General features: G+C 39.0%; 2 protein-coding genes across 4 annotated transcripts; both read left to right on the forward strand.

Moving 5' to 3' along the window:
- Positions 1-16,437: 16,437 nt before the first annotated feature.
- On the forward strand, positions 16,438-233,299 carry DOCK10 (dedicator of cytokinesis 10). Of its 3 annotated transcripts, none has more exons than XM_054723258.1 (56): positions 16,438-16,560; positions 111,152-111,271; positions 122,801-122,890; positions 136,274-136,356; positions 144,040-144,112; positions 144,389-144,511; positions 144,769-144,903; positions 150,015-150,198; positions 151,478-151,563; positions 151,826-151,909; positions 152,026-152,181; positions 156,729-156,950; positions 157,153-157,275; positions 158,467-158,549; positions 163,886-164,008; positions 166,789-166,868; positions 168,918-169,105; positions 169,582-169,647; positions 171,323-171,415; positions 173,452-173,575; positions 173,771-173,892; positions 174,262-174,348; positions 176,182-176,274; positions 176,668-176,786; positions 179,413-179,482; positions 182,774-182,887; positions 186,072-186,143; positions 189,043-189,189; positions 189,981-190,064; positions 192,530-192,626; positions 194,494-194,538; positions 196,077-196,252; positions 196,380-196,496; positions 197,600-197,711; positions 198,402-198,523; positions 198,613-198,727; positions 198,816-198,882; positions 199,474-199,521; positions 200,010-200,111; positions 200,786-200,910; positions 202,173-202,285; positions 204,093-204,230; positions 204,885-205,067; positions 205,604-205,714; positions 206,730-206,945; positions 208,438-208,495; positions 208,807-208,905; positions 212,056-212,162; positions 214,137-214,259; positions 214,396-214,509; positions 223,558-223,704; positions 224,765-224,975; positions 226,175-226,365; positions 228,455-228,555; positions 228,731-228,869; positions 232,611-233,299. In XM_054723258.1, exons 1-56 carry the CDS (start codon positions 16,438-16,440, stop codon positions 232,725-232,727), a joined length of 6,561 nt encoding a protein of 2,186 aa, XP_054579233.1. In that variant the 3' UTR covers positions 232,728-233,299. The 3 variants fall into 3 exon arrangements, with proteins under 3 accessions (XP_054579233.1, XP_054579232.1, XP_054579234.1); XM_054723257.1 differs by lacking the exon at positions 16,438-16,560 and adding an exon at positions 64,003-64,164; XM_054723259.1 differs by lacking the exon at positions 16,438-16,560 and adding an exon at positions 94,261-94,365.
- A 20,942-nt stretch (positions 233,300-254,241) lies between these two features.
- On the forward strand, positions 254,242-264,763 carry CCDC195 (coiled-coil domain containing 195). The gene is made up of 3 exons (XM_028151177.2): positions 254,242-254,500; positions 260,392-260,638; positions 264,640-264,763. Exons 1-3 carry the CDS (start codon positions 254,242-254,244, stop codon positions 264,761-264,763), a joined length of 630 nt encoding a protein of 209 aa, XP_028006978.2.
- Positions 264,764-288,358: the final 23,595 nt, after the last annotated feature.

The following is a 288,358-nucleotide window of genomic DNA, read 5'->3' on the forward strand; positions in this document are numbered from 1 at the left end:
AGGATGTTATAAAGAGAAATGACATCATTCCTGTCACAAAAATGAAAATTATTCAAGGTGGGAGTGGTTAAGAAAAACACCCCAAAGGGTACTATCCATTTCTCTCACACCCCGCTTCATCTCCCCACATGTCCCACCAACCTCCTCCTACTGCTAAATAAGCAGGATCTGTTGGTCTGGTCCTGGAAGCATCAAAGAAAAAGATGACTTGAGCTGCAATTTGAATAATGGTTGGAAGTGAGATAAGCAGAGAGGAAATTCCAAGCCAAGGAAATGACTTTGAAAGAAGCTGCAGAAGTAAGAAAAAAATATATGTAACACATATTGAAGATAAGAAATAGGACTATCAGATCATCTATCTTAGTAAGAATGTGCAGCATCAGCTATTGAGACAAAAACTATCCTGTTCTAGTTGCTGAAAGACCTTTTTCCTCTTGCTGCCCCAAGGAGTCTATAGATTCTTTTAACATTTCAATAGGACTCAAAGAACAATACTACTCATGCTGTTGAGGGATTAGGCTAAAATTGCTCCACATTGAAAAGATGGTACCTGGACTAGAAAGATTTGACCCAGAAAGGGAGATATCACTCCGAGATTGCAAAAATGACTTGAACGTTTTGGAGTTCTGTGTAAGGAGCTCAATAGCCTACTCCCATGCCTCAGCTGCAGCCTGGCCTCTCTCACCTCTTCTCAACCCTGCAAAGTACATACCTCATTGCTATCATTGTTGCCCTCTTCCCCTTCTTCCATTCTTGCACTGGTTAAACTATCTTTGGAAGATCTTGTATAATTTTGTGATTATCTATTCTTTGAATGTTAGAGTTCCCCAGTAAAGTCAATCAGCCCTGAATATTCTTTCAATAATTAACTCAATTAATTTACCTTAATGACCCTTACCTTATTGTGATTTTCTATTACTTATTAAATTTAATAAGCTATATTTTTTCCAGAAGATTTTTTCACTTTATCTAAATTTTCCAGCTTTGCCACCAGTTTGCTTATTAACTTTTTAACTTATGATAGGCCATTAATGATTTTCTGTTTATTATATCTTCTAATAATCTACATGCTTTTATTTTAACCTTAATGTTGTGCTTTCTATTCTATTTACTTCATCAGTCTTGCCAGAGGATAATCAATTTTATTTCTTTCTCTTTAAAGAACTGTTTTTGGCTTTTTTTGAACCACTCCATTGTATGTTTGTATTCTATCTTATTAATTTGTGCTGTCATTTTTATTATTCCTTACCTTCTATTTTTCTTAGTTTTATTTTGCTATTATTTTTCTCATTTCTGTAAAGGGTATTAAGCTTGTTAATTTGTAGATTTTATAAACTAATGTAAGTATCTAAGAATATAAATTTTCCTTAAAGTGCTGAGCTAACCACATCTCACAGATTTTATACATATACTAGAAGCCCGTTGCACAAAGTTTCGTGCAATAGACTTTTCCTTCACCTGGCTGCCGGCACCAGTTTTCCGCCAGCAGCAGTTTTCCTCTGGCCACCCGCCGATCAGAGCGCCTCCAGCCAGCACGATCGGCCCCCACCCCCCGAGAGGAACTCCGATCAGGAGGCGCTCCGATCCGCTGGTGGCCAGAGGAAAACTGCTGCTGGCGGAAAACTGGTGCTGGCAGCCACGCAATCGGCTACCCCGAGTTCCGCCACCAGCCTCTTCTGCCGGCCCCATGAGTCCTTCCGCACGAGTCCCTCATGAGTCCCCGCCCCCCACTCCTACCGCCAGCCAATCGGCCACCCTGAGTCCCACCCCCCGCACCTCCAGCCGGGCCAATCGTGAGCATAGCAGACTGATACAATTTGCATATTACCTTTTTATTATGTAGGAGGATGTATATAGGTCAGTTCAACTGATTTTCTAATTTCCATTATGGTTTTTTAAAAAACATTTAGACTATTTAGAAGTATGTTTCCTAATTCTAAGACATACGTGAACTTTAAAATTATACCTTTGCTATTGATTTGTTTCATTTTTATATTGTGAATGGTAATAAATATTGTAAAATTCAAATCCTTTGATATAGTTGGTTTATTCCCTTTTGTTCAATTATCTGTTAATTTTTTACATGTGTTCTATGGGTATTTTTTTAAATTTATAAGATGAAAATATAATTTATCAAAATTCATAGAATGCAGCAAAAGCAGTGCTTAGAAGGAAATTCATAGCATTGGATGCACATTTAAGAATAGAAGAAAGACCTAAAGTCAATAATCTAAGTTTTCAACTTAGAAAACTAGAAAAAGAAGAGAAAATTACATCCAAAGTAAGAAGAATAAGAGAAATAATAAGAATTAGAAGAGCAGATATCATGGAATTAAAAACAGGAAATCACTAGAGAAAATCAATGCAACACAAGACACTTCTTCAAATGATCAATAAAATTAATAAGCCTCTAATCAAGGTGACCAAGAAAAAAGAGGAGGCACAAATTACTAATAGCAGAAAAGGAAAAAGAGACATTATTACAGATCACAACTCTATGCCCACAAATTTGATAACTTAGATGAAACAGACAGATTTCTTGAAAGACACAATATGCCAAAATTCACAGAAGAAATAGACAACCTGAACAGTCCTAGTCTGTATGATGTTATAATGTGAATATGTGTCATTAGACACTTGTCATAAACAACACGACACCAAAAGTGAATGCTAATGTAAACTACATTACATTCTTTGGGTGAAATGATGTGCTAATATAGGCTCATCCACTGTAATAAAGGTTGCATTGTGGTGCAGGTTTTTATAGTTGGGGAGGCTGTAAGTTTGTGGGCATGAGGCATATGGTATTCTCTGTCAATTTTCTCACTCAATTTTGTGGTGAACCTAAAACTGCTCTAAAAAAATAAATTCTATTTTAAAAAATAATACATATTTTGAAGTTGGGTACAATTATCTCAACATGTGTGTAGGTCTTTATTAATTACTAGAGGCACAGTGCACAAAATTCATGCATGGGTGGAGTCCATAGGACTCGCCGGTGATCAGGGCCTATTGGGCCATCTCATCCAGTCCCGACTGGGGCTGGGCTAGCTGGGGGCTGGCAGCTGCCAGCCGAGGCCTGAGGACCTGCCGAATGGGGCTTGCCGGATGGGGGGTGGGACAGGGGGATGTTGGCTGGCTGTGGGAGTTTGGCTGTGGGAATCCACTGACCACCAGGGGGCAGCTCCTGTGTTGAGTGCCTGGCCCCTGATGGTCAGTGCATGTCATAGCGACTGGTCAACTGGTTGTTCCAGTCATTTGGTCGTAACGGTTGCTTAGGCTTTTATATATATAGATGCTGTTCAAATCTATAGCCCTACTAAATTTTTGTCTGTATATTATAAAATAATCCACACACAGAGTCACACAAACATATATTTTATTTCAATTTTTCAGTTATCCTTACTCTCAATTACATATCCCATCATTATTTCAACCAGAATTCTGTGCCACAAAACTCTTTTCATAACTTTAGTTATTCCCCCTTTTCTTCAAACAAATTTACTCATTCTGTCAAACTCCTACTCAGCCTTCAAGACCTTCTTTTAGAATGACCTTTCCTTAGTTGGTTTTTTGAATGCCTAGCAAAGCTAGTGATTCCCTTCATGTCACTCTGTGTGGATTATTATCATACCTTTGTAACCTATTATTTATTTCCTCAAGGGCAGACATTTTCTTATACTTAGCACTCAGCATGATTACTTCAAATATTATATAACAAATAAATGTTTGCAGCATAAATAGATGATAAAATTTTTGCAGAATTAGAATGGGAAAATGAAAGATTTGGTCAGACTACCTCATACCTGAATCTTTTCTCCTGTTTATGTTGGTCTTATTTTTTTCTGTGGTTTCTGTCAGTTGTATTTCTCCTGCTTAGATACAGAATTATACATCATTTCTAACTTGGCTAATGAATCCCAGGTCCTGCTTCCTGCTCAGACCAGTGATAAAAGACTACAGGCAGAGAGGAGGAAAAGTACTGAGGCATCTCAGCAGACATGTGAAGCTGACTTAGATATTCCAGCCTCATCAGAGCTCCTTTGCTGATCCCAGCCAACCACTCGAGGCAGAAGAATAACCGCTGATTTCAACTAACCCCAGAATCATGATAAATAATAAATCATTGTTGTTTTAGTCCATAAAATTTTGAAGCAGTGTGTAATATAGCAACAGATTTGAGAAATAACTACTATATCACTCTGGGCATAAGAAGGAATTTAGTTTTACAGAATAATTGGGTATAGAAGGGTAAATTTAGCCCCAATTCAGGAATCCTCTTGAACTTTTGTTTAAGAATACAGATCCACCTCATCACTGTGACCCAGATATCAGGAAGCTTTTGTGGCTACTATCACAGTCACTGTCACAGATGCCTCTTCAACCACAAGGCTGGGCACCAACACTGGATCCTTAAGTCTGGCCTCCACAATTGCCTCTATGCACTCACATCCCTGCTACCTTGCTTCCCAGCTGCGACACCATCTGGGATATAGCTTGCACCTCACTACTGTCTTCCAGATTTCACTGGCACTTTGTGTCATACCCAGAATCCCAGACTCAAGGGAGTATGAAAAATGTAGGTTGAACTTTCCAATCTCCGATGCTAGAAGGGGAGTGGAATGAATGATGAGAGAAGTTCAGTATCCATGACCACAGTCTTCTGACTCTGAATTTAGTCAGTATGACACATTGAAAGGACGTAAGATGGGGAGTGTGACAAATATGATTTTCCATCTTGGCTCTGTTGCTCATTAGGTACATGAGCTTGGTCATACTATCTAACCTGCCTGAATCTCAGCTTCCCTATTCCTAAAAATGGGAATACTCATACCTATTATGGAGGGTTTTTCCAAGAGCTCAGTACAGTTTTCATAAAGTTCCTGGTCAAATGTCTGGCACATGGTAGGTACTGAATTTTTGATGATAGTTATTATTAATGGAAGAGAGAACAAGTGAAAAAACACACTACCTGGTATAACATAGAGACAATATTATTCAATCAGGTGGAAGGACATCTAACAGATTGGGAGGGAGAAAAACATCCTAAGAAAAGGGGATTTCTGGTCTAAATCTTGAAATAGGAGAAAATCCAGACAAAAAAAATGGTGGGAACAGGAATTATGGATATCGATGGCCCCACCCATGACCCTATAGATAGGACCATGATGTCAGTGGTTCTGTGCTATATTTTTGAACAGTTCTTAAGAATGGTATTTAATTTAATGTCATTAGCCTGTGATTTTTTCCTTTCATGTTTCTGGCTGCAGGGCATATTGGAATAAACACTGGACTAGGAGTATATCTGAATAGTACTCTTACTCTTGCACAAAATAGTTTTGTCACTAACCAGCTGATCTGATACACAACACTGAGCTTCTGGGTTTTCATTTCGCCTCCTATAAACAGCAATGCCAACAATATAAAGAAAAGATAAACAAACAAACCTGATTTAGATCATTTCCATGACCACTTCCAGCTTTGAATATCTGAAATTCCTTAATCCACTTATACCCAGTAATTTTTAACAACTCACTAAGCATCCATATATCAGCCACTCTATCCCTGCCTATAATGTGAATCTAACCAGAAAATACATATCCAACAATTGAATTAAAGCCTATTAAGTAGATTTATAGACTAACCAACAACTGTGGCCTTTATGGGTAAACTTCATCAAATTGATCAATGTTGGTTGGATACATTTTATAGTCAATGACAGCTGAAAAGGGTAGTAGAAGCCTTGTTTGTGTCTTTATGGGATATTTTTGTTGAGCTTCAAGAGTCATGCTCATATGTTGTCAAGTAGCTCCATCCAAGCATTTCTTCAACAGAAGACAGACTAAAAAGGCCTCTTGTTAATGTGAGCTTAGAGCTTTGTGCATGTGATGATGCCAATGGTACCTTTTAAAAATATACAAAAAGTACTTTGACTTTATTAAGATTTTTTAGAATAGTTGCATAATAATCTTTGCTTGCTTTTAATATTTCTACAAAATAGCTATTTTACACCTTTTTTGTCCCTTTAGCAAATAAACAAGGAGAAAGGGGACAATATTCATGATTAGCACAGAACGGAAACATTTTAAAGCCTACGCATGAGAAATTGCTAAAACATATAGCTATGAAAAACCCAAATCTAGTTGTGTTAATAAATTATAATGATCATGTGGGGAAGAACAAAAGCCCACTGGCTTTCATTTGAATGAAGACATCCTCAAGACTTGTAAATCTGCCATTTTTGTTGTGGGCTTAGGGAAAGCGCACACGGTTTGCATTTCTTTCCTCCCTCTCTCTATCTTATCCCTTTTCAAAAACTGAGCTCTGGGCAATGCAGTTATATTTCTATTTCACTTCCTTTTACTGCAGCAAGAGCAGAGACAAGCAGAGCATAGGCACAGGAAGTGGGTTAGGGCAAATTCAAGTGTACACCAAAACCACATGCCTGAGAAAGCACTCTGAAAATGTAAATGAAGTTGCTAAAAGAAAAATTTCCTGGAAATAAAATAGTGTCTTTACATCATTAGATCCACCCAAAACATGTTTTCTGCCTACCTAATCAGGGTATGGAATTAAGGCTTTGAAAAATTCTACAAGCCTAGACTAAGTATTGATATGTTCCTTTTTTTCCCCTTAATAGGGTGGCCTATTAAGGGGAAAAAAACACATCCTCTATCTTTTATGGAAAATAGTCACTTGATATTTGTTAAATAGATACTTGATGAAACGTTCTTAGAACTAGATGAAGAAAGTGACAGTTGTGCCATCACTTCTGGTCACTATTAGCAATGTGCAATAGTAAAACAAATCATATAGACACAATATTGACAAAAGACTCATATGCAGAATATATAAATGAGATTTTAAAATCAGTAAGGGAAAGACTGAGAACCCAATTTAAAATAGACAAAAAATATGAGTAGATATTTTTCCCTTTTTTTTTCCATTCAGAGTTTCTCTTTTAGGAATTTGCCTATTTGTGATATTTTTCTTGTCAGTCGAAACCTTTATATATTACAGATATTTACCTTTATGGTTCATTTCTATTATAAATATTTACCCAATTATATAACTTGTCCATTGACTTTTTTACTAATTTTTTGCCATAATGAAGATTTAAGTTGTTATATATTTAAATATTATTATTTTTATTACATAATATATGAGATTCTTATCTTGATCAAGAGAGTATCAAACCCTATTGATTAAAAAAATGAACAATAAGATATAGCCAAACTAATTCAACTCAACACCAGTTCTTTGAAGAGACCAATATACTAAATAATCCTCTATTGAGGACCCAATTAAAGAAAAAAAGAGGAAGCAAAAAATTCAAGATTAAAAATAAGAAAACGCTTTAGATAAAAAGGAACAAATTAAATGTCAGTAAGAAGAAACAAGACGTGTGGGACTACTGACTTGCTCTCCTCAATAAGTCAATGTCATCAAAAATTGGAAAGGGAAATGGTTTTAGAATAAAGACTAAGGAGACATGAAAAGCAAATCAATGTGTCTTTTGTGGTTAAATTCTGGATTTATCAAGTCAGTTATAAAAGAAAAGGCATTTTGGAGACAATTGGTGAAATTTGAATATGAACTGGGTAGTAAAAGTTGTTAGAGAATTTTGTTAATTGAGTTCAGGGTGTTAAAAAAATATTGCAATTATGTAAGAGAATGTTCTTACACTTTGGAAATAAATGCTGAATTATTTAGAGATAAAAAGTCATGATTTCTGTAATTTAAAATTATTAAATACTAGAGGCCCAGTGCATGAATTTGTGCACCAGTGGGGTCCCTTGGCCTGGCCTGTGGGATGGGGCTGAAACCACTCTCCAACATCCCTAGATTGCAAGAGGGCACAGGCCAGGCAGATGGACCCCACCAGTGCACGATTGGGGCCCAGGAGGGACTCAGGAGGTTGGCCAGTCAGGGTGGGACCGCACACAGGAGGGCTCCAGGGCATGGCTGGTCCATCTCACACAGTCCCAATCGGCCTGGGCTCCAGCAGCAAGCTAACCTACCAGTCGGAATGTCTGCCCCCTGGTGGTCAGTGCATGTCATAGCTAGTGATTGAATGGCCTTAGCATATAATTAGCATATTACGCTTTGATTGGTTGAAAGGATGACCAGACACTTAGCATATTAGGCTTTTATTATATAGGATAGCAGGAGGTTATATGGGTATTTTTGGATACTTTAAAGGCAAGTTAAAATCTTTATGATAAAATTAAAAAGAATATATGATAATGAGATAAATATGTAAGGCATTGCTGTGTGCAATTCTAAGACAAATATTTCTGAACTCTGAAAAAGATTGATATACTCAGCAAAATATAAGTTACTAAGAATTAAAAGGAGACATATACATCTTGAATAGTCCAATTTCTTCAGCAGAGATGGGAAAGTGATTATAGATCTTTCATTAAAAAGTGCACCAGGACCAGATGGCTCCACAGCTGGATTCTATTCAATCTTTGGGGAACAAATGATCTCAATGTTATTTAAATGACTGTAGGCCATGGGAAGGGACAGAAATATCTCCAGTCCATTTAGGAAGCAAGAAAAAATTCTTGGCAAGATGTAATAAAGTCAGTTCCAAAAAGAAAAATTAACCTATCACACTTATGCATATAGATGCAAAAATGCTCAAGAAAATATTAGAAAATTGGCTTTATTTTTATGTTGCTGTTTTTTAAAAGTAAAAGAAATAATCTTATATAATAAAAGGCTAGCAAATTGTCCCCTCAGGAGTTCAACCGACTGGGAGTTCAACTGTTCACTATGACGTGTGCTGACCACCATGGGGCAGAGCGGAACAAAGGAAGGCCCTGGCTGTCAGCTGGCAGCTAGGGGAAGGAAGGCCCCCGATTGGCCCTGATCACCAACCAGGCCTTTGGACTCTGCCCATGCACACATTTTGTGCACTCCTCCTCTAGTGATCTTATAATTTGTTATATGTCAAGGTGGATTTCTGCGAGAACAGTGGATGTCTAGAGTCATCAACACAATGAAGAGGAGGAGATAATGGAAATGCCTAGAAGAGCAAAGTACAAGAGTTTAATTATGCATGTAAGAAATTGAAAAGTTCTCATCCTATATTTACTAATCATTTTCTCTTCATATCAACCCAAAATCTGCCTCTGAGTCATTTTTTCAGATGGAGAAATAAAGGTCCCAGGACATTAATTCCCTAAGGCCAGATTCCAAATTAAATTCATAGCAGAATAGAGAACCCAGAGACTGGTTTCCAGTGGGAACTGTTCTTATCATCCAACCATGTGCCCCTCTTTGAGATATGCCCCCTGCCCCACTTACGGGGGGGACTCCTGTGGACTAACAGTGATAGATCCACTTTATGTGGACTGGGGACAAAATATACAGCCTAGCAGAGTTATCCATTCAAATAATATTACCTTAAGTGTAATTTTATCCCACGGAGTAATCTGTCTTCTAAACAGAAGAACAAATTCATATCAAATGTTAATACCTTTGCCAATAAACAACTGGAAGAGCTCAGTGCTGTCAAATGGCTCTGGTGCTGGCAAGGACTAATAAATCCCCATAAATATCACTGCTTCCAAACCATGTTTTTCTTGTTGCTTTTTAATATTCCCTTGGCGAGGTGAAGAAAAATCTATCTTATGAAATAGTATCCAGCCAAAAATGCTACTAGATATAAATTCAGTTTAATTTTTTCTTCTTAATACTAGGGAACAAAGAAATGCTTATAGTGGAGTATTTTCCTTGTATTTTATTTTATAATTCTGACTAGAGGTCTAGTGCACAAAATTCATACACTGGTAGGGTCCCTAGTGGCTGCTGCCAGCCAGCCGGGGCCTCCCTCCCTTCCCCCAGCTGGCTCCGCCCCCTGGTTGGACTCCTGGACAACTCCCAGTCGAGGGGACAATTTGCATACTACGCTTTTATTATATAGAATATTTTCTTTTCTTTTTGATGAATAAGATGTTATATATTTTCAATTTCCAAATAAAACTATTTTAACTTACCCACCCCAATTATAGTCACTAAAGTGTCAAAGCAAGACACCTACTTCTGTGGATCACTTTTCCCATGCCTTACTTTATTTATTTATTTATTTTTAATTTTATTTTATTGTTTAAAGTATTACAAATAGTAGTACATATATCTCCTTTTTCCCCCCATTGACCTTCCTCCAGCCTCCCCTATCCCCTGTCGCATGCCCTCATCCCCCCCACCCCACCCCAGTGTCTTGTGTCCATTGGTTGTGCTTATATGCATGCATACAAGTCCTTCTGTTGATCTCTTCCCCCACCTCCCCAATACTCCCCAGTCTTCCCACTATAATTTGACAGTCTGTTCGATGCTTTACTGCCTCTGTATCTATCTTTTTGTTCATCAGGTTATAATGTTCTTTATTTTCCATAAATGAGTGAGATCATGTGGTATTTTTCTTTCATTGCCTGGCTTATTTCACTTAGCATAATGCTCTCCAGTTCCATCCATGCTGCTGCAAATGGTAAGAATTCCTTCCTTTTTATAGCAGTGTAGTATTCCATTATGTAGATGTACCATAGTTTTCTAATCCACTCATCTGCTGATGGGCATTTAGGCTGTTTCTAAATCTTAGCTATGGTGAATTGTGCTGCTATGAACATAGGGGTGCATATATCCTTTCTGATTGCCCATACCTTACTTTATTAATAAAAAAATAGACTTCTTCTAATTTCCATGTTATTAAATTCTCAGCTTTCTCATATGTAAAGTGAGGGAAATGTTACATTCCCATCTGCCTTTTTGTCAGGAGCCAAGAGTTGGTCAAAGGATTAACTCTGACCTTCAGTAAGTTACTGAAACTAGGCCCACTTCCTCTTGCCTGAGGACAAAGCATTTCTTCTGTAGCCGCCCTTCAACTGCCACACCCTTTATCTATAGTTACGACTTTAGCCGATTATCTAGGTCAGCCCCCACCCCTCCTAGGCATCCACACTTCTAGAAATCACATATAAAGAACGCTGTAAAAAATAAAATTTTGAGGCTTGATCAGAAACCCCTTTGTCTTGCTTCCATTCTTTGTGTCCCTTGTCTGTCTCTCATTCTCTTAGGTGCGCCGCCTCGGTACCCCCGTTAGAAGACCCCGCTGGCCGGGGCACCTTTTAAGATGAACAATTTGAGAATCAGATGCTATCGTGAGTGTACTTTGTAAATTGTGAAACTCAAGTCAAAACTTGAGACATGCTCATGCCCAGGTTGAAACTCAGAGTGCATTGGACTCAGAAAAGGTGGTTCAATGCCATGGAATTAGTGCAAGGAGTATCTGTTCTAGTCTCTATGATCTCTGAGTATCAAGACCTGAATTCACACCCTGGTCTTCAGACTCCTGGGTTAATAACTAAATTTTCACACCATTACACCTTTAGGTGTTTTAGAGAAGATATTATAGTCTTCACTTTTGTACTTATTATTGTTATGAAAAATTTCCTGAAGCCTTTTCTACTCAAAATACCAGTATAATCATCCGTGGGCAAAGTCATAGAGAAAGATGACAGGAGAGAGCTGCTGACAATTTCATATTTCTAGTTATAGAGAGCTTTGAACTGTACCAGGGCAGGTAATCATTGGTTACCGCATCTTAAGAAAACCACTGATGCTTTTCAATAAGGAGAATGTGGGCTTGAGCTTTAAAGAAGGCAAGGAAGGCCCTAGCCAGTTTGGCTCAGTGGATAGAGCACCTGCAGACTGAAGGGTCCAGGTTCAATTTCAGTCAAGGGCAAGTACCTTGGTTGCAGGCTCCTCCCCGGCCCAGGCCTTGATTGGGGTGCATGCAGGAAGCAACCAATTGATGTGTCTCTCTCACATTGATATTTCTCTCCGTCTTTCTCTTCCACTCTCTCTAAAAATCAATGGGAAAATATCCTTGGATGAGCATTTAAAAATAAAAAAAGAAGAAGGGAAGGAAGGAAGGAAAGGAGGGAGGGAGGGAGGGAGGAAGGAAGGAAGGAAAGAAGGAAGGAAGGAAGGAAGGAAGGAAGGAAGGAAGGAAGGAAGGAAGGAAGGAAGGAAGGAAGGAAGGAAAGGGTGTGGGAGGGCTACAAAATTTCATGTTGCGATCAGTTGTTTTTTTACCTTAAAGATGAAAAAAAATTTATCTATAAGAATAACCCTACACCCACTGATGTTTATTAGTCAGTTTCTCTATTTGAAAGTAAGCTACCCAGAGGCAGAAGCCATTTGCTTAGCTCTATGCCTCCATGGCATAGGGTGAGATCCTGTCCACAGTTGGTATTCCATGAATATCTGTTGAGTAGTCTTACTTCTTTTTGATTGAATGACTTTGTCCATGCCACCTCAACTAAAGAAGAGATTTAGAATTTGGTAAAACTTGTTTGCAGGCTATGCACTCTAAATAATAGAAAATACTGAACAGTAAAAGATTGACTTTGAGGTTACGGCAAAAAATTAATATCACTGATTGATTCTAAAATACCTGTTCTGTGGATTTAGGGAGCTTGCTTAATGAGCCATCTAGAATAAGTGGGCTGAACAACCATGACCCTCTCAGAAGCAGTCTCACAGCTACCTATTATTATCCCAATTTTTGGATAAGAAAACTGAGGCTTGGAGATCTTAAATAACTTGAAGGAAAAAGTAAACCTAAAATTTAAACCCAGGCAATTGAAGTCCATAGCATGTGCTTTCAACCACTATTCTACAATATTAGAGATCGCAGAAGATTCAACTCATTTCATTAATTGTTCCCTGAGAAATGGGAACCAGGATGGACATGTTTCTATAATGGTATCTCTTAAAATGAAAAAGGTACATTTTTATTTGTTTGTGAATAGGTTATTATAATACATGTGATACAAAATTCAATAAGTACACAATGTATAGTAAAATAGGTATATATTATATATATAATATATAGACACTCTTGTCCCTCAACTGCCAAGTTCTCCCTACCAAAAGCAACAACTATCATATGTTTCTTGTGCAACCTCCACCACAATTAATTTTAGAAAACTTTCATCATTCAAGAAAGAATCCTTGTACCCATTAGCTGTTACTCCTCATTTTCTGCAACCCCTCAATCCTTAGGCAACCGCTAGTCTACTTTCTGTTTCAATATTTGCCTATTCTGGACATTTCATAGAAAAGGTATCATAAATGTGTCATCTTTTGGGACTAGCTCCTTTCACTTAGCAAAATGATTTCAAGGTTCATTCATGTTGTAACACATATCAATACTTCATTTTTTATTTCCAAAAAATATTTCTTTGTATGGATATATCAAATTTTGTGTAACCATTTATCAAGTGATGGATATTTGGGTTGTTTCTACTTTTTAGGTATTATGAATGATGTTGCTGTTCATATTTTTCTACAACTTTTTTCTTATACAACTTTTGGTGTGAACATATGTTTTGTGAGAATATATGTTTGTGTGAATATCATTTCTGTAGTAGTGGAATTGCTGGGTCACGTGGTAACTTGTTTAACATTTTTAGGAATGGCCTAATCTTTTTCCAAAAGGCTGTGCTGTTTTACATTCTTACCACTAATGTAACAGTCTTCCAATTTCTTCACATCTCCTTATTAATTTCCCTGTTTTTATTAATGTCCCTGTTTTCCATTATGGCCATCCTAGTGGATGTGGTATCTCATTGTAGTATCTCTCAGTGATTTTGATTTCATGTTGAGCGTTGGCTCAACTAATGACTAATGATGTCGAACATTGGAGAAATGTTATGATCACATGCTTTTCCCTTTGTTCCATTGGGAAATTAGTCTTCTCATTGTTGTGTTACATTGCTTTCTTTTTAAAAAAATAAAACTTTATTTACAGTGCAGTTTAAATTCAGAACAAATTAAAGAGGAAAATAGAGCTATTTCCCCTACCTCCAGACATATATACCCAGGTCCCCATTATCAACATCCCCAACCAGAGTGGTACATTTGTTACAATAGAAGAACCTACATTGACACACCTTAGTCACGCAAAGTCCATAGTTCATATTAGGGTCTTCATGATATATTCATAGATTTACCTTTACAAAGTACATCAGCCAAGTCTCTCCAGGGAACTGAGAGATGTGATCAGCAGAGAGTCAGAGTGCCAGACCTAAAGCCATATTTCTGAAGCTAAGAATGTCTGTCTATGCTGCGGGGGGAGGAGGGTTGTGTGTGATGGAACCGTTCTTGACACCCAGAAGGGGCCTTTACTGAAACCCACATGACTGTCAAGGGCTGACGAGAGTCCCAGTGGGTGTCCTCATTGAAATGCTCAGGGTGTAAAGGTCACATACATACACCCTCCTTCTCAGTGTGACCCATGGGATGATCATCCGTACAGGGTTTGGCAAATAGGCATTTGTTCATCAAATATTCTCATGCCAGTGCTCTGGCGACCCCCTGAAGCTGGCAGCAGTTAAATGAAGTACAGGTGATTTCCTGTGTCTTGATACAGTTAAAAACTGGGTTGTGTGGATTACTCATTAATTTGGGTTAGCTCGGTGAGTTACCATACCTAGAATACATTACGAAGTATTTTCAATTACTATAGACCTCCCTCCCAGCACACCTTTCTCTTCTACTTTCTGTCTGTCCCTGCCTCAGGCACTCTGAGCCCTCTGGCTGCACCAATCCATCTAAGCCCTCAGAAAAGTCATCCACAAACCAATATTTATAAAGTGCCTGCTGAGTGCCAGGCGCCGCTCTTCAGGGACAAGGACTAAGACACCTCCTTTTGGGAAGCTCATGTTCATTCACCACGGTTAGAGGAGAGAGTGGTTGGAAGGAGTACTTCCACAGAGATTTTCAAAAGCCACCACAGAGGCAGCCACCTACCTTGCTCACCCTGAAGGTGATGTTCCCATATTGTGCAGCAATGCGAAGGCAAGACACGGTTCTTTCCTGTGAAGGATATCGTAGAACCAACTGATCTTTCAATGGCACCTCCCAAATCTTTCAGAGCCTCTGCCCAACGTGATTCCTAGAATGTGCTCAAATAATGTCCAAGCATACAGTATCTCTGGCTAACTGAATCCCAGATAACAGAGAGCTGATGCAATTGTATCTATCGGCCATTTAAGAATTCTTTATACCCAAGTGTGGCCTTGTGTTAAAAATATATACTGTTTTGGAAAAACGTCGGGGTCTACAAAAAGCTGTCGAGAAAAACCTGGAATACTTGCAGTAGCTGGCAGATGTCTCCAGACCGGTATCCTGGGGCCAGGACAATTCTGCTCTTCCTCCTACTCAGCCCCCCAGGGAGTCGGAGAACCACCCTGGGTGTGACTCAGGAAGATAAATCCTAGAGGGCTTTAATCAGATAGCTGCAACTGCAGGGCAGACGGGTGTGTGGCAAAAGTGGGAGCAGAAGAGCAGCAACACAAATGTAAGTCCACCCTCATCCCCCTATCCCTGACCCACAGGACCTACTAACCCCACAGGCTGGTTCTAGCCTCCTCCTCCCTCTAATACCTCCTCCCTCCACCCCCCCACCACAGACCCCTCGCCCCACAGCCTCTTCTATCACTTTACCCTGATGTGTTGATTTTAGCTGCTATTATCTAATCTCCCTTGTCCCCGCACTTATATTCTTTTATTTATTGACTTGGTTATTTGCTGCCTCCCACCCCCAAACCAAAAAAGTTATCAACCCCACACAGCCTGAAGGAAGCGAACTGGCAAGACCCCCTTCTTCTCCCCAGTTTTCAGAACAATGGGAACAGACACGTAGTAGGCGCTTAATGAATACTGGTTGAAGGCGTGCATGAATTTGGAACCTTGTTCCAAAGCCCTGAGTCAGGACTGTGGGCAAAGGTGCCTCTGAAGGCTGGGTTGGGCGATGCGGCGCAGATACCAGCCACCAGACCCTGAAAGCGCCTCTCCCCGCTTCCTAAGGGTGGAAGGGTTGAGTTGAGCTCCGCACGTGCCCATTCGCCAGCGCCAGAAAGCAGGGGTCAAATCAATAAAAGTGTCCAGAGCCCCACTGTGAGAAGCTTCCAAATGGGGACCAGGGCCCTGGGCAGGCCCCGCCCGGAGCCCCGCGGCGGCCGCTCCAGGCCCTCCCCGTCGTCCGTCGTCCCTGCGGTGGCGGGGACAGCCCCGGCCGGCCAGCTGAGTCTGCGGGGAGCGTGGGCTGCAGCCGCCCCACGCGCGCCCCGCGCCTCTCGCGGCAGAGGCGCCGCCGCCAGGCCGGGGCCGCTAGCCCAGTTGGCCGTGCGCGCCCGGGAGGAGCGCAGAGTTTGGAAAGTCGTCGAGAAGCTTCTGCGGAGAGAAGGGGGTGGGGAGTGGGGTTGCAGGAGAGAAAAACCCGCCTCTAGCGAGTTCAGCGAGGAAGAGGGGGGGAAAGGCGCCGAGTTCCGCTTCCTGAACGGCTGTGGGGAGAGGAGGTTGGCGCTGGGAAGGCCGGCGGGACGCGCGCTCCGGCCGCAGCGGATCGGCGCGTCGGCGATGGCTGTCGAGCGGACCCGCAGGTTCACGCGGAGCCTGCTGAGACCCGGGCAGGCGGCCGAGCTCAGGCACAGCGCCGCGTCCGCCGCCGCCGTGGCCGTCAGCACTCGGCAGCAGCAGCGGGTGAGTGCGGCGCGTCCTCCGCGCCTCCCCGCGCGCCCCGGGTGGCCGGGGACCCCGGGCCGGGCCTCCGCAGCACCCCGCGCGCCCTGTCTCCGCCGCGCCTCGCTCCCCTCCCCCGCACGCCCTCCCCCGCCGCCTCTGCTCGCTCTCGTCCCCGGCGCCACCTCTGCGAGGCAGTGCCACCGACGCGTGAGAACAGGGCGCGTTTGGGGACCTGGGACCTTCGGAGGAGCAGCGGCGCAGGCAGCAGAAGCGCAGCGTGGGAGAGGATGTGTCTGGGTGCGAGGCGGTGGGGAGGTGGCGGGACTGCATCGCGGGGGCGATAGGTTGTGGGTGCCGGGGACCCAAGGAGTGGGGGAATCTACTGGACCGAACCTCTCGGTCCACAGCTCTGCGCATCCCCCCTCAGCCCAGTGACTGGTGCGCAGGGAAGGAAGGTGGGAGTCCGAGGTCCTCACTGGGGCCAAAGCTGGGAGCCCCCTGTCAATGCAATCGGGGACATCAATGTATTTCGCATTGCCCACCCTCTATGGCGGGGGGAGGAGGAGGGAGACACACAGACCACTTTTTCTGACTCCAGAAAGGACAGGGCGAACAGGCTGGGGGAGACGGGGGTTAAATATCCAATGGTTTCTGGTATTTTTCTAAAATGTTCGCGGGGCTCTCCCGCCAAGATCGCTTTACTGGTTACTTCCTCATTTGAAAAGCCTTCTAAATGCTGGGTGATTTCCGCGGGAAATCCTGGGGCAGAAGCCAGCCGTTCTCTCCTGATGCGGAAATCATATCCGTCCCTCTTCAGACGTTCATAAATTCCAGTAGGTGTCACACTCTGGGCTGGAAGTGTCAGGAGAAAATAAATAAATAAATAAATAAATAAATAAATAAATAAATAAATAAATAAATAAATCAACCCCGGTGGGAAAGGGAAGCCAGAGGCAACAGCCTTACAGCAAGACCTGGGCTCAACAGCCGCACCGCCCTCTTGGCTGGCCTTTGCTGGACCGGAATCCCATGTGGTGGGTTGCATTTTCCTTTTTGCCAGGAAATATCATTAGGAATTAAACGGCTTCTTTTAAGAGTGTCAAAGAAAGTGTTACTCTTGCCAGTCACCCATCAGGAGGGAGCCAAGAGCTGCCCAGAGCCAGTTCCCACAGCCAGGACTTTTCTCTAAAAGCCAGAGTTCAGAAAGTTGAACAGAACGGAAGCTAATTGCCTGGCAGAGGGAGGAGGCATCGGATGCCCATGCGAGCGGGGGTGGTTGTACTGTGAACCCACGCGGTGCCCAGGGTGCCTTCTCTTTCATTAACCATGGGTCGCAGCCTGCAGTTACTCAGAGGTGATTCAACTGTTAGCCTACCCTGTGGTTCTGATATCAGCGTGCACACTTTCAGGGCAGGAAGGATAAACTGGCTAAAAGAGCATTTGAAAGAAAAGGTTCAATTCCAGTAAACGTAGAGATAATAGGAAAACCTCTAGGCATGCATGGAAAATAAACTTTAATTTTGAGTGATTATTCAGGAGTGTGGCTTTGTCATCCTCTACCATTTGCTTTACAATAAATAGCTTTATTTTGCAAATGATTCATTTTGATAGAGAAGTGCAGAGGAATAAGGAGCATTCAATTAGAATAAACAGCTCTAAACGTTTTGTTTTTAAGTGGGTTTTTCATGCTGGAATTTCTATAAAGAATATGTATCTTGCATACCTTTCTACACACACACACACACACACACACATACACACACACACATTACTTTCTCCAAATTCATGTCACCTTTGAAATCCTAGGGTATCTTGTCAAAATGAATAAGCTCAAGGTCTTAAAATGAGTAGTGGGGGGTGATTCACCAGCACAGGTGTCCCTGCCTCCCTCCCCTCACTTCAGCACCTTGGCCAACACTCCTGAACTAGTTTTTGCCAAGACATGTCATGGGATCTTACACATCTAGTCCGGCACTATTGGCAGTGATTTTGGCCACAAGAAAACATGTCTTTGCTTTCCATGCTTTCCAGTGATGAGTTTTCAGTGGGATTCTGTATGGCAGCGCATCCCTTATGAATCTAAAACCTTGTAATTGAACTGCACAGTGGAGGCTGATCTTGGCTTAAGTTGAGCCAGTCCCTTAAGACTATGTTTGTTACTTCAAATCCTCAAATCCTGGTTATCAAGGGAGGAAATTAATAGGAGGGGGAAGAAGATTATGGGTAGCCCACTTCTGTACAGGCAAGAACTGCTTGATTGGACCAAGCTGTCATCTATTGAAAACTATTTGAGAGATGCTAGAAAGTTCTGCTGAGAAAAACTGTGTCACTGCTAGATTCATAGTGTCCTTTCTGAAATCTCTGTTTAGGGACTGAAATGCTCCAAAGGTTACAGAGATTTTGTTGTAGGGTTAGAACTTTGCTTTATCCAGTAAGAATGGTTGAGAATGGTATACATCCCTATGTCTATACTATGTCTCTATATATCTATAACACAGTCCTGCACATATACATATAGGACAGGAAAGCTTCAAAATGTGTATGGGTTATGGAGAGCAGCGGGCAAAGGATACTAAGTGAGGTCACTGACTAGGGAGCCAACTTAGGGCAGTTGCTGAGGAAAGCTGAGAGAGATACCAAAGCAAATTTGATTTCAGTTTTAACCCAAGACACTGCATGAGGTGAGGCTTCTATGCAGGAGACTCACCTTATTTTGCTTCCCTCTTCAGTAACAATTACAAAGAGATATCTGTACGGCCACGTTCAATGCAGCATTTTTATAATAGTCAAGATATGGAAACAACCTAAATGTGTGTTGAGGGATGAATGGATAAAGAAAAAGAGAGAGAGAGAGAGAGAGAGAGAGAGAGAGAGAGAGAGAGAGAGAGAGAGAGAATATTCTTCAACTTTTAAAAAGAAGGAAATACTGCCAATTACAACAATGTGGATGAGCTTGGAGGACATGGTAAGTGTAGTAAGTCAGACAAATACTGCATGAACCCACTTATATGTGGAATATACAATGTTAAAACTCAGGGAAGCAAAGAGTGAATGCTGGGATGGGATGGGGGGCGCGGTGAGAGTAAGGAGAAATGAAGAGATGTTGGCTAAAGCATACAAACTTCCAGTTATGCAAGACAGATGACTTCTGGAGATCCAGCGTATGGCATGGTGACAATAGTCGACGATACTGCTTTGTATATTTGAAGTTTCTAAGAGGATCTATCTTTTATAAAATATATTTTTTATTGATTTCAGAGAGGAAGGGAGAGAGAGAAAGAAACATCAATGATGAAAGGGAATCATCTGCATGACCCCTACTGGGGATCGAGCCTGCTATCCAGGCATATACTCTTGACTAGGAATCAAACCAGTGACCTCTTGGTTCCTGGGTCAACACTCAACCTCTGAGCCACACCCGGCTGGGCTGAAATTTCTAAGAGAATCTATTTTTGATTAAATCGTCTCAACACACAGTGGTAACTATGTACAAGTCATGGATAAGCTCTTTTACTTGACTATGATGTTTTTTTCACAATGTAACATATATCAAACCATCACATTGTATACTTAAATATATATAATTCTTATATGTCAAAAATATCTTAATGAAGTTAAGAAGATAAAAGAAGCAATAATAATAACAAAGAACAATTATGGGAAAAGCCATACCTTTTGAAAATAAAAGTTTTCTCTATAGTTATTCAAAAGTTTTTTATAGAAAATAAGTGAATCATAATTCATGCAAAGTCAGTCTCAGGATCAAGTGAAGTTTAATTTGCTGACACTGGTTCATAGTAGTTCCACAAAGTAAGCTTCTCTGGAGCAGAATTTCAATTAGAAAATAATTAGAAACATTTCTCTCATGTTGGGACTTGAGTGTTTTATTACTTTGGGTGAATGTACATACCATGTTGGCCTCAAATTGTAATGCCATTAATTAGAGATTTATTATTATTTTTGTTGGTAAGAAGCCCTTTTAAAATGTATGAAGTATATTTGTACTTTTGCACTAATTAGTTCATTTAGAGGCTTTCTACTAAATTTTATTAAGCTGTAAGCCTAGGATTTGTACACTTGTGTATATATGTATTATATTTATAGAATTTTAAAAGAAAAATACTTTAAAATATAGATTAGTCTTTGCTAACAAATTAGATTTGTCTCTTTGAAAGAACTGGAGATTTTTAAAAAATATATGTTTATTGATTTTTAGAAAGAGAGCAAGGGACAGATATAGAGAAATAGAAACATTGATGAGAAAGAAATATCACCGATGCCTGCCTCCTGCACACCCCCTACTGGGGATTGAGCCTGCAACCCTGGCATGTACCCTGACCGGGAATGGAACAGGTGACTCCTTGGTTCACGGATCAATGCTCAATCACTTAACCATACCAGCTGGATTAGAGTTTTATTTATAGAATGTGATTGGATGAGGCAGAGTAATGGGAAATTTGGAGTAACAGAGAGGGTGAGAACTAAGAAGGAGGAGGGTCAGATGAAGTGAAGGATGGCTAAGAAACAGTGAAGGTTCACCAAAGATTTGGCCAGCTTTTGCCCAAAGCCTCTTGTGTGTTTCCTAAATCAGAACATACCACTTTATTTTCATTCATTCTTTAACACATGTAAGACATTTACTTTGTTATGACACAAAAATCCCTCTGCAACTCAATTGTGAGTTCTATCTAACTTTATTAACTTTTAAGAAACACCCTGCCAGAAATGACTGTACTTAACCAGCGTGTTCTGTCCCTCCATACCCACCCAGAGAGGGTTATGGTAAAGAGGGGATAGTATTGACTTTAGTGTAAGCACAAAAATCCATACCTTCGCTTTGATTTGATGTTTCGTCACTTCCTCTGTTCCCCAATGATACAAAATTTGTTTGATATTTTAGGGAGCTTTGAATAAAAAACAGAACCTTCAACAGACCAAAGATCTTTGGTAAAGACGAAATGACATATAAGCATGTTTATAGGACCAGGAGGAATTCCTAGAAGGAAGAACTTCCTCTCCTCTTAACTTTGTGATATTTGAATAGTTGAGAGTAGGAGGTTTTGTTTTTTTTAAGTGAGTGGGAAATTCTAGATGTTAACAAAAAGTCATGCTGGAGGTAAGAGCTAGTGAAAAGATGCAAAAAGTGAATTGAATAAAAATGAAACACTTGTTTTACTGTCCATGTCTAGAGTTAAAAGCCCTGTGCAAAGAAAAGGCCTGCTTGTTTGGCATTCACAGCAGTCTTTTGTTGTTTTGTTTTGGACAGGGCTTTTCATAACAGGAGTATTTACACTTTGGCAGAAATCACACTTTTATGTTTTGACATGAGGAAAGTCCCTTGCCTGGTGAAGAAGTCAACATGGACTTAGTAGACAAGATCAAAGTTGAATATTATTGATTGTACCAACTAATGTTTTTGAGTTCTCAAAGGCATTGCAAAAACAACTGTAAAAAGAAAATTTCTAGATGGGTCCAAAAACTGAAAGAATGAGTACACATGTATGGTTTGGCTGTCTTTTTCTTCACCATTTTCTTTAAGGCCTAGCATAAGAAAAGAGTAGTAATCAATGTATTATGATAAACTATTTCTTGAGAACCTACAGAGTGCCCAACATAGTGGTATTTTACTTAAGATTCAGAGCAATCTTATGAGGAATAATGTTGCAAATTACAGAGGAGATCATTGAGAGTCATAGGGTTAAATACCTTGCTCTAAGACAGTGGTCGGCAAACTCATTAGTCAACAGAGCCAAATATCAACAGTACAACGATTGAAATTTCTTTTGAGAGCCAACTTTTTTAAAGTTAAACTTCTTCTAACACCACTTCTTCAAAATAGACTCGCCCAGGCTGTGGTATTTTGTGGAAGAGCCATACTCAAGGGGCCAAAGTGCCGCATGTGGCTCGCGAGCCGCAGTTTGCCGACCACGGCTCTAAGAGAAGTGACTGATGTGTAACCTGAAGAGTAACTAGCAGAGGGTTACCTTCAGTTTTTGTAGTGGTTTCCAACAGCATCTCTAAATTGGAAGAAATGAGGAGTTGATTTTGGTTGATGTGGCCTTCTGACCGATAGTTCTACCTAAGGAACAATAACTGTTGCCCCATTGGTATTTTGGAGTACCTGTTAGCATTCACTTCAATGTTCTTCTGAGATTAGAAGCCACAGCATAGTCTATTCCAGTTACCAGTAATAATAACAAATGTTCCCAAGGCAACTGGGAGCTCAGTTGTCAAGCCCTTAAAGTATAAGCTTACTCAGCCATCTATCTGGCAAAACCATAAGCAAACTCTGAAAGAGGGTGGAGTTAACTCCTCTTCTGTTCTAGGACTAGCTCCTTCTTCATGCTCAGTCACTTCACCCCACTCCCACAAGCGCCTGAAAATTGTCCATGCATTGTGTGTCCTTGGGCACATATTTCCATTGAACTGGGTTGTGTTGGAATCCTTTACTCACATGCTATCATATTCAAAGGAGTGATTCTAAGTGTTTTACCAAGATAGATGTAAGACAGCAACAACAAAAATGTAGTAAGTAAGGAGGTAAAAAGCAATATTATGAACAACAAAAATCAATATTAGGAAAGTTAGATGTAGTCAGGAGGAGTTAAATGGAGAAGGATCAGTAAATAAAATGCATAAGTGTTAAGTCCTATAGTCTTGCTAAAGGTGCTTCCTAGTGGACAAGTCAAACAGGAAAACATGATCATCCATGAGACTGAGAGGTTCATGAGGTAAAAGAAAATAATTCGCTGTAGACATGGTTAGTTTTAACTTGTACTGAGACTCAAGAGACAAGAGAAAATTTTCTGTGATTTTTCATAAAGGGCAGCATGATGCAGTGATACACCCTACCACTCAGAGTGTTCTGTGGGCTGGCAGCATTGGCATCACATGGAAGTTTGTTAGAAATGCAGAATCCAAGCTCCCCTGTGGACCTACTAGACCAGAATGTGCATTTTAACAAGATCCTCTAGTGATTCCTAAGCACAGTAAAATTTGAGAAACACAAAAATAAGCTACATCAGCCATTTTTGGCAGTGTATTGTAAGGAAAGACTATTTATTGTATGAGGATCCAATACAATATGGTTTATTCTGCAATTCTTTGAAAGAGTCCCTTGAGGCAAAGATAACATTCAGACCAACTAAGAATGAAAATGGGATTGATTCATTGAGAAGTAACTTTAGGGAAGTCCCTTTTATTTTGCATTATATTTTCTGCTTCATTTAGCACCTTAAAGGTAGTGTGAACTTACGTTTAGCTTCTAGTTTAAGAAATTCCATAACATACAGGAAATTGTTGCAATCTAAATATGCAGAAGGTCTCACCCTGGGTTACGGCCCTAAAGATGTGTTGCAGTGTGTGGTAGGTGTTACCCCTCTTACCAACGAATTTTAAAGCAAAATCTTGCTAACTCATGAAGGACATGCAATGATGACTCATTGCTTTATAAGACTTACGTTGCTAACGTAATGAAAACAATTGGTTATATCAGAAAATCTGATTGCTAGAATCAGAAAGTCATGAAAATGTTTCTTTTCTCTTATACTCACTGAGTCTTAGAGAATAAATGATTTCTCTTGTTCACATTTGAATATCCCAAGGATGGGATTCCATGGAGTTAAAGACAGTTTGCCCGTAGGCTGTAATGTGGTCCACGGTCCTTTGACTGACTGTCCTACACCCCTATATTGGGATGCTCTTTGCTCTTCTTGACTATCCGAGATCTCAAGTGTTCTCCTGTACTTTGAACAATTTGGCCATTTGGGAGTTTAATGAATGGGAGCTGGTGCGGGAAGTGTCCAAGCCTGTGAGTCTGGAGAATAGAATTCCAACCATGGCCTGTGATGCTTTTCTAAGTCAATTCTCTTTTTGGAGTCTCAGATTCCAGATCTGTAAAATTAGGGGATTCGATGATTGTGCTCTTGCATTGACCATTTCTCTGCCCGAGTTCTCATGGCCTCTTCCTCTGATCCTTCAAGTTCTCCAATGTTACCTTATCAGGAAAGTCATCCTGAATCACTGTATTAAAGTATTTTCCTCAGCCTCTCTCTGCTGCTGCCTTCTCTTTCCCATTCTCCTGCTTCATTTTCCTTAGACTTCTGATCACTACCTCAGTTGATATTTTTATTTAATTAACTTCTTGTTTTTCTTTTTCAACCTTCTTGCCTTCAATGTAAGTGCCATTGAGAGCATGGAACTTGTGTCTGTCACTGCTTTTGTACTGTATTTACTACATGGAAATGAGGTGGAGACGTCTTCCTTCTCACTGAGATGAGGTGCTTAAGGCAAGTCAGGGAGTGGGCTGGATGCATAGGCATCAGTGAGACATCACAGAGGAATTATGACTTAAAAATTTCCAGGCTGTCAGTATCTGCTAATGCTGCTCCTTGAGTCATCTTCACCATCCACTTGGCACATGGTAGAAATGCAATTCTACAGAAAGACATTGAGCACGTCCTCTGTGCCAGGTGTTTTACTTGTACAATCTCCTTTGATCCTCATGACAACCCTATGGCAAAGGAGTTTTATTTATATTTTGTAGATGAGGAAAGAGATACTTGGAAATCAGGAAGTTGCCCCAGATCAAATGATGAGTGAGTGAGGCATCTAGGAGTCACATGCAGGCAGTCTGTGTTCTTCAGGACCACCCAGTGCTGCTGGCCAGTTCCACCAGGCAGGCAGGTCTCATTAAACATGCAGTTAGCATCCATGTGAGAGAGCAAGGAGGAAAAAGGAACCTTGGAGTGCTAGCTATGGGAAGAGGTTTCTAAAAGGAGTTTCTTAATGAGAGAATAACTGTGACTACTACTTTTGCTCTGCTTACCAATTTTTCATTTATGACATCTCAGCAACACGTGATTATCGAGAGAGGCACCGACTTTGGAATCGATGTCAGTGCTCAGTCACTTCCCAAGGACGGGACTGGCACAGAGAAGGTTAGGCTTCACAAACAAAGCCTTCTTTAACTCTGAAAAGGCAGCCTTTGATTCTTCTCTTTCTATAGAAATGCATTTCTGGCACTATGAGCATGGAGTAGTTGGGTTGCAGCATTATATCTGCTGCATTGTCTTTTGTAGTCTTGATTTTAGTGTTCATGTTTACAAATGAGAGGGTATTTTCCCCCCCCATGAAGTGAGATTTGTGTGCCTCTTATCTTTCACAGAAGTGTCAGTGGGCTGGAAAGAAATGCTTGTGGTTGCTGGACTTGATGTGGTGACCTACATTAAATGATGTAGAAATAACAAAGTGTGATGAATGTGACTTAGTTAGTAGCAATGGAGAAAAACATTTGCTCTTAAAAACATTAATATTTGTCAATTGGATTGAAGCGGAAATGTCTGCCTCTGAGAATAGAAGAATTAATGGGTCCAAATCATCAAAAGTTCCTTTTAATTGTGCTGCTAAATGTGAAAATAGTCAGTTTCTATAATTCATTTTCAGCACACCTCCTCTCCTGACATGTAGAATTTGGGATGCTTGGCAGCTTTTTAATTTTAGTTAAACGCCAAAATGGCAGAGTTTAAGACTAGATCTGGTGGGGGTGTGAGGGTGTCTGTTTAACAAGAAGACACCATTTATGATCAGTACAATGAGCTTTTCTTCATATCATTATTTTAGTAATTACCAATTTAAGTGACTAATTATGGCTGTCAAAATGACCAATGACTTTTGGCCTTTCAAATCACACATTCCAAAAGAGAAGATGGGCATGAACATTCGACTTGGCAAACAAGAAAACAAAAAACTTAACAAAATTCAACATTCAATGAAATACGGCACTGTTTTTTTGGACGCTCACTGTTTATTTGCTTAGCTCTTAAAAGTCCCTTTGTCATAGCTCTTTAGAATGAGAAAATGGAAATTACTATAGCTGAATAATCTTCACAAAAATGAAAGTGATGTTGGAACTCAGTAATGTTTTTGAGAAGAATATTCAAATATGGAGAACTAACATTGAAAGTAATTTACTTTTCATATTTTTACACTTATTTAAAAATCAGAAATTTATTCAAAAATGGGTTTTATTGTAAAAGGGAAAGTATTCCAAGTTACTTTCAAGTATATCTATATACAAAGCTATATATTTTTTTCTGTATGTGTCACTAATACTAATAAAATTTATCGTCATACCAAAATGCACACATAAGGTTCTTTCAGGACCTTTCTGAATGCTAACAGTCAAGGTTCATTCATTATCTTCAGTTTTTTGATGCCAAAGTCCTTATGTGGCAGCTAGCCAATCAATTAAGAAAAATGTATCTTTTTGTCATTAGGAAGCAGTGTTTTCCAGGCTGTGTAACCTTGGCCAAGTCTTTTTTGGGCTTTACTTCCTCATCTTTCAAACAAGACGGTTGGACAATAAGATATTTAAAGATGCTTTAGTCCTAAAAAATCTAGTCAATTCTTATTCTTTTTAAGAGGTTTTCATAGAAGATTAATTATTTTAAAAAAATTAATAACACCATTGTTGGTTAAGATATCCGATTTTAGCAACTGGAAGAATTAGTCCAAATGATCTACAACCATATTTGTATTTCAGTGATGAAAATGGTTGCATAAAGTGGTTATTTGAGGATGTAATCAGGGGAACGACTGTTTATACCTGAGGAAGGGGCTAGTTGCATGAGAACTGGCCATAGGGCAGCCATCAGGGACAGGGATGAAGGTGGGCAAGGCAGGTTCTTCAGACCTGGTGCAGGCTTGCAGGCAAGCATGCCATCTCACTTCCTTCTTTCTGTTCCTGGAGAGAACAGTAAGGCCCATCTGTTTTAGAGAGTGAGCTGTCCAGTTCCCATGCCCACCCTTTGTCATTGCAGCTCTCTGGCGTAATGTCTGTGCCAAGGGCCTCTCAGCAGCCACGTGACTGGAACACAGGCCAGTGCAGGGAGAGGTTGAACTGTCCTCCAAGCTTCAGGCCTCCTCCCTGCCATGAAAAAGCAGCAAGAACTGCTCTTTTTTCTAGTTCTTTGTCTCTGTTTTTGGTGGTTACCTCTATCACCTCCTTCTCACACCTGCGAAAGGTCCCCGACAGTGTGATTTCAGAGGTGTTGGAGAGACAGCAGAGTCTTCCTTCCCAGATTGGTCTCCTAGAAAGCTGACCACTAAGGAGGTCTGGGGCATTTCATTCAGTAGTTAGAAATTAACCTTAGTCCTCGCTGGTTTGGCTCAGAGCATTGGCCTGTGGACTGAAGGCTCCCGGGTTCAATTTCTGCGGGTGTGTGAGGGAGGCAACCAATCAATGTGTCTCTCTCACATTGATGTTTCTCTCTCTGTGTCTCTCCCACTTCCTACCACAATCTCTGAAAATCAATGAAAAAATGTCCTCAGTGAGGATTAACAAAAATGGAAAGAAAAGAAGAGGAAAGGAAAGGAAAAAAAAAAGAAAAAAGAAAAGAATAGAAGAGAAATTAACCTTAAATTTACAAAGTGGCTGTTGACTTAAGTTCACCACAAAATGTAAATCCATTCCCCAGCAGGTGTACCTTGGAAAGATCCCTGACCCAGTAGGATAAAAGGAAATAGAAATGGGAGACTAGAGTCACCAGAGATAACTTTTCATGATTTTGCTGATTTCTGTAGCTCGTCTGATCTCTGGCATACCTAACCATGGTTTTCATGACACTTGTCCCTGATGCCTGCGGGACCAGGAGGATGAAGTATGGTTTTTGTCCTCACATATCCAATACCCTGACGGTAGTCAAGGATAGTCACTGTGGTTATTGTTTCCATACTCCCAAGGCATAAAAATATCTGGCACATAGTAGGTGTTTAGTAAATGCAAGAAAGAAAGTCACCCTTGGAGATGACAAAAGTACAGGTTAGGTAAAAGGAAATCTAAGTGCCTGATTTGAGGTAAACAAATTCTTAAGTATGTTTGAGAAGAATTACTTTGATGATGAAGTACCAGCATGTAGTATCTGCTAAGTAGTCACAAATTGAATTGAAGTAAAATGAATGGAATTGAGTTCAGAAGGCTACTCGAGGACTAAAAAAATTAAATGTTGATTGGCATGAATGCCTACTTTTGAATAAATAAGATTCGGCCAAAGAGGCGTTATCATTATTCCAACACCAGCTCCTTACCTTGGGGGCTCCTTGGTGGCACACACAGGCCTCACTGCCTGGCCAGGGATGTCTTTGTCATTCCTACTGATGTTGTTCGAAGTCATGAGGCTGCAGCAGAATAAAACTCTGAGCGGGGTGCAGAAAATGATTGCTTAAAATTCAGGAAATGTGGGTGACAGTGTTTTGACAGCAACAGTCCGTTCCTAGTCCCATGATGGAGAGTGGTTTATATTTTTAAGGAAACTCTTAACAAATCACCAGAACTATATGATTTTATCAGTGAATGTGAGGGCTATTTTAGTTGTTAAAACCTCAGCTTCTTTTTCTTAAGTCAGGGAGTTTTCCTGACACTGTTTTAGAGTATTGTAATAACTATGTCCTGTGTTGTTGTTTTTAAATTTTGATTTCCATTGAATGGTTTCTCTTTACATTTGTACTTTTTAAACTTCTGTTGCTTTTTATTAAATTAATTACTCAAAATATAGAAAATAATGAAGAAAAACACTAATGATCACCCATAACCTACCACCCACTGGTAACAACTTTTGGTATGTTTATTTGCAACATTTGTCTGTTCATAAAAATATTCTTTGAGACACACTTAAGCTAATATTAAAATTATATTTAATTTTAATGTGTGTTAAGTGACTCAAGCTAAATTTTGGCCAGGAATTCTTTCTTCTGGATCTTATGTATACCAACTCCACTTGAAATGTATGTGGGGAATAAGAAAAAATAAGCTGTGTTACATTTCTTGGCATCCTATAATGATAAACATTTAGACATGAAGGAAAATTTAGTCTAAAGTAGATAAGGAAAGAGTCACAGAGAGGTTTAAGTGGATATGGTCAAGGTCACAGAGCAAGGCCATGGGTCATCTTGAACCCAATACCTTTTTTCCTTCAGCCCAGCTTACCGTTGCCGTCATAAGTATAATTTATTATCAGAAAATAAAAGTCTAGAATTTACATTTCTATGAGGCTCTCCCATAAAAGTGAATAAACCTTATTAAAATCAACAGATATACATACATTTATAAACCTGAATGTACACGCAAGGTTTAATTCTTGAGCATGTGAGGTTAGTATCAGCTGTTGTTTGCTGCCCCTGTGACCTGTGTGTGTCTCTGGGTCTGTGAGTGCAGGGGAGGGGGCGGCTGTGCCCTTGGACTTGGGTCAGTCTTGTAAACTGACATGATACCTTTTGTCACCACCTCTAGTGATCTGAATGATGGCATGTGATCTATTAGTGCCCTAAAAAGTGATCACAATTGTCTAAGTCTGGGCCTCTGTGACTTTGTAGAGATACAAACCCAGTCACTAGATTTCTATTGCTGCCATGAAAAATAAAAGTATTACAACTTTAGTGGATTAAGCAGCACAGCTCTGTTATCCCTCCTTAGTGTAGGTGAGGAGTTCCCGAGGGGTCTTGCCAGACTAAAATCGAGGTGTTGCACGGCCGCATCTCTATTTGCAAGCTTGAGGGGAAAACCTGTTTTCTGCTCATCTGGGTTGTTGGCCAGAATATGTTTCCCATGACTGGGGCCAAGTTTCCTGTTTCCTTGCTGGATGTAAACTGAAAGCCATTCCAGCTTCTAGAGGGCACCTCATTCCTCAGCATGGCCCACTTCCTCCACCCTCATAGCCAGCAATGGTGAGTCAAGTCTTTCAGAGGTTGCATCTCTCTGATTCATTCTTCTGACTTCCTCTTTCACTGTTCCTCAAGTGATGACATTAAGCCAACTGGATAATCCTGGATAATCTCTCCATCTCAGGTTCTTAACCTTAGTCACATTTGCAAAGTCCCCTTTTCCATGAAAGTTAGCATATCCCTAGCTCCTGGGGATTGGGATCTGGACAACTTGGGTGAACCTACCAAAAACACAGTTGGATGGACTATTAAAAGGGACAAACTCTTCCTAAGTACTGTTTTCTTATCCTGATATCAAGCGGAGGAAACAGTCTTTTATTGAAGACCACAGAGTTCAGTTCCCAACCCTGACCCTTTCTGTGTAGCTTTGATCCAAATTAACAAACCTTAGCTTTTCTTTTGGTGAAATAAGGATGCCCAAAATTCTCATGAGGATCAAATGATAACATTCCTAAGAGTGTTTTAAGCTACATTCATGTTCATTGTCGACATCCAGCCAAGGAGAAAGTCACCTTTTGTTTCTGTGTCCCTGTGGAATGAACACCACTGTGACTCAGGAGAACATAGACTATCACCAAAGGGGACGGTTGTTGAACCTGCTCTGAGCATTCAAGGGAATCTGTCTGACATCTGTTTAGGGCCTCATCTCTGACCAGGTCTCATCATTTTGTTAATATGAGGATAGCTTAGATCCATGGTAGGTAGATCTCACTCCTTCCACTCTGAATATTTTTTCCATATTTTCTCTAGTATCCAGTGAGTCTGGTGGGCGGGACCACATACTCAGAGTCAGAGTCAGACAAGTCTACAATTTATGCAATGCAATGACCATTACTCAGAAAGACAGGTTGAAACTTTTATCTTTCATCATGTAACCTAATAGTTAAATGAATTATTTAACATGGGCAATTTTATTCAAAATGGCATATAGATTCATCAGTAGGCAGCGACTCGGTGCATTTTGGTCCTAGAAGAATGGATCAAGTATTCCTCAATATATTTTCAGTACATGGCACACCTTGAGGGAAAATGAACCACTCCATGTTGGGGTTCACCAGAGATCAAGACTTACACTTTCTTCTCTCTGCCTTCCCTGAACCCCCCTCCCCACCTGATCCATCCTCTCCCACAGGTTTAGCTCTCCCTGTGCACTGATGCTTCCATTGCTGCCTGGACTTTGCACTCTGATTCAGAGCTCTGGCCATGGGTGTCTCCATCCTAGAGTCCCTCCATTACTTCAAACTCAACAGAATCCATATCTAACACAGATTCCTGTCTCATAAAATCTCATTTTCTTTTTTCCTGAGTTTTATATTTGAGTTGGTCCAGTTAATCTCAAACTGAAACCATGTTTAATTTTTTCCACTTCCTGCCAGCCCACATCATATCATGTGCCAAGTGCTGGCAATCCTAACCCCTAAATATTTTAAACATCTCCCTGAACTTAATGATCTAGTTAAATATTTAGCTCATGATTTCTTCTTGATTGTCTTTTGCAATGTCTTTGAGGTTCTTTTCCAGCCTTCTAACTAGTCACCTTTCTGTCTTGGGTATCCACACACTTTCCACACTTAGCCTCCATTATCTTATGAGCAAAGTTTGGATCAAGGTGCATCTCTTACTGAGTGTTGCTGATGCCCTTATTACTGCCCCATGACATGAAATCTCATCTGGATCTAGTCTACCTTTCCAACCTCCCTTTCTAATAAGTTCTTCTTCAACTTTCTCTACTCAACTACAGCCACTCAAGGTCCTGGGCATTTCCTAAGTGTGCCATGCACTCTGATGTCACCAGCTGCTCAGACTACTCTTTCTTGCTCTTCTTGATCATTTCCTACTTGCCTTTCCAGACCTAACTCACTTTTTCCTTCACCTATCACCCTCCCAGAGTCCATAGGCAGACTGTTGCTTTCTCTCCTGCATTTCTGTAGCACATCTTAAATATGTCAATTACTTTTGGTGGTAGTTATTTAGTTAGTATCTCACCCCACCAGACAGTCAGAGAGTTTTAATATAATAAGTGATTCTTGGTTAGATGGATGGAGAAATGTGTGTACATATTTAAAGTTGTTTTAAATGTTCTAACCCTTCCGTGTCATTTTGAAAGGGAAATACATTGCAAACATAATACTTCAAGAGGAACATTATGACATTATCTTTCTCTTCCTCACTTAGATGCTTTAAGTATTAGCTAGCCTTGGAAAAAATAGCCCAGCATTCAGGTTCAATACTTTAAAAAAATAAAATAGTTTCTGGTTTTAAAAGACCCATTTTAATTATTACCTTTCAATGAGATGATGTGACTATGAGGAAAAATTGCATTTTAGGTCTGTTATTTCTTTTTTTTTACTAAGTGCACACTCTATCATTGTTCGGTGGAATTTTTAGCTCCTGAACATTTCTACCATTTCTAATTTTTTTGTAGTTGTAGTGAATTATAATTTGTGCATTAAATTTTCTATGAATTATCAGTTTACTGGGAGAAATATGAAGACATCAAATACCCCATTGCTCACATTAAAGATATTTTATGTAATGGTTTCTAACCCCAACCTCGCCCTGCTTCCCTGACTCAAATGCCCTGTGGCCACCTTTAAGCACCTGGCATGCAACATGCTCTTGTGAGCCAATGGCTTTTACTTATGTTAGGTCTTCTCCAGTCCAGAAAGCTCCTTTCACCTTCCTTCCTCAGCTATTTCTCACTCATCATTTCCTCAAGGCATCCTTCCCTAATCTCTTAGTCCAAAGCCTAGTAAACTTGAATTACACTGGGTACCCATAGCTTGTGGCAAATATTGGTTTTCTGTTCTTGAATTATGATATATTTCATGGATGGAAAGAATATCTAGAATATATTCAATCTTTAAAGAGTAAAAATGAAACTATTGTTTATGAAATGTCCATGAGCAATACTTTTGCAGACCTCAGTCTGCCTCTCCTCATCACAAGCTCCTCCCTTCCCTACAGAGAAACATAAACAAAAAATGTGTCATCAGTCCGCTGCTTTGCTGTTTTCTTTTACTGTTTTTATTTTGAACAACATTCAGATTTACAAAAAGTTGTAAAAATGGTCTAAAGAAGTTTATATACTCTTCCTTCAGATTTCCCAGTATGAACATTTTATCTCATGTGAAATTAAGTATTCTCTCTCCCCCAGGTCTCTTTCTGTTTCTCTAACACATGCATATACACAATATTGTTTCTCTGAAACATTTGAAAATAAATTCTATGATGCCCTTTTACTCCTTTTTAAATAAATCTTTATTGTTCAAACTATTACAATTGTTCCTCTTTTTTTCCCCTATAGCTCCCCTCCACCCAGTTCCCACCCCACCCTCTGCCCTTACCCCCCCACTGTCCTCATCCATAGATGTACGATTTTTGTCCAGTCTCTTCCCGCACCCCCCACACCCCTTTGCCCCCGAGAATTGTCAGTTCACTCCTTTTCTATGCCCCTGATTCTATTATATTCACCAGTTTATTCTATTATCCGATTTTTATTCACTTGATTTTTAGATTCACTTGTTGATAGATATGTATTTGTTGTTCATAATTTTTATCTTTACCTTTTTCTTCTTCTTCCTCTTCTTAAAGAATACATTTCAGCATTTCATATAATACTGGTTTGTTGGTGATGAACTCCTTTAGCTTTTTCTTATCTGTGAAGCTCTTTATCTGCCCTTCAATTCTGAATGATAGCTTTGCTGGGTAGAGTAATCTTGGTTGTAGGTTCTTGCTATTCATCACTTTGAATATTTCTTGCCATTCCCATCAGGCCTGCATAGTTTCTGTTGAGAAATCAACTGACAATCGTATGGGTGCTCCCTTGTAGGTAACTAACTGTTTTTCTCTTGCTGCTTTTAATATTCTCTCTTTGTCTTTTGCTCTTGGCATTTTAATTATGATGTGTCTTGGTGTGGTCCTCTTTGGATTCCCTTTGTTTGGGGTTCTGTGCTCTTCCTGGACTTGTAAGTCTATTTCTTTAGATGGGGGACCAGATGGGAGACCAGATGGGGGAAGTTTTCAGTCATTATTTCTTCAAATAGGTTTTCAGTATCCTGCTCTCTCTCTTCTTCTGGCACCCCCATAATTCGGATGTTGGTACGCTTGAAGTTGTCCCAGAGGCTCCTTACACTATCTTCATATTTTTGGATTCTTTTTTTTATTTTTTTATTTTCTGGTTGGGTGTTTTTTACTTCTTTGTATTTCAAATCTTTGACTTGATTCTTGTGATCCTCTAGTCTGCTGTTGGATCTCTGTATATTATTTTTTATTTCAGTCAGTGTATGCTTAATTTCTAGTTGGTCCTTTTTCATATCCTCGAAGGTGTCACTAAATTTATCAGCCTTTTCTAGAAAATTCTTGAAAAACCTTATAACCGTGGTTTTGAACTCTATATCCAGTTGTTTGCTTTCCTCCATTTTTTTCATTTGTGACCTGTTTCTTTGTCTCCGCATTTTGGCTGCTTCCCTGAGTTGATAGAGTGGCTTTGTGTGCTAGTCGTCCTATAGGGCCCAGTGGCTCAGCCTTCCCAGTTACCTGAGGTGGACACTCTTGGTGTACCCCTTTGTGGGCTGTGTGCACAGTCTTGTTGTAGTTAAGCCTTGATTGTTGTTGGTATCACTGGGAGGAATTGACCTTCAGGCCAATTGGCTGTGAGGATCAGCTTTGCCTATGCTGGGAGAACTTCTGTGCTGGAGACACCCTTATGAGACAAGACTTGCAAAAGCCTCTGTGCTCAGCTTGGATGGGGTGGAGTCTCAGGACGGAGCAGACAGCAATGGATTCCCATGAGCCCTTCCCTAAGAGGCCCCTGGGTCTCAGTGTCCCACGGTAATTGCTGCAAGCACCTCTGAGAAAAAGCTGCCCTCAAGTTCCGCCTGCTGCCAGACAGTCCAGTTTCTCCCTGAATGAGTCTGGGTCCCCAGAGTCTCACCCGGAACTGGAGTTCAGAGCCGTCAGGAGCTTTTGTCTCCCTACCAGTTGAGAAAGCCAGCTGAGTACTCAGTTGCCAGCCCTCTCTGCGTGTGTGCGCCTCGGTACCTCTGCCTTCCTCAGTTCCTCTGAGTCTCAGTGTGCTTTTCTCTTTCCTGACAGTCCAGTTTCTCCCCGAATGAGTCTGGGTCCCCAGAGTCTCGCCCAGAACTGGAGTTCAGAGCCATCAGGAGCTTTGTCTCCCTACCAGTTGAGAAAGCCAGCTGTGTACTCAGTTGCCAGCCTTCTCTGCATGCGTGCCTTGGTACCTCTGCCTTCTGCAGCTCCTCTGAGTCTCAGTGTGATTTTCTCTTTCCTTCTAGTTGTAGAATTTCCACTCAGCCAGCCTTCCTGTGGTTCTGAATGATGTCCATTTTGTCTTTTAGTTGTAGTTTTGAAATTGTTGTGCGAGGCAGCAGTTTAGGTGTTTACCTATGCCGCCATCTTGGTTTCTCCTCGATGCCCTTTTACTTGAAAATATTTCAGGTATATATTGTTAAAAGCAATTATATTACATTATTTTACATACCTGTAATACAATTATCAAAATCAAGGAATTAACATGGGTAATAATAGTATCTCATCAATCCATAGACCTCAGTAAGATTTTACCAGTTGTCCCATTTTTTTGTGTGTGTGTGAGTGTGTGTTTTTTCTGGTCCCAGGATCCAAGGATTACATTGCATTTAGATGTCACATCTGTTTAGTCTTCTTTTGTTGTTGTTGTTGTTGTTGTTGTTGTTGTTAATTATCACCCAAGAATATTTTTCCATTGATTTTTTTTCTTTTTCTTAGAGACAGTGGAAGGGAGAGGGAAAGACAGAGAGAAACATTGATATCAGAGAGACACATCGACTGCTGCCAGGGTCAGGGATTGAGCCTGCAACCTAGATACATGCCCTTGACTGGATTCAAACTTGGGACCCTTCAGTTCACAGACTGACTCTCCATCCATTAGCCAAATCAGCTAGGGCTATTTGGTGTTCTTTAATATAAAACACTTTCCTTCTTGACCTTTTGAAAAACACAACCATTGATTTGTAGACTGGTACTCAGTCTGGTTTTAGACTGATGCACCCTCATGATTAGATACAAACTATGCTGTTTTGGACAGGCATGTCACAGAAGCCATGCATTATCTTCAATGCAGCCTGTTGGGGGACAGTTTGTACCATTACCAGTCACTTAATTATGATGGTGTCTACCAGGTTTATCTTTTGTAAAGTTACTAGGTACCTGCCTCAACTCAGTCTAATATAACAAAATTCCATAGACCAGGCAGATTAAACAACAAAGAATTATTGCACATAGTTATAGAAGCTGGGGTGTCCAGGATCAAGGCTCAGGCAGACCCAGTATCTGGGGAGAGCCCTTTTTCCTTGTTTGCATCTTCTCATGGTACCGAGTTGAGAGAGAAGCAATCTCTCTGTGGTGTCTCCTATAAGGACATTAATCTCATCACTAGTGCTCCACCTTCATGACCTAATTACCTCCCAAAGGACCCATCTTCAAATGCCATCACATTGGGGAGTTAGGGTTTCAACATATGAAGTTTGGGCAACACAAGCATTTAGTTCTCAGCAGTTCCCTCTATGACTAACAAGTTGAGGTGAGATTATCTGAGACCTCCTTTCTCATACTTTTGCCTCTAAATGTAGCATCTGGAGATGATACTTTGCGAAAACAGTGATTACTATGAATGTACATTTAGGTTGTTTCCATTTTATTTCATTTTGTTTTTGCTACTGTTAATCTCCTGGTGCATAAATGCAGGGACTTATCCAGGGCATGCCTGTCTTCAACCTTAGCAGTACAGTAGTCCCCCTTATCTAAGGTTTTTCCTTCTGTGGTTTCAATTACTCACAGTTAACCTCGATCCAAAAATCTTAAATGGAAAATGCCAGAAATAATCAATTCATAAGTTTTAAATTCTGCACCATTCTGAGTAGCATGATGAAATCTCGCACTGTCCCACCCCTCTCCTGTCTGGAATGTGAATCATCTCTTTGTCCAGAATCTCCACACTGTATAGGCTACCCCCACGCTAGTCACTTAGCAGACATCTCAGTTATCAGAGCGACTGAGGAAACAATCATGGGCATTCTGGGGGTGGGTCGGCCGGGCCATAGGTTGGGTGAGGAGGTATTGGTATCTGCTTAGCTTTTGTAGAATGGAAAATTGATGAAATAATGGTTTACTCACTGTTTAACCAGCTGCCTAGCACTACTGTCAGCTTCTCTGATGGACACAGATGTACTGCTGAACAAGACACTTGTGGTCTCTGCCATATCGTTTGCTCACTGTGTGGCAAAACTCTCCAAATCTCTTCACCTCCAGCAGACTCCCTTAACTTTACCCAACTTCCCCCCAAAGTGTAGTTCTGGAAAAAAAATGCTCATTGTTGTATCTTTGCAGGTGTGCTTTAAAACCAATGAATATAAACAATTTATTTCTCTGTCACATATGCGTTCCATCACATTTGTGGAGCTGTTTTCGTAGACCTGCCAGAGGGATGTGTGCATGTCTGAAACCCAAGATTCTTGGGAATCAATTTCATTTTCTTTACCAGGAGGAAATTCTTTCGTGGATGTCAGAAATTTGATTTCTGAAGGTGGAGGTTATCTTAAATGGTAGTAAGTATTGCTTCATTCATCTCAGGTTGAGATACTTACAACACATTTTTATAAAATCACACCATTTCACAATTGCCATTAACTTGACAAACTCCCTCACAATCTTAGAATAGTTACCTCTACTCAGAGGATAGAAACCCCCCCCCCCCAGAATACATCACAGTCATCATTGTCAATTTTGTTCATCCAAATAACTTAATAAAGTATGATTTGGGTGAACAATCATAATAAATAAAATATAGGGGAAACTTGCTTTTAAAGTATGTGTCGCTGGGTTAAGTTGTTTGGCAGAAAGTACATCCTTTGCTTCATGATTAGCTCATTAGTTCTCTAGAGTTTTGCCAATGTGCTCACCATATTTCTTCTTGGTCTCTGCAATGACTCATCTGTTCTGCTCTGTAGAGTATATTGACAGCAGATGAACATAAATGTGTCTTATTCTCAAGAAAATGCCCGGGACATATAGTCACAATTGTTACAACTGCTCTTTTAAAACTGTTACATGCTCTAATATTGATTTCAAGTCTATTCACTTAGAAATCATTATTAAGGTGAGTGTTCTGGAATAGAAATATAACATTAAATTTTGGCAGTTTCAAATTATGAGAAGCCATGGAGGTAAGTGCTCTGTCTTACCTAGCAGGATAGCTACAGGTCTGCTGAGTCTCTGTGTCTGACTCTGAGCTAGATTCATAAGGAATTAGGGCATAAGAACAACATATGGTCCCCAGATAAGCTTGTAATTGACACCGTGTCTTCAGGGCTCCAGCTTGTGGGTTTAGCTTTGTCAATTGGTCACATAGCTCGACAGAAAGCATGGGAACTCGCCTGACTTATATTCATATTTTGGCTGCTGATCCTGAGCTTAATAATCATGAAATCAGTAGACCATGCTCTGAGAATGAGAACTGAACATTAAAAACTTTTCGTCTTTGTGTTCACCCTGACATTCCAGCCTGATACCTAAGCCAGAGCCAAGGGCTGGGTTTGCCGAAGGAGCTTCCAGCGGTGAGAGAATAAACTGTCTCCTTTGAAATGGAAGATGTGGTGCCAGAGAAATGTGGGCCTGGCCACTGTGCTTGACAGAAAATGGTAGGCATTGAACAGCTGGAACCAAATGGCAGAAGCCAACAGGGAGCAGATGCCAGGAGTATCAAAAATGGCAATAAAGAAGAAAACCAGGCAGGAGCATGGGGCACTGAAGTGGGATTGGCTTGAGGATTTGTATCTTAGCCAGGAAAGAAAAAATGAAACCATGATCTCTTGAGCTTTGAAGTTGCCAACCCCCAAATTCACAGTTGTGTTCTGTTTAGTTAGCCATCAGAGTCTGTTTCAGATCTTGGAAACCCAGAGTCAGTATTAGTCGGGAAGTGTGGTATTTCTCCATATCTGTTCAGGAAGCGATCACATCATGTGGTCAGATTGACAGCCTTTCCTCACTCGAAATCCCACGCGTAATAGCAGGGGTCCCGAGGATGTGGAGGGCTGCCCAGCACAGAACCTGATGAACAAAATGCTAGATGATCGGTCTCCAGTGGAGCCCAAACCAGAAGGTTGTTTTCTCTCTTACATATTCACCAAAGTGTTCTTGAACAATTCAAAAAGAAGGGTTTAGGGAAAGTACAGCCATTCAAAAACAGATTACTGCTAATTCATAACAGCACTTTATATAGATTTACATGACCACTTGGAAAGGCCTAGAACTCCCCCAATTGCTACAGCTTGTAGCCCTTTTGTGAAACCAGCTGAATACTCTAAGGGGAGACTAAGGGTAAAAATGGGGTACACTTTGCTCATTTCATCCAGCCTCCTAATTCAGTCATGTAAGGAATGGCAGCTCATGCCACACCAACCCTTGGGTCATGGTTTTTCTCCTTCCCAGCTGTTCAGAAACAGATGAAAATTTGAGCCCCCATGATTGACAGGATATGCAGAATAGAGAAGGAAACTATATACTTAAAAAATAATACTTATGAAAATTTTTTTCATGCTCTGTCCTTTTTTTTGGAAAGTGTATGAGTACTGTATTTGAAAAACAACTTGTCATGTTGGTATAATATTCCTTGAAGCTCACTTTTTGTTGTAGGAAATCGGTCTATCAGGAATTGTGGGATAGCTCTAACCTTGGGGGCCAGCCCACCAGGACTGTGTGTTCATGTTACTCCAGCTAAGGAACTGACTGAAAGGCAGGGGATGGGGGCTGGCAACCAGAAGTCATCTACTTTCTGTTGTCAGGAATTAGGAAGAACAGATGCAGTTATAAATAGATTATAGCTCAAACCAGAATTAGGTGAATGACTCAGTCAACACAAGGTTTTGCTTGATTCAATTTTCTATGTGATGTCATCAATGATTAACCTAAGTTTGTTAGTGGAGATCTGAAATGAGAGAGCCAGCTTAAACATATTCAGCAAGGCCAGCATTTATATATATATATATATTTAACTAGTTGGCGTATCTCCAGTTATTGGCTTCTTTGGCTAGACAGTGTTATTCACATTTTCTCTTTTTTGACAGAGCAGAAAAAAAAAATCACTAAGTGGTGTTTAGATGTCTAAAAGAAAATGGACAAACTGAAGAAGTCTTCCTGCTGAATAGCTGAATAATTATCTTAGATGTTTTATCTGAATGACATACCAGGTCAAACTGCTCAATCACTCAATCTCTCTCTCTCTCTCTCTCTTTCTCTCTCTCTCTCTCATAATTTTATTTCTATTTCTCTCCATATAACATTTAATTCTTAGCTAAGACTGTGGCTAAGCTATCTTTAAAAAAAAAAAAAAGTTGGATGGGTAATTTTGTCCTAAACTTAAGAAATGCAGAGGAAAGCCCCAAAACTGGGCCGAATCACCCGCTCACTCTTGTCATTTCCTAAAAATGACATTATTGAATAATATATTTGATTAGGAGATCCATTCAAAAGCTTTTCTTGGTTTAATTTTAGTCATTCTAATTTGGGCTTGAGCTTGGAAAGTGAAAAATGTAAATAAGAAGATTTGCTATTTGGGAAAGAATGTACATTTAGATAACCCCACCTACTAGATTTTAAGAAACATATTTGCCTCCTTACTCATATCAAAGCATCATAATTTCTACTTTTTGTTTAAAGGATTTGAAACAAGTACAAATTATAATATACTAGAGACCCAGTGCATGACATTTGTGCACTGTAGGGGGTTGTCGCTCAGCCTGGCCTGCGCCCTCTAGAAGTCCGGGACCCCTCGGGGGATGTCCACCTGCTGGCTTAGGCCCACTCCCACTGCCTTGGAGGCCTGAGAGGCTCCCGCCACCACTGCTGCACTCACCAGCCCTGAGGCCGGCTTCTGGCTGAGTGGCGCTCCGCCTCTGGGAGCACACTGACCACCAGGGGGCAGCTCCTGCATTGAGCATCTGCCCCTTGGTGGTCAGTGCTCATCATAATGACCAGTCATTCTGCCGTTCTGTTGATTTTCATCTTAGGGTTTTATTATATAGGATTATTTAAAATGACTTGTTATTAGCATAAGCTCTAGGAAGTTTTATATGTTGTAAAAGACCAGATGAAAGCAGAAAATCTTGACATGTAGACCAACTATTCCATTTTTAATTTTTACTTGCACACTTTATATAGAAAATGTCATAGTAAGACATTAAGAAAACAAATTATAGAGAAGTGACAAACCTGCTAACCATGTTTAAAGCCCCCTGACTCTAAGTGAAGCAGCCACACTAGACACATTGAGTGGTACCTAATGTTTTATGGCTTTAGAGTTTGAAAATTTAAGAAAATTTTAAATTAAGCCCATCTAATTTAAACCTCACCCAAACTCTATGATGGGGAAACTGGAACTTAAAGAGTCTGACTAAAATTTTTGGCCAAAATTTTCTTATTTTAGCCAATTACTTTTCTTTGTAGTTAGTGACATTTTATTTTATTTAGTTGACTTTTTAAGGTTTCCCCTTCACCTTTCCTATTCTTACCAAGTGTAGAAATAAAAATAATTTTTCAAATGAAAATAGAAATGAAATAGGAACACAACATAGTGAGGGCCGCTGAAAAGAAGAAATCATTACAGGCAGAAGTAGAGGAGAACAGGGGATTGCCTCCAAGTAATGAGTACTGACTGTTCTTCATTGAAGGCAGGCATCTGAAACCAGGCTGAAAACTAGAAACCAGCCATTGGAATGGGCTCCACTGCCCTTGAAAAGCCCTAGAAAAAGCTGCCACTCCAGTCCCATTCCTAGGAGCCACATTCCTAAAACACAGCCTCTCAGCCTTGGCCCAGATACGCACTGGCCTGGATCTTGGGTCTCTCTGGTCACCATGTGATGGAGTCACTAGGTTGGGGTGGAAAGTGTGTTGGCCTCATACTCTGACTCAAGATTAGTCTGCAGATTAGAATTCCAGAACCTATGATGAAGAGAAATGCTAAGAAAAGTGCCCCCTTAAGTCAACAATCAAAGGATGACTTGTCCCTGATTACATGGAAACAATGGTGCCGTCTGGAAAAGACCTCTTTACAAGTATAGTAAAATGCTGCCACTTCTGAAGAGCGGTGACCTCCAGGTCAACCACATACACTGTAGCATTCTCATAGGAAGAGCGAAATACATGTGGCTCTCTCTCTTCTAGCTTCTGTGGAAAAAATAAATTTTTTTTAAATAAGTGTTTTGTTTAATTTTCATATTTTTATTTAGCATAAATATCCAGTAATTTTAATAAAAACAGACCACTGTAATACATTTTGTATCATATTCTAAATTGAGAAAATCCCAAATTATCATAAAGTGGTCACTTTGAAACTACCTCCTACCCCACCCAGACTGCTCTTCCCCATGAATAGATAAAACTTTTATTTAACTTTCAGAGAAAAGGCAAATATTTAGATCAGTTGCCAATTACATAATAGCCACATTAAAGTATTTTTTGTCCCCTTTTATTGGAGGAGTTTATTTTAATTTAGAATCTTCAAGAGGTAAAGGAAGAATTAGTAACTGTATAAAGAATCAAAAAAACAGGAACATATAGTGTTTTTTAATGAACCAATTGGACATCATGGAAATGGAAATTATATCCCTTGAAATTAAGGAATAAACTTTAGACTAGACTCAGTTCAGAGAGAACAAATGTATTAAAAGATAGTACTGAAATATCACAGAACAAAATTCAGAAAAATTAGGAGATTAAAAATAAGAAAGGATAAAAAATGATAAATTTAGCTATAGTTAATTAAGAGGAGAAATAAAAATATTGAGCTTCTGAACCAGCAGAGGAGAAAAAGATTTTAAAACACACCATTCCAGCCAAACACGTAACAGGTGAAAAGAAGACAAACAAAAGCCACGATTGTATATATCTCAAAAATAAGATTTTAGACATTAACTTGAACCCATCAGTAATTAATCACAATAAATGTAAGCTGATTAATTTTACCCCTTACAAAACAGAAAAATGTTCTTAGTAACTACACTACTACTATAATATAGTATGATATTCTATAGTAATAGTATAGCACTTTTTATTATTAAAAAAGATCTCTATTTTTCTATAAGAAAATTTCCCTTAATTAGAAATTTTCAGCAGCTAAGCCTTTTCTCAAAACAGAAACTATCAAAGTATCATTCCAAAAACTTTTCATTGTCTCCAGAAGATATATAAGAGGACCATTTAGGCTATCATGATTTCTAGTTACCCTAGGAAATAGATGATATCATTAAAGAATTCCCAGAGGCTAAATGTCAGTTTAAATTCCACATTTTTATTTGAGAACGTTGATTCTGCATTTTGTTTCCAATGAGTTTATAAGCTGTATTTCTTTTTTAAAAATACCCTTTATATTCTGACTTCTGGGAATTTTTAAATGATATTACCTACTTCTTACAGTTGTGAAATGATTTTGTCATATGTATTTTTGGAGACATAGAGAAATTTTGAAATGATATTTTGGGTGTTCCTATGTTGAGAACAGCTTAGGTGGTTAAAAATTCCAATGAAGTTAAAGGAAATTCTTTTACCAAAAGTAGCAAAGGATTTCAGAAAAAATGCTATAATTTAATAACATGAAAAGATGATAATTTAATACAGTTTAATCCTGAAGTTTAATACAATATAAATTTAAGGAGGAAAGAATCCCAAGTACAACCAACATTTTAAAAGTATTGTTTCCTGGTGGCAGATATCTTTAAAAATCTCATCATTACAACAGAATAACTTCACTAACAGAAATACTTTCTATGCTGGGATGTGTGAGGTCCTGAAATAGAAAGAGGGTATTTGTTTCCATTAAGAAATAAAGATGTTATTTAATTTCTGTGCACTTTGACGAAACTCTGGCATCAGCCCTCTCATGCCAAGTGGTCTCCTACCCTGGCTGAGCTGAGCCAAGCTCCCCTGAAGGGTGGGTGTGGTTCTTTTGTTGGGCTTGCATCCATCTCTCATCCTGGAGAGCGTATCATATGCTGGGCTTGCACAATCCGCAGATGAGCAAGGGAGAAGAATTCCACCAGCAGGAGGGATGAGTCTGATGGAAAGAAAAAAAAAAAAAAGATTTTCACAAAGAGGAGCTGGACAGTGATCTTTCCTAAAGATTTTTGTATTTTGGCTGTTGTCTAAGTGGTAGTTTGCACACAGAAAGGAGAAAAAATAAAAATATGTAAGGCTTTTAAGTGCTTGGAAAGCTCAATATTTCCTGAATTACTAATCTACTTTTTCCTCATTTATCCCCACTTTGTCCACCCCCACCTACCCCACCACACATTCCCTCTGGCTATCACCACATTGTTGTCTGTGTCTATGTATTATATTTTAAAGAGCAAGTACATGTTAACATTTTATCTGTTATACAGTGAATGTTTATAATGGTAACCATTATTATTTTTTATTCTATTTTTTTAATTGTGAGCATCAAATGAGATAAATGCTTTGTAAACTGCAGTGCCTTGTCAACTCTAAAGGAGCCCTATGTACTAGTATTAGTTTTAATATTAATATCTACTAATAGATTTTTAAAATTATATGATAAAAAAAAAACAACTTCTTTTGGCGCTGTAATTTTTGAAAGCTAAGTATGAAACTAAGAAAACATGTTACACAAGCAGATTAAAGGATTGGGGAATTTTCTCCCTCTTTCTTACTTTGAAAATAAAGTGGAAGCAGATGGAATTTAGTATGAAATTACTATTGAAATAAAATGAACTTAGAAGTAGATTTTGGATGACTTAAGTATTCTCCCTGGTTGTTATGCATGCCTCCAAATAATTTCCAAGGCTCCTTATTTAACAAAGAGATCCTTCAGGATACTTTAGCCTTTGTTTTGTGTGAAAGGATCACATCTGATTCCTGTCCGTTACGGTCTGGTCCAGAGCAGGGTCAAGAAACCTGACCAAGAGGCTTCAGACTTGACTCTAACCTGTGGCAAGTCCAGGAAGTGTCTGGGCTTTCAAGCTTGTGTGTGTGTGTAATTAGAGCTGTAGATCCTACTAAGAAGGACTCCTGGTGGCTAACTGGGATCACATTTGAAAATCAGAGCCTAGCAGCCATTCTGTACAGGGGCCTCTCGTGAAAACTGCACCTCAGGGCAAGGCCTGCACTGAACTGCCTGCCTGCACTGTGTTTCTACCGCCTGAGCCAGCCCTTGTAAAGGAGGTCCTGGAATCCCATTTCAACCAATAGGAATGAGGCTTTGTCCTTCCAATTGGAGCCGTGCGGCTATGTCCCATCAGCTTCTTCACTGGCCAACTCCATTCTGACCAGTCAAGACTGTGCCTTTTGGACCAAATTGTAAGAATTTGGAGCCCTCATTTGCATGAGGATGAACCAATCAAGGGCCTAAGGGTGGGGACTTCTGTCTATATAAGTCAGCTCCTCTCAGGCTCTGAGAGCATACTTTCCCTAACGGGAAACTGTATTTCACCGACTGCTTTAGTGGGAGAGGGGCTTGGTCCCAGGAATGCTTCACCTGTCTAACAGTAGTGCTATTTTCCCAGCTGTGCTGTGTCACAATTGACCTATTTGCACTGAATAAAGTTTCCTTCACTGCACCCTAAATTGGGGATTCCTGTTGATGTTGAATTGATGCCAATGACCTTCGGATGACCGAGGGAGCAATTTCACCCTGCCTATTGTGAATTTCAAATTCTGAAGGAATGCCTTCTCATTTTCAGAAATCTGGAAAAATGCCAGATTCGGTCATGCGCTGCTTAATGACCAAGATGCCTTCAGAGAAATGTCATTGATTTCGTCTCTGTGCAGACATCGTAGAGTGCCCTTACACAAACCTAGATGGCATAGCCTGCTGCTGTAATTGTATGTGCTATGCTTTGTAAGCCTGGCTGCGCAGTTAGCTTATTAGCATCAGCTTCATCACAAACACAAAATGGTAGTGTAAGCCCTAACAGTTGGCTTTGTTTTTGAACTCAGGTGGCTGACTTAAACTTCGATTATGTCCACTTCAAAGAGGCCTCCACTTCAGGGCAGGCTGTGTAGAATAAACTCATTGCCAGCCACCCCATTAGATAAGGAGGCAGGCTGCCTCCTCCCTTTGTTTTCGAGATCTTGGTTGATTTAATAAATAAACCATTTGGGTGATTTTCTTCTAGCTTTAAAGTACTGCTTTTCTGTTTTAAATTCATCGATCAAGAGTGAACCTGGAAACCCTAGGCTCCACCCTTGTCTTCAATAAAAGCAGAACCCCAGGCCCATGCCCTCAGTGTTCTTCTACCTAAGACCTTGCTGTGTGCTCCAAGGCCTGTAAATAATAAACCCTTTTTTATTTAAAAGTTTCCTAATGATTATTGTTGGAGGGAGACCTGCAGTCTTATTAAGAACCACAAGGTGGGTGAAATTGTAACATTGGTTTGGAAGAGAGAGATGTCTGTGGGAATCTCAGGGACCTGGGTGAGGGCCCCCAGGCATTTCTAACTAATAGCACCACTATTGAAAGACTGAGACAACGCAAAACAGTAATGCATTGCACTTTGACCTTACCATGGCCACCCATCACAAGATGATAGGAATTTTCAGCTCCATTATAATCTTGTGGGACCACCGTCCTATATGGGGGTCCATCGACGGAAACATTGTTATGTGGCATATGAACATATAATATTGAATTGTTGCTTAAAGGAAAAATACCACGTAAAGCCATTTTCAAGTCCTCTTTCCACCTCAATGAGTTTAGGAGGCAGTTTATTTTCCTCTTTCCAGGTGGTGGACAGGAGTTAGTTTTCATTCAAATGCAGGTCTGCATTGAGCTTGCTCCCCTCACTGTTTTCAGTGGGGTTCGGTTCAAAGAGCAGCTCAGGCCATGTTGACTCTGGGTACGTAAGTGTATGCTGGAGCTGAGAGCACCCAACCTTTCTTTCAGAGCCTAACATTGTGGGTGATTTCTTATAATGCTTATGGAAATTTTCATATTGATGTGGACTCTTCCCCATAGCCAGATGTCCCAGCAAGCCCCAAAGTCTTTCTTTCATTCAACTCCACCCAGCCCTGTACCTGACTTGGCTAAGTTCCTTTGCTAAAGGACAGGGAATCTGCTGTTTTGTTTACTCATTAAAGATCATGACTAAACTGATTCACTTAATTTCAAAAACTATATCATAAAAAGGTTATTAGATAGGAAATGTATGCACATACTGAAGTCATAACTATAGTCCCCTGTTCCTCCTCTCATTGGCTGGTGACATTGATCTCAGTATTTGACTCCCTTTAAGAGCTAAGTTCATTTGATTTTCATTAATTCTCTAAAGTAAGTTGATTTTCCAACTTTTTCCCTCTCTGGCTAATGAAAGAGAATAATTTTAGGAAGCTGGGATTTCTGGTGTGAATACCTCTGGCAGATGTGATGCTTTTACTTAATTTTCTTCCCTGAAACAAGGAAAGAAAATGTTACCCGTGCCTTCTCTACTTTCCATATAAAGCTATAAGTCCTTTTTGGCAACTACTGCCACATCATCTCTTCTTGGTTCTGTAGTAATCCTCATTGACATGAAATCTTTGAACCTGACTATTTGGAAAGACTTCTTTGCTGCATAAGAACCTGGAGTTTACACATATTCTATTATATTCTATTACTACTTAACTTCATCAGAAAAATCATGTTCTATTGTCCAGCAGAATGAGAGTATTTTATTGTTCAGACAGCTTCCCCACCCAGGTTTCACTCTTATTAAGCTTCATAAAAGCTATTTTAAATATTTGGATTTGATGACTAGTATTTTTAATATACATAATATTATATCTTAACTAATAATGTAATACTTGTTTTAGTTGAAAAGTTTCTATGGGGACATGAAATTTTAACAACCAAACTATTTAAACTCAGCCATCTGTGACCCCTTTAGAAGTAGACATGGTTTTTCAAGGAGTTCTCCCTAGAGGGCGCTATATCCTCACTTCAAGACTTGGTCTTTCCAACATTAGCTACTGGCCCCATAATATTATCTGAGGCTGAAGGTCCGTCTGTGAAGCCTTCAGTTTAACATGGTAAATGCATAACTTCCTGAATGTACTTTGTTTAATCATTTTGACAAATGAGATGCAGCTTGAGAAGGGAGGTGATAGTGTTTATTTAGTATGGGAAGCTAGTGGCTTAATGGACATGATACTAAGGACGATTCAGTGGACCTGTGCCCTCAGAAGGGACTTACCTCATTTACACTTTAGTTTCCTCATTTGTAAGATTAGAGAGCTGCTCATTATTTCTTTTTTTCATGATCTACTAGCTCTGTGGTAAGATTTTTGCTACCTAACAATAGTTCTGTACAGTTTGGTAGAGGAAGTGATACTAGTGTTCCTAACTGCTAATTCTAAGGAAATTTAGGTAGTTACCCAGTGGATTTTGGTCAGCCTGTGGAAAATATTTTAAATTTTGAGCAAAAAAAATATGACATTTTGTTACTTAAAATCATAAATGTTAGTAATTGTATTTTTGTGTATCTTCCTAAACCATGAATATTGTCATAAAGTCACCATAAGGTTTTGGTTCAATACTGGCTCAGAAAAAAAAGTGAATCTGCCATGGATAACAGTCTTTACTCAAATTGTGGAATGAGCCCTAGGTGGTTTGGCTCAGCGGACAGAGTGTCGGCCTACAGACTAAAGGGTCCCAGGTTCGATTCCAGTCAAGGTCATATGTTGGGGTTGCAGGCTCGATCCCCAGTAGGGGGCGTGCAGTAGGCAGCCAATCAATGATTCTCTCTCATCATTGATGTTTCTATCTCTCTCTTCCTCTTCCTTCCTCTCTGAAATCAATAAAAATATTTTTTTAAAAAAGAAAGTGTGGAATGAATGGCAAGATGTTAATTCCATTTTGGGTACAGCTTCTATTTCTAGAATATTGTTTATCATATTAAGTCAAAATTGATCTTTATGAACTTCCAGGTTGTTGTTCTTCACCAGTGGGGATGGCGGTGGTGGCCTATTTGCCTTGGAGCATAAAATCACTAGAGACTTGTACTAGTTGTTTGTTTTGTGTGTGTATAGGGGGGGTGTGTGTGTTTGAGTGGGGGGCAGATGGTGATAGCTGAACTCATCTGATATAAGGTAATAAAAATTCTATCTCCTGACACAAGAGATTTTTCTAAAGAGAACATGAGGTTCTGTTTCTCAATTCATTTCTAAATTGACTCCAATATATCTAATGACCTCTTTTCTAAAATTAGTTTCATGAAGGGCTTGATTGATTGCAAGCACTTTATAGATTTAATTTAACATTCACTCCCTATTGTATTATTGCCCAGCAGGAATAAAGGCGATTATACATATGATTAGAGAAATAAAGCTAGGCCAGGACTGCTCCTTTGGGGTCAGGTGTAGAACTACCCCATCCCTGAGTTGGGAAGCTGGGCTACACGTGGACTGAATTGCTGATGGACAGACCCTAAGGGCTCTTCAAATGGAAGCAATTGATTCTGGAGGCAGGAAGCTGCCGGAAGGAAGGGGCTGCTTTGAAACTGCATCAGCACACTCTTGATATTCTTGTTTATTTGTAGGAAGTCAAGGGCTTTCTAAACTGTTAAGCCAGGTCTATGGCTTTATTCATGCTTTGAGCACAGGTTCTTGAGTCTGAAAGATGAGTTCGCAAGGCTCTTACCACATATTAATGCTAGCTCTGCGGCCTTTGGAAGTTATTTAACCTCTCCGAGCTTCAGGTTTTTCAGCTTTATAATAGGGATGTGTTAATTTTCTAGGGCTACTATAACAAATTTCCACAAACTGGGTGGCTTACAGCAACAGAACTGGGTGGCCAGATACCTTAAATCAAGTAGTGAGCAGGTCTGCACTGCCTCTGAGGCGTGTAGGGGTGAATCTTCCTGCCTCTTCCAGTTTTTGGTGGCTCCAGGCATTCCTTGGCTACTGGCTGCCTCGCTCCAATCTCTAATCCAAGCCCTATCCTGTTCTCTGTGTCTTCCCTTCTTCTATCTTTTATAAAAACACTAGTCATTGGATTTAGGGCCCATCCAGACAATCCAAAATTATTTCATCTTAAAATCCTCAGCTTAATTACATATGCAAAAAGCCTTTCACCAAATAAGGCCACAATCACCAGTTCCAGAGATTAGAATGTGGACATAACTTTTTGAGGGCCACCATTCTACCCATACAAGGAATAATCATTCATCTTACATCACAAATTAAATGAGAAAATGCTAAGCACATAGGACATGCTCAAGAAATGTTAGGTATCATCACTTTGATGATTATTAAGTGGCTCTTGGTTTTGTCATTATATTTACTTTTAGTAGATCTAACTGAATTCAATAGTGAATTCTCTTTGGTTAGACCTGAGGAACAGACTTAGGACTCCAGTTACCTTTAAATATTTTATGGAAGAAAACACGGCTTCTCTCCCCCAAGGATGATAATGAAATACCAGCAACTCCATTCCACAAAGTTTGGAACAAGGACTATTATTAGCTAAAACTTTTAATTTTAAAATAAAATAAATGAAAAGTAGTTTCATGCTTTAGATGTGCTTTTTTTAAACAAAAGGTTCATTTGATTAAACATGAACTGAATAAAATCAGTAAAGGATAATTTCAGGATTGTAGGCCTTTTCTCAGATCCTAATTAAGAAAGTTGCTGTGCCAGAGATAATGTTGCTCCTAAGATCCATCTTCTGGTGAAATGGTGGAGCAAACTCTCCATTGGAAGTTGACCCCAAATTCTAATAAAAAACTGTAAGCTTCTGAAATGCTTTCCCATTCCTTTTTTAAAAATATTTTTTAAAATTGATTTTGAGAGAGAGAGAGAGAGAGAGAAGAGAGAGAGAAATATCGATGTGAAAGTGAAACGTGATCAGCTACCTCCTTCATGCCCCCACACCAGGGATGGAGCCCACAACCAAGGCACATGCCCTGACCTGACTGAGAATCAAACCTGCAACCTTTAGGTGCATGGGATGATACCCAATCAACTGAGTCACACAGGCAAGGGCTTCCTTTCAATTCTTAAATAGATATGGCATTTGCCACTTTAAAAAAAATTTCCCTGGTCATTTGGAGGTTCTTACCTGTCCATCCCAGGGCAGGCCAAACTGATATGGTTCATACCAATTCTTCAATGTATACTGAGCACCCACCACCATTCCAGACCTTTCCTGGGACATGTGGGTAATGAGATTCCATCTACTGGTCTCCTTCCTTCTGCACATATGGATGTATTGGTCCGTTTGCCTGAGTACATGACCAATTCCTTAAGGCATGGTCTGGCCATTGTCACACTATGATAAGTAGTCACTAAAATACTTTATGTATCTCATTATACTCATCAGTTAAAAAATGCTGAATAGTAGACCAATCTCAGCCCCTAAGGCCAAACAAATGAATGGAATTCTTTTTCTTGTCTGTCAAAGTGTTTACTTCTATGTAAACTCATTGAGAAAGACTTGTGTTGTTGTTATTACTGTTGTTACAATTATTTGTCTGTGCTTGCTTTTATTCACCCTGCTATTTAGCTACAAAAACCTAGAGAAATGATACTAAGATTAAATAATACTGAGGATGGCAGTTTGGTCATTCATAATTATTTAGGGCAATATGGGGAAAAGGATGAATGTTTGCACTTGAGGCACTTCTCACAATGGACACCAGGGGCAGCACTTGAATGGAGAGATTTCAGCATCCAATAGAGAAATGGCATCTGCCTCCAATAGTAGGATGTCTTTATGAGGAACATACTAGTAGCCTTTCAGGTTTGAAACACTTTCCTCACTTTACTCCCCACGTGTCATTTATTCATCTTTCATGATGCAACTCAACTGTCTTAGACTCTAAGAAACCATATTTAACTACCTGCCAATTAACTGCCCTTCTCTGTCCTTCCACAGTACTTTGAATAAAACTCTATTGTAGATAATTGCCTTTCTGACAAATGTGAGGTGGTATCTCATTGTGGTTTTGATTTGCATTCTCTGATGATTAGTGATGTTGTGCATCTTTTCATATGTCTATTGACTATCTATATGTCTTCTTTGGAGAAGTGTCTGTTCAGGTCTTCTGACCAATTTTTAATTGGGTTGTTTGTTATTCTGGTGTTGAATTGTTGGAGTTCTTTAAAATTTTAGGTATTAACCCATTATTGTATGTATCATTGACAAATATCTTCTACTCGGTAGATTCTTTTTGTTTTGTTGATGGTTTTTCTTGCTGTGCAAAAAGTTTTTAGTTTAATGTACATTATTGACTAATCACTGTTACATCTGAAACTAATGCAGAACAATATTGAATGTAAAATATAATTGAAAAAAAACCCTCTATTGTTAGAAACCCTGTTGTATACTGTCACGTAGCTCTGGTAAGCCTCACTTGGCTTACCGAAGTCCCAGCACCTATTATCGGTTCCTATATACTTGTTGGTAGATACATATACCCTGAAAGATGCCCTAGACTAGTACTATTACTAGAAGAACCAACAACTTCAAAGCTAATAACTTTAAAATACTGATAAGTTATCCCTGCCCATAATAATCCTTGGCTGCCCATGGACACAAAGCTGCACCGAACCATTTTAGCAGATTAACTCCTTCAATGCCAAATTAACACAATTTCTAGCTTTCGAGTAATGGCTAGAACACTGTTTGGGTCAGCCTTTCTCTGAAGAAAGGGAACAGACACCATGGCTCCTCACCATTCTCAATCTCTTCCTTCTGTCCTACTTTTGACAAAGATATTCTCAAGACACTGTGGATGTGTTAAAATTATTATGGGCTTCTAACAAGCTTGGCACCATTACTCTCCATGCGCTCTCCATAGGAAGTGCTCAAAACAAAGCAGTTTAAAAGTGAGCTGGGCCCTTACTGGTTTGGCTCAGTGGATAGAGCGTCGGCCTGAAGACTGAAGGGTCCCAGGTTCGATTCTGGTCAAGGGTATGTACCTTGGTTGCGGGCACATCCCCAGTAGTGGGTATGCAGGAGGCAGCTGATCGATGTTTCTAACTCTATCCCTCTCTCTTCTTCTCTGTAAAAAATCAATAAAATATATATATTTAAAAAAATAAAATAAATAAAAGTGAGCTGGGTTGCTCTAAAAAATAAAATTTATATTTTAAAAAAGTGGGCTGGGGGAGGGGAAATGGGGAGTGACTAGTCAGTGGATATAAAGTTTCAGTGATGCAAAATGAGCAAGTTCTAGAGGCCGCTGCACAACATTGTGCCTATAGATAACAATACTGTGTTGTTCATGTCAATATCTATTAAAAGAGTAGATTTCATGTATGTGCTTTCACCACAAACAAAAAACAAAAAGAAGAGAGGGGGAAGAAGCAATTGTTTCTTCCTCTGTTAAAGCACTCACCTTTGGTCTTCCGCATGGAAAGCACAACTCCATTAATGATTGTAATAACCAGAAGACAGAGGCTCCTCCACTTACAATGGGGTTATGTTCCCATAAGCCCATCATAAGTTGAAAATATTGTGCGTGGAAAATGCATTTAATACACCTGTCCCACTGAACATCATAGCTCAATCTAACCTACCTTAAATTAAACATGCTCAGACACTTTCAGTTGGGCAGAATCGTCAAACACATGAACACACTGCTCACATTGCTAAATTATTGGCACTATTATCCCAGACACCTGGTTAAATAATTTCACATGGATGATCTTGTTTGATTTTTCACAGAAACCAAACCAGTTAGAAATTATTACCAAGGTGAGCATGCAGGGATTTTTCTGTGCAAAGTCCTGATTTATGCCTGTTGTCTTAGCATAATTATTAATAGCAGTGGAGGGTCAGTTATATGGTCATCCTGTTACTACACTTACTTTCTTCAGTTTACAAATGACACTGAGAGAAATCAAGTCCCTCATGCATTGTCACATAGCCATTAATGGCTGAGCCAGGACTTGGACACAGTGAACCACTTTGCCTGAATCCGTTTCCTAGTCCCCGTCATGCCTAGATGGAAGTTAGTATTCAATGCTGCTGATTTAGTTCTGGTATTTTGTGTCACACCAGATAGCTTATCCTCTTTCACCCCCATCCCCACCCCTGGCAGCCACCATACCTACCCCACTGGGCCTGATGGGAAACATCAGATATAGAGTGAGCTCTGACCACACATGGCTGTAATGGAGAGGGGAGAGTTGGGGTGCTCACTTGAGTAGGTAGGACTCTTAAATTTATTTTTAGGGATGGAAGACATGAGCAGTTTGGTACAAAAAAAAAATCTGAGTAAGGATTTTATTGAAGGAGAAATGGTTAGGCAAATTAATGGCCTACCACTTTATTTTGGACAGTTTACCAGTTGATTCAAACTATGTCATCATTGATTCCAGTGAAACAAATGGTATCGATTATATAACTGTCTAACATGCCTGAGAACCACCATGCCAGGTATAAGTTCACCTAATGCAAACAGACTTGGATTTTGTAGAAATTAAATTTTGAAAATCAATAGTGTCTTTTTCATGCTAAGGTAAGTCTGTGGCCAAGAATGTGAGCAATGCACCTTCAAGCTAATACAATACCTTTTTCTCTAAAACAAAACAAAAAACACACAAAATAGTTAAAATGCAACAGTGGTCACTTTCCACATCCTAAAAGCAATGAGTTTACTGAGGTTCACACAGTGGACCATGCTTCCATTACCAAAGCCCTAATATTCACTTCCTGACTACAGTAGCATGCCAACATTGCCCCATAATCTCACACCATCTTGCCAAGAGCTTGTCAGAGGATGTTGGTCAGCCTTTCAATGGAAACAGAAGAAATCTGAAACCATCAATACCAGGTGTGATCTCACCTTGGAGCAGTGCTCCACAATAGTTGTTGGGAATCACATGTGTACTCTTACATATCTTATCTAATCTAATTCTCACAACAGTTCTCTATGGTGGGTGTGAAAGCAGAGAAAAGTTGAGTGACTTGCTGAAGGTTATCAAGCTAGTTAAGAGATATACCTCACTTTCCTAAGGCTGATTTTTGGCAGGGTCTCCCTTAACCAATACATACGCTGCCTTTAGTCAAACTTGGTTCTCAAGCTTATATTAGCATTAGCGCCTACAAAAGTAGTCTAAATACAAATTGATAGGCTATTCTTTTAAAAATAAATGCTCTATAGCAAATGAATTAAAAGTGATCTGAATTGTCAGAATCTTTATTCATGGATGTGTAGTGATTGGCCATGCTTTAAAAACCGAAGTGTGATCATAGGAAATTTCTTCTCTTCATCCTTCTGTTGATTGGGGATTGGGCCTTTATTAAGATTGCATTAGGATAGTTTGCATTCTCTTTGAGGAGTACAATAGAATCATATTATATCGTGATCACACATGTATTTCTAAAGACCTAAAGGTACATACTAGTGCAGTCAAACTGGGAAATTTTGAATACAGCCAAGTTTAAAGGGCTTTCGAAGTAGAAGCAACACCAGCATGGTGGCTAGGATCTATGACCCACATAATCCAGTAGCCCTGGGGACAGTCTTCATTTGACTCAGTTTTGCCATCTGGGAACTGGGCCACTTGAGCTGGGCTGCTTCCTGGTTCCTGCTCCAATAAGAAATATGTAGTCTAGGCTGACCGGTGGGAAGAAGATCTTAGGCTGGGCATTTGTAATCTGTCCCTCGGTGCCAGGCTGAGCTCCTGTGTTCTTGTTGGGTGGGATCAAAACAGATGAAGGGGAGGAAAGGGGCTACTTTCTATAATGAAAATTCAGTTCTTCTCTGTTATGAAATCTGAGTCTTCCTCCTGCTTGTCTTTCTGTTCTTAAATAGAAAACAGCCCCAAACCCTAGCTATTAGCTAAGTCTTGGTGAGCTGGCTTAATGGCTGGGCTCACCACAATCTTTTGAAAAAGTTAGACAACTGCCATTACTCCTATCTTCAGCAGGGACATTATTCTAATCACCTGCTCCTTATGTCAACTGGACCAGAGCAGGTAAGAATATATTTCTTCTGGTCAAAGGCCATTGCAAGGTTAGTTCAGCAAGTTCTTTAGACTCCTGCCTAAGATGGCTGTAAATGCTGAAAGTATGTTTCATAGATTAATGAATCAGGTGCTGTCCCCTTCTGGCTCGGAAGCAATTGTTTCTGTTGCTTCCTAGGACTTGGCTGTCATAAGAATAATTGAGGTTGAAAAATGAGTGATCTCCATGTAAATGAGATATTATTTTGAATTTGTTTACTCATGGAAATGGACTGGGAAGCGGTTATGGACCTTATCTCACATTACCATGGGGGTTGATCTCGAAGCACGGAGGAGGCATGCCCATTCCTCCATCACCCAGGGCACATTGTGTGTTCCTAAACAAAGAGTCAGGGTATAACAAACAAAACAAAACAAACAAAAACACTTGTAGAGGGTGGAAAAAGCAAACAATGTCTGAAAGTCCTGTGATCTACTCTTTTCTGGTAACACTAACAAACATGTATGGATGACCTACCATGTTCTCGTGGTACTGTGCCAAGCACCTACTTGGAAAATAGATCCTCATGAGTACTCATTGACTTAACAGATAAGGAAACTGTGGTTTAAAATTTTGCTTAAAGCCACAAAGGTAGTAAGTGTCTCAACAGGGATTTAATCTTGGCAACTTGCTTCCTGAGGCTTTGCCTAACTGCTGAAATTAAGAATAAGGAAGATTTACTCTGACCTGAGAAGAGTGCAATCAAACATAGAAGGTATGGTATAAATGGAACATTTTAGTTATCTGTGCACTCTGCATGGAGCTGCTGCTGAGGAAGCAGCCTTAGGAGAAACTAAGGAGAATTTTCTGATGTATCTAAATGTACCAACAAAAGGGTGATCTGCTTTGGAATGGCATCAATGCTGAAAGTAGGAAAATGAAGAAAAAGAAGAGCTTGACAACAGTGCCTGGATTTTTTAAATGAAAGAACGGTGTGCTGGTTTCCAAAGTGATTAATTGTACAACTCAATAAATGTCAGTCACTGGGAAGGAAGCCTGTAACCAGGAGGCCACTATAATTAAGTGAAAATGAAGAGAGAGACTAAAAGAAGAGAATTCGACAAATCACAGATGTGGGGAAAAAGAGGCCATTGGTTATGATCAAAATAGACTGAAATCCTAAGTTCTTGACTGGAAGTTGCACCAGGAGAGGCAGAGATGCAAGCTGATGGACAGCTGGGCCTCAGGGAGAATTATTGCACTGGGTTTAGCCAAGAGAGCACTGATTAACTCCCTCCTAGCCATTTAATTGGGTTTATACCTGAGGGGATTTACCCATCTCAAATTAGACAAGAAAAAGATTCTCACTAATCCCTCCCCTGGAAAATGGCCAAATCCATGACCTGGTTTTTACTCAACTCTCTTTCTTTGAGGTCATTTTCACTTGGGAACAATTGCTGGGCCTCTAGAAAATTTACAAAGATCAACAGGATTTAGACCTTGATGATGACAATGATGATGATGATGGGGCTGGGGGTGGGGGAGAAAGTAGAAAAGGAAGAGGAGGAGAATGAGTTGATTTTTATTATCTGTTGATTGAATGTTTTGTCCCACAATCATTGAGGTCCCACATGAAGGTCCTCTAGCTTAAATAACTGGATGGAGGTTTGTACCTTCTGCCTTGGTGTTCAGGCTCTCCCCATCACACGACTATACAGAATATACTGGTGGAGAAGGAAGGTGCAGCAAAGACTGTGGGGCAGTTGTATCCACCATCTTGCTGGTGACCCCCAGGTTCTCACAGTAGCCCAGAGAGGCAGGTGGCTGGTTCCCTGTGCAGCATTCATGCCCAGCTGAAAGCGTGTCCCAAGATGATGGCCTCATTCTTGTTGAACCCAAAGTAGCCTCTTTTCTGGGGACATTTCACTGTTACCCAACATCTCGTGTCATGTATGAACAGATGTTGCATCAGAGTTACAGGGGGAGCCAAATACATTTCTATATTCCAGCTCTATGCTTTACAGCCAATTTGGATAGGTGAACACTTCACACAGTAAACACAAAACATTTTTTTAAAGTTCTCATCATCAAATTCATTACAATTTAAAATATTTGAAATCTCGATCAAAATGCAATTTAAATTATCACCTGAAACAGTCAACTAAGAGTGCTAGCTAACTTCTGAAACTGTCATCCAAGAACACATCACAGATTTTCCTATGAGAGGCATATCAGCTCTCAAAGAGGATTTTCCGGAGTTGCTTCACTACACCCTGCAATGTGCCAAAATTGTCTGGTATAAATCTACTTTGGAATATATAAGGCTTACTTGGCACAGACTTGACATTCAGAATTGGTTATAAGCTCAGACTCTGAAGCCAGACTGGCTAAATTAAAATTCTGGCTCTGCCACTTAGCTGGCTGAGTCTTGGAGCAAGTCACTTAACTTCTCTGTGCCTCAGTTTTCTCAACTGTAAAATGGGGAAGATCAGAGAACTATCTCAAAGAGTGGGGTGAAATGAATCAATACATGTGCATATTAATTAGAACTATGCTTGGCACGTAGTAAGTGCTAGGAAAGAGCTTGCTTTACTAATTGGTGTCATTATCATTATTATTGTTCTTTGAGCACCTACTACATTGTGGGCACTGGACATATAGCGAACCCAGTAAAGATGATCTAAGCTACCTAGAGAGGGGAAGACATCATTTAAAAATGAAATTCATCAGAAGTTAATTTCAGCTTGTGTTTTAGAAAGGAAACCACAAGAAGAAGTGATAAGGACTGAGATTCAGGGCTGTGAGGCAACGCCTCTTAGGGGAGGCTTCCCCTAGGCAGTGTCATGTTGAAACTGAGCCCGGAGGCTGAGAGGGAGGAGACGAATCCTCCATTATTACCATTAGCAGAGGCTGCATCACATTTTCTCTCTTAATGATTATTATGGGCCAGATTCTGTATTTATCTCTTAAGTCATTCTCCTCCTACCAGTATCTTGACAAGAGGATTATCTCCATCTTACAGCAGATACTACCAAGGCTCAGAGAGGTTAAGCAACTTGCTCACAATCACACAGTTTCTAAGTGGCAGAGCTGTGAAAACAGCATGAGTCTGTCTCAGTCCAGAGCTCACTGTGAGCCTTTCTGCTGCCCTCTGCTGCCTGCCTCTTCCTCAGGCTGCCATTGGGGACAAGGATCTACTTAGACTTGAGCCCCTATCCTTTACTCTACCAGACTGACAATTGACAATGATTTAGTAGGTTGACAGGTGCCCCAATGCAATCTTTATTTCAGAGAGGGTGAGCTAGGCAGCCAGGCTAGAGACATACCCTGCCTCCACCTGCCAGTGCGAAACTAATGAGGGTATTTCTCTGAGGTGCCAGCACCTATGCCAGGTAACCTGGAAGCATTTGCCCATCTTTAGAGAGTGGTTGTCAGGTGCTCCAGTGCTGTTTTGTGTGTCCTGGGGATAGTGGGCAGAGCAGATGAATTACTCTCTCACATCCAGTGCCTGCCTTCCTCAAGCTTGGAACCCCTTCAGGTTTCTGTTGAGGACTGCAGCCACTCTTTCTGAGCCATCCTCTGCTGTGTACATTGTTGTTAATCCTTTATTTGGGGTTATGGATCAATGTGATCACATTCACTTTTCGTTTTTCAAAAATACTTTCCAAAAAGTCTCATTGGCTGAAAAACCTCCCCCCACCACTCTTGTAAGCAATATCTTAGCTCTTACACAGCATTGCTGTCATTTTGCTTGGACTTTGGGAAGGAGGGGAGGAAACAAATGAACTCCATCTATTCTCTTGAACTAGAAGTCAGGGCATCTGGACTCCTAGTGTGGTGGGAACCATGCATGTCCTTCTGAGACATGCAGGTGCAGTGAGGAGCCAGTACCCACAGGCTCCTGAAACTTGGTGTTTTGGAAGCAGGGAAAAAGGTGGGGTTCATTTAACCTGGGGGGCGGGGGTTGAGAACCTTTCTCTGGGGAGGTGACAATTTACTTGAGACTTTATTGTTGGGGTATGGTTTTCCCAGGCAAGGTCTTCTACGTTCAATATCTCAACCATACTTTTCTCTTCACAAATAAGTTCTCATCACCATCTTATTAGCCTTGTGTAATAGTAACCAGCAACTCTTGTGTGTTGAATGATGAGATGAAGCTAAACAGTACCAGGGATATGCAAGATGCAGGAAAGGCTGATCATGTTACACTTCATTTCTCAATTAAAATAGTTTCATCTGAGCTCATGTTTAGCTTCCAGTCTACTTGCCATGTGAAGATGGCAGAAGACCTCACTCCCTCCATGTAGGTCTGGCACGATGCTTGAGGAAACGAGGCCTCAGGGCATGTGTACAGGTCTTTTGAGTGAGAGAAAACATGGACTCCACCTCCATCCTGTCCAAACATAGTCCTAATCAACATGGTCTACATCTCAAGATACATTTAGACATATAGCTCTTACATAATTTAACAAAGCTGGGAAAGCCCGATGCTTACAATAGGCATTATTTATTTAAATTAAATATGTATTTCTCTTGCCCATTGTAGAAAGATCTTTGGATGTATTATTCCAATGGCGGAAATAGCAACAACTAGAATCAAAAAATTCTTAGTTCAAAATGTTTTGAAAACGGCTCTAAAAACTAAATTTATTTGCCAGGACTTATTGAAAAGAGATGAGCATTCGGTGAGCAGTCCCTTAAGACTCGAATGAAGGATATTTTTATGATTTTATATCTGTTGTATTTTTCTCCCTCCCCCATTTACTCTTCAAAGGTCTTTACTTTTTCTTCTTATATTTAACTTTCTCCCAGGTATTCCTTATCACTAATATCTCTCTTTACTCTTTCTTCCATTTCTATCTATACTAGGCTACTTCATGTCTACATAACATGGCCATCCATATATGATTTGGAGCAATAAAGGTTTTCACTGTACATAAATTTAAGATTTCATAAGTGATTAGTGGATGAACATATACATGAAATAACATCATATATATGTGTGTGTATATATGTGCATATCACACAAATGTATACAAATATATATATATATTATATGTATACATATATATCATTTAATAACCCAGAATGAACTAGTTCCCACCACTTCCTTGAGAAATTTAGTCTTACAAATGATAGTGACAATATTTCCTCATCTATAACAATAAGTTAAAAATCTTACTTCTAGCATTTTATATTTACTAAATATCTTAGTGAATTATGAAATAAGACCCAGTTATGGGGAGGAGGCCAATGAAGACAAAGGAGAGTCTCCAAAAGTTATTGATTGGTAAGGACATGCACATTTGAAGCTTAAAGGCCAGATCAATGATTCGTTATTAATACTGTAGATGAAAATAACAAGCATCTATAAAGAATTGATTCTTCTTTTTAAAAATAATTTCTGTGTATCTACCTATATGCTAAATATGAGGGGGAAAACGGCCTTGTGTCTGGGTTGATTTCTATTTCCTCCCCCATCATACCCCACCCACCATTGCTTAATTTATTATGGAAAACTGAGAGCTCAGAACCCATTCCCTTTCTTGCAACGTTGCTGGTTTTTATCCTTTTGGTCTCTTGTCCACTGGGCAACTGTGTGTGTATTGAATTCCCAAGAAACTAATTCTTGGAGGTTCCCTTTCCTTGATGATAGAAGTAGAAAGAGAAAGAGAAAGAGAAAGACTATTGAGAGTCCCCCAGCAGTCCGTCAATAACAGGGATGAATTCCTCAGAGGCAAAGAGGGGATCGATGGAAACAGGACTCTAATAGCTAGAAAGCATCTCATTTGTTTCCCCAAAGACTTTGGCATCTGCCAAAACATCTGACTCCAAAAGCCACCCAGAGGTTAGCCAGATTTAGAGAGAGGAGGCTGGAAAGGAGTTTGGGATGTGAAGTGCATCCTCTGTGCCAAGCCATGGTGCACGACTAAGGGATCTGTCTTCCCACTCAGTCCTCTTGCCAACTGGAGCTGTTGGATTGTTTAAGCACCTCCATTCAGTGCCTTGCTGCATTGGAGTTAGCCATGAGCAAAGGACAAGAACCCAAGGGAAGGAATGGAGAGGGCTAAGCTGTCATGGGCAAGGGAGTGAGTAGGTCAGAGTGGGCACTGACATACAGAGAGTCCACAGGAGCAATCATATTTGAAAAGGCACACTTATAATCTGTGCTTTGTCTCTGGTGGACACCATTTATATAGATATTCAATACACACAGGCCAGACAGGCAAAATTGTAACCTCTCTTCAGTAAATGCTCTAGTTGTTCAGAGTGAAAATGGTTTGGATTAGCACCCGGGCACTCTGACAAAGGTCCGTAGGGAGTGAGGGGATGTGCCAGCACCATTAGCATTTTTTTCTTCTTTTTCCAGCAGCACTAAAATATGTTTGCCCAAAACAGAGGGAGATGAGAAACTATTGGCAGCCAGTACTTCTTAAAAGAAAAAGAAAAAATGTTTTACTTCTCTGGCAGACATACTAATTAAAACGGTGTTGTATTGTGACAGATTGCTGAGCAATTAATGCCTAATTGAGGATTATGCTAGATGCTTCTGTGAAACCAAGTTTACTGGGGCCAGAGTGACCGAGACTTAGAGCGAAAGAAACCTCCAAACTTCCTGCAGCACCCTCCCCACTGGGAAGCCACGAAACCAAAGAAAACATTTTTATTTTGGCTCTCAGATTTACCCTGGGAGGATTGGCTTGACAGAAAGATCCTGACTTGAAAATCCTATTGGGGATTTCATACTTTCCTCATTTGCAAGCAGAATCCTTTTTCCGTGAGATATTTTTAGTGCAAGCATCCCCTGCCGCCCTATTCTGTTACAGTAGACCATTAGATCTTGAAGCCAATCCAAGCAGGTCACGTGACTTCTAAGCATCTCTCTGGTTGCTTCCTAAGTGACTAGGTCTCTCAGGAGTCCGGGGAGTACTAGACTCGTAACTACCAAAGTCCTTCCCAAAGACTTGAATTCTTATTGATAGGATGTGAAAATGCTTTACAGCTGCTTTTCTAAGAGGTCAGCTCGAGTGACCTCTGTCAGCTGAGTGACCTCAGTCATAGGCATTTTCAGCCCTGCAAGCCGCCTATGTAAATATAAAAATGTATGAGGCTGCAGAACGGCGTGTGTGGGAACAGAACAACCACACTATTGAAAGGAAGTCGCAGAGGAACAGTGGTGTCACTCACATGGGTTTGGTTAATGCGTGCATACTTTTGATAAATTGTTTTTGATTCAGTGGACTCCACGTTTGGGATAAGCCAGTTTTATTTCTGGAACTTCTGAGCTATGAGAAGTAAAACCTCAATCACTTAGTGATGTGTGTAGCAGAATTTTCCCCTCATGAAGTATTCACATTTAACAAAAATCATTTTCACTCTTTACATGTCACTCATTTGCCTTGGAAAAAATGTCACTGTGAAGTCAGATTTTCAGTTGTTTAGTTTGAAAAAAGTGATTTATTTCATTGTCTCAGTGGGAAAGATATATTTACTCAGATCTCTGAAACTGGAATCAAAGAGAATCATTGTAATGAACAGGAAACATGCTCTCCAAATGAACTGAGACATGCTCTCTGGTCAAAATGCTCTAATATTCCTGAGTGTGTTCACTCTCAGTGAATTCAATCTTTCCCATCTCCGCATCCAAGCTATTTGGCGCTGATCAGATGACCAGAGCTCAAGGAAGTGATTGGAGCCTGCGCTGGCTGCAGCTGCAATGTGGGCTGTTTTCAGGGACAAGGAGCCACTGTTTTGCAAACATAGCATCAACACAGAAGTTATTCCGTAGGCTGCAGGATGCAGCGATGGGCTGCACTGCCAGCATTGTTCTGCTACAAGCTTTTCGTGCTGTGGTCCAGAGGAGCTGTCCACACATTTGTAGCCGACGCCAGGAGGAACCATCCCATGAAATTCTGCCTCTGGAAAGTGACGATGAAATGAGCAGACCCAGAACCCTCATCATAATGGTATGGTATCTGTGGCAAAGCAGCCGCACTTGATTGAACTGTTATTATAGAACAAGGTTGCAATTGAGGGTTTGGGGGTGTTCAGCTTTAGAGAAAGAAATGTGTGACCTAGAGGTTACTAATGCGCTTTAATGTTTGAGGAAAACTGTTCAAAACTGTTTCTATCATTCAGAGAACTGATTTTCTTTCTCTTAGATCTGTTATGAAAATGTGCAGAATTCGATTACAAATTCTTTACAGCCTAACACTTGGTATGCTGTTGTTAACATCTATGCAGGAAAAAAAAAAAAAACAGAGAAAGTTTTGGAGTTGGTTGAAGTGAATTTTATTTTATAATTCTATTTTGAAAGGATAGCCCCAAGCAGATTTTTTATATCACATGTAACCCATCAAGTTGGATAGATGTTGGTAGTTAGCTCTAACTTCAAGGTATTTGGAGGTTCTAGTTCTCTCCAAAATGCTTAACTTAGGCATAAAATCAGGATGAAGTTTTTGAGAATTTTGTGGAATGCATGGTACTTTAATTAGAAAGCTGTTTCTCACCACGTGCCTAATGACATTTTGTCTGTACTTTCATTATAATAGACAGTGTTGCTGCTCCTTTGTATATCTGTTTGATCAGCAAGAATAAAGTGGAGGATAAAGCCTTTCCTCATTTCACGTTCAGGAAGAGATCTGCTTAGTCACTGAAATTCCATTCGAGGTAGAGGTAGTATGCTAAAGTTTCCAAAATTGAGGAGGCATTGAAGTCTGGGTGGTTTCAGTACAATCGACTTTTTTCTCTTAGATTTCTGTGTTCAGATATCAAGTGAATAATGAATGAAAAATACCTGTTACACTAAAAGTTTTTAAATGAAAGTCATTTGGCTTGGCCTGAGCCTCTGAGTGACAGAATGCTAAGCTATAACATTTTATGCTAACTTCTTTAACAAAACAATATTTGATTTTTGAAAAGCGATACTGTTCTTGAACTATTTGGCTATGATTATCTCTAAGAGGAAACACTAATTAGGAATAATTTCTTACTCATTACTCTTATAAGTTTTCACAAATTAAATCTAAGAAGAGTTGAGACCTTTGTTTTTCAGTTGGACTCTTGTCAATAACATTAACATATTCTATATCTATGAGTGTTAATCATGCCATCTCAATCTTTAAAGGCCATTTTTCCCTAATTTTACTAAATAAACCATAAAGTTTTGCAGCTAGAAATTTGAAAAAAAAGTTATATCTCAGAGTAACTGAGAAATAAAAAATAATTAATTCACTTAGTAACAATCCCTTGTTTTCTCAAAGCTTTTTCTATTTTTACCACCTTTATGGACATCAAATGAGGTGATGATGAATTTACTGATGAAGAAAATGGAGGGGGTGGTCAGAAAGTTTTATATCACACAGGGCAAAATGCCAGAGCCTCAAGCCACACTTAAAATCAAGGGTTCCAAGAGCCAGTATAATTTCGACTGTTCACATCTATAAGGAGATAATGATAAAACTATTTTTTTATGAGAAGACTGATGGAAATTTTGGACCACTCAGAGTCATAGGTGCTCAAACAAAGTGAGTGTGCATCTTGAAGGTTTCCTCTGGGCCATTCCAAAATTCACACATTCAACATCTCTGTATTGCCAATTTGCTATGAGCCAATCACTCTTCTAGGTACTTGGAATCCACCATAGAACAAACCCACCAAAGATCACTGCCCTAAGTTGCAAAGTTTTATGAAGATAGTATATTTTGCAAATCTCATTCTTATGGAAATGCTTTGTTAGGGTTGTGATGCTTATTGCATAAACTTAAGTCGGTGAAACATTTCCTAATTTCCAAGTTAGTATTTTGAGAACTTGAATGTGTTTTAAAATCACTTAGAAGTTTTTATTTATACAAATCCTTGAGCACTTGGCCCCCATATTAAAGGTCTGGAGGGGAGCCCAGAAATCTGCACTTTTAGCAGGCACCCCCAGGTGATTCTGATGGAGGGACACCATGGATGACACTCTGAGAAACATGGCTCCGGAAATAGATAATCCAGACTCTCCACCTCTTATCCTCCTTTAACCTAATATGCTTGTTTTCTTCACACTCTGGCTCCAAGCTTCTGAACAAACTGATTTTTTTCTCATCACTCATTAGTCAGCAAAGAGAGAGAGAGAGAGAGAGAGTGTGTGTGTGTGTGTGTGTGTGTGTGTGTGTGTGTAAGATCACAGACCCTAGAGTCACAGACTCGGCTGGAATCCTGAGTTCATCACTTATCAGCTGTGTGGCCTTCTACATGGTATTTAACATAATTAACATCTGTGGCTCTATTTTTCTCATTTGTGAGATGGAGGTAATGGTTCCATCAGCCCACAGCTATCGTGAGGGTTTAATGAAGTAAAATATATGTTAAGTGCTTAGAATAGTATCTAGGTATATTAGTAAGATCTTCAATAAGGGGGATTAGGAACATCCTAACTGAAAAAGTGACATTTGAGGAAAGACCAGAAGGCAGTGAGGGAGTGAGCCATGCCATGCTTGGTGGGGACATGTCTCAGGCGAAGAACCAGCCAAGGTGAAAGTCCCAGTATGGTGAGAAGTCTGGGGTGATGTGGAACAGTGAGGAGGCCACTGTGACTGATAGCCATGGAAAAGGTAGCAGAAGGTGAGGTCATGAGGTCATTGAGGCAATGGGGGAAGATCATGGCAGGCTTGCCAGGCCATCAGGAAGATTTAGTTTTTTTTCCAGAAGCAAGAAGAGAAGCCATTGGAGGGAGTAGGCACAGAAGTTAAGAGCATGGAATGTGGAGCCAGAATGTCAGGGTTTGAGTCCCATCTTTGCCACTTACGAGGTGTGTGATTATGACAAATGACATGACCTCCCTGTTCCTTTGTTTTTCGTTGCTAAAATACAGAGTAATGGTGCCTACTGTGAAAGGTTATTTTGAAAATTCAGTAAGTTCACACTTGCAAAAAGCTTAGACCAGTAACTGGTGGATAGTAAGTACTAGATTAATTATAAGTTCATTAATTTACAGGGCCCTGATCAGGGTAGAAACAGGATATATGGCTGCAGAGGGTCAAGCGTTGAAGCAGGGAGACCATCAACCAGGAAACTGTTTCAGTGATCCCAGCAAAAGACCTGATGATCACCATTGAGGTTGTGGGAAGTGGTGGGATTTGTATATATATTAAGTAGGACCAGTAGGTTTACTTCCAAATTGAACACATGAGTGAAAGAAAGAAAAGACTCAGAGATTAATGTTCAGAGTTTTTTGTTTGTTTTTTGTTTTGTTTGTTCAGTTTTTGACCTGAAGACTGAATTGCCATTCAGATGGGAAAGACTGCAGAAAATGATTTGGCAAGAAAATCTAAGTTAAAATGTTATGTTTGAGATTCTTGTTGAATCTATATATGGAAATGTCAAATAGGAAATTAGATATACCAGTCTAAGTTCTGAGGAACGAGATATAATACCTGACAGAACGTAATATCAATCAAATGATTGATGAATGAATAAATGACTTCACTTTTATAATTTTCTATTATACAGTATATAAATCCATTTGCAGTTAATAATAATTTGAGCTATTTCATATTTTTGGAATATGTATTGTTTACATATGTGTCCTGTGAATAAAATGAAGACCAGAGAGGAATAAACTGTGAGAATTACTTCAAAGGAAATAAAATGATCTCTCTTCTTGCTCTATAATAAATATCCTAATTTAATAAAATTTTTTACCATAGGGATTTTAACATGTTCTGCCCAATTCATCTTTTTGAATAGTTGCATAAGGAAAAAACAACTTCTAAGCATTCTAATTTTGAGTTAATGCTCTTATTTCATTTTACTAGTAGTGAGGTTGAATCTTGAATATACTAATAAGATTCCCCCTGGGAAAGGAAGCTTGTGTAAATGGAGTGTAACTTTAAATGGTTTGCCATAGATGGGTGTGAGGTGGGGCTTAATAGCACAGATAATCTTTGGCAGTCATTTTCCCTCATGAACTAATTTTGAACTGAATCTCAAAGCCACAGAAAATGGGCAAATAAATTGGATCTTCTCCTTGGGTACAAGTATTAATTGGATGTGATTGAAGGCTTAGTAATTAGTATCACAAATCTTTGACACAAATGTTTAGTAAATTCAAATTATATCCAGTATCATCTCATTTATACATAACCTTGCATCTTTCCAGTTCTCCAAATGATACAAATTTAGAAATGATAATGAATAGAGAAAAATATACAAAATCTAAAAAGAAATATTTAAAATTTTAAATCACCACAATGATATAGAAAAAAACAAACAATTGGGTGTGTATGGGGAATATGCAGAAACACTAAAAATGTTGGGCAAATTCAACTATATATAAACATAGATGGATATAAATGTATATGTAAATATAAAACACCATACTCCTAGTAGATATGTTTGAGTATGAAGCCATAGTATGAAGATTAAAAAGATTATATTATCAAGTAATAATATATACTTATATGGCTAGGAAAATAGGCTCAACAAATTGATGGTGGTAACAATAATCCCTTAACTTTCAAAAATAATAAAATACAAAAAACTTGGTTGTGCTTGTTTTGTTTGTTCCTGTGTTTTCTAGAAGAGTAGATTATAAGGCTTCAATCAATATAATGAAATCTTGTGAAAACCGAGTAACACAATTGAGGATAAAATGAATCTTATAGCAAACTAAATATGTACACAGTATTTTCATCGAGCTTCAGCAAATTTCTCTGGATAGTTGTTTTATTCTCTCAGATTTTATTGCCATGGAGCTGATTTATTCAGGGGTAAAGTTTAGGATTTTTGAAATTTATTTCCCATAATCTACTTTATTCTGCTGAAATATATTTTATTTTTAAAGATTACATCCAACAAATTCAATATGCATCAAGTGAGTTTGTCATACTAAGATGGTCTAAACATCAGAAATTCAGTAGACCACGAGGGACAGCTGCACATCGAATTTGATAGGCACTGACAGCAATAGCCAGACAGCCACTTCCCCCTGCTCTCATGGAGCTTACAGTTTGGTGGTAGAGACAGAAAAGGCTCCAACAAATGTAAAATTGTCGTCATAACAAGTGTTTCAAATGAGAGTTTCTTTCTTCCTTAAGACTGTGTCCTTTAAGTACCCAATCTCATCAGTGTAGTCAAGGAAAGTTTCTTCTAAGGAAGTGCCAATGGGACTGAGACCTGGAGAAGGAAAAAGAGAAAACATGCTATGTGCCAACCTATTGGGAATGGTCATCAAGAAGACATGAATGCAAGATTGACCCAAGACCTGGAGCCAGGCAATTGGAGGCTCCCCATTCCTCCCCTGTGTTTGGAATGTTCCCGCTGCTTCCCTTTCTTGTACTAGAAGCTGCCCAAGGACACCTACTGGGGATAGTAATATGGTGATGAGACTATCTGGACTGGAAACTTGACTAAACCCAGTTAAGGGCTCTATATAAACTTTTAACTTTTGGGCACTGGGTGCACAAAATTACTTGTCGCCGCCCAAGACAAGTCTCCTAAGTTCCCTTGCTTATTAAACCTGCCACCAACCACCTGGCCAGTGTTGTTCAGTGGTTGAGCATCAATCTATGAAACAGGAGGTCACGGTTTGATTCCCTGTGTGACCCATGATTCTCTCTCATTATTGATGCTTTGCTTCTATCTCTCTCTCCTTCTTCCTCTCTGAAATATATAAATATATAGATAGATATAGATATATAAAATTAAACCTGCCACCAACCAATCTGGAGTGGTCTGTCTTTTTCTTTGGTGTCTGCCTTCCATGTATGGGGTCAATTTCAAATCACACCCTGGAAGCTCCTGAGGAAGTTGAGACCCAACACAGTCCTAACTTTTATTTTGTTGCCATGAGTGCATGGTTCTGATTCCTATGCAAAAGTGTAGGCATGCTTGCAGTGTGATCACTGGATCAATTATTTAAATTCTCTTGGCTTTCCTGTAGGTAAAATGGGATAATGAGGGTGCCTATCTCTGTTGTTTTTCTATTCCTGCTATAACAAATTATCACATACTTAGTATCTTAAAACAACACATGTTTAATATAGTTCTAGAGGTCAGAAATCTGAAATGAGTCTCATTGAACCAAAATTGTCAAGTTTGTCTATATTCTTTTCTGGAGGCTACATGGGAGAATTTGTTTGGGGATATTTTTATAGTTTTTTGGTTATTTTTGTTTATTTGATTCTTCGAGCTTCTGGAAGCTGTCCACATCCCTTGGTTCTTGGCCCTATTCCCTCTTCAAAGCCAGCCATATAGTATCTTTAAACATGTCTCTGACTCTGACCCCTGACCCTACCTCCTCTTTCACTTACAAAGGACCTTGTGATTACAGGAGACTACCTGGAAAATCCAGAATAGTCTCCCTATCTCAAGGTCAGCTAACTACCAACCTTACTTTTGCAGCCATACCTCCCCCTTGCCTTGTAAATAACATACTCACAGGTTCTGGGGCTTTGAATGTAGCTGCTGTTCTGTTTACCATAGTGTCTCATTGGATTATCATAAGAATTCAATGAGGGGATACAAGTAAAGGACCTAAAATAATTTTTGGAACTTAGTAAGAACTCACTAAATTTTAGCTATTGTGATTTCTTTCATTGTTTTGTTGAAACTAAGAAAAGTTTACAAATATAATATATTTTAAAGAGTTATTTTAGGAAAAATAATTAAACTGCTAAAAGGAAACTTAATTTGTACTTCATAGAATATGAGAAAATGGAAATTCAAGGTTAGTTTATCTATTGGAGCACTGTAATACTTATTGAACAGATTCTTCACACAAATAGATGATTCAAGGTACACTTATGTTTGAGACTCTCTTCTGTGTTATCCACCAATTGCTACTCTTATGAAATTTAACTTTTAAATTTAACTTTTAGTTTCTTCTTTTTTATCATTTATAAATGGATATTGAATCCAGTTCTCCAAATTATGCCAATTTTAGAAATGATAATAAGCAAAAGAAAAAATATACAACATCTTAAAAGAGAGGTTTAGATTTTAAAAACCACAATAATAGCCTGGCTGGTGTTGCTCAGTGGTTGAGCATTGACCTATGAACCAGGAGGTTACAGTTCAATTCCCCATCAGGGCACATGCCAGGGTTACGGGCTTGATCACCAGTGGGCATGCAGGAGGCAGCCAATCGGTGATTGATGTTTCTATCATCATTGATGTTTCTATCTCTCTCTCCCTCTCATTTCTTGTGTGAATTCAATAAAAATATTTTTAAAATAAATAAAAGCCACAATAATAAAGAAAAGTAGAAAATTAAGTGAGAGGGAGAAAAGAGTGAAAGAATACATTTTAAGTCCTGTAGGGACAATTGAAGTTATCACCTTAGAGATAAAAAATAGTCTGCATCTTATTTGTCATTTTAAATTTACTTCAATTTTTTTCTGATGTAAGTATATTTTTACATATTTATAGCGGTTAAGAAATCCATAAATTGTAAATTACAGAATCTAGATTCTTCTTGAATTAGATACTCAGTAAAAGGTTTGATGAATGAATGAATGAAAGCCATAGCTGATGGGTCATAAAGCTTACAAAGTAGGAATCTGTAAGGTAAAACCAATACATGGATTCATTTGGTAAATTTTCAGAATCCCTTCTCTTGGTCCTTCTGTTATCAATTGCCTCCTTTGCTCTCATGCACTTTATGAGAACAGAACGTCTCCAAATTCTGCTTTATATGTCAGAGAAACTATAGATGGAAATTGTGTTCACAAAATAATAGCTATTTAGAGAGCACTTCCAGCTATTTGTCAGGTACTTTGCTAAGAACTTTGCAGTTATCTTTTCTTGTTGCCACAACAACCACTGGAGAAAATTATTTTTATTCCCATGTTATTGAGGAAGATATTAAAGCATATAAAGTAGCTCTTTATATTTGAAATACAATGTGAGTCATATAATTTTTAATTTTCTAGGAGCCACATTTTAAAAAGTAAAAAAAAAAAAAGTGAAATTAATAATACATTTTCTTTAACCCAGTATACTCAAGCTCTTATTATTTTGGTATATAAGCAATATAAAATTATTAATGAGATATTGCACATTGTGTTTTCTTCACACTAACTCACCAAAATCCAGTGTATACTTATAAAACATTTCAATTTGAAAATTAAATATTAATCACAAATACTCTTCAGTATTTAGGTTTCACAAAATTTACAATTGAAAGAGTAAACAAGCTTTGTAACCTTGTGTTGCTTTTAAACATTCAGCCTCATTATATCCATATAACCAGTTAATACTTGCAAGTGTGCATGCCATGTAGCTATGTAGTTGGATGTGGACACTACTATGATATTATATTTATTAGCCTGGTAGCCAGAGTTTTTAAAGGAGCCGTGTGTGGATGGAAATAGCAATCTACTACCTTATTTAGCCATTTAGGACTGAAGCTCTTATTTTGGAACCTTGGGAGAATAAAACCAGTGAGGACAAAAATTTGAGATAGAATTTGTATATCTCAGCAGATGTTATCTCCTTTCATCTCTTACCTTCTAGCCATAATGTCAATTTATCATCATTTTTTTTAAGAATACCAAATACTCAGTACCAACTAGATTAAAAGAAGTGATGTGCTGAAGTTCACACTGGAAGCAGAAAATCGAGAATAGTGGCTGGGTAGGTTGTGAGAGGTAGGGCTTTTGGATGGAGTTGAGACCCAGGCCTCATATTTTCACTTATTTTTATTTGAGAGAGAGAGAGAGAGAGAGAAGAGAGAGAGAGAGAGAAAGATCACTTTGTTGTTCCACTTATTTATGCATTCATTGGTTGAGTTTTTGTCTGTGCCCTGACTGGGGATTGAATCTGAAACCTTGGCATATCAGGATGATGCTCTAACCAATTGAGCTACCTGGCAGGGCCAGGCCCCACACTTTCTATAGCAAATCCATCAGAGAAAGACTTAACTCCAAGACCCGCCCTGCCTTAGATGATTATCTTGGGCTTAGATTCGTATTTCTTGTGGTTTAACAAATCCAAAGCATAAACTATTCTTACTTCCTAAAGGTTATTTTCTGGTCCTCTTCTTTAAATGCTACATGGGAATTATTTCAATCAGTAAAAATTCTTTGAATACTACATGGGAATTATTTCAATCAGTAAAAATGCTTAATTTATCCTTTTCTGTTAGCTCTCTCCTTGCCATTTTTGTTTCATGCATGCTTGAATTTCATGCGTAATCATGGTCATAATTTAACATTGTTTTACTTGCCTGTGGTTATCTGACTCCACCTTCAAAGGTATTAGATGAATCCTTTCAAAATTTAACTAGTGATTTCTATCTAGATGTTTCCTCGAAAATTTAATGAATAGGTTTAGAAAATGTGTTGTAGAAGGGTAAACCCAAGAAAGAATAAAGCTTCTCAGTTTTTTCTTTTTAATATGTTTTAAATTGTAAAGTAAGTGTATGCTGTGAAAGGGTAAATCTTGCATATTGGTATAAGATAAAAAATGAAGACAGTTGAGGAAATTTACTCAGACCTCTTCCACACATTCTCACATTCCTCTCATGCCCCTGCAAATAATTGTTATTTCCACCTACTCATATGTAGTTTTATTTTTTATAAGATGTATTTATATGACTTAGTATTTAGCTCATCAAGAGGAATTGTTTTAATCCTCACCTGAAAATACATTTATTGATTTTAGAGAGAGAGAGAGAGAGAGAGAGAGAGAGAGAGAGAGAGAGAGAGAGAGAGATCTATGTGAGAAGCATTGATTGGTTGCCTCCCATATGCTCCCTGATTGGGGATCAAACCCAAAACCTAGGTATGTGCCCTGCCTAGGAATTGAACCTGCAACTTTTGGTATACAAGATGATGTTCCCCCTAGCCAGGGCTCATCAAGAGATATTTTTAACCACAAAGTTAAACAGTATTATAACCCAAGATAGACGGTGGACACAGAACCAATTTTTGGGTTGGTTTCCTATTGTTATTTCATAAGAAGACCCATTATAGTCACTGGCATAACCTACTTTCTGTCATAGTCACCAAATATAATGGCACATTCAGATACCTGATTAGAAAACAATATTTTGCTTATGTCCAACCCAATGCCAAGCCACTGGGCAAACACTGAAATTTTTACATATTATGTAGATCATCAAGCCATATGAAAGCAAATTTTTAATACTGGACAAGACTAGAAGATAGATGGAACTTTACCTGTTTGATCCTAATGATCTGTGCCTAATGGATAGAGTCATCTCATGAGCTCTTACTTGTTTTAGCACCAACAATATTTTACACCTAAGGGGTTTGCAAAGATATATATAATTTCTGCTTCTTGCATCACAGATATAATTAATGTGAACATCTATTTTTTTACCTGAATACCTGTAATTAGGATGCGATATTTAACTTTATCACCATGAGCTAGCTGGCAGAGCAGCGTTTATTCATGTTTATTCACAGCCTCGGTAAAATATAATTGGCCATAAACCCAGCAAGTGTTAAGGTCTAGTTCCAAGGAAACTTGTTATATAACCCATAGTACGCTTTGTCACACTGCATTTTTCTGCATCTTTAGAAGGAGAGTTAGTCCGCTTTGTCTCAGGAATGCATGTGATAACTGCTCAGATTTAAAGACTGTGTAATTGGTTTTATGATTCACATCTCAGAGGCAGTACCTCATTGACTTCCAGACGGAGGAAATAAACACTTAAGATTTCTAGAAAATAAGAGTAAAGCAAACATTTCCCTTTTGTTGCCCTGGGAATTGCACTCTGGAATTTACAGTTGCAGAAAAGCAGAAATTCAGTCTTACAAAAATTAACAGGCCATGCGACACTTATTTTGTATATTCAAAGCGGCATGTGTCATATCACGCTAATGCAAAGGAGCAGGCTTTTTATCCAATAGTCTTATCTTTCCATGGAGAATGTAAGCAGACAGCCATCACTGGGGAAGCCTCCTTCCACGCTTTCTTAGTGCGCTCATATGTTTTAGGCGTCAGGAATATGCAGGCCCTTCAGAAATGTCTTTCGAAAGAATTTGGAGGGAAAGATCGAGTGGAGAATGGATGATATATGCTGAGCACTTTATGTTAGCCAAATAGCTGAAGGCGTCAGACAGTCTGTTGTCCCCACTTGTGTTTTTACAGGGTAATGCTAATCAATTAGCTGAACTCCACTATAGATAGTAAGTAATTACATTCACTGGAAGCCACAGTAATGTGATTAATAATACATTTCAATTTCCAAGGTAGCATTTCACTCGGTACTTAAACATGGCTCTTTGGAAAAAAACATTTTTATATACAGGAAATATGATAGGATTGAAATTTATTTCTCTGAAAGTAATCCTGTGAGATGGAAAATATTATAAAGTTTTATATGATGCCACTGGCCCCTCCTGCATGCATGAGTAAAATTCAAGTTTCTTCTTTAAGTATTTTCAAACAAATTCTTAAGAAATAGTGCTTTAGACTTCATAGTTGAATACACTGTATGGATGTTTTAGGGGAGGCAGGTAAATCTTAGTAATTATGGAGCACCTGCTGTATTAAAATTCTGAAGCTAAGCTTTCAAAGAGATAGAAAGGTAACTAAGCAACTAATTTTATGTCTAAGAAGATGTCACAGCAATAGAGCAATTGGCCTGTACTAAATGAATACAATCTAAAGAGAAATAAAGTAATTTCCACAAGAGCAGTGTGAAGAAAGTTCCATGAGATTTCAACAGAGGAATACAGGAGACAACAATCTGTCCAAGAAGAGCTGGATTGTGGACTATACATAGAATCACAGTGGGAGACAAGGGCAGACAAGTAAATGGCAGACAGTCTTGTATCTGAATCTTGACCTGGAGAATTTCAGATATTCATTATAACTTTGACTTTGACTTTCCCACTTCTCAACTCCTCATATCATCATTTCTGTTGTTTTTGAAATAAAAATTCCCATTCTATAGTTACACTAAAATAAAATTTTCAGTTACTTGTCTTTCAGTTTAAGAAAAGCTTGGGGCAATGCTCGGTTCCTATTGACCTTCTTCATTTTTTTTATGATTCTCTACATTTTTCCATGCTTTTGTTTTCTTGTAGAGGGCAGAATTTGATGTGCAGTCCACCTGTCTATTGGAACAATGAGGCTAAGCTATAAGCTTTTGTTATTTGCTACAAGAGATGTCAGCAGAGAAAGTCTTGGCATCATATTTGGGTTGTATGGCTAGGACAATTTAAAGTTGTGTGGTTTAGTGTTGAGAACAGAGAGGCCAGAAAAGTACTTGTCTGGAGCCGTGAGGAGTGAGCAACTGCCTGATATCAGCTGTCCAGCAGGAAACCATGGCTGTGGAAATTGTGGATAGCCAATAAATTGGTATGGGTGCTTTGGAAGGAAGATGTCTGCGATAAATCCATTGCTAAGTCATCTCCTTTGACATTAGCAGGAGAAATGTCAATACAAGCGTATAGTGCTAGGGACTGTAAGGTATGGCAGAATCCTCTATTGACCATCTTTCAAAGTGTAAGAAAAAATTGCAACCATAGCACATCTGGAAATAGTACCATGAAACTATTAAATTATTCAAAAGACTCTTGTGATCTTTCATCGTGATGTATGTGATTACCAATACAGGGAATCTATATGAGAAGGAAGAATAGTATTCCCTTAGTTTTCCAAGGATAAATGTAGAGAAGAAATGTAATGTTTGTAACGATTATTCTTTAATCGTTCATAGCTATCCTCTCATAACATGATGGGATTTTAGAAATATCAGGTGTCTTTGAGATTATTTCTAATCTGTCATTCTTATTTTATTGAATGAATAAAATGACCAAGTGCTCAGTTCCTTATCCTCGTATTCTAAAAATATGTGGTAAGAATCATTTTAAATTTATAAACAACTTAGTAACATCATGACCACCTTTCATATTAAAGTTCTTATTTTTTCATTTTTAATATAAAATTACTACTTGACAAAATATTTATTTCCTCTTTAAAACAAATATCACTTCTTAGAAGTTTTGCTTAGCATCAAGTTCCCATCCTTTACATGAAGAGGTGTTGAACCATGCCACTGATTTGCACACTGATTTCTCAAAAGAGCTGACTTGGCATCCAAATAGTTTTTATTTTAACAAATTGAAAAAAAAAATGTAGTGTACTGTGATGCTTTCTATGGCTTTAGAAATGCAAAGAATATTCTCTTGCCCCATGCATTAAAGGAAGGGACATTCTGGTAGAAATGTTAGAAAAGAAGCACAGTTTTATTACTATAGTCAAGACATTGATATATTATCCGCATTTGGGGAATCATCAGGAGTAAATTATTGATCTGATATAGACCTGGATTTACTGCAAATATATGGGCAGTAGATGTTTTTAGGCTTGTTGTCTAATGTAGAAGGAGCAAGTAAGGCTTAGAGCAGATTCCCAGTTATAATTATCTTATTAAAGACATGGTCTTAAATGGGACAGTAAGTCAAAGGTTTCAAATTCAAATGCCTACAGACCAAGAAGGCTAGACATGGAGATGTATGAGAGTGGTGGGGAGCCTAGCAAACAAGAGAAGGCATGGACCACCCAAAGGGTATGGCTACTGCTCTGCTTGGGCAATTGTTTCCATGTCAGAAGGTAGGATCAATGTAGCCAGATCTTGAATTTTCCAAAAGAAACCCGTAAGCAGGGTTTTTATGTGAAATCTTCCCATTTTTAAATGCTAGAAACTAATTCAAATATTTTAAAACACTATTGGCAGAAAAACACAATTGCAGGACCAAGTTGAGTCATAGGCTGCCTGCTTGTCATTCTTACAATTTTTATTAGAGTTTCACTTTAATTCAGCATTCTGACTTCAAGAAGCCAGTGAGAATGCTGCCTAGAATATGTAGGATATGTTTGGCTGATATGAGTAGAAAATGATTTTGATATTAATGTAAATAAGTGTAAGGCTGAAAATGATATGTTGACTTCGAGAAACGTGCACTCCAGATCCTGATTCAGAAAGATTTGCATAGGTATAATTGATTAATAACAAGTCAGACTCATTTCTTGACCTAAAAACAATAAAAGGGGAGTGTGGTTATAAATATCTGACAATTAAATGTCCAGCAACATAATACCAATAGATGTGGATACTAATGCATGAAAAGCAGCAAATCCTTTTAAAAATCTGTTTACAACTCATACCAGAGCTATCACTAGCTATTGAAGGCTAGAGGCGGGGGTTGGGATGGAGGGAGGATTCAGATGTCCCATATTTTTACCTCAACTGGGTGGTGGGTTATTTTCCATGCTGACTTCAGTGCTTACTACACAACCGTGAAAATATGTTCCTGCCTCATTCTCTTAGGCTGGGATTTCACAAAGGCCCCATCAACCCTGAACCATATACTTAAATAGATGTTAAGTTTTGTTCAGTTTAAGGAAATGTTTTAAGTATTTATTTAAGTTATGTATTTGCCTGAGTGAAGTGCACAAGTATTTTAGTAATACTGCTTTGAACAGTCACTCCTGGGGGAGATGACAAGAGCAATGTCATCTAGTGACGTGGCTGAAGAAGAAATGGGCCAAAATTGGGGGAGGGGCAGAGGTTTTACCCTGACGCCACCAGCACCTGTCAGCCAGCCAGCTTTGTTTTAGCACCAAACCTGGCACCTACCCTGATTCAGCCTGTCCTGCCTCCTCACATAAACTCCTGCAATTCCTGTGGACCCCAGAGAAGATGCCACTGTGGTCTTCTTTTTCTAAATTATTTTCAATTCTGTCTCAACACATATGCTGGTTGCAGGTAACCATTTCCCAGCCTGTGTGACACAGAACAATAAGTGCTCTATATGAAAATGCTGCTGTGCAAAAATCGGTTTGGGAAATCCTGCCTAGTACACGCTCCTTGAGGGCCACACGTTGCCTGTTGCCGATGTAAAGCCCTGAGGAGCTCTTCAGTGAGAAGGGAGGCCTTTGTTCAGTCCACTGCTTCTCAAGTTTATTTAGCATGAAATATCTCTGATCTAGAGCACTGGCTCACACGCTGTGAAGCTCTGGAGCACACATCTGGAAACACCAATATAGACAAGGGCAATGCCAATTAAGGCTTCTGAGCTGGGAAATGGCAGTCAAACCTGGCTTTAGACAAGGAAATTAATGCAATGGAAGGAGGATTAAGAGACATTACATAATCATTAGAGTTTAGTGACAAGCTAGGTATGCAGATGAGGGATAAGGGAAGTAAAAAATGAGTACCTGGTCCTTGATTTTATCATCCCTGGTGGATGATGATTTATTAACATGCTGATAAAGTCACGTGGAATTGTGTTGAGCTTTGGTTGATTTGTTTGTTATTTAGGGCTTAGAAAGAAATTTGTGGGTAAATGATATTTTTAATTGTTTGACTTTTAGTGCTTTCTAATGCAAGCCTCCCATGATAGCATTTGCCAAACTACCTCCTCTAAACTGTAAAGGCAAAGAAGTTGTTTTCTTTTTATGACTATCAAATACTTAGTGCAAGATCTGTACCCATTGACAGAACAAATACACAGATGGTTGCAAGTGTTATATGGTTGCAAACAGAAAATGGTCTTAGCTAAATGAAGGGGAATAAAGAGCGAAGGTGGAGGTAGCCCCTGTGACCTAAGGAAGAACTGAATAGCAGGCCCTCAGAAGCACAGGAAGGAGCAGGGCGCTTGAACTACAATTGCAGGGTCCAGGCCAGTCTTTGGTATAAATCCAGGTGTTTTCTTCCCTTATGTCATTCTTCTCAAGGTTTAAGTTCAGCGAAAAGAGTCTTTTTTGTCCAGGTGTGGTCAGGGCACTTATTTTATGTCCTCTAGAAGGTGAAGGGGTACAGGATTCAGTTACAACAATAAGGGAAAAGAGATTAAATACCATGCCCATGTTAACTCAGCTTTTTTCTCCCCATACATCAGAAACTCAGCTCTTGTACAAAGACTCAGCCTTGGCAATGGGCACATGAAACCAGTCCAAAGAGCAGAGGGGGACAAAGCTGAAGATCAGGTATTTTTGAAAGGACTGGTTTTCCAGAGTTGACTTGTGTTTTTGTAGCTACACTCAAGGCAAAAGGAACTATATGTTTAAAAAATCTGAATATTCATAGTAAACCCAGATCATATCAGTTAGATGCAATGTGTGGGTGTGAAACAGTGCTAAATTCTTTCAATGCTCTGTTTACAAACCATGTCAAGGGCAAGGTCATCTAGCAAGAAGGCACAGCTATTTCCTTCTGCAATGAAATCTAGCAGGGAACAGGGAGCGAGAATCAGGGAGCATCTGGAAGAGGTGGAGAAAGAGATGCTCTGATGAAAGATTTTCTTTTCCAGTTGGCACTTGAGGTTTAAAAAGAAAAAGAAAAAGCTTATTTTCTCAGCCAAGTCATTATTAGGTCTGCAGAATGGATGATACAAGTTGTTTTACTTAAAAACATAGAAATTTGGGGATGAAAACGACTTTAGGACACAGCGGGCCAGAGATTACCATTTTGCCCAAGGTTGCTCAGGCATCAGTGAATAGACTGATTTCCTGAATGTAGGCCTCCTGACTGCCAACCAATGCTCTTCTCACCTGAACACAGATGCCCTCTGCTCAGAAGAGGAAGAGGACTTGTCCGTGGCAGTCTCCACTCAGCACTTATGGGAACAGAGAGATAAGAAGTGACCACAAAACTGGTTTCTGAATGCCAACCAAAGCAAGAGGGATGCCAATTTTAAATGCTGCCAAAGACCTTTAATACATCTAGGTAACGGATCTCCTTCCAGATCTACGACACCCTTGCAAAAAGTAACAAAGTCAGAATAAATGTCTCCTTGTCAGTGTACTTCAATACCTTGCAGTGGTCTTGGAAAGTGGTGAGGAGGGAGAAGGATAAGACAGAGCAGAAAGAAGTGCAATGCCCTTTTCTCCTGTTTGCAACATTGAATTGATAATTATAATGTTGGTATTTGCCACATGCCAGTAGGAAATGCAGTGCAGTTCAGACATAAAGACGATACTGTTTATTGCTTGGGGAATTTACAGTCCTGCTTAGGCAGAAAAGTAACCATGAAAAGATAAAAAAGCATATGATATTGGTTAAATCTTGGCTTTCTTTTAACTTCCTTGGCATTTGGGTCTTTTGTGTGGGATGAAGGGAGAGGCCAGAAATAGGGTAATTAGAAGCTTTTGTAGTTGTACACAGTGGGATTGAAAAATGAAATGGCCAGTGTTGCAAGACCCAGTGAGCACAAAGAGGTCACTTGTGGAAGGATGGGGTGTGCATGGGAGGAGGGTTATTTAACCTAATTATCCACATCCAAGCCAAGAGGGTCTTCTGGACACTCCCTTCATTTTTGGAATGTCCTTTCCCTCTCAATGCCACTTGCAAAGCAGCTAGTGCCCTTCTTGTGCTCTCACCTTCTCCCTCTGATGCACAGAGAACAAACACTAGGCCTGTTTGCGACCCTTTCACACACTGTAGCAGCCCCACTTAAGATCACCTCCTGGACACAATTAAACTTAGAGCTGACTTCATTGACATTGTATTATATTTCAGGCAGTGTGCTAAGCATTTATAAATCCACTCTTATTAAGCCTCACAGTGTTCAATGGAGTACCCACTATGGTTATCCTTATTTTGCAGATGAGAAAACTCAAGTTCAGAGAGGTTGGGCAACATGTCCAAAGGTCTCCAGCAAGTAAGTGGGAAGGCCAGGAATCAAAACACAGTGATCGTACCCACAATGGCAAACACCATACTCCTAACTTCATCCTTCACACCATTATAATGCCGTTCCTCCTCTCTAATTCCTTGGGTCTTTGCCTACGTGGCCAGCGTGCCTATTGTGATGTGGCTAAGTTATTGAAGACTGTCATGGCTTTCGTTTTTTCCAGGCAAACAATAGCTGCATTTTAATAGGGATAGCCCAGAATAGGAACAGATTCCCAGACTCACAGACTAATTCTAATAGTGGGATTTTGAGGCATATAGAGAAGTGAGAGAGAGGACAGACTTTAAGGCCAGTAGCCCTGAGGTTCTCGTGAACAAGAGGTTATCAACTTGGCTTTCAAGAAGAGCTAACCCTGGTCTGAAGTGAACTTGCAGCGCCTTTGGGGCCTGAAAGCTGTCATCAAAGAAATATTAAGGGAGAATAATTTGCAGTAAAATTTGGATCTGAGATTTTCAAGCAGGAGTGAATTTTTCCTCCTTGCCCACCCTCCAGAGAATTTTGGCCATTTCTGAAGACTTCGTTGGTTGTCATAGCAGGGTGTGTGGGAAGGGAGGGTTACTGGGAGTCAAGGCCAGGGATGTTGCTAAACATCTGCAATACACAGGACAAACCCCTACATGTCTGATTCAAAATGTCAATAGTGCCAGGTTTGAGAAAACCTGGTTTAGATAATAACTGAGATAAGTATGACCAGGGTTACAAAGTCCAAGTAACAAATGGCCAATGAAGAAGAAATGAAGTGAAATTGAAGGATGGGCGAGATATAACTGAAGCCCAGTTTACTACGGCTGGTTTCACCTCAGGGTTTTCTCCTCGGTCCCCCAAACAGTCAGGGTGATGTGGCTGGTTAGTTCATTTGGCCTGATTGTATATCCATAAGGGAAAAAGAGTATTTGATTTTTTAAATAAGATTTCGTTCTAGTATACAAAACAATTTGCATCGGAAGGTGGTGACCCACAGGAAGCTATTATTATCTGACTCTCTGCCTAAGAAAACTATCAGGTGAACTAGTTTCCAGGTTGTTTTTTAAAGTGTGGTCCATGTCTCATCTTCAGGTAAGTCATGTGGATGTTTGTAACAAAGGGTAGTTGTTAGATATTGGGTGATATTCATATTGACAGATTACCGAACCCCCTATGAGACCTACTGAGGAGTTGGAATGGGCCCAGGAATCAGTCCCTTCAACAGCCTTCCCATGTGATTCTTGAACACATTGGTGAAGATCTGCTTTGGGAGTTCTTACCAAGTCCCACCATGTTCAGGGCCTGACTTAGGTCTCTGTGCCTATATGAACTCCTCCTTGACCTAGACCTCATGTTCTTTACTGGTATTCTCCTCTTCACCCTTAGTCTCTGCCTTCTGGTATTTCTATGGATTGTTTTGTGTGTACCACCATCTCCCACACGGACTCTGGGACTGATCTCGCTGTCACTGATACCTGGCCCTGGCCCAGCACCAAGAAATGTTTGGCAGAGAATCAGAGCCTCTCTGCATTGGCTTCTATTCTAATAAGCCAGATTAAATAGATACTGGTGTCCTTTGCAGAGCTACCCAATTCTCATTTCCTGTTGTTTTAGTCCCTCTGGTCTGCTGGTGAGATGCAGAACAAATAGTGAGAGGTTAATGTGTCCTTTAATTGGGGACTTGGAGCTACCACACATCAAAAGGTCAAGAATTTACTGCAAGTGCTCACAGCTGAACAAAGAAAATCCAACAATTAATTCTCTGCAAAACACAAAAAAAACTTGATTGAAAAGCCAAGTCCCACCCATTATTTTCCAATTTCTACAGTGCAAGTCATTAAACGTTTAAATCAAAGTATATTCACTTGTCTCCTCTGTCACCTCACAAGATCCAAATGCATTATGATGCCATTAAAGAAATGGTTTGGGGGCAGACTGGCTGCACAGATTTCCGCTAGTCTATCAGATCCACTAGCCAACAGATCTTGGTCTGAATAATGTTTGCATCTTGCTCAGGATTTAGTATTTACATGACAATTTGTTCCCTCATTAAAATTGCTTAAGTGAGAACCTTTCATTGCCCTTTCCTGGTAAAGACACATCCTTCTATAGTAAAAAGCCCACAAGACTAAAACCCATGTAATGCCAATGTCATATAAATTACCAACTTTTCTTTTGGAGCTTCACAGATATGAAAGACCTTGGCTTCATCACAACACTTGTGTACAGTGTCATTTTCAGAGTAGACATTTGGTGACCTTTGTATTGACAGCAATAATTAACAACTGGAATGAATACACGAGGGCAATTTGGGGTGCTTAATTTATTTCAAAAGAAGTAACTCTCCTCTGTAGTTAACTTTGCCAGCAGTGAGAAGCTGGTATGGGATCCCAGCCAGCCAGCAGAGAGGATGCATATGTCCCTTGGGGAAAATGATTATGGGCAATTGTCTCTCAATGATCAAAGGTAATACCATTGATTCAAAGTCCCTCAGCTCCCATCTTTTGGGAGGCTATATTTGTGTGCCTTCATCTGGTTATTTGTGAACTTATCTGCCTCAACCCAGAAAGTCTTTTAGTCTTCATTAAAAGATAAAGCAGTGACTTTCAACCTTTTTCATCCTATGGCACACAAAATCTAATTACTAAATTTCTGCGGCACACAAATAACATATTTTTTGGTGTGCCACAGACAAAAAAACTAGGTATAATTTTGACTCATTAACACCAGGCAGCTATTGTTGTGTTGGCGGTTGTCATTGTTTTTTAATTTGACAATCTAAGAGAAAAATAGTCAGTGCCACCGACTAATCAGGTACTGCATGTTTGAAAAATTCTTGTAGCTCGAGAATTATGTTGCTTTGGGTTTGACTATTTTTAATGGGAAAAGAACACTGTATTCTAGGTGAAAAATTAGCTGTGTGACTTTTTTTAAGGGCATTAACAATCCAGGCTGTATTTGTTTGTATGAAACATAAACTTAGAATATCAATAATAGCTGTCTATTTTTGTTGTAATTGCATGTTGTTAGGTCCTGGCTCTGAGCTTGGTAGCAGGGATGGAAGGAAAGGGCGGTCTCTGTTAGAATGAACACTTGCCTCTCCTAGGGATTTCCAGACCAAGGAAATTGGTCCAGACCAAGCACCAGACCAAGCTAAAGCTGACTTCTTGAAGATGGTTGGATGCCTTTGCCATTGGTAGCAAGAATTTTAAATGGGTGATACATTCCTAAATACTCATCAGGAAATTGAGAAAAGGGAAAACACTAAAATCATTGTTCCTCATTTACTAAATATTGCATTAAGATACTTATTGGCAAGATGTATGAGTATCTCCAGGCTACAAAGATTTTCCCAATGGAAGTCTGTGGCCAATGATTAAGTTGAAAAGAAGAAAGTCTGCCCCTTCACAGATGCTAATGATTCTATGAAAGGTTCACTAAATTCTGTAAGAAATTAGTTTTTTAATCTCCCTCCCCCCCACATCAAACCCTGATTAAGTGGAAATTCTTATTCCAGAGACTTATTTATTTCAATAATATAAGCAAATATCATTACACCTTCATACATGTTTGAAGGGCTATGAATGGAATACTATAAATCATTTTAATGCATATAGATCACTTAGGCCTATCACATACACACATACACAACAAGAACACAAACACACACATCACACACAGTACATAACATATACGCATGCACATAACTGAAGTCTGTTTCTATTTTTGGCATTTCTGCATTCGCCCTCAGTGCGATTTAGATTGCATGCCACTTTCTTTTCCATGAAATTTAGAAATATGTTTTACTAAAAGTCATGCTATTTGAATTTACAGTTAGTGAACAGGAAAAACTCCACACTTAGACATAGGAGGTTTTGTGGTATTCATTTAAACACCCCTAGAGAGGTCTGAGGCTCTCGCATCAGCAACACTGAGCTGTTCAGCACTGACTTTTGTAGCAGGAAGTAGTGAGGCTCAGTGCTGCTAACTTGAAGAGCACTTCTGCCTGGGGCCAGGTTTAGGAGAGGCCACAGTGAAGGAGGAAGTAGCCACTGTGCTTTACTTCCCTTAAACAAGGTACAGTGGGAGCTGAACCCGGAGATGCACTGTGGACCAGCCTGGTTTTCCCCAGGAAACAAAGCCTGGGCAGCATGCAAACCCTCTGGCAAAGGGGAATCTATTGGAAATGGAAGAGAAAAAAATAAAATGAGTTACTTAGACATCTTCTATCAATGAAGAAGTAGCCATAGTATATCCTGAAAAGCTGAACTGGTAAAATAAACTGGAATAAGGAGAAGACTGGATGAAGAGGTAGTAAAGAAAGCAGTGGAAATGAACAGGAAGTGCTTTACCAGTTGCTCAAATTAGGTTTTGTGGATTCAATTACGACGTCACGTTAGCTATCTAAGCCTTAACCATCAAGTTTTCAGTTACTCTGCATCTCTAATGGTACTTTTTGGGTAATTTTTATCAATTGTCAACAAAATGCAAGTTTCTATCCTTTGGTTTCTAAGATTCAAGGTGGATGCCATTTGCTGATGTTACAGCCGATTGAATTGTTGTGCAAACATATTTAAACACTTTAGAGATTACCTTCTCATAACTTGTTTGCCTTATTGCTTTGGTCTGTATTTCTATATTTGGTTACGTCTCTACCATTCTTCATCTTCCAGATTTGTCTGTTTGGTTCTGCTGTCCATCTCCACAACTACCATTCTGTTTCTCACCTTTAATTCACTGCTCAGTTTATCCAGGTTGCTGTTTATCAGCCACAATTCTATTTCCTCTTACTCATTTCTTAGCCCTACGGCAAACTGCATCCCACCGCCATGCTCCGTGAAACGACCCTCAAAAGCCAGTTTTGTCTTCACCTACACCCGTGGTCGGCAAACTGTGGCTCGCGAGCCACATGCGGCTCTTTGGCCCCTTGAGTGTGGCTCTTCCACAAAATACCACGGCCTGGGCGAGTCTATTTTGAAGAAGTGGTGTTAGAAGAAGTTTAAGTTTAAAAAATTTGGCTCTCAAAAGAAATTTCAGTTGTTGTACTGTTGATATTTGGCTCTGTTGACTAATGAGTTTGCCAACCACTGACCTACACCATCTTCTCAGTACATTCTTGATGTTAAAATTATTCTTAAGAGATAAGCACCAAAGCCAAACTGTTGTCCAGAATAAGACTGTGTAGGAGACAGTTTTCTAAAGATGCGCCCCCTGCCCCAAACTCTCTGGTTGTTTAATCAAACACTAATCTTAGTACTGCAGTGAAGGGGCTTTGCAGATGTTAATTAAGGTTACTTATCAGCTGGCCTTAAGATATAGAAATTATCCTGTATTATCTGGGTACAACTAATCAAATCACTTGAGGCCTTAACAGCCAAGACTTTTCTCTGGTTATACTAGGTGCAGCATTAAGAGAGGTTTAAGAGAGATGAGGCAGAAAGAAAAGTCAGAGAGATTCCAAGTGTGAGAGGATTCCACCTGTTGCTTCTGGCTTAGCAAGATGAGCACAGAATGCCGTTAGCCTTTGGACACTGACAATGATCCCTGGCTGACAGACAGCCATGAACTGGGACCTCAGTCCAAAAACTGCAAGGAATGAATTCTGTCAACAACACACTTGGATTTCAGCCTCTGAGGCTCCAAGAAGAGACTCGGCTGAAATACATTGTACCTGGATTTCTGACCCATAAAGTCTATGAGAAAATAAATGGGTGTTGATTTTAGCTGCTAAATGTTACAGCAGCAATAGAAAAGTAATGCAGACTAGCAGAACCTTTTCTTAAATTTCTGACGTCTTAGCACTCAGATTCCTATTTCTTCTTACCAACTTCACTAACTTCCAAACAACCAAACTCTCATCTATTGAAAATTGAAAATTGATGACTTACTTTCTCTGTCTGGACACCATGGGACCAAAACTTTGCATATATATATATATGTATATATATCCTATCTAATAATAGAGTAACAGGTAAATTACCATCACTCCGCTACACCCACGATTGGGCGGCAGGAGGCTGGGGGGCGGGACTCGGGGTGGCCTATCGGGCCATTGACTCCCACCCCCTGCGCCTCTCAACAGCAGGGTAGCCCTCCTCAGCGGCCGCGGACCATCAAAAGCGTGGGAGCTGGGTGCCTGTCTGCTCCGGCACCAGGCCTTTCAGAAGCCTCCGCCGAGCCGGAGGCTTCTGAAAGGCCTGGTGCACTAGTGGACAGGCACCCAGCTCCACTGCAAAAAGCGAAAGCATGTAGGGGACCCTACACGTGCATGATTCAATCATGCACTGGGCCTCATACATATATGTATGTATATATACATGTGTATCTATATATACATACATATATATATATGTGTGTGTGTATATGTATATACACACACACATATATATATGTGTGTGTGTGTGTACATATATATATACACACACACACACACACACATATATGTGAATATGTGTGTTTGTGTATTTTGTATGTACATGTATATGCATATGGTATAGGTGTGTCTATACATTGATTATATACCTAGGTAGACCTGGTAGATACCAGTCATATTTAATAAATAAAAGTTTACATTATAGGTACATATAAGAACCTTAGCTATTATATATACATACACACAATATGTATCTTTCCTCAATGCCAGGTACTAACATTATTTCATAACAGCCCCATAAGTTACATACTAATTGCTTCATTGTAGATATAAGAAACAGGCAGACAGAGGTCAAGTAACTTGCTGGAAGTCATTTAATAGATGGCTGAAGAGGATTCCAACATAGATATGTCCGAATCCAAGACTGCAAGGTCCTTAGTTTTCAACTTGCTTATCTCTCACACTGAGTCTTTTTGGACATCATTGGGTCCTACTTGGATCTCAGCCCAGATGCCATGCGCCACCTTCCTTAAATTCCCCTCCCCAGTGCATCTGGATGCTGCACTGCCCTGGTAGATTTCCCCTTTATCTCTAGCCCTCTCAATTTCATAAACTGCCTTCCACCTCTCATATGTAAAAGAACTTCAAGACTGTATTCAAGGAGACTTGACTTGGGGTGATGAATACACAATACAATATCCAGATGATGTATTATAGAATTGTACACCTGAAACTTATATAATGTTAGTAACCAATGTCACTCCAATAAATTCAATAAAAAAGTAAAAGAAAGAAAAATGACTGTATTCTCAATTCCATACTACTCTGTTCTCCATGAGTTCTATTTATTTTTGGACTTTCAATTTTAACTGTTTTGATGGTTTTCAGCTTCACATCTGTAGGCCTGACTCTTTCCTGAGCTCGAGGCACACATATAACAATGGTGCTAGACATGCCCATTTGTCTGTCTTCTTGTCCTGATACTCAGTATGTCTCTAAGTCAGAATTAGTAGGAAAACTAGTCCTTTCTTCTGACTTTCCTGTGTTCCTCAGTCATATTATCCATTTTCTTGATGGCCAAACTCATAAACCTGCTGACATCTGTGAACCTCTCTTCTGGTTAAGGGCATGGGCTGTGAACCTGGACTGCCAGGTTTAGATCCCAGATGTGTTACTTACTTGATTTGGAACTTTGGGCCAGTTGCATCCCTTCTCAGGACCCAAGTAACTTCCTCTGTAAAACTGGGGTGCTGATCACAATAATAATACCTACCTCACAGGGTTGTTGCATGGTTGAAATAAGGTACTGTAAACTTTAGATCAGCACCCATCACCTAGTCTCTGCTCAGTAAATTTCAGCTATCCTTTTCCATTTAGTTGCCAAGTATTTATGTGTAATCTCCCTGAAATCTGTTTTTGTTGCCAAGTTTTCTGCCCTCCACCACTCTATGCTCACACCTGGATTAATGCAAACTGTATATGGATCACATTCTTCCAAATCCAGTCTGCATATAGCTACCAAATGCATCTCCCAAAGGCACTATTATAATTGTAATTTAAAAAACCCTCCAGTGGTCTCCCATGGCTTTCAGGATACAGTGGAAACATTCATTATCTCAGCATTCAAAGTCCTTCATGAACTGGCCCCTGACTTCTCTTTTCTAATAGTTTCTACCTCTTCTCTCTTATTCAACCCATAGCTCTAGACAGGCTGAACTTCCAACTTTTTCTTAAACATCCTGTTTTGGTGTGCCTCTTAGCTTTTGTAACAACTAATAGTTGTGCTTACTATGTACCATGCAATGTGATGAAATTTTTAAAAGAGTCATCTCACTTATTCTCACAACTTTCTGAGGTGGCTACCATGCTATCCCTATTTTACAGAAGAGAGAACTAGATACAGTGAGTGATTGGCTGAAAGATACACCGTCAGGAAGTGGTGGACCTAGGATTTGGTCCAAGATGACTGCAGATCCTATGATTTTAATGTTTCTATCTTATGCCTTTTCTGAACTACATTCCCCTTCCCTAGAGTATCTTTTACCCTTTTCCCATCTACTTCACTCTCATCTAATAGTTAGGTTCTACCATAAAGCTTTCCCAGACTAGTTCAAATTCTAGAACTCCTCTGAGGGTACAAGCTTCTTAAGGCTAGAAAGGATGTTATGTACTTCTTATGAAGACCAGCAATGCCTTGAATATAGTACTTCATAAATTCTGACCATTTATTGGTATCAGATCTCTTTTCTAATGAACTTCCCAGTGATTGCTTGTGGTTGAGCCACAAGGAATTTCTCTTTATTGTCCATTCTTGCCCAATGTCCTAGTTAGGTTTTTTGATTGCCAACATATTTCTGAACTTAAGCAGAAAGGGAATTTGTTGGAATGGTGTGGAGTATAACAGGATGCTGGATAAATAGGCTTGGTCTGAAATCAAGGAAGGCAAAGCTCAGTAGAGTTCTCCAACAGTGCCATCCAGGGAATACCACTTCATGTTGCTGGGTCTTCTTTTCCTTCGCATTTATGGCTATCTGACAACCCCTTATGTTGTCTGACAATGCCTCCCTTTGCCAGTATTTAAGGGGGCTGCAATAAAAGCTAAGCCAGGGGAGAAATGAGTCATTCTGGTATTGCAGAAGTCACAGAGTGGGAGGGGCTGCAGATAAAGAAACGTGGCGCCTAAAGAGGAATAGAAGAGAGACTAGATGCAAATAATAGAAAGAGAGGAAGTCATTTTAAGAGTTGTTCAAGATTTTTAAATTCCTTGTGATAAGATAGTATTCCTTCTAAAACTTCTGAATCTTCTAAAACTCTGAGTTAGGAATTTACAGTACCTTGGGTATGAGGGTCCTCAGATGAACTTTGACATTTGTGATGTACACTTGCATGTACACTTTCTGATATTTATACTTTTCTGGTGAATCCATGGTTTTTATTAGATTCTCAAATGGATCCACAGTCCAGAAGGGATTGTAAAATACTATTTCCAGCTACTGTCTAACACCAGGACATTAGGTGACTCAGAGGCAGACTCTCATAATTCTATATAATAAAAGTCTAATATGCTATCTGTCCAATCAACCAGTTGGCCATTCAACAAATCAAAACATAATATGTTAATGATATGCTAAGACAGCTCAGCCTCTCATGATGTGCACTGACCACCAGGGGGCAGACAGTCTACCGGTTGACCAGTCGCTATGACATGCACTGACCACTAGGGAGCAGACGCTCCAACCAGTAGGTTAGCTTGATGCTGTAGTCCTGCTGATCGACTGAGCAAAATGGACCGGACACACCCTGGGCCCCTCCCACAATCTCTTCCTGGCTGGCCAACCTCCCACATCCCTCCTGCCCTGATTGTGCACCAGTGGCATCCCTCAGCCTGGCCGGCGCCCTCTCGCAAACCAGGACCCCTCGGGGGATGTTGGAGAGCTGGTTTTGACCCAATCCCCCAGGCCAGGCCGAGGGACTCCACTGGTGCACACATTTGTGCATCGGGCCTCTAGTATCATATAATGAAAAAAAAAGTAAATCTGAAAACTTGGTATGTACTATAATATACCTGCTCATGGAACAAATGTGAAAGTTAGAGGGTGAGCTCTATTTAGGGTAAAGACATACAGTGGAATTCCCAAATATTGAATGACCATGGGTCAAAGGGCTTCTGCTCTGTGGAATTCCTGATTGCTTACTTGAGCCAGTTACAGATTAATGACATAGTTTACCCCTCCAGGTGTTGTTTTTATAGCATCTTGCTATTTTTTTTCTCATGGCTTTTGAAAGAGGCTTCCTCAGTCTCCATACTTTGACAAGTAATGATCAGCATCTCTTTTTACTTGCCCCATGATAAGGTAGAGTTGTCTGAGTTGTTCAAGTCTGAGATATATGTATGTGCTTCAGCTAAATCTAGTTATTATTGGGGGGAAAAGGAATTTCCTGCATCAGTAAAAAAGTATTTGAGATAAAGGGAAAGCTTACTAAATAAGCCGATGACATCTATTTAAGGGCATGGTTGTTGGAACTAGCTGGTTAAGTGAGACCTTCCCTGAGGATCACTATCTTCAGTACAGAATCAGAACTGTGCTTGCACACATGGTTTCTAAGGGTGAAATAAGAATCTCTTATTCCATTTTCTCTATGGCAAAAAAAAAAAAAAGGAAGGGAGGATCATCAGAAGTATTTAGGAGAGGGGCTATAGTTTTAAAATGATGGTCACAGGAGGCTTTCTGAGGAAGAAACATCTGAGTAAAGACCCGAAAGAAATTAGCAACAGGCCCAGGATCTCTGGGACAATTCACTTCTGGTTTTCAAGTTGTAATCATGTATGGCAGCCTCCTTGCACCTCCACCATTCAACATGCTGAGCACTAGGAAGAAAAGACAGGCTCTGTAACAAAAGCCTCTGCACCAACCACAACTTGCTTACTCATTGTTCCCTCCTCTTGTTGGTCACCCCTTTCCACCTGTAGCCTGAATCCTCCCTCCAGGCAGGACATGAGCGAAATTTGTGAGCTAGGTAACAGCCTTAAGTTATTTTTCTTTCTTAAAGTTCAAAACTCCCAGAACATTGAGAACCTCTTACACAGAAATTGTTCTCCTGGTTAAGCTTCTTGCTTCTATCCACATTGCACATCACACAGTGCTCTGTACAAAGGTGCCCTCCACTGACCCTCCCTGATTTAAAAGCAAGAACACTTCACAGGATTCTTTCCTCGAGACTCACCTCCTAGGAGAGTTGGTGGGAGTTTCTTCTACCAAGGTAGTCATGGAGATCAGTCCTCAGTGGAAATATTCCTTCAACTATCTTTATAACCCACATTGTGTTTCATGGACAAGGAAAGGTTTCTTTAGCACTTATATCAAGCTTGGTGGGCTCCACTAAACAGAATCTTGAAGAAACTGAATAACTGTCTCATACAACAGTGGATTTTAGAATCAACCTTTTAAAGTTTAGTCAATTATTTCCTAGTCCTGTGGTCTCCAAATATTTATCTCATGCACCTCGTAGGAAAATATTGACTATACTCCCATATTCTATGTTTATTTATAAATTATATAGTTCTTATCATAACTAATATTTCAAAACACAATATGCATATGGGACAAGATTCATTGTTAAGCACAATCAATGTAAGCTCCCCATTTATTTTTTTCATTAAACTTAATTATATACTGTTCTGATCACTGAAGGACACAGTGAATGAGGCAGACACTACTCTCATGGAGCATAGAGTTTAGTTGAAGACAGATCATAATTTGAATAATAAGTAAAATGTACAGCGGTGTGCTATGCTGCTAAGTGCTATGAAGAAAAATAAAACAGGAAGGAACATTCTGATGGGTTTGAGGGAAGAGTTGCACTTTTACACAACCCCAGAGAAAATGAGCAAAACTCTAAATATTAGGGAATTAACTATTTGAACCTTTGTGACCATTTAGCATAGAAAACCAAGGTGTCCAAGTCAATTTTCTTTATTTAGATAAACAATATAAATAGAATTCTAATATTTTCTTCTTGTTCTCTAATTGTCGTGGGCAACCCCCTAGGAAAACCACTAATTTAACTACATTTTCATGAGCAACTGCCTTAAACAGATGTCTCAGAGCTCAGGTGTATTATTATAGTTTACCTTTGGATCTAGCCAGACTGATAAAGTTTGGATGGCCATTTAAGTGGCAGACATAGACCCTTACAGTAAATTAACTCTTTGATTCAATCTTGATTTGGTTCCATGGGTGGACTTACAGCATCTGGTTTATTTCGCTATGAGCGATTCTCTTAGATGTCCAAAGTCCCCTTGTGTTGTTGTCTTGCTCTAAAGCAGGTGACTAAGGAGAATACTTGCACAGAAGCCTATCTGAACAGCTGGTAGTTAGTTACTTACAGGAAGCGGTAACTTGTCGGTTTTCTTTTCCTTTTGGGTGAATTATGGTAATGTAGCATGAGCATTTCCCTTTTTATCAGAGAAGAAAGAATCGTTAGGCCTGGTGAGGCTTCAGAAGGAAGAGGTTTGACAAAATTGACATTTTTAAATATTTTGCGAATCAAATGACAGCAATACAATGAGCTTCCGAGGAAAGGTTTTCAAACGGGAGCCCAGTGAATTTTGGAAGAAGAGACGGACAGTGAGAAGAGTAAATCAAGAAGAAATCCACAGGCTTGGTTCTGTAGGTATCCAAATGTCGCTGTTTGCTTTTCAGCTTTATTTCTATACTTTAAAAAAATTAAGATTAGCTCTGGGGTGGTATTCTAATATAAGCTGTGGGCAAAGTCTTAGACACAATCAAATTTTCAGTTTGGCTCATAAATATCCTCTTATTATCATTATTTTAAAACAGATTGATAGACAATTTAAGTAGCTAAGATATTATTAGACTATTTGGAATATTGGAATTACTCCCATTAATATTTTAAAACATATTGTAGAGGATTTAAATAGTTAAAATATTACTAGAAAATTGTCTCTTTAAAAAGCCTACAAGTGCCTCAATGAAGAACCCAGTTGAACGCTTGTATATAGTGTTTTTAAAAAATACTACTCTGTATTTTATCACATACCACTCATTATTTGTTTTAGAATTCTTAGAACAATGCAAAAGGTGAAAGAAAATGTAAATAAGTATTTGATTACATGAGTCAGGGAAGAGAGTAGAAATTGGTAAGTTTTAAAGGTTAAAAAGATGTGGTTTGCTTTCTGTTAAAATGTTTCTGCCTTTTTATTGTCTGTAAACAAAATGAGGGCTCCGGAAATGTGTATTTATTACAGAATTCAAGATGCCTATCTGTTAGAACAATTGGCAGCTGAGTATTGGAGGCCTGCAGTGAACCACATGTAATGTGAAGGGCTCACTGTATATGATAAATGGCTGCAACAACATGATTGGCAGTTCTTTGTACAGAAATGTTCATTCTACGGGGTGTTCAAATTTTGCTTGCTTTCTTCAGGGTAGGGATTCTTCACCTGAGCACTGCTGTTATTTGGGGTCTAAGATTTCTTTGTTGTGCCAGGCTATCTGCATTGTAGTTATTTAGTAACATCCCTGGCCTCCACTCACTAGATCTAGTGGCAAAATCTCCCCAGTTGTGACAAAAAGGTCTCTAATATTTCCAGATGTCCCCTGCGACAGGGAGAGTGATGTCCCCAGTTGAGGACCACTAGGGGTAAATATACTTTTTGTTCATATAAGCATCTAGAAACAGAGCAGCTTTTAAAAAAAAAAAAAAGTGTAAATGATAATATAATGATGCTTTGTGAATAGTCATTTAATGAATATGAATAATCAAACTAATGAATAGTCATCCCTTGTTGGGCTGAAATCAGGAACCGGAATACTACTTCTTAAGTAACAGTGGTTCTCTGTATACTCACCATCTATATCATGGCAATGTAAGTAGGTAGAATTTACCAGACATGTGGCTCATAGGATTGGTGCTGTGTTGTTGTTTGGTTGGTTCCTCGGTCATTATCTCAGTACTAAATGTCTTCCATTGGGAAACAGGCAAGTGAGCCACTTGACCTTTATCCCATGGGATACACCTGGGTCTTTCCAGGCAGCATTTCACAACTGGAATATTCAGGGTCCTGAACCTAACCTCTTGGTTTCCATTGACCCAAAATGAGTTCCCAGTTGTGTCTTTTCTCCTGGCTCCATAAGAGCTTCATCAGTTGTTTACCACCAGCTTGTTAAAAAGGATAAGTATTTGAAAAACTTACTTGGTTTGAGATCATTTAGCCTTTAGACCAGTCCAGAAAAAAACACCGTCATTTCCTCACTGCCTTTCAGTGGAATTTAGAAGTTCCGTGGGTTATGTCACCATGAGATTTACTTCTTCTTGTGTTCACTGAAGAACAACACACAGGAGAGGAACAGGCCTATCTCACACAGACCATACGTACAGTTTGGCAACAGGACAGTCCCTCGTGTCTCCCCTTATAATGAAGCTAATCACTCTATGAATTATCTTAATTGAATTTGAAGGTATTACTACTAAGCACTATGGGAAATGCAGCCAGTAAGGGCTATGTTTTCACACAGCATTTTCCACAGCATTCAGTAGCAATGCATTCACATTTAATTAAGATCATTCATACAGTGATTAGCTTTCTTCTGTGGAAGGCACTGGGGATTTTCCTACTGCTCTTGCCTGCTTGGAGTCTTCAGAATATAGGCTTATCTCCTTTCACAGGTTGTCTCTTCTGTAGAGTAAGGGATTGCTCAATCCATCTGAAGTATTATCCTGAGATGTGGGTTTCACTTCTGGAAAGAAAAAAAAAAGTTAATCCAAGAAAGTGAAACGTGTAATTGGAGCCCTAGGGCCTAGGGGGTTATTCTATCTCACGTTCTTGCCTACATCTAGATGACCTTGTGCAGATTACTTAATGTCGCTCTGAGCCTCAGTTTCCTCTTCCATAAAGTGTTCATAATAGTACCTGCCCTATTTTAAGATTACTTACTAGAATTCAAGTTGGTCTTGTGTATTCTGAACATGATTTGAACTCTATCAAAGTTATAAGTGTTATGTAGTATTAATAAAGCCAAGTAGAATATTTATGTTTCTAAGACAAGGGAAGCGGGATATAATTACATCGAGATTGCCTTTCCAGAGACTGCCACTGGGAGGTGACACCTTCTCCTGGGAACCTTTTTTCAGTGACAGGGCTACTGAGTAGACACAATTCTGAATTGCATCAAGCTGAGTGCTCAGGGTCCTAGACTGCTCTGTGTTGATGGGATTTGCCTTAGAAAGACATTTTTTTTTTTTCCGCCCCCTCCTAAGCCCAGCTGAGCTAAAACCCACTCAAAGCTCTTTTGGAATTTCTACAACACAACCATCTAAACTTTCTAAAGGTTAAACCAACATCCTTCGACTGGCTTCAGAGACAACTTGATAGGTGATAATGAAAAAGCAATTCATGTGAGCAAATGACCAACAAAAGAAGATGAGGCTTAAAGTTTGTTTAGAGAGTAAAATAATAAATTCTTTTGAATTTTTGGATATACCCCTACATTGTAGTGAAAAAAGAAATAATGATTCTTGGAGATGATTATTATAGATTATCTGTTTTTATAATGATCATGTGAATTTTGAACTCTACAAATGATTCCTTGCAAAAAGGCAAATTTAGAAATGGTTTACTTTCTTAGTAATCTAGAATGTTTAACTAGATGTTTGTGACTTCCTGAAAGGTATACAATTCAAATTTGATACTCTCTTGACCTTGATTGACAATTTTGTCTATTTCGTTTTCTGCAAATGCTTTAGAAGCTGTTTAACTGTATTGTAAATTTTAATTGGTTTGGAAGTTTCCCTTATGAATCCAATTTTCAAGTGTATTGTCTAAGAAATGCCTTTGGTACTTTAATTCACTTATCACAGAGTGCATTTGCATTATAAGAAAAGTTCAAGGAAAAATGAAACATGTTAGATCAAGTAGAACAACTTCTCTTAAATTTTGAAATGTATGTGGTATTCTGTAGTTGGAGGTTTTCTTTTTAACTGTCTTTTTTTTTTTAACCTTTTGCACTCGGATGTCGAGTGTGACTCGACACAGTTAGCATCGGTAGCAGCTCGTATGTATTTGAAATATTAAAAAATCCAAATAAATAACCCTTTGCACTCGCTTGCTTTTTCTCAATTCCTTTATTCTACTCGGGATTTAATTTTTTAAATACCCCAGATTTTACAAAGCGTGGCAGTAGAATAAAAAACTGGAGTTTCTTTTCATACAAACTTATTTATTTGGATTTTTTATATTTCAAATTATTGATACATTCAGAGTATAAAAAGAGCTGCTACCGATGCTAACCGTGTCATCACACTCGACATCCGAGTGCAAAAGGATAAGTTTGCAAAGGGTTAATCCAAATCATTCAGAATGATCTCTAGTACATAGGAAGTCAATAAGAATGATAGTTTCCTTCCTATGTTACAAGTCTTAATTTGGAAAGATTAAGTACACGATTAAGTTGAATTATTTTTATCAATCATCTGTACAATCAGAAAAATAAATGTGTTTGATATTTTTAAGTTTTTTTCTGGCTTGTAGGTCTTAAATCTGCAGGACTTGAAAATTTTGGAATATGCATAAAAATTCTTGCTCCCCTCTTTAGTAATAGCCTATTAGCACATTAATAGAAAATTAAAAACTATAGATAGAGGATCTGATCTGAATGTCTTTACCATACATCTCATATACATCATTTTACAATATGTATCTTTCAAGTCTACTTTTTAAATATATTTTTATTGATTTCAGAGAGGAAGGGAGAGGGAGAGAGAAAAAGAAACATCAATGATAAGAGAGAATTGTTGATTGGCTGCCCCCTGCACGTCCCACACTGGGGATCAAGCCCTCAACCTGGGCATGTGCCCTGACCAGGAATCGAACACATGACCTCCTGGTTCATGGGTGGAACCTCAACCACTGAGCTACGCTGGCCCAGCTCAAGTCTATTTTTTATCCTTTATTCTTCCTTGTTAAGGTGAACGGCCTCCCTTCCTGGTCATCTGTGCTTCCTTACTTTACTGATACTGTTTGTTTTATACAAACATTCTCAATTGCTTATTTAGGCTATTTTATGATGAGCCAGTGAGCTGAAAGAAAGCACAGGATGGGGTCGCAGGATGGCTGCTGCGGGAAACAATGAAATGAGCCTGAATGAGGTTTGAAATGGTGGAAATTAGGGATGAAAGCTACAAATGAACAGGTTGGAAAATACAAAGAAGCTGGAGTAATGGCAGGGATCAAATTCAATCTGAACCATGAAAATGGAGAAGTATAAGCTGAAATTTGATCTGGCCTTAGAGTTGAGGCCCCATCAGAGGGCTCAGGATAAGGCCTGAGCAAGAAGGAGGAGCCAGCTCAGGTGCCAGGTAGCTGCAGAGAAAGGATGCTTTCCAAATGGACTCAGGAGAGGTACCTGCAACTTAACCAAGAATGAATTCACTTTCCTCAAGAGTGACTGCTAAGAGAGGAAGAAGAGATGAGCTAGGAGTGAAGGTGGGGATAATTGTCATACCAAGTAGAATTAACTCCTTGAAGGTGTCCTTTATAACTCTCTGAGCAGGAGGTCAACCATTTATCAGAACAGGGAATGCCACAGTATACAGGAAGTAGTAACATCATGATCCCAACAACTCTTTTTTTTTTTTCCCAGATGGTGGCAGTGGTACAAAACTTTCTGAATTTACAGATTCCCTCAATTAGTGGCAATTTCCATTGTGGTTTTTGCCACAGACATTATCTGACATTTACTATCTGATTCATTTTCTTGGTCCCCCTTACCCTCTTATACATACTTTTTGTTCTCTGTCCTTAGCACTGCCTTCCCTGAAGTGACCAGGGACCTCATGCCAGCCCCTAGATTTTTAATGTCCTTCCCTGCAGAACTCACAAAGGGAACAGGAATAGTCCTCAAAACTACAGCTCTGTTTCAGCATCATCACTCAGGAAAATAAAAAAATAAAAAAAGAAGCTTTGATGTTGTCTATTCCTGAAAGGACATGATCTTTGCTGGTGGAGTGGAGTTGAGGAATGGAGTGGACCACAGGCTTCCTGCTGACTGGGTTGAAATATCAGTTCTCCCATCAACTTGCTCAGCAAGTCCTCAGTTATCCAAGTCTCTTCATCTGTAAAATAAAGCAATGATTATCTTTTCTAGGCTTGATATGATAAGAGAAATTTGATCATGGTAGTAGTTGTAGAAAAATAATAATAATTATTAGCATATATGGGGTAAATCAGAAAAAATGAGTTTTCATTATTAGTATGAAATTATTTTGTGTAATTATGTTACTTCTACAAACAAACATACTTAAAAGATGAGTGTATTTTAATGAAACAAAAATAGCAAATGTGACTCTTACAATGAAAATGGCACAATAAAGGAAAAGGATTTGGGGCCAGTAATGGCTTAGAGATGCCTGGTTGATCATATACTCTAGGGGGCTGCCAGTACTTCCAATACAACCTGGCACCTCCTGGGAGAAAAAATTGTAGTATGTGGAATGTCAGCACTGACAGTAAATATGGAAATAACCTTTTTTTTTTTTTTTTTTGCCCCCGAGTTATTCTGGTATCATAGGAGAAGGATAAGTTAGGCCTAGTGGTACATTAGAGATAAGGCTACACTGAGTTTACCACCTTAGGAAACCAAGCAGGTACTTAAGTAACCTCGTACCCAGGATTTGTGATGCCTGATGTATGTTTCATAGAATGAGATGACATTGGAATTCATTAGCAATAAATGGTTTACTGAACCTAAATTCCTGAACTTGAAGGATTCATTGGCTACAGGAGGTTCTTCTTTAATACCATTCAAATCCAAATGAAGACAAGTTGAGGAGATAATAGTCCCAAATTATAGGTGCTGTTCCTTGTATTTTATTTTCTTAGATTTCTTTAGCTGCAAGCAGAAGAAATCCACTCAGATAAATAAGCACAGTCTAGATAAGAGAACACAGGGAAGGTTGGAGAGATAGGCTGGAAAAGAACAGGGATGGACATAGAACATTTCAGGGCATTGGAAATGGGTACTCTTGGTGTCTGGGACTAATGGGCAATCATGTGGCATTTTGGTATCTCTCCACTCAAGATCCAGAGTTCTGGAGGGAAGTGTTGAATGGGCCTTGCTGGGGTCGCATGCCCTTGACCACAGAAAAGCAGGACCCTTTTCATTGTCAGACATTGCAAAACTGCTCTTATGGGGATAGGGAGAGAATTAAGTCACCAGAAGGAAAGTAAATGTTAATCCTATCTAATAAAAGAGTAATATGCAAATTGACCATACCCCCGCTACACCCACAAGCCACGCCCACTAGTCAGTCAGGAGCGAGTATGCAAATTAACCCAACCAAGATGGCTGTGGCCACAGAGAGAGCAGGAGGCTTGGGTTTCCCCGGCAATGGAGGAAGCCAAGCTTTCCGCCTGCCCAGGCCTGCCTTGGCCTCCGCTTAAGGCTACAAAGTTTCAATTATAGAAGATAAATAAATCCCAACAGAAATGGCTGCCACCACTGAGCAAGCAGGAGGCTTGGCTCTGCTCCAGGCCACAAAGTTTCAATTGTAGAAGATAAAGAAATCCCAGATACCAGGGCCTCCGCTTGGGTCGCCGGGGGGCATGGCTGGCCTGCAAACCACCACAGGCCCTTCACCCAGGCTGCCCCACGCCCCAAGGGAACCCTCACCCTGATCTGGGACACCCTTCAGGGCAAACCATCTGGCCCCCACCCATGCACCAGGCCTCTATCCTATCTAATAAAAGAATAATATGCAAATTGACCATCACTCCAACACACAAGATTGGCTGCCCCCATGTGGTCAAAGATGACTGACCCCATGTGGACACAAGATGGCTGCTACAAGATGGCCAGCAGGGGAGGGCAGTTGGGAGAGGCCAGGTCTGCAAGGGAGGGCAGTTGTGAGCAATCAGGCCAGCAGGAGAGGGCAATTGGGAGGGACCAGGCCTGCAAGGGAGGGCATTTGGGGGCGATCAAACCTGCAGGGGAGGGCAGTTATGGGTGACCAGGCCAAGCAAGGAGGGAAGTTGGGGGCGACAGAGCCTGCAAGAAGGGCATTTGGGGGGGACCCAGGCCTGCAGCGGAGGGCAGTTAAGGGCAAACAGGCTAGCAGGGGAGCAGTTAGGGGGTGATCAGGCTGGCAGGAAGGCAGGCAGGTGAGCAGTTGTGAGCCAGCAGTCCTGGATTGTGAGAGGGGTCCCAGATTGGAGAGGGTGCAGGCTGGGCTGAGGGACACACACCCCCGTGCACAAAATTCGTAAATAAATACATGCATACATGAATACATACATACATATATACAGGATAGATGTTACATAGGCCAAAAGACAATAAAAGTCCACTATATATATTCAATTTCAAGCAACCAAAAATAAGGAAGAAAATAAAAGAATGAGCTGACTCTCGCTAGGGGAAGATTTATTGAAAACATAGGTACATGTTCTTGACATATCTGTTTACATTCATGTATGTGATATGTATGTTTTTGTATATATACACAAACACTCCCCTCACACTTGACCTGTCAGTGAAAGTTTATTTGTGTGACTATTGATACTAAAATAGTATAAGAGTTTGTGCCAGTGACAGCTTTCATCACAATCTTCATACAAATTAATCTAAAATTCCCAGCAGTTTGCTCCAAGGCCTTAATTTCCCTGGTGTCAGGCAGACTTGTAATTGGGTTGTGATGTATTTTTAATGATATCTATGATCTTTCAAGTGTTTCTAGAAAACTAAATGAGACATACAATTTAATTTGATTTGGATATTCTTGGATATTTTCTACTGTATAAGTACTGGTATTAGATGAAAAAGTAGCCATTTTTACTTACTTTTTATTATAATTTGTTATAATGTATCACATGGATATTGATGTGCTCTTAAAAGATATACATGATCAAATTTCCTTAAAAAAAAAAAAAGATTCCAAAGGTCTGAATTCAACTTGGAAGTATATCTTTTATTATAGACTAGAGGCCCGTTGCACGAAGAGATTAATGCAATAGGCCTTCCTTTCCTTGGCTTCCAGCACCAGGTTTCCTCCGGCACATGGGACCCAGGCCTTCGCTCCTGCCGGAGTCTGCTGTGTTTGCTGCAGACTCCGGCCAGAGTCTGCCATCTTCATCTTTGCTGAGGCCGGAGTGCTGCTTCTGTAGATCCCTTCACTCCCTGCCCTCCCTCTCATAGCAGGTGTCCTGCCCTGCTTGGCCACTTCACACCTAGAGCAGCTGGGCAGCTGCCATCTTTGGCCTTGTAATTTGCATATTCCCTCCTGATTGGCTGGTGGGCATAGTGGAGTGATGGTCAATTTGCATGTTTCTCTTTTATTAGTGTAGATACTATAAGCTTGTTGGTCACCTTGATTTTCCTAATGAAATTGAGGGTTAACAAAATAGACTATTCTGATTTTCCTATCTACCATGTTTATGTTGAGTATGATGATTAATCCTTTTTATTTATTTGCAAAGGGCTTTATAATTTACCAAGTTTAACTGGGTTTATTTTACTGAAATGGACTAAGAAATCAACTACTGGTTGATTTCTTCTGAGATCTATGTCCTTTTTTTTTGTTACCAAGGGAACCATTTCCAAATTCGGCTTAATCTGAGCTCTCCCAGCTGTGGAATTCCTAACTTTGATTTAGCTAGTGTTTTTCCATTCTCACGAAACTCAGTTGGTCAAAACAGAGAGAAGGTTACAGGGTCAACATAAGATGGCTTATTCTTTACTTAATCATTTCCTTTTTGGTAAAAAAAGCTAGTCTTGTTTTCTGAAGCGCCAACATTTGAGAAGTTGTCCAGTGGAACTCCCTTTGATGAAAGGTTGAACTGAATCTGTCACATGACCACAAGCTGACAGCTATGCTGTGAATCCAGCTGCATGGTCTCTCTCCAATTTTCTCATTTGTTTTAAGCACAAATAGTGTGGAAGTTGGTTCTGTTTCAACTGCATTAAGGCCAAAGGAGCCTGGATTAAATTAAAGTCTAAAAAATCCATGTGTCATTTAGATCTTTTATTTCCTCTAAGAAAATTAATCAGTTATCTTGATAATGCAGAAATTAGTTACCAGCTGTGTTATTTCAAATATGTTTTGGAGATCTCAAGATTGGAATACTTTTTAGGGTCTCTCTAAAGATCCCCCTGGATCCTTATTCTTAGCTATTTGCTTGTCTGTGTGCCAAGATGTCAAGAGGATATTTAAAGAATTAACATGGTAGAGCCTACTGTATTGGTCCTATGGTGGTTATTTTGATTGGTTTGTTTTTCTGAGTCAGCCAGGATGCAAAGTTTTGTAAGATGAAGAAAGCATTTCAAGATACAGGATTAATTCTGTTATGAATATTCAAATTAGAATAAAATTTCAGATATCCAAAAATGACAAGAGTGATTAAGGAAGTCCAAATTGGCATCACAGGATACATTGCATGTTGCAGAAAAATATACACTTCTCAAAAATAGGAAAAAAATCTCTCTCAAAATATTTCTTGAAAAGATCAGATATCCTGAAAAGGAGAGCAACTAGTTCAGATTAACAAATTAAAATGACCTTAATGATGAGTAACCAAAGCCTTGCTCCCTAATTACACTTAAAATTTATAACACAAACATATGGGCCCCAAACACAAGGGATTTGCTCTAGAGATTATTCTTCATTCCTTATCACATTAAACCATTTCCCTGATGAGTCCTTAGTGATCCTGTTAACTAACCTGTCCTAACAAGCTTGACCTGCATGTGTGTAGGTAATAGCTACAGAAACAAATTCTAAGTATCTAGAACTTGACTGTTATCTAGATACTTATATTTGCACAGCTAATAAATTTAATATTAAACCAATGCTAAATTTAATCTTTTTTTAATCTAGAGGTATAAATACAGAAAAATATTTCCTAGGCTGTTTCTCAAGGAAAAAAAAAAAGAATTTCAAAGTCACTTTCATTCTTCTTTCTACCTGTGGGGGTCAGAGGAGCCCCTACCTGATTCAGGAGATCCATGGAGGAGCCACTGACCTTTAATCTTTTACTAGAGGCCCAGTGCATGGATTTGTGCACATTGAAAGGAAATTAATTAGGAGAAATATTTGGGGAGGGATCATGGGACGGCTCCAGAGCATCTTCGTCCCATCTCACCAGGCCCGTCTCACCCAGTCCCAATCGCTGGAGACCAGTAGCAAGCTAACCTACCGGTTGGAGCATCTGCCCCCTGGTGGCCAGTGCATGTCATAGCAACTGGTCAAACGATCAGACAGCATATTAGGCTTTTATTATATAGGATTTTAAAATTTCAGTGCTTTTCCTTTTGTTATTCTCTTGCCTCCACAGAATCATTAGTTATTAAAATTTGTTTGTTTGTTTCTTTGTTTGTTTAAATGAAATTTAGATGAAAACTATATAGGCATGGAGCATAATTCTTGGTACATGAAGAATTTAGTGTAATTAGTTCAATTGGCTGGTTAATTTGACTTGGTTTTGGTGTATGTTTTGGGGTAAAACTTGTGAGGTGCTTTCAATTATTTTCCAATAAAGGCAAATCTATATTTGTCTGGCATGTATTTGATGGTTCACATACTCCATTTCCTTGATCCTTATAACAGCACTGCCATAAGCAACAAATTGCCCCTTGACTCATTGGACTCAACCTAACTAAGTCCAATTTAAGTGACTTGTCCAAATTATGCAGCTGGTAGGTAAAAAATCCTAACTTCCAAATACAGATTCTGACTTGGAATCCTTTGCAACAGTGACTGGTACACAGAGGTGTTTAAGTGATTTACCAGATTTTTATGGTGCCCTACAGAGCTCAAAATGCTTTAGTAAATACATTGCTAATTGTTCTTCCCTTTTTTGCTGACATTAGTTTCTAGTACACATAATCTATAATTTTTTTCCCCAGTCTCATTCCCCTGGTGTTTATGTATCTTTGTTTTAATTATTTGAAGATATTAATGGTTGAACTTGCATGTGAAGTCCCCACTGGGATTTTCTAGGTTCCCTCTCTGGTGGATTTGCAAAGGGTAAACAATTTTACAATTCAGTGATTCCCCAGTGTTTCCATGGAGGCATGACAGCTTGAAAGACAAAGTTCATTTTTTTACCATGATGAAAGCAATCCATGTTCATTATAGAAAATGTGAAAATTCAAAATAGCAAAATCCGAATGTAATAACTGATAATATTTGGATCTATATCTCTAATCTTTTTTCTTTAAGTTTTTATAATCGTGCACAGTTATTCTGGTGTGCAATATTTAGTCCCACTTTTACTTAATAATACATAAGCAATTTTGCTTGTTCTTACAAACTTCAAAAACTCAGTTTTAATGGTCATGTATTATTTCTTAGAAAGGATGTACCATAATTTCCTAATCATTCCTTATCCTTGATAATTTATTGTTTCCTGTTTTTAGCCGACCATGTCCTTCATTCCTTACTACCCCTGATAGGTCTAGGTATTCTAGATTCAAACTCTAATGTCACAATATGTGTGAATCTAGAAAAACAGTGTCAAGATGAACTTGACCTTCTTTCCTTCTGAGGTAGTGCCCTTTTGTTATCTTTTCTTTTGTAGCAATGCTTGGTATCTTGATCAAGGACCCCAACCTCCTCATGTTTTCCTACAAGAGCCATTCATACAAAATGTTGAGGGTCAATGAACTGTAATGAAGGATGAAGCGTTGCAAGGAGGAACCATTGCATGTACTACACAATTATTTATTGCTTTATTCCAACACCTACCCTATTTTCAATGCCCTTCCTAGAGCCCATTATAACACTAAGTCTCTCTTCATGACACACAATTCTTTGAAAAATATAAACCACACATATTTGAGCAGCAGTTATGGTGTCTTCACTTTTTGGATATAGCGGCTACCAGCCAGCCTGCCTTTCTTATCTAGCTTGGATTAAGGTGAATATATTTCCCCCATCTTGTTACAAAGATAATGTTGCAAAGACAATTTTGTATAAATTTTGGATTATAGATGTGATTGTTTGTTTTTTTTTAAATTGAGCCCCAGGAAAGTAATTCCTGCATGAAATGATATAAACTTATTAACTCAACAAATACTTATTGAGTGCCTACTCTTTGCTCTTTGTACACATTAAATTTACAATAAAAGTGATTTAAGCCCATGGCTAGTGCAAATTTAAAACTTAGCACTTATGTGATGAGCACTGTGGATGTGGTACAGTTCTAAGACATATAAGTATTACCCCATAACATTCATTCCAGAGTGCATGCTACACTCTCAGTTACATCTCAACACAGAAAACCTATAATCACACACTCCCTTTCATTTGGACTTTCCTACAGCAGAGCTCCATAGTCCAACTAATTTTTTAGTTAGATTGTATTTCTATTCTGGAGACAGGTCTAGGTTGATGATTTAGTCATTTAATTGTTCAGTGTTACATACTTCAAATGCTTAGCCTCAGCATCATTTCTTCAACCATTTGATATTTAATTACAATTATGAAAACAATTCAGATCTTTGTAATGGACACTATGTTCTTGCTATTGGAATCTTTAGCTAAGGCATAGACCAGCGACTGCTCCAAACCAATAAAAGGTCTCTTGGCAGTACTGGCTGTTACGAAGATGGCAGGTTGACCAACTTCTAGGACTTAGATGTTATGTTGGTAATCCATGAGAAGTGAGGAATAAGTAGAAAGGAAGGGAGCATTTGTTTTGCTGACAGGATCCCATTCTTCTGGTGTGAAGTTGAATTGGAGGAGAGCTGTGGGTTTGGGGAAGTGGAACAAACAAATCCCTTAATTCTGTGTAGGAAGAATAGTGCCTGTTACCCCTGTGGTGCAACACCAGCCCTGCTGCATAATAACAGGTACTGGTGGGTGCCTTTTCCCAGGCCTGGAGTGGTTTTAGAATACCTAATGAAATTCATTACTGAGGAAAATGTGAGAGTAAAAAGCACTATAAAAATCCAATCCAATTCAGGGCAGTCTTGGCACATGCCTCCTCCCAGTTGGTGCATTTCCAGAAGAAAGAGGCACATTAAATTCTAGAGGGACAAACCCAACCGTTGTAAAGCTATAAATCAATGCTGCTCAGTTCCCAGTTTTACTCAGTGTCTCTGCAAGCAGCTGTAGTGAGAAATTAACTTATCCCACCATCCTTATATACATCTGACTCTTTGACTGAAATATTGAACAAAACAGCTCTCCTGCTTCAGAGAGAACTACGGGATCCATAGCCTGGATTCTCACCATCACAGATCATAACACATTCATGGCAAACACTGCCAGATCCCAGGCTCTAGATGCTATGAAATGTATCATTGTTATTTGCATTTTAAACCGTATGTCCACCCGGCCAGCGTGGCTCAGTGGTTGAGTGTTGACTTATGAACCAGGAGGTCACAGTTCAATTCCCGGTCAGGGTACATGCCCAGGTTGTGGAATTGATCCCCAGTTTGGGGTGTGCAGGAGGCAGCCAATCAGTGATTCTTTCTCATCATTGATGTTTCTATCTCTCCCTCTCCCTTCCTCTCTGAAATCAATAAAAATATATTTAAAAAAACAACACAAAAACCATCATGTCCACAAAAATTATAAAGCATTGAATATCCTGAAAATTACACAAGCATTGAATATCCTGAATTGATTAACAAGTTCTCTGAAAAGATAGTACTCAACTAATATATCTCTGCCCAGAGGTCAAGACTGAATACATTAGATGAAGCAGATGGGCAAGGTTTTGTAACTGTGTGTCAAAATAACCTCCGTGCAGCATTTTAAACAGGAAAGTCTTAGTAAATGTCATTTATTGATTGACTTGTATGTCCTAGCCTGAAATGAAAATCTTCCCTCCAATAGATGCTTATATCTGTTGTAAGCTATGCCTTTTATTGGGCATAACAAGGAAAGTTTAGGACTTAGTTTTTCCATGGTTTTATTGATAACCTGTGACTTGTGAGCTCTAATTTTTCTATTCTCTGAATTTAGGTGGCATTCACTTTAGGTGGAAGAGGTGCCTAGTAAAATGTCTTCTTTGAAGGTCTGCTAGTCTCCAGCTTATTTATTAATGCTGTAGTTTGTAGCTGATGGGAGATGAAATGTAAAAGACAGTGCAAACAAGATTGGAGGAGGCCTCTTAAAACATCTTGATGCCATTTGCCTTTAAATCTATCAACTGCAACACACAAGGAGCCACATTCTCACATGGTGGTGTAAAGAAATGAGAGAAGGAAAGTGCTAGTAGTTATGCCACCAGCTTATGAGACCAAAGGGCTCAAACACTAAAGCTGAAAACACAAGAAAGGAAAGGGACATAACCAACCAAATCTGTGGCTGAGATAAGAACTGTCTGATGCTTTTACAATACATCCTATTTTATTTGCTACGTTTAATATACAAAAACTATATTAGAGTGGGAAAGAGATTTTAGAATAAGCCAGGTGTTTCAGACTTGAAGGCCTTAAGGCCTTGTGGGGCAGTTGGTAAAATCAATGTATGGTTTTGCAGGATAAGAGGTAATAGAAAAGGACTATGGAGATCCAGAGCTGAACTGGAGTGAAATTCCACCCCTGAAAGGCATTCAAAGCCAACTAAAAATAAAGTGAAATAAATCTTTGCACCAAACCAAACATCTGGAATCTGCCTGTCTCTTAAGCTATCATTTTGTGATCCTTAGAATTGACCTTTGCCTGGGAAATAGGGAATTGTAACTTAAAATAAGTCTAAATAAAGTAATTTTTATCAAAAGATACTGATTTTACGAAGATTTTTTTTTTTAAGTACTCGAATTGATACCATAGTGTCTCTACTTCTTCTACTTCAAAATGTTGAAAGTTTTACAGCTCTTTCACTCCGTAGATTATGTTGGGCAATTAAATGTCTTCTTTTCTTCAAATATTGCATGGAGTTCTGAATTTTATTTGCTACGTCTAGCAATCCTGCTGAAAGGGCCCTTTCCAGAGAAAATATTCACTTTACATTTTCCTCAGTTTATTTAAGGATTTATAAAATGGGTTATTTTTCTTTTGTTTTATTTTGATGCAGGAAGTACATGGAAATCTTTATTATTGGCCCATTGTGTTACATTTTGTTTTGTTTCACTTTTTATATTTGGAAAATCATCAAAATAAACATTGACTGCTACTTTGAGGAGTGCATTAGAAATTATTAAAACATCAATAAAGGTTTCTGGGGCTTTAGCAGCAGAGATCTTTCAAAGAAGGCCTTAGAAATGGAAGCTAAATCTGTGTGCCTTGCAGACTGGGGAGGAGCGAAGGTAGTAGGAAACTGTTGATGTCATTGTCGTGAAAAAGAAAACAAATTTTATTTTCATTTACAAGATCACTTTAGCATATACATTTCATGGTGACTACTCCAGCTTCCGAGCCTTAAAATAATCCAAACGACCATTTCTTCTCATTTGGGTTAATATAAATCATCAAAGGGCCAAGGGAACTTAGCTGTGTCCTTGGTTTTATGTTCTGTGATGTGTTATTCTTTCTTTTGGGCTCCATCGTTTAAACACACCAACCCTATAATGAAACAATCACACCGTCTCCCACTAGCATTGTCTTTATCTTTCTGGTACTATGGGCAGCTTATTTGGAGGCAGTGCCATTCTTTTCAGCTTCAGGACTTTTTCATTTTATTTTATTTTTATTAATTTGAGAGAGAGAGAGGGGGGGGGGGGGACAGGGGGTCAGGGGAGAGAGAGAGGGGTATATTTGTTGTTTCATTTATTCATGAATTGGTTGATTCTTGTATGTGCTCTGATCAGGGATCAAACCGGCAACCTTGGCTCATCAGGACATTGCTCTAACCAATGAGCTACACAGCCAGGGCTTCAGCTTCATGTCTTCAATGCAGTGTGATTATAAAGCTATTTTCAGACTCTTCTCCATTTTCACCACACTGTGCCCATAATAGTTATGTTGTTCATTTCTGTCAGAGAATCATCCAGCTTCTCTCTATCAAGGCAAAAAGGCTCAGAGCCAAGCAATTAATTCTGACACAGGATCCATGCTTCAGTGACAACTAAGATAGCCTGTGATACTTTGATTGCTAGCAGGGTGCCAACATTTTGAAATAGACCTCACAAGGAAGTATCTAATTCAGCAAAAGTGATGATGATCATCACAATACTATTGCAAGTAACAGAAGACCTTTCTTCCCATTGACAAAGGTAAAGTTTACATAGAATTATAGTCTATAGGTGTGCTAGGACTTAGTGAACAGCTTGAATTACTGAATGAGATGTCACATATTTCAGGATCTTCTCCTATTATTTGAGATCTGAATATAACAGTTGTGTGGCTTTGCCCTAAATGCCGGTAGTCTCTGTGAAGCTATTGGAAGATTGCACAATGTCAAAGCCTTGGTGATACTAAGACATGAAACCCAACCAGGCATTAAGAAGATTATATGTGTCAGTGGTTAATATTATGTTTTCTTTTTCTACAGCAAGAAAAACCCAGGCTTCCTGAGCCTTTGGATTATGAAACTATCATTGAAGAACTTGAAAAGACGTATCAGAATGATCCCCTTCGAGATCTCCTCTTCTTCCCCAGTGACGACTTCTCGGTAAGTGTGCTCCTTTCAAGCCATCTAAGTTCAGGAGGGCCCACAAGATGATTAGGGGGTTAGGGGAGGCCAGCCCTCCCTGTGGTCACCCTACATTACAGTCACTGCAGTGGTAGTCCACATCCAGCAATTTCCAGTGCCCGAGAACCTCATAAATTTGGAAGATGGGGGCTAAGGGATACAGTGGCCACTTGGAATGGGAGCAGCACAGGGCACTGCCTGGGTCCAGCTAGTCCTGTATCTCTGCCAATGTATGGGTTTCAAACCACTGTCCTACATGGCCTACTTCCGCCTTCAGACCATTTCTAACTAAAAGCTTCCAAGCAACTGTAACCAACTGATGACAAAGGTGGACTCTCTTGGCCCAAAAGAGGCAATTCTTAAAAGTCACTCTTAATCTTGGGCGTCCTTTAATAAGCAAATGATAAGGCCTATGGGCAAAGAAAGATAGGCAGGTGCATCTTCATGGAGGGCTTTGTGATTTTAGATATGCCCTTTTTAGGACAATGTTCACTGGCACAGAGACCACTCTTGGGGTGGTAAACAGAATGAATAAAAATGAAATGTGTGTTGGAAAGGAACACAGTAAAGTTAATGGATGCTGAGCACCCACGTGTCCCAACCATTCCATTTGTGGTTATTTTAAGCATTATAAATTGCTAGTAAATATATAACTATGAAACAGATCTCCATGGGCAGGTGGTAAATTCTCCTGTTTTTTCCTAAAAGAAAGGTACTCTCCAACATCACCAACATGAGCATTTTAAAGCAGATGTAAGACAGCTCTGAGGTCATCCTGTGAAATAACCATTGGGCGTCAGAGCTCACATTTCCTCAAACAGCCTCAGACTTCCCTTCCCTCCCCTACTTTGGGGGCAGATCTGGCTTCTGGCTTCTAAAGGTTCATTGTTTTCACCTTCCTCCATGGCTCAATAAAAAAGAAGTTATTATGGACGTTAACTTTCTGTTCCAAGTACAAAGAAGGATAAAAGAAAGGCGATATATTTGTAGGTAGGAAAAGGAAACTCTCCCAATCTTTTTCAGATTTTTAAATGGCTCCCACTTTTGACACACTTTAAGAGAAGCTTATCTCATGCAGAGGTCTCATTTCCATGGTTGGATCAGGCCACTGGGTCTTGAACTGCAAACACAAAGTTGACCCATGTTTTGTTTTTAATTCTGTATCCTCGTTTTCTTTCAGACTGAAGGCAAGATTAACAGCCTTTTTCTGTCAAACAACAGCATACACACACAAAAAAAACCCTCAAAACTTGGAGAACTTTTTCTTCTAGCTCTGTTGTTCAGAAATATGTCAAAAGCTACACCAATGCCGAACCGGTTTGGCTCAGGGGATAGAGCGTCAGCCTGCGGACTGAAAGGTCCCAGGTTCGATTCCGGTCAAGGGCATGTACCTTGGTTGCGGACACATCCCCAGTAGGGGGTGTGCAAGAGGCAGCTGATCGATGTTTCTCTCTCATCAATGTTTCTAACTCTCTATCCCTCTCTCTTCCTCTCTGTAAAAAATCAATAAAATATATTTAAAAAAAAAAAAAAAAGCTACACCAAGTTCCCCCAACTCAAGAAGAGAATAGATGGCATGAAACATTTTCACTGAATTTGACTTCATTTTTTGGTATCTTTCACACTCACTTAAGAATGATCTGATGATTCTGATGATGGTATGACCTTTGCTGTCCTATTGGTGTAAACAGAGCACATAATACATATTTTTTTTCTTTTCCCAAAGTGAACATTCCAGTAAACACACTGAATTCTTTTATCCTGTGCCGTCAACCCCATAGCCAACAAAATGAAGGGCCAACCCCTGAACATTGCCTAAGGGCTTCTCCAATGTCTGGTCCTTGTCCATTTCTCAAGGCCATATTCTTCCTCCCCTATCCAACCCTCACCCCTATCAAACACAATCACCCTAGTTAACTGGGGTAATATACTAGCACAATTCTGGGTACAACATTCTGTCACCCCTCAGACTATGTCCTTTCTTTATTCATTCAATAAATGTATAATCCTGAGTGTTAGGCAATGATCTCAGAATGGGGAATCAGCATTGATTAGACAGAAATTACCTTGTTTTAATGGAGCTTACCTTTTACTGGGAGGAATAAGGGAAAAAAAAAAGGTAAACAAATTAATTAACAAGATAGTTTGGATAAAGAGCAGTTCCATGAAGAAAATGAGACAGGGCCATGCAATAGAAACTGACTAGAAGAACGAGGTTGGACTGGGTGGTCACAGACAGCACCAATAACAAGATTAAACTGAGGAGGACCAACCATGCTAAAACCTAGGAGGGAAGAAAGGGGTGTTTCAGGCTGAGGAAGCTGCTAGAAAGGCCCCTGGAGAGCTCTGAGATTGAAGAGTGGTGTGGGCGGACAGAGAGGGTGGTCAGAGAGGAAGTCAGGCAAGGACAAGGTAAGCCGTTGCGCCATCTTCAAATGCAAGTGGCAAGTCACTGGAGTGTTTCAAGGAGAACAGGTGACCTGGTGTGTGTTATTAGAGCATATAACAGGGTGAAGAGGAACCTGGGAGAACAGTTGGGAGACTAACTGCCAATTTTCAGGTGTTCAAGAGACACCTGATGCTATGGAGTCCCCCTTATCAGAAAATGTCTTCTCAGACAAACAGCTAAATTTTCATTTACATTAAGCACCTGCCAAATAAAAGGATGGTGTCGAATATTACTGCATGAAGTTGCCAGCTTTTTAACAAAATGCAGATGGATAGTTTTTCCTCCCTCCTGCTCTACAGAGTAAGAGTTGACAAACTGTGGCCCATGGGTGGCTTGCTGTCTATTTTTATAGGTCCTGTGAAGTAAGAATGATTTTTATGTAGTTTTGTTTTTGTTTTAATTCTAGCCTGTTGTATTTCCTTCATAGAATGGTTAAATAGTTGAAGGGGGGAAAAAGAAGCCTATTTTATAACTAATAAAAATTATATAAAATTCTGATTTTTGGTATCCATAAATAAGGTTTTACTTAAATACAATAATTCCCTTTTATTCACCTGTTGCCAATGGCTGCTTTCAGGCTACACCTTCATACTTCAACAGAGGTGAAGTCATTGCAGCAGAGGTAGAGAACCCTAAACAATTTACCTGACCCTTTATAGAATTTTCTATACAGATTCCTGCTAAAATGAATTGTGTTTATGTGTTGGGGTTTTTCCCTCTTTCTCTATGTGGAATAAAGAGCCTTCCTTATAGACTCTCTGCCCCTGTCTGCCCCATCCCCTGCCTATGTCACATGTCAGGGGTGTTGGTTCCTAACAGCAAGCCTCCTGTTCACCAGGCTAGAGGATCATTTCCCAGGCTCATCCTCGAGCAATAGTAAGGATTCTGTGGGATGTGTGTGGACAGTCTCCACCCACCCAGTGGGAGTGGTAGTAGATGACCACTCCAATCCTAACATATCACAGAATAGAAGGAAGGGTAACAGCTCCAGCTCCTTCCAGTGGTCCTTAGCCCAACTGTGTCTCACTGATTGGAGAATTCAGCTCACTTCTGTGTTTCCACATTTCCAAGCACCCACACTGAGAGCAGACATGATTCATTACTTGGTTTGTTTCATCAATATTTATTTAGCACACACAAGGCACTGAATATAGAACAGCACTTCCTAGACGAGTGAGGCTGACAGGAAAAGCAAAAGCCCTGTGGTTAAGATGTGTGTGCCCTTATATGGATGAAACATAAAGTTGATTAAGAATGCTTAGTGTCAAGAATTCCTACATCGTTTCTGTCTGTCCAAGTTCTTGGCCCAAGCCATCATCATCATCATTTTGACCTGGATCCCCAGAAGTGGCCTTTAAAGGGTCTTGCTGCTTCCTCCCTTCCTTCACTTTGATTCACTTAAAGAAAGCTTTTAGAAATGCAAATCAGATAAGCCAGTCCTCTGGGTAAAACTTCCCAGTGGTCTCCCATTGCCTTGAGAGTCCAGTCAAGCTCCTTCTTGTTATTGTCCCAGCCTGCTGGTTCCTGATGATCTCTAAGCCCTTATCTCCTCAACCTGTTTCCCTTGCTCACTACATGGACACCTACCTTCCATTCTTTCTGTTGCCTGAGCTTGCCAAGCTCACAGGGCCTTTACCCCCTTTGCAGGCTGGTTCCTGTTTTTCATTCACAGTTCAGTTCATATGCTCCCTCCCCAAAGACGCATCCCTGACTTCCAGCCTCCATTACCCAACCCCCGCACTACGTCACCTACCCCATCAGCCTTCTTGCTTCTCTTTGTAGAGTGTGTCACTACCTAGAAAGATCTCAGTTTGCTTTGCCATTCCTGGTGTTTCTCGCTGTCAGAGTGTAGCCTGTACTAGGACGGGATGTCTTTTATCTTGGTCATTGCAAGTCCCCCAGAAACAAGAGTGGCACTTGGCACAACACAAGTAGAAAATTGATATTTATTTTAGAAACATGTAGGTTATTATTTTAGAATGTAACTTTATTCCTTTATGAAGCAAACGGCCATTCTGAAAGGAAATTTGAGAATAAAGAGAATGAAGTAATGAGGAATAAAATGATCATTAATATACTTTCCTCCTTGACACGACTCAAAAATCACCTCAGAAAAACAGCACTAAGATCATGACCCCCTTTTGCAGAGACTCATTCCACCTAGGATAATGCCTGGCTCATTTCCTCCCTATAACACCTAATGTACTTATGCACATGCTTTTTGTTACTAGGCAAGGGAGAAATCCATTTATAACTGTATTTCAAGTACTCAACACAATGTCTGACTCATGGGCATTCAATTAAGATTGCTGAACACTGAATTAAAATCATCTTCTTCCAGGTTAAAGGACTGAAGTAGCAGCACCTTCCTTTATCTTGACACTCCAGGTAGAAACGATTTCTCCTGGTGCGTGGGTTCTGGGAGCGGGCATGATGACCTGTATGACTTAGAATGATTCACTAGAAATAAGCAGTTTCGGCGCACTCATTAACAGTACATTCAAAAACATGTACTACTTCAATAATTATATTTGCTATTCTTGTTTTTCTCATCTATCTTTTTGAAGCTGGTAGCAATAGAAACTTAAGACCAAAAAAAAATAAAGAACTTAGTCACCAAATTGCGGCTTAGTGAATTAGGCAAGGAGAGTAAGGAAGGCAAAAACAAAAGCTAAAGGACAGTTTCAAGGACACCCTGAATCATATTGTGAAGCGATTCCGTTTAAGGAGAGGCAGATACAAAATAGCAGAACGCAAAGTGAGAAAGCCAGAAATGAGTCTCTTGCTAAGTGAAGAACACCGAGAGCCTGAGGTGGAATCATTTCTGGGAGTTACAAAGTGTAAATAAATAAGAAAGTTTAGAGTTCTGAAAACTAGCTGCACCTCACACTGTGGGAAAGCATATTTCAATACTGCCCACACCAGTAAAACACCTCTATTTCAGCTCAGCCTTATGGCCCATCTCTGTGAGCTAAGTTGTGACTATCACCAATATAAACAAGGTTATGCTTTTAACCTGGGAAAATGCCATTGTCAAAGTCAAAGGTCTATGCTGCACACCTGAAATAGCCTGTTTAGATAACTACACCATCTTCTCAAAACCCTCCTTCGTATCAAATCCCTAATTCATTACAGAATTAGTCTCTCAGGGCTCTTCAGTACATCCTGCCATTTTCATTGGCTCGCTATTAAGACTGAGTGAATTGTGATTTCTTAGCATACCAATGGCTTGTTCGTTTCACAGTATGTTTTTGGCTATAAAAAGCAACTGGTAATGGGGATTTCCAGACTCAACCACATGGGTCATTTAGTGAGAGGAAGCAGAAAGGTCTTATTTTATTTTACTTTTTGAAAGGCAGAAAGGTCATGAGATTGTTGGGTGTTTTTTTCTTGCTTCTCTTACTGAGACACAACCTAACATGTTATAGGAATCTCAATCTCTTTTTTAAGAAATATTTTGTATTGATTTCAGAGAGGCAGGGAGAGGGAGAGATAGAAACATCAATGAAGAGAGGGAATCATTGATCAGCTGCCCTCTGAATGCCCTACACTGAGGATCAAGCCCACAACCCAGGCATGTACCCTGACCAGGAATGGAACCATGACCTCCTGGTTCATAGGTCAATGCTCAGCCACTAAGCCACACTGGCTGGGCTCAATTTCTTTTTAATCTTTGGCTTCTGAGCCTAAGTGACTCTCAGTGTTCATGCAAGAATGCTATAATTGTGATTTAAAAGCTAAGTAATAGTCTTTGTCAAACTAGGTTATTTCTAAGTTATAATAGCTCTCTCATTTACAAGCTAATGAAGCTGAGATTTGAAAAGCCTCTCATTCAAGGATGGAGAATATCTGTAAAGATGGAGATCGAACATAAGCACCTTGACTTTTATTATTAGAATTTCTGTCCAAATAGTGTGCTGTGGCCAGCTGCTTCTTAGAAAAATAAGGTGCACAACTTGAGGGAAATTAATATTTTAATATCCCCGAATCCCACAGTGAGTGGTGCCATTGGATAATTGGCACTGTAGTAAAACAGTCTAGAGTGTGTATTTCAATTCAGTGAGAACGTGTGGAGACTGCCCTGGGTTCCATCGTACTAGAAATATATGTCCAAATAAAGATTGGACACTTATAGTCATAGCAGCATTATTCAAATAGCCCCAAAGTGGCAACAACCCAAATGTCCATCAAATGCTGAATGGATAAACAGTTCCACCTGAAAGGAAATTAAGCACTGACACATGCTAGAGCATGGATGAAACTTGAAACATTATGTAAATGAAAGAAGCCAGTCACAAAAAGCCACATACTGTATGATTCCATTTGCGTGAAGTGTCCAGAATAGGAAAATTCATGAGACAGAAAGTAGATTAGTAATTGTCAAGGGTTGGGAAGAGGGAAGAATGGGAAGACTGCTAATGGTATGGGTTTTGAGGGGGGAGTGATGAAACTGTTCTAAAATTAAATATTGATGATGGTTCACAGCCTTGTGGATATACTTAAACCAGATATAGAACACTAGACGATCATAAAAATATATGTCTGCACTCAAGTATTTCATTCTTTAACACAATTAAACAAAATATCCCGTAGAACATGGCAAAGCATTTAATTTCTTTTTATAATTTGTCCTCAAAGCAGAGTTAATGTGACTTATACTCAAAACAACACACCTGTACAATGACTGACTTAACTAATCACAAGCAGAGTTTTTGGCCCTAAAGATTCTATAGTTAAGCTGCAGGTGGTAACCATATAGTTCAGAGAAGAGAAAATGTATGTTGCATAAATTAGAGATTTTCAAATGGAGTTGGCACCTATCCTAAGCCTGAGATGAGAAAAGAACAAGGAAAGGAAGGGGTTCTCTGGGAGGCGGAGGAGCATGGGCAAGGATAGTGTAGGACTGAGCCCCGGGTGGAAGAAGGGATGTGAGCAGCCATGAGAGAAGATGCCGTGGCAGGGTGGCTATCTGTGTCAGGGCTGCTTGTGTCTGAGGTGGCTCGTCACAGGGTCACAACAGGGCCATGTCTTCCGGCCTCACAGCCAGCATGTTTCTTCACTGTGCAACTCCGGAGAAAGCTCAGACCACTGCTGGGAGTCCTTGCCAAGGGGAGATCCATTGCATAAGTATCTGTATATTGGAGCACTGGGTTCTATTCATGCTAACATTTTTCCATACGTAGAATATTCTATCCTCACCTCCTTAGAGGAGGTGACACATTTTGAAGACTGGGAAATGAATCGCAAAACAGAAGTGAAATAACTTGCTCAGGGGTTTGCCAGTCTAAGAGTAAAACTTGAATCAGGTCTCCAAACCTCCTTCCTTATACACTTACATCCTGTGACGGAGCTGTCCCCATGCTCACCTTGGCTAGAGGAGGATGACTGTCCAGTGATGGCCAACTGCTCACTATCTGTGCATCCCCCATGCAGTTCACCTTCAGCAAAACAAAGACGCCTTCCCTATAAAGCACAATGAAGGCATTAAAGTGATTTTCTCATGTATTTAAAAATAAAAAAAATGAAATCACAACAATACTCTTCTGAATGTGATTTAAAAAAATGTTTTTCAAGCAAATAATATAATATAAGCTCCTGCTTAAAATTGAGGCACTGTCCGTGTCTCAGTCTGAGAAATTCTGGTGGAGGTCACATTCAGACACGTGCTGGGTTGGGATTGATCGCGACTGTTAGTTAACAGTCCCTGTTGTGAGGCCCATTGACTTCTCAAGCTGGGGCTGATTGATTACTGCTGACACCAGCATCTCTGTCTTCTCTTTTGAACAGCTGGGATCTGCAATGCTGTTACAGGAAGCTGTGCTCAGCCCAGGATAGGATAAGTGGCCTCTTTTTTAGACTTTGACAGTGGCCTTTGGTCAATTGAGAAATGGCCCTGATGTGCTTGGAATGAAGTCTTCTGTGGTCATGTTAGCCAGCAGAATGGTGGCTGTGGCAAAGCCACCAAGACAACCCACTGCAGAGTAGAGGAACCAGAAAGTGACAGGGCGTAGTCTAAGCTATCTGAATAGTATGGGCCTGAAATGACAAACAAGCCTGAATGCATTGTTTCATAAATAAAAATGATAGTTTTTATTTCCAAATGCCTAATCTTTGCACAATAGGCCGCTTGTAAAACTACCTCCAGAAGAGGAGCTCGGCTGAGTTCCAGCCCAGTCTCAGATCCATTTCATGCTATTGAGCTGTACTAATTGTCGACCAGACGGTTTATAAAAGAGAACAGGAAGTCTGCTGTGGCCAAGGCAATTTGTTGTGGTCTGAAAGCATCCAATTCTCAGAAAAGAAATTCTCTGTAACCTTAACAAATATGACTCTGTATACTTTTCTTTTTTTATTTGATCAATTTATTTTTGCTTCGAAGGAGACACATTATAGAAGTCAAATGTAAGCAGAAGTACCACAATTCTTGAAATTGAAACTGGTGGCTTCCTGCTTTTTCAGGCAGGTTCTCCAGTATTACCACAAAATATAACTGACCAATAACCTGTTGTGGGCATTTATTTTAATGTGTATTCCTTTCCTTGTATCTTCTGTATTCTGTGCAAAATATTAGATGTGCTATAATTCCATGCATGTTGTAAAATAATGTTTTAGATTTATCTCTAAATCTAAACTGGGGTGACTCACCCCCAGTTATCATTTCATAACCAGAGGTCATCAGGAATCACTCATAACCATTGTACACATGACTGTACACATGATCTGTTTTTATGACTGTAGCCTGAATGAATTCCCAATCTCATACATTGCATATGAACATTAGCTTAGGTATGGAGGCTCTATCTTTACTACATGACATCATGAATCAAGTAGCCATGTAATTATTATTACTGAAAACCTGAGCTCACATTTCAGAAGCTTACCGTTAAGGAAAAAAAAGCTTCTTAAACTATCTCAGTATTCACTCTATTGTACAAAGCAGTGGTCTTAGTGGGACGGTAGGTTTATAGTATAACTGGACAGGAAGGTTACATTTGGGCCATGTTACTCTACTTTTCACCACACTTAGAGTATTTAGAACAGCTATTATTTTTTTTCAAAATGCACGAAATCAATAGAAGACTATAGTGCATAATGAAAAAGAGGAATCTTTTACTTTTTATATAAAGCTTTTATAATAAAATAGTGGCTGAAATCTAGAAAAAAAATTATTTAGAGAAAAATGTTCCTAATCTTGTCAATGGATTACAATATGTAATGTCCCCTGGAAACCAAACAAGTAACACTGTGTATCTGTGAATTATCTGTCCAAATAGGAAATAAGTTTTCCCCATATAATTGAAATCCAGCAAAGCTCAATTTAAGCATGCATTTAAGTCTTCTACTCCAAACTTTAATAGGGTTTATTTGCTGTTTATCTAACAGAATGAATAACATAAAAGAAACAAGATGAAAGAAGATATTCAAAAGTAATTAAAAATGCAAAATCTAAATAATAATAAATCTTAAGTTGGTCCTATCATACTTCCCATGGGAAGGGATGTCTCCCTGTGTGTGGACCTGCACTTTGCTTGAATTGATGGTTACTTCCTAACTGTTCACATAACTGCAATCAAATCCTAGGGCAAATGCACTGACCAAGGGAGCTCAGTCCATAGCTGTATTTTAGGATGAGCACTGATTTTTTACTATATGATGTATCTTGAACATAGTGTTCTCATTAATTTTTAGTCTGTGATCTTATTAGACTCACATGACATTCTTCCTCTTTCACAGTGTTCAAGCCCATGTTCCCCTTACAGATAAACTCACACACCACATACACTCACCACATGCTCACACAGAACACACATGCATACTCACACATGCTCAATACCTTCAACAAATCAGTAGGTACGCCCCCAACCAAGCACTGAGGTTATAGCAGTAAACTAAACAGACCAAATGTCTTGCCCTCTTGGAGCTCACATCAGGAGTGAAGAAAGAGAGGACTTGAAGAAAATAGGAGTCTAGGATTGGAATAAAAGTAATGATTTTGCCCTTGGTGGCAGAGCTTACAGCAGCTGTGAACCCGGAAGACTGAATTCCCTGGACCCCTCTCTTTCCCATCTTCCCACAAATAGGGAGAGGTTTGAAACTTTCATCTGTTCCAATAATTAGTCTAGACAAAATACCCCTTTTCTAGAACAGTTCAAATGAACTTTATTGTGTCTGATTAATCATTTGTGGGTTGGGAATTTACAAAATAAAAGACCCCAACGGTTGGTACCACGTATGTGAACAGACTCATCATTCCAGCATCCCTGTAATCAAAAGGAGCACAGACTGAAGAGAGCTGGAAGCTGGTGATGGGAAGTAACTGTTTTACGACCTCTCCTACTCCCCAGCTTGATAGAACTGAATATGTATAAAGAGGAAACAAACTGTGAATTCTGTGTTAGATGTTTTGTTTTAAGAGATACTCTATACTTTCAGTTCATGTATATTCATTTAATAGAAGGTTGTTTAGCATTGAAGTTGAAAATACTTTGTTCATTTCAACAACAACAATAACAAAAAAGACACCAGAAACGTGACTTGTTTTCTTCAAGGTACAGATATACTGAACACCCTTTCTTCCCTCCCATCCCTAATTGTAGTTACACATAGACACACACAAACAGCTCTAAAAAGGGCTAAATTTATTCTGTTGATATTCAAGAGATTACTTACAGTAGGATTAAAGTAATGATTTTGTATATTTTCTCTTTTATTTTATATTTGTCTTATCATTAGCAACAACAACAAAAGATACCAATAGAAATGAACCATTCACAATAAACAGATGTCCAAATTTTCATTTTCTGCAGGGAAGGAATGAGCTTAAAATCATGAGCTTCACTGATAAACAGTAACTGTAATAATGCTGGTAAGTGGTAATAAAGGAGAGTTTGAATTTTCTCTCCTAGAGAATAAATTGGCAAGAACCAAGGAAGTGTCTCTGAAATCTCTTGTCCTTAAATGCAAAGATGGAAAAGACCTCCCTGCTGTGTTTTTGATATAGTGGTGTGCACAATGTTTTTAAGTTGGAGGGCTTAATTTCTTTTCATTGTTTCTCTCAGACGGCCACAGTTTCTTGGGATATCCGAACATTGTACTCGACAGTACCTGAAGATGCAGAGCACAAAGCAGAAAGTTTACTGGTGAAAGAGGTAAATGTGATGCTTCCAATTCTTTCTTTTATAAAACTTTCTTTCCCCCAGGTAGTTATTAATTCAACTTTATTATCATTGTCTTCCTCACCTTTTCAATAGAGATTAGTTGATGTCTTTCCATCATCATTACCTGAAGATGTGTTCCATTTTCCTGTTAATCATTTTTCATTATCTGCTGACTATTCAACTTTTGGATTTGTTTTGTTTTGTTTTTACTTAACTTAAAAATCCCACATTAAGAAATGTTTTAGTATTCTTAATTGGCAGATTTAATTTTATTTTACTTATTTGGACTGAGTTATAGGCAAGGCCATACTATGTGAGAATTTTTTTTACAACAGAGTTTCTATTTTAAGAGATATGTTTCTTTCAAGTGCTAACTATGGAAATATTAATGTGAGCAGCTGAAAGGGACTGATAGAAACCTGGTGCTATGTCATCTACTTGCATTTGAAGGATGTAGGGAAGGCCTACAGAACTTCCGCTTCTCCTAACCAGAGAGCAGGTTGCTTTAGGGCAGGGATTGGGCTGGCACATAACAGCTACTAGCAGGTGGTTATTGGATAAATAAATGGAGCCAATCCTTCCTGTACGGAAAAAGCAATGATAAAACTTAGCCGAGCACAGGTCAAAGTAAAAGTATTGAAGTCTAAATGCAGTCTTTAATCTTGAGAAAGTAGTGTATCCCAATTAGGATTTAGTTAAAGCCACACACAACAGCAAAACCCTTTCACAGCTCCTAAACCTATTTGTATGAATATAAGTTAGCCTTATTTTTGTACATATTAATACCAAGCTGAGTAATCGTATTTTATATTATACTATTCTTCTTTACATATACATGTGTGTATATAGGTATGCATATATATTATATATCTTTATATTGTACTATTCAATTCAGGTCACCTTTTGCCATAAATTTACCTGTTTTTTTTTCCCAATTCCATGATTTTATATTTATTTCCTAAAGTTCACATTAAATTACAGAGTCTATCCTAAGGAGGTAGAAAAAAAAGTGCAAAGTTAGATAACATCAGGTAATCTGAGTGTACTATTTTCATATTTACTAATAAAAATAATAAGTGTGATGTCAGTATTATAATATTTTATTTACAGTCTCCTTAGAGGAAGTTTTGATATATACTAGGGCATCACTGTTTAAAAAAAAAGTTGGCAAATTATTTTCTACTCAAGGAAATTAGAATCATTGAGACTAGGTCTACAAAATCATGCAGTACATGTATGTTAACTTAGGTAGGGTTTGAAATGTTTAGGACATTGAATTCCTAACAGGGAATATTTAACCAGGTTTTCTTGCATGGTCTTCACAAAATATTGCACGTTCTTCATAATGATCTGTAACACTGTTGTTAAGTTCACTTTAGTGCATTTTATAGTTTTGCTAAAAATAAGTGGAATGTTAAAAATCCATTTCCTTTTCTTAGTGTTCATTGCTATCTTTTAAAAACTATTAATTTTCAAATATGCATAACTAGCTTACTAATCTCTCCTATCCTAATAGTTATTCAAGTTTTAGATGTGTAGCCATATCATCTGCAAATAATATTTCTTCTTTTCTAATAAGTATATCATTTATTTAATTTTTGTCTTATTTTATTATCTAATGTCTCTGAAATAATGTTGAATAATAATGGTAGTATCAGGCATTCTGTCTTATTGGTATTTTATGACATTTTCTGGCATAAAAGAAATTTCTAAAAAGGGTCTCTCTTTGTCTCTACAGTCCTTTTAAACACTTGCTACTTAGGTTTTGAAATGCATATTCAGTCTATTGATATAACAGCTCTTCTACTTAAATTTATAAAGCATTGTAATAGAATTAGTAGGTTGCTATCCTGTGGTTCCACACTTGCATTTCTGGTATAAACTTTTTATTCCAGTTGCATTATTACTTTCATACTCTACTACATTAGAATTGATAATATTTTATTTTAAATTTTTGCATTAATATTCATGAGTGGAGTCTGGCTGTCATTTTCTTTTTTTTCCCCCTTTGGTATTAGAGAAATGCTAGCTTTAGAAAATAAATTGAGATAGTTTTCAATTTTTTTCATATTCTCGAATAAACAAATATCCAGTGAAATGAAACAGAGTATCTAGAAACATCTAAATGCATATGGTTTCTTAATAAATGGGAAATATGGTACTTGAAATTCTTTAGGGAAGGGTGAGCAATTCAACAAATACAAATTGGCTCACCATTTTGAATGAATATAAAGTTAGGATTCTCTATCTCACATTACACATAAAAAATAACTCCAGATAAATATTAAAAACCTGATTGATTAATTCCAGATATGTATGAAAAAAACAAAAATTGTTAAAATGTAGGATAATATTTTAAGTGGAAACTTATGAAAAATGGACAAATTTATGCAAATAAAAATTTTAATATTTATATAATAAATGGTACCATAAAGCCAGAAGACAATACTTAACTACAGAAATTATTTGCAACTCATTATATCTTTCATTACATACACACAGGCACACATGCTCCTTAATAGACTGACTTGATGAGAATATTTGTACTGTTCACAAGGTAGTATGTCCTTCATTTGACAAACGTGTAAGCTTTCTGCCTTGGTTTCTCCATCTTTAAATAGAGATATTAATAGTCCCAATGCTGTGTTTCTAAAACTAAATATAGCAATAACATGAAAACATTTGGAAAATAACAATTGGGGAGCAGTGTCTTTATCTGATCCTCCTAAGTGACTTAAAATCAACATCTATAACCATAAAAAATATCAGACACTTCCCTGATAAAACAAGCATCACTTCCTGCCACTAGGGCTTGGGGGAGCAATTAAAGGATCTATAAATAGGATGAAGACTTCCTAAACCAAAAACTTCTAGAACAAAGTTTTATTTTGAATATGTACAAAAGGATAATAGAAAGCCAGAAACTCAGAACACTAATTAAAAATAAGCTCTTGGTTTGGACTTTCGAAACAAGGAAGATGAGAGAGCAGAGAATTGGGAATGATACAGTGGCCTAACAGGGAGCAATGGTCTAGGGACCACTTCAGTAAAATGGCTGAGAAAAATACTGACAATCTACTAAGGTAGCAAGTTACTCTGCCAACAAAGCCCTCGGCAGTTTCTGGAAATCAGCCAGCTGCAGGAGTAGAGCAATGATAAAATGAGGACTAAGTCGTGAATCCAAGACTCCAAGTCAAGGCATAAAATATTCCAGGATTTAAGATTTATGAAAACATTAAAGAATAGAAACAAATATCTATCTGTCTATCTACCTATCTATCTATCTATCTATCTATCTATCTATCTATCTACCTATCTGTATGTGCACGCACGCGCGCACAAACACACACACACACACACACACACACACACACAATTACATATTGCCCTCATCCAGATAGTACTAGGTTACTGAGGGAAGAAAATTTTAAGCAGAGATAAACCCACAATTAATATTGGAACTCTTCAGGCATAATATCTTATGCATACCAAAGTTAAAAAATAGTTCAGTAGGCTATTAAGTTATGTATAAAAATATTGCTTAATTTATTAAGAAACAAAATTTTGTGAACATGAAAAACAATATGATCAAATGAGTATAATATTGAAAATGAAATTTCTTCCTCTACTTCCTCTTCCACCATTTGGACCCAGACAAATGGTATACAACCCATTCAAGAGAAAATTATGTATATGCAAGGTAGAATCTGTATTATATTGAGAAGTAAAAGAGATATTAAAAAACTTGAGTCATAGACATAGCAAAGAAAATTAAACAGACAGAGGGACTGGTGATGATATTAAATGTATTTCATGCTGCCCATTTTTCTTGAAAGGAATATATCTAACTACAATGAGATTTATATTGGTTCAAGAAAACACAGGGAATAAAATTCTTACTTTTACAATTAAAATAACTTTATGTCTTTTATGTTTAATTTTGGACAGCATATTATGTACAGTGTTAAAGAAACCATTCTTTTTTACCAAAATGCCTCTGTACTTTATACAAAAATTTTAAATCTAATATGTAAAATTATGTACACTCAAACTTACCCTGAAGTAAGAATAAATCTTTGAATAAGTGATTCTGGGTTTTTTTGCATGTATAAATAAATTAAGTAAAAATGAAGGCTGTTTCCTGATTCTGAACCATTGGATAGCAAATGAATGATTCTAATGTATTCATTAACTTCAGACTAGAGCATGATAAGCATGGTTTTGCTCACTGTAGAACTAATGTTTTTGATATGACACCAGGGCAACATATACAAATTAATTCAGTGGAAGATATAGGGAAAATGCAACTAAAAAAATCTCCCCAAATTAAAAAGTACAGTTTTTTCTTAATAAAATTAATGAAAATAAAATGATTTTGATTTTTTTGTTTTAATTCACTGATGAAGGTTTTACTAGAGGCTAAGGGACTTTTCATTTTGTGTGTATTTTTTAAAAGTAAATTTGTAAGTAAAGCCACTTACATATTGTGACTTCAAGAATTTAATGGAGCCTGGCTGGAGAGGCTTAGTAGTTGAGCACCAGCTATGAACCAGAAGGCCATGGTTCAATTCCTGGATAGGGCACATGCCTGGGTTGCAGGCTTGATCCCCAGTAGAGGCCATGTAGGAGGCAGCAGATCGACAATTCTCATCATTGATGTTTCTCTTTCTCTCCCTCCCTCTCTTCCTCTCTGAAATCAATAAAAAAATTATTGGAAAATATCTTCAAAATCTATTATAATTCTATATTTAACTTAGTCATATCCTAATATATAAAAACCCAGGGTCTGTAATGTCCAAAATGACCGAGGGCTCGAGCAAACACTGGAAATCAGTCCTGCAGTCAGTGCTGGTTGCCATGGCTACCCAGCATTGACTGCCAAGGGGACTGTGAATCAGGCACAGAGAGAGGTGCAGGTTCTGATCCACAGCCTCCTGTGGCAGCTGTTGATCAGCTGTTGCCTCTCTCTCTCCAGGCTTCACCAGCAGCACATCTCTATTTCTCTCTGGGCCTCCGTGGGAGCTGCTGATCAGCCCTGCCTCTCTGATCAGGCCTGCAGATAGGCCAGGAGATACTGACTGGCATAGAAACTAACCAATCAGAACCAAGTCTGGGTTAACTGTGAGGAGCCAATGGTTGCCTAGGAGGTGGAGCTTTTGACACTGACTGGCATAGAAACTGACCAATCAGAACCAAATTGGCTGGCAAGGGAAGGCAGTTGGGGGTGAGATCAGGCCGGCAGGGGAGGGCAGTTAGGGGTGATCAGGCAGGCAGGCAGAGGCAGTGAGGGGCCATCAGGCAGGCAGGCAGAGAGGTTAAGGGCAATCAATCAGGCAAGCAGAGGCAGTTAGGGGTGATTATGCAGGCAGGCAGGTGAGTGGTTAGGAGCCAGCGGTCCCAGATTGTGAGAGGGATGTCCGACTGCCGATCGGGCCTAAACAGGCAGTCGGACATCCCCCAAGGGGTCCCTGATTGGAGAGGGTGCAGGCTGGGCTAAGGGAACCCCCTCCCCTCTATGCACGAATTTTGTGCACCAAGCCACTAGTATATATATACTAGTATACTAGTTTACACATATATATGATTTTATTTTTGTCATGGCCAGAACAAAATGGATCACCAGATTTTCTTTATACTAAATGTATAACATTAAAGATAATAAGCATATGAAAGTTGATTAAGGTAAATTCAAATGCATTATCTTTTTAGTGGCATTAGGATAAAATATATATAAAAAACACTGATGAAAACAAAATGGTTTTGTGGTTCACTTTAACAACTGTGAAGATTTTTTTATTTTCTAGTCACCAAAGCCCCTAGAATAATATAGTCTAGTTTCTAAATATACAAAACTGTTCCAATTATAAATTGGCTTCACCTTCTCCACAATAAAAAGTATCCTATAATGTTTGGTGGTAAATGGATAAAAAGACAGAAGTGCAAGTCGGAGACCCTGGAGTGCTAGAATAATAAAGAAACCACTTTAAGTTTTCACCTAATATTTCAATTATACTGAATTACAACCCAGATTTTATGCCTTTCATGAGAAGAATGATTAGATCATAATATTACCAAGGTTTTTAGTACCATCCATTATTTATATCCTGACAGATTACTTGTGAGATGTAGCTAGGAAATTAGTGCGTCTGGTCCCAGGTCAGGCTCAGGTGTGATTTATAAAAGTCTAATTTCAACCACCTCAATTCAACACATTCTGAAAAAAACAAACCAAATGTTTTTATCCACTATCAATTTAGAATCAAAAACAAAAAACAAAACAAATTAGGCTATTCTATAATTCAAAGTGAGAAATAGTTTAAAAATGATTTTTTCTTATGGTTGTAATTTGATATGACATTCTGTTTTGTGTTCCACATGCATTATTTATATACATGATACCACTACCTAATATAAAATAATATTTTTGACAATCAAACCCAAATCCATTAAAAAAGATTGTACCATGATTTCTGAAACTGAGTCATATCTATATTTACATAATTTATTTTGTCCAAACCCAATATTTTTAATTCTCTCCCAAGAGTATATGTAAGTATTTTTAAAATATTACTAACTTATTTTTATACTGCAGAAATTATTGAATTTTAAAGGGATACATAATATGATCCAATTAAAGAAAAAATATTTTTGGTGCCTTTTTTCCCCTCTAAAATATCAGTGTATTGAGTGCCCACATGACCTGGTTTGCAGGAATAGTTTCATGTTCTACTTGTTGGCTTGGTTAATAGCATCACCTTTGAATTCGAAGTGTTTCAATATGGATAATAAATTATCCAGCAACCCTTTCAATACATAATTTGCCTAAATTCACCCAATTTCATAATGCTACATTTTCAAAATTTATACAATGGCCACATTTGCTCCTAAACTTTACATAAAGAATGGCATGAATTACCACAATCAGTTTACAAATATAGAATTAATCCCAGTGGTGACTAAGGGCCAAAATGAACACCTTTTGTGGTTGCATAAATCTTTTTGGCAAGAAAGTAGCCATGTAATTAAATAAACCTGTATGGCTAGAAAGAAAAACAAGTTTGCATCTAAAAAGCCATTTATTACCTGCTTATTACTCTGTGGCCAGAATCTAATAGCCATTTTCAGAGATGAACAAATTATATTGTCAAACCAAAATTGCTCTTTGGGTTGGTAACATGATTTGAATTGATTCTAATGATTCTCTAAAGAGAAGAGGGAGAAATGAAATATTTTCTTTACGGTAATCTGCTGCTCTTTACAATTGTCCAATCTTTTCTAAAATATTTAGATTTCAAGAACTTTCAAGGTGTCATGTTTAGTAATTTCCAAGGGAAAAAAAGATATACAAGATTCATTCAATCAACAAATATACATTGAATATCCACTATAAATAAAACCCCATACTGGAGTTGATATGTTCCCTGCCTGTTTCAAAGGTTGTGTCCACTTGAGTGAAAGCTGGAGGGTGATCTCTTTTACTCGACTTCACTGTATGAAGCTAGGACCCTAATGCTGTCATCTCAGAGACAAACAGCATGACAAGGCCCGAGCCACACTGTTACTCCGGTGGGATGATGGATTTAGGCTCCCCCTCCCTCCCTTTTACAGATTCCATCCTATTCAGTGGATTCATGTGGGACCCTGGAACCTGCATTTTAATTAGCAACCTCAAAAATTCCAGGAACACAATAGAGTTTAGGAAACACTATCCTATTGGCATAAAAGCCTTTATGTATGTTGACTTGGCTCAGCTTTTTTGTGCCTACATGCCACAGGCAGAGATGCTAATATAAAGGCTAAACAAACAAACATAATTAATGAATAGCCCAGCTGGCATGGCTCAGCGATTGAGCATCAACCCAGGAACCAAGAGGTTGCCAGGTCGATTCCCAATCAAGGCACATGCACAGCTTGCTGGCTATGTTTCTATCTATTCCTCTCCCTTCCCCTCACTCTAAAAATCAATTAAAATATACCGTATTTTCCAGCGTATAAGACGACTGGGCGTACAGAAGATTTTCCTGGGTTAAAAAGTCGTCTTATATGCCGGAAAATACGTTATTTTAAATAAGTAAATAAAAAGTAAATGAGTAAATTACTAAAATGTGAATTGGGTCATTACTGTTTGGAAAAATTAACTAGCTCAGTATACTTCACCTTTGAAGTAGACTGTAGCAGCCTCCATTTTAAAGGGGATAAGGAGTTGATATTTTGAAACTGGTGTTGTGGGATTGGTCGTTAGCAAGGAGAAAATGGAGCTATTGCCTTATGGTAAGAAGCACAGCTGTAGCCTGTGACTTTGAATTTGCAACAGGTCACTTCAGCTTACATTTTGGACAAAGAGGAGTTGTAGTCATAATTATCATAGTTCTTAATGATTTTCTTAGAGTGACTGTGTGGGTTGGAACAAAGAATAGAGAGTGATTTTCCATGCATAACATTTCCAAGATGCCATAGCTATGTATGGGAAACATTTATGTGTTTGTAAAATGCACTGGCTTTCTCAGAATCAGAGAAATCATAGATTTAGAAGGATTCTTAAGGGTTATCTAGTGTAACCTTAATTCTCATCTACCCACCAGATACATTAAATCTGGCCCATAGATTCATAAATGATTTGATTCAAAACAAGATTCTTTGATAATCAGAGCTAATACATCTTCCCAGAACTGTGATTTTATAAATCAGGAAAAACAAGTTGTCATCAACTGTTGTGAATGTGAATTATAGATTAAGTCAAACTCTGAAAAACTGATTTTAAAGCAATTTTTTAAGTATTTACCCTATGCTAAGTGCTTTATAGGAATTGTGTTATTTGATCCTATTAAAGTTGGTATTATTTAGACAGATAAAGAAATTTAGAGTTGTTAAGTTACTTAATTGAGCTAACACCAAAATTAAAAACCAGATCTGTCTGATTCCAAGACAGAAACAGAAGTGCCATAAAAACATCTGGAATGATGGTCCAGCTGTGCTAAAAAAAAGTCTGCAATCATCATGCAATTCATAAATTAGCTGAATGAACTTTGAGAGTCAGACAAATCCAGTTTGAAATCACGTGTAGGATCTTGAGCAAAGATCTGAGGTTCTCTTTGCCTCTGTGATCTATAAGATGGGAATCATAAAATATCTTTGAGTGTTTATTAAGATGATATGTAAAGAGCCTAGTACCAGATCTAACAAGCACTTGCCTCTCCAGGACAAACAAACAAAAAGAGATAGTTCTTTAATATAGCACACTGATATAAGAAAGTACCACATTCATTTTTGGCCAGTGAAATTTAGGATTAACACATCTTATTTATTCAGTATTAAGCCTATGGCACATTGTGGATATTTTGTGTAATATGCATGAGTAGACATGTTTATCAGGCTTAAATATAGGTACTATCCATAACAAGAAAAGACAAGTAAGTCAATGCATCTTATGAAAACCTCCAGATCAGAAAACATAGAGATAGATATTATGGGGCAGAAATTTCTAATTCATTCCAATATTCTAAATGTGCAATAGCTGTATCTGAGATCCAAATAAATAAATTTTGATTGACCAAAATCATGTTGGAAGTGAGTACTAATTGAAGAACAAGAAGGAAGCCCTATAGCTCCTGACTCAATGATATACCTTCCATTTGCTTATAAAGAATATACATTGGTTTGGCAATTTTATAATCAAGAATTTAAAACATACTTTGAATCTTCTACTAAGAAAATAATCCAAAATAGGTGGGACTTAGGGGAGGATGGGAGGACCATATGCATGAAGAAAACACTGAATTATTTTTTTCGACCATGGCACAACTATTCATTCTGTCCTTTTCTCTAAGACTTTGCTCAAATGGCAAATGTAATATCCTAACCAATCTATTTAAATTAACCCTCTTCCCCCAGCTCTATCCTTCCCCACCTCTGTTTTATTTTTCATGGCATTATCTGCCAACATATTGCACAATTTACTTTTTTTTTTGTATTTATTAACCATGTTTTCACAAAGGGATACATTTCAAGAGGGAATGACTTTTAGCCTCTTGATCACTGATGGGTTCCCATCACTTAGAACAACCCCAGGCACACAGTAAGGGCTCCATAATGTTTGTTGAATTAATTAATTAATGACTCCAAAACTAGGAATCTGGGCTAATAAATTAAGGTCTGATATTTTATTCTACTTCTTTAAAGTGGTCATAGAATTTAGAAAGTAAATTTTAAAATCTTTAGAATATGCCATTATGTGAACAAAAAGCTATTTAAACTCTAATTTATACTTACAGGGGAATGAGATAAAGCTATGTATCAAAAAAAGATTGAAAAGGAATGCAAAAAGAGAGTGGGTTTTATGCTTTTTGTTTTATGTTTTAGAATATGTTTATTTCATTTGAGAACTATAGCAAGGTATTGAGAAAGGTGCATTAAGTGAGAGAAATAAAGAACTATAATCATGAATGGTTTGCCTCCAAGGCTTGGGATACTGTGGGCCTATATGCTTCTTACCTGAATCCCTGGCATCCCTAAATGAACATGGAATTTGTTAGCCAAGTTTCATATCAGGGTTCAGTTTTTCTCTTACATTCAGAAACATGTGATCTGCAGATTTGGCTCAGGAATTGGCAAGTTAAGAAATTTAATATTAGCTAAATATTCAGTTTTGTTCACATCTCTCCCAGTCTAGTCATTACAGATCTCCTGAATTCTCTTTTATTTCTCTGTTGGCTTTGTTGCTGTTTTGTTTTTAAGCTCTTCTCTTCTCCTGCAGGCCCTGCCCTCATCCTCCTACTCCTGTCTTTGTCCCAGTCTCATGTATTGTTTCACCCCCAGTCCCTGGTTTGTGTGTGGGTGTTTCCCTGAACAAATAAACCTATGGTGCTAAGAAAGTTCAAAGCCAGAGAAACCCATAGCAACTGACTCCTAATTCCCCTCCCCTCTTTCTGCCTATTCTGTGCATCTTGAGCCAGGCGCCTGTATCCTAGGTTTCCCATCAACCTCTCTACACCATCCCCTGGGCCATCCCCTTCCACTTTCTGTTTCTGCAAAAGCAGTGCCAGTGCTCTCTGTTCTGCAGCCCTCTGCACCTTGAGTTGATTGTTGTCACAAAGTGATCCTGCCTGTCCCTTCTTGGTCACGAAAACAATCATAGATTTTTATTCCTCACATTGCATCAAATTTATTGCTCCTCGTACTCCTACTGATGCTAGAGGACAAAATTTCCATCTAATCATAACAGTAGCTTAATCTCCAGAGTCATATAATTTTAGAAACAAAAGGAATCTTAAAAGCCACCTAGGGAAATCCCCATTACCAACCCACAGTCAGTACAGTGCTAAGTGGATGGTAGGTGTTTGAGAAATATATGCCATCAGTAAATACTACAAAATCATTCACGATAGACCACTATAATATATCTAGTGGCCCGGTGCATGAATTTGTGCACATTGAAAGGAGATTAATTAGAAGAAATATTTTAATATCACTATTCGCCCTTTCTCTATAATAGAAGTTTCAACCAAATTCACGATCAACAATGACAGATCGAAACACACACGTGCAATTGGTGCCAGCGAGAACTTTATATAGAGAGATAAACTTACTTAATTAGACCTGCTTTCTGATTTAACTAAACTTTTTCCAGCCTAGTGAAGCAACCCAACTTCTCTTTCAGGTAACTGTCAGCAACACAGAAGTAAATATCAACACAAAGCAGATTATTATTGTAGATCATGCAGGGAGAACAAAGGGTAAAATATATAACTGCTGTAGTGTTTGACTATATTCTGCACAGTGAGAAAACCTGAAGTCATTTTCAAGGTCCACCATTTCTTACTTTTCAGTTGGGTAAAGTTTCCAAGCTTTATAAATTTCAATTTTCTGGCTAATGAAAGAAAACAGGATTCCACCGAGTCTCCTATCTATCTACTCCACAACTTTGGGAGGATCAAATGAGATGAGGCACGGGAAAACACTTCACAGACATTTGGTTAAAGTATAAAATGTTTCCACCTGGCTATTAAGCAAGTCATATTCCTGGGCTGAAGAAACTCCAAGGAGGCTAGTCGCTAGGGAGAGGAAGCCGGGCATTGCTAGGTGACATCATTACCCGGTGCCCACAGCGACTGTTTCCAGGCTGGACTGGACTGAGCTGTGGGCTGCATTTTGCACCATGGGGTCTTGGCAGCATCAGCTCTGATTTGGTGGGGTGTTGCTCTGGGGTAGTGGCAGGGCCTGTGTCCCACTTGGGGGAAGCTGAATGTTGCTTTGTTGGCGCCAGGTCCGCGCTGTTGTTTCTCTGTAAATGGCCAGTGTCATAGCAGCTCCTGCGTTAAGCGTCTGCCCCCTGGTGGTCAGTGTGCATCATTGCGACTAGTCAGGAAGTTGGACACAGCATATTAGCCTTTTATATAGCATATTAGATCCTCAGGTTACGTTGAAGATCTGTTCCTACGGTGCAACGTAATGTGATTTTCGCCGTAAGTTGGAACCCACCTACATTAGCACCTACATCACTCACATGGAGCACATACACAGCAGTAATGAAGTGAAACAGTAAAAAAAAAAAAAAAAAAAATTAAAAGAAAGATAACAATTCCTGACCTTTACTTGTGGTAAATAAATAATAAAAAACATAAAGCACATATGTACATACGTCAATATGATGGAACTTTTTTTTATATATAAATAAATGGGAGATGGCGACGTAACCACGAAATGACGTACGGCGAGTCCAACATAACCCGAGGACTGTCTGTATATAGATTGTTTTGTGTTGTTAGTATTTATGTGTGTTTTTTTATAAATAGTTTTTAATCATCTTTTGTTCACATACTGGTATATGTGTAAAATCCATGAACAGTGATGAAAAAGGCTGAGCTTAGAAGGCACATATGGAAACTGGCAAATAGATTTCAATTTGACAATAGTGTTAATATAAAAAGAAAAAGGAAAGTTACTAATGCAGAAACAAGAAGAAATGGACTAAAATTATGATGAAAAGATTATATATAAATAACAACATCTTTCTCTACTAAAAGCTATTAAGTAATAAAAGGGTTTGCCAAGGACAGCTGAGAAATGATGCTACTTGAGGTTAACAACATGTCCTTGGTGTGCTGCAGCAAGTGATAAACTAGGTCTTCCTTGATGGAGCAAAATAGAATAAATATGTTCAATGGTTCCTCCTCCAGGTGTCTTGGAAAGGTGGTCATTTCACTGGAAAGTGTGAAATAATTATAATGAGCAAGCCCCTTACCAACCTTAGCATCACTAACATACGTACCTTAACATGACCCCAGAGGTCATGAGAATTATACTCTACTACTTTTTGCGAGACAGTTGAATTTCTTAATGATAATTGTTTCATTATTGTTGTTGTTTTTCTTTAAGGCTTGTAAATTTTATAGTTCCCAGTGGTACGTGGTAAACTACAAATATGAACAATATTCTGGAGACATTCGACAGTTACCTCGGTAAGAACCTATTATAAGTAGAGCTTGGATTTTCCCATATATAAAATATTTCTTTGTTTAAGTTCTGCCATTGTTTATGAACACATGTATGTTAATCTAGTGTTAAAAAATATTTTACACAATTTAAAAATAAGAATCACAATAGAATATTTTATTCAACAGTGCAATGTTTATATAGTGACAAAAATTGGGAATAAGCTACAAATATACTTATTTAATTTTGAACAAAGTTTGAAGATATTGTTATATCATTCTTTTGTGAGCTGTCCTTTCAATAGCAGACACAAGATTAGAAAACTACAATTTGGATCAAATTTTTTTTCTAACAATATTCTGTATATAGTTTTCAGATTTCCCACTGGTTCTGTGTATCTTCATGCTGGGATATCAAAAATCACTAAAATAGCCCTAGCCAGTTTGGCTCAGAGGATAAAGCGTCAGCCTGCTGACTAAAGGGTCCCAGGTTCGATTCTAGTCAAGGGCACATGCCCAGGTTGTGGGCTCTATCCCCAGTAGGGGGTGTGCAGGAGGCAGCCTATCAATGATTCTCTCTCATCATTGGTGTTTCTGTCTCTCTCTCCCTCTCCCTTCCTCTCTGAAATCAATAAAAATATATATTTTTAAATCACTAAAATAAACAACCTCCACAGAAGTGATTTATGCCTAAGAAAAGCTAAAAGGGATAAATAAACACCTTTTCTTTCTGGACTCCGGGAAAAATGAAGCCTTTAGGAGAAGGTGACTTTTTTCTTTACACTCTCACAATCACAGAGAAGCTCACCTGCACTAAAGCAGTCACTGACTCAGTGTTTGTGTCCCCACGGAAGTAAAAACCCCCAAAGTGTAGGGAGTTTCCTTGCAGAATCTCCTGCAGGCCTAGGAGAATGCCTAGCACATATTAGGTGTGCAGTAATTACTTATCAGATAAGTAAATAGAGTGAATGGCAAATTTCAAAATGCAGGATTCCTAGATAGAATTAGAGTTGCTAAAATTTAAGGAATTTAAATAAACTGGGATCTTTCAATGCATTGGTTCATCAAATTAAAATGATGCAAATAACCCAGAAAAACACGAGGTAATTCAGAGAAATGTTTTTATTAACACTTTCCTCAAGTGAAATATTGAGATGATACACATGGCATCTAACTTTTTCATGGACACATGGCTCAGACTTAGGTACCACTTTCCAAGATTTCCCTTGCCCCAAAAAACATCTTTTCCAGATTTGGATACTTGAAAGCACTCTCAACTTCAAAATGCAGAATTGGAAGGAAGAGTTGGGCAATGGCTCTGAGAAGGTGGCATTTGAGCTCAGATCTGAAGTAGCAGTCACTACCAGCACTGTGATCTTGGGAAAAGGTTCCTAGAGGGAACAGGATGGGCAAAGGTCCTGAGGTGGGAACAAGCATGGTCACTTGAGCAGAATGATAGCCAGGGAGGCTGGAGCTGAGGGTTGGAAAGAGAGTAGAGAAATGAAACTCTGGAAACCTAGGCAGGAAAGGTTGTTGGCCCTGGAAAGGAGCTTGGATTTTACTCTCATTGCAACAGAAGCCCATGACATTTTAAACAGGACTGTGACATGATCTGTTTTACCTCTTCGAAAGATTACTTGTTCTACTCTATGGAAAAAGGGATTGCAATGATGAGAATAGGAAAAAGAGAGGGGTGAGAGAGGGGGTGGGGGTGAGAGGTCATTTGTTTTGGAGTTGCATTACTATGAAGACCCAATGTTCCTCCAAAGCAGCAGATTTTTTTTTTTTTGGTCTTTTTTTAAAAAAAAGAAAAAAACAGTGAACATTAACTTTTACCAATCTCTGGGCATTCCATTAGAGTCAGGTAACTCTTAATAGATAACTTTCTGCAACTGCTTATTAAGAAGGTCCCATCACACAGTTAGGTGTGCGTGAGTAATTCAGAACGTCTGGTTGTTAGCACACAAGTTTTATAGGTGCAATTGAAAAGCAAAACATTTTTTCTCACATCAAGACTTCCTGTTTTCCAAAATAATTCAGAGAAGTGGTTACAACTTGGAGGTTGTGACCACGCTCTGGGGACACTGCATATGAAGTGTAGTGAACAGTGTTTAGCTAGGCTTTCAAATAAATGACTCCACTGTCTTTTTTTTAATATATTTTATTAATTTTTTAGAGAGGAAGGGAGAGGGATAGAGAGCTAGAAACATCGATGAGAGAGAAACATCGATCAGCTGCCTCCTGCACACCCCCTACCGGGGATGTGCCCACAATCAATGTACATGCCCTTGACCGGAATCGAACCTGGGACCTTTCAGTCCGCAGACCGACGCTCTATCCACTGAGCCAAACTGGCTTCGGCAACTCCACTGTCTTTAGGTCCTTTGAAATTTTTAGTGGCTTTATCCCCAAACAGTGTTTTTCTTTTCTTATATTTGTGATGCCATAAATACAGCTGTCAGAGGGGAAGGGGTTTGGGAGGCTTGGTGAAAAGGTGGAGGGTTTAAGAAAACAGCAACTCCTAGAAACAGAGAACATTATAGTAATTACCAGAGGGAAAGGGGATGGGAGGAGGAAGAAGATGGTAAAGGGGGATAAATGGTGATGGAAGGAGACTTGACTTGGGTGGTGAACACACAATGTAATATACAGATGATGTATATAGAATTGTACCCCTGAAACTGTTAGTATAGTTAGCTAGTCTTCCACACCACAATCTCCCATGAGTGGGTCCTTGGAGTGCTTTCCTCCTGATCTCATGGAAGAACCCAATTTCCACCAGCAACATTACCTATATAATTTTATTAACCAATGTCACCCCAATAAATTTAATAAAATAAAAGAAAGAAAAGATTGGTGGTATTTTTCCTCTATCAAAACAATAGAGAAAGCACCTTCAGTAAATACAGAGTCTTGTTGAATTGGAATTCCCATAGAGCATAAGAAAAAAAATCTTGAGAGAAGAAACGCAATAGAAACCAAAACATTGTTGAGAATTTTTTTACTTTAACTAAAGGAAGTGGAAGTTGATACCATGAATAGGGAAGAAGAAGGCTGCCATAAAGTAAGAAAGTTTAAAGAAAAATATTATTTATATATATATATTATAGTCTAGAAATTCTGATTTTCATTTTGAATATATATATATATATATATTCAAAATATATATATATATATATATATATTCAAAATGAAAATCAGAATTTCTAGACTATAATCCAGAAATATAATCCTCACATATCCCCTGAAATAATGAAGACTGTAACACTGATTAGCAAAACTCTTTTTAAAATTATTTTACAAAGCTAAGCACTCCCCACTGAAGACTACATGTATTTAGGTCAGTAGTGGGAACAGATACTTTACTTGGGCCTTCTGAGGCTATTAGAAGTGAATCCTTTTCATACCTCCTATATTAGGAGAATTCTCCTATGTCTGCTAACAATTAAAATTGATCATTTCTTTTTATGGGTTGCTGAGGTTACAAAATGAAAACTTGCAATTCAATGAAAAAAGAGGCGTGTGTTTATCTCCTTCATTTTTATTCTTTAAATTTAAAATTGTATTATTATTAAGGCTTAAGAACCCCACTTTTTTAAGTGTTTGTTTATAGGAAGATACTGGAGAAATGTGAAATGTAAAGCCTTCACACATTAGGAATAAAAAAAATTGCTGAACTTGTGGTTCCAGAATGACATAAAAATGTATGATGCCAATGGAGCCAACAATATATATTCAATGAGGAAAAGAGCAACTCTTTAATAAATGGTGTTGATAAAACTAGACAGCACATGCACAAGAGTGAAACTAGGCTGCTGTCTTACACCATGCACAAAAATTAACTCGAAATGGGTCAAAGACTTGAATGTAAGACCTGAAGCCATAAAGCGCCTAGAAGAAAGCATAGGGGATAAGCTCCTTAACATTATTGTTGCCAATGGTTGTTTTTTGACACTGAAACCAAAGGCAAAAATATAAAGTGGGACTACACCAAAATAAAAAGCTTCTACACAGCAAACAAAACTATCAACAAAATACTAAGGTAATCTATTGAATAGAAGAAAATATTTACAAATCATATATCTGATAAGGAGTTAATATCCAAAATATACAAAGGACTCATACAACTCAATAGCAAAAAACAAACAAACAAACCAACAAAAACACACAATCTAATTAAAAATGGGAAGAGGCTCTGAATAGACATTTTTTTCGAAGAAGACATACAGATGGCCAACAGGTACATGACAATGGAAAGTAAAATCAAAACCACAGTTAGCTATCTACTCACACCTGTTAGAATGGCTGTTATAAAAAAGACAAGAAATAACAAGTGTTGGAAGTGTTAGTGAGGATGTGGAGAAAAGAGAACCCTGGTGTATTGTTGATGGAAAAGTAAATTGGTGCAGTCACTAAGTCACTATGGAAACCAGTATGGAGGTTCCTCAAAAAATTAAAAATAATCCAGCAATTTCACTTCTGGGTACTTATCTGAAGAAAATGAAAACACCAGTTTGAAAAGATATATACATCCCATGTTCACTGCAGTGCTATTTACAATAGCCAAGATATAAAAACAATCTAACTGTATTGATGGGTAAATAGAATACTGTTCCATCATAAAAAAAAAAAAGAAATCTTGCCATTTCCAATAACATAGATGGGTCTCAAAAGAATTATGCTCAGTGAAATAAGTTAGTGAAGGACAAATACCATGTGATCTCACTTATATCGGGTATTTGAAAACAAACAAAAAAGAAAAAACAAGCTCATAGATACAGAGAACAGATTGATGTTTATCAGAGGCAGGAGGTGGAGGGAAGGCAGAACAGTTGAAGAGGATCAAAGGTACAAACTTCCAGTTACAAAATAAATGTCATGGGGATGTAAAGTACAGGATGGTGACTATAGTTAGTAATAGAGTATTGCATATTTGAAAGTTACTAAGAGTAGATATTAAAAATCTTCATCAAAAGGAAAAAAAAATCTATGTATGATGATAGACATTAACTAAACTTACCGAGACAATAATTTTTGCTGTATATACAAATCATTATATTATACACCTGAAACTAATATATTATTGATCAGTTATACCTCAATTTAGAAAATATATATGATGCCACTGATCACATTAATCCACAGGGTAAAACACAAAGATATATGACATATCTAAGTTTTTTACTACAGCTGATTTGATATAAAGAAGAACATTTTATAGAATGTATTTTGTGACTGAATATCAAATAAAATGTAACCAATTTAAGTGTCTGGATTAGAATAGATTTTTTTTTTAAATAAAAGAATGTTTTCCGAGTGTCAACAGTGAGTCAGAATGTGCTAGGTGCCGTATGTATGTTATCTCATTTAGCACACATAATCCCACAGAGTAGGAACTGTTATCCCTGCTGTATAAAGGAAAGTGGGGCACTGAGAGGGTTAGTAACTCACCCCTAACCTCACAATTATAACCAAGGAAGCTCTCAGGCATCCCCAAGCCCTTATGTGGGCGATGGGAGTAATTTGGGTGTAGAAGTGAGCAATGAGACTGCCTAGAAATAATAGCTAATGTTGGGTTCCAACATCAGGGTGTCCCTACTGAGCCCTTTACTTCAGGATCCCAAACACTCAGAGACCACACAATGCTGCTGGGGGAAGAATGTTAAACTCAGGAGCAAAGGTGCTTATCTTTCCATGGTCTGTGAAAGGGTAAACAGTCCTTGCTTAACGGCCCTGCAGGCATGAGAGACTGAGTGGTGACATGGCTACTTAAAGGCAAGGAGGGTTGTGCCATGCGGGGCAGTGGGAACTGAATGACTGGGAAAGATGAGCCCTCAATAGCCCCCATGCCTTTTCTAACATGGCTGCTCTCACCTCTTATTGCTCTTCTTCTCCAACTGTGCTCCAGCCCCCAGCCTTCCACTCCTGGGCACTCCAACTTGGTTCCTCCCTGGGACCGGTACTGTCACCTTTCACTATGCCAGAATGACCTCCCCCAGATCATCACACAGCCAGCTTCTGCTGAGTCTCAACTTAAATGGCCATCCCTAACCACCCTGTCTAAATCTGGTCTCTGCCACCACTACGTGGATCAGTCTTTTCTCTGCCCCTCTTTAGAATTTTTAACAACCATTTTCATCCAGGGAAATTATCTTTTTTATGTATGCTTAATTATCTACTCTCTCCTTCCTTGGGATGCACACTTCCTCAGTTTGGGGATTTGTTTTTCTGGTATATATTATTGGGGGGTCTTCTGTGTAGCAGGTATTATCTGGGTACTGAATCATTTAGTGGCAAAGAATAACCTCCAAGAATTAAGGCAGCTCTGCATTCCCATTGAATTTGATCAAAGCAAACTCAGAATTAAGAAAAGCCAGCAATGAAAAGACATTCACCCACCCTACCCTCACAGTAGGATCTAAATTGACACACACAGGTCTGCACTTTTTTTTCTATGAACATAGGTCAGCAAGAATATTGTTAGGGACTAATGGAGTTGGCTGAGTGATGCTCTCTGGAATACCTTAAACATAGAAGTCTCTTGTGATGGGAATATTGAATGTGCTACTGGGCTTTTTCCTCTCAATAGTCAGATTGTGAGGTTGCTTCTACACCAGTGGTTCTCAACCTTTCTAATGCCGGGACCCTTTAATACAGTTCCTCATGTTGTGGTGACCCGCAACCATAAAATTATTTTCGTTGTTACTTCATAACTGTAATTTTGCTACTGTTAATGAATCGTAATGTAAATATCTGTGTTTTCCGATGGTCTTAGGCTCTCCAACAGGGTCGCCTAAGACCATCGGAAAACACAGATATTTACATTACGATTCATAACTGTAGCAAAATTACAGTTATGAAGTAGCAACGAAAATAATTTTATGGTTGGGGGTCACCACAACATGAGGAACGGTATTAAAGGGTCGCGGCATTAGAAAGGTTGAGAACCACTGTTCTACACAGTATACATCATCTTAAAGAAAACAAATAAACCATGCAAATACTACATGTAAAAGTGTCTAGCTAGGTATCAAGAAAGATCTGAACCTTGAATGATAATATCTGGTTTCCATTCAGCCATGAGGTGTGAGACAGAATCAAGCCAAGGAAAACGTATTTCTGTCTTATATTTCCGAGTATAGAGCCAGGTGTATGCTCTCGCTCCCCTGAGCTTGTCAGTGTCCTATGACACAGAGGGGTTTCTATGCTCCCATGGAAATTCACAAAGTGAGCACAATTGCCAATAATGAGTGCAGACTTTGGGGGAGACCATGGTTAGGGGAGCATCACAGCCTAGTGGCCAGAGCACAGGCTTGTTTTCTGGAACACAGTTCTTCAAATGACCGCCTGTAACCTTGGGCAAGTCTTAAAAAAGGTGAAGCAGAAAGGTAATGAAAATATCTCATCAGCATGTGGAAAAGGAAAGTATACTAGTAAACCATCAAACCTAAAAATTGTCCTGCTCACCTTCGTCCCATTCCGTGTGTAAATCTGCATAAATATTAACTCCATGGATTAAAATAGAGATTTATTGGCTGGATTAAGATGTCCAGGTGTAGGGGAAGGTTAATACCTTCAAAGAAAATGGGATCTTCACAAGGTTACATTATTTTATTGAAAAACGCAGGAGTTGTTACCCAGGAAACAGCTGACAATGAAAGCCGTGTCTCAAATGACAAATCAGAGCCTTTATTTTTGTTTTAATATTAGAGCAGAGTACAAGCCAGAGAAACTTCCTTCACATTCCTTTGAGGTTGACCATGAAGATGCTGATAAGGATGAAGTAAGTAAATTGTTGAAAGTGAAATGTTTAAAACATGAGGAGAATTAGTGCCTGTCTTTCACTTGAGTGTTCCATGTTCTGAACAGCTTTTCATCAAGCTGCAGTAACTGTTTGTATGAGGGCTTTTAGTCAAAATGAGTCACGTTTGTTTTGAAATGGAACATGATTATTTGAGATGAGTCAAAGAGAGGAAAAGGAGGCTCATTTTTAAGTGCAAGTGCCGAAGATCTGGGATTCACAAAAGATTGCAGTCATGCTAATGATGCTTTTGTACAGGATACCACCTCCCACTCGTCTTCCAAGGGCGGTGGGGGAGCGGGAGGAACTGGAGTTTTCAAGTCTGGCTGGCTCTACAAGGGGAATTTCAACAGCACCGTGAACAATACCATTACTGTGCGGGTAAGGAGACATCAGGACGCATCTTTGTGTCTGCCACCTTCCCTGACACCCCTCCTTCGGTCAGAGCACAGAGGAGAGCCATTTGACCTGAGCTTATGTTCTGTGTCATATTTTATTTATGAGAAAGGAGTATGCTCTTCTCTCAAACAGCACCCACAGGTGTCGCACTCCTGAAGGAATTAGAAAAAACGCTAGTTTCCGTGAGTAACAGCACACTGCAACCTCAACTACCTTCTTGTATCTTTTCCATTATTTAGTCATTCAAAAAGCGCTACTTTCAGCTGACTCAGTTGCCCGATAGCTCCTACATCATGAATTTTTACAAAGATGAAAAAATATCCAAGGAACCCAAAGGCTGCATCTTTTTGGATTCCTGTACAGGTGTGGTGCAGGTGAGTAGGAATCTTTTTTCCCCTCTTTTTTTTTTTTTTAATCAAAGAGTATATTCATCCAGTCATCAGTTATTTTTTCCACAAATATTTATGAAGTATCTGAGATGAGCCAAGAATTGTTCTAGACCCTAGGGAGTCAGTGGAGAACAAGACAATCTTGATTCCTGCTTTCACAAAACTTACTTTCACTAAAGGAAGAAAAAACAGAAAATAGGCAAAGAAATAAATAAACAATAGAATCAATTGATGAAATCTGGAATAAAGAAAATAAACAGGGATACTGAAGGGAGAGAGACAAATGATGACATTGGAAAAGATTATTAATTTCACAGAAGTGGGAAAAGTATGTTTGAAGAGAAAGTATTTGATCTAGAGACTCAAAAATGAGCAGGGCAGCACGTGCAAAGGTCCTGAGGCAAGAGCAAGTCTTTTATATTCGAGGAAAATGGCCACATGTGTAGCTGCATTAGAGAACCACTGAATTAAAGAATATTATAAGATAACATGTAAATCATATAGCTCAAAAGGTACACTTCATAAATATTATCTTTATCATTAGATATGAGATAGTAAATTTATAATGTGCATATATATCATCTTCCTTTTAAGAGGAGGTTTCCCTCAAAGACAAGGATTACATTGATTCCCAAGAGCCTAATTTAAGAAACAGACATAGTGCTTTTAACAGACAATGCTCTTCTGCAACCTCTTGATCTTCAGACTATTGTCCTTAATATTCAATTTGGCACAAACCACTGTGGCAAAGGGCAGCAGATAATTCCACAGACCCATTTGGACCTCTTACTTTCAAGACATGTATTCTTTCTACTCTGATTAAATAGCTATCCTTATTCTCTCTTACATAAAAATTGAAGCAATCAAGTGTTTTAGCAATCTTACCTCAAATTTCATATTATTATTGTCTCACTGTGTTGAAAAAAAAAAAAGCCTTAGCTGGTTTGGCTCAGTGGATAGAGCATCAGCCTACGGACTGAAGGGTCCCGGGTTTAATTCTGGTCAAGGGCATGTATCGGTTGCAGCTCCTGGCCCTGGTTGGGGACATTCAGGAGGCAAACAATCGATGTGTTTCTCAATCGGTGTTTATCTCTATCTTTCTTCTCTCTTCCACTCTCTCTAAGAATCAATGGAAAAAATGTCCTTGAGTGAAGATTAAAAAGCAAACAAACAAAAAAACACCTCAGAGAGATAAAATACCTTCCCAAGTCACAGAGCTAATAAATGGCAAAATTAGATCTGAGGCACAGGAATGTCCAAAACTACAGAAAGCAAGAAAATCCTTTGGTTATACATGAAGTGGACATACCGGCATACGTACACACATACATTTATCCTGTGTAAGCCACATGGGCACAGGAAACACTATAAAGATGTGCTTATATGCAGTTCTAACCATTGCGTTTTAGATGTAGGGTTTACTTCAGCAAATGTATATTGAAATGCTTTCTATATGCAAAGCATTGTGGGAAAGCCAAATATGAATTAAATGTGGCTTCCATCTTCAAAGAGCTTCCAGCCTGTGGGAGGATAAACAGAAAAATATATATCTATCATATGTGAAAATAAAGCATAAATGACTCATTTCAAACATTAGGTTCTGATAATACACGCAAGAGTGAAATTCTATTTATCTCTGATGATGATAAATTGCATTATATTACACTAGAAGCCCGATGCACGAAGATTCGTGCAAGAATGGGCCTTCCTTTCCCTGGCTGCCAGCACTGTCTTTGCTGCAGCCCCGGAGCCGCCTCTTTCCACTCCGGCCTCGCTTTCCCACGCTGCCCAGAGGCCCTGAATGGCTGGGGCAGTGAGGAACACCTGCATCCTGCCCTGCCCCAAGCCGCTCGGCACCTGCATATGCAAATTAACATGCCATTTTGTTGGGTTAATTTGCATACTAATTCCTGTTTGGCTGGTGGGCGTCACGAAGATATGGTCAATTTGCATCTTTCTCTTTTATTAGTGTAGATTATTCATAGTATATATGTGATAGTTCTATTTATTTGTTTATTGACACTCCATTACACTAGAATATAAGTTCAAGGAGGGCAAGCACTTTACATGTGTTTTTTAATGCTATGTACTTGGCACATAGAAGGTACCTAATATTGTTTATAAATGAACAAATAAACATACAGAGAATGGACAGAATTGCACGGGTGGTAGCCAGCAATACCAGTAACCTGGAGTTGATGTTGTGTGTTTCCTTTTAAAACTCTTCTTTTGTTTCTGAAAAATTCGGTAAAAGATGCTAGCACCATTACTGGTGTGATGGGATATTTTGTTTGGGTAACTTCTTTCTTCGACAGTCAGTCAGTCCTCCACTGGCTTTAGTGGTGTCCTTGGAGTATCCATTTTGAAACGTTTCCAGATGAACATTGTAGAAACAGACCAGTTTGCTACAACTCATTAAACGCATCAGATGGCATGAGGCCATATTCAGTTTCCTATTGTTTATGAAGCCGTGTAGGTGGGCTGTGGTGAGCTTGGATGAGCGAAGTAGTTGCAGTGGACACAAAGAACACTGATTTCATGGAAACAGGGGGACATGGGGGAGTGAAAGGAATATGATTACTTTTTGAATACCATTTTAATGACTTAACTATTGCATTTCAAGATTATTAAAATGTTCCATTGATTTTCTATTTCTGTCCTTTCTTTTTTGCTAGTTGATATGCCATTATTTTGGAGAATGAGATAGAAAACCACTTTAGACATCTTAGTCCTCTCCAACATAAACCTCTCAACACTAAAAGCGGTTCTATTTCTCTCCAAATTTAAAAAAAAAATAATTTGGTTTCTGAGCAGTTGTAAATAGGATATTTATTTTATTTATGAACACCTCTTTGTGAGAACCAAGGGCTTATTATAATTTCCTGAACGTTTTAAAAAATATTTGTAATAATATTGTTGAACTTGGCCACAACATTAAATTTATTTGATGTACAGAATGCAATTTAGGAAATCAAAATTTTAAAAAAGATTTCATAATGTTATCTTTCTACAATTTTTATTAGTTTCTTAGCATCAGCATTGGAAAGCAGGTTGCAGCTTGATCCACTTTTAACTTGGACCCAGTATTAGCAGTTTGCATAGCTGCATCTCCCTGTTCTCATGATTTACAACATCTGATTAGCCAAGGAGACTCTTTAACTTGTTTGTTTTCAAGACAGCACCGAGATTGGCTTGCATTTGCAATTGTCAAATAATTAACAATATCCTAACAATATCCTAGCCAAGTGAGATCCTGAACTCTGGGCACTTCTAGTTTTTTCCCCTTCCTGTCTATTTCTCTTGCTGTTTTTTTTTTTTGGTTTTTTTTGTTTTTTGTTTTTAAAGAAACCTGTCTCTCTTTTTTATATGTGCTATCAGCCAACGTGTCTTTGTCCTTAGGCACTCTGTGTCACTGAGGTCACAGGAGGGTCAATGGACCTCCTTGGACAGAAGCCCAGGAAGCTTGTGTGAGGGTGTATGGAGGGAGTCTGCCCACTCCCCCTGGGGGAGTGCGGCTTCTAAAACTTGCATTTTTAAGGAAGCTGCCTAGATGTTGGCTTTGCACACAGTGGTTTGAGGCCACTGCCTCTCTGGTGACTCCTCGTTCTGTTTACACTGCAGCCAAAATAATTTTTTCCAAATGCAGCTCTGGACTTTTACTCGCCAAAGCCATCCTGCCCTGTGCTCTCATGAGACCAGCTATATTCTTATATGCCAATAGCAATTTTGCTCTCAAAAATAATATTAATACCTTGATTTTTTAACCTTTTCTTCAATATATTCATACAAAATGTAAGTACGTTTATCTTCCAATATCACACTGTGTTTAATTGGTTAAGGCCTGTCTCCCTGTTCTGCCAGGGCAGAGACTTTGTTTCTTCCTGACACAAAATACAAGCACAATAGACACCTCTTTATGAGTGAATGTTATCACTGCACTGAGCACTGAGGACAGTTAGCCAGCTTCTGCTCTAATGAACCTCATGGGGGAATAAAGGAGCTAGCCTGCAAGTGAGCCATTACAAGGCAAGGAACTAATACTTTTGACAATAGTACAAAAAGTATGGACAGGAGCAAATAGCTTGTCATTGGAAGAGTGTAGAAAATAGCATTTGAACTGTGACATTTTACAGTGAGAATCACACTTAGCTTTTAAACTGATTCTTCTTTCTCCTTCAATTTCCAAATTTTACTTTTTCTTGAGGCATTTGTGTTGTCTCACTGTCTATTCTCAGCACATGGAAAATCTATTACCTCCAGGCCACAGCTACCCCTTTGGTGGGTGATTGTGGCAGGGAGGTAGCAAGGAAGGAGGACGGCATTCACTGAGCATCTTCTTTGTACCCGGGTCATCTCAGTGGGTGTTAAAGTCTAAAGAGGTATTTCCCCTCTCTACCACTTGCTACCCATGTAATTCCTAGCACATTGTAATTTACCTGCCCAAGCCTCAATGTCATCATATGTTAAATGGAATAATATGATTGTTCACAAAAAGGTTGTTGGGAGATTTAAATAAGATAATGACTGTAAAATGTTCCACACGGTGCCTAGTATACAGATGGCGAGTATTTAGTAAGTGTCCTATTTGTAGCTGTAATTGTGTTGTGGAAGTTGAAAGGAACAAGTTATTTTGGGACAGTGTCTAAAGGCATCCCAAAGAAAAAGGACATTGACGAGAGGATATTCAAAATTACTTTTTCTTGCCACCAAGAATAGCAACCCTATTCCCATTAAATGATTTATACTTTGATATTTATCTACAATTTCACAGGATAGTAATACTCCCATCTTCTGGTTCTTCTCCAGTTTGTGTTTTACTTATACAAAGTTGAGTTATCCTGAGTATATAGGCTTTGCTTTATTACAGTGTGGGGGCTCTAGAGATTTTAGAACAGTATTAGTAAGAGTTGAATACCTGTATCAGGATTACAAACTGATTCATACCCATCTAAACGTGTGTCCTATTTTGGAAGATTTCTTTATGTTACCTACCTATATGGAAAACCTTTGGAATCACCAGGAGCCCATAAAATATGTCTCCCACTCTCTAAGACTTATTAATCTGATGTGTTTTTTTCTTTCTTTTTGTACCAAAGAATAACAGACTAAGAAAATATGCCTTTGAATTGAAAATGAATGACCTGACCTATTTTGTGCTGGCGGCTGAAACGGAGTCCGATATGGATGAATGGATTCACACCCTCAACCGCATCCTGCAAATCAGCCCTGAGGGACCCCTTCAGGGTCGGAGGAGCACAGAGCTCACAGATCTGGGGCTGGGTAAGAGCACATCACCACCCGCTCCCATCCTTTGCAAAGTGTGACCTGTGCATTTGGGTCATTTAAACTCCTAGAAGTTATAGTAGCTGGCAGGTCTAGCTCATCCATCCCTGAGCTCCAAGAAATTGCCCCTAAATCTTTACTTGTACTGAACAGTGTCACCACACATAGGTACAATTTTGACTTGACGGACAGTGATTGAGGCTGATGCCCAGCAAATGATGTTGGGAAGTATTTGTCATCAGTATAAAAAATGTACCCAGATCTGATGAGATGTCACCCTGGAGGGGATATTTTGTGCTTTATAGCTTTTCATTAAATTTAATTCATTAACAGTATACTCTGTGGAGGCAGATATACATTGCTTCCTTTTATTTGAAAGGAGTGTCATGTATGCTTTTTGACCATACTGAGATCTGCTCATGTATATGTGAAAGTTCCATAAATTTGACATAGTATTAGAGATTTTTATAATAAAATAAATTTTTCTGCCCATCCTAATTCCCTCAAAAGATTCTAATTCACTCCAGGCAAAGAGAAGGGATCAAAAGAGAGGAGAGAATGAGTGAAATGAAGGGTAGATAAAGCAGATATATGAATACATGGAAAACAAGTTCACCTTTAGAGTCAATCACTCCTCCCAAAGGAAAACTATTTTAAGGTATCTTGCACTGCATCATGGTCCATTAGAAAACAAAGTGTCTTTAAGTTCTAGTAGCCTAAATATCATGTGCTTTTAAGTGAACAAGTCATGGGATAATGAGGAAGAAAAATCATTGTTGCTTTTAACACCACTACTGTATACCGTAGTAGGTATTTTACATTCATGATTTACTTAATAATATTCAACTAGAAAATTAATGTTTAAAGAGTCATAGAGAGTTTAGTAACACAAGCTAGAATGTGAGTTTTAAACGGATGGCCTAAGAGTCAGCGTTATCAAAAATAAAAACATATGTACGAAAACTTTAGTATGCATTCATGAAGTAAGTCAAGACAGCACCAAGTATAAATGTAGAACGTAAAGGTTCAGAGTTCTCATGGGCACAGGATGGTGTCATGGAAAGAATCCCAAAAGATCATCAGGAGGTCTGATTTCCCAGTCAATGTCTTTTTAACAGTAAGGAGTACTGGAACCAAGATACAGTAAAGGCATCTGTTCACTAACATCCATCTTTCATCGCTCTTGGGTCTAACCTAGTTTTGAAATGTCACAGGCTAGAGAAAGGTGTGATTCATGAGTGTTATTTAATAACCTGTCTTTGTGTATCTTTTCAAGATTCGCTGGATAATTCTATCACATGTGAATGCACACCAGAGGAAACAGATTCTTCAGAGAACAGCCTACATCCAGACTTCACAAAAGTAATAAAGCTGACACATTATCATGCAAATGAATTTGCATTGCTTATTAGTTAATGCTTTCATGGAAATGTTTTTTTTAAGGTTTAATTAAAGAAACACAAAATTTAAAAAATAAATTATGTTTTTTATAAGACTTGTCAAGTGTCAATGGGTGATATTAAAACTCTGATAATACTAAGGGGGCTACTTCTTGCCATGTTGATGGGGCTGAGCTGTAAGTAGCTGGCTATTTAGACTGGAGCTAACACAGTATTCTCTGTAGTACCTCACAGAAACTGAAGAGACTGTCAAAGCCACTCGAAACCTGGAGAGGCTAAATCTCTTCTCCATGGATCCAGATATAGAAGTAAGTTGGAATTCTTTCTAAACCCACATGAAACTTGATCCATACAATTGTGGTTTATACATTTTTTGTGTGTGTGGATGGATTTTTGTTGAGTAGAACTGTCAAATTTTTTCTAGACCTTGAAACTTCAGAAAAAGAATCTTTTAGAACCCGAGTCTGTGATCAAACCATTTGAAGAAAAAGCTGCCAAGAGAATCATGATCATTTGTAAAGCTCTCAACTTCAGTCTTCAGGGATGTGTTACAGAGAATGAAAATGATCCGATAACGAATGTAAGTTTGCTCTTCTATTACTTCCTATACCAATCAACCAACAGCACACCACCCCAGTCAAATCTCTTCTGTTCCTAGTCATTCCAAGAAGACAGCACACCATCTAGTGTAACAGGGAGTGTGACTGACAGCATTTTTATACATGACAAAAATGCATAAGTTCTTAAGTGGAATTGTCAATATGCTTTCATAAAATTTTTCTGTTAAAGAAGTGTCAGAGGGACTATGTTCTAGGATTCTTTCCATTAAATCAGCATAGTGCTTCTGAGTTTCCTAAGATACTGTTTGTATCTTCTTGTATATCAAGATGGCTTTTAAATTGACATTTTTATTTTAATAGTTATATGTTTATTTTAATGTGTATTAGAAAATAATTAAAATGAACATACCAGCCCTGTAATTTCACAGTTATTACTGTCTAAGACAAGGCTAAATAGTGAACCAAGTGAAATAATATCAGATAAATATTAAATTAATAATAGTACAGATGCTACATGCAAGTTGTAGGAAAAAGTGCTTCACTGATATTTGGAAAATACCACACTGCTCATTAAATCAATACAAGAGTCCTTTTTCTACTAAGTAGACCCGCTTGGGAGTTCTCAGCGTTCTAGGGGGCAGTTCTATGCTAAATGTGAATGTGTGTGTGGAAAGAGTGCATTCTGTGAGCATCAACATTACCAAATGTTTCTACAAAGAAGAAAATAAAAATCACTCATAGTCCTACCATCAATTTAAAAAGTTTCTATATTGGCAGGTTACTTTTTATTATTTTTAATACATTCTGTTCTAATTTCTATAAATCATCTCTCAGTTGTCATTTTTCACCTCTAAGTAGAAAACTTATTTCCAGATCCATGAAACAGGCCCCATTTGCTTTTAGAAGGCAGACACAGCATTACGTTTCCTTACAAACTGTGCACTTCATGCATATACATCTCTTTTTAGATGGAGCCTTGTTAGTTATGATGGTGAGTGGCTGGCAGAAAAGACGAACTCTGCATTTACCCTAAGTGTGAGAGGAGGTGATTCAAAGGTTTAAAGTACTTTATAATGATGCAATCTAACCTGTATTTCTAAAATATCCATCAGGAGAATGGATTGGAGGAAACAGGAGTTGATAGGGGAGAGAAGCTAGGAGGCTACGTCTATAGTTCATTTCCTCGTTTGGATTAGGGGTAGCAAGGAAGGAGAGAAATGGATGGATTTGACTAATGTGTTGTAAGTTGACAGGTTTTTCTGTAGATGGGATATACAGGAGAAGGGAAAGGAAAATCTCAAGGATGAGTCCCTGGTATTTTCTTTGAGCAGTTCTATGCAGGATGCTGCCATTTACTAAGAGGACAAAACTGTAGTAAGACCAGATTTGGGGGATTTAGACCAAAAATTCCACTATGGACATGTTAAGCCTGATAGGCCTATTAGATAGCCAAATAGAGATATCCATTTAGCAGACTCAACACAAGTTTGGAACCAAGGGACTGGTCATGAGCAGCGATATCAACTTGGAAGTCTGGTCAAGGCAGTGACCTGGAGGGAATCATCTAGGAATTTCTGTGTACGTAGAGAAGGGGCCAAGAACCAAACGTTTCAATGATGAATGGAGATGTGACCGAAGAAGACTAAGAGGAATGACCATTGAAATAGAGATAAACCAGGAAAGAGTGCATCATGATGCCAAGAAAGAAAGGGTCAGCAATGCGGGGTGGTGCTGAGAGGCTGAGGCACACGAAGCCAAAGAGGAGCCCAGTGGGTGTGGGAACATGGAGGATGCTGATGGCTATCAGGAGAAACATATGTGGAGTACAAGTGTTAGGAGGAACAATCAGAACATACTTTTTTATTCAGGATGTTAAAAAAATACACTAGAAACTTGCTTTTCAAAACTACTATTTAGAAATATCAGGAAAATTTAACCCAAATCATAATGTCACTTAATCATCTTATTAAAGAAAAATAAGTGCTTTTTTTTTTTTTTTTTTACCAAACACATCCTTAACTCTAATTAAAATGTCAAATTTAGAAACTGAAACGCAAAGATAATGGGCTTTTCTTCCCAGTGCCAAGGACATGTGACTCCTTTCCCGTGGATTCCTTTATTTGTACAAAAAAAAAAAACCATATTCAGAAGCTCAGTGTTTGTATTTGGGCCAATCTTCCAAGCAAGAGAGCAGGCAGAAGTTCAGAGCAGCTTACAGTCTCTCTCACATCTGTCAGCCAGAGGGAGAAGTTGATTTGGAGTGCTCTGTATGTCTGTGTAGGTTTAATTTATTTTACAGTTGCCATAAATGTTAAAAAACAAGGAAACTTATTTTTAAAATATAATGTCATTGTGCTTATAAGCAATGTTATAAACAATCAATAAAACAGCCTCACCTTAACTTAACAGCAGTTTGCTATGCAATGGCATTCTTTTTTTAAAAATCCTTGCATATTTTTTCAATGACACTGTTTTATTAATATAGCTACTTTTAAATTTATTGTTTCAAGTCAATTAACATGTTTTTAAATTTATCGAAATATTGCTTTAAGTTGCTAAAGAACCAACTGCTGCATTTAGAGAATGAGCTTCTAAAAAACACCCTAAAAAAACTTTTGCATGATGAGGAAACTATTTGACAGCATGTAATTTTTTAGTCAGTCATGGAAAACCAAGTTCAGGTTGATGGTTTTATAGAATAAAATATTTCTTTGAAAATGGGAATTAATTCCAAAAATCTAAAATAATAAAGCTGCTTCGCAGCAGAGCAACATTTAAAATGTCTTTTTTATTTTTTATGAAAAGTACATAATTCTAAACAAAAGAAACCTATGATTTTATTTGTTAGGCTTTGAAGGTGCTTTATTTAACAAATCCTTACTGAAAAGCTAGTGATTCAAAGAGTAAGAATTGACATTTAAGTTGAAAAACTGGATTGGAAGAAATAAATGAATCACTGTATGAGCTTTAATTTCTGATGGATTATCAATGTAGGTCATTTATTTCCATTCTCTAAGAAGAAATGAAAGTCAAAATGCAGTAATTCAGGAAAAATAATAAAGATGTTTTCCTTTGACCTTCAATGTGTTTGTGTTCCTGCCTGAGTTATTTTCATGTAATTTTTCATTTTTCAACTCTTGGCAGACTACCACTACCACAAACCAGGAGTTTTTATGAAATAAATTAAATTGGTAAAACATAAACCTTTTACTTTTTAATTGTCTTTTTTTCCAAATTATTGAATTTTATTTTGTATGTGTCATTCCATTTATAATAGTAATGCAGCTGATAAGTATTGCTATTATTAAGGAATTAAATGAAAACCCCATTATAAGCTAAACCCTCATTATAATTATAATTTCAAAGAGTAAGAAGTATCTATTAAACATTCAGCAAAATCCACAGCATGAGTGAGGCCATACAATGATGAACCATGTCATAATTTGATTTGTGTGTATAACCTGCTTGACCATAGAATATTGGCAGACACATGATAGGCATCAAATCAAAGTGAAGAAGCATAAACATAAGTAAAAATGTTTATGTAAGCATATTCTAGCCTTAGAAGCCTGTAGTTAATTACATATATAATTATTCATATACATGTATGTATATATGGATGTATATATATATATAATCCTATCTAATAAAAGAGTAATATGCAAATTGACCATCACTCCAACACACAAGATGGCTGCCCCCATGTGGTCAAAGATGGCTGCCCCCATGTGGACACAAGATGGCCGCCACAAGATGGCCAGCAGGGGAGGGCATTTGGGAGGGACCAGGCCTGCAAGGGAGGGCAGTTGTGGGCGATCAGGCCTGCAGGGGAGGGCAGTTGGGTGGGACCAGGCCTGCAAGGGAAGACAGTTGGGGGTGATCAAGCCTGAAGGCGAGGGCAGTTAGCGGTGACCAGGCTGGCAGAGGAGGGAAGTTGGAGGTGACTGGGCCTTCAGGGAAAGGCAGTTGGGGGGGGACCCAGGCCTGCAGGGGAGAGCAGTTTGGGGGGGACCAGGCTTGCAGGGGAGGGCAGTTAGGGGTGACCAAGCCTGCAGGGGAGAGCAGTTAGGGGCAAACAGGCTGGCAGAGGAGCAGTTAGGCATCAATCAGGCTGGCAGGGGAGTGGTTAGGGAGTGATCAGGCTGGCAGGCAGAAGCGGTTAGGGGCAATCAGGAAGGAAGGCAGGTGAGCAGTTGGGAGCCAGCAGTCCTGGATTGTGAGTGGGATGTCCGACTGCCCATTTAGGCCCGATCCCTCAAGGGGTCCCAGATTGGAGAGGGTGCAGGCTGGGCTGAGGGACACCCCGCCCCATGCACGAATTTCGTGCACTGGGCCTCTAGTATGTATATAATTACATATACATAGATTTGTTTTAGTCCTTGTTTTATTTAATCTGCTCATTTGATGTTTTTCTAATTGAAAAGTCACTCTTGAATCTTTTTCCTTTGGCTTCTGTAACACTCTGGTAGCATTAAAAAAATTTTTTTTAGCAGCTTGGGGTTTTGAGGAGGATCTTTTTATTTGTTTGTTTGGTTTTTGTCAAAACCATCGCTTCTCTTTCTCACAGGTTGAGCCCTTTTTCGTGAGTGTGGCACTTTACGACCTCAGAGACAGCAGGAAGATTTCTGCTGATTTTCATGTGGACCTGAACCACGCGGCTGTCAGGCAGATGCTCTCAGGGGCCTCTGCGGTGCAGGAAAATGGGAACATAGACACGGTCACCCCGCGGCAATTGGAAGAACCTCATGTCAAGGGGTTTCCAGAGGAATGGCTGAAATTTCCAAAGCAGGTTGCACCTTTGTTTACACACGGTGGGGTGTAAAATGCTGTCCCACTGTTCTTTCCGATACCCTTCACAAGATGAGCAATTATCCAACTAAATATTTCCTTAAAGCTGTTCTTTCAAAACAAATGAGATTTTGTAAATGTCTTCAGGGTGGCTTCCTACATGCTTACTAGTTTATTAATCCTAACTCTTTTTTTGTACATAGGCCATATTCTCTGTAAGCAATCCACATTCTGACATTGTTTTGGTGGCCAAAGTCGAGAAAGTACTAATGGGAAACATTGCAAGTGGTGCCGAACCTTACATTAAGAATCCAGACTCCAACAAGGTAATGCATAATCTTTGCCACACAGAATTTCAATTGATTTCAAGAAATAAAATTGCATTGTCTAATGAATTATTAAGTTTCATAAGTTTAAGTCTCAAAATATTTACTTAGTGAGTAAATATTTTCACTAAGGCATTTACTTAGGCATCAGGAAAATTTTAAAGTATATGTTCCTAGCTTTGTGACCCAGCAGTTTCTGACTTTTGATCATCTATTAGTATAAACAAATTTAAATGTGGATAAAGCTTTAACTCCAAGAATCAGTGTTAACAATAATGAAAAGTTAGAATTAATCTGACTAAAAACAAGTTAATACAGCCCACTAAGACATTATTAATGCTGATGGGAAACTGTATGAAAAGGGGGATAGATAATTGCATATCAAATTATAATAGACTTAAGTAAAGAAAGAATCAAGGACATACAGAAAGTTCTTTGAATGGTGGGAACACGGGATTTTTTTTTCTATGACATTTTCTTTAATAATTGAATGTTACTATTTAATAGAAAATAAATATAAAAACCTGTATTTTACACACAAAAGAAATACATTGCGAAAATAATGTATAACCATTGAATTTGAGCATATATGTCCATTTAGGGCAGAATTTAACAGATTTATGAGATTCAGGGTTTGGCAAACTATAGCGTGTGGGCCAAATCCACCCTGCCACCTGTTTTTGTAAATAAAGTTTTATTGAAACACAGTCACACTCATTCATTTCTGGATCTTCTATGACTGCTTTCCTGCTAGAGCAGCAGAGGTGAGAAGCTGTGACAGAGATCATATGGCCCAGTATATTTACTGTGTGAACCTTTACACAACAATTTTACTGACCTCTGTCATGATAAATAAAACATTGGACAGACTGTGAATGTAAATTTGATAACACTTTCCATTCAATATTTTAAGGTTTTTGAAATCAGAAGAAAGGAAAAACTTTGGTATTCGAAGACAAGGGTATTTTCTGTATTTGAATTTCCAAACTAAAAAAGAAAGAAAAATATTATATAGTAGTTTGAACGCAGAGACTATCATTTGGCTCTTTAAGAGGTGCATCTGTGGGCCCAGTAAGTCAGAATTCCATTGAGTTTCAATGTACAATAACATAGAAAAATATTTGTTAGTATTTTTCATGGGCAGGTTGGAAAGTGATGTTCTAAATCACATATCATTTATTTTTCCCTTAGTATGCACAAAAGATACTCAAATCCAACAAGCAGTTCTGCAGCAAGTTGGGGAAATACCGCATGCCATTCGCGTGGGCGATGAGGTAGGTTGACAATTGCAACCAACAGAATAGAAATGCATTTGTAGTCAGCTTTGGAGGCTTCCGTTTTGAACACCTCTGTGTTACTTGTTATTTTTAAGATACTAACACCTAGAATAATGCTAATGTGTTCATCTTTATAAATACCTTGAGCTCCCCAGAAATGTGTTTTATAAGACAATCAAGACAACTCATACTAAACTTGGGCCACGACATGGGTACAGTGTTGGCATGACCGGGTATGCTATGGGTTCTTGGTAGGGTCAAATCAAAGTCATAACTTGTTTAGGATATAAATTTTATCAAACACCTGACATTATATCATCCCTGAGAGCTTGGTGTGCATAAGACGCAGATGGACGCACTCTGGTGTCTTAGGCAGCTGCCCGTAGAGTGTAGGTCTATGTATGGTTGTCTAGAAGAAGCCATAAGGTTGATCATTTAAACTCTCTTTGATTTTGGTGCTTATTAGCATAGCTGAATTTATCAGTACCAGTTGATGCTGATAGCAATGCTGAGTTATATCGACACTGATGATGGAATCATCTTCCTGGAAATATAACCTCTGCATAAAGAACAAAAATAGGCCCTAACAGGTTTGGCTCAGTGGAAAGAGCATTGGCCTGTGGACTGAAGGGTCCCAGGTTCAATTCCGGTCAAGGGCAGGTACCTTCGTTGGGGGACATACCCAGTGGGGGTGTGCAGGAGGCAGCTGATCGATGTTTCTCTATCATCGATGTTTCTCTCTATCCCTCTCCCTTCCTCTCTGTTAAAAATCAATAAAATATATTTTTTAAAAATAGTTTGTTGGATCTACTCAAACATTCATTATTATTGTCCTCTTCAATCTCTGTGCATCTTTATTAGTATAATACTTTCTTAAAGGAGGAAGAGCCTGGAATAGACATAAGGAAAAATGGCCAGCAGTGCGCAAATCGAATGAACTACAAAATGAGACTGCCTATTAAGTAATCATTTGAATGTTGATAACGCTCTCCCATGGCAGCAACTTTAAAATGCAGAATGAAGTGAGAACCAGTTACTTATGCCATGCTTTGGTCTCCCAGTTCTCAGTGATGAGCAGAACCAGAATAAACTCACCAATATTTGTTATAGTTTTGAAGGTGTTACTTAAAGTTGGTATAAGTAAGTGCAGGGAAGAGAAATGTGGGAGTCTGGGCAACAGTAAGCCTACATAAGCTCACCCAGTCTCTGGGAATTTATGTGCTGTAAGGCTGCCTTGCAGTACGGGAGAAGGAGACCAGGCCCAGGAGTCTGACAGAGAGGGTCTAGATCAGGCCACCACTTACAGTTTGTAACTTCGGGCAAGTTTCCTTCCTGGTTCTCACGGTCCCCATTTACTGAAGGCAGGTGACAACACTTGCCTCATGGGCAGTAAGTGCAATCTCAGGTGCAGAAGCCCATGGCATAAAGTAGATCATAACTATCACTTGATGTCCCTTTTCCCTCTCTCTCCTACAGGGACAATTAATACCAGGATAGTCTGCATGGAAAAGCTTCCAGAGAGATATATTGAATCCTCTATGATAAAAATAATGGTTTTTACATCTCATAAGTTTCAAAAGAAAGGATAACTTGCTGTAATTTGCTAGTCAAACTTTTTGATATTGATAAGTATTCTCAGCAGTTCCCACAAGAAAATCTACTGGAGCAACTAGAAACAAAATATCCCTTGGCAAAAGTAAAATATCCCAATATAGAAAAATTACAATGGTGAACATATTTTTTCTTTAAGGATCCAGCATTGTTCTGAGGTTTCAGAGACAGGCATTTTAGAACCAGAGCTGGGTTTGAAATCTCAACTCTGTTTACTAGACAAGTGAACTTAGGCAAGTACTTATGGTTTGTCTTTACCTCATTTTTTTAAAAGGAATTTTTAAAAAATATATTTTTATTGATTTCAGAGAGGGAGAGAGAGAGATAGAAACATCAATGATGAGAGAGAATCACTGATTGGCTGCCTCCTACACGCCCTACACTGGGAATCGAGCCTGCAACCCAGGCATGTGCCCTGACTGGGAATCAAACCGTGACCTTCTGGTTCATAGGTTGATGCTCAACCACTGAGCCACAACAGTCAGGCTAAAGGAATTTTTAAACGATTTTTTTAGAAAGAGGAAGGAAGGGAGGGAGAGAAAGAGAAACATCAATGTGAGAGAGAAACATCAATCAGTTGCCTCCTGTATGTGCCCCAACCGGGGATCCAATCTGCACCAGTGTATGTGCTCTGACAGGGAATTGAACCCGCCACCTCTTGGTGTATAAGACAATGCTCAACCAACTGAGCCACACTGGCCAGGGCTACCTCAGATTTTTTAAATGTACAATAGAGGAAAGATAATACCAAATTTACTCTTGCAGGGATTAATGAGCATGGATGTGTACCCAATAAACGATAGCCATTATTAGAAGTCATTATCCTCATATGATTATTATGAATTTTCCTGTGGAGATCACATTCACCACAACAAGTTCCCCTGTCTACTAAATTTGGGGCAGTGAGAAGTAAGTAAAAGAATGACCCATCACAGAGCAGTAAGGAGAATTACCAATCCAACTTCCAAGTTTCTAGTAAAATACGTTGGAAGGAAGACAGACGAAGTTTCTAGGGATGCTGGCAATGTTACCACTATTAAAGTAATTATGTCTAGGACAGGAAAGCCAACAAAACCACAAGCTCATGCTACATGAATGCCTGATGAGTGGTTTGGTTGTAGGTTAGGGAACAGTATACACCACCAATTTCTGTATATAAATATATGGTTTAGATTTCATAGACATCACTAGCAAATGAGAAAAATGGTTAGCATACATTTCTATAGGTTTTATGTTATACTACTTGTATTATCTAACCACAAAAATAAGTATCAGACACAATTAAAGAAGATTTTAACTTTCCTTTATCATGTGGAAACTGCTTCAAATAAACATTGAACGCTCATTGTTATTCATGTGACTTTGACATAAGCTAGTTCCTGACATATTTCAATACCCTACTGATACTGCTAATTCCCTGGCTACTTCTCCTTTCTATTGTATTTCTAGATTGACATTTGTTTCACATTACAGCTTTGAGTGTATCCTAAAACACTTTGGCCCTTAAAATCAACTGTCACTAATCAACTGTCACAAAGAAGTGACAGTGTAGCATATGACCATATTTTTACCCAGATCTAATCATCTGACCCACTACAACACACAGATGCTCATTGCTGTGAACATTTTATCTGAAATTCATGTTCTTATCTTTGACACCAGCTGTGGTGCCATTTTACAGCAAAAAAACATTTATCCTCCAGTAGGTAGGGTGTTTTACACTCATTGATTCAGGAGAAAATCATGTTGTTAAATGAACCCTCTCTGAGCATATCACCCTAGAATAATATGGGCCCTAAGTCCTTGCCAAGACTTTTTTCTTTACTCTGTTTCATGCAACATTCTAAATGGTCCAGTGCACAACACTGAATTTTCTTTAAAATTAAGTGAGACTACAGTAAAATTTTATTCTTATATTTATAACGTAGAGAAGGTGCACAGTGTAATAATATTCCAAACAAATGGTTATTCAACCTCTGTTTAAATCCTTCCTTTGAGAAAAAGTCAAGTGCCTCCCACTATGGTTCTTTCTGTCTTTCTATAGCTCTGATGATTAGATAAATCGTTTTTTAAAAAATGTATAAATTGTTTGACAATCACTTCTATATTTTGTCTCCCATAGCCACAAAAAGTATGCCCAATTCTTTCTATACATTGTGGCATTCATGCTACCTATGAATGAAGCTCTAAGAGACACCCAAGCTTCTTTTTCTTTTGGCTAAACATTGTATTTCTTCCATCATACCCCAAATGCCATGATTCTGAGACTCTCACATATACTGATCATTGCTCAACTGCGGCAACTGAAACTAGGCACAGTGTCCCAGCCACCCTGAAGCCATCTGTGTAAGTGAGTCAGTCTGTGTTCTGTTGCCAGTTAGATTATTTATTGAGCAAGGATGGTGTTTGGTACTATGCAGTACTTCCTGGTTCTGTGCTCCTCATTCTCTTTACGATGCGTCCAATGAAAGTGAGCTATTTCTAGGACAGAACTGTCGATAAGTGTAAAAACGAGTTACATAACCCATGTCTATCAATGTATTTTCAAAGGCTGGTTAATTTAAAAAAAACTGTTCAAGCTCAGTTAGTCTTCTCCCATGTTGGGAACTACATCATATTTGTTTCAATATGCCATGCACATGAATAAAAACCCTATATTATATTTAAATAAAAATAATCATCTTGTTAAATATTTTCATTCTACTTCATTAGTGTTATCTGATAGGGGAGCTTTCCCCCCCTCACTTAGCACTTTAACAGAGAAAAAATGGGAAAAAGATGGAAGGAATCTAAAATATTATTCTGATAAATTTCTGGCACATTTTCTGTATTACTAGATATTAAAGCTCTATGATGAAATATCCATTTAAATGACCATTTCAGCCTGAACACTGAAAGCTTTTTAAATTATAAAGAGTAATAAAATCATCTAGTCAAGGTCCTTAAGCTAGGAGAAATAAAAATTCAGCATTTCGTCAACATTAGAAAAAAATCAATTACACATGCATCTAATTTTCTTTGGGAGGCAGAGTATGATGAATGATGAGGGAGAAAAACTGAAATAAGCTGTGTTGTGTATACTAGTTTGTCAGCAAGTGTTGCCTGACATTACTATATTGTTTGGACAAAAACAATTTATATATTTTAACTAAATCTATGTAGTTCCAGTGAAATGGATCAAGGAAGGAAATAAATGACTTCGATTCATGATAGTATCATTAATAAATTCTGACTCAGATGTTCTCCATTTTATATCTGTCTCTGTCCTAAAATGTAGGACTTGGGCACATTTATCTCCATGAAAATGTTTCGAGTCTGGCCCTCGTACCCATGTTCAGGTTCTTATACTTGTAAAACCTAATGGCACCACCCAAACTGAAGTGGCCATGGCTTGCTCAGGAAATAATGAAGAAGGAATTACATGTTCCTTTCCTTTCACCTTCCCTAGGTTTGATATGTTACTAAATCATAAATAAATGTAGTTATAATATGGGCTGCTGTCACTTTAGATACTGAGTTGAAAAGTAAAAAGTTAGATATAAATGTAATGTCTAAATGAAACTTTTGTCTGAAAAGTTTTCTTGTATTTTTATTCTCTAAATTTTTTATAATGGAAGTTTTCCCATTATAAATGGGAAATTAAATTATTTTAATCACTTTAAAAACACAACTCTGTAAATAGTATTCAAATACCAACCTAAATAAATATTCTTTTCTTTCAGATCAGTATTTAAGGACAACCAGGGAAATGTGGACAGAGACTCAAGATTTTCACCATTATATAGACAAGAAAGTAGCAAGATTTCAACCGAGGACCTACTTAAACTAGTGTCAGATTATAGAAGGTAGGATTTGGGCTGTACTCTTAAAATTAACATAACTCAACTCTATTGCCATTATTGATTTGTAATTTATGCATAAACAATACTTGATTACCTTATTCTCAATGTCCATATTCCTCCAGAAAGCAGATGGTTTGCCCATGACTTCACATATGCCCAAATGACACCCGCAAGGGTATATTGGCCGAATTATATGGAAGGAGTGTGGAACATTAAACTATGTAGGTTATCTATTTCTGTGTAACAAGTCACCCCAAAACTTAGTGACTTACAATAACAACATCACTTATATACTCCTGGTCCATAATTTGAGCATTGGTAGATGAGGGACATCAGCTGGGCGAGGTCAACTGAAGCTACAAGATCTACTATTAAGATGGCTCATTTAATAACTGCCAAGTTGCTATTGGCTGAGAACTCACTGGAGCTGTGGGCCGGAAACTGTGGCTCCTATCCATGGGGCCCTCTCCATAGGCTACTGTGATTTTCTCATGGCTGGATTCTAAGAGTTAAGTACCCCAAGGAACAGAAAATGATGACTGCCAGTTTCTTAAGACTGGGGCCAAGAACGTGCAAAAGTGCCATTTTTGTACCATCAAGGGAGCCTAGATTCAAACGAAGGGGACACAGACGCCACTAAATGGGAGGAGTGTTAAGGAATTTTAAAACTATGTTTTGAAACTTAACGGAGCAATGCACTGCTGTGAATATAATGATTTATAATATTTCTGTCTTTCAAATGCTTTTGGAGAAAATAATGGAAATTAGTGCTAAAAAGGGAAAAATATAAAAGCCACATTTTAAAAATGAATCACCATGCATTCACTATCTTATGATGATAAGATCTTTGATGACATGAAACTTATCTTAAATTGTTAATCCCCCAATACACATAGGATTCTTGTGCCCTTTGCCCCTTTCCCAAATGTTAACTCTCTGCCTCTCCCATCTAAAAGTCAACGGTCCACTACGAATTAATTTTGTATGTCCAAAACAAAATAACATATTACTATGAAACAGGCATTATTAATATTTTCTGTATCTTCAAGAGAAGATGTGTTTCTATTTAACTATAAGGGATGTTTTCCCAATTTTTTGTTGTCCTGGAAAGTAATTAAACTTGAGAAAGCAAAAATCAAGGTGAGAAGTAAAATCCTAGAGGAGGCCCTGGACCAATAGTACCTGTTTATGATGATACTCCTTACATTGGGTGAGCCCTCCGCCCTTGACTTAATCAAACTTCCTGGTTAAAACCCTTATCGTGGCCTTCCCACAGCTACTAAGTGGAAATCAGGAGTGCTTTTTCTCTTTGCTTTCTTGCCAGAGTACTAAAGCATGAAAATTTGAAATGCTGAGAAGGAATGGTCAAAAGATTTGGGGGTAATCTGGTATAAACAGAAGGCATTATTCTAAAAAAAATCATGTTATAAGCATATAGCAAAGGAAGTTTTCACTGTGGCAGCTCAAGGGCATCTAGAATACCCAATGCCATACTGGTGAAACATTAATTTCATAGACACCTCATACCTATCACATTTATTCTCAGTGTTGTGCTGATGAATGTTTACCAACTGACACTCTAGTGGGAGAAAACTGATTTGTACTGATAGCCAATTTCTATGGTGTAAATTCTCCTACCATTGCTAATTTCAAGCTACCCTTGGGGCTTCACCAAATAAAGAGTTGGGAGGAAATGTGCACACTATTATATAACATTTCTACCATACAATATATGTAAATAAACCTCAAGATTATGGATCATCTATCTCATAGTAAAATAATTAGTAAATGATGAATTTTGAGTATACTTATTACCTTGGACTTTAATACAATTTGTTTAATGGTAAATTTATATAAATTCATTTTAAAAAATGATTGTGTTTAACAATTGGCAGGCAAAATAACTAAAAATTTAACAATCAGCTCTCACAAGCTGGGAAGAGCTGGCTCTGACCTACCACTGTAATTATCCCACCTATCAAAGTCAATTTCCTGAAAGGGAGAGCACTTGAAGCTGTTATCAGGCTACTATGGTTTTCACTTTACTTTAAAGGAGGTTGGGCGAGAAGGTTTTAGTAGAGAGAGGGAAAGAAATGCAAGGACTCAAGAGTCAGGAACCAAGACTGGAGTGAATGGAGAGCAGGGATAGGCAGGAAGGGCGTGTCTGCATGCATTTACAGGGTAGGAGAAGGCAGAAGAACCAAGATCAGGGGAAGGCTCTTTGTCCTTCTTGACTGTTGGTGAAGAGGAGAAAAGCAGACTCATCCACTTAGCACTTGTAATGAAGGCCAGCGCTGCTCTCAAGGCTTCTTAAGATTCCTTATGAAAGTGGATCACTGAAACCAGTTCAAATACTAGTACTTTTTGGAACAGAAAACTATATTTACTATTATACTTGTTTAGCCATTCATGTAAATGTTATCAGAAGTAGGTGCAAATAAATTTATTTATTTATTTATTTATTTATTTATTTACTTATATTTTTTTGCAATCCCCTCTACTCTATTAACAGGTGCAAATAAATTTAAAACAATCTTTAGGATATCTGTGACTTGACCCCTCCCTGGTTTTTATTTGTATTGGCAATATCACATAAAATTTAGTTTTCAAAATCAAACAAGCTACATAAAGTCATTCACAAGATTGGATGGGGTCCTACTGTTTACCCTTAATCAAAGCTCAGAATTACAGTTGACTGTTTTTTTCTTGACTAGAATAATTCAGTGTGTGTGTGTGTGTGTGTGTGTGTGTGTGTGTGTGTGTGTTTTTATATATTTTCACAGGGCTGACAGAATAAGCAAAATGCAGACCATTCCTGGAAGCCTGGATATTGTTGTTGACAACATTCCTTTGGAGCATCCAAGTATGATGTTGATGTCCTAGTTTGCTTGTAGAGTTTTTAATATTTAGTGTTATTTTGGTTAGTTGGTTAGATGGTTGGTTCCAAAGATTTGTTTGGTGTGGGGGTTTTTCTCAAAGTTTGAGATAAATGGAATTTATTACCTTACAGAAATTTGAGGCTTCTTATTTCTTTATTAAGAAGATAAGTATAGTAGAACAGTAACTATATTCAGGGTAACTTATCTGGTGTGCACCATGCACAGAGCAAGGTATTAAATTATATTATTTAATCTTCAAATCTCTAAAGGGTTGCAAATGCAGAAAGTCAGATTCAGATAGAATGATAGACTAATAACCCCTAATGGGAGAATCTATATTCATTCTATCCAGTTCCTCGGACTCAAAATACAGGGCTGGTTCTGCCTCCCTGCGCTGTCAGTTACTCTGAGCACCATGCAGAGCCCCCCAGCGGCCATGCAGTGATTAGAACTAGAATATCTTTAGACTGTAATTACACGGAAAGCATCTTTTTCAGAATATGGTCAAAATTCTGTTTATGTCAGTGAAATGAAAATTTGAATTTCAGAAGTGTATAGTAAAGAATTAACTTAAAAATAGCCCTAGCCGGTTTGGCTCAATGAATAGAGCATTGGCCTATGGAATGAATGGTGCTGGGTTCAATTCTGGTCAAGGGCACGTAGGAACCTTGCAGGCTACCGGCCCTGGTCGAGGGCATGCGGGAGGCAACTGATGGATGTGTTTCTCTCACATTGTGTTTTTCTCTGTCTTTCCCTCTTCCTTCCACTCTCCCTAAAAATAAATGGGGGAAAAAATATCCTCAGGTGGGGATTAAAAAAGGAAGAAAGAAAGAACTTATAAATAAGAGTTTCAAAATTTATTTCTTAAGTGGTGAGATCAGCTTATTTTGTTTAGTTATTTCTGATTATGCCTGTTAGTGACTTTCTCAGTGATGCAAAGAATGAATCCAGACACCCTAAAATTAACTACAAGCAGGGTGAGATGGGGGACACAGGATAGCTGAAGCACTATTAGCATTGTGAAGTTTTTTATTTTTATAATTTTTCCACAAAACATCTTATTATGAAACTAGAGGCCCAATGCGCATGAAATCGTGTGCAAGAAATAAAATGAGAATTCTAACTTAAGCCATGTTCCAAATCACTTTTATATTGATTGGTATGAAAAAGAAGAGGACAAACTAAGTCATTTCCTCTCTCTGATGTGAGAGATGTGGCTTTTATTACCTATGGGAAAGAAAAGTAACAAAAGAGAGAGCTAAGATATTCTCTTTGTCTGGACTGTGGGACATTAGAGAAATTCAAATAAATTATAGAAATATTATAATTTATTTTTTTAAAAGACCTATAATTTGATTCCCCAGCATAGTTAGCTAATAATTTTGCTTTTTTGAACACAGGAAGATTCCAGATGGGATAAAGGAAGGTAGAAGGCCTTGCTATTTTTCAGTACCACAACTTCAGCCTCCAAACTATTTTATCAGAGAAATTTTGATTTACAAATTCCTCATGGTCTTCTTTTTAAGCTGTACTTACAAGGTTAGATTTTTAAAAGATTATAAAAACTGAAGAGAAAAATACAATAAATTATACTAATATTGCAGAGAGGTTTCAGGTCAGGTCTATGTTGTGAAATCACTCTGTAGGGGGAAAAATACTATTAATCCACTTGGTACTATTAGTAATGGACACCCACTATAGGGCAATGGGTGAATTCCTAATATCTGGTGAGTGCGCTCAAAGGATCAGTAGCCAAAATTTACTTTTTATATCAAGTTCAATACAAAAAGAAAATAATTATAAACCTATCTGAAAGATTTTCCAGTTTTTACGACATCAATTGTATTAAATATATAGTTTGATTGTCTATCATACCTAATTCCTACAAATTTTTCATGCTAGCATAATTTAACATAAATTGGCATAAAAGAATGGAGTTTCTATTTTCAGTGGATTAATTTTAAAATATGTTAAGTATTATTCACTTAAAAAATCACATTAAATGACAAACTCTTATTTTCTGATTTTTAAAGACTGTGTAACATCGTCCTTTATTCCTGTCAAGCCTTTCAATATGATGGCTCAACCAGAACCCACAGTGGAGGTGGAAGAGTTTGTTTACGACTCAACAAAGTATTGCCGTCCTTATAGAGTATACAAAAATCAAATGTATATTTATCCCAAGCACCTCAAGTATGACAGCCAGAAATGTTTCAACAAGGTAGGGTGTGGTTCTGAAGTATCATCCTCTGTCTTCACTCTGTTTAGACCACATTAAAATGGTCTCCTGAAAGTTCAAATACAAATTACCATAGTTCATCACTTTGGAAAAGAAAATGGTTTGAAGAAAATTCTTAATAAAGGGCAATGATGAGTTTCCCGTTAAAAGTGCTTGTGTGGCACATTAATAACTTTCTAAATCAGCCCTAAATAATGTTGTTTAGACTTTTTTTCAGTTTCTTAAGATACTCTGCACATAGCATGCCTGTCCCTCTTGGATATGAGTTTTTTCTTCTCTTTAAATAATCTCTCCAAATCCTTCTGCTATTTCTGAGCACTATGGATGTCATAAGAAAGTATTGAGTACTGTACATGTTTTGGATTTAATTTGAAGCTACTTATTTTAGGCACTTAGATTGTTTTTTGGTGTTACATTATAGGCCGTTATAGTTTCCATTTCCCTCGCTGTAATTTCAGGCACGAAATATAACCGTGTGCATTGAATTCAAAAATTCAGATGAAGAAGGTGCCAAGCCCGTGAAGGTAGGCCAAGTCCACGGGGGACGCAACATTAAAGGGTGGGCAGGCGCACGGGTTCTCGCTGCCACCGGGAGGCTTTTTATTCAGGAGTGATTGAAAGAGAAGCAATAAAACACATGTGTTTTTATGTCCTAATTGTACCTGATTGAATAGCCATCATTAACTAGAGCTATGAGAAATGCCAGGCTGTGGCTCTGTTTAGCTTTTCATGATGGAGAAAAAGGGAAACCATTCTAGTGTGAAATAAACGCAAAGGTTCCCCCTGGAAGACTTTGCCATTTTCAGAGAGTGGCCTGCCTCTGACTCGGCATGCTTGATTTAAATGCCACCTCCCAGCTGGCCTGCATGTGGCCTGTGCAGAGGGGTTGCTGTATACTGACCTCTGGCTGATGCACTAGGCCCATGGGATGCTCACATTTATGGAAGGTGCGTGAGGCCAGAGGACCTGGGAAATGGCTCTAGGACTTCAATGGTCCCGCTTGATGGTCATGTGATTTTATAAGATCAATAAAACTATGAGGTTTGTATGAATTGTGCTGTTTTAACCTATAAAGCTGCCACTGGGTGGCATTTTTCAGAGTTCATATTTGATATAAACTTTTTATTTTATGGGCTTCAAACATAAAATAACCTATAAAAATAGGGAGGAAAATAGTTTCTAGTTGGCCGGTGGCCACATCTTCCCAGTCGCAGTGAATCAGAGAAAGGACAAAACCAGTTGCTAACGAACCCCACAGTCATCTGAGATTGCCTCTGAAAGCCCTCTGTCAGGTACCAATTGAGTTCTCTGCGTTAAGAAGGTCAGAAGAACAATAATCAATTTGAGGGATTGAATGAGTCGTGCTTCAGAGAGACTTCTTTAAAATAGTCTCCAGCTGCTCTCCGCATCCACAGGTTCCAAGTTCCACAACACATTAGCATCAGGAGAGAAAAAAGGAAGTGAAATGGAGTAGCCAAGCAAACAAAGGCAGTGACCAGATGGCAGACACGCCAGGCTGTTAGAGCAGCGTTCATGTGGAAAATTCTAGGAAAGAAGGATAGTAGCAGGTGTGGGGCCCCTATTTCACTGCATTCTAAAGCATCGCACAGATACCGCAGATGTCAGAAGACGCATCCTGAGCCTTGGGCAAAGGGAGCCTTTAAGCTGTGAGAGTAGGAAGTGCCCTGTCACCTCCCCTGGCCTGGTTAGGGGCTGGAATCGAATGGTAATTTAGTATGGCGGAGCCGGGAGCCAACTCTGTCCTTCCTGCTCAGCATTCTTGGTTGGGGGCTGGCATGTCAGGGGCTAGGGTCCAACCAAGCCTGCGGTCACCCAGCTGATTGCCTCAAACTCTAGACCCGCACTGGATAGTCCCATAGGAATCAGAATGGGGCAAATGCGACCTCATCTCCTAGTCATCAAAGTTAGGTAATGAGCTGATTTGCGTGTTCAGTATCAATATATTACCTACACCATGAATTCAAGCCTTCACATTTTTCTTTAGCAGCACCCCATTGTATAATAAATTCAGGGCAGCATGTCAATGGAGTTCAAGGGCACTTAGATGTCACCTAGGCCTGCCAGGATCGCAAAATTTATCTTGGTCCCAGGATTGGTAAATGAAGAGTTGTGGCCTTTATTGTGTTCAGGGTCAATTTCAGATGCTCATAATTATTCAACTCATAACTTTTTAAACAGTGTATTTATGGAAAACCTGGAGGGCCCCTCTTCACCTCAGCCGCCTACACAGCAGTTCTGCACCATTCCCAGAATCCGGATTTCTCAGACGAGGTAAGGGCCAGGCCTCCACTGCCCCCAGCAGCTCCTGAAACGATGGGTGAGTGGGCCGGATAGCACACAATATAAACACTCAGTCTAGCCCGCACCACAGACGGAAGACCTGCCTCGGCAGCTGCATTACTTAACCAAGATTTAGAAATTACGTTAATTGACAATTGCTCCAAAAGTATGTTGCAAATTCCATTAGTTCAGTCCAGAGTTGTCTTTTAAAAATGTGATGTTTTTCTCTTATTTCTCTGGTCAATATAATAAAGATTGTGTTAGATAGCTTTTAACGATCACTTCCAAATCATAATGAAAAGAACAAACAAATACATACACTATGAGCCCACACTATTGCTTATAATCTGTGTGAACTTGGGTGACCTTGGACCCCCCCGCCCATCTCTAAACATGGCATGGAATAAACCCTGCCCAGGCCAGCTCTCAAGACTTTCTTATTACCTGCGTGAAAAGAGAAAAATTCATTATATTACATTGTTAATCATGGAAAATTTGAACTGTATATTGGCTTTTTTAAAACCAGGTTAGCATACTGGTATATAAAGAATATTTAAGCTTGCAAACCATTACCATTCAGGACTTCGCAAACTTTATCATGAGTCAGAATCACCTGGAAGGCTTATTAAAACGCAGATTATTGGAAGCCTCCCCAAATTTTTGGATTCCATATGTCTAGAGTGGGGCCTGAGAATTTGCATGTCTAACAAGTTTCCAGGTGACACTGATGCCACTGTTAGTTCCAGGGACAACACTTTGATAATCAGGTTATTAAATTCTTTCCTGAATAATGTGAAAATAAATTAGAGAGATGGAAAAATGATAGATAGATAGATAGATAGATAGATAGATAGATAGATAGATAGATAGATAGATAGATAGATAGATGATAGATAGATAGATAGATAGATAGATAGATAGATAGACTAATAAAAAAGCTGATAGATAATTTGCATGGCTCTATATCACGTTATTGCTTGATTTGACTATTCTGGAAACTACTTAGTTGCTGATAAGGAATGGAATGCAGCTTGCCTGTGCAGGATTCTGGGATTCCAGTGTGAAGTGGTGATCAGAAGACATGGGTCCTTGCCCTGGAAGATCCCATTACTAACAAGGCCATCTCTCAGTGACTCCAAGCCTGCGAACATATCTCATCTTCGTTTACCCTCTATCATCCCACTCACCAGGCTATTGGGGGGTTTAAATGGCAATGTATGTGACAGATGTTTGGAAACTGCAAAGCTCTATAAAATGTAGAGGGTTTCAAAACCCATCTTTCCAAGAATATAGAGTTTGATTCTCATTAAGAATATTCTTAACCTACATCAACTTTGTTTTATATTTATCCAGAAGCATTATAACTACAGTGTGGCCTCTTCATAAAATGGCTTATTACTTAATTACCACAATCTACATTTTTATACACTGTACTCCATATATTTTTGTTATTTTCTAAAAGGGATAAACTCCATACTTAAGTTACATCATTTATTACTACCATGTTTCTCAGCCATGTGCCTGTTATTGCCTGGGGAATCTTATAAAATTCAGATTCTGATTCCGTATGTCTGGGGTAGGGTCTAAGACTCTGTATTTCTAATGAGCTCCCAAGAGATGCTCATACAACTGGTTTCATGCATACTTGTTGGGAGACAAAGAATTCCCCTTCTCTCATTTTGTGTCCCTTCACAATAGAACCTCAGTTTGTGCCTTGTTTACTTTCTACAGTTATGTCCACGTGTGTCTGTTTAATCCATACTATAACAGCATGAATTATCTAATGAGACATACTAGGTATTCTAAATTATCACAATCGACCACAATACAAAGTGAAAATATCAACATCTTAACACATTACTGCTAGCAGGATGGGAATTGATTGAGAGTTAAATCAGTACTTCTGACACTAACAATTAAACATAGACCTAGATTTCAGCGAAAGAATTCTTTAAAGAATTTTGTCTTGCTCTGACCCTGGGCAAATTATTTTAATCTCAGTCCAACTATTATCTCTTTCATTGCAGGTGAAAATTGAGCTTCCAACACAACTCCATGAAAAACATCATATTCTGTTTTCTTTTTATCATGTCACTTGTGACATAAATGCAAAAGCAAATGCCAAAAAGAAGGAGGCTCTGGAAACATCAGGTACTGACAGGAAGCAATACAAGATAGCTTTACATGTCATTTGTTGGACTTGAATTGGAGAGCATTTTAAAAGCTCTGATTCATTCTATTTTTTTAGGGAAGTTTTATAATCATAAATAATAAATAACTGGATTGTTCCTCCTCCCCATGGAGGTTTGTACTCAAAAGTTTACTCTTTGTTGTTCCTCTGCACAGTTGGATATGCGTGGCTTCCTCTGATGAAACATGATCAGATAGCTTCTCAAGAGTACAATATCCCAATAGCTACAAGCCTGCCTCCTAATTATTTACGCTTTCAAGATTCTGCAAGTGGAAAGGTATTGAATGATGTATAATTTAAGAGAAAGAAATACATGAGCTAAATGGCATGAGGTTATCTTCTTTCTGCTATTTAAATTAACCCAACCATGTAGTTATAGTACATCCATTATAATTATGAATCAAGTGCACCTACGATATTTCATATATCTTGTTTACTTTATGGCCAATAGAAATGATCTATTAGCAATGATCCCTTGATACCACACTGGTCTCATTCATCAGTATTGCCAGGTGTATTTGCATCTTTTATTTCCTCTATATATAGATGAATGGATCAGGATGGCAAATGAACATACACTAAATAGCCTATTTATCTGCTTTCTCTCAAATTGCCACAGTGACAATAACAAACTTTTTTTTTGCAGCACAGTGGGAGTGACATGAAATGGGTTGATGGTGGGAAACCACTTTTCAAAGTATCGACATTTGTTGTGTCAACAGTGAATACGCAGGTGAGCATGGTGTCTGAAATGTCAGCATCTTGTCCAACAGGTAGAATCATAAGGTGTCTCCTATATTTACAGGAGGAGACTCACCATTTCACAGGGTGTCAGAGGAGCTGGTGATTGAAAAGGAACAATGTTTGTGGCATAATTATATGCCTCTCCCAGGGGAGATAGAACGTCCTAATCCATAGAAGTCCAGGCACCAAAGTACCAGAGTGTATTTATCAGGATGACACCTTCCTTGGAAGATGGTTTGTTTCCACTGACAACACCCAAGTGTCAAAAATGTGACATGTTAGAAATAAAGACTTTGGACCTTAACTGAAAACTAACTCTAACTCCCAATGCCCAGCCAAAGCTTCCCTAATGGGCAGGCCATGAGGTTGGCAGAACTGCAGCTGGTAACTGCCTTGGCCAACTTCTGGCTCAGTGACCCTGGGCAAGTCACTTCACCCCGAATTTGCTGTTTCCTCATCAGGAAAAGGATAACAATTGAATCTCTCTACCCAAGGGTGTGGTGATGATTAAAGTGAGAAACTACATGTGAAAATATTTCATGAACTGCAAAATGCGATACAAATATAATTATGATCATTGTACATTACCACAAACTCACCCCTCCCATTGTGAGGCATATTTTAACCCAATGTGAGCATATTCCTGGCACCAATTATAAACTGCAAAGCAAATTATCACAAGTACCTAGAACACGTTTTTCTTCTTCCTTAAATTCTCTGTGTATCTGCTTTTTGATTTTTGTTTCATGCTGCTTTAAATTTAGTACATACATGGTTGCTAGGGAAAAAAAACACAAATTAGGACCACACATAGATCGGATCAAAACGTCTCTCAGTAATCTTGGGTACCTCAAGCCAGATGTAATGCTTTTTCCCAAACCACAGATGGCCTTCTAGAATTGACAAATACCAGAGAAAGACCCAGAGCGTGTATCTGACCCCTCAGCACAGAATTTAGAGAATTTCCAAAGTGCCACTCTCTTCAGTGAATACCATTCAAGGGCATATCAATCTGCAGGGGCTGCCATAACAAAATACCACAGATGGGGTAGCTTAAACAACAGATATTTATTTCTCACAGTTCTGGAAGCTGGAAGTCCAAGATCAAGGCATTGGCAGAGTTGGTTCCTTCTGAGGCCTCTCTCCTTGGCCTTCTCCCTGTGTCCCCACGCGATTGTTCCTCTGTGTGTGCACATGTCTGGTGTCCAAATTTATGCTTTTATAAGGACATCAGTTATATTGGACTAGGGCCACTCTAACTGCCTCACTTTAACTTAATTACCTCCAAACACAGTCATAGCCTGTGGTACTGGGAGTTAGGACATCAACCTACGGATTTGGGGGGACACAAAGGATAAGAGTCATGTCATCTCATGACATTAGTGTGCACTTCCTAGTTTTTTTATTAGCTCTGGCAGATAAGTCTGCAAATGTCCCTATGCATTCCTCATGTGTGTTAAGGAATATGTAAGAAAAATTGGTAGAAGTCTATGGAAGAAACAGGAGCAAGAATAGGAAAGAAGACAATTTAAAAACACAAAAAAAGGTAGAAAGCCAAGGAAAGTAATTCTCCAGCCATGACCATGTAGCCGAGAAGGAAAACAAGTCTATAAGCATGAAATAGGGAAGAGAGTTGGCTTCGTAGTTTATTTCAACTCTAGCCCTCCGTGAGAAGCGGAAGTGAATGCTCTGTCATTGAGGCTTTCATAAAGCACTTGCACATGAAGGCATCGATCCTACAGAAAGGCTGCCTCCCATCACCGTGATTGTTACACAGTTTACATGTCCTCAGAAATAAACACTTTTATTCTTGCTGTTTCAGGATCCATATGTAAACGCATTTTTCCGAGAGTGCCAAAAAAGGGAGAAAGATATGTCTCAGTCACCTACCTTGAATTTTGTCCGCTCTTGTAAGGTAACGTGACATGCAAATCATTTCAGTGGTCTTTGGGGGAGAAATGGGCAAAAGGGACCTTTGTAATTTTCATTGACTCACAAACTAAGAGGTAATTATCACTGAAAATTTTTAAATGCCTTATCAATTAAGAGAGTCAATTATTTCATTTCACAATTCCTTAATAGTTTCTGTCTGTGGGTTAATAAACAAGCATAGGTAGGTGTTTCAAAATAAGAATGATTGAAAAGTAAAGCAAATTTATTTTAAATTAGTTTTTCAAATCCCATTGCCACATTGCCCCCACTCCTGCATGCCATGCTAAATACAATGAGGAGCAAGTTCTGAAAACCATCAGCAGAATAGGCTTTCAATTTAATCAGTGCCCTTTTGTTTCCTGTTGGTTTACTACAGAACTTATTGAATGTGGAAAAGATTCATGCGATCATGAGTTTTCTGCCTATAATCTTGAACCAGCTCTTCAAGGTTTTGGTCCAGAATGAGGAAGATGAAATAAGTACAACTGTGACCAGGTATCCATAACATAATCTTAGGAGAAGAGATTTTTCTCATCTGTGGTTACACAGAACTTTGATTTTAACTGAATGGTTACCTAATTATGTATGCTTGCATTTCATTTGAACACATATCTCAAATTTAAGTATTTCTTACTCTTGTTTTCTAATCATCTGTTATTATCATTTGAGTAAAAGACTATAACTCTTTTTCAACTTTTCTTTGTGATATTTAAGTAAACTTTTTAATTTGAGGTAATTATAGATTCACATGCAGTTGTAGGAAATAATGCAGAGAGATCCCATGCAATTTACCCAATTTACCCCAAAGGCAGCATCTTGCAAAACTGCAGTACAGTAGCACTACCAGGATATTGACATTGATAGACTCAGATACAGAGCACTCCATCTCCACAACTGTTTCCCTCTCATCCCCACTCACACTCCTCATCCCAGGTAACTACTCAGCTGTTCTCCATCTCCAAAATTTTGTCATTTTAAGAAATAAAATATTGTATACATATATCTACACTAAAAAGAGAAAGATGCAAATTGGTTGTACCTCCATGATGCCCACCAGCCCATCAGGACTGAGTATGCAAATTAACCCAACAAAGATGGCAGGTTAATTTGCATATGCAGGAACGGAGTGAAGACTGAAGGCTCTGCCCGAGTGAAGACTGAAGACTGAAGGCTGAAGGCTCCATTGCAGCCAGAGCCAAGCTTGAAGGCTGAACACTTGGCTCTGCTGAAGGCTGAAAGCTTGGCTCTGCTGTGGCCTGGGTCCTGGGTGCTGGAGGAAAACCAGTGCCGGCAGCCAAGGGAAGGAAGGCCTATTGCACAAATCTTCATGCAATGGGCCTCTAGTGTACATATGTGTGTGTGTGTGTGTGTGTGTGTGTGTGTATACATATATGTATGTATACACACATACATATATGTATACACACATACATGCATATAGATGAAATATATACATATATGTGTGTGTGTATATACATGTATGTATACACACATATATGTATATATTTCATCTATATACATATCTATCTCTATATCTACCCTTTGGGATTGTTTTTTTTATTTTTCACTCAGATTAATCCCCTGGAGAGTCATCCAGGTTGTTGCATCTATCCATAGTTCCTTTCTTTTTTATTTCTGAGTAGTATTCCATACCACAATATGTTTAACAATTCACCAGGTTGTTTCCAGTTTGGGGTAGATTTGGGGTAAATATAAGTTCTCATATCACTAAGAAAAATGCCCAGTGTGATTGCTGGGTTGTATGACAGTTTTAAAGAAAATTTTTTCCACAGTGGCTGTACCAGTTTACATTCCCAACAAATCTTTTTCTTTTTTTTTAATATTCTATTTTTCTTCAACTCTTCTCACTTTAGGTTTGTCTATACTATGCATTCTTCCAACATTACTAATCTGTCTGGTGACTTTGGCAATCACAGTTTCCTCTTCATAGAGATCATGTTTTGAATTATTGAATCATTTATTCCGAATGTTTTTCAATTAGTCACAGCATTCCAGAAATAAAATTACTCTTAGCATTGACATGTTTGCAGTACCTTCTCAACTCACAGGCATATGATTAGCCTTTTTCAGAAGGAGAGTCTTTGGCCTTGGTGTTTTTTTCCCCCCCAATATTTTTATTGACTTTAGAGAGGAAGGAAGACGGAGAGAGAGAAAGAAACATCAATGATGAAAGAGAATCATTGATCAGCAGCCTCCTGCACGCCCCTCACTGAGGATGGAGCCTGCAACCCGGGCATCTGCCCTGATCAGGAATCTAACTGTGACCTCCTGGTTCATAGTTTGATGCTCAACCTCTGAGCCATGCCAGCCAGACTCTTTGGCCTTGTTTTTAAAGTGAAGCCATGAAGCTCTGGAAAGTTAAGGCAGCTCTAACAGTTCTATAACCAGCCAGTTCTAGACACAGATTAAAAGTCCCTAACTCTATCTTCAATGGGTGCTGTTATAACATGAGTATATGGGTCTGTGTTGACAAGATTCCTAAGTATTTCAGCTGATAGATCTGTTGAAATTCTGAGATATTCCTAAACACAACAGCTCCATATGGAGTAACTGGAAGTGTTCATGTGAAAATATCAACCCTCACCATCACTGCTATAGAAACCCTGTCCCAGCTAAGGGTGGGGGAAAAAAAAGACTATACATCTTAACCTAATTACTTTTTCCAAAAGCATTAACATATAGTGCCTCTGGGTTGGAAGTGAAGCTCTTTTAAAAATGAATATGATCATTCAAGGTTAAAGATCTTAAGTTTTAATCAGGCACTAAAAATGATCCTTTTTCCAAGAAAACAGTGTCACCAAACATAGGAACCATAATAGCACATTCAACTCAGGCAGAAAAGAAATCTCCAATGTGATACTACAGCCATAAGACATTACTTATATCTAGTTTTTAGAGCTATCAAGGTTGGAAATGGCAAACAGGTACTATAGATATTAAATACTCAATATTGGAGGGGTAGGGGGGAGGAGGGAAAGTCTGAAATTGATTCATTCATTCATTAACTAGTAAGCACCCAGTTTTCAAGCACTCCTGTGACAAACCAAGTGGAATTTTTCTGCCTTCTCCAGAAAGGCCACTGAACATCTGTTTTTTCCAGGGTTCTGACTGACATCGTTGCCAAGTGCCACGAGGAACAGCTGGACTATGCTGTCCAGTCATACATTAAGGTATGAAATCAGCACTTGGACATTGGTCCTATGCCCTTGTGCTATGTGGCTTGTCTCATTTCCTGTCTACATAAGTGGGAAGTTTTTCTCTTTTAGCTGGATGGTGCCCACCATAGTAATACGAAGCATTCCTCTTAGCTACTTAGAATTTCTTCTCTTTGCATTGATGGGCTAGATGTATTGTTTGAATGTATAAGTGAATAAATAACATGTACATATGCAAATGAATATTTATGTGGGGAAAAACAGCCAAGAAGTTTGAGTTAGAGAAGAAAAATATTGTCCTTTGGACGTCAACATTACAAGAAATGAAATTTCTGTGTAAATTTAAGGAAGATTTTTCCTGTTGGTTTGTTGAATGCTCTATGTTTCTTCTATAATGTTTTCTTAGCTTTTCTTATTGTTTTCTCAGGCATTATTTCATTTTCCCAGTTACTGTATATTTGTACCTGCTTCTGGTATGTTAAGTCCTTTATCCTCCGGCATGAACCACTAGCCCATTCCATCAACTGTGCACTGCTTCTTCCAGTGTCCTTCAAGTTTATATTCTCATTTCCAGTTGGTCTGTGAATTAATGCCCGTGAACTTGCGATGATGTTTGCACATTATAAATCCTGTCTGAATGTCATCTTCTTGAATTAAAAAAATAAAATAAAATAACTCAACCAGAGATAGCTTAGTTCACTTTATGATGCGTAGAGGACCTAAATTTCTATTTTTTCTATGCACAAGTGAAATCTTTTTAAGACATGGACCATTTTAATTAAAATAATATATTCCACTAATACATATGGATAGACATATACCCATATATTTTAGATGTCTAGAAAGATGACTAGAAAAGAATTTACGGTCTTTTGTGCTAGAAATTTGGGAGAGGGGGTGTTTTTCTTTAAAAAAAAAAAAAACCTGTTGTAAAAGGAAACAGAAATACCTGCCAGAAATGTTAGGTGGTTTCCCAAATACCTTACTTTAAGTGTATGCCCAGATATTCAAAAATAGTCAGTTATTTCACAATCATTTCCCTCTGCTCTAATTTTACTCATATGATCTACATTTCATTTGCAGAAAGCCAGATTCTTAGATTCACCTATAAATGCCTTTTTAATTTGCTCTCTGTTTAAAGATAGAGTCTTTGCATACTTTTATATGGTGCTGATTAATTTATATTCAACAGAACCATCTGCTGAACTTTCACTCTCTCAATGCTTACCTCAATTTTCCATTTCACTCTTCAATGGGACTGAGACAAAAAAAATTCTTCAGTCCACATTACACAAAGTCCTCTCCATTTCAATGCAGTTATTATATACCTTATTCCAATGGAATCATTGAAAATTACATTAAGAATCCACTGGTGTTGTGACATTTTTGTGACAGTCAAGTCTAGATCTTATGAGAACCTTGAAATCAGCTCTCAGACTCCATCTGTGACACTCTCAGAGATGTATATTGGCAATGCATCCTGGGATGGTCTTTATTTCTAACCAGGATGTTTGAAATATCCCGATGAGATCATTTGATTTTGTAATAAGACTGCTTATTTAGGTTTCTCTGAAGGGATTCAAATTCAGAAATACACCTATGTGGAATTTCAAGCTGATAATAATTCCTAAAGATGTTCTATAACACATTTTTCATAATCTAAAACAAATACAGCCTAACAAATATAACCAACTAAAATTTTACTCTGGAAAGATCATTAAAGTAGCAAGTGGGAACCTAGATTCCAGTCAAGGTTAAATAGTTAACTTGAACAGTCAACTTCTCTGAACCTCACTTTTCTCTTCTGTGAAGTGAGATGGGATAGACCAGATGAACTTCTAGCTCTATGATTCTATGATTGGACTCCTGTTGTAGTACATGGTTGACAGTATGACCTTGACCAAGGAGTCTGATTTTTTTTTTACCTTTGGTGGGAAAAGTTATTATTTAACATGTAGATAGATATTAAGCCCCACAACTAGGAGTATAATGAAAACTGATGGTCTGGTGCCTATACATGCTTTGATGTCCTTCAGAGATGTGATATTCAATGCAATTAATATTTATTCAGAAGCAAACTAAACACCATTTCAAGTTCAGTGGTGCTAAATGCTGCTAACTCACCCATCTATGGTATCCAAAATACACACATACACCATGTCTTTTTCAAAAATGTATGTCTAAAGTTAATCTAATGAAATGCCATGGGTTACAGAAATTCATGGAACTGACATGTGATAACGAAAATTTTAAAATAAGAATAGTTCAGAACTAGTCATAATGCCCTTAGGCCTAAATGACTGCATGATATTAGGGGTTATGACATTACCTCACATGAGTCATGATCAAGGGGGGAAAAAATCATATTATTCTGGACTTTAGCTAGTTTCATGCATCTCTTAGCTTTGTCTTTCTCTTCTGGGATGAACTTGGAGAAGGCAGTCCCCATCAGGACACTTAACTGTTGATGAACTATGAAGTTCAAACAAATAATTACAATCCAAATTTGAATGTGCCTCTGCTTTGAGTTTCTTGCTTGCCTTCACTCCTGATTATAATGAAGTCTGAATTGTGGATATTCTGAAAAAAATGACCTCCCTTGAGGCAAACCAAACTCATAAGTAAAATGGTATAATTCAGTGATAAGCATTTTATATTTGAACTATACCTGTAAACATTGATGGTAATATCCTTAAAATAGATGAAGAAAAACTGAAAACTAAAACCATTACATGCACTCAGTAGTGCATGCCAAAACCAGTTTTTTGAGAAATAAAAAAGTGAGTAGGTGTTATCTTACTGATGGCCAATGTTCATGATCCTTTGATGGCTGTGCCTAAGCATGAGGTGGTAGGCCCTGGGCCTGTGGGGAGCTCACCTACTGGCCTCTGGAAGCCACCTGCTTCCCCACTTGGCTATTTGAGTGGGTGCTCTACCCTTTCAGGATGAAGAAATGCTACCATGCCACATGTTACCAGTGGAAGGAAGGAGAAGGGGAAATGTGTCCTAAGTAGGTGGGTCAAAGCCCTCCATGTTTCCTTGAATCTGCTAAATTGCGCTCTGACTCTTCCTTTGATTTCTACAAAAAGAGTTTCAAGGAGAGCTTAGGTGAGCCAGGCCCTCCCTGTGCAAAGCCATAAATAGGAACAGGTGTGTACTGCTCTTCTCATTGGGCCTTCATTTATTTCATGGCAAAATCTGGTATGAGCAGATAATTTTGAGTTATGAGTTATTCATGGAACATTATTTCTGAAGCATTGTTTTCTTAAAGCATCTTACTTATTACACTTTTCGGATTTTGTTCAGTTCGTGTTCAAGACCAGGGCATGCAAGGAGAGAACTATACATGAGGAACTGGCTAAAAATGTGACTGGTCTTTTGAAATCAAATGACTCAACAACAATTAAGCATGTCTTGAAGGTAAGGAATTGAAAGATGATTCTTTCATTGTTAGTATAAGGTTCACTCTCACCCCCAGGAGGTGATAGCATCCACTGATTTTCACAGATCATTTATCTTATAGTTTCTAGTATACACATATTGAAACTGTAGCATATAAAAGCATTAAGCAAGAGAGGTCTATATCAACAGAAAAGATCACCTTAAGAACAAAATGGACCTCAGTTAAGTTCTTTGGCCTAAAGACAGAATAAATGTCGAAGAAGAGTTATCTCAAACATTCTTCTAAGTATAATAAAAATCAAGTGTGTTGAGTTTATTAGGCACAATATATACCAACAAAAGGATTAATGATCTGTTAATAAATATATTGACAACAGAGAGGAAGCCAAAAAACAGCTACTCTTTGACCCCAAAAAGTTGAAACACATAAGGAAGGGATGGTAAAAAGTTTATGAAAAGACAGCTCTAAATTATTATAGAAGAGTGAACTTAGTCCCCAGCTTAATTAATTATCTATCATGATGGGACCCTCAGCTTCATGATGCAACATAAATGAACCAAAAAACAGAATTTGTTGAATGAAAAAGGCAATCACAAGAGAATACATACAGGATGATTTCATTTACATAAAGTCAGTGGCAAGCAAAACTAAATTTATTTCTTCAATGATATTGGTAGCAAAATTATGAAGTTAAGCAAGGGAATGACTACAATAAAATTTAGAAATGTTTGTGGTGGAGGGGAGGGAAAAGAGAGAGGATGAGGGGGTGCATTATTTAAACTGTACATATGCAACATAGACTTTTTTATCTGGGATAAGTATCACCCTTTCACCCTTGGACCTAGGAAAGAGGGGCCTTCATCCTGGTGCACGCTTTGGTCTTTTCTGACTGAGCCCCACCCCATAGGAAAGGATATGACAGTAGCCAAGAGTAATGCTCACTGGGAGCTCCTCCTATGCCTTTCTAATTTTTGAGGATTCCCTAGAGCCCCCACCTCATGGGCTTTCAGGCTTCCTCGCAGGCCTACTTAGACCTCATTCTTCAGTCCATCCTTCACCAGGAAAATCTTCCTGCCTGAGTACAACCCTAGAACCAAGTGGGGAGCAGTTTGCAGTGGAAGAGAGGGACTAGTTTATGGACAACACCTGGATGTGCAGGCTGGACAGTCACACGTGGACCAAATTACTCTAGGTGCAGGGCTGAACCTTGGGTGACAAGAGGCTATAGGCCAGGGCTCTTCTCCCCCCAGATCCCCATAGTTTGGTACAACATTACAAGTTGTCATGGAGTTATGTTTGTCAAGGTAGGATGATCAAACTTTGTTAGCATGACTTCAAACTTTAAATATTTAGACCTGTGGCTTCAATTTTTTATCTTTCCTCTAGCCCTTGAAATATTAGGGGTGGGCCTGCTAAGATATATTTTAATATAGAGAATTTTAGTTTTGTTTACCAGGTGTACCGGTAATAATGCAGATTTTTTTTCAATAGATGGAGTTACACATATGTTGATATATATGCGATTTGATATGTATGCTATTTTGTTGTATTGAGAGCAGGCTTCAAAACTTCATATGTCAAATTTTGTAAAGGTGTTAACATCATAGATATTTTTACACTTAAAAATGTTGAATTTCTGAGGGCTTGCCCGGGGTGGGAATGGCTGGGGGGGAGGGGAGAAATCAACTGGTGGAAAAGGAGACATTTGTAAAACTTTAGACAATAAAAAAAAAAAATAAAGGTCGAATTTCGTGCCAAAAAAAAGAGCATTTGGGGGAAGTTTTAGTTCATTATTTTGAAGAAAAGTGCTGCTGAAAGTTATCATATACTTCAGGAAGCTTATGGTGAACATGCTTCATCTCAAGATACTTGTAAACTGGTTCAAATGCTTTAAAAGTGATGATTTTGATGTGAAAGACAAAGAATGTCCAGGTCAACTGAAAAAGTTTGAATACCAACAATTACAAGCATTATTGGATGAAGATGCGTGTCAAACTCAAAAACAACTTGCAGAAAGATTAAACGTTGCTCAGCAAACAATTTTCAATCATTTACAAGCAATGGGAAAGATTTTAAAGGAAAATGGGTGCCACATCAACTGAACGAAAGACAAATGGAAAACCGAAAGTCATCAGTAGAATGTTGCTTCAACAGCACAAAAGAAAGTCTTTTTTTGCACCGAATTGTGACTGGCAATGAAAAGTGGATTTATTTTGAGAATTCCAAATGCACAAAATCATGAGTTGATCCAGGTCAACCATCAACATCGACTGCAAGGCCAAATCACTTCGGAAAGAAGACAATGCTCTGTGTTTGGTGGGATCAGGGAGGTGTGGTGTATTATGAGCTTCTAAAACCAGGTGAAACCGTTAATACTGATCGCTACCAACAACAAATAATCAATTTGAACCATGCTTTAATCATAAAATGACCAGAATGGACCAGAAGACACGGCAAAGTAATTTTGCTTCATGATAATGCACCATCACACACTTCAAAACCAGTTAAAGACACGTTAAAAGATCTTGCCTGGAAAGTATTAACCCACCTGCTGTATTCACCAGACCTTGCTCCTTCAGATTACCACTTGTTCTGATCAATGGCACACGCACTTTCGGAGCAGCACTTCAAAACATACAAAGAAGTGGAAAATTGGGTCTCTGAATGGTTTGCCTCAAAACAAGAAAAGTTCTATTGGGACGGTATCCACAAATTACCTGAAAGATGGGGGAAATGTGTAGCTAGCGATGGACATTATTTTGAATAAAGGACTTTTGATGTTTCTCTTGAAATTATCATGTTTTCTTTGATTACAAAATCTGCATTACAGTACAGATTAGTAACCCCTGATATTAGTAACCCCTAATATCAAACCAGTACACCTGGTAAATAAGTGAAACAAATAGAACCTCGTGGCTAAATACTGCATAGGACTATTCTTTATTAGCCATCCCAAGTAAACTTGCATCTTGTTTTAAACATCTTTGAGATGACAGAGAAACTGAAATGTCTGCCATTTACTTTTACCATTAGGACTTTGATATAGATCATCCTAACTCATATTATTGCTCTGATGCATTTACTTTCAAAGAACACACTATAAGATAAAGATCCTATAATATTACATGATGTAAAGAACAGAATTATCATTATTTCACCATAGAAGAACAAATTTCTCACTGCCTTTTCTTTTCCTAACAGCATTCCTGGTTCTTCTTTGCAATTATCCTGAAATCCATGGCACAGCACTTGATTGACACAAATAAAATTCAGGTAAGATTGTAGGTAAACAATGCTACCCAACAATTATGCTCATGAACATGCTGTCAATAGTTCCATTGGTATTTACTTTGTAAACCATAGCAATATATGTTCATTGCTTTTTAAGTAGGAGAAATGACTGTGTATCACTTTAATCTACGTGGTTTTCTTTCGTGCAGCATGCAAGGCTGGGTACTCAGAATCTTAGAAATTTAGGCTCAGTCTAAGATCGACTTTTGTGTTTCTATCTATACCAAAATGTGAATCTAATGATAAAGTTGACTTCTGAAGGTGAATGAATCTTGCCTCTGTCATGAAAAAGGGGCTGTGTAAATTCATGACGTAGAGCCTGAGATGGGAAGTCTCAGCTGCCTGGACTTCTCCCTTGTGGGCAGGAGTTCAGGCAGCAGGAGTAGATTCCTGGACCTAATGCTGGTCTTTAGGGACCCATGGACTTTCATTCCATCCAACACATGTAATCTCCCAGCCACACCATTTTGCATCTTGTGGCAGAAATCTCTTGACTCTGAGGTCCCACTGGCACCTGCTGTGGCAAATGCTGAGACCATGAAGTTAAGACTGGCTGGTACAAACTTTCTTCTATGAGTAAGATCTGAGGACCTAACATAAACCATGGTGATTATAGTTGATGATGAAATTTGCTAAAAGAGAATAACTTAAATGTTCTCATCAAAAACAAAAATGAACAAACAAAAAAGATAACTGTGAAGTGATAGATGTGTTAATTAACTAGATGAGGGAAATTTTTTCACATTGCACATATAAATGTATCAAAATATGATCTACACTTTAAATACCTCACAATTTTATATGTCACTTATACCTCAATACAGCTGAAATAAAATTTTAAAAAGACCAGCTGTATCTCACTACTTATTAGAGGACATTTTAAGCCAATATTTGCACTCATTTAGTTAGTCATTCATTGATTTCTTAGAGTTGCTAATTGGGGGATTTTTAGTTTAAAAAAATCAAAGTACTTGATTTTTAACTAAGTAGAAAACTATGTGTCTAAGAAAATCTAGAACAATATTTATTAAACCATTAATAGTATTTACTTCCTGGAAGGGAAGAGAGGGGAATTAAGATGTGAGAGGTAATATAGTCAATAATATTATTATAACTATGTATGGTGGGTTCTAGGGTTCTAGACTTATGAGAAAGATCACCTCATCCTATCTAATAATAGACAAATATGCAAATTGACCATACCTCCGACACACCCACAAGCCACACCCACCATCCAATCAGAGCAAGTATGCAAATTAACCCAAACCAAGATGGCTACAGCCACAGAGAGCAAGGTTTCCTAGGTAACAGAGGAAGCCAAGCTTTCTGCCAGCCATTGCAGGCCTAAGCCTCCACTCAAGCTACAAAGTTTCAATTATAGAAGGTAAACAAATTCAAACAAATGGCGGCAGAATGGTGCTTGAGAGAGCAGGCCAGGGTTACTGCCAGCAACAGGGGAAGCAAAGCTTTCCATACACCCTGGCTGGGCCCACCCGCTTAAGGCAACAAAGTTTCAATTATAACCCCAACACAAATGGCTTCGGGCCTCGGAGGGAGCCCCAGGCTTGGCTCTGCTCCAGGCTACAAAGTTTCAATTGTAGGAGGAAAATAAATTCCAGATACCAAGGCCTCCACTTGCGCTGCCAGCCGGCATGGCCTGCCTGCAAACCATCACAGGCCCCTCACTCAGGCCGCCCCACGCCCCAAGGGAACCCCCATCCTGATCAGGGACACCCTTCAGGGCAAACCAGCTGGCCCCCACCCCTGTACCAGGCCTCTATCCTATCTAATAAAAGAGTACTATGCAGATTGATCATCACTGCAACACACAATATAGCTACCCCCAGGTAGTCAAAGATCCTGCCCCCATGTGGACACAAGATGGCCACCACAAGATGGCCAGCAGGAGAGGGCAGTTGGGAGGCACCCGGCCTGCAAGGGAGGGCAGTTGAGAAGGACCAGGCCTTCAAGGGAGGGCAGTTGGAGGTGATCAACCCTGCTGGAGAGGGCAGTTAGGAGTGACCAGGCCGGCAGAGGAGGGAAGTTGGGGGCAAACAGGCTGGCAGCAGAGTGGTTAGGGGGTGATCAGGCTGGCAGGCAGAAGCGGTTAGGGGCAATCAGGAAGGCAGGCAAGCAAGCAGTTGGGAGCCAGCAGTCCTGGATTGTGAGAGGGATCAGGCCTAAAACGGGCAGTCGGACATCCCCTTAGGGGTCCCAGATTGGCGAGGGTACAGGCTGGGCTGAGGGACAGCCCCCCTCTGTGCACGAATTTCGTGCACCGGGCCTCTAGTTTATGTATATAAAAGCCTAAGCGAGCGAACAACCAAACAACGGAACAACCGGTCGACTGGTCACTATGACGCGCACTGAAAACCAGGAGCAGATGCTCAATGCAGGAGCTTCCCTCTGGTGGTCAGTGTGCTCCCACAGCAACCTCCCGCAGTCCCTCTCCCCAACTGGCCCCAATTGGAACTGGGCAAGAGGGCCCCAATTGGCCCTGATCACCAGCCAGGCCAAGGGACCCCACCCATGCACAAATTCATGCACTGAGCCTCTAGTAAGTTATATAAATGTCTAACCACTATGCTGTATACCTGAAAATAATGTTGTATGTCAACTGTAATGGAAAAAAAAGATGTGGAAAGTCATAGAAAAATGTTACATGTTTTAATAGTTTGCAATTAAAATATGTTATAATTTACTTTTTAAATGAAAATTTTATTGGCCAAAGGAGAAGGAAACATTAAATGAAAATGATAGAAATCATGATCTTAAAAGGGCTTCTATTTTATTATTACATTCAAGTTTTCAGGTGTTTTTTTTTTCCAGGCTTAGCATCTCATATGTCACATTATAAAGAAATGACCTATTCTTTTCTTAGCTTTCTCGGGCTCAAAGATTTCCTGAATCATACCAAAATGAATTGGACAATCTGGTCATGGTCCTAGCTGATCACATGATTTGGAAATACAAAGACCACCTTGAAGAAACAAGAAGGGCCAACCACAGCATTGCCAGGTTTCTTAAGGTACAGTTATGAGATGCAATTCCATTAAAGCTCCCATGTTAATGGATGTGAGATATCCTCAATGTTAATTGATTCAAATCTTCATTTTTTATGAGTAGTCACAACTAACACTGTTTGATGAATACTTTTATCTATCTTTCCTACTTGAAATACTTTTCACGGTTATTTTTTTTTTCTTTGCCTGTCTCCTCCAAAACTACCTGCTGTTTACACACTCATTACAGTTAAGAGAATCTGACAACAGAATAAGAAAGACAGTGAACAGTTCCCTGATAGAAATCTCAGGATCTTTTACCTTCACTCCTCAAATTCAAGCTGCCTTAACTGAAAGAAAAGCTCCTCTGTTGAAGGAGACCAGTGAGATTTTAAAAGGTTTTTCTGACCCATCTCTGCCACCCCTGTTCCTTCCCAGAGCTGTACAGTACAGGGATGAAATTGCTAAAGAAAAATAATAAAATGTAACTGTTTAAAAAATAAACACACAAGTAAAAGCTAAAACTTTCTATAGAAAAGGAAAAGGCTCTAATATTTAATTGCAAAGCTCCAAGTGATGTTGTATAAAATTGATCAATATGGATTTGTAGCTTTCTGATGGGTGTACTATATCTAACATTTTAACTAGTTGCCATATGTGGACAAATGCTTAAATATACTTGAGAGGTTTTTAGAACACTCAGGACACAACACATTTAGTTAAATGTTATTTTATTTCAATAAATTTCATTATCTTTTCAAAATCTTTAATGATCTTTAAAGTAAAATGTTTTAATTTGAAATTTTATCTTTTTTAGCGCTGCTTTACGTTTATGGACCGGGGCTTTGTGTTTAAGATGGTCAACAATTACATCAGCATGTTCTCCTCTGGTGAACTCAAGGTAAGAACCAATTGCAGAAGTGATTGCTTTATCAGCTATGGCAGTATAAATAAATAAATTGATCTCTGTGTATATGTGCGTAAAACATTAACTTCCCTATTCTCTGCATCAAAAAAAAAAAAATGTCTATACCAGTGAGAGGCCATCTTGTAAATGGTTCATCTATCTGCTGAGAAAGTCTCCCAAGTCCTTCCTTAATGGGGAACAAGGGAGAGTGGAATGAAAGTGTTTACATTTCACTTCTATGTCCTGTGGGTGGAGAAGAAATTGTTCTTTCCAGCGGCAGTTCTTATAGAACTCTAGCTCAGGACTGTATTGTTTAAGTACTGAAAGTCCCACCTCTGGAAATCCTTCAGTCTTGGGCAAAGTGGACAGTTGGCCACCCTGCCTAAATAGGGGCTACGTGTTGGGAGACAGGCAGGAAACAGTGCTCTAGGGAGGAGTGGTTCTCAAAGTGAGGTTCCTAGGCCAGTGCAATAGCATCACTCAGAACTGAAGTCTATATTGTATCAAGACTTTCAGGTGATTTTTATTCATCTTCAAGTCTGAGGACCACTGAGTTTAGTATGGCATATGCTAAAGAGAAATAAGCCTGGGCCAGGTCATGCAAGTTATCAGTGAAGGTTCATTGGGTTGTAAGCAACAGAAGTTTACTCCAGTTTGAGTAAAAGCAAATTTATTGGAAGTTCTATTGGGAATAAATAGCATCAATGTAAAGATCTAGACTTGGAAAAGAGCTATAGCACAAGAATAATTGCCAAGAAGGAACCATTTGGCCAAAGTCTGCTGCTGCTGAATTGATAACACTCTTCTTAATATCTGCTTTCCAAAAAGGAAGTGTGTGGTCAGCCTGCTTTGGGTCACATGTCTGCCTCTTACCAGGAGAGACAGGGCATGTGAATTAGTAGTTCCTCATTAAACTTTCATTATTGGGAAGAAGGTAAGTCCTGAAGAAAAAATTACCTAGGTACTCTATATAATAAAAGGCTAATATACAAGTCAACCGAACAGCGGAGCGACCAGTTGCTATGACGTGCACTGACCACCAGGGGGCAGATGCTCAATGCAGGAGCTGCCCCCTGGTGGTCAGTGCACTCCCACAGCGGGTGCGCCACTCAGCCAGAAGCCTGGCTCAGAGCTGGCGAGCACAGCAGCAGTGGCGGGAGCCTTTCCCACCTCCGTGGCAGCACTAAGGATGTCCGACTGACAGGGAGTGGGCCTAAGCCTTCAGTTGGACATCCCCCGAGGGCTCCTGGACTGCAAGAAGGTGCAGGGATCCCTGAGTACACGAATCTCGTGCACTGAGCGTCTAGTTGTAAAATAATAACCAATGTAGAATGACCAAAAATAAAAAATGTTCATCTTATAGCTTTTCATGTCATGGTTAGGAATCTGAATATTATTTTTCTTGGCAGTTTTGATCAGGTGAGTTACCTAATTACCTATCATGTGGTTTTGAGCATCCAATTCTCTCTGTAAATAATTTTTGAAAGAATATTCTTTATTAATTCTCCAATTATGCATGAAATTTTAAGAATGTCCATTTAGATACAATTCCAGTAGACCTAAATTATATATTTTTTCAAAGACCAAACAGAAATTTCTCAATGAAGAATAATTAACATATAAATTAATTATGCTCTTCTTCACTTTTATGTATGAAGGATTAAGTCAAATACATTCATTTGTAAATTGCAGTATTTTAAATGATTGACTAAAGTTGCCACAAAATATAATTCTGTAATATTCAAGTGAATGAAATATATTTTATTTTGTTAGCTGATATTAGCAAATATAATGAACACAATCTGAGTCTTAAAAATTTATTACTTACCTTGCATGAGAGTGAAAACAGAACAGTTATGAATGTGCTGATTGTTTCTATTTATGTGGTTGTTCTTAGCTCATGTATTACAGTTGTCTTAGACCAAGTCTGAACTCCATTTATCACTGTGCTATTCAAAACATTATTGAAAGAACAGGCCTGTTTGCAAGAGTAGGGAAGAGGTAGAATTAATAATGTATCTTGAGAACAAATGGCATATGAAGAGAGATTCACTTTCATTTTTTATTGTCTTCCTATCTTCTTGAATCATAGGAATTGATTGTAGCAATCTGTTCTATGATCTGAGGGTAGTTGCAGAGCTCTGTGCATTTGGTGAGGCACTATTTTTCTCAAAATAAGTGTGCTATAAACTAAAAGAAGCAAAAAAAAAAATGCCTCAGTAAGGTAGGCTACAAATAAGATTACTTCCTGAGGAGGCCTTGATCAAACTCCCCAAATAGGAAGGCTGCCTGCATTTACCACTACGGAGGGGCAAAATTTCTTAAACTTGACAAATAGTCAGTGGTCATACAAAAGTAACCACATCTTCTTTTTAGGTACAAAAGTCAAGTGCAGATTCTTTGTTTTATTAACTTTCTTGGTGTGTGAATAATAGTCATTCAGCTTGTCTCTCTTTCAGACCTTATGCCAGTATAAATTTGATTTCCTTCAAGAAGTGTGTCAGCATGAGCACTTTATCCCTTTGTGTCTCCCCATAAGATCAGCAAACATCCCAGGTAATAATTCCCAGAGTTTTTATCGACTCCTACAAAATGAACACTTTTATTTGTTTGTTCATTGTTTTCCTGTTTCCTCAATCTTTGTTTTGTTTGAACTTGCCACATGGGTATTAGACCCAGACAATGAGATTAAAATGTAAAAGAAATTGTTGGCCTGTGATAATGGATACAGCCCTATGATTCTCAATGTTTTCTATATTTCCTTTTTCATTAAAGAGAAGGCCAACAACAAAATTATAAAATTGGTGATTGTAGATCAAAGAATTTTAACCTAGAGCCATACTGTCTTTCACCATACTGGCTACAAAAGACATCTTTCCTTTGATTTGGAGAGATAAAATTACATGGAGGAAAAGTTATACTTTGTGAGTATAAATTCATTCCTAATTACCAGTTAAGGTGTGTAATTATGTTGAATGCAATTCCTCAAAATGAGTCTGAGACAAAGAAACTGGTACCTTGGAAGGAAGGCAGGCAGGCAGGTAGGTGGACAGCACTATGAACTCCTGATATCTCTAGGTCAGAAAGACACAGAAATAGGTGTGCAGAAAAGAACTGGGCTCCACAATTTGTTTACTATGCTTAGTATAGCCTAAATGGTCTGCAGAAAAACTTTCATTTATTACATTTGGTATATACATATATTGTCCATTCTCTACCATGATCATATACTAGGGTGACCATAGTAGAGAATTATCACCCACCTAGATATCAGAAGCTCATCAAACATCAAAATGCAAAGAAAATACTAAAATTATTTAGGAACTTTAATTTTTTTTAATTTTTAAATTTATTGGGGTGAAAGCTATACTAATAAAAGGGTACTATGCTAATTAGGGTGGACATCTTCCAGATGTCCTTCTGGACAAAGCTGTAGCGGCTGCCCGAGGCTCAGGCAAGCTGCAGATGGCGCCTGCCACTGAGTGGGCCCGAGGCTCAGGCAAACGAGGGCTGAGCCAAGGCTCAGGCAAGCAGTGGTGGCTGCTAGGGCCAAGGCTCAGGCAGTCATGACTGCGGGCAGTGGCAGCAGCAGAGGCGTGATGGGGACATCTCCTTCCCCTGATCAGCCGGTTGCCTCCCACAGAGGGAGGCCACACTGCAGCTCCGAAGCAGTCAGTAGGACATACCCTGAGGGCTCCTGGGCAGGTCGGGCTGAGGGACCCCCCACCCTAGTGCACGAATTTTCATGCACCGGGCCTCTAGTTGGTTAATAAAATTGTACAGGTTTTAAGGGTACAATTCCCTAATACATCATTTGTACATTGCATTGTGGGTTCAGCACCAAAAGTCAAGTCTCCTTCCATCATCATACAAGGTGGGGGCAAAAGTAGGTTTAGAGTTGTGAGTATGCAAAATGCAGTTTAATCTTGTATTATTATTTATTAATTATTGTATTATTCTCCATATGAACAACTATAAACCTACTTTTGCCCCACCCTGTATATTTGACCCCTTTTACCCTTAAAATACTTTACTTCTAAGCAGTGAGTAAATTATTCACAGGGTACAATTTTTACATTCATGGAAAACACTAACTGAGATGATAAACTCCGCCTTAAATCTGTTATAGTTTGCACTAATGTTTTGGAGGGAAAAAGAATAAAGTACATTATTTTTACAAAAAGTACTGTGTCTGATGCTCAAATAGAAGGCTAAGAATTAAAATAATCATGTTATGGCATTCTCTTTAATGAAATAAACAACCTAAAGCATTTCTCTTGAAAAACAAAGCTTTATTGAAGTGATTCCTATTTTAGGACAATATATTTTAATTTTTCAGTATATATTACACATCATTAATGAACAGAGTATGTATCTGAGTATGGATATATCTGAACTTTTTGTTTATTTGTATTAAATCCAGATCCTTTGACACCTTCAGAATCAACTCAAGAGGTGCATGCATCAGGTAAATAGTGTAATTTTATATGATATTACCTAAGCATCAATGACCACATCATAGTCCAATAACATTGATGAATATAGATACTATAAATTTTCAGTTTCCAGATGCTAATAAATAGCCATATTTTTAATACCATATAGTCAAAATAAACAAAATATTGTCTGAACTTTTCTCCAGTCACAAATAATTAAATGATTCGCCATCTTGAATTCTTTTATATTTTATTCTCTAAAGCTTGATTTTTCTTAATTTTCCAAAGTTCCTGCAATTTCCTTAGAGTTTATCATAAATAAAATTCCAGCTATATATAATAGCATACCTGTTCAATGTAACTAGCTTTATATGATATATTTCTTTCAATAAACCACAACCTGGTTTGGGCTATATTTTCAAGATTGAAATTATTGGAATCCTATAATTTGAATATAATACATATTCCATTGGCACACTATACTAATCATAACTACCTTGCTGGTTGTCCTGAAAACTAACTAAGATACTTCTTATCAAGTGTGTAGCCTAGTGTTTACTCACAGTGTAAGTTCTGTAAGTGGGTGCTAGTCCTATTATCAATAGTTACATTTAAGAACCCTATTGGACAATTCTGAATACATGCATTATTACTGGAAATTGTAACACTGCTTTCTTGGTAATTCAGGCTCAACAGTTTGCAGCCTCCCTTGGTTTTCCTCTCTCCTTGCTCTGTTACATCCTTCAGAAAATTTGTTCTGCTGATATTACGTCTGCTACTTTGACCCTACTACCCCAGGCCCTCTAATTCTCCCCTCTCTCCACTACTGCTATAGCCTCTTGTATTATATCCCTCCCTGCACTCTAATTAATTTACATCCTGCCACCATATTAGTAAATCAATAAAGCACAGGTCTGATTGGACCACTGATCTCAAAGCCCAGAGTGACTTATCTACTGCAATTGGAATTGCTACAGAAGTGCAAAAAGCAGAGAAACCTAAATGCCAGCTAGCGAATTTGTACTTAAGTTTCCCATCAACTAGTCCCAATGTGGCTCACATCTTAATCTCATCACTCCTCTTTTGGGAACTGTATTTAATGTCCCCCATATCTGTGTTCCCCACATACCCACTTTCACAATGCTGTGCCATTGAAATCCTACCCCTTCTCCTCCCAGTGTCCTCTTCTTTCCTCGTTGCCTCCATTTGCTCACACACCTGCACTTCCAAATCTTAAGCATCCTCATTGGCCCATTTCAACATGTTACTTTCAGTTGACCACTTCTGATTCCTTCAGACAGACTATTTAGGTTTTTCTAGTCTCAGCTATAATACTGTAGGGATGCCACTTTCATGGAGCTTGATATCTGACATCATGCATTATTTGTATTAATATACACACAATATCACCCTATCTTCCTGAATGTTCCTCTCTCATATTTCTCATCTCTGTGGCAAGCTTATATCCCTGAATTCAGGAAGGAGTTGATAGTTGTTTGATAAACCTGTCATGATTATAAAGTGACCATTTGATTTTCAATAATATGATCTCTCTTCTTGCCTCACGAAGATATGCCTGAATATTCGGTCACTAATGAATTTTGCCGCAAGCACTTCCTAATCGGGATTCTGCTCCGAGAAGTTGGCTTTGCTCTGCAGGAAGACCAAGATGTCAGGCACTTAGCTTTAGCTGTCCTAAAAAATCTAATGGCTAAGCATTCATTTGATGATCGATACAGAGAACCAGTAAGTGGTCTTCCTTTCTCCCTTCCCTAAACACAGTTTAATGGCACACTGCATTAAATGCATAATCAAACCGAGGGGTCCATTGATTTTTACGTGAATCATTTCTTTTGGCTCCCTTCTTACCTAGAGAAAGCAGGCCCAGATAGCAAGTTTATACATGCCCCTCTATGGCATGCTCCTGGACAATATGCCAAGGATTTACCTGAAGGACCTGTATCCTTTTACTGTCAATACATCGAACCAGGTAAGTTTGCATACTATTTCCAATGTCTATTTGAATAGTTAGCCTTTCTTATACCACTTCCACCTATTTGTGAGTGACTAAGAATTAGCAGTTCCTGCTAGGTGTTTTTGAGACATTCATGTCAGTGTCACTGGTTCCAGACTGGTCACTGAAGCCTTCTATCTAGCCCATCTCTCCAGCACTTTTTTTCCTTTTCCTCTGTTCTCTGCATCGTTTTCCAGTTCTCTCCAGTTTTTACCAGGTTCCCCTGTTACATCCATGGCCCCATCCTCAGTATACCTTCCCACCACCTTTTGGTATCAGTTATATGACCACCTGGTTGTTGTATAGCCAAATGCCTTCATTATAGTCACAGCCTAGGAGTAGCCTGTTTGTCCTCCTTTCTCCACTGAGTCATCACAATGACTGTAAAACAACCCTCTTGGGATCAGTTACCTGTGTTCAAATCCCCGATGAATGAACTTACTGCTGACCCAGTTTACTATACGAGATACTACCATCTAGAAGTTAGGTGCTATGCCTTAGGAATTTGGGGGAGGGACCTTATTCAAATCCTAGTAGTATCAGTTACTATTTATGTGTTATTAGGTAAATTATCCCACTTCTTTAAGCCTCTAATTTCTTATTTATAAAATGGGATAAAATACCTCCATCCCAAGATTCTTATGAGGGTTAAATTGCGTAATAGAAAACACTTACCATAGAAATTGGAACATACTAATTATTTAAAATCTGGTTTTTAGTAATAGTAAAATACATAAGATAACCCATGATAATGATGATATAGAACATATAATATAATCCATGAATATAATTATTCCATCCATTTAATCTATATCTAAAAGGTAGTTTACACTGCATTGTAAAAAATTTTAAATCACATATGAAATCAAATGTGCCCCAGAGTATGGTTTTGACTATATTCATTTTCACTGCCTTCTTTGGCAGAAGACCTTTGCTGGGATATAAAAGATCAAATCAAGTACCATGTAATTGAAAGTATAGTGAATTTTATATGTATTTTATATTTTTTAAAGTATACGTGGCTTTACAATGTTGAAATATGATGATTTCCATTAATTTCTTCTGTGCTTTGAATACAGGGGTCTAGAGATGACCTCAGCACCAATGGGGGATTTCACAGCCAGTCAGCAATGAAACATGCAAACTCTGTGGACACATCATTTTCTAAAGATGTTTTAAATTCCATAGCAGGTACTTAACACTTGTGTTTAACCCTCATCCATGTTTACCTTGTACATCATCGTGCTTTTCACCCACTCCACAATCCATTACCCATTATCTCTATGGCACAGAGTACTATATTTATATAGCTAAAGTATCTTTTTACATATTTCTTGGAATGCCATCCAGCAGCTTCCTCTTCTACTTAGCTTTCATTTTTACTTGGCTCAGATGTTATCAAATTGCTTCATTCTGGAAACAATATTTAAGTTTTCATTGCACATAGCCTTTTAAGATATAATAGCCCTTCAACTTCAAAGAGTATTTTAAGAACTGTTTTTGGAAATGTCATCTTGATTTCTTTTATACTGTCAAAAATTGAAAATTTCTTCCCCCAAAGTATCCTTGTGAACTTTTACTAAAGCATTTTTTAAAAGAGAAGCTTTATCTTAAAAGCTGTTTAAGAAATCAAAAGAACAAGCTTTACTTTATTTCCATTTATAATGCTCTAAATTTTTCTAAATCCTTAATGTTGACATGGCCATTGTAATGACACTTTAAAATGTGGCATTTCTCTAATGCCAATCCCAGACTCCATTATGTCAGTCTTTGAGAATACTGCTCAATGTTCAACATCTTTTTGGTTCATTGTTAGAGCTGTCTGTGTGTCTGTGCCCATACATCTCATTATCATCTGTGTGCTGTGGCTTGTGTTTGCAGCATTTTCATCAATAGCTATTTCTACAGTAAACCATGCTGATTCCAGAGCATCCTTAGCAAGTCTTGACTCCAATCCAAGTACCACTGAGAAGAGCAGTGAGAAGACTGACAACTGTGAAAAGGTGGGACTTCCTTTCCAGACTTGCTCAGCACATTAGGACTCAGCAATCTCTTACTCTTACTCAATCCTTATTGGTTCTTTGATTCCTAGATCCCAAGACCTTTGTCTTTGATAGGCTCAACACTTCGATTTGACAAGTTAGATCAAGCCGAAACCAGGAGTCTTCTTATGTGTTTTCTTCACATTATGAAGAATATTTCAGAGGGTAAAGAGAAATCTTTAAAATTAAAACTTTAAAAAAAGAATAACACTTCGAATTTCAGAGTCTCATACTATGTGGTGTTTCCTTTCAGAGACTCTGATTGCCTACTGGCAACGAGCACCCAGTCCAGAGGTGTCTGACTTCTTCAGCATCTTGGAGTAAGTTATAGTGTTGATTAGTTAACTCTCATTTTCTGGAACCTTCTAAATAGTTCATTATACCATGCTGCATTTTAAGCGCTTATATGGTGAATTATCTATCAATAACAATGCATAAAACCTACATCTATATATTTATGTGTGTGTGTGTGTGTATATTGAGTGTGTGTGTGTGTGTGTGTGTGTGTGTGTGTGTGTGTGTGTGTAGTGCACTGACCACCAGGGGGCAGACTCTCAACACAGGAGCTGAAACCACAGGCATGGAAACATGGAACAGACTGATGAATCACAGAGGGAAGCGGGGAGGGGGGAGGATGAGAAGAGGTTAACCAAAGATCTTGTATGCATACTGCAGGCCTGGTGCACAGATTCATGCACCAGTGGGGTCCCTCAGCCTGGCCTGTGGGGATTGGACCAAAACCGGCTCTCTGCCATCCCCTGAAGGTCCTGGATTGCATTAGGGCACAGGCCAGGCCAAGGGACCCCACCAGTGGATGAATCTGTGTACTGGGCCTCTAGTATTTAAATAAAATTTAACATTTTTAATGTATAAGAGGGAAATAACTAGAATGTGACTTTTTTCCTTTCTAGCGTCTGTCTTCAAAATTTCAGATACCTAGGAAAACGCATTATAATAAGGTAATCATTTTAAGCTCCAATAGGTCAGTCTGTTCTTTTAGAGTTATGACATATATTAATGCATCAGGTTAGATTTACAAATATATGTTAGAAATCTTAAAATGCAATAAAGATTATAAGGTTGACCTCCCATTCGAAGTTTGACAATAGCCCTATCTCCATAGCATAAAGCTTTAGAGGTAGAGAAGCACAAAACACATTTCTCAAAGGAAGTCTCATTTCATGTATCTTTGAACAAATTATCTACCTGTTTAGGGATAAAACTTGGAAGGTACCAATTTAAGAAAATATTTTAAGTAAAATAAAAAGAAAAATTAATCTGAAGTAGCTTTGTGCTGCCATTCTTTCTTCATGAGTGACCGCAAAGTTCCCAGCACCTTCACTAAACCCCCACTTCCCTGTTTCCAGAAGAATGTGTGATTTCATTTTTCATAGCATGTGAATTTGCAAATGCTGAGCTATGATTAAAACATCAACATTTCCTGCAGGAAAATTGCTGCTGCATTTAAATTTGTGCAGTCCACCCAGAACAATGGAACTCTCAAAGGATCGAATCCTTCCTGCCAAACATCAGGCCTCCTGTCACAATGGTAATGTCACATTTGCTTTGTATTTAAAAACATAGTGTGTATATATGTATGTGTATTTATTTATGTATTTGTGGGGGTGGCTATACATGCATGTGCACATACACATATATATGTATGTATATGTATATGTATATATATGTGTGTGTATATATATGTATACATTTTAAAACAAATACAGATTTAAAGTAATTCTATGTTTCTGTGAAGAAACTTAAAATGCAATAAAGATTATAAGGTTGACCTCACATTTGAAGATTGACAAATATAAACAACTAGGAAAGCAAGGGTTCTTCTAGAACAGATTTTACTTTTTAAATATTGCCTTCTAAATATAATTTCACACAGTTGAGTTATGCTATCTTCCTGATTGACCAATAGTCAACTTCACATCTATAGAATCCCAGCATTTATTGAATATCAATGAGTATGCTTGTGTAAATTTAAATTTAGTATCTATTATTCTTCTCTTATCTTTCTGAACCTTTTCTTGGCTTAAAGAAAATTTCTTCAAAAGTATTTCAAGCCCCTTTTATCATGTCACCTCTAATCAATAATTTTCATAATAGGTCTCAATTTTTAAAATGTTATATATTTGACTCAATATAGAATATTTGAATGAACATTTGGATATCACATGTCCATTATTTTAACCATTTTTCTTATTTAATTTTCAGGATGAACACCAATTCTGGTCATGAAGGACATAAGCAGTCCAGATCACAAACTTTACCTATAATTCGAGGCAAAAATCCACTTTCTAATCCCAAACTCTTACAGATGTTAGACAATACCATGAGCAGTAAGTAAATCAGAAATAATTGGAACAAGATGTATATTCTCAAGATGTATGTAGGACATGAAATGCATGATAATGATTCAAAAATAGAAAGAATACTGTTGTGCTACTGAGACCACTATTTTTCAGGCTTGCTATGGTCCCGAGTGTTCTTAGAGGAGGCACTCACCATGGAGAGCTTAAAAATCTGAGTGTTCTTATGAGAAACAAAGTGGGAAAGCAAAGCACTCGGTATCATATGCTTAGTGTAGCTCCTCTGGAAAAAAAATGGTATTATAAATGTTATGCAGATCCCTCTCAATCCTATTGTTTATTGTCTGCTCTGTGGGAAGAAGAAAATGTGGTTTAAACATGACATCCTGAATCCAGTGATACCCACATTTCAGCTTGTGCATGAGGAAAAATAAACAAGTAACAGTATTTTGTATCATGTAAATGTTAGCAATTGTGGACATGTGACCAAAGTTAGCTGTTTGAAAGTATATGCCTTATCCTATAAATGCACTTAATGCCTTTCTCAGAAACAATTCATGCAGACTGCCCACTGAGACTGTACATTTGGTCTATTAGCCTGGGAGCCTAAAAGTTGACCCAGACTGATTATGGAAGAAATATGAATTTGTCATTGATGGAATTAATGGAAAATGGTAGGAACTAACGGAAATAGACCACTCTGGTCTTTGGAAACTCTACAGCTGACAGAAGAAAAGGGCACACAGTCTTCGTTCAAGCTGTTACAAGATACCATAGACTGGGTGACTTAAACGACATTTATTCTCATAGTTCTGAAGGCTGGGAGATCCAAGATCAGTGTACCAGCAGATTTTAGGTCTGGTGAGAACCTGCTTCTTGTTTGCAGATGGCTGACTTCTTGCTGTGTCTTCACATGATGGAGAGAGAGAGGGATGATCTTTCTGGTGTCTCTTCTCATAAGGGCACTAATCTCATTCATGGGGCTTCAGGCTCATGACCTAATTACCTCTCAAAGACCTCACCTCCTAACGTCATCACATTGAAATTCACACTGACATATGAATTTGGGGGGGAGGGTGGACACAAACATTTAGTCTGTAGAATTCACTAAAGACTCAGTCTAGTGTTTTTGATTCAGCCAATAGGAAGTTGAATAAACCAAAGCATTTTACTTTAATAAATTATTGATCAAAACCAGTAAACACTGAATATGTAATAATAGAAGAAAGACCTTTATAGGGTAAAAGAGTTGTCTTAGATGTTTATATGAATGTCCCACTTTGTATTTTTAGGCAACTCAAATGAAATAGACATCGTGCATCACGTGGACACAGAGGCTAATATAGCTACAGAGGTTTGCCTGACTATTCTAGACCTGCTGTCTCTCTTCACTCATATTCACCAGGTGAGCGTGATCATAACAACATCTTCCGCAACATGTTAGAATGGAAGGTATAAAAGTCATGTGAAGTCAAGAACATGTATTAAAATATCTTATGAAATTATTTAGCCTTACATAAATCAACATACATGTGAGTGGAAAACATGTTAAAGATGAAGTTCAGATTTTATCAAAAGTTGACTGTTGCTTGATTGCTATACACATGTATGTATTTCACTATTGTCAAATAGTTGATGATACTCTTTCTAATTTTTCCTGCTTCACTATCAAGCAAAATGACTGAGTAAGAATGTGACACTGCTTTTCATTCTCAAAGGGAGAGACATATGACAGCTAGATCCAATAGCCTAATAATGTTGAATATTTTTCACGTGCTTATTTGCCCCCTGGATTTCTTTGGTGAAATGATACCACTACATACTGTTATAATGGTTACACTTAAAAAGACTGACCATACCAACTTTTGGCAAAGAACTCTCATTCACTAATAGGGGAGATGCCAAATGGTACAAACACTTTGGAAAACAGTATGTCGGTATAAAATGTTAAGCATTTATTAACCCACCATTCCAATATTAGGAATTTATCCAGAAGAAATCAAAACATTTCTTCAGCCATAGCCACCAATGAGGCTCAGTTGGAGAGTCATCCCATGCACTGAAGGGTCATGGATTCAGTTCCTTGTCAGGGCACATACCTGGGTTCAGGGTCAATCCCCAGGAGGCAGCTGATTGATCTCTCTCTCTCTCTCTCTCTCTCTCTCTCTCTCTCTCTCTTTCTCTCTCTTCCTTCCTTCCTTCTTTGGGTGAGAATTTTTTAAAGCATTTTCCCACACAAAGCTTTGTACACAAATATTCATGGAAGCTTTATTTTTAATAACTAAACACTGGAAACAACTTAAATGTACATCAACAAATAAATGGCTTAGAAAATAAATGATGTTATATCCATATAATAGAATACAGCTTAGTTATGCTCAGTGAAGAAAACCAAACAGAAAGAGTATATACACTTACGATTCCATTTATAAAAAAATTTCATAAAATGCTAACTATAGAAATTTTATGTTAATTAAATATCAATAAAGCTATTAAAAACATTAGCTAGCTGTACCTAATGAGTTCACAGATGTTAAGGTTTAAACTATAAAAAGTTTGATGTGCTGAATAAAGTCTACACTAAACAGAATGAATACATCAAGAAAGTCCTGCGGGTGAAAGCTCAGCATGGTGGTAGAAAAAGCAATAACCATATTTCAATTTTTTATTGCTCAGTGGAAATATTACTCAAATAACATACATCTCACAGGCTTTACAAGTGCCTATGATGACTTACCTGTCTGTGATCTTATTTCCTACCTCTCTTTGCTATCCCACCCCACTCATTCTGCTCTTTTTTCTCAGCTTTGAGCTCACAGTCTCCTTTCTAAGTCAAGTTCTTGGTACTCAAGCCTCCCTCCTTGGACAGCCCTCCCAGATCTGCCCCCAGCACACTCCTTTAGCTCACGTGTCAATTCATCCATTAAAGAGGTCATACCTAACCACCCTATCTAAAGTGCAATCCTACTCCCAAAGCAATTTCTTTCTATCATAATATATCATTATACTCTGTTTCCTTATTTAGTACTTTTTTTTTCCAGTCACTACTCTGTCAGTTATACTGGGAATGTAGACCTTCTCCTCTTATTCAGCATTTTATGTCCAGCACCCAGAATTGTGCCTACCATTCTATAGGTTCACAACAAATATCTTTTGAAAGAACACAGGTGTCCCTTTCCTCATCCTAAATAACTTCTGTGTTAAATTTCCAGCGACAACTCCAACAATCTGAATGTCAAAATTCATTAATGAAAAGAGTCTTCGATACCTATATGCTCTTTTTCCAAGTAAACCAGTCAGCCACAGCGCTAAAGCATGTGTTTGCGTCCCTCAGACTGTTTGTATGCAAGGTAAGGGTGCTCCAGCTTCCAGCGAAAGCTCAGTGAATGATGATCATAAATGCATGTTAATCCTTACTTCTCTGGTATGGAGAGAAGGTATGTTTTCTTTTATTTTGGTTTATTTGGTTTTATCAAATCTTTGATTGGTGATCTCAAAATAAGCTCATAGCCTTGACAACCTTTTGGCTTAGATATCAGAAGGGAATAAAATTAACATCTGGCCACCAATTCTTTGAGTAAGTGTTTGTGGCAGAGTTAGGTAAAATGCACACCATGAGCTGTGAAGCCCATTCATGCCAAGTTAAAGGTTCCACATTGAAGTAGCTACAGCTATGACCTCTTAGGGCCCCTGCAGCTTACAGTGTTGGGTAAATAGAAAACATGTCAAAGCTCTGGCTCAATGCTTTCGGGTTATCATTAGTTATTTATACAAGGGATACTTAAAAAATAGAGAATGATTGTTTTTAGGGGAAAAAAAGAGAGAAATACTAAGATAGACTTTAACAAGCAAAAGTATATCCTCTCCCACTTGCAAATAAAAGAAAAAGACTCATTTAAAAGAAAAGAAAGAAGGATTTCATTCTCAGGGATTTTAAAATATGAGAGTGAACAGAGCACAAGGAAGGAACAGGGCTGACCTCACCAGTGTTTCCATTCCCACAGTTTCCTTCAGCGTTCTTTCAAGGGCCTGCCGACCTGTGTGGATCCTTCTGCTATGAAGTCCTAAAGTGCTGTAACCACAGGTCACGGTCAACTCAGACAGAAGCATCAGCACTTCTGTACTTTTTCATGAGGAAGAATTTTGAATTTAACAAGCAGAAGTCAATTGTCCGATCCCACTTACAAGTAAGTGCTGCCAGTTTTCATTAGTGCTATTGTTAATGCCACAACTCTGTCTCAGCATTGATAGAAGCTTACTGTCCTCAGAGCAACCAGTGACCAATTCCTCCTCCAGACTCTGCCCTTAAAGGTGCCCATCACATTCAGTTCTGATTCATGGGCAGAGGGCAGCTGGGCAGAAGCCAGCAAAGTCCATAACTCCACCTGGACTTGTTCTTTCTTCTGCCAGGGAATAGAGTCATACAGAACACACAAGTCAGGAATCCAGGGCTATCTCTAGGATGCCAAATCTCACCAGATTCTAAATGCATACATTTCTTTCTTCAAGACATCCCAAGATTCTTGCAACCTTCCTTAAGTATTTAAGTTTATAAGAAAAGCCCAAGATCACATGGCCTTTAAAGATTTAAAACAGAGAGATATCATTCATTGGATCTAGAGGGAGAAATTAATGGTACATTCAACTAATCCAATGGATTTCTTTATAACTCCTATTTCTAAGTTACTTACTTTTGAGGTTTCATTTTTCTTCTCTCTTTCAGCTCATCAAGGCCGTAAGTCAGTTAATAGCTGACGCTGGAATTGGAGGCTCTCGGTTTCAACATTCCCTTGCAATTACCAATAATTTTGCTAATGGAGACAAACAAATGAAAGTAAGAAATGCTTTGTGGGATTTTTAAATAATTAGGAATAAACTAAACTGATTGTTTTTGTGAGATATCTAACTCATTTAAAAATACGAATATGTTATTTTGTTTATTGAGACATTACTTACATTGTTTGCTTCTTTAAACTGATAATCAGCTCTTACACTTTCAGAATATAATCTGTTAAGTGGAATTTCCAAGATGTGTGGTTGAATGGTGTGTAACAAGAGAACTTACCACAAATATCCAGAAATCCAACGGTTCTCTTATAATTCCATTCTTAGCCAAGTTTATCTTATCTTTTTTGGGGATGGGGGGGACTTTCCAAAGACTTCTCTTTTAGTCACTATACTGAAAAATCCAGGTCTAATGTCTGGCTTCAGGCATAGCTAAATGCAGGGATCAAAATAATTTTTTCTGATGTCCTCCTCCTACTGCCTCTACTTCAGCATGTCTCCCTAACTCTCAGTTCAACTTTCCTGTGTTTATTCCATATACGGGAGAGCTCTCCCATGAGTTTACTCTCTGGTAGTATTCCTTGAGTGGAAAAAGTACCTTATTCCTTAGTGCCAATTGAAGCTCCAGTACTGAATCTCCTTCATCCAACCTTGTGTCATATGCCCCTCCCTAAACCAATTAATGTCACCTCCGGGATCAAATAATGTGATTGGCCAGGCCAGTATCATGTGCCAGCCCTGGTGCCTGGGAATGAAGTAGACCCACTCAAATAACATGAACATGAGCCAGAAAGGAGAGCATTTGAAAGGACAATCAAGATGCTATTACTAGAAGGAGGGGGGCTAGAAAACCAAAGAGCAGGCCCTACAACAATTCTTATCTTCAAATGTATATAACCACAATCACAACATGTATATATGCATGTATAAATATGCATGTATAAAGAATGTACATATTTATGAGCAATATGTAGGATGCATCAAACTGAGATGACAAACCACAATTAACAGCCTCACTTCTGAATTCTAAGCAGGTTATGACTCAGGCTCTCTCTTTTCCAAAGAACAGCAATTTCCCAGCAGAGGTGAAAGACCTGACTAAACGTATAAGGACTGTTTTGATGGCCACGGCTCAGATGAAGGAGCATGAGAAGGACCCCGAGATGCTGGTGGATCTCCAGTACAGCCTGGCAAACTCCTATGCGAGCACCCCGGAGCTACGGAGGACCTGGTTGGAAAGCATGGCCAAGATTCACGCTCGAAACGGAGACTTGTCAGAGGTGATTGGCAAAGGCTGTCATTCTCCATCAGCATTGTCCTTTGATAAAGCTCAATTGGATTTTCATTTACAGCAGGAACATAAAAAGTTATTATATATTTCCACCAATCTAAATATTGCTTCACTATATGTTATGTGCATTAAATTTGCATGTAGGAATCAAATAAAGGCCAGAGTCTGTGGGGACAACTGTAATTATAGGCTATGCAATGAATGCAGAGCTGAATTCTACACACCTGAGGCTTTAAGGGTGTGTGGAAATTAAGAGTTACATAAATTAATGGTCTGTGTTTTAAAACTTCTTCCCTGTAATTGGAGTTGGATGGGGAAGCTCACCACCATGATGAGTAAATTCAGATTAGGGTCAACTGTCCTCATTTGCAGCTAGACTGAACTGGTGATGTAAAAATTAATACTCCTGAGATCCAGGTAAGTGAAGAGGGTCCATTGTGTGAAGGTTATAAATCAATAGCTAACATTTCTATGTCAATTTAAATGATGGGTGGATTTATGAGCAGCAATTCACAGTACCAGATGGCTTCCAGACACCAAATGGAGAAGTTTTGCCTTATTCCCAGAAATATGCACTCTTTGGGGAGAGATAATTTGTCTGCGGCAATCCTAAAGCTCTAACAATGCTTGCAAGGGGCTCTGGGATAGAAACAAAACCTTGCTTGGTGGCTATTTGGTGAGGACAAAATGCGAAACTCTATTTGCCTTGAACTGCTGTAAAAATGGAAAAGTTCCTCCATAAAACTTCAAAGGGAAAAGCTGAAGTCATTTGGACCCTTCAACATGTCAAGTTCTGGTAGGCGTCCAGCAATGTTCAAGGCTTGACAGGATATGTTAGAGAATAATAGAATGTTGCCCGTGTCATCTGGTGGAGGGGAGCACACGTGACGCATTAGGTCACACTATTTAACCAAGTGAGGCGACCACTTGAAAGGCAACGGATATTCGAGTGAGGACCATTCCTGGAGGCAGAAGAGGTAAGAAGGCAGCATTTGCCTTTCCAGTTTAGAACCAGAAGCTAATAGTTTTCACAAGGAAAGAGAGCTGTGAAAATATATAAACACATACATACATACAGGTGGGCAAAAATAGGTTTATAGTTTTGAGTACGTGAAATACAGAGTTTATTCAGCTATTGTAATAATCATAACCTGCATGTCTTTTTCCTTATGAACAACTGCAAACTAGTTTTGCCCTCCCCTGTAAATACTAAGAGACAAAGAGAAACTTAGATATTAAGGAAGATAAATCTTTGGGAAAATTCTTCAGGCCAGCTCTTCTTGAGAATTACATCAAGAAAGACAATCCCAAGTGTGCATTTTATTTTTGATTGTGAATTTTTTTGGAAATGTAATTGATTACTTTTAATTCTCTTACTTAAAAGATTCCTCCACATATTCTGACATGACATTAGTCCTAATTAGACAAATAGTAAAATGTGTGCTGCATCCTCCTCTGACACGGTTTCTGTTTTATTGCAGGCTGCTATGTGCTACATCCATATAGCCGCCCTCATTGCAGAATACCTGAAAAGAAAGGGTAAGATGACCAACCTTATGAGGGAGAAAAAGTCCAGAAATCAACATGTTGAAATCCAACTTAAAATTAATTTATTAATTTTAGATTTTATTACTCTTGGTTACGTTTTATTAAGCAACATTAATATTCACAGATATTTCTAATTACATTGTACTTTTAAGTTTTAACTTTCTTTCATGCCATTATCATGTTTATTTTATGTGCAAGGCTAACTGGTCAGCTTCTTGGATAGGTTAACGATTTCTGGTTTTGTAAGCTTGAATTAACACAAACATGTAGCATTGTCCTAACCTCATCTTGCACTACCATAGGTTACTGGAAAACGGAAAAGATTTGCACACCATCCCTGCTCATGGAGGATACCCACCCCTGCGATAGCAACCCATTACTAACCAGTCCCGGTGGAGGAAGTGAGTGGTCTAACAGCTCCTTTACCCACGGAACAGTGCAGAGGACATTAAACCTCGCTTAAGCTTTACTTCAACGAAATTCTTAAATGTATTCCTGGAAGCAAAAACCATGTCAGACCTACATTACTTACTCTGCAAAATCCCAAAGTTCCTAGCATTCATCCTAAATTTATGCAGTTTACATTACTGAAAAGTTTTCAGCAAATATAGCTGCATCTTATCCTATATTATTATGAGTTGTGGCCATATTTTGCTACCAATTTGCCTGCTAGTCTGCCTTTGGGATTTTATTCTGAAACTGATGGATTGTTTAAAATGGCAAGAGAAATCCATTTTCATTTTGAAATATAATAAAATTAGTCCAATATAGGGATGCAGAAGTGGAAACATATAAATATAGTGCATATACAGGACTATACTTATCATTGGCATGTTGTATTTCTTTTTTAAAAGCATAAACTGGTTCTGACAATTTCCAATATGTAAGAGTTAACAATACTTCCTTTAAAAATATTTCATCTTTAATGTCTTATAAAAATGATTTTATAGTGATAACTAAATAATTACTCTGAAAACAAGTTGGTAACATAGTTAATACATTTAATGTTTTCTTTTGCAAAATTGTTCAAACCCAAAGTTTATGAACTACAATATATTTTATAACTTAATCTTCTAAAAGCTGTGGTAAACTCAGTGTATAAAAAAACAGGAACAAATCTTTAGGTATAAAGATCAAAATACCTACACAAAAGGTAAATGACTTTAGTTACAGTATTTTGGAAACTTAATTGGTTCCTCATTCTTTTAAATATGTATATATTTTCTAAAAAGTTTCAGTGGATTTTGCAAACAAGACATTTGAACCCAGTGACCAAAGTGAACTGTGGACAGTGAGGTCATTTATTCGGGGACCTTGGAGAAGAGACCAGCCCTGGCACCATGGCTCATGCCCACACTAAAAGTCAGGAATCACCTTCCTCAGTTGCCGACTCCTTGTTTTTATTTTCATATGCAAGTCACCAAAGTTATCATTGTGGTTTTTTTTAACATGCCCTTCCTCCCCATCTCATTTTTTAATCATAATCAGATACTCTACAATTCCATAAAGCCTATGTCAAATTCTAGCTAAAAAACTAAATTGGAGAAACCTGGTAAAACTAGGTGTCAGTTTGAGAAGTTGTAGAAACTTCAATCCCAAAAAGTTGTGTGAACCTTTAATATTCAAAAACTTTTAAATACCCACTTTCAGATCTAAAATAATGTCAGAATATATCATACACATTGAGAAAATGTATTTGTTTAGTAAACTTTAAATTAAGGAAGGTGGTCATTTATGAGGCAGTAGCATCTATAATAATAAAAGCATTATATGCTAATTAGACCAGACATCCTTCCGGATGACCTTCTGGACGAAACCGCGGCAGGCAGGGGCCAAGGCAGAAGCAGCTGCCGCAGCAGCGGAGCCAAGCCCCTTGCACGAATTTCGTGCATCGGGCCTCTAGTATATATATATTTGAAATCCTCAGTATACTTTTTGTTACCATGTTTCTAAGTCAAAGAAGTAGACTACCTCTCATACAATGTGTAAATAATAAGAATATAGGTAAATATAGGTGACTCCAGGAAATACAGCTCTAATAATGATCAGCATCCTGTGAGAAGTATGTCATAACATTTCCTACTACCATCAGTTTTCATGTATTTTAACGTATGTTTAATTACAGAAAGAATATTATAGAGAAGTAGGAGCAAAGAATTTTTTAATATATTTTATTGATTTTTTTACAGAGAGGAAGGGAGAGGGATAGAGAGTTAGAAACATCGATCAGCTGCCTCCTGCACACCTCCTACTGGGAATGTGCCCGCAACGAAGGTACATGCCCTTGACCGGAATTGAACCTGGGACCTTTCAGTCCACAGGCTGATGCTCTATCCACTGAGCCAAACCTGTTAGGGCAGAGCATAGAATTTTAATTCAAGGATTCGTTTGCAGTAATTATTATAATTTTAACAGGTCTTGGGTTGATAATTTAGTTGCATAGCCAAGGAACTGATAATTTTTTATTGTCTAAAGTTTTACTTAAATATATTTTTGTTGATTTCAGAGAGGAAGGGAAAGGGAGAGAGAGATAGAAACATCAATGACGAGAGAGAATCATTGATCAGCTGCCTCCTGCACACCCCCTACTGGGGATCGAGCCCGCAACCTGGGCATGTGCCCTTGACTGGAATCAAACCCAGGACCCTTCAGTCTGCAGGCCGATGCTCTATCCACTGAGCCAAACCAGCTACTGCTAAATGAACTGATTATTAAAATGAAAACACCCACTGGAGCATCAGCTGTAACTTACAAAGCACATGCTCCATGTGAGGCACAGCACTAGGCTCCATACTGACAATACCTGAATTAGTTACCAATGACAAGTCTATGAGTTGGGTGCTGTTATTACCTCTCATTTACAAATGAGAAAATCAAGAGCAGTAAATCAACCGCCTCAGAGCTTATGGTTAGTTTGTGGTGGCCAGAGATCAAGACTGGTCTGTCGCCCCAGGCTGTGCTCCTAACCACTTTATTCCCCATCATTCAGATCTGATCCTTCCTCTAGGAACATGACCCATTATCAACTCTTGCCATATATATCGCAGAGCATGACCTTTTTATAATCTTGGTGGCAAAATGCTAACAAAAATTTTAAGATGGTTTCTAGATAATGCCAAAGGGTAAAAGTTAGTGAGTATTGAGCATTGCCATCCTAATGTGCTGACCATACCAGGTGTTTTCTCAAATATTAATCCTTTCACCCATCCTTTGAGATACATATCAATGTCTCTAGTATAACAAATGGGAGAAACGGGCTCAAAGAGGTTAACTAAACCAGAACATTGGAGCTACATCATCTACAAATCTTGTTTTTGGTCTATAATCCCATGCCAGCTTCTTATAGAAAATGTATCACCTACAAATAATACAGAATTACAAAAGGCTGACATTGATCACCTGGCAGGGAGTATTTACCAACAGTCATGGTCCAACCATCTCGCTGACTGCTGAGTGTTACACTACCACTTGGAACATCATGAAGCAAGGCATTGTCTAATCCAAGCAATACATGACTCAAATAATATTACATTTCTCTTGGTCCTCTCCAGGCATGTTCTCTATGGGCTGGCCAGCTTTTCTGAGCATTACCCCAAATATTAAAGAAGAAGGAGCAATGAAAGAAGATTCGGGAATGCAAGACACACCATACAATGAGGTTAGACCAAAGTAATCCAATGTACAGTAAATGAGTAAAAAAGATGCATTGATTTGTAATATCAAGCTAAATAGTAGGGAGAAAGTCTTATTCAGAAATCAAATAAAGTTACTCTATAATATGACTGAGGCAAAATGAAATGCAGGCTACAATTAAGCTAAGATTAATCAATATCAGACTTCATTGAGAAAGTATCATTTTCAATGAAAATTTAAACTAAACTTTACTTCTCTAAGATGGACCCAATATATATGATCAGCTCATATATAAGATACCAAATCTCTGGTCCTTTGGTAAATGTGGTAAGGGATGCTGAAATTTTTGTGAGCTGGTAATAACTTTTTTAAAATACATTAGAAAGTTTCTTTGCAAATATATTTGAAGAGAGGGGCTCACTAGTTTCTGCAAAAAACCTTCTGATATCAAACCATAGTTTTTTTTCTTCACTAATAAAAAGTATTTCTAACTGGGAATAACTTAGCAACGATTCTGGTGAAGAAACTAGAGCTCCCCTCATCAAGTAAGTAAAATATTACACAAGTTAATTTTTAAAAATCCTATTATATACTGTAGATTGAAAGTAAGAATACAGAAAGCAAATTTGGGGATGGATCTAATGAAATTTTACATGTAGTTCTACATAAATTTAATGTACATTGCAATTAAACAGTGAATTCAACTACATATTTGTATTAACTGTTTCAAATAACGTTTCAAAATATTTTCTTAAAAGACATTGTTAGAAACATTCCAATAATATTACCCACCTGCTTTAGAGAATGTATAATTGGATTCAATTGAACATTCATTAAACCACTAATATATGTGAAGCATTAAATTAAAGGTGGGAGACAGATATAAATCAGGCATAATTCCTGCTCTCAAAGAGTTTAGAACCTTGAGAAAGACAAACTTCCTTCAGAGTGGGTAGTATCCAGTCTGAGACCCATCTATACTACAAAAGGCCAGTGGCCATAATGCCAGAACGCCAGAACGACCAAACAACCGGTCACCAGGAGGTGCATGGAGCACCTCTCGGTCCCTCCCTTCCTCCACCCAGCTCACTCGAAGCTCATGGCAGCGGTGTAATGGCTCACGGCAGCAAGCTACTCACGCAAGAAGGGTCTGGGTCTTGCGAGATTTCACGTGCTGGGCCTCTAGTTAACTATAACTCCAGGCATTATATGTGACTACAATTAAAAGGGAACATTTTTTATGTGAATGTGGTTGGGATGGAGATAGATGGGACATAAATGAAAGTTCTCCAGACTTTGGCACTGGGTCTTGACATTTAATAGGACTTGAAGGTGTCAATAAAAAAAATAACATTCTGATAGGTGTGGCAACAAACAAAACAGGCAAAAGTGGGAAGGTGAGAATGAATCCTAAAAATGGTGTGGTATGGTCTGATATAGCCAACATGCAAAGTCAACATCGGGGTGCTGAGAGAGGGGCTCTGTCACGGAGGCTGGTGCTGGTCTCTGGAGCTCTTTGAATGCCATGCTAGAGAGTTGGGACAGCAATTCATAGAGTGGGGGTCCCACCAAGGTTCGGGGAGACCTCAGGATCATATTCATGTTTTAGAAAGAAGAATGACTGGAGAGGATCACAAAGAAAAAATTGGAGTGGGAAGACAGATTATCTAGAAGACTCTGCAGGGGTCTCAGAGTGAGCAGAGGTTCAATGGAAGTTGGGGACAGTGAGAATGGAAAGAACTAGGCAAATTGAAGGCATTTCTTAGATTTAAATTGGCAATATTAAGGAATTGATCAGGGGATGGGAATGAGGAAAAGGGCATAATCCAGATGACATCACCATCCCTTACTGGCTAAATGTAAATGCTAATAGCAAAAATAAGGAACACAGAGATCACACCATGAAAAAATTGACAATGCAGCTGTTTTGAAAGTAAGTTTCAGTGATAAGCTACAATGGCAATCATAAAATACCTTGCTTTGATTTGAGGAACTACAGCATATCCTAGTGGAGCAGCTATATATGTGTGTGGAGTTTCTCTGGAAGTCTGAGAGATACGAGCTCATCGCTGATGTCAACAAGCCCATCATTGCTGTCTTTGAGAAGCAGAGAGACTTCAAAGTATGTTTTCAAAACCCAGACATTAGTGACAACATCCTACTTTCAATGGGTCCATTGCTTATTATTTTCAAAAGCAGAAACTCCCTATTGTTTATGTGGGTACCATCACTTGAGACCCTTTGATTTATGGTTTCAGAAATTATCGGATCTTTACTACGACATTCACCGGTCCTATCTGAAAGTTGCGGAGGTGGTAAATTCAGAGAAGCGACTGTTTGGTCGGTACTACCGCGTGGCATTTTATGGGCAGGTAAGTTCACTAGAGGCAGCATGATCTGTGAATTCTGTTGAGCAGTTGAACGCTGTCTTTCATTCTTTATGAGACATCTAACTCCATGTGCCAAAGGATTGAGGGTGTGTGGGTATGGATGTGTCTAGGTATGTTTGAGTGTTTCTCTGGGTGTGAGTCTATATGTTTGTTCATAGGAAGGTACTGGGTCGAGAACTCCATGGCTCTTAATACAGATTGAGTTAAAACAGTGATTTCTAACTTCTTGGAGAAGAAAGGCATTTATTTTTCAGTGTATTTTTTCCCATTTCACCCCCAAAATATTTAATTATAGGTTTGCCTCAATATCAAAGTCAAATTAAATTCAACATGTTTTAAGAAATGAAATTCATAGCTTTCTAAAAAGTAAATAATTTCTAGGGGCTCCACCATATCAAAGCCATGAACTTTAGACTTTATAATCATACATTTTCTTTTCCCCTACTTTCAAACTATCACTGCTTTTATGCAGAACACTATTGTTTCCTGTATTACAGGTCAATGTAATTTTAAAGTTCCCTTTCTCAGTTGACTATATACACAATGAACAAGAAGGAAAATATTAGCTAGCCATAGCATTTGCCTGAAAGTAAAGTGAATGTATTATATATTAATTCTGAATATCTCTGACTGGTGCTTTAAGTGGGATAGACACAGGAACCATCCTATTCTTTTCAGGGAGGTTTATAATACTCTTATATTTCAGCAAACATACTTTAGACTATGACTGTGGATAAACATTCCATTCTTGTTTGTTCACAGGTGGAATGACTCTCAGTCCCCTTGTTTCTGTTTTTTTTTTCTCCCCCCACCATGTAAGGCACTATTGCACATAGCTCTTATTCTCCTCAGAATCTCCTAAGGAGTTACATGCAGCATGGTCATTCTAGATCATTTCCCATTGAAGTCTCTAGAAAAAATAGATATTTTCCTCTAGTCATCGAAGACAGTTTGAAAACTAATTTCTGAATTAGTCAAGATAGCTGCTGTCTACCTGGAAAGGAAAATGTCACTGAGTAGCCACTTACCATAAAGAAATTGATCCAGCCCTAGCTGGTTTGGCTCAGTGGATAGAGCATCAGCCTGCAGACTGAAGGGTCCCGGGTTTGATTCTGATCAAGGGCACATGCCTGGGTTGTGGGCTCAATCCCCAGTAGGGGGCGTGTAGGAGGCAGCCAATCAATGATGCTCTTGCATCATTGATGTTTCTCCCTCTCTCCCTCTCTCTTCCTCTCTGAAATCAATAAAATTTTTTAAAATTAAAAGAAATTGATCCAGCTCAAGTTTTCCCACAGCATGGCAGCATTAGAGAGAGCTGGTGGTATGAGGAACAGATGTGGGGAGATGGTCTACAGAGAGAAGCTAAATTTATATATTTGGGAGGTCCCTGGAAAAGAATCTGAACTCTCTGGAGTGATAGAATATGTTGGGGACAGAGAAATGTGCAGATCTGCAGGAGAGGAGGAGAGAGAAATGGAAGGGATTTCTTGAAAGTGAACAAGAACCAAAAAAATAAATATTTTTGACCTTGCTGAAACATTAACAAGAAAAATGGCAGAAAACCGCATCAGAAAGGGGATGTGGGAGTTGAGGGCTATAGGGGAAAAAGAGTCTCCAGGGAATGAATGGCAGCATAGCAGGGACATACAGATGCCGTCAGCCAGCCTGCATTTGAGTCTACAGTCCTTCAAAGGATCTTTTTAGTGACTGCCATTGATATTCTGATCATGAAAATCAGATTGCCTACCTGGTAGTTTCTCCAACCAATGCCTAAGATGCTGGCTACTGAACAGGTGGAAATGAATTAGGCTGCTTTCCAACCAGATTTTAATGCAGATGTTTACTTTTTTCTTCTTTTGGTATTGACTGTTCCAGGCTGTGGTAAGTTCTCTCTTTCTCGCTCCATTTGCATGCTCTAAAAATTCTCACACTTCCTTCTATATGGTTTTACTGAACCTTAACTTTTTTGTGCCAATCAACATTTGGTACAAAGGGGAGATAATCCTGCTTCCATTCATTTGGGAGTCATCCTGCTTCCTCGAACTAAACTGTGTTTACTCCAGTTATCTGAATTACAAAAATGTATCCTTTATTTTTCATATGTAATATCTTCTGCACTACAGTAGATGTAGTCTGAAAACCTACATACATGCACACACACTCACACAGATAAATATGGGCACCACATATGGATAGTAGACTCAGTATTGGGTATTGCCTGCTCACTTCAGGCCACTGTGTTCTGGCTGATGAAGAAGAGCATGGGGGTGCTCAGAATTTTAAAACTTGGAGTGGTGGCCATTGATGGGCACCTTCCCAGGTTCCTAAAAGAGCCTGCCCTTTTACAAATGAGTATGGTAGAGAAATAGGGTTCTCTATTGTGCTGGCTCTGAGCGTTCTCAAAGGTAATGGTATTAATTCCCAACACAGAAGATGAACAATAGACTAAATCTTTACTCAGGAGGTCAGGTTAAGTCTCCTGAGATGCAGAAAGAAGCAATATAAGAAATCTGGAGGACAAGCAGAGACAGAAATAACATGCCAGTACCTAGAACTCTGTGACACAGAATTTCCTCTGCATTCTTTTGAACCATATGAAATTGCCCATATTCAACCATACTTTCTTGGGGAAAAGATGGCAACTTCATGTGGTTCAACATAATTATTGTTGATTAAAGTAGAAAGACAAATTCTTGCAATATCCACATGTTGTCCACATTCAACTCTGCTTGTCTGGTACATACTTTTTTGTAATTCTTTAAGTCCCTTCCTACATTTATACCACATCAGTATTTTCCACCTTCACTTATAAATTTGGGGCCATGGGTCCTTAACTCACCTACTAAAAGAATACTTGAAAATCCCTATACTAAATAGACTGAGGGGGCAACGGGGAAGGATTGGGGAGAGCTATTTTCAAATGACTTAACTTTGTTCTTTTTGCAGATTCCTCTATAAAGTGTGCTGATTGTGCACCTGGCTTTTTCTTTTTAATGTTGCCACTCTTCTCAATTGTCTTTTGTTAAAAATTCCAATGTGAGATTTTATTAAAGGGCAAAGCCACCCCTGACCAAGGGAGACTAATGGAGGTCATCCTGATAAGCAGCAATGTAGAGCCTTGGTCATCATTGTTCAAATGATGTTCAGATGCCTGCCCTAAGAACCCAAATGGAGATGGGCACTAATACATTGGACAGAAGCAGACAGTGCACTTCACTTCACGTTTGATGATAAGGAAATACCAAATAAGCTTGGACAGTGCCCCAAATGTGTGCAGAATGAAGGTTCCGAAGATCTAAGATAAAGTCCTGACTACTTGATTAGCATAATCCCCATGGTCAACAATAATTCTTTTTTGTGATGATACTTTATGTCCATGTAAATTTTACCTTTTAATATCCAGATCGACATGTCTTGTAATCATGTTTCAAAGATTATGCAAATAGCATATGCAATAGACCCTTTGTTGCCTCCACAAAGTCCTTTGGGTAAATCTTTTAGGATCCCAGCTAGACTGATGCTTGCATTTTACAGTACTGGCTGGAGTAGTTAATACGATGTCTGCAATAAGCCAGACATGACAAAACAACTTGGAACTTTAAAAACACAAGTCTTGCATAACATGAATTTTCTGATGCAACATCTGATATCATTGCCTATGGGAATTTTACATAGAACAGCCTATAGAAAGCAGCTCCAAAGTGTCCTTGAAATATTCATTTACAGAATAATGAGCAGCAGTAGTGATCAAACATCAACTGTCATCAATAAAATCCTTAGGCTCTGATATTTAGCATGAAAGCAAGCAAGCGAGTGCCCATTGCATAACTTAAAACAGCAGATGCCCCTGGAATGAGTTAAGTGAAAGGCCTGGGGAATTTTATCCCATTCACCAAAGGATGTAGATTCCTTGATTCTCAACCATGCTTATGTGGGTGTAGATGCATCTCAGAATCTTAATACGAAAGCGATTGGGCAAGGAGGAATGGTGCATGTATAGTTGGGGATGTGATACAACTTTCTGACTCCCCATCAATATGAAAGTCACTGATATAGACAACATATATATGTAATTGAGTTTATATGTATATGGAACCATCTCTCTGAATTCTTGTAGCTTTTCTTCTCTTAGCATTTAGCCCATTATTAATATTTTCTGACCCATCTTTTACTCACTGATTCCTCTTTCAATGCATTCCTTTATGACCTTGGAATCAATTGAATGTAACATCAGGAGCATTTATATCTGACATCCCAATAGTGATTCAGGAACATTGCAAAATTCGGAAGTACCTGCAAAAATATGAAAGGGGTCAATAATTTTAGGTGTCAGTTTATTGAAGTACATCTATATATATATAAAGAGTCAGGGTCATAACATCCACAACGACTGAAGGCTCAACCGAACGCCAGGCTGCACGTGCAACAGGCAAGCAGGCTGAACTGCTGACCTCGCAAAGAGAGAGAGGCAGGGCTAATCAGCAGCAGCAGCGGGCTGCTGGCGAGGCCCAAAGAGAAGCAGAGTGATCAGACCCTGCTTCTCTCTCTGGGCCTTGCCAGCAGTCAAGCCTCTCTCTCTCTCTCCCAGAGGTCAGCAGTTCAGCCTGTTCGCCAGCAGCCTGGACCGAATGCCAGGCTGTGCATGCAGCAGGTAAGTGGGCTGAACTGCTGATCCCTTAAAGAAAGAGAGAGGTGGGGCTGATCAGCAGCAGCAGCAGCGGCTTCTGGCAAGGCCGGGAGAGAGAAGCAGGGTGACTAGACCCTGCGTCTCTCTCCGGCCTTGCCAGCAGCCAAGCCTCTCTCTCTCTCCCAGAGGTCAGCAGTTCAGCCAGCTCACCAGCAGCCTAGGGCAGCTGCTGATCAGCCCTGCCTCTATGATCAGGCCTAGAGATAGGCCCGGAGATGCTGACTGGCATAGAAACCAACCAATCAGAACTAAATCAGGGTGAATTGTGAGGAACCAATGGCTGCCAAGGGGGCAGAGCTTTTGACACTGATTGGCATAGAAACTGACCAATCAGAACCAAATCTGGGTGAAGTGCAAGGAGCGAATGGCTGCCTAGGAGGCAGGGCTTTTGATGCTGACTAGCATAGAAACTGACCAATTAGAACCAAATCTGGGTGAAGTGCGAGGAGCCAATGGCTGCTAGGAGGCAGAGCTTTTGACGCTGACTAGCATAGACACTGACCAATTAGAACCAAATCTGGGTGAAGTGCGAGGAGCCAATGGCTGCTAGGAGGCAGAGCTTTTGACGCTGACTGGCATAGAAACCAACCAATCAGAACCAAATCTAGATGAACTGCGAAGGCAGAACCTGAGGTGGGGGCTGAGGAAGGGTTTTAAGGGCTACAGCTGTTTGGTGTAAGGTGTAAGAAAGTGATTCAATTTTTTAATGACTGGTTTGGCAGTATAGTGCATATGGCTGGCTATCAGTCCAGATATAGGGATTATGTATTTTTGTCTGCCAAGAGCACCTCCTCCTGCTATAAAAGGCTCCCCCCCCCCATTTAAGCAATCCTATCCTATATAATCTATCTATACTAATAAAAGGGTAATATGCTAATTAGACTGGGTCGACCAGCCATCTTCCAGACGTCTGACTTCTTTCCAGACAAAGCAATGGTAGTGGGGGCCAAGGCCGAGGCAGTTAGGGGTGATCAGGCCAGCAGGAGAGGGCAGTTGGGGGCAAGATCAGGCTGGCAGGGGAGGGCAGTTGGGGGTGACCAGGCTGGCAGGGGGGCAAGGTAGGGGCAATCAGGACAGCAGGGGGGCAAGGTAGGGGCAATCAGGCTGGCAGGCAGAGGGGTTAGGGGCAGTCAGGCCAGCAGGCAGAGGGGTTAGGGGTGATCAGGCAGGCAGGTGAGTGGTTAGGAGCCAGTCGTCCCAGATTGCGAGAGGGATGTTAGTCAGACATCCCCCGAGGGGTCCCAGATTGGAGAGGGTGCAGGCCGGACTGAGGAACCCCCTCCATGCATGAATTTCATGCACTGGGCCTCTAGTTTTTAATCATAATCTATTAGAGTTTCATAATCCATGCAAGTTAACTCTACTGAATCAAAGTTCTTGTTTAAGTAGAATGTGTGCTGTTTCCTGAGAATAAGACAGATTAGGGTTTTTATTGCATTGTAAAACGACATTTTAAAAAATGAAACTAGCAAGAGAAATGCAGAGGTCACATTTCCTGTTGCCTTGAAACGCAGTGCACTCATGACCTTGTAGCTAACACAAAAGAAAAACTGTCCCTGGGTCCTCATCACCTTTTGTCCCTGTTTATAAATCATTTATTTCATAGACAGAGCTGAAATTGAAGCCTTCTTTAAGGTAGTGTCCTGTGGTTCAGTGGGCTTGGCTTTGATCGTTTTCTTGGGTCAAAGTTAAGCACGCATTGCCAACATTTTCAGAGCTGCTATTTCTCTGGCTGCAAATGCTCTTACAACCCTGGCAAACAGCAGATGAAATACTTTATTCTGTTAATCCAGCTCCATTTTAGTGGTTTTATAAAATAGCCTCAAGAGGTTTATATCTCCATGCTAGGTAGGTAGGTAGATAGATAGATAGATAGATAGATAGATAGATAGATAGATAGATAGATTTTAATCACCATTTCTTTCTGATCAATCCCATACCAAAATATTGAAATGAGCATCAGTAGACTTTTCTAATAAGGAAAGTATAGTTTCTATGCAAGAGAAGCTGAAGGTATGTATTTTTTAAGTTCTCAAAACTCATTCAAGCTGTTTCCCTGCATATGAATAAGAACTCAAATTGCTTTACTGACACAAACTTTTTTTTTATTGACATCCTCCTCATTCTCCTCATGATAGGTGACATTCACCAAGGGCCTGTATGTCCCAGGCACTGTCCTTAGGACCTCTCCATAGATTTCTGGGCCTATTTCCCATCCTCCAGACCTAGGGGTAGGGATGAAAGAAAGTCACAGGTCATGACCAAGACCACAGAGGTCATAGTAATAACAATAAAATCTTGCTTCCCACACTCCTTCTAATTCTGAATTCACAAAGTTGTGAGGGGCAAGAATTCACAGTGAAAATGTCTCTTTGTGCTGTTTTTCACAGTGTGGTGAGAAAATATTTTCCTGGGACTTGGAGACATTTTTCTCACTGGAATGGAAGTTGTAAATGTTGCTTTAGCTATTGCCTTGGGGGGATTCTGGTCGATGGCCTCAGAAGTCTTATTTCTGTGATATGTCAGTCTGTCAATGTTAGCCACTAACTTCTGACCTTGAATAAAACAAAACTCCACAAAGACAGAAAAACAGCAGCTGAAAGTCATGTGGGAATGGGGCCAGACCTCACCACCACTACAAAGTCTAGAGGAACAATAGCGAGCTACTTTTCATGCTTTCAACAATCATGCCTCACTTTTTTTTTTTTTTTTGGCAGTTGAGGGTCAAGTTACTCATAATCATCTGTGTTTGGTCTTGAACATTTCTCAAATAAATTGTTCAATTAAAAACTATATTATATTTTCCTTATTTCTTTAGAAACTGTATTTTCCTTATTTCTTTAAAGCAGTACAGTATTTTCTATTTATACCTGGTGCACACATGCCTTTTTATGATGTATGCCCACTAGAACTGTTTTATTCTTCAGTTTACTAATTTAACAAATGTAGAATGACATCCCCCTAAAGACCAGGCATCATGCTAAACACTACACATACCATGTTGAACAAGACACTTTCCTGACTTTGAAAAGCCCAAAGTCATTTCGGGAAATGCATAAGGAAACAGACAATTAATTTCATGCTTGACAAGATCTGTGCTGGCAAATGTGCCTTGTTCCTTGGCTTCTACAAATATACAGTGGTGTCCCTCTTATCATGCAAAGTACCCTGTTCATGATTGTCAAGTGTACATGAGTAATAGTGCCTTCAAGTACAAAGGCGCCATACAGATTGAGTTTAATTATTATTCTCACCTCACATTGGCTGTGAAAAATCCAGCATGGGAACATTTCATCCATGTCTTTTATATATAAGGAATCTTTTAAATAGTCAACAATAACAGTTTCAAAAAAATACAGCTAAGATTCTTTGTGACCTCCATTGTCTTCAGCTGGCTCTCAACAGCCATACCCTTGAGGTAAATTCTGAGTCAGAAGAAACCAGACACACTTGGAATCTTCACTCCAGACTTAACCCAGTAATCGAAGGCCACGTGTCCCACAGGAAAAATTCCCTGTGTCTCTTCAAAGGGAAGGAATCATAAAGATTACCTCACTTAGTTATCCACAGATAAAGGAATATTCTCTCCCCCTATTTCAAACCAGACAGATTAATAGAGGCTAAGACCTACTTGCTCCTATGGCATAAAAATGATGCCACAATTGGTTGCTTTACTATTTTCTATTCTAATAGGTCTAGCTTTGCAAAAAATGAAGAAGATCTACTAGGAAAGCAAATTGAATGATGAAATTGCATATAGCCAAGTTGCATCAGGCCCCAGACTTAATGGAAAGTTCTTTTTTAAATAACAGTACTTGGGAGCCTACCACATGCAATTTCTGTGATTACAATACCAGAGCTGCAGCTCTTTAAGATGATGTGGGTGCATATCCACCCACGTAGATACCTTCACGTGCCCCTCAGGGTTTCCTGTACTAGCTTCGAAGACTTCGAGAAGACCTCGTTAAAAATGACACTGCTCTCTGAAAAAATGCCAATTATTCCAGACACTGTGTTCTACCCCAGGCTGCCACATGAGGGCATCCTTCCCCCAAAATATATGCAGCAGATAGGTATTACCATTGATTTCTACAAATAGAGAAAATATTTTAAGATATCCCATGAGGTTCTTTAGCCTGGTGGGGGAGTGTTTCCATTAATGACTGATTCTAGCATGATATTTTGTTTTCCTCACTTGGCTTTTCTCTGATTTTGACTTTGTAGGGTGCTAGTTAGTGGCTTGGATGACAACCAAAAGACTGGATAAACGACTTTTGTTTTGCTTGTGATGTGCAATTGGAGTTTTCTGATAAAATTGGTGGTTCCTTATGTATCTTCCATAGGGTTTTTTTGAAGAAGAAGAAGGTAAAGAGTTTATTTATAAAGAGCCTAAGCTGACAGGTCTGTCAGAGATTTCCCAAAGACTGCTCAAGCTGTATGCAGATAAATTCGGAGCAGACAACGTGAAGATAATACAGGATTCCAACAAGGTAGAGGAAATTTAATATTCATTTTGGGTGTTTGCCTGTTTGTTTATTGGTTGGTTGATTGGTGATTATTTTTGGCAAAAACATTATGTGTTTATTGAAGTAACTTCTAAGTTCCCTATTTTTCCCATTGGTTATTTGCACTTGTATAGCAACCAAAGATTTAAAGTGATTGTGCCCAATGGTGGACTTAGAGAAAAAGCAAAAATGTATTTCTTCGGTCTGGGAGGTCATACCAATTTTGACATCTATTCTCTGTGATAATAGCAGACTTGCCAGTTACATTGTATTAACCTGTGGATATCTAATTAATCTTCTGGTGGCTCCAGAAGGCCAATGCTTACATCCTATGGCTATATTATTCAGAATCCTCTAACATGCTTTCAGTCCTTTAGCCAACCTCTATTACGCACCTACGGCATGCCACCCCCAAAACTAGGAGCTGGGGTACAAAGACTCTTTTTCCAAGATCTCCCAGTTTACATGGAGCTGAGAAGAGAACTATGTCTACAAACAGCTAATTAAATGAAGTGCAATGAAGTGCCATGGAGAGACAACAAGTCAGACAGGGAAAGCTCGGGGAAGGGGCTCCCTGACCAGCTCATTCTCGTGTGGGCAGTGCTTCCCAGAGGAGATGATGTTTGAGCTGGAAATTGCAGGGTGAGGAGGTGTTTGCTGGAAGCAAAGGGCATATTGAACAGCCCAGAACATGTAGTGACAGGGGCATGAAAGGGGCAAATGTGTTTAGAGAATGGCAGGTCTTCAAAACACAGGTTGGTAGAAGAGTGTTTCAGAAGACAGGGCAGGAAAAGCTGGCTTATGTTTCGAAGAGCCTCGGCTACTCGGCCAGCTGGCTCCAATCCTACCTCCACCACAGTCTGGCTGCCTGACCACAGTCCAGGCAGGTACTCTCATATGATGATATAAAGCCCATTTTTCTCCAAGGAGACAGGGTAGCCCCCCCACCTAGGATGCCAGCTGAGGGAACACAGAGCTCCCTGCCTTTCTTTTCGAAGTACATTAGGCTCATCACTCTTTCTTTCACCATCATGTGTTCATATAGGTAAACCCGAAGGATTTGGACCCCAAATATGCCTACATCCAGGTGACCTATGTGACACCATTTTTTGAGGAAAAGGAAATAGAGGACAGGAAGACGGATTTTGAAATGCATCACAACATCAACCGCTTTGTGTTTGAGACGCCCTTCACGCTGTCGGGCAAGAAGCACGGTGGCGTGGAGGAGCAGTGCAAGCGCAGGACCGTCCTGACAAGTAGGTGCAGCCCGCCCAGGGGCCGTGCAGGCCCTTCACGGGGCTGGAGAAGTTAAAATCAGCACATTTCACCCTGGCAGACGAGTGCCCCGAATGTGCCACCATGGACGTTTGCCAGGAAGAGAGGATTTCCCCTTCCTTACAATCTGTCAAGAAGGACACCCTTGAGAAGTCAACCAGAAGAGAAATTGTCAGTAGTTACTTTACTAATCCCTTCCCTGTAGAACTTAGTCACAAAGGTCATGGTGTCCGTGTCTTGGGAAGGCCACGCTTCTCTCTCCCTGAATCTACCCTCAGTGATTTCACGATTAGAAGCTCTCAGAATTGTGTGCTTTGGGGCAAGATCCTAAGTCGCTCTGGAAGGGTGGTTCCTCATCTGTAAAATGAGTGCAGAGGATGGTCACCATCCCTTCCAGTACCATCTAAATCTATTCTGTGAGCTAGTCAACAAGCTTTCAACAAGTGCCGACTACATGCCGGGCACTATACTGGCAATTCAAGGAAATAAAACACGAGTCTTGCCCTCAAGATGCTCACAGTCTGGTAGACGAAAGAGCTAAGTAAAGCAAGAATTTCAGGCGAACACAGCATAGGAAATGAAATGGGAGCACAGGAGGGGGACTCCTAAGGTAGGCTGAGGGGAAAGATGAGCAAAGACATTCTGGACGAGTGATACCTAAACTGTGTGAGAGATGAACAATCCTGGATTATGCAATAGACAGACAAATAGCAGTGACATCCAAACTAGAGGAAACATTCTCCTTCAGTAAACTTTTCCAGAACTTTTCTAATTAAAAAAAAGTCTAAAACAAAGCTACTATAACATAGGCCATTCAGTATTTATTTAAGCATTCTTTATTGTGGCTTAGGGTAGTTTCTATTTGAACTGCAAGTTGTGGTGGAAGCTATAATCTTTTCAGTGTTGAATGACTCAAAATTGAGGTCTTATCCAGCCCTGAGAATGAGGACATGGCTAGGGAGGTGTGGAAGAGAATGGCAGGTGAAGGTAGCTGGGGCAGACGCTAAGAGGAGGGAGGGCACGTGGCACACAGGACAAGCAATAACTCATATGCACAAAAACAAGCAGGACGAACGAGCTGTGTGCAAAAAACATCCTATGGGGTGGTCTGTACCTTCAGGGGACCCCTGACTCTGCACTCACCCTCAGCCTTTCCATTCTCTCGTGTTGCTCCTGGCAGCCAGCCACTTGTTTCCCTATGTGAAGAAGAGAATCCAAGTCATAAGCCAGTGGAGCACAGAACTGAATCCTATTGAAGTGGCAATCGACGAGATGTCCAAGAAAGTCTCTGAGCTTAACCAGCTCTGCACAATGGAAGAGGTGGACATGATCCGACTGCAGCTCAAACTCCAAGGAAGTGTCAGCGTGAAGGTGAGCGTTGCCAAAGGCTGAGATGCATGTGGCCCGTGGAACCTGGTACAACACACCTTGACATTTATTTTTTTACAAAGGGTATAAGAGATATTTTTCTGCGTGTGATACCATCCAGCACCTTTATCTGAGTTTTTAAAATTTTGTTTCATTGTAAATGTACATAAATGGTGCCAAATGCCTAGAGATAAGCCTTTCTTAACTTTAGCTGAAAATAAAGTACCTTCTTCCTTAACCCTCCTTTCCTATCTTCTTTGGATAAACTATGTTCTAGATTCTAAATTCCAACAAAGGAATTAATTAACAAATAACGTGTCTCTCTTATAAATATCTGTCACTAAGAGCCTTATAAAACTGTTCAAAAACACCTATTTTTAGAATGTATATTAGTTCATAAAATGTGCATCAATATTTATTTGGCTGCCAAGGTCCTGATAGGAAGCAGGTGGCCTGCTCACAGTGGGCGATTAAAGGAAATACAATAGATAGACTATTTGCAAGTCTGAGCAGTATTTAAGGAAACCAACAAGGGTAGGCACAAGAGCTGGCAAGACTGAGGGAGGGGCTGCTACTCTTCCTAGGCCCGAAAACTGGGGAGAAAGAGGAATCATTGGAAGCAGAGAGAGAGCTGAGAGAGCCTGCTAATGACAGACAAACATACAGGTAGACTTAGTCCCTGCTAGAGGACTGCCAGGAGGAAGGCTGGCACTTACTTAATACCCTCTAGGGGCTGAAACTAGGGTGAGGCAAGTAAGGCACTCACCTTGGGCATCAATTTTAGGGAATGCATCAAAAACTCAGTAATCATGATAAAATATTATAATGCAATATTTTTAAAAATAAAAAATAATGTCAAAAATTCATAATGAACAAAATACTAACCTTTTAAATAAAGGCAGGCCAGTAACGGTATCACACGGAGCTGTATCGAAGCCTGATGCAAAATGAAAAATCAGTAATGTGGATCCTGATATTGACCTGGCTGTCTTCTTCCCTGCCAGCATCTTGTCTGTATACCCCATGGCTGACTCAAAAATAATAAATAATAATAATAAATTTTTAAAAGCCAGGATGCAAGAGAACCATAGTTATACTCCAAATGGGACAACTTCCCTCAGCACACAGATGAGCAGAGGAAATTAGAGGTGGAAGCTGGAGAAGCAACAGAAAGCACCCAGCACTGTTTGCTCATTCCACCACACTGGCCATGCCTAGAGGCCATAGACATCTGCAGATGGCTCAAGTACAGCATTAGCTTCCTTCTCTTTCCCCTACTCCTTACAAGCTACACGGTCACTTTAAAACATTATAAGCACTAAGAAATATGGACTCCCTCACTAGTGTGAGCCTACTCTTGTGTGTGAGTATGATCAGGACCTGAGCATACATTCTGCAAATCTGATAATGCCACGTTGGGCCAGAATCTAAGCCAGACTGTCAAGTGGAATACAATAGACGGTAGTTCCCAGTGAGGTGTGTACACCACCACCTCTGTGGAATGCCTTTTATTAATAGTTGTGTGTTTATTTTAATGCTAATAAAAAAACTAGCACCTCAGACATTGTATTTCACAGATGTTTAACTTAAATTTAAGTAAATAAAAGGGAATCTAGTTTTCAAACATATTAAGAAAAAAATAGTTTGAGAGAGTGAAGGAGGGATAAATGATGATGGAAGACTTGACTTGGGGTGGTGAACATACATACAATATACAGATGATGTAATAGAGAATTGTAACTCTAAAACCTAATAATTTTATTAACTAATGTCACACCAATAAATTCAATAAAAAGTAATAAAGTTAAAGCCGTATTTGATATGGCAAACACGTGAGATGCTGGGCAAGTAACTGAAGTTTGGGAAGGATGGCAATGGCGTGTTGAGCTCTGATGTGTCCTGTAGTAGCTGATTGGCCAGTTGTGGGGGGCCAACAATGAAACAGATAACAAATTAGTGGACTTCGCGGTGATGTGAGAGAACTGGGGCCCCACACGATTGGTGCACAAGTGGCTACTCCTCCCAGCTGTGGAGCGGGCTCCTCCATGAAGGAAGTGGGCTCATCCTCTGCAAATTATCTTCTCCCCAATAGGTTAATGCAGGGCCCATGGCCTATGCACGAGCTTTTCTTGAAGAAACCAAAGCAAAGAAATACCCTGACAACCAAGTAAAGCTTTTGAAGGAAATCTTCAGGTAAGCTCTTCTTTGTGGAATGTTCTTCCTTGGGATCCTTCAGACGAGGAGTCTTGAATTCCCCAGGAAGCCACCTGACCAACCTCCTTCTGGGTGGCAGAGTCTATCAGCAGCCTCACTTTGAGTGGCCTGTCTCTGTGGCTGGTTGTTAATTTGCTTCTTGCTGTCGCTAAAGGCAATTTGCAGATGCGTGTGGGCAGGCCCTAGATGTTAATGAACGCCTCATCAAGGAAGACCAGCTGGAGTACCAGGAAGAACTGAGGTCCCATTATAAGGACATGCTCAGCGAACTCTCCGTAATCATGAATGAGCAGGTGAGGCTTTCCTTGGGGTGGCCCGTGCTGTTCATTCATCCAAAGTGTCCATTTTGACCCCAATGCCACAAGAACCGGAAAGTCTCTTTTCTTGCTGCTGATGTCACTGCACCTTATGTGAGCACCATGCTGCTGACTTGTCCTCTCCACCATGCACAGTCCCTTACCTCAAAGCAGAGATCAGATTAGAGAAGAAAGGCTGGGGGGAAAAAGATGAGAGCCCAGATGCTTTTCAGTCTTCAGAGATGTTTAATCAAATCATATGAGCTGTTGGTTTTCTAGGACAGATGGACCCTATTAGACATCAAGAAACACTGGGTAGGATTCCTGGTAGGATTTGCTACCACTCCCTTTTCCTCTGATTTTAAGACCTCACACCTCCCCAGGCTGTGATGTGGAGTTCCACAGTTCTGCCACTAGGGGCCTCTGCACCATACTCAGAAAGAATACCAGGACTAAGAAAGACATGGCTTTTTAAAGTCAAGATTGCCTCTACAGAGGCAGGGCCTCCTATAGATGTGCAGAATTGGGATAAAACTCAATCCCCCACCCTACCAGCAAGTCATCTATGACTTCTGGCATCTGTCCAGCATATAAGGCTATGCACAAAATGTGGACATTCGATATCACAGTATTTTTTGAGGTGCTGAGAGTCGGCCTTACACTCTACCTGACATCTCATCACTGTGGTCCCCTCTAGGAGTTAGATGTGTTCTTTACAGAATAATTAAGGGGGAGAACTTGAACTAATCTCCAAATAGTGCCTCATGCATAGTAGCCACTCATTAAATATTAGTTTCCTTCCTATCCTTAAATGGTCTAGTACCATCAACACTATTCAGGAAATACAAAATGAATCCTATACTTCTTTTATTCTAATTGCTTTTCTCATATATGCTTCTTTTTTCTTATTTTCCATTTCCTTCTGCCCACATTTTAAACCCTCTATGAAAGCTGGAGAACGACGTGGTTAATTGACTTGTGTTAGAGAGAATTAATCTCTCTGGATAGGATTCTTAGAGGAGGGAGTATTGGCTTGGGATTCTTAAGAAGCTGGTGGGAATTAAATGCTCAGGAGTGATGCTTTGATAGCCTGGGGAACTCATAAATCTGAGAGTGAAACCGAAAGAACAATGGATCTCAAAGTTGAAAAAAGTGGTGAAGAAATGCTTGCTTCCAACTGTACATTGCATCTGACCTTGAAACTTTGAGCAAAAATGCTTTTCTCTTTTTTCCCTGGCAGCTCTGTTGCAGTCCGTGTTTATACAACTTCTGTTCCTCTGTGTCTAGTATTTCCCTCAGTACTGTAAGCAAAAGTGGTATGTTTTTCTTTCCTTATGTCTACTCTGTCTTTTGTGGCCTTCTGGTCTACCTATCTCTTTCTAACTGTTCATTTTTCCCTGACAACCCGTAGTGGCTATTGTTCTTGAGGTTTTTTATTTAATTAGAACAACTTTATTTCTATTGATAGGTAAGTGAATATGGGAGGGGGGGCTACTAATTAAAACTAAAATTAACAACGTAGCTTTTAAAAACAAAATTCATACTTCACCAACTTTTTAAAATATTTGAACTCATTTGTATCCAAAACAAAGACTCACTATACTCCAAACTGCTAAAACAAAAAGACAAAAAACTAGAACCAGGTGCTTAAGGGGTGGGGAAAGAAAAATAATTGATTTTCCAGAAAACCTGTGCTATGAGAAGCAACATTTGATTTCATGCTTCCTTCAAACTGATGCAAAGAAAAGAAACTGATGGATTGAACAGGTCTTGTTATTCAGTAAACAAAATAGATCATTCAGCAGGAAAGATTAACTTTCTCCTGGTCTAGAGCTTCTATGGGGATTTGTCCATATGGTTTATATCTGGGAAAATGACCACAAAATACATGATATCTTAAAAAAAAGTGCTCCTTAAAAAATGATTTACTCTATAATATGGCCATTCCACATTTCCACCTTAGATTAAAATAAGGACAGAATACTAACTTCTAACTCTGTAGAGGAGATTCCTAATGGTGGGACTATTTAATTGATCATTATCAATCATAAGTACAAATTATCCATAGCAAACTGTGTTATTTAGAGCAAAAAAAAAGCTATTTTCATGATAACCATTGGTAAGTGCTTTGAGTTGGTTGCAATGAACAACTTCCTGAAATCAGAAATAGTTAACAAAAGATAAGGTCTGTAAAGTCTATAGTATTTTTAAATATTATATATTTGTTTCAGTTTATGTTTATAACAAAAAAATTGTTTGATGCTTTTCTCAGGTGTGTTTGTTTTTTTTAATGAAAATGCATTAGACCATGTTTGGGTTTGAACTCTAGTGGAGGGAAGGATAGGCAAATCTTAGTAAATCCTATAATATAGAAATGAACCATGATCTATAATGCATGTGTACCTTCATGTACCTATATATTCATGTAGATATTCTGGAAACAGGTACATATATAAATACAGTGAAGAGTAATTCTACCACTGAACTTTTAAAAATAGAAACATAATTAGAATGGATTCAGGCATAGAAATAGAATTAATTATGCAATTCACTCCAAGAGTGTCCAGGAAAGTCTTAGCTGAAAGGGCAGCCTGAAGTCATTGACTTAGTGCAAGAACATGTACTGTAAGGGAAGAGATGGAACTGGATGAAGTGGACACTATTGTGCAAATATGTTGAGGTGAAGCAGCTTGAGTTATCAAAGTGACAAACAGGCAATAATTACCCTTATAGACAGCCAGAATGCCACACTATTTACAAATATACAAAAAGCTTAAAAGCCTCCTTCTATGAAGCCATAGTAGTACATATACGTAGGTATCTGAATGAAACATGAATAGAAGATGCTCACTTGGAGTCTGTTTCAACATTCAGAAGGATGACAGCACAGAGAAGTAAATGGTGGTAATGGATATTAAAAATAAAATACAGAGGAAAGAACAGATCTGCTGTGTGATGGTGCCAAGTGGATGAGATGCAAAGGCATATTGCTCTCAGAGTTTGACATCCTCTTTAGAAACATTATTTGCCAAATTATTTAAGTAAAACTTGTGACATTGACCATAAGGAGAATGAATTGGTAGTAGAGGATTCTGGTGCTCTGTGGGGACAGAAGTGGCAGTTCTATCTTGGAAAAGCAATAAAGCTAAAGCATAATAATGTGTGGAGTTGGTGGGGAAATCTCCATAACTAGAAACTTAAAATATTCATTGTCTCTTCTGTAGAGAGATACATTTTTAGAGGTTTCTGAGGGTTTCATTGTTGTTATTGTGATTACATGTCATAATTTGAACAGATCTAACAGGAAAGTATTGTTTACATATATTAACATTTTCAAAAGTATATTTTTCTCATATTTCCATTAACACATTTAAATGAGGTTTCAGATGTCTCTGTTTTGTTGGATGTCGACAATTTAAATGATAAACTTTTAGAATGAAATAAAATTCTGGTATTACTCAGATACATTCATATGGTTTACCCAAACATTTAGTAATTTATGTTTGATAGTTGAAGAATATTGTGATGATACTTTAAATCTTACCAAAATGGCTATGACATGGACTTGGGGGGAAAAGTCTTCAGCTCTATGTTGATAAGTGCATTTTCAAAATTTGCAGATTCCAAGGGGGGAATAAATAAAATCACTTTCCTGGGTTTTAATTTTGTGTTCGGAAATACTAACATGAACCTATCTATTGTGTTCCCTTGTCGTGCTGTGTGTTGTCCTGTCTCAAGATTATGTGCAGGGACGAGTCATCAAAACGCGGAGTGGAGCGAACCTTCTCTCGAATACTTAGCAAGGGGACCCCAGCTCTGCCCACGGTCTCCATCTCAGCTAGTGCGGACATGTGAGCAAAGGTCTGCAGCATCAGACACACCTCTTAGGGGACTTTCTGAACTTGCAGCTAATCTCGGGGAAGAGAAGATAGATTTAATTTATTTGAAGTTTTTATGTTAATATTTTTTTACCTCGCTAGCTTAAGAATTTTGCCAGTCTCTGAATTTGCACATTTCGTATGATTTTTTTCCCTTTGAGCAGTGTTAAATAAGCCAAGCTGAATATTTGCCATTCCAATGAACGTGCAGCTCAAAAGCAAACCCTAAGTTTGCTGTCAGTTACAATATGTTCAATACCAAGTCCTAGTACACATATTTTAAAGGTCAAAGTGAGTGTTTTTGTAACATTTAAGCGTATTTCAAATGTAAATAGGAGATTGTAAAATATATGGTTTTTACCAAAATTAAAAGAACCTTTTTGGTTGATACTTATGATGTGCTAAAATTATATGGATAACATTTCAGATACCATTATATTAAAATATTTGTGTATGTGTACAAAAGTGTTGATAAATACTAATCTTTAAAGTTTGTGGAGTTCCTTTATTTGTAATATATGTGCTCTTAAATGCAATGGGCTGTGAAATTATGGAAGTATTTTGTTGTTAATAGAAATAAAAAATACAGTTCCTTTGCATTTGGTTCTCTCATAAAGAGTGGGTGAGTCCCTACTAAAAGTAGTTCATTGGACTGGGCATGTACTAAGTGCGACCCTACATTCACTACTTATGATGCCTTACCTAGGAACATGAAAAGGACTCAGACTTCAGCAGGGCAGTTCTTCCAAAAAGATCAACTAGACAGGCCAGGGGTTTCCTAACCTAGGGGATTCGCAGACTGATGTGGAGAAGATATAATGAATCAGAATATCGAGGGTTGTGTAATTACTAAGGCTATTCACAAATATCCCATCTCTACAAATGTGTGGTAGGATTGCACTTTCCTTCCCCTTTGAAGTTAAACTTGACCGTGGGGCTTGCTTTAACCATTGAAAGGTGAGAAGAAATGGAATGTATCTTTCTCAGGCAGATACATACTAGTAGAAGCTAGAAAGTGGTTCTGCCCAATCTCGTTTCTGATGCAGTCATCTTGAAGCACGTGGATTTGGAGCCTCAGTGAGACACACACACACACACACACACACACACACACACACACACACACACCAGTCCCTGCTAACCTTGTTGGACATAGAGTCTGAGTGAGAAATACATTTTATTGCGTTAAGATGCCTGAGATTCTGGGATTGTTTGTTATTGCAGCATTATGAGCTTATCCTGGCTAATATGTACTTTCCACAAAATTGTGACTGATGTGCAGCCAGATTTGAGAACCACTAACACATTCCACCTCCCTCCTCCAACTGCCTGCCTCCCCAGCCAATACCAGCAGCAGTGCAACTGAACAAAGCTGCCTGCAGATGCAGAAGGTACTCAGGAGTGTCTTCATGTTCACCCCAGCAGCCACTGCAAAGGCCCAACTTCAAATAAGGAGACTTTGGCTAAGTTCATCTTTCTGCTACTTACGTTTAGAGGATAGGGCCTAGAAGACATTGAAATATTGTATCTACTGAAGTGATTAAATATAATTTAGGTGAGAATTCTGATCTGTCAAGACTCATGTAACTTTTCTCAAATACAGCTCCCTGCTTTATTAAACACACACACACACACACACACACACACACACACACACACACACACACACACTGATCTCTGGCAAGTTTAATTACGGAATGCATGCTTATAACCACTATGCTGCATGCTTTCAAGCTGACCTCTAGATCAAAGCATTGCCTCAGCTTCATTCTGGCTCCAGCTTGGTTTCCTACTGCTTGGGTCAGCATCTTAGTTCTTCCCTTTCTATTTTCTCATTTGGATTTTTGGGATTGTCTAGGAACCCAAGAAGAGTCTGCCTCTGCTATAGTCGCCCACCCAATTCTTACCTCTGGGCTCTAGGCTCAAGTCCTCATGCCCCTCCCAACCCTTGGCCTGTAGACACTCTCAGCAATGGGTTGCCTGTCCAAATCTGAAAATAAAAATAGATGTGTGGGAACTTGGTAGAGGGGTGTACATGGCATGTGTTAGTTTAGCAATATGAGCAACTCACTCTGTCTTCCCACATCATTCCAGAACAATCAGGATCTAATTCTCCTGATTCTCAGATGACATTCAAGGTCTGATGATTACTGAGAGAACCTCATGTGTATAAGGCCAATAAAAGAAGTTTAAAAACATGAAAAAATTTACATGGGATCTGAATTTTTAAGAGGGTAAAAAGGAGTTTAAGGAGTGGTAAGAGTTAGTATCTGAGAGCCCCCTTGGCATATGCTCTGTAGCACCATTCAGGTTGTGTCTTGAAATTTAATGAGAAAAATCCATAGTCACTTAGAGAACACAGTCCCATCCTGACCAGGAGTTCATTTGCCTGAGATGGAACATGATAAGTGTAGACTCACCTATGGGCACATGAGAGGAGCAGCTATGAGAAGAGGGTAGATAAGGCTAAGAAGATAAGCATGTTTGGATTTATAACATGGCTGCTTTAAAATTTCCAGGTGAATTATGGAGATGGGGAGATGTTATCAAAAAAAGGAAATTCCCATGAAAGTTCTAACCTCCTTTGTCTTTCCCTTGCCTCTTGATATCCCTGTAGCAAATGCATGCGGTTACAGATGGAAGGTAAGAGAAGACTAATTAGATGGAGACATTGTAAATCCTAAGTCTCATGACAGACACTACAGTAAGCACATAAAGTTGTTCTTAGAAGGATGTGGAGTGAGAGATAGATCAAAACATGCCCAACTGGGGTTCATGAAGGTCATTTGAAGAAGATAATGGTGATTGAGCTTGAGTAATTAAGCAAAGGTTTATTTTAAATAACATTAATGTCAATGACTCTCCAAGGGAATCTACTTGCAATTTTCTAACATCATTAATATTAATACCCAACTATCAAGTCATTGTTTCTTGGATGTATTCCTAATGTATAAAGGATATTTACTTTCGAAGCTGATGGCTTTACTTGTATTTCTTCAAAAGCACCCCATAATTATAACTACTAAATCCAGGTAGAGTGTTTAACTTATAAACAAGATTAACAGGACATTAAGTTGAGCAGGATATTTTATTGGACATAATGTCCCATTGACTGAGGAAGTTTGTTTCATGATACTTGCATAGAGTTTAGTGAGTTACTTTGGATTTCTAAGGGACAGGTCTTCTGCAACATTATTTTTCCCATTGCGTGAACAATTTCTTAAAGTAATAAAGAATAATAGTAAAGTTCTAGAAATCAAATTAACAAAAAAATGGAATTTTTACTTTATAACAAAAGTCAAGTAAAAGGAAAAATCCAGACTGAAAGGCTCTGGAGTATTCTACAAAAATTCTATAAGCAGCAACCCAAGGCCCCAGTAGAGGCTTTTCACCAACTCATCTCACAAACACTCCTCTGGACTTCTGAAGTCAAATAGGCCTATTATGTTCTATCTGGTAGTTTCCACTTTTCAGTCCCTCCCTCCTGAACAGCTGAGCAAAAAAGACATGGATTCCCCTGGGTTTGTTCAATTGGTTATTCTTAAGCTGAGGGATTTGGGAAGTGTGTGACCCCCTTACTTTGCCTTTCACATCTAGAAGGGCTGAAAATAGGAGTCCTTTCCAGAAAGAAACAGTTTCCATAGGATTTTAAGCCCAAACGTTGCAGGTGATGATGTAAAACAGTCTTTACTCTTCCTTTAAAGACACCTTAGATATTTATAGTTACTACTGGGAAAATTGAGGAAGGCCAGTAATAGCTTTTTTAAAACCAACATTCATTGACTTCTATAGTATAACCTGGGTGTGTAACAGTCAGAGACTCTTAAAAGGAGGAGAGCAGCTTCGTTTCCTACCTGATTGTTGGTCCTGCTTGGAATGAGTCAGAGCCCCAAGAGAGGATAGATAGCTGCCACACCCCAGGAATGGGGATTTCCAGACACCATACATTTGGCAAGAATGAAATGGGATGTTTTAAAATGCATGGAACACAAATGAATCTAGCCCAGCAAAGCAAGCCAATACTTCCCTGACTCCCAGGTACATCACCAGCCCTGGGAAGGCTGAGGTTTCCCATTTGCAGAAGGTCCCATACAATGAGGCATCTGTTTGTTTCTGAAGGATGTCATGGCAGCGTTATTTTACACATCCCAGAATGGCTTCCATTTGGCTCTATTCATATGTACATCATTAAAGTTTGGATTTTCAAATCAAGTTGTCAGTAAGATAAAAAGATGCATTAAATTTGAATAACAGGTTTTAATATTTGAACCACTGTTGATTTTTTTCACTCATCAAACTTGCAGCTTTTTCTACTTCTTTCAACAGAAACTGAGAAAGAAGAGCAACTTCATCAGAATTAGCAACTTCTTGCCAAATTTGATGGCATGCCCTTTGAAGTCTAAATGTTAGTATACTTTTTAAATATTAGGAAGTAACATTTTCCTTGTCAGGATTCCCCACTTATGTTTTCTGTATTGTGATATCTTGACATCTGAATATGCAATTAAGTCAGATCTGAAAGATTTCTATAGAAGTGCTTTGCCAAGGGTCAGAAACAAACACCTTCTCTCACAGCTAAGATGTTACATGGTTCAAGAATGTGGAGTGAGGCAGACATAAAATAAATAGTTGAATCTAAGCATGCAACTCCTTCAAAGCAAAGCTTGCATCTTGGGTGCCTTTGTGTTCCAGAGATCTAGCAAACTGTCTGGCACAGAGAAGGGTCCCCATCAACACCGCTGGACATATGGGTGAATGAACAAATAAATAACCCAAAGAAACTATCAAGGTTAGACTTCCTTGATCAATTTCATATTAACTAATTACTCTTGCTTTTCCTACTTGTATCATTAAAGATGGAAAGTATTAAGCTGGAATGTGCTGTGGCTGTTAGCATGGGCTCTGGGGCAGGTAGAGAACCCCAGTTATACCACTAACTGCCTAAGTGATGTTGAGTGAGAATTTTCACTGGGTTTCATCATCTGTAAAATGGCAAAAATAAATACATTTATTCATGGGGATTGTTAAAAGGATTAAGTGAAATAAAGAACAGAAAGTATTCAGCACACAGCCTGGCAACAATAGCCCTCAATAGCTGTGAGCTGTAACTGCTAATATCATATCAAATAGAATCCACTTGAGAAGTTAGGGTTATGACTTTAAATTATTTTTAACACTTTATTAAGAGAATGGTTAAAATTAAATAATGCATAAACTAAGAAATGGGTAATTCCATGATCTAGAATGAATACCTCACGTGAGTTGGAGGCCCCGGGCGGTTTCCCTTTCTCAAAGACTGCTGGCCTAGTGCACACTACCCTGTAGGTGCTCAGTAAGTGTTGTTAAAAGTGCTCAAATACTACTTTTTACTTGCATGTATCTCTAAAAAATGATGTTACCCACTGGCTTGGCTTGAGATAAACCCTCTGAAATTGCCCATAAAAGACGAAAGTGAAATTAATCACTGACAGAGAAAATGAATACAGAAAAACAGTTATTTGCTCAAAGATGTTTCTCTTTTTAATTAGTGCTGTCAAAAATAATTTAGCATAGCCCTAGCCACCTCATTGGTTAGAGTGTGGGCTGTAGACTGAAGGTCGAGGGTTCAGTTCCAGTCAATGGCATATACCTTGGTTGCAGGCTCCTTCCCCGGCCCCTGTCGGGGACAACCAGTCGATGTGTCTCTCCCATATTGATGTTTCTCTCTCTCTCTCTCTCTCTCTCTCTCTCTCTCTCTCTCTCTCTCTCTTTCTCTCTCTCTCGTCCTTTCACTCTCTCTAAAAATCAATGGGAAAAATATTCTGAGGTGAGGAGTAACAAAATAATAATAGTAACAATTTAGCATAGAATTTGCCTTCTGTGTTAGAGAATTTGATCTTCCTGAGTGACAGATAAACAGTAGGAAGATGTGAGGTTTGATAGTATTAAAAAGTGCTCAGAAGCTATGGAAAAACAAGAGGACTGGTGTGAAACCCTGTCCTGAGTATTTCAAAAATTGAGACTGACGAAGCATTGAATTGATTAATGTTTTTAAGAATCATTTACTGTCATTAACACCAAAAAAAAAAAAACTGACTCAAAACATAGCAATGAATTAAATTAACAGCTTTTCAGAGCAATGCTGTGAAGTAATTAAGTAGACATACATATAAGTAGACAGGTATTATTGTGAAAGAAATGTAAAACACAATTCAAATAGAGGAGGTGAGGACATAGGGAAATGAGAGTAAAGGAAACCTAAAGAAAACTGTTCATTTTCTAGTTTATTCTGAAAGCTGACATGTGTGTGTGTGTGTGTGTGTGTGCGCGCGCACACATACACACATACACATACATGCACACACACAAAGAACACTAATTTCGACTGCAAAGCAAAAACTTCGGCAAATCACAATGCGTGAAAAATAGAAGTGAATATTAAAATTACAAACTGCTTTAATCTCATTAGCTCAAACCAGTAGTTCTCAAAGTGTGGTCTTCAGCATCTTTCTCCTAGTAGCAGCATCAACATTACTTTGGAACTTGTTAAGAATGCTTAGGTCCCATCTAGACTTAGAGAATCATGAACTTTGAGGGAGGGGGCAACAAGCTGTCTTTTTCCAAGCCATCCATGTGATTCCGACTCACCATAAAATTTGAAAACCACTGACCTAGATCATATGTCCATCCTCAGACCCATCAGAGTGCATAAAAATCAGGCCTGGAGCTGTGGGGTGGGTCAGCAACACCAGAATCATCTAAATCAGTGGGGCAGGGCCTGAGAATGTCCATTTCTAACAAGTTCCCAAATAATGCTGATGATGCTGGTCTGGGAATCACATTTTGAGAATCACCGATCCAGGTTAGGAGTGCAAAACAGGAGTGGCTAATTGGAAAATCAATATCCTATTGACAAAAAGAAGGAAACAAAGGAAGAAGGATACTAGGCCGGGGGCAAATGTCAATCCCAGCTGCTTGGAAGAGATCAGACAACCACCAATATCCTCCCACAATTCTGCAGGAACAGGAGAATCTGGAGCCAAAAGAGAATTCTCATCTGTCTTTTAGTTTATAAAATTGATTGAGACATGAACTGATTTTTCCGTCCCTTCATTTTGTTGAAATTCAATACAGATCTGAGGAATCCAATCAAAAACAGCAGTTTTTGGCTACAGAGAGCCGTGTATCATTTCAAATGTGATGTGAGCTGTCGCACAAATCTTTCTTAGTACAATTCACTGAAGATAAATATAGTGCTTAAGGAGACGGTGCCTATCTGTCAAACAATTGAGTCATTTTGATCCATTCCAGCGAAACCAAGACAACAGCCTCTAGTTTGAAGTGATCCAAGATACACAATACAATCACAGACTGTGCCAATTGCTTCTGTTTTTAATCTATTTTTGCAATCTGGAATCAAAGAATTGTAAACCTCAGAGAGCCTGAGAGATCATCCAGTCCACATATTGCAAACCACCATTGATGGCCCACATTCTGCTCAGAAAAGTGTGTGTGTTTTGTCCTGCACAACAGTGTTCTTCTTTTAATGAAAATGATTGCCATCCTTAAACTTTTTTTACTTTGCCTGACAAGTGTGAAGGTCTAGCAATACATGACGTGGACAGATGTCTGCTCTCTCGTGGCACAGAAAGTCAGAGCTGAATGCTAGCTTCCTGCTTTTGAAGGGACTGAGTACCCCCACTCCACAGTTTGTTTCACAACCAGCCTGCTTCACTCGTTTCCAGGGCATACCTGGGTCCTATAAATATGTAGGTTTGCTACCTCTCATCTGGACAAACTCCCCTGCTTTAGCAAGGAGAACACTGAGGTTCATGGTGGTGACTAACTTTAATTCACATTATCTCTTTAGTGACAGACCATTGTCAGTATGAATGAACCTTGAAAACACAATGCTAAGTGAAACAAAAGACCATATCCTTTTATTTTTTTTATTTTTTTAACATTTTATTTTTTCTTTATTGATTAAGTTATTACATATGTGTCCTTATCCCACCATTGCGCCCCCACCCCACCCCCACTCATGCCCTCACCCCCTGGTGTCTGTGTCCATTGGTTAGGGCAGGCTTATATGCATGCATACAAGTCCTTTGGTTGACCTCTCCTTCTTACTCCCACCCTCCCCTACCTTCCCGCTGAGGTTTCATGGTCTGGTTGATGTTTCTCTGTCTCTGGATCTGTTTTTGTTCATCAGTTTATGTTGTTCATTATATTCCACAAATGAGTGATATCACGTGATATTTATCTTTCTCTGACTGGCTTATTTCGCTTAGCATAATGCTCTCCAGTTCCATCCATGCTGTTGCAAATGGTAAGAATTCCTTTTTTACCACAGCATAGTATTCCATTGTGTAGATGTACAACAGTTTTTTAATCCACTCATCTGCTGATGGGCACTTAGGCTGTTTCCAAATCTTAGCTATGGTGAATTGTGCTGCTATGAACATAGGGGTGCATATATCCTTTCTGATTGTGTTTCTAGTTTCTTGGAACATATTCCTAGAAGAGATCACATCCTTTTATATAAGATGTACAGAATATGAAAATTCAGAGACAGTAAGTAGATCAGTGATTGTCTCAGGGAGAGAGGGTGGAGGGCATGTAGAGTGACTGCTAAGGAATAAAGTATTTCTTTTTGGACTGAAGAAAAATTTCTAGAATTAGATAATGTGATGATGTTGGCTGCACACCCTTGTGAGTGAATGAGGAGGTTTTGGACACATCTGAGATAGGACCAAAAGGGTCATTGGCCATCCTTTGTTGGAGGACAACACTACCCTTCATTGTTTAAGCCTTTTATGGAAAAGCTATACACATACAATAGTTGCATCAACAGAAGAACAAATAGGAAAGAGACTGATAGGAAAACATTAAAGTGCCATTTCAATAGTGAAGAGCAGCAGAGAACATCTTAAGGATTAGAATATAACACATTTTCTAAATGCTTATATTTGTGAACTATTTGCATTTGCAATTAGCTAAATGTGCCTCGGTTCTTGATTGTTCTCTGCATTTATTTTTAAAGAAAATCTGAAAAAAAAAAAACAACTTAAGAGCCCAGCCAGATTCCCTACTTCTGGGTCACTTCATCACTCGCCAATATTTCCAGACTATTGCCTTTAGATTAATCATTTTACTTGAGTTACATTAAAAAAAAAAAAAGCAAGACTAAAAATTCAGGATAATACTTTCCTGCCAAGAATTTTTTTTTAAATAAAGAATAGAACATCCAAAAGGTCAACTACAAAAAAATAATAATAATGATTTGATTGACTATTTAATTAAAAATAAATGGGGGGAAATGGTAATGGCAACCTAGATACAGAATCTTTAATGGAAACAAAGAAACATACATTTATTGGCATCCTTAAGTTCTTCTGACACTTTTTTAAGCCCACTTTTCTGATACATAGCTATTTTCTATGTAGCAACCTATCAAAAATCACAAATGAGGTCTCTGAATAAAGTAATACATTTTCCTGCTTCAATCACAAAAGCCTAGAGCTGGAGCCCTCCTTAATGCTGCTTCAATAGATGAATGGCTATCAAATAAAACAGATGGCCATTTGTTTAATTTGTAGACATCTCCAGAGACCAATAATTTGAATGGAACAAAAACAAGAATAAGCTTAAATATTTGATAGAAAATGTTTTTAGCAAAATCACAAATGCAACCAAAGACAGTATACTTTGCCTGTTAGTTTTATTTTATTTCATTTTTTCCATTACCATTTTACTTTGATTGTTTACTAGCTTCAACCTGGATGTTTCTACACTCATTGAACCAAATCTAATATAAAACCCATTGAACCAAATTTGATATAAATCTTATATAAAAAGTAGACCAGAAATGAATCAAAATCCAACCACATTTTCATTGAGTTGTAATCCTGGCAAGGTCAGAAATGTGTATAACAGCCTCATAGTCAAATTACTTCCTGTAAACCCATTTCCATGGGCTGGCATGTAAACTGTTTCTGTGAATAGTCCACCTTAATGACAGTGGAGATGAGGAATGGAAGAGGTCAGGGAAACCCTGTTTCAAGACCTCTGACCCAGCCAGACTGCATAAAACCACATGCCAATGACTTCACAGAGATTCCATCCAGAGTCAGCTAGTCCCATCATTTGCACTTTACACACCTACAGAAGAACCAGCTACAGGGCCCATTTGTAAGAACACCAGCCATTCTTGGAAGAACTGACTGAGCAGGCATTCTTCGTTCTCCTTCAACTGGCAGAGTACCTTCTATTTATTTTTTAAATATATTCAGAGAAAATTACTATTCATTCTCTTCTTTGCCAAACCCGCTCTAACAGTATGAGGAACAAAGAAGGTTCTTTGTTCTAATACAATGGCATTAGTCAAAATAGCACAGTTTATTTTGAACAATCTCTAGCACAAAATAATAAGAGAACAAAAAGTAATTATTTATTCTCCTCTTTGGAATAAGACTTTCTCATCACCACACAAATCACAAATTTCAGTGAGACATTTCATCCTCTGATAAATCAAAGGATGTTTTGCCCTTTAACATAACAGACACAGTAAATAATATTTCTTGAAAATGAAATTGGTTTAGCTACTATAAGCAACACAGTCACCTAGAAAGCAGGACCCTTCCAGACAGGTTATAATAAGACCATTGTTGTCAAGCTTAGGATTGAAACTATCTTACTAAAATATCACCAGTAGAAGAAAGTCCTTATATGATATTACATAGTAATAAATTACAAAAATATTTTCTTATAAATTATCTTGTCTCCTCATACTTATTACCAGTTATTTAATACTAGAGGCCCAGTGCATGAAATTCGTGCACTGGGGGGGGGGCCCTCAGCGCACCCTGCCCCCTCTCACAGTCCAGGAGCCCTCAGGGGATGTCCTACTGATGGCTTAGGCCTGCTACCTGCAGGCCTAAGCTGTCAATAGGCCTCCCTCTGCAGGAGGCAATCTGGCTGATCAGGGGAAGGCCCTGCCCCCATCACCCCACTGCTGCTGCCACTGCTGGCCACCACAGCCACCAAGGTGTTTTCATCAACACGGACTCTAGTCCCTTCACCACGACAATGACAACTTTCTTTATGCATTTTCAAGATGTCTCTTTCATAGAATATGACATTTCTTTCTTTCTTTCTTTTTTTTATCCTCACCTGAGGATATTTTTCCATTGATTTTTAGAGAGCATCTTTCCATTGATTTTTAGAGAGCGTGGAAGAGAGAGGGAAAGACAGAGAGAAACATCAATGTGAGAGGGACATTTCAATTGGTTGCCTCCTGCATGAGCCCTGACCTGGGCCCTGGCCAGGGAGGAGCCTGCAACCTAGGTACATGCTCTTGACCAGAATTGAACCTGGACCCTGCGGTTGGCAGGCTGAGGCTCTATCCACTGAGCCAAACCAGCTAGGGCAGGATATGACATTTCTTAGCCCCTCCAGCAGCGGAGCTTTGTTTTTTCCTCCAGGAGTGTGGTGGAAAAACCCTAGATCACCTTCTTGGATTTTTATTAGGCAAGTTACCAAGAACACTGTGAGTAGCGTACAGGGAGCTTAACCAATGAGAGGTCAGAAAAGGTGTTTCCTCTACAGCTCACACGTAGAGGCAGGACTGCTGGCTAGGGCGGGTCCTCTCCCTCTCCCTCTCCTTCTCCCTCTCCCTCTCCCTCTCCCTCTCACTCTGGTCCACTCTCTCTAAAAAGCAGTGAAAAAATATCCTCTGGTGAGTATTAAAAAACAAAACAAAACAAAGCACAGAATAACAGGCCTCCTCCTTGGAGATGCTGAATATGTAGGCCTGAAAGAGAGAATTCTTGGCTCTGTGAAGATCCCTACATGAATTTTATTAACAATATTTGGAAAATTAGCCTAAGCTACACCAATGATTCAAGTTTGTGCTTTTCTGTGTTCCAGGGAAGAATCAAATGACCTTTTGTTTTATTGTGTCAAAACAAAATATTGCATGTGTTAAATACATAATTCTTATTCAAATACATAATAGCAGATGCAAAAGTTTTGTTTAACTCAGTGAAGGGACTGGCAGGATGATAATGCTCTTCCAAATGTAATTTTCAAAGATGAAAGCCTGAAGTAAAACTTCTAAATTAGATACAATCTGGCTAATGTCCTATAGGACAATAAAACCATCACTTTTTGAATTGGTGTGTCTTCTAGACAGAAATTAGTTACATTTTTAAAAGCCTGAAAATTCTTTTCATCTTCTCACTTTGCTGATCATTAGATGTAACTTTCCAGGGCTGTAAAATGTCAAAATATATGGAATTTATTTAATTGTAAATAGTGTGTCCGAGTTATGTGTTTCATAGAAAAGGAAATGATCATTCTGTGGGCCTCTATTGCCCCAATTATACTGAAAGGACTTGCTGTCAACATTTTACTCTGGGCCTGTGCTGGGTCGTGGCCTGTGCTCGCCTCCTGGGGCTGGCGATGGTCCCAGGAGGCCTTGGGCATGGCTTGGCACAGCCACCCTCGCCTCCTGGGGTGGCAATGGTCCCGGGAGTCTGTGGGTGGCTGCGGGCAGGGCTGCCCTTGCCTTCTGGGGCCAGCGATGGTCCCGGGAGGCTGCGGGTGGCTGCAGGTGGAGTCGCCCTTGCCTCCCGGGGCAGCAATGGTCCCAGGAGGCTGCAGGCAGCTGCAGGTGGGGCCGCCCTTGCCTCCCGGGGCAGCAATGGTCCCAGGAGGTGCTCGGCACCTGCCCCCAGGACCCAGGTTGCTTGGTGCCACCCTGACCCCAGCTGCTCAGTGCTTGTGTATGCAAATTAACCCACCATCTTTGTTGAGTTAATTTGCATACTCACTCCTGATTGGCTGGTGGGTGTCATGGTGGTACAGTCAGTTTGCATATTTTTCTTTTCTTAGTGTAGCTCTGCTTTAACCCATGTCTGCCCAATGTCCAAAAGATATTTTTAAAATTTAAAAGCCAAACTTTGTATGGTCTGCAAGGCCTTTCATAATTCAGCTGAATTTTTGTGGGGCCCTTACCTTCTCATCCTTTATGTATTTATTTGGTTTGTCTCTCTTATTAAGGAATTAAAACTGTCTGTCTCCAGTGCACAGTATAGTATATTAGATAGATGGATGCTTATTAGTTAATTTGCTGGATATATAAATGAATGAACAACTGAATGAATTGCTTTAATATCTCAAAGAGAATCACACAAACGAATACACACAGAGGTTTTCAGCTTGTGGTAAGAAACCTTTTTAAGCTATTACTCCACTGAGTTAAGAACTTCAAATATGTGGTTCACATTAAACAAAGCTACTAGGTATCCCATCAGCCTGGATTTAAAAACACTGAATGAGCAGGGTAAATGATGTCATCCTTTGGAAAGAGAACCACAGAAGCAACCCAACCGTGGTATTTACTGGCACTTGTGACATGTCTTAACTGAATCCCTCCATTTTAGCCGGCCAGTGAGAGATGGTGGAGAGAGGAGCTGAAGGGGAGAGGGAGAGGGACAGGGGGAGAGCGAAATTTCTTCTCCATGGGTGGCACCAACAACTGAAAATATTTACAGATTTTTCTGATTGGGCTGGTAAATGTTTCAGAAACTGGAGAAAATTAACTGAGGATTATAAGCCTGTCTTGTCCATAAAAGTTTTTAGCATTTTCCAAATTCGGTGCGTAGCTGGTCACTTAATCCTTGGTTGTCAGTGTGGCATTCACACTTTCAACTTGATGTGCCCAGTCAGAGTCCTTTTGGTTCATCTTCTCCAGAAAATAAATTTCCAGTTTTATATATTTCTTAAAATATATTTTTATTGTTTTCAGAGAGGCAGGGAGAGAGAGAGAGAGAGAGAGAGAGAGAGAGAGAGAGAGAGAGAGAGAGAAACGTCAACGATGAGAGAATCATTGATTGGCTGCCTCCTGCACACCCAATTTGGGGATCGAGCCCGCAATCCAGGCATGTGCCCTGAATGGGAATGGAACCATGACATCCTGGTTCATAGGTCAATGCTCAACCACTGAGCCACTCCAGCCAGGCTCCAGTTTTATATTGATACTTGAATAGGTCCACTGGATGTATGAAGTGAGAAGGACGTGGGGAGGTAAGGCGTGACAGGGTCAGGTTTCTTGGACAGTGAAGGGCTCTCCAAGGAGTTGACAATTGAGCAAAGCTGTGAACAAAGTGAGGGGGCTCGTGGCCTGGTTGTTCTGATCCCCATGGCACATGTGGCTCAACCCAATGCAAATGCCACAGTGGCATGGTGTGGAAGGACCCACACGCACCTCCCTTAAGAAAACTTTAGTGGGGAGCATTGATGTCTGACAGCCTAGCCAAGCTGCCACACCTCCAGATCTGCTGCATTTCATCTCTATATGGGTCATAGAGAGAGAGGAGAAAGAAAATACCTGGGGTATTTTGATTGAAATCATTGCATGTGACTTTCTCTACTGCAGCATTCAAAACTATTTCACAACCTCGTAGTTGATAGATGACATTTAAAATCTCCAAAATTTATTTTTTTAATGTATTTTATTGATTTTTTACAGAGAGGAAGAGATAGGGATAGAGAGCTAGAAACATCGACAAGAGGGAAACATCGATCAGCTGCCTCCTGCACACCCCCCACTGGGGATGTGCCCGCAACCAAGGCACATGCCCTTGACCGGAATCGAACCTGGGACCCTTGAGTCCGCAGGCCGACACTCTATCCACTGAGCCAAACCGGTTTCGGCTAAAATCTCCAAAATTTATAGGGAACTCATACAACTTAACAAAAGGAAGATAAACAATCCAATCAAAAAATGGGCAAAGGCCCTAAATAGACACTTTTCAAAAGTGGACATACAGAAGGCCAAAAGACATATGAAAAAATGCTCAAAGTCACTAATCATCTGAGAGATGCAAATCAAAGTGACAATGAGATACCATCTCACACCTGCCAGAACGACTATCATCAACAAATCGACAGATGACAAGTCCTGGAGAGGATGTGGAGGAAAAGGAACCCTTGTGCACTGCTGGTGGGAATGCAGACTGGTGCAGCCACTGTGGAAAACAGTATGGAGTTTCCTCAAAAAATTAAAAATGGAACTCCCATTTGACCCAGTAATCCCACTTCTAGGAATATATCCCAAGAAATCAGAAAGGATATATGCACCTCTATGTTCATAGCAACACAATTTACAATAGCTAAGATTTGGACACAGCCTAAGTGCCCATCAGCAGATGAGTGGATTAAAAACTGTGGTACATCTACACAATGGAATACTACGCTGCTGTAAAAAAGAAAGAACTCTTACCATTCACAACAGCATGGATGGACTTGGAGAGCATTATGCTAAATGAAATAAGCCAGTTGGAGAAGGATAAGTATCACATGATCTCACTCATTTTTGGAATATAATGAACAACATAAACTGATGAACAAAACGAGATCCAGAGACATAGAAACATTGAACAGACAATCAAACCTCAGAGGGAAGGCAGGGGAGGGTGGGAGGAGAGGAGTAAGAGGTCAACCAAAAGACTTATATGCATGCATATAAGCATAACCAATAGACACAGATAATAGGGGGGTGAAGGCATGTGCTGAGGGGGTAGGAGCAGCTGGGGAGAGATCAATGGGAGAAAAAGGGAGACATATGTAATACTTTCAACAATAGAGAATTTAAATTAAAAAAGAAAAGAAAAATCAATGATTTACAATGATGGCTGGGAATTTTCACAAGCCCTTATAGATGTTATAGAATCTTATATTTAGTTAAACCCACATTCACAAGTGAGGACAAAATAAAAGCCTGTCTAGTTATACAAGCATAGTTTATATTCCCACCTACTTTCATTAAAAGAACTGGTAAAAAAGGATGCACTAAAACAAGAAGAAAGATGAACCCAGGGGAAAGACAGGGTAAAAGTATATTGTTAAATTTAATAATCTGATGACTGCAAAAAAAACAAAGCCTGTTGTTCAAAACTAAATTCTAAATAACAATAAGCAAATAAGAAAGTTAAATAATGTTAGGTCTTTTGGAAAGTCTAAGGAACTGGAAACAGTAGGCCTGCATTCCTTCAGATCAAGTGGCTGGAGCTGAGTAGATGTTGAAGTCAGTATCTTCACTCATTTTTTTTTCACCTGCCTCTCTGTGTAAGACATTTAATTTATCATTCTTCAATGCCCATATTTTATGAGTATGATTTAATGAATTAGTGACAGAGCAGAAGTTAGAAACTTAAGGTCCAGGACCTCCTTGTCCATTATATTAGTTCAATTTTTTTTTTTTTTTTGCACACATGCCAATCTTAAGGAGTCTTTGAAATTCTTATTCTCATTGGAAACTCACCTCAGGCAGTGGTAGCCTATCAGATGGTGGACATTCCTGTTCATATCTGTCTCCATGAAAGTCTCTTCTTGCATATAAAGCTAGCCAAATCAAGATCATCCCACATGTGACTACACATGGAAGAGGCTAATTTCTTTCATGTGAGTTGACCTATGGCACCTTTCAATATCCCTCTCACAGGATGCTGTTCCCATAAAAAACTTATCTGCTTCTTCCTTCCCACGTGGCTGCTCTGCCACTGTGTGGTACTCAGATGTCAAAGCAACGGTGAACTGGCAGACTGTCAAATCTGCTCCTGAGTTTGGGTTCCTTGCAACACCAGATGTTTCCAGTCACCTGGGAAATCACTCTGACAATAGCTACATATCAAGTTCAAGGTCAAAGTGAATTCTCAGCAAATGCTGCAAAAATAGAAGTTCTCAGCCATTGTTTAAATAATTTATAACAGCAGGATGTATGCCTACTTGAAAAGTGAGAGGGAAGATTTCAAGTAAATGACATTTTTCTATTATGTCAGAGAGGATAAGGAGTTGGGTATCTTCACCCAGAAGGATATGTGTTCGAGTGATGATGATGCAGTTAAATCCCTGAGTTCTGATCTAATGTTGGTCATCATCTTCTGTCACTGACCAAAACTGAAGTTTCTGACAGATACAGAAGCAACATGTCAATCCTACACAGCATATTTCAGCAAGGGATGATTTTTTGTCCAGAAAAAGGACATGCTGTGTCATCGTTTGTTTGAAGCAGATCGAAGGAAGGCATTTGGTACCATCTTTCTGTTGTCTGGGAAGCAGACAGGCTAATGCAATCTCCTGTTTTAAAATTTTGTCCTTAGATGTAGGAAAAGCCAAAGACCTAATCTGTCGCCACAGGTCCAAATTCTTGCTGGAGGCTGGAGGCAGGTGGCTTACTAGCTACCTGATAGAGATGATGAGGGAAGTAGCTATGTGGACATCAGGGGCAAAAACACTCCATCACAGGGGAACCAGGATCAGGGTCCTAAAGCAGGAATGTGCCTGGGGTGTGTAAAGAATTAAGGAGATCAGTGTAACTGGGGCAGAGCAGAGTGGTGGAGCAAGGGGAGGTGGAGCATATGAAATCAGAAAAGAGCCAAAGACAGGATCACGTAAGACCTTGTAGATCTCTGTGCCCACTACCTTCTACTCCTGTTGAGCTTCTTACCATGTGATTCACCAATTTACTGCAAGAGAGTCAAAAATAGGCTTAGGGTTGAACCCAAGACCTACTTCTTAAGCAAGCACTCCCAGTGGATGCTGAGCGGTCTGAAGACCCCTGCTCTATAAAGAGAGCCCACAGTCTTGATTTTGTTAGTTTAAGATAAAGGCCCAAATCTTCATCAGAGAGTCATGGTGGAAATGGCTATACCTCTTCTTCAAACCAACAACTCCATACTATATCATCCTTTGGTCTAGATACCCAAACCAGTTTCTTGCTTGAATTACCTGTCAGCTATTGCCATGAACTTCAGGTGCTGAAATTACTTGCCAGATGGGACTCCAATCAACACTTCCCCCTCCTTCTCATCTGACCCAATACTCTGTCTACTCCACTGAACCAGCCACTTCCCACAGCAGGGCTCTCTGAGCCCTGCCTATTCCTTGCATAAGATATTCACATCTTTAAAAATATATTACAAACATCATTATTTACGTAAAAATGTACTAATTCGAAGCAGCTTTCACTCATATGTTGAGTGTCGAGTTTTAAAGTTATTATGACAACTATTAAAGACTAAAACTACGTTGGTAAAAAATAATCCAGTTCTCACTGACTATTTGACTTCATCAAAAGTCAAAATGCCCCAAGCAAATATAATGTCAGTTCACTTTAATGCATTTTTTCACATCTATTTTATTTTCCTTACTTAATTTTTTCATTACAGAAGACTGTTGTGTAACTACAGGATTTATTTTTTAATTCAGGTAACATAAGAATTATCCACAGTCTTACCATACAGAGATAAAACTTGTATTCCTTCTGGGGTATTTCTTTTTAATTCTTCTTACATGGTTTTGATTTTATTCTACATATAGTTGGGCATACTACTTTTTCGCTCAACATTTTTGGATTCGTCAAACTATTCTATTTCTTTAAAATATACAGTTCTCTCACCAGGAGCACTGTATAGACTTCATTTTCTTAAGTTTCATATCTTAGTCAAATGCTAGATTTTATTTATTAAAAACCTTACAAACTTAAAAAAATAATTCCTGAATTTTTTCTCCATGGGATCCTATTGTCAGTGGAATAATTTCAGTTATTTTTTTCTATGTAGTTATTAATAGTATTTTGGAAAACTTATATTTTTAAATATCTTTTTATTGATTTCAGAGAGGAAGGGAGAGGAAGAGAGATAGAAACATCATTGATGAGAGAGAATCATGGATCAGCCACCTCCTGCAAGCCCCCTAGGGGGATCAAACCTGCGACCCAGGCATGTGCTCTTGACCAGAATCAAACATGGGACCCTTCAGTCTGCAGGCCGACGCTCTATCCACTGAGACAAACCGGCCAGGGTGGAAAACTAATTTTTAAGTGTTTGTTTTTAACATGGGGTAGATTTCAAAATAATGTTTTTATTCATTTTCTTGGACTTTCTAGATATACAATCAACTTGTCTATAAATAATGATATCTTGCTATTTTCAACAGTTATACAGCCCTATTTTTATCTCTTGCTTCATTCACTGAATAAAATTCCAAGAATGATTTCTACTGCCCACTTTCAGGAAATATTTCCCACAAAACACTTTACGGAAGGTATAACAGTATACTCTATACTTCAAGAGAATGCATTTAGACCTGGATACCCTAGTTCAAGAGGCCTATAGAAAAATGGAAACATGTTCAAACATGTGGCCATGATGGACACAAAGCCCTTGAACCCACATTGGATCACAAACAGTTGAAAGAATTGGGAATGTTTATTCTAGAGAATAGACATTTATTTGAACTTGATGATGCAATAAATTTCATTAAAACAGGAATTAGACATGTGCTTCCCCTCTCTAAAGAGATGTGCTAGAACCAAACTACATGGAGGCTAAGTTTTAGCCAATGAAAGTAATTTTAATTAAAAAGTAAGTGGAATACCTCAGTAGGAAGGACACTCTCCTACAGGAGAAATTAGGGTCAATAAATCCATTATAGAGAAGTTGTGAAATAGATTTGAACATCTGATAGTTAGACTGAATGGCTTTTAATATGCATCTTACTCCATATTCCATATATCCACAACCACTTTGTTTACTGAAATTCATTTAAATAAAAATAGAAGTAGTACTGTTGACCCTTGAACAAAGGGGGCAGGGGCATCAACCCACTCACAGTTGAAAATCCATGTATAATGTTTGGCTCCCCCAAAACTTAAGCTGTCCCTCAGTATCTATGGAAGATTGGTTTCAGGAACTCCCTTGGACACCAAAATCTGTGCATGCTCAATTGTTCCATATAAAATGGGCTAGATCAATGCATACAATTAGCCCTCTGCATCCATGGGTTCTAAACCATGAATGGAAAACAATACAGGTATTTATGGAAAAAATCCACATATAGGTGAATCCACATAGCTCAAACCAGTATTGTTCAAGGGTCAACTGTATATCAACAGCATCTAATTATTTTTAGACTAACTTTGTAGTAAGTACACCCTAAAATTTAAATATATAAAATAAATTTATATGACTAAAAATGGAATAATACTTTCTCCAACCATTTCTTCTACCTGCAGCTTTAATCAATCAACAAATATTCATTAAGGAAGGCAAAAATATCAATGTACTTAGAAAATTATCACCGTGAAAAATGTTCTAATCATTTTTACTCTATTGCAAAAGAACATTTATATTTAAACATTAATTGAATATCCAAACAGATACTTCTCTCTGAGCATCTATATATATAAAAGTCTAAGTGACAATCTGACCATCTGACTGGTAGCTATGAAGCCCAATGACCATCAGGGGGCAGATGCTCCAACCGGTAGCTATGACGCAGGGGCAGACGCTCAACGCAGGAGCTGCTGAGCTGCGGTGACTTGGCAGCTGTGGTTCTCAAGTGATGCACCCAGAACCAGAGAGGAGGGAGCCCAATTCCAAGGTGCATCACCCAAGAACTGCCCTCTCACAATATGGGACTCCTTAGGGGATGTCAGAGAGATGGTTTCGGCCGAGAACTGCCCTCTCACAATACGGGACCCCTCGGGGGATGTTAGAGAGCTGATTTCTGCCTGATCCCTTCTGGCGAGGCCGAGGGACCCTACCGGTTCAGGAATCCATGCACCGGGCCTCTAGTATACAATATAAGATTCATGCTTCTCATTCCCAACAAAGAATTCTCTTTAGGAAATAGGTCATGAAAGCTGTTAACTGGTTTATGTCTCTCTAATTCAAGATTAATATTAAACCTGTATTTTCTTACATTCCCAAAATATCCTTGGTCAGCCTTTGTCCAACCACTCTTAAAATCAAATGACAGCAAAAATGCTTATAAGATAGAAACTTACTGAAAAGTGATTATACCTTACTTGTCCTTATCTTGAGAGATTTAAGTATAATTATAAGCATTTTATTTAAATAATCTCACTGCAATTTATATGACCTCTGTATGATTACTGTTACCCTTAATCAACTGGTGTCATATGAATAATTTACCCAAAAAGTACAGAATTATAACATATTTTATAGAGAAGATAAGGCATAATTCTTATGTGCCAGTCTTAATGTACTGGTGACAGTTGGTGATTCGATGAAACATCTGATCTCAGAAAGATCAGCAGAGAAAAAAACTGAGTGGCTGGCAGGATGCTGAGTTCATGAAAGAAACAAGAAACCCTGTTCCTCACTGGACATTTTGGAGCATTCTCTTCAGACACAAAGCAATATTCTAGAACTGTGGATTGATATGAAATGTAAAATACAAAGCAAAGCTCTTTTCTGAAAAACAAAACCCAGAATGAATAAGTCATGGAAATCCTTTACCTTCCTTGACAGCCTGATGCCCCGGGTGCTGAAAGATGGCCCAGAGAAGAATGACATCTATTGTTCAGGAAGGTTTATGGGTGGGATCAGCCTGTCCCACTGAGTAGATTGTGCATTTGGCTGGTGAGCAAAAGTTGACCTGTCTCCCCAGAGAAGCAAACCAGAGCAACCAGAGAAGAGGCCATGGAAGCTAACGTCCAGCTTATGAGAGTCATCCAGGAAATGCGGGCAGAGATCAACAAGCTAGAGAAAGAGAATCAAGCCCTCCGGATGAAACTGACCTCAAGCAGTCAGAGAACCCCGGGCTCAGGGGGCCATTCGGGAGATGAAAGGGAAGAGGAAGTCACAGACGTTGGTAACCTAGTAAAAGTGCCTGAACAATCTCCAGCAACACTTCACAATGTTATTTCCACTGATTCAGAACCAGATGCGCAACACCAAGGTAACGAAAGTCCTAGCTCTTCTGGGCTGTGCCCATCTTTGCAACTATCTCCTGAACAGTAGGTTTATTGTGCCTCTCAAATAACTGCATAATTTTGTGTTTACAGTGGCAAATTTCATCCTTTTTCTACTGATAGATGAACTTTGAATCCCGAGGCAAACGTTTCTTTAGCATCTTTAAGCAACATATTTTGGCAACATTAACACTATTTTCATATAATCCTGGAAAGATAAGAATGACAGGTTGGTGAGGATCAGTCATGTTACAAACAATGTGTTTTTTTACTTCAAGCATTTAAATGCTACATAATAGAACATTGAGTGGGTATATGTCAAGAAGCATGCTCACTTACTAAGCTTGAATGCTATTGCACAACAGTTAAATGTATGACTATCAGTCAGACAAATACGGTTACCAATGATTGGTCACTCACTGGCCACTTGACTCATCTTTAATCTTCATTTTCTTCATTTGAAAATGTTATAGTACTAGTAAATCAACAAACAACAAGTGTTGGCATGAATGTGGAGGAAAAGAAACCCTTGTGCACTGTTGATAGGGATGAAAATTGGTACAGTCACTGTGGAAGACAATATGGAGTTTCCTCAAAACATTTTTTAAAAACTATCTTATATCCCAGCAATTCTACTTCTGAGAGCATATCATAAAAAAACTGAAACTCTAATTCGAAAAGATATATATGCACCCTATGTTCATTGCAGTGATATTTACAGTAGCCAAGATACTGAAGCAACCCAAGTGCACATCAATAGATGAGTGGATAAAAAAGCTGTGGTACATATGTACAATGAAATATTACTTGGCCATAAAAATAATGAAGTCTCACCATTTGCAAAAACATGGATGGACCTAGAGGGTATTATGCTCAGTGAAATAAGACAGACAGTGAAAGACAAATACCCTATGATTTTACTTATATGAGGAATCTAAAGAACAAAATAAATGAATAACCAAAATAGAAACAGACTTATAAATACAGAGAACAGACTGATGGCTGCCAGAAGGGAAGAGGGTTGGGAGGCTGAGTGAAAAAGGTAAAGGACTTAAGAAGTGTAAATTGGTAATTACAAAATACAGTAGTCACAGGGATGTAAAGTACAGCACAGGGAATATAGTCAATAATATCTTAATAACTATTTACGGTGACAGGTAAGCACTGAATTATCAGGGGGATCACTTCACAAATTATATAATTGTCTAATCACCGTGCTGTATACCTGAAACTCATACAAAATAATATTGAATGTCAATTATAATTTTAAAATAACATAAGAAAATGTTATAGTACCTATCTCACGTAGTTGTGAAGATTAACTGCAATAATAGACCACGTGCTTAGTATAGCACCTGGAAAACACACAATAAATAACAGATATTATTGCTTATCCATGTTTTACAAAGAACCTTACTGTCCTATATAAGTGTATGTTATACATAATTCAACCTACTATACAAGTTGAAGACTTCAAGATGCAGGGCCAATACTTATAATACTCTAAAAAATAAAATCTCTCATCTTTTACTGGGAATAATTTTGACTGTGAAGACTATACATGAAGTCAGAAATCAGCAGAGCAAGAAAATACATCCTACATTTAAATTGTCAGTACTTGCCTGCACACAGAATATTCAAATAAAATTGATATGCATAATTAAATATTCAATGCTCTCTTAATGCCATCTGCCAAAGGCTTCGGGCAATGCCATCTAGAACAACTTGGCAATGAGACATGCCATACTTACCAGCTGCTTTTCTCTGCTAGAGAAGTCTCTCTCTAGGATGAGACCCTGTGTTTCAAAGCTGGAAAGATTCCAATCAGGGTCTTCTCCCTTTTTGTCAAGTACATCTCTGGATCTGAGTAGTTCTGTCTGCTGGTTATTTGATAAAATTAAAATCATAACCTATAAGGAGGTTTGAACTTCTCCTGGTGAAAAAAAAAGGGGGGGACATTTGTAATATGTACTTACTCCAGGGCTTCGTAACCTCTGCATTCTTGACATTTGGGGCTGAGTAGCTCTGTAGTGTAGGATATTGTGGGATGTTCAGCAACTTTCCTGGCTTCCGAGCACTGGCTGCCAGGAGTACCTGCCTTCCCTCCCCAGTCCTGAGCATCAAAAATGCCTTCAGACATCCCAAAACTTCCTCCAGCTAGAAACCACTTGCCCTACTCCAAGGTGAACAACACTCCTTCAAACCTATTTTCTATGATGCTTATCCTGATAAGAAAGTAAGCTGGGTGTTTATGTATCTTGCGCTATTCTAAAACAAGGATTATACTTTTCAAAGAATAGAGCATGCCATGCCAACACTCTGAGACGACGTTATAATATTAATAAGGCAATTGATATCATATGTCAGCATATGGATGGCAACTTCCAGTAAGAATATTAGCATTGAGTTTGAAAATGATGGTGAAAAACGTTTGGTAAATTTTGGTAACTCTTACCTGTTGCACAAATAAAACACAGAAAGAAATATGATTTAAATTTGTGCTTGGAAGCCCAGTTGAATATTACTTTAAGTGATATGTACCTGTGTTAGAGGTGATGTGCTATTACAAAAGAAGTGACACAGTAGAAAGAACATTGGTCTGATCACATAGAATTCCTGATTTGAGTATCCTCATGTAAAAATAAGTGGATCAGAACAGACACTCTCCAAGGCCTATTCCAACTATAAAATTATGTGATTCTATGGATGTAACATGTTTTTATGATCACGCTCCTCATCTGTAAAATAGGGATAGTGATAGAATCTATCCCACAGGCTAGAGGATTAAATGAAAAAGCATAAGAATCATAAACCATGAGTTATTTGAATGTAGTTGTCTTAATATCATTAGTTAGAAAATATTATTTTACTTGAGTATAAATTCATTAGCAGTTTTTTAATAAGGTATTTCCAACATTAATCAAAATTCGTACTTACAATTGAATCATAGAAATGTGATACTGGAAAGGGACTTTAGAGATCATCCCCTTATTTTACAGTTGTGGATATAAGACCCAGAGAGATCAAGCAACATGGCCAATTCTCTTTTTAAAAGAGAATAATGTAAATCTATTCTTTGAGAAGGAATAATGTGGAATCACAAGTGTGAGTCTCACTTTAAGAAAGGGAACAATTAAAGAAGACCTGGACGCAAATCACTTGAAACTGAAAAGGTCTTCTGTTAGTTCTGTGATGTGTGTAGTGAGACAAAATGAGATTTGATGAGCGGGGAAGTCTATTTCCCATCATTTAACTGAGGACACAGAGCTATGCTACCTCCCTGGGGCACAGCTGCTTGGTGAAATATATATATACTAGAGGCCCAGTGCATGGATTTGTGCACCGGTGGGGTTCCTCAGCGTGGCCTGCAGGGATCGGGCCAAAACCAGCAATCCAGTATCCCCTGAGGGATGTAGTAGTGCACGAAGTGGCAGGCGGCTGGGGAGAAGCCCGAGCCCAGGCCGGGCACCACACCACTCCCGTTCATCCCAGCCCTACTGCACCTGCCACGGCTGCTCAGTAGGCTCGCTGCTGCTCTGCTGCGGTCTCCACTCACCCATCCTAGGGTGATACCAGTGTGCCCATGACCGAGAAGTGGCCACAAGCCCATGCCCAGTCAGTCCCAATGCCGGTCCCAATCCCAGTCCCAGTCTGGGTAAAGAAGGGGCATGCAGCGGGAGTGTCATGGGAGAGACTCACGCCGCCACAGCTGTGCTCACCAGATGTGAGCCCAGCATCTGGTGCCCATTGGTCAGCTGAGTGGCGCTCCTGCTGTGGTAGTGCACTGACCACCAGGGGGCAGCTCCTGCGTTGAGCTTCTGCTCCCTGGTGGTCAGTACACGTTATAGTGACCAATCGAATGGTCAAACAGTCGAACAGTTGAATAGTTGAACGGTCACTTAGGCTTTTATATATATAGATGAATACAGAGCATAGGCTCAGAATGAATCTTTGTTAAATAATCATGAAAACACCTGTAATGTGTATAACCCTTTGGTAGGTATGAAATTCAACCAGCATCTTCAGGGATGTTTCTCTCACCCCTCCTGCCCTGGGCAACCTCACTTTGGGACTATTAGGAAAGAGATAATTTGCTACAAAGAAGATAAAAGAACCTCTCTTTACAGGGAACCCCCAGCAGTGCTGGACCTCTGATTCTCTTCAATCTACTCATATCCTTTACTGCAAAAAAAAAAAACTGCACTTGGCATTGATCTTTAAAATTGTTCTAATGACTCTGTAATTGTGTGTTGAATATATTTTCCATCTTACTGACAAGAAACTAAAGGATACAGACTATTGTGACCCAGGGAGATGAACAAAGAGCCTATTTGCTAATCAGTCAAGCTAGAGTGCATGTAAGGATAAACATAAGTTGACTATCATCAGCATAATTTCTTCTGTTGTGTTTTTTTTTACCACTTGGTATAAAGAGATTGTCTCATAATCCATTTAAACAGAAACATTTGTATTTGTCAATAGTCAGAAGCCTGTTCTTACATAATTATGGAAGCTCTATCTCATAGCTAAAGAAAGTATTTCAAGTTCATTTATGAGCAGTATTTGGAGTTAATCACCTCAGATAGATTTGAACTTAAATTTTCCCTGGACTCCTGCCTGAAATTTGATCTTCTGCTCTTCCACATTATAGAAAGCCATGGCAGCCTTCACTTTTTGCAATGGCCATAAAGATTTGCTGTCTGTGTTCTGCAGACACAGGCATCAAACATAAGTAAAATAATAATAATGCTTTTGACACTCTCAAAACCTAAACATAAGGCAGGGCTTAGTTACACTTCCATGTTAGTTAATGGCAAAGTGGTGACAAGAAATCATAAAGATTCAACAAGAATTTATTACCTGCTCCTGAAAATGAAACCCATCAATGAGGTCAATGTCATTAGCCTCAAGGGTATAACTAGATGTCTATGTAGAGGTTGAATCACAGGCTCTGGGTCAGCTAACACAGTACTCGAGCTGAGGTTCAGACAAAACAAAACTCCTGGAAATGCAGTTCTTTTAACCAAGCTGCTTTAATTACAAGGAATGGTTCTAGAAGACTTGATTTACCTCAAGAAAAGAGATTATTGGAAGACACTTATGGACAGAAATGGAATTGGAAGTCCTCAGAAACTAAGGCCACAAATCTCTCTGTCTCTCTCAGCAGCTTTCCAGTTTTTCACAAAAGGCATTTTTGCTTCTTCCCACGTGTCTTCTTTGCTTTCATCTCTCATTCAACATGCTTCCTTAAAATGATTGTCCCAACGCAAGCCAAGACACACAATTATAGGCCAATTATCAGCAGCCTGTTCAATTATTTGTGGCCACTCAGGCGATAGGGACTATGGGTGAGTAGAGTCTTCTAGAATCAGGACTGAGAATGCCATCCGGAATTAGACTCTCTAGAAGATCCATGTTCTTCCCACTTAAAGTTTTAGTATCTCTATATGTCAAAGTCTTAGTTCAAATGCTGTGTTCCCTGAAAGTTTTAACCTGACTATACTATTTAAAGATCCTGCAGACACCCTCCCTCCTCTGTTTCTATCCCCTTGTCCTCAGCAGCCTCATTTATTTTTCTAGAATCTATCTGAATGTTATTGTTTGTTAATTGTCTGTTTGCCACACAAGAGGATAAGCTCTGGGCAGGCAAGAATTCTGTGTTGTTTACTACCACATACCTATCTCTTTAAAAAAGTGTCTGGCACATGGCTGGCACTCAACTCTTTGCAAAATGAATCAGTGAATGGATGTCTCTTATGCAAAAATAAAAAATAATACTTTTGCTTAGTTTCAATAAAGTACTAGCAACATTATTTTCCATTTCCAGTCATCATTAAAGGTCAAATTTTTAAGCTTAAATTTTGTGTCTTCTGTACAGACAATGTCATGATTGTTAGACGCTATTCCACTTCCTCAACAATCCATTCATTTGCTGCAAATGATCCCTGGAAATCTGGGAAAAGACATCCAAATAGTAGAATTCTAGAAGCTCAGGGAATGGTTAAACCACTGACATGTTCTTCAATCAAGAAGCAAGACAATGAAGAAAAAGCATTTGCAGAAGATTCTTTTACCAGCAAGTGTTCCAGCCACAGAGCCTTTCCCGAGTACGTTCTCAGTGGCAGGTAAGGTCCAATCTTCCCTAAGCTAGTTTTCAGGTGCCTGCTGTGATGGCTACTGAGACATTCTCCTGGGTGAGCAACGTCATATCTAGGGAGGGAAATAAAACCAATAGGCCAGTAGGCCAAAATAGTTTCCAACTTAGGTTGTGATTTCAGAAATCAAAAGGAGCACATTTATTTGAGGTCAAATGGCACTCTCTAGAGATGCCTCTAATAAGTGGAAAACAGTCTTCACTTACCAAACATTTTGTATTAATCCTCACCTGAGGATATTTTTTTATTGATTTATAGAGATAGCGGAAGAGAGAGGGAAAGACGGAGAGAAATATCTATGTGAGAGAAACACATCGATTGGTTGCTTCATGCACATGCCCTGACCAGGGTCCAGGCCAGGGAGGAACCTGCAACCAATATACGTGCCATTGACTGGAATTGAACCCAGGACCCTTCAGTCTGCAGGCCAACGTTCTATTCACTGAGCCAAACTGGCTAGGGCTCATTAAACATGATTAATGATCATACTCTGAGCTAGGAACTAGCAATATAAGAGTCAGCAAAAATAAAACACTGTGCTTGAAACTTTCATGCAGCAACAAAGCCACATAAGTGAACTGACCCCTATAGTAACAAGTGTCTTGGGGAGAAGACACAGTTATTCTGGGAGCTGAAGGCAGAATTCCTCTCTCAGAGATAAATGTTCTTTTGGAGAAAGATGCCTTAATGGCCTTTTTGTGGCATAAAAAGGGCCCTTTTTGGCATAACCCAAAATGGCCCAGAGACAAAGAAAACTAATCTATAATGCAAAATACATGAATTGGCATTTAGGAGTTAGAAGTAGCCGGAGAACTGCACGGATTGAGAAAATATTGGAGAGACAGGCAGAGAGTTAAAGAGGACAGCTGGCCAGTGGCCCCTTGTAGTAGGGAGAGCCAAGGGCTCTTTCAGAACAAGATTTCCACCATTAAGCTTAATTATCTGCTCTACTCTGCTAGAGCATGACCTCCCTCCCCAACAATCGGCATTTCTGTCTTCCAACCCCCACTTTGGCCCTGAGACTTTAGCAGGAGTCTCTGCACATGTGTCTCCTAAGAGTAGAAGAAGAAAAATAAAGGGAAAAAGGGGGCCTGGGCTCTACCCACCACAGGGGTAGCTGTCAAAAATCCCTTCCTACGTGGGCTTTTTCTTTTTTTAACATGATAATCAATAACCATGAAAATACATAAAGTGTATATTATGTTAAATGGTGATAAGTACTAAAGAGAAAAGTAAACTAACTACAATGAAAAGAGAAGTGTTAGAGGAGTAAGCACTGTTGAAATTTCTACATCATGGCCAGAAAATGCCTCATCTTTTGAGTAAAGCAGAGAGAGTGTTCTGAGGATTTCAGGCACTGGGCACGGGGAGAACATTCTAGGCTTTGAGAACACAGTATGCAAGGTAGTTGGGCAGACTCATGGCTCATGCATGAGGAAAGGAAAGAAGGCAGGTGTGACTGCAATGGAGTGAGAAAGAAAAATGAAGGAAAATTATACGGTGGGCTCCCACTTTCTTCCAATAAGTTCAGATTTATTCAAAGTGATTTGGGATGTATAGTGATGCTCTTTTCATTTAAAAAAAAAAAAAGATCATATCAGGAGCCCTGTTTTGAAATGACTATTAAAAAATATACAGAAATCAAGAAGACCAGGTTTAAGGCTAAAAAAGTAATGTAGGCAGCGAAGTGATCATTTCTTGGCCAGGGGTAGTAACAGTGGGTGTTAGTCTCTGAATATATTTTGAAGGTAGAGCCAGTAAGATTTGTTGACGGAGAAGCTGTGGGATATATAAATAAGAAATACCCACCCAACTGTTGTGTCTTCAGAGGGAGAAGAAAGGCAAAGATCTGCCCTTGGCCTAAAAATATCATACATACATACATATACACATATATACATATATAGTTGTAGTTACAAAAAGCACAAAATCTTCATTGCAAAAAAAAATCACAAATTATAAAGTATAAATGCAATATTCAAAGTAAAGAGTATAAAAAGGAAAATCTTCCATATTCCCACATATGAACAACCATCATTTAGATTTTAATAGATATCTTTCCAGGCTTATGTCCACATAATCTAAAATTGCACAGAGCCTGTTTTATAATGTTTTATTTTTTTGCACTTAAACCATTACATTCTCACAGACCTACAATGCTAACTGAGAAATATAGTAATATCAATTTTCCCATTTCCATGTATATATTTTCTGTGATAGTTTGGGAACCTACCCAATGTTTATGATGTATTTATTTTTCTGAAGCAAAACATTTTCCAACTTCAAAACTGCCAACAAATACACTACTTGAACACAATCCATTTCTAATTTGGAATCTACTTTAGTTTGAAAGATTGAGCCAATTTTAGGATTGTGTTAAAACAAGAAAGTCAGTAATGAATGAAAATCAACAGCTGGGTTGGCATAAAATCCAGTGGATACAGAAAGAACTGTTGAGTAGGAATTAAACATGTGTTGTTTTTTTTTTACTCCTTTTTTATTTTGCCTTTTACTTTCTCAAGGATTAACTAGCAAAATAACATGTCATGACATTACTCCTCTGATTTTTTTTTTTGGTAAATTTATTTACTTTATGATAACTTTCAAAAAATTTACAGAGATTTATGGAGACCAATTTGTTTGAACTGGCTTTTTTGAACAGTCAGGCATCATTCCTCATTTGCTTGTGAGTTTCTCCACTATTATATCAAGGAAGTATTTTATAAAATAATGCCAATGTCAATATTTCTAAGAACAAATGCTCTCCCAAAACTAGAGATAGAATTTTAATCTTTCCTAAATTTTGCCATAGAAATGCAATCTTTTCCTTCTACGTTTAAGAAAAATATCTCAGGCTGTCAAAAAGATTAGGGGGAAGGGTCCATGGAAACAATATTACAAATGCTATTTTATTCATTTTACTGATAGGAGAAACCAGACACATTAAAATAAACATATTCTGTTCTGTTGCTATTACAAAAATGGTTAAGAAGGCAGACAGCACTCACATAGCTCAAACCCCAACTCCATCATTAACCAATAATGCAGTCTTGGAAAAGTTCCTTGTCTGTCCTATGCCAGTTTACTCCTCTATAAAAAGGGAATCACAATAGCAGTTACCTTATTGCTTTTGTGAAGAATAAACGAGACAGTGAAGTAAATACTAAGTAGCAGCAGTTATTATTTTATTGATCTTAATAAATGGAACCACTGGCCTCCCTCTCAAGGGAGGAAATAGATATATTTCCCTAGTTGCAGGCCACTAAATGCCATTCACTGAATTTATAGCCTTATCTAATAAGGAGATAAAAAGAGAGAGAACAAAATTGGAGAAAGGGCAGTAATAATTTTAAACAATATTCTTTAGACTTATTCCTGGGAGCGGTTTATCCTGGTTTCTGTCAAAATTCTACATAGCACTGTTAGAGGGAAAAAGAGAAACGGGCAAAATGAAAAGATAATTGCTCACATAACTCAGGGTTATTATCGTTACTGCTCTCTCCCCTTTATTGTCCAGATGTGGTGGATATTCAGTTACTTCAAAGTCCATAACTGTAGATTGATCTGTATTATAAAATAATTGCCTCAATTTTCTGCTTCCTTTCAACCAAAGAGCTTGGCTGGGGAAAGACCTTTTGCCTAAGACAGCATGGTATTCTTCAACTTTAAACATCAAGTTAATAATTTTCAGGCTTAAAGACGCTCTCTCAATAGTTTCAAATTTTAGTTTTATCAACACCCTTCACTATTCTTAATTAAAGGGCGAGTTTCAACATATAATCTTGAATTATTGATGAGCAAATAAACAAAAATCTAATATGATATATTTAAAATGAAGTTTTAACACTGCAGGCACTGGTTGGTGATTTGGAAAAATGCGAAATGTTTTGTATAAAAGCTACTAATAAGTTTTATTTATCTTCCCCTTATTCTGTTTTTTTGGTTTTGTTTTGGTTTTGTTTTTGTTTTAGGGAAAAGATTAAGGCAGTTAGTTTCCTGTTACCCATGGACATAGCTTCATATTCCAAAAACTCAAGTTCTTTGAAATGCTCACCAAATCAGACCACAAATCAGCTAAATACCATTACAGAATAGGATGTGTGAAGTGGTAAAATTGAAGAAACAGTTGATGCCCAAGAATTGGGAACACCAACATCTTTCAGGTTCAGTGTCCTCTCCTGCAAAGAGCTCTGACAAGATGCCCAGAAGACACACAAAATACTTGGTGTGAGGTCAGTAGACTTGTCAATGGACTTGACCAAGAAATGGAAGCGATTACTTTGTGTTGTTGAATGCTGATGTTGATGTGTGTAGCAGCTATTGTAGTCTCTCTATGCAGCATGTAAGCAATTAAATGTGAATAAATTAAATTGAGTGCTGTGTTCACTGTCTGTGTTATGCCATCAGAAAATGCTGCTGTTCACATTATAAATGTCACTTTCCAGATGGAACTAACAAATCTAGAAAAAAGTACTCCCTCCTCTCTTAAAACAGAAACTCCCAACATCAAATCTGCCCTAAACCAACTCATTCAACTGTTCCTCCCAGATATTTGCTTCTTTCTCTCTTCAAGTGCTTAATATGTCTTTCTTTTTTTAATGTATAAATTGAATATTTACTATATCAGCAACTTTTTTATGCCCCAGGATAGTCTTTTTTTTAAATCTTTATTGTTGAAAGTATTACATATGTCCTCTTTTCCCCCCCCATTGGCCTCTTCCAGTCCTCCCTGGAGCTGCATTGAAGTTCAGTTCCAGCCTCAAGAATCTAACATTTAAAGGATCTATTCAGTCTTCATTCCAAGGAAAGACAGCCCTCTGAACACTGGAGCTCCAAAATTGGAGAGTGCCTCAGTCTTCCCAGCCTTCCCTCCCCAATCCCTGAAACTTCATATAATGCAGTTATTCTCAATCCTGATTGCAAAATAAAATAAACTAGGGAGCTATAAAATTCCCATTGGCCAGGCTGCACCCTGGACAAGTTATGTCACCATCCCTAGGGATGGACCTCCACATTGGTATTCTTTAAAGTAAAGCAACCCCACTGATTCCACTGTATAAGCAAGGTTGAGAACGACTGTTGTAAAAGTAAGGGGTTGCTAAGACCAATGTTGCTTGCCATGAATCTTGAGCCCTAACTCCTGCAGGCCCATGTGATCTTAGGCAAGATCACTGGACCTCTTTAACCCTCAGTTCCCTCATTGGTAAAATCGAGATATATTGATATTCTTTGGCATGCAGTGATCTCATGAGCTAGTAAAGCATCTATTACACTACCTAGCACCCAGGAAGCACTCAAGAAACAATCACAATAGAAGGAGGAGGAGCAGGAGAATAAACAAGACATGCCTTCAAAGAAAAGTTAAGCAGAGACTCATTCCCACTGCCAACCCTGCACAGGAAGTTAGTAGCATTGCGCACCTGGAAACCATGTTTCCTGAGTCATGGTACTGTAGGATTTCCACGATACCACAGTCCTAACCTCTATAAACTCAGCCCTCCTGACGCTGTTTGGTGGCAACAGAGAATTTATATAGTAAGTAAGACTGAAGATGGCCCCAAAGATATTTCCCATAGAAAAACTATGTTTGAAATCTACTTTTTTATTACACACTGGAAGAGTTCATTTCATGTTTGTTTGAAGACTGGAGCAACTTCAAAAGGTTTCCACGACCTCGGAGCCATTTCTCATCAGTGTCCTTCAGAGGACCACAAAGGACCTCCTCCCCACCAGGACAGTCCATTACAGAGCTGCTGAGCTGCCCAGAAACCTTGACTAAGTTGCAGCCAATCTTGTGAAGATTTCCCAGACAAATCTCTACACAGACTCATTATGCCAGTGAAACATAACATCATTCTCCTGCCCAGCAGGACCTCAGAACACAATGGGTGAAATTAACAGAATACGCTAAGAAATGGGATAGGCCGATGAAATCTATTTATGGAGCAAAAATCACTTTGAGAAAGTATTTGTTACAGTCAAATACATACATTTTGACCATTTTAGAAGGCAGTCTGCAGTCTGCCTAGAGCTTTCAAAAGAAGATTACAAGCCTTTAAGTTAATGGCCATTTCCACAGCTACTCACTGATAAGCACTTGGGCTGAGTTAAATTTTGTTTGGAATCCTATAACACTCTATGCAAGATGCTTTATTAACTGTGTCTCTCAATTTTTCATAAATGCACATCTCTTGACAAACACTTCATCTTGGGCTGACTGCCCTGAATGTCAACTCTCATCCTTATCAAACATGACAAGAATATTCAGAGGTTCAAAGGTCACTTACCTAGTCAATATCATATCACAATATCCACACAACATTTTACATTGTTTCCTTTAGCTGTCCTGACCTGAGGACAGTACAAAGTGTGGTGAACATATAGGTCAAAAAGTATCCTGCTGTTATGAGAAAGTGTTCTTTACTCCTAAAAATAAACACAAAAATCAGTCTCCCTTCCTGACTGAATAATGAGGTGTGAGATGGGATGCTTGGAACCAAAGCAGCAATTTTGTCACTTAGTCTGAGGACAAAAGCAAAAACCACACTGAGGATACCAAAGAGAAATTTTATAAAGAATCTAGGACTTTTAAAAAATATATTTTTTCATTAATTTCAGAAAGGGTGGGAGAGGGAGAGATAGAAACATCAATGATGAGAGAGAATCATTAATTGGCTGCCTCCTGCATGCCCCCCACTGGAGATCGAGCCTGCAACCCTGGCATGTGCCCTGACCAGGAATCAAACCATGACCTCCTGGTTCATAGGCCAACACTCAACCACTTAGCCACGTTGGCTGGGCAAATTTAGGAGTAAATAAAATACACAAGCCTATGTTTGTTTTGAAGAACATATGCAAAATCTACATAAAGTATAATACAGTATGTGAAAATGTCACACAGCTTATCAACAAATTTGTCTGTGTTTATCGCGTGTCTCTTGTACTACCCCACCGAAGAGACTATTAGCCATTATCTGGTGATATGAATCATTTCATTTGCAGCTAACTCTGACTTTTAACTAGGTAAATAAACCAAGAGATAGATCATTAGCCCAATCTTGAATGTTTTTATTTCAAGCTTCCTACTTAAATTTGCCATTGGTTGAAAAGGCTATGAACAAAATGTTTTTGTTTAAAATATTATATTTGTGTTAAACATTATATGACAGTAAAATAATGAAGTAAATGTAAGAGAATGGTATCAACCCTGTCTGTTAAAGGTATTTTAGCTATTAACATCAAAATATGCTCACAACAGACACGATTTAAATTAACAGTATTTGCCTAATAGGAAAATAAATACTCCACCATATGGTCTCAGTTACATTTGCACTATTTGGTCAATATGTATTACATTTGCTTTAAGAAAAAGAACTCAGTGGATTAAGCTAAGGAAATCACATGAAATGAAAAGCTGTAGCTCTGGCCCTAAGCCAGTCTAATCCTGCTTACCTGTGCACCTGCTGCCCTGCCAGAGATCTGGGCCATCTTGGTTCTAGCATGCCCCTAACCCTGGCTATTGTGCCAAATATATTTCACTAGAAGCAATATTTTTTCTCCACTAATTATAAACAATACTACACCTTGGGGTCTAGAACATTGGGGTCTTCTTGATAAGGAGAATATTCATATATAACATTTGCCGGATGATAAATGCCTTTTGGTCTCAGAAGTTCAAGAAGGAAGGGACTTCTGTGGGCATGGAATTTAGCTCCTTAAGGTAAACCCAGGCACCAATATCGGTAAGCAATCACTCAGATCTGACAAGTCACTCCCACAAAGTCATACGGCCACTAAGTGATAAAGACAGCGTTTAAACCCAGACAGTCTAGCTACCATGGGATAAACCTCTGTTTGTACCATTCATTGCCCTATTCTTTGGCTTTCCAAGCCTCAGAAATCATGGACATGTGTGCACATGCCTTAAAATAAATCTGCCTCCACACGCCGTGCGCTGGGCTGGGCAAAGAGGGGGAACAGTTTTCTCTGGGTTTGATTATATCTTGAAATGCCATTGCAGGTCCCATTAGAGACTGACTCCAGCTCAAAGGATCCCAAAATGTTGCATAGTTCCCCAGAATTTCCATACCCCAGTGAGCCAGTGCTCAAGCCAGTGCCCAAGACATCTCAGATTCACTAGAATGACCCAAGAAATGGGAACAAAATCCCACTACAAAAGCACACTAATTTCCCCAGTGGAGCCCACTCCGGAAAACATCCTGATGTTAGTTAAGCACCCCAGGACAGCCAACGCCTTTTGTATGGTACTAGACAGACTTGAAGGAAAGTGGAATGAAAGAATGGTTCATCCTGCAACTTCTCTCATTTTCTAAGCTGAGGGGCCATGTACATATCGTTGAAGGTACCAAGAATACTCACCCCTGCTCATAGAAGCATGGCTTTCAAAAGCCCAAAGGTTTGTATCAAAAGTGCTTCAGGTTTATATCAACAGCTATTTGCCTCTACAAGAGCCTGCCTTTCAGAGACATGTGGCTGCCGGCCTGGCCTTGCAGAAAGTCTATTTATCTAGGACATCTTACTTTAGCACCCACTCTGGGTGAAGTACATTGTCAGTGCTGGGATTACTGCAGTGAATTAGACAGACTGTTCTGGCGTTCATATTAGAGCTGAGGAAGCAAAGAGGTTTACCAACCACGTGATCAAAAAATACATAAAATAACTACTTAGCGTAGGAAGTCTTAAGAGAAAAATACATCGAATGTTAAACAGAAAATAATTAGGTACAGCTTTTAGGGACTGAGGTTGAAGGATGAGATGGAGTCAGCTTTTTTTTTTTTTTTTTTTTTTTTTTAATCCTCACTCGAGCATATTTTTCTGTTGATTTTTAGAGAAAGTGTAAAAGAGAGGGACAGACAGAGAGAAATCTCGATGTGAGAGAAACACATCAATTGGTTGCCTCCTGCACAAGCCCCAACCAGGGCCTGGGCTGGGGAGGAGCCTGCAACCAAGGTGCGTGCCCTTGACTAGAATTGAATCTGGGAACCTTTGGTCCGCAGGCCGACACTTTACCCACTGAGCCAAACCAGCTAGGGCTGGAGTCAGCTTTTGACAAAATGGAAAAGGTCATCCAGGGAGTGGAAATAATTTACACTTCTGGTTCTGACAGTTATCCTACCCCAAACCCACAGGAACCATTTTCCCACTACCAGTGTCCCTTAGTCTTTCATGAAGGGAGAATAAACAGCATAGTGTCAGATGAGTACTATATTTATCAGAATGATCACTTCATAATTTATATAAATGTCTAATCACTGAGTTGTACACCTGAAACTAATACAATATTGTATGTCAACTGTAATTGAAAACTAAAATATTATTTTTTTAAAAAGATTTAGGCATCAGAACTCACAATCACTTCTATCCCATTCAATTGGTCAAAGTGAGACCAACTCAGAATCAGGGGGAGGGGAAATCAACTCACCTCCTGATGAGAGGATGTGTGAAAATCTGGAAGCAAGATTCTTCAGTTTACCACAGAGTCTACCCTCTGCTTTGTCACAATCAAAAATTGTCTTCAAACTCTATGAGCCTGCTGAATGAAAGTTAACTCTTCGCTACCTATGGGGATTCTCAATGATTCTAAGTGTGAGGAGTGGCTGCCTGGGCATGGTTGAACAATCAATGAAAATAATGAGGTCATGGAAGGCTTGGGACGAAACATAGTGAACATCACAGGAACCTTCAATGATTTCTGGACTACTAAGTAAAAATCTGAGAAAACTGCCTCATTTAAAATGGGAAAATACATCCCTTGATTAACAAAAATCCTTTCAAGAATTTACTAATAAAATTAGATATTATCATTAATGTTATTAATGATGATCTCTTTTTAACAAATGATTTTTCTGCAACATTATTGTCTGTGATGAGTCTCTTCTACTTCAATAAGTTAACTCTTCATTACTTAGAAGAAAAAACAGACTCTGGATAATAATGCCATGTTTATTTTTGTGAGTGAGCCTAAATCCCTCCCTTTAGAAAATGAATGCAAACAGCTGTCTGCCGTAAAGTTCCTTTCAGAAGCGTAATGCTCTTTGGTTGGGCTTTGCCAGAATGTATTTGTTTTGCCTTTGAGCAAGATGAGCTCTACATATGTTCTCAAAGCTCAACGCCCTCGGTTGTTTATAAGGTGCCCTCCTGGAATAATCCTGTGTGATGCATCTAATCCCAAGTCAAAACAAACAATATAATATCTCTCATCAATGATTTCCTAAATATGTAGTAGGATAAATATTAATAATAATTATCAATGAGTCACTAGGCTTCAAACCTCTTGAGAAACAAACTAGATGATTTTTGTTAAATGAATCCAATCTTATATAGATCATTGGATTGGCCTGAGATATATGAAGAAAAGTATCTCTAATCTAGTGATTATATCCAAAAGATGTCTGATCTAAATTACTACTTCTCAAATTTTAGTGTTCATTAAGGATCTCCTGGAAACTTTTTTTCAAAATACAGATTCCCAGGTCCCACGCCAGAGATCCTAACTCAGTAGGTTTTGGGTGGAGCCTTCAAGTTTGCATTTCTAACCATCACTCAAGTGCTGCTGATACTTCGAATCCCTAAATCACACTTTCAGTAAGGCTGTTCGGATCCACCTCAGGTCTGAAAAGAGTCTGCAAAATGGAGTACCCTTTTTATCTTTCACCTTTGTTCACAGGTGGTCTAAGGCACTATGCAACATATCCTTCCAATACAATAACCTGTGAATTCTCTTGTACTTGCTCTATGAAGGACCTTAACTAGTTATTGTTAAAAGCAGATTCTACTGAGATTTTGTTGCTGATGTTGTTCCGAGCAAACCTTTTAACACACTTATATCATGGTCATTAGTATTAAAGCACCCAAATTAACTGAAGAATAATGGCAACCTGTCAGATCACCATTGTGGTAGATTGCTTAAAGGCCTAAAATTCCTCCCATCTCACATTGTGCCTTTGGGTGGGACTTTGTTGATTCTCTTATCCAAAACTCTAGTAGATTTTTCAACATCCAGACGTGAGCTGACCTCGTGACTTGCTTTAACCAACGAAATATGCCAAAAGTGACGTAAGCAAGTCCCAGCCCAGAGGCCTAAAAAGGCCTTGGAGCTTCTGCATTTGTCTTTTTTAGAAAATTGTCCAGAAATTGCCCTGAGAGAAAGCTAATCTGGCCTCATGGGGGTTATGAGACTGGAAGCGAACTGAGGCACCCCAGCCAACAGCCAGCACCCGCCAGATGTGTACGTAAGGCCATCTTGCACTGTGAGTTCAGTGACCTCCAGCTGAATGCCGCTTGCTGAATGCCACTTTCTGAATGAGTCCTCCTGCCCCCTCAATCCTTAGAAACATGAGAAACAATAAATCATTGTTTTAATCCAGCAAGTTTTGGGGTATTTTATCAACCAGCACTAATTAGCTGATATAGCCATTCTGAATGTTTCCGTTAATCTGGGTAAGGAAGGATCCTGACCATCTATAACCAGGACAAAAATAATAATGAAATGGCACCTCACAGTCAGGGATGCCTGCAACATTCTGAGAAGATCCACATGAATGAGAAGTGGTGCAATGCATTGGCCCATCCTCATTCTTCTTACTCAGAGAAAAGGTGCATTCATCTCTACTAAATGAATGAATGAATGAATGAATGAGTGCCATCATTAATTATTCTATGTCTAAAAGAGTAGATAACAACAACATAGTGCCCTAGCCAGTTTGGCTCAGTGGATAGAGCATCAGCCTGCGGATCAAAGTGTCCCAGGTTCAATTCAAGTTGATTTCACTGGCAGTAAGCCTCTGTTGCAGGCTTCTCTCCCTAGCCCAGGTCCTAGTCAGGGTGAGTTCAGGAGGCAACCAATCGATGTGTTTCTCTCACATCGATGTTTCTCTCTGTCTTTCCCTCTCTCTTCCACTCTCTCTAAAAATCAATGGAAAAGTATCCTTGGGTGAAAATTAAAAACAGAAAGAGTAGATAACAACAACATAGTCAAGAAAAACACCGTCTGCTTTATAATTCCTAATAGATTATGGCCACTATGACTATATTCCATTGTCTCCCACAATGCTGAGAATATATGTCTCCCTTCTAACTTTACTATCGATGTGACATATAAACAGCATTTAAACAAGAGCATTTGCCCTTTCAGAATGTCTTTGTATGCTAGAAAGATAAATGATCTGTTATGTTTTCTCTGATACAAAATATAACAATTATTCAGATCCTAGTGCACCCAGGGCCTGGGAAAGCTTCTGGAAAACAAGGCAACTGTCTTCTACTTTATAAGACAACTTCTTCATACTTCTTTTCATTATATTACATGGGCCCCGGGGTACTCTCTTTCTAATCTTTTGCCTCTTGTAGGAGGGTTTTCTGATGTTTCAAGGTTTTATTTACTTATATATACCTCGACTAATAGAATTGTTGAATCCCTTGGAAATTAAAGCAATTTAAAGAGTTTATTGTTTAACTTTATAATTAAATTCCCCATGTCCTCCCATAATGTGGTACTCCTTACAAAGAAATATTCCCTGTTGAAAAATAAGTAGACTTGCATAAGAGCAATTCTCAGAGTAACAGTGTCTACACCATTATCTCCCAGCAAATTACCTACTTTGCTGATTATCTGCTGAAAACTTAAAACTCAAGTTTTAAGAAAGTGAGAGCAAAGGTACTTGCTCTACTATTACCCTTCCAGTGACGTTTTGCAAAAGTCTGAAAGCTCTTAAAATGTCATTCCTTTGCTGGTTTGACAGGGACAAGTAACTATGTAATGCCCCAAGTTTTCCAAGAAGTTATAGAAATTTCCTGCTAGAGTCATCAGCACATGGTCAGAGTCTGACCTTTTGCAAAACTCAAAGAAATATTCTCCAAACTCCTTTAAAATCATATTGGAGTTGATATCTGGTAAAATGAAGAAAATAGGGTATGACTTACACTTTAGTAATATCTCCTTACATAGTCCCTTAGTCATAGACCTGAGAAAGATAACTTATAATCCTACCCCGACTTTGTAAAATCCTTTATAATTTTTAAATTTCATTCAAGGGATTGAATTTGATACTGTGCAGTAAGTTAAAGCTCATTTTATTGTTCCCTCTTTTAAAAGAACAGACTCTGAAGCCCACTAGATTTTACAACTTTGTAGGAGACATTTATTGTTTTGTCCTGGCCAACGTCCAGCCCCCCTCTCTAAGTCAGCACAGAGTCTTCCTTCAGGGCACTACTCCTTTTCCAACTCGTAGGCCACATGATTAGATGAGCTGAACCCAGCTCACACTGATCCCCAGGCTTGCATGTGATTCAGATTAGCCAGTAGGAGCATTCCATTTCCAGGCCACAATTACTGATTCAGGGATGGATCGATGACCCAATATGTTTCAAAAAGAATTGACTCTAGTCCCTTTATTAGAACTGTTGGAAAGGATAAGCCTTTTTTTTTTTTTTTTCAGAAGGTGCTAAGATAGCATAATGCCATCTTAGTCACCACAAGGGAAAACCTGCCCAAGAATAAAGCCAACACGAAGAAAATAAAACCAGAAAATGAGAGAAACATTTTTAATGAAATGTACTCTCTTACAGTTCTAGAGGGCAGAAGTCTGAAGTCAGTTTCACTGGACTGAAACCAAGGTGTCAGCAAGGTGGCCTTTCCTCCAGAGGCTCCAGTAACACGACTTGCCCTTCCACCTGCTGGTGGCTGCTGGCCTCACTCCAATCTTCAAGACCAGCACCTTCAACTCTCTGCTCATATTCATATTGCCTCGTCATTGTTTATGGCATTTGGCACCTCGATTCCACTGTGTCTGAAACTCTACTTCTTGATTTTTCAAATATGTGGGCAAAAAATATTCTTTTTGGCCAGTATAAGTAACACTTCCGTTATTTGATACTAATATCGTCCAAGGTCTCCACTAAATGGATTAACAAAGAAATGTAAAATTCCTGGTGTTAACAAGGACGTCAGGGAGCAGAGCCACTGAATTGTGATTTCCATTGGAAAAGATCTCCACTCCTGTGGTCCCACAATGATTTATTACAAGTCAAAAACAAACATGCTCAGAGAAACCATGTGACCTTATAAATCAGCACATTTCCTGATTTTTGTCCCTTCACAGTCTCAGATCTGGTTCTCCAGAGCTAATGTTGAAATATGCAAGGGATTGATTAAGAAAGTGGGGAGACTGCTAAGAAAGACAAGGGAGGAAGCTCAGCTAGATGCAATTCCAGGCACAGTCCCTAGAGGGCGACGTCAGCCTGTCCCTGCTGGAGAGCTCTGGAGTGTCAGTTACACCTCAGAGTGGTTCCCATTCAAGACAAATACTTGGGGCTTTCACACTTCTGCACCTGTCAGTCACTGGCACAGCCCCCAGAGAATATAAATTCTGTGCAAAGGTGTCCAGTAGCATAACGGCAGACCTCTGAAAAGCTGTAACTGTTGGGGGGAAAGCACACTCACAGAGGAGAGGATTCAAAAATAGTAAAAAGGAATATAAAAATGTCTGGGCAGAGCCCCAATATTATCTACTAATTCACCAGTGACTTTGGGCAGGTTTCTATAAATTTACACTTAAAATAATATGGAGATATAATATTATACAATCATTGCTCTTAATTTTCTTCAATCAGTTTAATATCTAACCTTTATCAATACTAAAAAGTGTATATTCCAAACTAAAATTACCACTGTCAGTTGGGCTTCAGAAATTCAATAGAATTATTACGGCAAAACGACCAGATTCTTCCATTCCTAGTTCCTCTGGTTATTTAAGTCAGGGACTTAGAAAAGCTATTTGGAATTCTTCAATTCACAAAATGTTCTGGTGGTCCTAGAAGATTTACACCAAATTTATGAACAAAGAATATTTTCATGTTCCATTCTACCCCAACCGTCTTTTCCTTTGTAGGTTTGGCAGGGGGAGAGCACATATTTTAGCTAATACATTGTGCAGTCATCATGTATTACAAAATATGAGCAAATTTGAAATCTATGGTCATGCTTGAAAATGGTTTGAAGGTAGGACAAATAAATATTTGTATATGTATATGTATATTTATGTATATATATACTCCTCTAGGAACATCAAATAAGTACTAAAGAAATATGCTTGCCATGTTATATCTTCTTGTATTTATTGTTCCTAAATGTCTATTTGTCAGTACTTGCAATCATCACATTCTATGAATTTTTGCTTCCTGAGTTATTTATCTCACTTCTTTCTCAGTTCTCTCAAGGTATCAAATTTAACAGATTGGCTATATCCTTGTGTAGCAAAAACTTTTCTCCATATTTTCAGCCACTGAAATAATGTCTAAAAGACTTCCCACCTTTCATAAACTTATGTTACAGAGCTTATAAGTCATTTTACCACCAAGTTATAAACCTCTGAAAATGAAGGGAGCTGATGGAAATGCTAAACAGATTTTCAGTAGCATCTCTGATCATGTCAAGGACCATTTTCCACTTAAGAGCCAGTTTTTAACCATTATCCTCCACTGCAGGAAGAGCTGAGTACAAACATGAGGGTTGGGAAAAGGATAGAGAAAAGATAGATTCATATGTCTTCTTTTGAAAAGCTTTTCTGTTGATACATCCTGCTTGAATGAAAGGAGGCAAGTGGATACTAGTCATCTCTAATTGCTGAAAGTGGAGGAAGAGAAGATATTTGCAGGGGTGGGAGTAGGTATCACATTAGAGTCTAGGTACCACTCATCATTCTTCTGCCACATGGTTAAGCATTGGTACTCATGGAGTACCAACAGATGAACTTTTTATTTTAAAACAAACAACTTAGAAAAAACTGGCCATAAGTTCTAAAACTTATGAGGATTTTGTAAGAGGATTATCTTCCAGACAAAAAAGAAAAGAAAAACATGGTTTCCCCCAAACACAAACACTATTTTTCTCTCTTCTTACTTTCTCTCTTCCATACACAATTCTTTATGTCAATATCATACTACTATTGGGAAACAAACCTGTCAGCACAACACTTTAGCTTTCGGTCAATCGGTGGGCATTTCTCCTTTATTAAAACAAAAAATGTGTTTTAATATAAAAGTCAATACTCTAGGAAACATTTAAGACCGCTCTTCCTACTTCCATGCCAAAGTCACAGTTTTCCAGATTTCTTTATTCTTTTAGTCCTTATTAACTGTCCTCTCTTAAACCCCTACCTCCATCCAACCACTACTGAGCAAACTCAAGAGGCTCCTAAGCACTCAGAAGAAATTTAGAATGTTTTTCGCATCAATCTATTTTGTCTAAAATAACATGAAAAAAGTACTTATATATCTCTCTCTCTCTCTCTCTCTCTCTCTCTCTCTCATATATATACACATATATATGTATATATATATACATATATATTCATATATATATATATATACACACACACACACACACACACACACACACACACACACATACTAGTAGCCCTGCACACGAATCCGTGCACCAGTAGCTCTTTGCGGAGCCTGGCCACTCCGGGGCACAGAAGTCCATCCATGGTTGGGCACGGAATGCTTGCCTCGTTGCCACGGCAATGAAGCAAGCATTCCGCCAGGCCGCTCACGCTGCCCACTGTCAGCAGCTGCCCACCCCCCCACCCCCCACCCGGGACTGGGGGACTCCAGAGGGGCTGAGAGGACTGGGCACTGCCATCTTATGGCTATGGACACTGCCATCTTTGTGACAGAATGATGGTTATTAGATAGGACTAGGGGCCCGGTGCACGAAATTTGTGCACTGGGGGGTGGGGGGGGTCTCCTCAGCCCAGCCTGCCCCCTCTCACATACTGGGAGCCCTCAGGGGATGTCCTACTGACAGCTTAGGCCCGCTCCCCATAAGGAGTGGGCCTAAGCCGCAGTCTGGCCTCCCTTTGTGAGAGACAACCGGGTTGATCAGGGAAAGGCACCAGCCCCATTACCCCACTGCTGGAGCCACTGCCAGTCACCGCAGCCACCAAGGTGTTTTCATCAACACGGACTCCAGTCCCTTCACCAAGAAAAAAGGACAACTTTCTTTAGGCATTTTCAAGATGTGTCTTTCATAGAATATGACATTTCTTTCTTTCTTTTTTTTTTATCCTCACCTGAGGATGTTTCCATTGACTTTTAGAGAATGGGAAAGAAAGAGAGAAACATCAAAGTGAGAGGAATACTTAGATTGGTTGCCTCCTACATGAGCTCTGACCTGGGCCCCAGCCAGGGAGGAGCCTGCAACTTAGGTACATGCCCTTGATCAGAATCTAACCTGGACTCTTTGGTTGGCAAACCTAGGCATTATCCACTGAGCCAAACCGTGTAGGGCAGGTTATGACATTTCTTAGCCCTCCAGCAGCAGACCTTCGTTTTTCCCCCCAGGAGTGTGATGGAAAAGCCCTAGATCACCTTTTTGGATTCTTCTACCCAAGTTACTAAGAATATTACCAGTGGCATACAGGGAGCTTAGCCAATGAGCGGTCAGAAAAGGTATTTCCTCTGTAGTTCACACCTATCTCCTGTGATCTCCGGCTCCGCCCCTGCCAAGGCCTAAAGCCTCCAGCCCTTGGCAGGGGACCCCCAGCTGGCTCGATCACCAGGCTCCGCCCCTGGCCAAGGCCTCAAGCCTCTGTTTGAGGCTCAGGCCCTGAGCAGGGACCCCCAGCTGGTGCAATTGCCTGGCTCCACCCACGGCCAAGGCTGCAAGCCTCTGGCCAAGGCTGGGCTCTGGGCAGGGACCTCCAGCTTGCTCTGATCACCTGGCTCCGTCCCACCCGCCAAGGCTGCAAGCCTCTGGCCAAGGCTTGGGCTCTGGGCAGGGACCCCCAGCTGGCTCTGATCGCCCGCAGGGGACCCCAGCTAGCTCTATCGCCCGGCTCCACCCCCAGCCAAGGCTGCAAGCCTCTGGCTGAGGCTTGGGCTCTGGGCAGGGACCCCCAGCTGGCTCCAATCGCCCGCAGGGGACCCCAGCTGGCTCTATCGCCCGGCTCCACCCCCAGCCAAGGCTGCAAGCCTCTGTTTGAGGCTTGGGCCCTGGGCAGGGACCCCCAGCTGGCTCCGATCGCTTGCAGGGGACCCCAGCTGGCTCTATCGCCCGGCTCCATCCAAGCCTAAGGCCGCAAGCCTCTGGCCGAGGCTTGGGCTCTGGGCAGGGACCCCCAGCTGGCTCTGAACCCCTCTGTTTGAGGCTTGGGCTCTGGGCAGGGACCCCCAGCTGGTTCCGATTGCCAGGGTCCGCCCTAATGGCCAAGGCTGCAAGCCTCTGGCTGAGGCTTGGGCCCTGGTCAGGGACCCCCAGCTGGCTCCAATCACCGCAGGGGACCCCAGCTGGTTCCAATGGCCCAGCTCCGCCCCCAGTCAATGCCGCAAGCCTCTGTTTGAGGCTTGGGCCCTGGGCAGGGACCCCCAGCTGGCTCTGATTGCTTGTGGGGGACCCCAGCTGGCTCCGATCTTCCCCTCTGATCTTCAGCTCCAATCGCCCAGTTCCAACCATGGCCGCTCTCCGAGGCTGCAGCCATCTTGGTTGGGTGTATTTGCATATTCTCTTTCTGATTGGCTGGTGGGCGTGGCTGGTGAGCATGGCTTATGAGTGTAGTGGAGTGATGATTTGCAAATTACTGTTTTATTAGATAGGATGTGTGTGTGTGTGTGTGTGTGTGTGTGTGTGTGTGTGTGTGTGTGTATCCCTCTGGTTGTTGGTCAGAGCCAAATGTCAATGGGTTTACATGTATTTTCAAGGTGTAACCCACAGGCTGTCTAGCTGTTTGCAATTGCACTGCAGCATTGGAGGAGCTGTTCTGAGCACGGTGCTGAATTGAAGAACCCATCATGAGGGGTTTACATTCATTCCTCAGACCTGTGATGCAAAAAAAATACTTCTCCATGTATCTTGTTAAATTTAAGTCAGTTGTCCAATATTTCTGTGCTTAGCCAAAGAAGTCTTTCTTTTCCTTCTGGTTATCCAAATCTACATCCTGAGCTTTAAGTGCTGCATCAAGTCAACTTCACATCTGACACACTGATGATAAATAGCATAGAACTTGACAACAAAGCTCCATTACTTATGTATTACTGAGTTATGAAGGATTTACATATATAAAAAGATTACACAACTTCAACAAATTATATTGCTCTGAAAATGATTTTCCAGAGCTGAAAAGTTACTAATATTAAAACCAATGCATTGGATCTTTAGTGATCAAAGTGTATCAACACAAAATAACTTCAGTGAGTGTGACTTTTATTATGAAGTAAATTTCAAATAAAAATATACTTCAAATGTGGATGGCAGTTATTCGATGAGTAGATTAAAAAAAAGCTGTGGTACATATGCACAATGGAATACTACTTGGCCATAAAAAGGAATAAAATCTTACCTTTTATGACAGTAAGGATGGACTCAGAGGGAATTATGCTAAGTGATATAAGCCAGCCAGAAAAAGACAAATACCATGATTTCACCTATATGTGGAATCTAAATGACAAAATAAACAAATAAAATTAAAACAGACTCATAGACACAGAGAGAGAACTGATAGTTGCCAGAGGGGAGGAGGTTTCGGGGGAGGAGGGGGAGCTGGGTAAAAAGGTGAAAGGAGTATAGTCAATAATACTGCTATAGCTAAGTGTGGTGACAGGGGAACACTTTGTAAAGTATATGATAATCTAACCACTACACTGTACACCTGAAATCAGTACAAAATAATACTGAAAATAAACTGAAATTGAAAAATAAAACTTAATTTAATTTTTCTCCTAAATTTGGATGTCAGTTTTAACTGTGTTCAAGCATTCATAAATATCCTATTAAATATCAGTGTGATTATATTTTCAAAAGGACTTCCTCTATGCTCCACCCTGGGACCCACAGCTGTGACCATGCCTTTCTCAGCCTTATCTACATGCACTTCATCAATTTACTTCAGGACATTTGTAAAGAGGAGCACAAGTGAAACTGAGTGGACCTGACATTTCAATTCATTCTGTCCAGACTTGACAAATTAACCAAATTATGCACATATAGTTAAAGTAATCACTCTTCGTGGCAGTGATGACAGTAAATAAATAGAAATGGGCCAGCCGTTGCTGATTAACTGTTGTGTCTTCTGTTTAGTGTTCTTGAACTTCCTGCTTATGAAAGGGATTTGTAATTAAAGAGCTGCCGCTTTGTTTAATGAGTGTAATGGGGAAGCCTCAGAGGGGAAGTAAGCTGGATTACCTAATTACCTGAATTATGCTAATTAGCCTGACATGGCAAAGTCCCTCCCCTTCTGCAGAACCCACAGTCATCTCAACTCCAATTAGGAGTTTCAGCTCCCAAATCCTCACAGATGCTAATCTCATCAGCAGTTAGTTCTATTTAGTTTCACCTCTAGAGGGCGATCCTTCCTAGGATCTGATTCTATGGGAAAGAACTGAGAAATTAACCAAATCCCAGAGGTGGAAAGCAGTAATCCCTCGTGATGACTATGACAAGGAAAACCTGTCACTGCTCTCAAGATACCCATGACACACCCATCAGCACAGTCTTTATTTTTCACACTGTCTCTCTCTTTTTTTTTTTCCACTCCACATCCATGAAATATTGAGCCACCTTTAACTACCTTGGTACTGAGAAAAAGTCAAGTGATCTCGAAAAGCCCCCTCCAGCTATATAAATCCTACCACCTTCCTTGTGTGATGTTTCTTGTACCAAAATAGTAACAGCTGTTGCTATATATCAAAACATTGACACATTAGTTGTCCAATCTCTAGCTTCCTCTTCCTGACTTTTGCTTGTGCTGCCTGATATTGTTTTTAAGATCAGAAGAGTACCACCTAGTAAATGATAAAGATAGCCACATATTGTGGACTCATACAATATGTCATACCTGTGCTTTATACATTAAAGTTTCCAAAAAGTCAAATAATTATCCAAGGGTCACCTTACTTCTCAGTGGCAGAGCCAGAATTTAATCCCACAGTTTTAAAATATTTATCTGAGTTTTGCTTGCTAATCTACCCCCATTTTATAATCCCATCACTAGGCTCTCTGGGAAAACAAGAACTAGTATTTATTGAGCTCTTTCTATGTGTCATGCACTACATTAAGCACTTTTCCTGAATTATATCATTTAATCTTTACAACAACGCAAGATTGTCTTATTATCCACTTTACGAATAAGGAACCCAAGGCTCAGAGATGGGAAGTAACTTGTCCAACATTACTCAGCTGATAAGTTTACTAGTAAATCACTATCTAACACAGAGTCAATTTTCTTACCTACAGATGCCTCATCAACCCAGTAAGACTCCTCTTAAATGTCTCCTAATCTATGAACTTTCTTTTACTTTATTTTTATTGTTGACACTATTACAGATGTCCACATTTTCTCCCTTTTTGCCCACCTCCACCCAGCTCCCCGCCATCCCTTCCCTGTGGCCATCACACTGTTGTCTGTGTCTGTGTTATGCATATATGTTCTTTGGCTAATCTCTTCACCTTCTTTCATCCAGTCCCCGCTTTGCCATCCCCTCTGACAGCTGTCATTCTGTTCCATGTATCCATGCCTCCATTTCTAGTTTGTTTGTCAGTTTATTTTGTTCATTAGATTCTACATACAAGTGAGATCATATTTGTCTTTCTCTGACTGGCTTATTTCACTTAGCATAATAATCTCCAGATCCATCCATGCTGTCCCAAAAGATAAGAGTTCCTTCTTTCTTAGGGCCAAGTAGTATTCCATTGTGTAAATGTACTACAGCTTTTTTATCCACTCATCTACTGATGGGCACTTGGGTTGCTTCCAAATCTTGGGTATTGTAAATAACACTGCAATGAACATAGGGGTGGATACCAGTATATTCCTTTGTTTTTTTTTTTTTTTTTATTTTTTGTTTTTTTTTTTTTTTTTTTAATATTTTTTATTGAGGTATTATATGTGTACATATCTTACCATTACCCCCCCCACCCCACACCCACACATGCCCTTCCCCCCAGAGTTTTGCGTCCATTGTTTATGCTTATATGCATGCATACAAGTCCTTCGTTTGATTTCATAACTCCCCCACCTCTCCCTAACTTTCCCCCTGTAATTTGAAAGTCTGTTTGATGCTTTACTGTCTCTGTATCTATCTTTTTGTTCATCACTTTATACTGATCTTTACTATCCCTAAATGAGTGGGATCATGTGGTATTTTTCTTTCATTGACTGGCTTATTTCACTTAGCATAATGTTCTCCAATTCCATCCAGGTTGCTGCAAATGATGAGAATTCCTTCTTTTTTATGGCAGCATAGTATTCCATTGTGTAGATGTACCACAGTTTTCTGATCCAGTCATCTGCTGACGGGCACCTAGGCTGTTTCCAAATCTTAGCTATGGTGAATTGTGCTGCTATGAACATAGGGGTGCATATATCCTTTCTGATTGGTGTTTCTAGTTTCTTCGGATATATTCCCAGGAGTGGGATTACTGGGTCAAATGGGAGTTCCATTTTCAGTTTTTTGAGGAAGCTCCATACTGTTCTCCACAGTGGCTGAACCAGTCTGCATTCCCACCAGCAGTGCACGAGGGTTCCTTTTTCTCCGCATCCTCGCCAACACTTGTCATTTGTTGATTTGTTGATGATAGCCATTCTGACAGGTGTGAGATGGTACCTCATTGTTGTTTTGATTTGCATCTCTTGGATAATTAGTGACGTTGAGCATGTTTTCATGTGTCTCTTGGCCTTCCTTCTGTCTTCTTTTGAAAAGCTTCTATTTAGGTCTGTTGCCCATTTCTTTATTGGATCATTTATCTTCCTTTTATTAAGTTGTATAAGCTGCATGTAGATGTTGGAGATCAAACCTTTATCAGTGATGCCATTTGCAAATATGTTCTCCCATGCAGTAGGCCTTCTTGTTGTTTTGTTAATGGTTTCTTTTGCTGTGAAAAAGCTTTTTATTTTGATGTAGTCCCATTTGTTAATTTTCTCTTTAGCTTCCATTGCCCTAGGGGCAGTGTCAGTGAAGAATTTCTTTTGGCATATGTCTGAGATTTTGCTACCTGTGGATTCCTCTAGTATTTTTATGGTTTCCCGTCTTATGTTTAAGTCCTGTATCCATTTTGAGTTTATTTTTGTGTATGGCGTAAGTTGGTGATCAAGCTTCATTTTTTTGCATGTATCTGTCCAATTTTCCCAACACCATTTATTGAAGAGACTGTCTTGACTCCATTGTATGTTCATGCCTCCTTTGTCAAATATTAATTGAGCATAGTGGTTTGGGTCAATATCTGGATTCTCTATTCTGTTCCACTGATCTATATGTCTGTTCTTGTGCCAGTACCAGGCTGTTTTGAGAACAGTGGCTTTGTAATACAGCTTGAAATCTGGTATTGAGATCCCTCCTACTTTATTCTTCTTTCGCAGGATTGCTGTGGCTATTCGGGGTCTTTTTTTATTCCAGATGAATTTTTGGAGAGTTCTTTCAAGGTCGGTGAAATATGCCATTGGTATTTTAATGGGGAGTGCATTGAATCTATAGATTGCTTTGGGTAGTATGGACATTTTAATGATGTTGATTCTACCAATCCATGAACATGGTATGTTCTTCCATCTGTTTACGTCTTCCTCTATCTCTTTTTTCAGTGTCCTGTAGTTTTCCGTGTATAGGTCTTTTACCTCCTTAGTTAAGTTTATTCCTAGGTATCTTAATTTTTTTGGTGCGATGGTAAATGGAATTGCCTTTTTAGTCTCTCTGTCTGTAAGTTCACTATTGGTGTATAGAAAGGCCATAGATTTCTTGGCGTTAATTTTGTATCCTGCTACATTGCCAAATTCATTTATTAAGTCTATTAGTTTTTTGACGGAGTCTTTCGGATTTTTTATGTACAATATCATGTCGTCTGCAAATAAAGACAGTTTTACTTGTTCTTTTCCAATTTGGATGCCTTTTATTTCTTCTTCTTGTCTAATTGCAATGGCTAATACTTCCAGTACTATGTCAAACAGGAGTGGTGAGAGTGGGCATCCCTGTCTTGTTCCTGTTCTTAGGGGAAATGTTTTTAGTTTTTGTCCATTGAGTATGATGTTTGCTGTGGGTTTATCATATATAGCTTTTATTATGTTGAGGTATGAGCCTTCTATTCCCACCTTGTTGAGAGTTTTTATCAAGAAAGGGTGTTGGATTTTGTCAAATGCTTTTTCTGCATCTATTGATATGACTATGTGATTTTTATCTCTCAATTTGTTTATGTGATGTATCACGTTTATTGATTTGCGGATATTATACCATCCTTGCATTCCTGGGATAAATCCTACTTGGTCATGGTGTATGATCTTTCTGATGTACTGCTGGAGCCGATTTGCTAGAATTTTGTTGAGGATTTTGGCATCTATGTTCATGAGGGATATTGGCCTGTAATTCTCTTTCATTGTGTTGTCTTTATCTGGTTTTGGTATTAGGGTGATGCTGGCTTCATAGAAGGAGCTTGGAAGTGTTCCTTCCTCTTGAATTTTTTGAAATAGTCTGAGGAGGATAGGTTTTAGTTCTTCCTTGAATGTTTGGTAAAACTCTCCTGTGAAGCCATCAGGCCCCGGGCTTTTGTTTGCCGGAAGCTTCTTGATGACTGCTTCAATTTCGTCCATAGTTATTGGCCTATTGAGCTCTTTAGATTCTTCTTGATTGATTTTAGGAAGGTTATATTTTTCTAGGAATATGTCCATTTCCTCCAGGTTGTCCAGTTTGTTGGAATAGAGTTGTTCGTAGTATTTTGTAACAATCCTTTGTATCTCAGCGGGGTCTGTTGTTATTTCACCTCTTTCATTTCTGATTTTGTTTATTTGGGTCCTCTCTCTTTGCTTCTTGGTGAGCCTGGCTAGAGGTCCATCAATCTTGTTTATCCTTTCAAAGAACCAGCTCTTGGTTTTGTTGATCTTTCGTATTGTTTCTTTGGTCTCTATGTCATTTATCTCCGCTCTGATCTTTGTTATTTCCTTCCTTCTGGTTACAGTGGGCTTTTCTTGCTGCTCTTTTTCTAGCTCTTTGAGTTGTAGGGTTAAGTAATTTATTACCATTGATTCTTGTTTTTTGCAATAGGCTTGTAGAGCTATGAACTTCCCTCTCAAGACTGCTTTCGCTGTGTCCCAAAGATTTTGGATTGTTGTGTTTTCATTGTCATTTGTTGCCATGATGTTTTTTATTTCTTCCTTGATCTCTCTGGTGACCCAGTCATGGTTTAATAGCATGCTGTTTAGTCTCCAAGTGTTTGATTTCTTTGGATTGTATTTATTGTAGTTGATTTCCAGTTTAATGCCACTGTGATCTGAGAAGACGCTTGATATAATTTCTATCTTCTTGAATTTGAAGAGACTTTGCCTGTGACCCAGCATATGGTCTATCTTTGAAAATGACCCATGTGCACTTGAGAAGAATGTATATTCTGTGGCTTTGGGGTGAAATGTTCTAAAGATGTCAATTAATTCCATCTGGTCTAGTGATTCATTTAGGATTGCTGTTTCTTTGCTGATTTTTTGTTTAGAGGATTTGTCCAGTGGTGATAGTGGGGTATTAAAGTCTCCTACTATGATTGTATTGCTATTAATCTCTCCCTTGAAATCTTCCAGGAGTTTTTTTATGTATTTTGGTGCTCCTATATTGGGAGCATATATGTTTACCAGAATTATTTCTTCTTGTTGGATTTCTCCCTTTAGTATTATGAAGTGGCCTTCTTTATCTCTTGTTATGGCATTTACTTTGAGGTCTATTTTGTCAGATATAAGTATTGCTACCCCAGCTTTTTTTTCATTTCCATTTGCCTGAAAGATATTTTTCCATCCCTTCACTTTCAATCTGTGTGAGTCTCTTGTTCTGAGGTGGGTCTCTTGTAGACAGCATATATATGGGTCGTGTTTTTTTATCCATTCAGCTACTCGATATCTTTTGATTGGAGCATTTAGTCCATTTACATTTAAAGATATTACTGAAAGGTATTTGTTTGTGGTCATATCTATTTTTGTGTCTATATTCCTTCTTACCTGTTTATTTCTTCTTTTTACAGTATTCCCTTTAGCAATTCTTGCATTGCTGGTTTGGTGGTAATAAACTCCTTAAGCCTTTTTTTATCTGCAAAGCTCCTGATTTCCCCTTCAATTTTGATTGATAGTCTTGCTGGATATAGTATTCTTGGATTCAGTCCTTTGCTTTGCAACACTTTGTATACCTCCGTCCATTCACTTCTAGCTTGTTGTGTTTCTGTTGAGTAATCATTTGACAATCTGATGGGTGTTCCTTTGTAGGTAACTCTCTGTCTCTCTCTTGCCGCCTTTAAGATTCTCTCTTTATCATTTATATTTGCCATTGAAATTATGACATGTCTTGGTGTGTGTCTTTTGGGGTTGATCCTGCTTGGGACTCTCTGTACTTGCGTAACTTTTATCTTTCCCATATCCGGGAAGTTTTCTGTCATTATTTCTTCAAATAGATTTTCTAATCCCTGCTGCTCTTCTTGTCCTTCTGGCAGCCCTATTATACGCATGTTACTTCGTTTCATGTTGTCCCGAAGCTCCCTTAGGCTTTCCTCCTGCTTTTTAATTTTTTTCTCCAATTGCTGTTGAGATTGAGCTTGTTTCTGTACCTGATCTTCTAACTCACTAATTCGGTCCTCTGCTTCTTGTAGTCTACTGTTGAAACTTTCCATGGTGTTTTTGATTGTAGCTATATCACTTTTCATTTCTTCCTGATTCTTGCATAAGTTGTTGATTTTCTCATCCATCCGATGTATAAATTCCACGACCATTACTCTAAACTCCTTTTCGGTCATGTTGCAAGCTTCAGTTTCACTGATTTCCTTTCTTGGCGACTCCACATTTTCTTTCCTCTGTGAGTTATTTCGTTTCCCCATTCTGGCTATCACCAGAAAGCTCAAGCTTCCGTTTGCGTGGACCTGGGCCGTGTGCTGTGGGGACTTCACTCCACCCGAGTTTCACTGAAGTGCTCTGACACTAGGACGTGTGGCTGCCTTTGGTTGGTGGGAACCAGACTTGCCCAGGGTCAGTGTCCCCAGTGTTCCGTGTGGTCTCGTGTGCACACTTAGATTCAGGGGCCCTGTCTGCACCACACTGTTGGTATGTGCCGAAAATGAGATCCTTAGCATGTGCCAGGAGTCAGAGTTTCCCTTTGTCTGCACCAAGACTAGAGTGTCAGAGTCTCTGTTGCCTTGTGCGGTTTCTCGTTGAGACTCAGGGTCCCTATGTGTGCATGCACCAACAATTGGGGTCGCTGGCTCTTAGTGTGAATGCGCTGTGAGTCAGGGATCCCAGGCAGCTGTGTCCGGCGTGCCAAATTCCCTGAAGTGGAGCTGCGACCTGTGTGTGCTCTCTCTACTGAGCCAAACCGGCTAGGGCGCACACTCTTGATTTCCTGAAGGTGAGCTGGCTCCGTGCACTCTACTGGAGTCCCGGAAGGGGGGCGGAGTCTGTCCTGCGCGCCAAATTCCCCAAAGGGAAAGCCCCTCTGTGCAAGATTCCCTGAAGGGAGAGCTGTGACCCGCAAGCCAAATTCCCCCAAATTCTCCGAAGGGGTGCCCTCTGTGCAAGGGGTGCCCTCTGTGCGCACTGACAGATTTCCCCAACAGGGAGCTGATTCTCTCCTGTGCGCTCTCGCGCGCGCGCGCGCCAAATTCCCTGAGGGGGAGCGAGTCCCTGCGCAAAGCTCTGCGGCTTGGGAGAGAGGCGGATCTATCAGTTA

The sequence above is a fragment of the Eptesicus fuscus genome, chromosome 11 (genome assembly GCF_027574615.1).
Source record: "Eptesicus fuscus isolate TK198812 chromosome 11, DD_ASM_mEF_20220401, whole genome shotgun sequence".
NCBI classification, from domain to species: Eukaryota; Metazoa; Chordata; class Mammalia; order Chiroptera; family Vespertilionidae; genus Eptesicus; species Eptesicus fuscus.

Excerpts from the sequence above, each read along its gene's own strand:
- CCDC195 (XM_028151177.2), top strand. The coding sequence starts at position 254,242 with ATGGAAGCTAACGTCCAGCTTATGAGAGTCATCCAGGAAATGCGGGCA. Across the intron at positions 254,501-260,391 it reads ACCAGATGCGCAACACCAAG|ACAATGTCATGATTGTTAGA; the intron begins GTAACGAAAGTC and ends TCTTCTGTACAG. Across the intron at positions 260,639-264,639 it reads GAGTACGTTCTCAGTGGCAG|GGAAAAGATTAAGGCAGTTA; the intron begins GTAAGGTCCAAT and ends TTTTTGTTTTAG.
- DOCK10 (XM_054723257.1), top strand. The coding sequence starts at position 64,003 with ATGGGCTGCACTGCCAGCATTGTTCTGCTACAAGCTTTTCGTGCTGTG. Across the intron at positions 157,276-158,466 it reads AGAATCCAGACTCCAACAAG|TATGCACAAAAGATACTCAA; the intron begins GTAATGCATAAT and ends TTTTTCCCTTAG. Across the intron at positions 171,416-173,451 it reads ATCCGGATTTCTCAGACGAG|GTGAAAATTGAGCTTCCAAC; the intron begins GTAAGGGCCAGG and ends CTTTCATTGCAG.